Here is a 264154-nt window from a genome sequence, read left to right on the forward strand (position 1 = left end):
CCTTGTTTGATTTTGAGTTCTTCCTCTGCATAAAGCTGTTGTAGGCTGTCACCTGAAGTTTGTCTTCTGCCTGTCTGGATTGGGCTCGTGGCACTCAATTGCCCTCTGCCCAAATGCCCAACTCACGTAGTTACAGCCTTATATTTTGGGAACATTTAAGGTACACCATAGCAGACTGCTTCACTTGCCACCCACTTGTAGCTGCTTTCTTTTAAAACACAGCTGGAGGGGGGAGGTACTCAGCTAATTACACAGTTAATGTTCAGCTGAGAGACCCAAGTCCACCTGCTTCTGTATTGGTGGTCTCAGCTGGAGCTCCCACCCCCGTCCAGGTGACTCCTGTTTACTGGCTTTATCATCAGTCTCACATTCAGCTGGTCATCAGGAGGTCAGAGCATCCTTTCTGGAGATGGGTGACGGCAGTTTAGAAACCCTTGTGATGAGGAAGGATCTCCTCCTCCTCCTCCTCCTGCCTGAGGCCCACGCAGTTCACTGAACAGGGTAGGTGTATGTCTGCGTGCTCTGGGTGCTCAAGCCGGAAGGGGCTGAAGCCTCTGTGGTGATTCTGGGGGTTGACAAGGATGTTGCAACTGCACCACTGGATGTGGGAGCCCTTGAGGGCTGCGCCATGGTTGTAGGAAGAGCTGGCACAGGAGGAGCAGCAGCCAGTTGCATGGTGCCTCAGCTCTGCACTTGCTTGCTATGGCATGAATGACTTTCACAGTCACCGTCACAGCTCCTTGTTTCTAGCCAGTACTGTGTCTGACCTTACTCTGATCTCCGTCTGATGAACGGTGACAATCTGCTTCTAAATATTACCCTGTTCCCTCTAATTTGTTTTCTTTTCCATCATGCTTTGCTGTGTTTCCGCCTAATTCCACACTTTTGCTCCTTAGCTTGCCTAATAAACTGACATGGTCGGCTTGGCCAAATCCATTAGTTCAGCTTTCTGTGTTGCTGTACGACCGCTTCTGGAAGCTGTGTGCCTCCACTTTAAAGGTATCTATCCTGCGTCGTCCCTTTGAGGTGTCACCGTGCGTCAGCCTTTGCTGAGTCGGTGCATCAATTCAATCGTTTCAGTGTTGGTGGTTGCAGGACGAGTCTCCGCAGCTTTATGGGGTGGGTGCTGGCCCCCGGGCCTGCTAGCCCCTCTCCTCACGGGCCTGCGGATGCTGTGACTCCCACCGCGGGCTGCCTTTCATTTCCACAGCAGAAATATGTGATAAATGGCTATATGGACAGGCCCAGCCCTAGCAGGGAAATCATGTACGTCCCTGCCCGGCTTGGCTGCGGGGGAGCAGGGCCCCTGTGCCCACCGTGCTTCCAGAACCTTCCCTGAGCAGGCTGGGTGATGCAGGGGGGAGCAATGGCCGTGAGGGATGAGGTGCCAGTGAGGCCTGGCCCTCAGCGCTGGGCTCCAGGATGGTCACGGTGGAGGCCTGGGCCAAGTGGATCGTTTCCATACCCGTTACCGCCGCTGACTGTCGGCACATGGGAAGCAGATGGCAGGGACTGCCCGGGCTCAACATCGTCAGCGGCTCTGAGTGTGCTGAGGTGCTGCACAGTTCATTAGTTTGAAATGGGGAGATGAGGTTGAAATAATTGGCACATCTGTTGTGGGTTGTGCTTTTCTCCAGCTTCGATCCCCGCCATCGGCAGAGGCTGAGCCGAGCGGGGCTGGGAGCAGTGGATCTGATCCAGGGCAAATTCTTAGGGCACTTGGAGTCAGGGCCTGGCCAATATCGCTCAATCGCTATTAAATGGACCCAAATTCAGTAGTGATGTATGAATATCATTAGGAAGTACATCAGTACGGAGTCCTGGAGATAACGCCGAGGCCTGATGTGGAGGTGAAAGTGCTGGGTGCCGGTTGCTCCCCTGGCAGCTGGCACGGGCAGGGGGCTGCGGGGGCCCTGGGGATCACGGTGAGCTGAAGGAGCCAGCGATCTTCAGTGGAACACAAACACACCTTTAGAAAAGTGATTTTTTTAAAAAAAATTTTTCTTCCTCCCCTCTGCTCACCTGTTGCCCTCTGGGTTTTAATCAAAGAACTACTTCGTTTCTTTTCCTTGAAACTGGTGTTCTTGGAGCTTTTAACTTCGGCGTTTTTACCTTTGTTTTCCCTTTTATCTTTGTGCTTTTTCCTCCCTTATTGTCCTGATGGAGGGGAGCACTGAACTCTCTCACCTCCCCTCTGCTGATCCTGGGGTTGTTTTTTGTATTATTAAGAAGTTGGATCGTTGAACTCTGTGGTTCTCCTTGATGTTGTCAGTTTTGGGGAGGGCTGCTTTGCAGGGAGGCTTTGTCTGAAGAACTGGGAGCTCCCAACTCCCCGGCCGGGGAATCTGGTAGTTCAGCTCATCCTGCACCCGTGTCTCCGCTGGCTGCGCCGTGTTCCCCCTCCTCGGTAGCACGCTGTGTGCCCAGGTACCTCATGCTGCGTGTGGCTGCGGAGCAGGGCTGGAAGCCAGCCCCGACTTCGCACTACTTGATGCTGTTACCTGCAGCTTTTTGGTATGTGAGTGAATCTGCCAGCGTCTGCCGCTGTCCAAAGTTGTTGTGGCTGTTCTGATTTCTGCAGCAAACACGGGCCTCGGTATGGGTACCTTTGTATTATCTGTGGTTACAAAATTACTGTAAAAATCTTTCAATAGCAAAGGCAGCAATTAAAACAATGGCATCAAGTGCTGCATTTTAATAGCTTATATTTTTTTAGGAATAGCTGCTTTCTCTGCACTTGTGGCCATGATTATTTGCAGCACACTGCCATCCCTCCAGCAGCTTCCTTGTGTCCTGTCTTGCCAGCTTGCTGTCAGAAACAAGCCTTGTGCCCATCCCTCTGCCTTGCTCACCTGCAGCCTCGTGCCAGCCTGTTCTCCCAGCACATGTGCCAGTTTGCTGCCAGGAACAAGCTGCAGGTGAGCTGGCCAGGCCAGGAGACTCCACAGGTACTCTCCTGTGAGCTCAGCTCACGGGCGTCGGCTTTATCTTCTCTTTGTATTGGTGTTTCTGTCTTGGATCTGGTGGGACTGAGATGGCCCTTTGTATGGACTGGGATCGTTAACTGTGCAGTGCTCTGGACACTATCTCCCAGCTGTGCTGCCAGGCAAGGACTCGACTCCTCCCTATCCCTGACAAAAAGAAAGTGTGTGCCTACCCATTGACAGGCACTGGTCCCAGCAGCTTAGCCTGATGCTCCATCATGCTTTGCTGTTGTGCTAGTCACTTACTGATTTAACTATTGTGCAATACGAGATAGCTTTGTGCACAGTGGTAAACTTGTCCCGGCTCTGTTCAGGGCCAAGCTGCAGCAGCTCCAGGTACCAGGCTGTTCCTCCCAAAGATGCTGCAGTGTGCTTCTTGCTGCCCACTTGAGCAAGAACAGACTGCTCCAAGCACAAGCTGAGCTCTTGCTTTTCTTGGGTAATGACTCTGTTATATAGCTGTCGCCTCCTTTTGGGGATGCTGACTGGCATGACTGCTAATGCGCCTCTGCCTGCAAGTGCACACAGATTCTGTAGCAAGCACTCGAGTGTGTTCAGTGATTAGAAGCCTGTCCAAAAAAATGTGACTGCTGTCACCACCTGTCTTTGTGTCTGTGTCGAGCAGTTCTGCAGCTCAATTACTGGTTTTGTTACCTGTGTCTGCTTCCAAACTTGTTTTTGTGTGTGGGAGATACTTACTCCCTTTTTCTTTTGGTGCGTAGTTTCGGGAGGAGGAATGAAAGCACTATTCTGAGTCAGATGACTTAGCAGCAGAGGCTTCCAGCAGCAGCAGACCATGGGTGTGCAGAGATGTAGGATACCCCAGCATTAGCCAGGTAGATGAACACAGCCGAGACACTTAGCCATGATTTGCTGTGGCTTTGGCTAGAGCTCTGTTCTGCAGCCATCTTTTCTCCCTGAGGTGACTATAGTAATCTAGAAGTTAAGGTATTATCTACAGGTGCTGTCATGCTAAGAGGCTGCTTTTGCTGATACCCTTTCCTGCCAGCAGGCTGTTCAGATCTGTCTGGGTGACACTAAGAGCTGCCTGTAAGGAGATGATTCTAGCAAGAAAAGACGTGGTCCCCAGGTCTAGGCTACATGGTGTGTTCTAGATAGTGCTGGTCAAATGCCCGAGGAGCTGCTTAACCATTTCTGGTGGCAGCAAGGTTGGGAACCTGAGCTCCCAGCTCCTCTTCTTGGCTCTGGGAGGGAGTCTGGTTTCTGCTCTGTGGCACAGGTTTGTTGACCTTTCATTGCAAGGTACAAAGTACACTGGAGGCCAAACCAGTGTGCAAAGGAGCCGGCTCATTCCTGCCTCTGCTGTGCTACCTCGTGAAGCACGGCACTGGGGAAACGGGACTGCTGCTGGCAGGGGTGAGCGCTGGTTGTGCACGCCTGGCACTGAGATGGGTGTACCTGGACAGCAGTGGCACACTTTAGTCTTTGGATACCACCGTCATTGGCCGCTGCAGCTCGCTCCATGCATACTCCCTGCTTATGTTGTCTTGAAAGTGACAGTACGTGCTGGCGTGCGAGAGGCAAGGGGATGGCATCAGCTATTTCATTGCTTCAGGGTTCTCCAGGGGAAAAAAGCATCCTGAGGCTAACGTGTGTATGAGACGCTGCGAATTCGAACTGTTTGCAAAGAGGAAATGAGCTTGTTCAGAGCCTCAGACAGTTTCTGGCTTTCATGTTATTGGGGGGGGCGTGTGTGTGTTGATCCCACTCACAGAAACACGCAGTGTTAGGTTTGCCCAGCTCTAAGCAGAGGAGAGAGATGTTTACTGTTCACTCATCTGATCTAGCTGTATCTCCATCTTCAGCCCACTGCTGAGATTTCTTTGTGTCATAAGTATCTCTCCCATCGGGAGCCTCATTTTTCTGTCGGTCCTTGCTGGAGCAGTGACGTTAATTCTGTGCCACAGGCACGTGGAGTAGTTGTCCTCCCCTCTGCCCACCGGTTGCACTCCCAAGAATGCAGATGCTGCACAGGAGCTATCAGAGCCTCTTGGCCCCATAAATCCTGTGCTGGTGTTTGCCCAGCACCGTTACATTTCAAGGAATTTAATTAACTTTATTTATTGCCATCTATTTTTTCTCCGTAACAAATCTGTCCAATCTTGTGTCTGCTCTTGAATTATAAGGGAGAAGGAACTGTGATCAGCTTTGACAAAATTCTTTGATGAACATGCTATCATTTGGTTATCTACAATGTCAGCTATGTGCCATCTCTCTTAATAGAGAATTGCTTTTATTTTCAAGAATGAGCTTGTTGAACACTCAGCCCTGAATTAAGGTGTTTTGTTCAGGCTTTGGAAGCCTGTAAGGGGAAATGCTGGAAAGCAGGTTTGCTGTGAGTGCCAGAGCAGTATTCCCTCCCACAGCTCCAGAACGTGGGAGGCTTCCAACCCAGCACTTGTCTTCGTATCGTCCTCCTCGCTCTGCTGGGGCCCTGCAGCTTCCCAGGACCAGGAAATGTACTGTCTGTTAGATGCTGTCAACCGCTGTATTTAAGTCAGACTATCATTTCCCTTGTTCACAAAAATGTGAAAATTGGCATCAGCGTGCGGTGTTAAGGGGGGCACTATGGAGCACTGCCACTCTGCTTAAAAACAGCTTGTCCGTCCCGTCAGCAGCCTGCCTGCTCTTGGTTCAGCAGCTCGTGATGGAGACAGTCGTGTTCTTCACTGCCAGAGCTGTGCACTCTTCGGGGGACATGGTTAATCCCTGGATCATAGGAGGTTACAACAAAATGACCCTGCTCTTAGTCCAAATAAGTAACACTGACTGCAACCGAGACCTTACGAAATAACCTCTAGAGCTGGTTCCTGCTCTACACTGAGCTTCTGACTAACATCTGGGAGGGGGGACAAGCTTGAGGTTTTTATTTTAACAACAGAGGGCTATGAATAGCTGTACTGTAAGGAAAAAAAACCTCCTGTGGGAAATTTCTGGTTTATGATGACATTGTTTGTTTTTTTCAACCAAAGACCCACAAGTCTAAGCACTAATAATCTGTTTTTCAGCATCTCTAAGACAAAATCTTAGCAAATGGAGCCAAAAGTGTGTTTTGACTCAATATTCACATGGGAAGCTGAAATCTGGGTGGGTTTTGTTAGTGATTGGCATTTTGTTAGATAGTCTAAACTCCCTTTTTTTTCCTGAAGACATTTCGTTTAACCTCCTAACAGGTACCCTCTGAGAGCTGGAGGCAAGGGCTGCAGGCCACATGCAGCAGTGCTTGTGTGGACAGGGTGCCCTGGGCAGCAGAGGCTGGCAGGGGGCCTGGGCTGTCCGCAGGCGGCGGCTGTAGACCAGGCTGTCTGTCTTGCCGGCTGTTAGAGGATGGTTTCCCTGTGCGCCTGTGCGCTGGGATGCTGCTCCCCAGGCCATGTGGTTTGTGTAGGCAGTGCTGCTCCAGGACTTGCCCCACAGCTCCTGGAGGACCTGGCTGGCCATGGAGGGGACACAGTTTCAGAGGGTCATGTTTTAGCAACTCTTGTGCAGTGTAGAAGGCAGCAGACAACACATCTCTGCCTTGGTGAGGGTTATGAAGCTTTCTCTGTGGAGAGAGCAATTATTGCTGTGCCTGGAACGGGACCGATCCAGTTCCTTTGTGTGCTGCAGAGGTCCTGAGTAGATGAGAGATGGCATTTGGGCTCCTAAATACTGCTGAAAGCTCAGAAGTTAGGTGTCTACATCTGCCCAGCTAAGCTCAACTGCCCTCTGGTTGTTCCCCCATAAGGTGAAATTGATAAAAGTATTTATTTTTGTCTGACTGCATCAATGCTGCCTGTGAGCATTCTCCTACTTGCTTGGTTTGTTCAGGCAGGATGAGGTCCCAAGCCTCCTGCTAACCCTGCCCGAACTGCATACAGCCAAGCTCGTGCTGTTCTCAGATTATTTCTGCCTTCTTTACCTTCACTTCACCTTAAGCACACCAAGAAAAAAAAAAAAAAAAAAAATCAGCACTACCCAGATAAATCCATCTGGTCTCTGTCTCAGCCTCATTTAACCTCCCGTTGAAGAGACTGTATCACATGGTATTCAGCTGAAACCCATTACCTTGCATGCCCAAGCATATCATATTGAATTACCTTCACCCATAGGCCCAGAATGTTTGCTAATAGCTAATGGCATTTTTTAAGTTTGAGGTGATTTATTTGAACGTGCTTCTATTTGGTAGTGCAGCAGGGGTCGTGCGTCGGTGTCTCAAGCAGAGCCCAGTGAGGGAATGCCGACGGGCTCTGCGGGAGGGTCAGAGAAGCTGAAGGCAGGCTGGCTTCGCACCTCCCATGCAAGGGAGTATCGAGTGCTGACTTTTCCCAGTATTCCCATTGCTCACCACTGGCCCAGACAAAGCAAGCATTAGTAACTGGGAGTGGGTGCTTCTGGCCAGGCATAGCGGAGATCTGGGAGGACACAGCGCTCTGTGCACCCATCAGCCTGTTGTCACCATCCTCTGGGTGCCGGGGAGTGCGTGGTATGCCCATGTGCTTGGAAATTTCCTGGGAAAGAAGCAATGCGCCAGACTGCCCCCGCACACTGTTCCCTGCCCTCTGCCTTAACTGGCTCTGTGGGAGATAATTATTTTTTGCAGTTCTGATGGCAGAAGCAAGTTAACTTGTGTCATTGCTGATTTTTGACAATTTACTGCAGGTGTAGGGTAGAACTGGTATGAAATTGCTGTAAAGGGCAGAATGAAAAGCCTATAATGGTGATGTGGTGCAATTTTCACTCTTCTTCCTCTGCCTCATCAGTGGAAGTATAAAAGCCCTTTTGCAGGTCAGGGTCAGCTGTGCTAACAAGCCGGCAGCCAGCCCTGGATGTAATCAGAGTCCGGGGTGTGAGCAGCTGTGCTGGGGACACCAGCCACAAGGATCTGAACTACCGAGAAGCTATGACAGCAGTTCAGGAACGGTAGCTCAGGCTTTTGATAACTGGATGGTTTCTTTCATGCTGCAGAAGCCCCTTCCAGCGTGACACCCAGCCAGGTGAGTGCACTCGGGCTGCTGCAGGCCAGCGTGCAAATAGCCCAAGGACAAAGCACAGGGCCAGGTGCTGCCGGCGGAATGGGGGCTGTGGCTCTGTAAACCTCCAGGCTGACTTCATATCAGCTCAGAGAGGTTTCTGTTAAAAATCAATCCATCAGCCCCTCGCTGAACTGTTTGATCCTTGTGAGGCTGGCCTGGTAGTGGCTAAGCTGCCAGCAGCACTGTGTATGTGTGCAAATACGCTGCCCGTCACTCGCTGTGCAGCGGGATGAGGAATGGTCATCTTTGTGCCCCTCCAGCTCCCTGAGGCCAAGAGCAGTATGGCAGGGGATGCGCTGCAGGTGGGTGCTGTCTGCCTGCCCGCGGAGCTGACGGCTCCTAGGGACCCCAGTGGAGAGTGGGAATGCGAGTTACGGGCACAAACCCAGCTCCCTGACTTGTAGTTTGCAGAGTCTTGAACCTCATGTTTGTCTTCTCGTTAGCCCAGGTCCCCCCAGCACAGCGCTCTCCTTGCTTGGGGGTGAGGGAGGTCCATGGCTTCCAGGAGGAAAAATAGTGAGTGTAATAAATCAAAGTCAATCAGCTTGGGACCTCTGTTATTCAGGTTTTATTCCTTGAAGATGTGGCACAAAAATCAAATGGTCGAGGTTATTCAGTTATCACACGTACCACCAGTGGGGAAATCTGATAATGTAAAGGGCCTGCATCAGTATTATTTGTGTGAAGAGGAGCTGTGCCGCTGTCAGGTGGGAAGCGGCAGAAATCCTATAGGTGTTCAAGTCCTTCTCTCTCTTCTCCTCACCTCCTTTTTTAATAACTGAATAGCCTAATCTGATGTCTAAGATCAATAATAGCGCAGGGCACATAATGACAAACTGGAAAATGTTTTTGCCTGGGTGAAGGGAGTGCATTGCGAAACAGCCTGTGAGCAGCTTTCACCCTGGTACAGCCAGGCAGAGGTGGCACGGTAAGTGAAGCAGCGTGCAGCTGGCTCCTGCTGCACACACCTTCCTCCCCCAGTGCTGTTTATCTGCTCTTTCTCTGTTAACATTCTTAGCTGGTATTTCAGGGTAGTGTCTGGGAGCTGGCTGCGTGCTTCAGCAGCCTGCGTGCTCCTCCCGTGCTGCAGAGCTGGGGTGCTGCCCTCCGTGCGAGGTGCAGGCAGGAGGAGCTGGCCTGGAGCCTGCAGCCTTCGCCTCCCAGCCCTGAGGCAGGGTTGTTCACGTTGAAGACACGTGTTGTCCCTTCCAGCGCTCAGGGTGCTCTGACCCCTTGACATGCAAGGAGAGGTGAACCGGGCTGTGAGAGCTCTGCAGGGTCGAGGTGGACCTGGGGAAGGAAGCGCTGCCTGCGCGCGGGGGCTTTGCTGCTGGCCGTCTGTTCAGGTTGTGTGTTCTGAAGTGTAGCCCCGACTTCCAGCACAGGGGTGGTCCCTGCGGCCAGCATGGCTCTTAGGCGCTCAGTGCTGGTTATCTGCATGTTATAGTGTGGGGTGGAGCCTCTCTGTGTGTCATCCATGCTGGGGGCAACGTTCATTAATATTTGTTGTCTTCGACTGCTCAGCACGCCATGCCATGCAGCACGTGTGCATGGTGCGGCTGCAGCGGCTGCACCTTTGGGCTGACGGTAGCTGCTCCCTGGCACTTGTGTTGGCACATCTGCCAGCGGCTGAGAAGTGGGCTCCTTGGGTGGAGATTTCAGCAGTGGCAGCAAAGGCAGAGGGGGCGCGCGCTTGAAGTAGCTGCAGGAAGCTGGCAGCACCAAACATGGACTCTGCAATATTTATCTGCCCAGTGCCAGGCTGCGGCCTGCCGGCGTAGGGGAGAGGAGGAGGATTAGGGAATGTTATGCATAACATTTCACACTTCTTTGCAAAGTAACATTAATTACACCTACTACAAACTAATCTGCTGTCTGTTCTGTGCCCTGTCCCCTCCCTTCCCCAGGTACCCAAAGGGCCAAGGAAGTCACTACAAGCATCCCTTGCCCCAGCAGCTGAGCGCAGCCACCTCTGAAAGGAGGAGAGCACCTGCTCCGCAGCAGGCAGCCGCACTGGGGGAGTCCTGCTTGGCATGTCTGGGTTGAGCTGATCACGTACACTGAACCAAAGGAGAGAGATGCCCCATGCAGAAACCTTGTGCGAGTCCTCAGGCTGTGCAGGTGAGGCTGGAAGGTTAAAAGCAAGGCGAGTTTGTTGCTGGGAAGGACTGTAGCCTGTGTCCCCTGAGCGCTGCAATTGGCCACCCCGGGGGGGCTGGTTGTGTTCCTCCCTGGCAGGTCCGTGTCTGCGCGGTGCTGGGCTAGTGCTTGCTGCAGTGGGCTCAGGTCAGAGCATCTGACCATCTCCATCCCGGCTTAGGCTGCAGGCCAGCAGTACTGGTCCTTTCTGTGGGATGTGGAAGAGTGTGGGCAGTCGATAGACGTGGATAAAATAAAGTTGTGAACAGCAGCAGGAGCTGAAATAGCAACATCGATAGCAGTTTCCAGATAATGATCTAATTAGCACAAACAACAAGTTTCCACTAATGACTCTTGTTCTTCCAGCCCCTTCCTTTCTGCTCCCCTGTCATTATTGACTTCTCTGGCAGGGAGCGGCTGTGCTCCCCCTGTCTCTAGGGCCAAGGCTTCAGAGGTTTATTTACTGGCTGGCTTTGAATTACTTCTCCAGAGGATGTTTGCTCTGGAGCTTGGGCTGATGTGCGTGGGATGGCTGTGCGTGGAAGGGGGAGGGAGGAAAATCAGCTGTTTGGCTTTTTTAGCTTGCTAGAGGCCTTGGGAAAGTTGTGCTCCTATTGCATGTCCCCAACTGTAAAAATAAGGATGCTGACGCTCACCCCCTGTGGTGGAGGGTGGGAGCTGACTGCTCATGAAGGGCTTGGAAAGCCGGGAGTGAGAGGTGCTTGACAGGGGCAAAGATTAGAGGTTCCTGTCAGGGAAGCAGAAACACGCCGTTTCAGTCCTTGCCCTCCCTAGCTATAAGCCTCATCTCTGCACCTCCCTGCCTCTCCCCCACTGAAATGGAAAGGTTCTTTGGTGCCATTAAGGGCCCAGCTTGACATGTGTTGACTTAATGCTGTCACTTCCTCCGTCACTGGTGGCCACTGTGCTGGCCACTTTGTCCTCAGTTGCGTGGTGGGCAGGACCCTCGCATCTGCCTGTTTCAAAGGTGCTGGAAGCCTGTGGCTTCCCTGGGTTTGAGGTTCTCCGCAGGTGGTGGCTGAGGGTATCTGTTCCTCATCTGATCTGAACAATGGCTGCTCATTCCCCGGGATGTGTGAGGTGCAGCCGGTCCCGGTCCCTCAGGAGTGCTGGCATCCTGAGAAGTGAGACTGGCGATGAAAAGCTGTGCTACAGTCTCAGGGCAAACACACTGGGTTGGGGATGAAGTGGAAACTCGTTTAGAGCTTGTTGCGGGTGGCTGGCTCTGGAGAAAGGCAGCGCTGGGGTGCTGCATGGCGGGGGCACTCCTGGGAATGCCCACACTCACCCGTGGCTTGCGGCAGCCTGGTGTGTCAGTATTAGCCCAACTTGCTGAAGTTGAAAATGGAATTAGCTTTTTCCATGGCTGTTTGTGTTTCAGTAACTTCTCAGCAGGGGTTCTGAACCTGCGCTGGTGAGATCTGAGATCAAGTTAGGATTTTTTTCTTTTGTCTTAATCCCAGGAACAGGGTGTCCCCCAGGCCCAGCCATCCATTCGCATGCAGGGAGCACCCGTCCCTGTCGCGGTGGTGGCACAACTGGGGCTGGTGAGTGAGCGGGTCTCTGGGGGAAAAAACCCACCACACTCACTCTCTCACACTCTTACAGTCCCACTCCTGAAGTATTTAACTTGTTTCTGTTCTCTGAAGGTCTTTCAAATCAGCTTTAGCCTGGCACCAAGTAACTTTGCAGTGATGCTCTGCTCTGTGTGACATCCCACTCCTACCTGCCCTGCAAATGAGGACTGGAGTCTACTCCGGTCCATAAAATCACCCATCCCAAGTGTTTGATAACCAGGAATCTATCTGTAAGGCTAGCTTAAAAATCATGACACTTAACAGTTATTTTGGATGGTTATTTTTAAGTTTGTCCTCTGCTTGTTAAGGTTTCAGGGTGTCGCTGCCAGACTTTGCCCTGCATCTGGCAAGGGCTGGGACTCCCAGCACAGGGTCAGGAGAGCTGCTGGATTCATCCCTTATTTCATGCACGCATTTTATAGAGTTCTACTCTTTCTTTGGCCAGTGAGTTTTTCCTAGGATGGCCTTGCTCAGGTGCTGCAGTGTTTGCAAAGGCCAGCCAGCCTGCACACTGGTGGGGGGGCTCAGTGTCATGTGTCCAGTTGTGGCATCTCACAGCTGCCAGTTGCTGCTGCGGCAGTCAGCTTCGCAGGGGCGAGGGAGCGGGACCACAGCTGCACCATCTCAGCCTTGTCTGGGCAAAGGCTCTGCTGCTTACTGGGTTGTGATGGAGAAAATGCTGATTGGCACCATGCGCAGCCCACAGTCTAGTGACTCTTACTTACTAAGCTTGAAACAAGCCCTGTAAGGGTGCAGTTACTAGAATGTCATTACTGCTGATGAGTCTTGGGCTAAAAGGGCTCTCCAGATTAAAAAAAAAACCTCAAGCAAACACATCCGTAGTCCCCAGCCTCCCAGCCCCATTTTCCTGTTGTTGTTCTGGCTGCTGCTCTGCAATTCCGAGTCTCACTTCTCCCAGCCTTGCCCTGCTGCGGAGCGGTGCCGCTGCCTGAGCCTGCTGGGAGCGGCTGCAGCCGGGCGCCGGAGCCTCAGATGCTGGAAGCTGTCAAGTGCACAGAGATGTTCTGGGTATTTTCAGCTGAGAGTTTAGCTCTGCTCTGATGAAGCCCTAACAGCCTGCTAAAGAGGTTTTATTCAAATCAAGGTGTTCTTGACCTATCCTTCCTAGCAGCAGCTTCTGATACGCCTTATGTTTCCTGGGCTGGTTCTTTCTGCCTCTCTCAACCTTCAAAATCAACAAGGTTAAACTTGCAGGCACAAGAGCTCCCCAGCCCAGTCTGGTAACACCAAGGAGCAGAGATGGGTGGTGGAGCACGCACGACCTTCCCCAGCAGGCAGTGGGCACAGCACGTGGTGTAGGCAGTGGTGTTGCCACCGTGCCCAGTGGCAGGAGCTGGCCGAGGCTCTGGTGATCTGCAGCCAGGGCCAGTGGTTCAAACCTCCCTCGAAACACGGGTTCGGTGCCCGGGTGTGTCATGAAGAGGGGTCAGGCACTAGCGCTCAGGTAGTGCCTGGAGGATGCTCGGGGCTCTTGCAGCCATGGTGGGAAGCGCAGCAGAACGGCTGCTACCTGGGCCCTGGGGAGCCGCTGGAAGAGCAGCAGCCTGGGGACCTTCACCTTGAGGCAGGGCAGGGTGGGGTGTGAGAGCAGAACGGGCTGTGTTTGTGTTCTTGTAATGGCAGCGCTGCCTTGTGGGGCTCCTGCCCAAAAGGACCGACGCAGGTAAATGCAGGTGGTTGTGTCAGGTGCTTCAGGGTGGCCAGGAAGGGTCTGAGGGGGCAGATTTTAGCCTGGGTGGGTTTTGCCTTCCCTTGGGCAGCTGCCGGCTCCTGGCAGGACAGCAGCAGAGGGTTCTCCTGTCTGGCTTCCTGCTGGAAGCCAGCAGAGCCCAGTGACCAGCCTGGGTCCGGAGCCGCCGCCAAGCTGCTGCCTAAGCATGGGAACAGCCACAGGCGCTCTCCATATCCTGAGTCATTTTGATGCAGCCAGCCTGTCTTCTCCCTCTCCCGGAGGAGCTAATTATGGTGATGTTAATGAGGCGGAGGTGCTGATGCTGCCCAGGGTTTTAATGACTTTCCTCCAAGTTTTCTGCTACTTTTTCTGCAGTCAGAGGGTGGGTCGTTGGGGAGCAGTGGGGCACAGGCAGTGGCACGGCCTGGTGCAGCCCCAGCACTGCCATAGGCGGGTCGGTGTGCCCAGGCCTGCGCTGGAGAAGGCTTTCCGGGGGTGGCAGGAACAGTCTGGTGCCACAATTGCCAGCCTGCCCTCCCTGCCAGCAGTCACCAGGGTGGTGGTTTCCCTGGTGCTGAGCGAGCCCAGCCACAGTCCTCTGCCTGCCCTTGCTCCGGGGCTGCCTCAGTGCATGTGTCCCTGTTCTGCACCTTTGGTGCCAGGCAAAGCCGGGCTCTGTCGCTCGGCACGCTGGCTGGTGTCGGAGATGGAGTAGCTGTGAGCATCTCCTGCTGCCTCCTACAGCGCTGTCTCTGCTGTCACTGCTGCTGCTGCTGCAGATGCCCACATCAGGGATGGGCTCCTGGCCAAGCCTCGGGACCTGTGGGCTCCTGGAGCTGCTTGTCCCCTTAGTGCCCTGCCCCCCGCAGCTGTGCTTGATGGAAGGTGGTGGTCAGCCAGGCCCAGCTGAAATGCGACTGCAAGTAGCGTTTCAGGTGATCTGTCTGGGGAGACAGGTAAGACAAATATTTGTGCGTGCGTGTGGTCAGTGTGTGCCAGGCTGTTCTAAAAACTGGAAATGACTGAGTAGAGGTGCTGGAGCACTTACGTAAAATATCTAAATAAATCTTTAATATTTCTAATTGCAAATGTACATAAATTGCACGGCCACGTCATTTCTTTGAACACCAACAACTTTCTCTGTACATTATTACATAGTTTAAAAGGAGCTGAAGGAGATTCAGCAAACACTTCCACTTTGCTTTTTTGTTTTTAAACATACTTACAAAAAAAAGATTTTTCTTTATAAGAGGATATAAAACATAGCGACTGCTTATCAGGAACAAGTATCAGCCTAAGCAGATATACAGAGAGAGGTATATCTTAAGACACAGTGATGTATGATAAAGGAATATGTGAACATGGAGACTGCACTCTGGGGGACCGGTAGCTGATGCAGAACCACACGGCATTTACAGCAGTGTCACAGCTCAGGTGGTCTGGGAAAGTCAATGCTGAACGTGACACCCTCTTCCAAAAGGTGGTTGTTTCTGAATGTTGTGTGACACCCTCACAATTGGATTTAGTTTGTAAAGCCAATGAGCTGTGTGTTAGCCTGCTGCTGTTGTCCCCCCTCGCCCCCCGCATGTAGTTTTCCCAAGGGAAAAGGAAAAGGCAAGAGTTACCTGCGCGGGGGTGGAGCAGGGCACATGCCACATGTCTAAGCCTTGTGGCTGAGAAGTCCTTGATGAGTCAGGGGCCCACCTGGAGATGGGCAGTGTCCCTTCCCATGGCCAGTTAAGGGATCTCCTGGTGGCCACAGAGCCATACGCTGACCCCAGTACTGGCCAGGCTGGAGGCCTGGATTGCTTTGAATGCAAACCTTGGGGGGAAGGCTGACCCCGACAGCCACTGCGGGTGGGAAGGACGGAGTGCTGCATGGGAGCCCTCCCACCCACCCCAGGGACAGTGTCACAGCTGTTCCCTTCAGACTTTCTGCTCTCCAGGCAAAGGTACGTGCTACGGACGGGGCAGTGACCTTGGTGGAGCTACTGGACGCTGCTGGCCACAGGCGCTGCTGCCAGCAAGGGCTGCTCCCCTGCCCTGGGATCGCTGGGGGAAATGAGCCTCTTGCAGATCACATCTATGAGCCACAGCTTGTGGCTGTCCTGGCTGAATGTGTCAGTGAATTTTCCATCTCCCGTGACCAAAAGTTCTCTCCTTGTTCATCACAGAACAGGCCTCAGTTAAGTTTTCTATTGCATCTGGGTATGGACATTAGTAACAGGGAAAAGCCTATGAGCGCTCTAAACTTTGGAAATGATTGAGTACTTGCCGATTGCTTCCCTAGGAGAGCCCGTGATGCCTCGCTTAGGTCCAAGAAGTCCCTTCACCCTTTAGGAATATTTGTAGTAGCAGAACTTGCGTCCTGCACCCTGCAGCAACTTAAGGGGCTGGCTCCTAGGCCAGAGGATTCAGCGTGTTCTCACAGTGCAATCAGTGCTTTACAACTGCAAAAGCAGAAAACAAAACCAACCAGATTCAAATGACGATGCAGAGTGACGCAGGACTCTTTGGATGGTGGTAGGATTTGCTTAAACTGGTGCAAAAGGGGCTCGTGACTATACTGTAGTATTAGTTGGCATGGGGAAGGACTTAGGTCCCTCTGGTCTTTTGGCACTGAAGCCATAATCCCTGTCCAAAATGATGGTGTTTACAGTTCGCAGAGACCTTGGGATACTATTCAGTCTGTTTCATCCCCCTTTACACAAAGCTTTGCTCATTTTTCAGAAGCATTCACTACAGTTTAACAAAACCCCAAATCAAAACTCTTAAAACAGAATCCTTGAGGTGGGCCAACTCCAAATCTGGATCCCTGGTGTCTCTCCCTTTCCCTTCCCTCAGATCCCCACGGGAGGCAGTTGCAATCATAACCTCTGTCTGGATCCAGATTTGCTAGCTTGAGTCCACCTCTCCAAAACAGCAGTGAGATACAGCCAAATCCTGACCGAATAAGCAGCACCAGAAGTAAGTTACTATATACAACTGTTAGTGAGATAGATACGGTACAGTAAACACTGAAAACATTTACAAAAAAATATTAAGACTTGTATTAAGATAAAAATCTGAGTGTGGGTTTTTGTTTTGTTTTGTTACACTTTGACCAGTTTGCACAAGAACAGCCTCTTACTGTAGAAAGCACAAGAACGAAAAAGAAAATGGAGCTGCTCACAAAACATTACGGATAGTGGTTGCTTTGCTCTGGTGCTGCAAGCACCTCTGGGGATTGCCTCTGGTATTGCTACGCCAGGTACCAGGCCCGAGGCCACATCGGTAACCCGGCCGCGCGGGGCTCGGGCGCGCTCGCACGCTCTTGCTGGCTCCCTCGCGCTCACGCACGCACGCGCACAGGCGTGCACATGCACACACACACACGCACACACACATATACATGTACAGTTCATAAATAACAGAAACACAAACTGAAGCAACAGAACTGAACTGAGCCTGGAGCTTAAAACCTACCCTCGGACCTTCTTAGGGGAGGGTGACGTTTTGGTCCAGTTGTTGACAGTTGCAGGGGAAGGAAACGGGCCAAAAATGGGGCAGGGGGGTGGAGGTGGAATCTGTACTGTAACGAGACTTTGTCCTGATTTGAATTTCTTTTTATACTGGCTCAGGAAACTAAGCAACAACTCCAGAAGGCGTTGGCACTGGAACTTCTGAAGATTTTTTTTTTTTAAATAACTCGCTGTGGAAGGATTTAAGCGTTTCTGCAATTTCAGCAGAACAATGTGTGTTCAGTAATTTGCACGTCTGAGGTTAACCAGGAGTTTCTGACAGATCAGGGTGAGGGGGAGCAGTGCCTTGGCTTGTGGTTGAGAAGATTAAGATATGCTGTGCTTAGCTTCAGTACTAAACAATTGTTTTGTGGGTGTCTCTTTTTTCCCAGCGCTACGGAAGAGCACTGACTGCACCCAGAATTAATCCCGTGTACGAATGGAAACATGCTGCTGGTGGGACGCCTGCCCCCGCGCCCTGCTAGCGTTTCCATTCCTCTGTGTTAAGTCTCTCATGAAAAACTTCCCGTCTCTCGCAACACAAATATTTTGGAACTCAAAAACAATCAGCTCTAGACATACATCTCAGGGCAACAGCGGTTTAAAATAGTCTTTTTGCAGGGTTCTTAGAATGTGTTTGACTCTGAGACAATGGCAGATGTACGTGTACGTACCCAACGCTTCACAGTACCCTGTATATTCCTAACCTGTCTGGGTCTTTCTCCAGTTGTAAACCATGTCAGTTTTGTGAGGTTCTTCAAAGCCATCTGTGCTAGTCTCCAAAATTCAAAAGGTGACTGTACTTGTCATAAATATTTAGTTATTACTTTTCTCTGAGGAGCTCCGCTTGGGGTCTGCTGTGACTGCACCACTCTGCAGGTGTTGGCGGGGTGTGGAGACCTCAGTGCAACACGTTCGCTCCTCCAAGGACCGAGCCGCACCGGGCTTGGCCCAGGGCTTCCAGGGAACAGAAAAACGGTTAGGAAAAAAAGCATCTTTAATTTTGAGAACAATTGCGTGTGGAAGAATGCTGTTAATGAGCTTTATGGCTGTGGGGCAGCATGGCAATGCAGAGCTTACTGGCAGTGTCCTGCTCAGGCAGCCTGGGTAGTGTGAGGCTGGAGACGGTACCTAAGCTGTGCAGAGCTCAGGGAACATCCTAGTCCCTTTGACTGTACATTTACACATGGCAGGAGGAGCTAGGACAGGCGTTGAGCAGTGTATTAAACTTTAGTGGGAGGAATAGGCAGATGTCCTGTACACTGTACACTGTCATCCGTGTCTCAGAGAAATCTCTCTGGCTCTTGGTACGAGTGACCTGCTCTGAGAGTGGGAGTCATGAAGTACTAACTTAAAAAAAAACACAAACCAACAAACACACCGTGGCGGCAGGTCAGTGGCACAATCCCCCGTTAAGGAGGTGACCCCTCCGCTGAGCACAACGTGTCTGAATGTGCCGAATCTGCGTGTTTCAGCAGTTAGGAAAGTCTAATCCTGGCTTATGCCTGCACAGTGCTCCTGACAAGGGGGCTTTCGGTGGTGGCTGCTGTTCTTGTTGGTTACTCCCTTATGACCATGTTTTACATTCTTCAAGCCGGTTAATTTCCATGCAGTGCTCATTCCCAATTTAAAGAGGACAGTATTCCAGAAAATGGGATCTTTTTTTTTCTAATGCATACTGTGAAAGAAAAGAGATACAATTACCGATCTTCATGGTTCTTCAGGGCTTTTTCTTGTTTCTTTGTCTGTTTTTCTCCCCAGAAATAGTAAAAATCTCTGCACAGAGCATTCCATCCCCATAACGAACCCTCTGTCAAGCAAGAAGCTGGCCATTTCACGTAGCCCCTCGCTCCCCCTCTACCACAGCGGGCACCAGGAAATCCAGCCCCTGCACCTCATTCACAGCTCGGGAACCAAGCTCAGGCAACACTGACTTTATTTTGTGGCTGGAAGTGTGTGTGTGTGGGCCAGCGCCCCGGGGTTATTGCTTACAAAGACTCTTCCCCAATACTTGTGAGAGAGCAGAAGCTGTAGAGAGAAATCAAGTTGCCATTCACCAGGTGCCAGCTCCACCCTCCACCTGCGTGCCAGAGCCCTGGGCTTGCTGGGCTCCCCGGGCTGTCCCGGGCCCCGGAGCCCCAGCAGTGCCTGCCGTGCCGTGCCCTCCGCTGCCCTGCCACCGTGGCTCCCCACGCAGCACCCTTCTGGCACAGCACCCTTCTGGCACGGCACCCCTCTGGCTGCCACCACGCACAGTGTGCCCTGACCTTCCAGCTGCACTGCACTCCCTATATGGGCGGAGTTAATTAAACACTAATTAGCTGCGTAAATGCCCTGTGGACAGTCGCCCGCTGTAAAAGTCAGTGGCCTCACAAAAGCCACAGGAGGAAAGACGGCTGGGCTCAGCTCGGGCTTTGCTTTGGGAGAGGGCTGTGCTCCATGGGGAGTCACAGGAGGAGCGGGCCAAGCTCTGCTGCCATCCCTCGTACGGCTACATCCAGCAGCACACTTTAACTGGGCTTACTGGGCCACTGCCTGCTGCAGGCTCTGCCCAGCTCCCTTTATTTCGCTTACTGCAATGACAAGGACATTATTCCTTGCTGGGAGGGGTGAGGCGTATCCTTTGGGCAGTTTAGAAGGAAAAGGTTACTTTTGTTTAAACATTAAACACTGACTTAAATCCAACAGTGACAGCGATTCTCAAATATATGTTATTTCCTTATGCCACTCATCTCACACTCGATCTTTCCGTCCCCTCAATGTGCTGGCATTAGCATCTCCCACAGAGGCTCAGTCCAGCGCGCCGTCCGCAGTAAGGAGCTGGTTTCTCTGGGGGGAGAGAGCAGCCGTTCTTTGAAGCCGCGGCTCACACCTGCTGCTGCACGGTCTCTCTGGCCAGGCCTCCTCTCCTGCGGCAGCACCCTCCACGGGTTAACAATTACTGCTGTTTCTGAATTCTCCATTCTCTGTAATCTGCAATTTAGTTGGGTTTGTGGGGGAGATCCCATTACGTGTCTGCATGCTGTACCTCTCTTTCAGCTGAGTAAGGGCACTCATTAACCGTGCGTTGGCAGCATCCAAGGAAGCAATGCGTTTCTCCTGCGAAACAAACGGGCAGAGGGGGACAGTCAGTGCAAAGGCATGGAGACCTGTCTGCCTGTGATGCCAGGGCTTGTCCTGAGACAGCGACCCAGAGGCCTCCTGGACCAGGACCTTTCTCTCTGGCATGCTTAGGGGTGGGGTTTGTAAGTGCTACACAGCGTTTTTTGAAATCTGCTGCTATTAGCAGGCCACCAGCGTACTTTGCCTGTGCAATGTGAGGAAAATTCATTTTAGCATCCTGAAGAAAATGGAGATAACATAGTTCCTCTAATTAATTCTTCAGTTATACTGAAATTCATTGTACTGTTTGCTCTAACTGCAGCTAGAAAGATGGTAAGATTCCTTTTCTAAACCCATTTCTCCCAAGATAGTTATTCCTGTTAGCATTTAATTGATTTTGTTATTGTAAATTAATAGTTAAATGACATGTGGCCTCCCAAGATGGCTTTGATGGCAACTCTCACTGATTACAGAATCCTAAGGATGGAAGCAAGGGCTTCCATGCTGCAGCCTGATTCTGCCACTCCTGCTCTTTCTGACACTGAACAAGTCATCCTCCTGCCTGCCATGAGCAGAAGGGAACAGAACAAACTCAGAGTGACCCAGCAGCTTGTGTGTAACTTTGAAGGTCCACGTCTGAACACATCCAACACTATTGTACAGTCTGGGATGACAAAAAGAGAACAATGCAGACTGCGCAGGGCTCACGGTAAAAGCCTCACATGTAACGCAGGAGGCAGCAGGAGACAGGGCAGCCCGTTGAGAGCCGCTGGTGGGCTGCGCTCTGCACCCCTGTGCCTGCGAGGCTCTGCCATAGCGCAGAAGGGAACATGATTTACTAGCTTTGAACAAATTACAGAAAAACAGTGATTCTTTTTACAAAGTTACTACCGTCTCATCTCCTTTTTAATTAGCTATACAGTAAATTAGTCATGAGTAGTGACTCACAAGTGATTAATAGGGTTGTTAAGAGCAAGCCTATCACCTAGCCATGACCTGCAGGAAGGCCTAGCTGCTGAGCCAGTCTCCGCCCGGACAAATTAGAAGATTATGGGTCAGATTCTTTTCCAAGCATAGCGTTTTCCACCCATCATCTGATGCTCCTCTGCCATTGCAATCTACAGCAATAACTGAGCTTCCCACTGCTGCAAGCCACAACCTAAAGGCTGAAAAAACACGCTGGCTTTGCTCCGGCCAGGCTGTGTCTTCCTTGTATCCAGGTCCTGCAAGCATGACTGGAACATAAAGCACGAAGCAAAGCTCTGGGGACCTCAGACCGAGCCAATAAGGGTATGATCCTTCCACAAATGTGGGCACGATCCTTCCACAAACTGCCACTCCCCACATCCTCTGCGTCGCCTGCCAAGCTCCAAGGATGGAAACAGCTGTACAAACGCGGCTGCTGTGACAATAAATCACATCCTGCTGAAGACTGACTGGCTCTGTCACTGACTGCAGTTTGGTGCTGACTCACCCACGCGCACATCTCACCACCCTTGAGCTGGCACCGCTGCATGTCAGGGAGGCTGCGTGTTGTAGACTCACCCTGAAAGGGGCTGCAGCCCTTGGTGTCGGGGACTCACCTGTGCATCGATAATCTTCTGCTTGGAATCCACGGCAGCCTGCATTTCTGCATGGTCCTTCTTTAACTCCTCCTCAACTGACATCAGCCTAGGAGCCGAACAGACAAGAAAAAAAATTACGTTTGTTGGGCTCTGCTAAGCCCAGCTATTAGTCTCATATACGTCTAAATCAGCCACCCAGAGTGAATGATACAGATCATGTCCTCGTTTAGTCCTTGACACTAAGGAAGCAAAGGGGTGATGTACAGCTTTGAAGCACATAGGAAGACATGTGAAATACTGGAGAAGTGAGTTTACAGATGGACAGATGGAACTGGCCTCACCTAGCAGCCCCCATCACCCACACCAGCTCACACCATCTCCTCTGAAATTGCAGTGCTGAGGCACACACTGCGGTGCTCCCAGGACCCGCAGCTGTGTATGCCAGCACAAAGGAGACAGCCACTGGCACTACCTCTTATACACAAACCAATAATTTAGAACCAGTCTTTTTTCTGGCTCTTACTCTTCTCTAAAGATCTCCGTAGCAGGCTGTCCCAAAGCTTAAATGATACAGAACAGTGAAGGCTGACCCGTTTATGAGGGCTGACTAAAAAGCACTAAGTTGGCTTGGCGCAGACAAAGCTGAGACTAGCTGCACTGCAACAGTCTGCGTCCCCAACAAATGTAAACACTACATCCCACTGAGCAGGAGAAAGGGATTTATAGCTAGGAGTAATGGGATGGTGAGGAGAGCTTTAGCTAAACATCAGGAAAATAACATTTTGATTGTTCCATCTACTGCTCATCTGAACAGAGGAGCAAGCCTGCCAGATCCTCCAAGAACCGGGGCTGGCTGCCAGCTCTCCCCTCCTGAGGTTTTGCCTTTGTGAATCAGGAAAATGTCAGGATTTTCCTTGTCCCAGGTAACACTGATGGTGGGACCCAAAGAGTCAGGGCTTGAAATCCACCCCAGGGGCTGTAACCCAGAAGGGCAGGAAGTGGATAAATGCTGGAAAATCCACATGGGAAACCTGCCTGCACCTCCAAAGAAACCTGATTCTCCGGAGCAGGGGTCAGCTCTAACGCCAGCCAGGCTGCCTGCCTTCCTGTCATCTCCAGCATTCCCATCTCCTCTGTACCTGCTGATGATGCCCTTCATCTGGATCTCCTTATCCTCCTGCTGTCTCCGGAGCCGCTCCTCGCTCTCCTCCAGCCTGGCCTGGTACTCCAGCATCAACTTCTGCGTTGTCTCCTCCTGGCATTTGAAGCGAGTCTCATACTCCTCCAGCTTCTTGTTGGAGATGCGAAGCTTGTCCTGCAGCACCACTAGGTCCTGCTGGTACTACAGCACGCAAGGACAGACACAGGAGGAGAAAACACATGTGGCATGTTACCTAGTAGGGTTTTGCCCTTGCCAGGGTTTCCCCATAACCTGATTATACCCCTCTCCTTGCACCAGACTAGCTGCAAACCCGTATCAGATAACCCTGCTTGCCGACACCTCCTCTTCAGTCTTCTCCGCACTGCGCTAGGAGCGATGCTGCGTTCCACTGTCGGGCAGGTCACTGGCAGGTTCAGAGAATGGGTTGTTAGCAGAGTCTGGCAATTCACACGGGCAATGCAGGTTAGAGCGAGTGCATGGCAAATGCGCCTGGCATCTTCCTCACACTAAGCGCAGGGCTAAACACAGGCAGGAGAAGCTGCACTGGTGGGATTTTGGGTTTACACGTGAGCTCTTCAGTCTACAACATGGAACATGGGCGCTTTGGGCATGCTGGAAGCCAAGCATGGACTGTCAGTGCTGCCTGCCTCCTGCCAGGCTCTACAGCAGCCACAGATGTCAGGCACTGCCATCCCGCACAAAGTGGTCACCCTCCGTCAAGGCAAGGGCAACCGGCCGGCAGGAGTGGGGGCAGGCAGCACTACCGCCTTTGGGGGCCCAGCAATTTAGACAATGCAATCAGATGTCAAAAAAGGGTTCGGTCTGAGAAGAGCTGCTGTGAAGCCAAGACCCCACAGTTGGTTCATTCAGATCAAGCTAAAAAGCAGCAGTAGCAGCAGCATCACATAAAGCAATTCAAAAATTAAGAGCTTGCTTAAAACTGGGTTCAGCTATTGCAGAAGCACAGCATTCGGTACAACTTGCTTTGCTAAAGGAAAAATCCAGCGTGTACATGTACAAACACCACCACCCCCACCACTACCCTCCCCCGGTCCTTTAATTTCAAAAAAATATCTTTGGAAATAGCCTTTTAAAAGCAATCTCAACTGGAATAACTTCAGAATAATTAACATGCAGCCGATAATTTGACAAGCTGCTTCTAAAGAGTTAGATATGGGAAAAAAGACTCACGTGAGTCATGAAGTCTATTACAAAGCCACGAATGTTATTCATGAACTGACAGAAACATGCTTAACTGCCTTGGCTTGGCTAGCTGCAGATTCCCCTTCAGCCACCGCCACCTGTATACGCACTCGAACGAAGGACCTGGTTGTGTCCAGTGTTGCTCTGAGTCCTGCTGGGCAGCCTGACTGGCAGCTCAGTCTCGGTGAGCAGGGAAGGCAGCCAGGCTGCTGCCTGTGTACCCGTCACCTGGACCCCAGCCCACGTAAATCCACCTTGCTTCCCTAATATCACTCCAACTGACTGCTGACAGCAAAAGTAACTGTTAATTCCCAAGGACTGAAAATTTATGATGCTGATGGTCTTTCCTGAGTTGCCAAAGTATTTGAGCCACGGCTGGCAGACGGGCAGGACCTGCAAAATCCTTCTGCCTGGGCAGGGACAGGCACAACAGATCATGCTGTTTTTCCTTTAGCAAAGCCTTTACTGCGGCACTGAAACGACACAGTTTGCACATGTAACCTGGAGCAATGAGGGAACACAAACGCCCACACAGTTGCACAGGAGCACTGAAGTCAGACAGAAGGCAGCTGCTTGAACAGGAAAGATTAAATACCTACCCTAGCCTTAAAATAGGAGCAGCGTAAGTGAGCTCAAATGATAGCAGGAGAGGCCTCAGAGACCGAAGGAGTCGCTCCTGTCTCTAGAACACTTGTCTCATTCTCGGTTACCATTCACCTCTTACAGGAATGGGGAGAGAGATCATGCTAATGGTGATCTTTAATGTCAGTGACTGATGCGACAGCAAAGTAACGGAAGATGCTGCATGGGCATGAGACAGCAGGCTCCTGGAGGGGGGCTCCCTCTGAGCTTGGGACAGGGACTGCTTTGCTGCTGCCCAGGTTTGTAACCCCACCACGGTCTACCCCGAGCAGGGCCGGTGCTGGCGAGTCCCTCCCCACACAGGACGGGGGGCCTGGCACATCCCGGGAGCAGCGGCCTCGCAGGCTGCCGCAGGAATGGAGCAGCCCTGAGTGCCCACCTGGTAAAAGCTGAGCCCGTTTCACAGGAAAGGGTGCCAGGAAGGGGACTAGTGACAACACTTGGCACGCACCGTGTCCACACCGGCGGGCCATCTGCCTGCCTGCAGGAGCTGGCAGGTGTGAGCTGCAGAAGGCCAGCGCACGTTTCTCAGTGTGGTCCTTCGGCATTTCACCTCACCCCAGTTCCACTGCGAGAGCAGAGCTTGCCGCTGTCTCTCTGCTGCAGACCCCAGTGAGCACCGAACCCTTTCACAAGCCCCAGTGCGTGATGTGCCAGCCTGATGCCGCCTTCTCTTCCATTTGCTGCCTACTGCTGCCTCTGCTTAGGCGGTAGCCAAGATTTCTGTACCTCTGCAAAGCCTGCTAAACGTGTGCACTTTTCTGTGCAAGCTGCTATCTGATCAGTACACGTCTGTGTATTTACAGGAATACCCAAGGAGCTGAAAACTGGTAAGAAATGGGCTGAACGCTCACAAAACTCTGCCACGCTCTTCCTGGGGCAGCCGGGAGCTGTTGCCTTGTACCTCCCAGTCCCTACGATACCTGCCTTTGGCATGTCACTTGAATTTAACAGGTGACAGTCCCACAGTGGTACAGCACAAGCAAGGTGAGAACAGGAAGACTATTGTAACAAAACCAGAAACATGTCTGTGCTGGAAAAACAGAAAGGAGGTTGAGGGAAGCTGATGCCTGCAGTTCTGTGGGACCGGGTGGTAACGTGCGGCTAGTGTGACAGAAGAGAAGCACACTGAGGAAACATCCCAAATGTGCCCATTTGTGTGCAGCGGTCCTGGCAGAGCCAGGCTGCTGAGAAAGCACCTTGCAGCAGCAGTGATCAGCAAAGATGGGATCTTCTCAGCTCATGACTGCTGGATCCTTATTTCTAACCCTCCATCACCCCTGGCCAGGTCTACTCTGTTTCCTCCCTCTTCTCCCGCCCCGGGCTCACCCAGAAAGGAGGATGCCAGCAGCCCCCCCTCTGCTTCGCCAGCAGCACAGACCCTCTCCGGGGGCATGGGCTCAGACTGAGTGTTCTGGAACTGACCTACTGACAGAGCCCCAGGCTGGTCAGGCCCCAATCTGTGTGACAAGCCATAAGCCTGAGCAGTGTCACTACCCCAGCAAAGTCACTCCAGGCCCAGTGCTGTCTCCGAGACCTGAATCTGGACTTAATTTTTAGGTCTGTTTACATCCTTTTAACGTGGAAGCTCCTTCTTGCTACATGTCCCTGCTGTGAGGCACAAGGCTGCCTGTAAATAAGACGAGAGTAAGCTCTCATCTCTTTCACAAGTGTGCTTAATTCACTTTTTAAGCTTTCTTCCCGTGCAGCTGGGGGGAGTAGGAATGGGGGAAGTAACAGGCACTGGCTGGCTTCAGAGTCTGTTGCAGAGCAGCACCAGCACTTGGATTCCTGGCTGCTGTTTTTCTTACTTGCTTTCATCAGAGGGTAATTCCAGTCACTGAGTGTGTGAAAACCTCCCAAACCTTCCCCAGCAGTGCCCTGTGAGGCTGAGCAGCAACCTGATGCCCATCTTTCCTGGGCAGGGATGTGCCACACAGCCCACCTTGTCCCCAGGGGGCTCAGATGAACGACATTCAAGGAAATCCTCTCTCTATTTAGAAACTTGTTTCAATCCAATCAGGTTTTACCTTTTCTGCTTGGCTGAGCTCGTCCTTATTCCTGAGCTTATCCCTGTGCTTGGAATCTGGGTCAATGCTTTCATCTTCTAAAAACTGCATGTTCATATTCAAAAGCCAAGCAGCAGTGCGGTCCAGGGCATTGGGATTCACAGGAGAAGGGGCCTACAATGAAACATACAACCATAACAAAAGAAAAACCTGTAACAGAAATGGTCATGAAGCTGGAGAGAGAGAGAATTTCCTTCCAAGCAAGCCCTCTCCCATGCTGCTCAAACAGCAACAAACAAGTCAGACTACCAGAGCAGTTGGGGATGCAGAACAACTGTTCTGCACCTGCACATTATTTTAGGTCAAACAGCCTCTGAGAGGCCAAATTCTTCCCTGTGCCACCCCCAGAGAAGAGACGTACAATGGGGCACTGCAGCAGGGTCCGGCTGAAAGGAACAGGCCAGTGTCCTGGACAGGTCCTGTCACCTCAGGACACGAGCTGGGAAGGTGCCGAGCTGCAGGCAGGGTGGCTTGACATGGTATATTCCCTTTGCAAGCAGAGATTTCACTCAGCTCTCCAGCCTCTTTTCCTGAGCCGCCTTTCTGCTTGCTGTGGAGCTTTCGTACAGCTAAAATCAGATCTGCAAACTGAAATGCTACCTTCGGACATGCAGATGCCTTCTTGGAAAAGAAAGGTTTCTTCTTGGTTGAGACCAGAGTTATGACGCTAGAGAGGTCTAAATGCTCCACGTCTTAGCAGTTCATGCCCATGTTTGTTCACGTAGCTGTGGGAGCTCGAGGAGCACCGTTCCACGGTCAGTGAGCTAGAGCCACGGCTGCTGCTTTTCAGCCCTAGCCTGGGCAGGGACTGGAAATGGCACTGCCTGAATATTTTCCAACCACATTACAAGGTCAAGGAAGTGAATCTCCAGCTATTTCCCCTCCATCCTGGCTCGTTATAAACGGCAGTAAACAGTTCCCTGGATGAACCCAAGGCTTCTGGATGCCTTGGTCAAGGGAATTCAAGTTAACAAGTCAGAAATGTCAGCCTTTCTCCTTCATTCAAACTCTGGACAGTTGAGGAACCCAGTGATCGGTACGCAGCAAAACGGGAGTTCTGTACTCAGGAGTGGGGACTGGTTTAATCACCTCGCTGGGGTTGGGGGGCTTTCCCATGCCATCTTCCAGTCTGGTCTTCTACTTCCAGAATTTAAGTTTCAGACTTGGCTCACGAACATCACTTGCTATAAATTCTTACCCAGGTTGTGGCTTTCTGCTTTTTCTTGCAACTCCAGCTCGGGCACTGCACCTGTGGTGGCTGCTCCAAAGAGTTCCTTTCAGCGGCATAAAGGCCACTGGTAAAGGATGTCAATGAACAGAGATCAGCCTGCTGTGCACGGGTTCTTCTGCCTCTTCCCTCCTTCTCTGAAGAAGTAAAAAAGGACATCTGACTTGGCCTGGGACAGTTTGAAAGTCAGTTCAGCAGATGAACTTGATGAAGTAGAGCAAGCGCTTCTGGCTGGTAGGAATGAGGTTTGTGGATGTCTACTAGAACTGCTGCCAAATGGGATTTTGTTGTTCTCAAGCAGCATTTTAATACCACCAACTATGAGCAAGCAGTTTCATTATGGTTTAAAGATGCTGTTAATATCCAAATAAAATGCGCAGATTAAGGGTAGGAGAGGCATTCTGAGGACTTCAGGTCCTGAGAGAAACTTTGAGAGCACAACAGGGGTGGGTGGAGGAAATATCTGCACACACAGCTTGGCCAGGGCTTTCCGAAGGTCACCTGGAGTTCACTGTTGTCTTTCTGGAAGAAACTCTGCTACCAAACAGGCTGCTGCTGCTTGCAGAGCTCTGTGCCCTCTGTTCCTAATGAGTATCGATCCACATTATACAAATGCTGCTACATGGCATGCTTGCTAATGTCAGCGCTTAGGAATCAATACCCTGTGCCCAGAACAGCTCCAGATGGGGCTGATAAAACAGCCTTCTACGGGCAGCCCCGACAAAGGCCTCCACAGCTGCCTTGTAAAGGAAAGGCAGTTACACCAACTCTGCTGCTCTTTCAACACGGTACTGCTGAAAAGGTGCCTTAATGCTGTCTCTGAGCTGAGATGCAGCGAGCTCTTGCCAGTTGTCTGCTCTCTCTGGGTTTGCATTACTTTTAGAACTCTTCCTTTAGGGACTGAGAGGCCCTACTGCGTTAATTTTCTATAGGGTTAGTTCTGAAATGTAGGATGAATGAATGAGCACTAGAAAAAAAATTCATCCATGCCAAGAAAACCAGAAGGCCCTGGGTCTGTGACCTACTGCTTTCAATTTTAGCACCACGTAGTGCTAGTGCACAGAACAGTGACATTTATTTCTGTGCAGACCAGCATGGGGTCCGGGACCTGAATCAGCGCAGAGCTCTGCACGGCAGGAGCTTCCCTCGGCGGGGAGCATGCGCCTTCCTTCCCCACCTCCCCAGACGCGCTGACGGGAGGCTCCCACAGAGCAGAGACACAGAAGGTTCCCAGAGCGCTGTGGCTCTGCTGGGACAGGAGCAGCAGCAGCGGAACTCAGTTAGGAGAGAAGACCAGGGCCTGCTCCAAGTCTGGGAGATGGCGCGGGGTTGACTATGGTATGGGATGAGCCTGGGCATGGAGGCAAAGCAGTGACAAGATGGTAGTGCAGGACAGAGGCATGGCTGCCATGGCCCTCGTGTCTCTGCCACCTACCGCCTCGCGGCAGTCACATACCAATGTGCCACGTAACAGAGGGACACGGAGAACAGCCACTGATCTGTGTCCCTGTCCCTGGAGCACCTCCGTCTCAGGCCAAGCTGGGTGCAAGAGCCAAGGCACTGTCCCCACACTCAGTGCCACCATGGTGGGGGCGCTGATGCAGTAACTCAGAGCCACAGTGACATACCCGCGCATTACAGCAATCCCCGCTGGCCCATTTCTTCTCCAAGGCCACAGGCTGACCCTGCCCGGCCCTTCAACACCCGGAGCTCGTACAGCGCCTGAACTCACCTGTTTGTGCATCGTGCGCTGCTTCATCTCGGGGCTGTCGCCCTTGGAGGAGGAGGACTGCTGCCGGAGGCGGGCGCCGCTGCCAGGCCAGTCGGGCGAGGAGGACATCATGCTGCCGCTGGAGGGTCGCTGGTACTGAACCGTGTTCAGCAGGGAGGGTGGCGTCCGGCCGCGGGTGACCGGCGGGGGCGGCGGGGGGCGGCTGGTCTATCCGCCTCTGCGGTCCCGCGCTGTTCTGCCGCGGCATGGTGGGCTGGCCGCCCTTCTCCGTCAGCGAGAGCTGCCGGCGGGCCAGCTCCCCTGTCCGGCGGGTGAAGTCCTCGCTGGCGGCGGGGGGCGGCGAAGCCGTGCTTGTTGGCCGTCAGCTCCTCGCTGTTGCTGTGGGAGCTGAGCGAGCTGTGGCACTCGGAGCCGGAGTCGCCCAGGCCGCGGGGGGAGAGCGGCAGCCCGGCGGCCATCTGGTAGACGGGATTCTGGAAGGAGAGGGGTGCCAGGAGCTGGGGCCGGCCAGGTGCGCTCTCGCCGCTCGGCGTGGTGGGGGTCTGGCCCACCCGGCGCACGGTGGCCATGCCCGTCACGCTGTTCTGCTGAGTCCGTGCGGTCCACACGCCCTGCAACTGCCCAAGGGACGACTGACTGTCATTGAGGGAGTCAGACGTGCCAGACGCGTTGGCCCCACTGTCCAAGAGCCGATTATCCTGCAAGTCCACCATGGACAAACTCTTGCTGCCATTAGACATCTGCACGTCGGGCTCATTGGCCTCTGAGTAACTGGAGCTTCGGGCAGGTGAGGGCTGGGCCCCAGCAGACCTTGTGACAAAAAACAAGTCCTTGTTTTCAGGGGTTGGAGATGGTAACCGTGTGAAATCTATCAGACTGCGGGGAAGTCAGTGCGTAAGGAAGAGGAAAGGAAAACAAAACAAAAAAGAAGAGTTGTGAATGCTGCACCGGAGCAGGAAAACGAAATCACTCAGCAGAAATCAGCATGGCGCAGCGGTGCGGGACGGGGACGGAACCCAGCTCCTGCGGGCGCAACAGCAGGGCTCCCCGGCCAGGCCTGCCCGTGGGGAGGGACGGTGCGAGGGGAGCAGGGCAGGCAGGGGCGCGGGGGAGCCCTGGGCCAGCCCCGCGGCAGCAGGCAGGTGTAGGCAGGTGAGTGAGGGGTGTGCGTGCGCGGGTGGGAGCGCTGCACTGCGCAGCAGGCGTCACAGACCAGCTCTCGGGGGCTCTGCTCCCAGCTGGATCTGTTCGTGTCACCCTTTCTGCTTCCAACTGGCTGCACCCACGCCGCTCTCCGTCCCCTGCTCTGCACCTGGGCAGTAAAGCTCCTGGGGGCACGCTGGCCAATACTGGTACAGCATGGAAGACCACGGGGGCCTGATCCACGCTCGGCCTCCAAGGGTCAGAGTGAGAGCTCTAACAGCAAGGCTAAAGCCCAGCAGCTGAAGGTTATCCACTCAGTCCTCCCGCTGTAACATACATTCATGCAATATTGATTTCTTGGGGACAGGAAGAAAGAGCTTTGCAGTAGCTTAATGTGAATACACTGCTGATCAAAGAAGGTGCATTGTAAGCAAGTATTTGGGTGAAAGCATATTGTCAGAGATCCTCCATAGCATTAGATTTAAATAACTGCACCTCATGCTGGGAAGCATTAGAGACGAAAGCTCTGATTAGAGCAAGTCCAGCACCACTGCTGCCTTTCATTCCTAATTAAACTTAAATATTATCTAGTTCCCACTTGCAAACTATTTTACTACCACAGTCCTTTAATTTGTGTGGGCTCCCTTTAATTTTCCACAAACAGAAGCATTACAGGTCTGCAGCAGAGTCATCTCCCCCATGAATGAAACTCCGTACATAATTAGACCGAAAAGTATGTTAGGTGGCTGTGAATCACTGCTCATCATCAAAAATATCCAGTATTATAAAAACTGGACAGAATAGACTGGAATTCGTTGTTAGGCCTCTACAGCTTGGCAACTGTTAAAGAAATGTCCAGATTTGGAACTCAGTGCATTCAGCACATACCTTATGTCTTACAAGGATGAGTATGGCTGATCCTGTACGTTTTTCATATTCAAGAGACCTAATCAACATAATGGCGATGCCCATCACTTTGAGGTCAGCACAAACAAGCCCTCAGGTCCTCTAAGGATGAACATTTTGCTTCTGCAGCCACATCCCAACAGCTGAGACCAGAACTGCCAGGTTCTGGACTTCCCAGACCACATCCCCAGTTTTGGCTCTCAGGGGACCCAGGATGGAGCCATGTGCCTGCGCCACTGCCCACTGCTTTGTTTAGATTCAGAGGTGAACTACACCCGGTATTAGCTCTGTGATCAGAAAGCCTAGTTGCCGAGTCAGGCAACTCCACACCATGCCCTGTCCTGCCTGTCCCTGCAGATGCCCAGGTTTTGGCAGCAGATGAACATTCAGTATTCCCCTGGTCTGTGGCCAGGCCACCTTTCATGCTCTTACCCAGATAAGTCATTCTCTATCACCATTTTCTGCAGCCCCGCAGAGATGCTGTTGCCAGCATTAGGCGTGGATGCGGTGTGATCGGCTGTGACCGAGACCTGCACGCAGGCTGGGTTACTGAGTGCCGAGTTGACATCCCTCAGGATCCGAGGCAGAGGCCCAAGCTTTGTTGCAGTGCCCTGGGCAGAAAAGAGAGCAGAATTACTACCATCATCCTGTATTTCTTCTAGAGAATGGTGGGCTTTGCCAGTTGCCAGACATCTCTTCAGTGAATCACATTAACAACTTTAATTTTCTCCGTCATTTACCCCCACTGCTGAGGCTATGGGATGTCCCAGAACATGTGGCGTTAGGAACCATTTGTTGCTGTGAGGCAGAGGAAGCAAGCATGATTAACAAAGTTCAGATACAGAAGACAGCTAAAGCCAAGCCTGGTCCAGGTCTCTTGCCAAAAATCCTCTTAATTAAAAAGAGACCTTTTGATTCTGCTGGGACAGACAAAATCCTGGTGTTCAGCAGCTCTGCCTTCTCATCCCACCTGCCCCTCCATCCTCACACCCCAAAAGTAAACAGCAGAGGAGGGGAAGAACTATACTCACCTGCCTTGAGAGGATGTAAAGAACGAGCTACTTCTGCAGCATGTGCAAAGGCTGGGGAAGCGCTAAGTGTTAGTAACATCTGTGCTGTGCACAGACACAGCTAATGGCTCGCTACCTGCCGCCACGGGGAGGTGTGTGGTGTGGTACACATGGCCAGCACTGGCCTGCCCCTGCCCCCCCGGATACCTGCTCCAGCTGAGAGATGACTTCCCAGAGCAGCGAGTGCAAAGTGGACAGTTCCCGGCCCAAGTCAATGTAGCCTTCAAAGCCAGCCGTGTTTGAGATGGTTTCAGGATTGGAAATCTCCAGTAGAAATCTCTGCATGTTAGTCCATTCATGTTCCAGGAACTGATTCATAAAGGACATGTATTCTTCTTTGCTGCCAAACCTATCGAGACAGCAATACAGATTTCAGCTAAATCCTGTAAACAGAGGTGCAGTCAACAGAACGGGTAGGTACGCAGGCAGGTAAGAGTGCCAGAACACTGGCATCTGAACCCTTCAAAGCCTTTGGGATCCCCGGGTTGATAGCAGACACCTGGTACACCTCACTGATCATGGAACCGAAATTAACTCCACTATAATCCAGTTAAGTCCTCGTCAGCATGGGATCTCTGCAGTGGAAATGAAGGTGAAAGCTAGAGAAATTGCCGTTCTTGGTAACGGAGTGTATCTCACTGCTGGGTCAGGGCACAGCCTCCAGAAACAGGACCTGTCACTGGAGATACAGAAATCATAGCACCCAGTACCATGGGCTGACTGAAGCCCAGTGACTGATGGCGGCAGGACTGCTGCGCTCTCCCCGGGCACTGCGGCTAACCCAGCGCCGCCAGCCGCTGCTGCCCCGGCAAAACCGCTGCGGGGGTCACCCTGGGGAGCCGCTCCTGCAGCTGGGCCAGCCTGTTTGACCCCTCGGGCTCCCTGCAGCCTCCTCCTGCCCTCTGAGCGCTCTACCCAGTGTTGCTCCCAGTTAGATATCTTATTTAGAGCACAGCAGGGAGGGCCTCACGGTTCGGCTGTACCAGCGGTGGCTGCAGGGCAGCTCAGCTTGATCGCTTAGGCTTGACCAAGGTCAGTTTAGTTAAAGAGTCTTTCCTGCGAAGCATCGAGAATCTGAAAACCCTTTAGCTAGGGATTGGCCAGGAATATGGAGAATTTCTGTCATCTAGTGTAACACACTTGTATGTCTCCCGTCTGTGTCTGCGTGCATGTACGCACATTCCTGGCGGCGGGCGTGTGTACTAAGCTAGTTTCCAAATCTAAGAAGCTTTAGACAGAAACTGTCCATTCATGTTTCGGAAAGCTCATCATTTTGTTATCAGAGCTCAGGATAAGTAGCTCAGAGCTGCAGCCAGTAGAAAGATTTTCAAAAATCTCTCGCTTTGTTTCCAGCAAACCAACGGGCTTAGTTAGAAATTGATAGTGTCCCCGTTCTCTTTTCATACCTTCCCAGCTCAGACTGCATTTTAATAGCAGGGAAGGTCCCAGAGCTCACAAGAGGGAAAAGACCAGCCCTGGAGCTACGCACCCCATGGCTGCTGTCTGAGTCCTGGTCCTGCTGGCACCCCTGAGGGGGGCAGGCAGTGCGCTGTGCCGGGGTGTCACAGGACAAAGCACCTGGCTGTGCCAGGGTGTCCCTGCTGCCACCCTGCCTGCCTGACCGTGTGGTCAGAACAGCCTGTTTTCCTGCTCATAAAACACGTCCTGTTTTGGAAACTTAAACGACTGCCCTGACCCAAGAGCGAGGGAATGGGTCCCCAAGAGACGCGGGGGAAAAAGCCAACAGGAAACAAACAGCCCCTTTCCATCGAGAAAAGGAGAGGCCAGTGTGGGACTCCTGATGCCGGAGCCATGGCTCTGCCCACGCACCCGCAGCTTCCTTCCCCCTCCCGGCCCTGCTCCCGGCTTACTTGGCAAAGTTGGCGAGGTTCTGGGTGACCTTGGCAATGAGGGTCAAAGTGCGTGCTGTGCGGTCATCCGGGTACTCCTGCAGGAGGCTGAAGAGGGATGGGGACATGATGGCCGGACAGAGGAACCGGAGGAACAGAGAGGCACTGATCAGTCGCTCACTGATGTCTGGGCGGCCTCGGCTGCTGCATTCTTGTCTCCAGGAGGCAAAAACTTCTTTGAGCTCCCTTGGGAAGACACTGAAACAACATGCGGGGGGGGGGGTGGGGGTGGTGGGGGGCAAGTTCAAGGCCAGCGTGTTTACACTGCCACACGGCAGTAACTAAGCATGGTACGCATCAGCTGTGGGCTGCGACACCCAGACCTGGACAGCGGTACAGCCCTCTCACCCTGTGCACCCACAGCAGCACCGCTTTCTACACCTGCCACAGGCTTGTACTTTTTTTTCCTGCAGAAGATCCATTAGGAGACTGAAATGGCACAGGAAAAAGCAAAGCTGCTCCGTGAAGTTGTAAGAGAAGCAGCTTTCATCAGACTGATGATCCGTGTTGTGCTGGGTGCCAACACCCCAGACAACCAGGGGGACAGGGGTACCACACAAATTGTGCAAAGCAGCTCACCACAAGTCAGTCAGCTGCGTCACGGGGCACTTGGGAATGGGGGAAAGCTCAGCCACCAAGGAGAGTGTCTCCTGAAGAAACAGCATCGTGGGACCCCCTGGCAGAAACCCCAGCAGCAGCGGGATCACGGGCACAGCTGGTGCTTGGAGGAAGGGTTGTGCAAAGTGTAATACTCCTGTTCAAGCACCTGGAACAAATCCCACTGTGGCTAGTACAAGCGTGGAGCCCCACTGGAGTTACTCCAGCCCTGTAACTGCACAGCCCTCAGCCTGGCTTTCCTGGATACCAGAATTCCCACGGGTCCAGCAGACGCTCGCTGCAGCAGCCCTTATCACTGGAGAACTTGCTGCCTGTTTCTGCTCCTCCCCAGCTCCCTGCTCCCACCTTATCCTGTTCCCAGCATGTGTTGTTTGTTCAGCTGGATCCTCCCACCCACGGGAGCAGGCTGGCAATGGGTCCCACCACTGGGTCCTCGGTCTCCCTCTCCCCACCCGCTCCGGAGGCTGCCCTGGCCAGCAACCACCCTCTGTTTTAAAACCAGAGCTGTTTACCGACAGAGCTGGATGGTACAAAAGCAGACTGAAGAGAGGTCAGACTCTGTTTCAGGCCATAAATTCCCTTAACAAACTAAAATTCTAAAAATTTCAGAGGACAGTTTCCCAGTTTTGCTGCAGGGACTATCTGGGAGAAGCCAAGCAGCATCAGCTGGCTTCTGGCTACCCCCCCTCTGGGACTGACTGCCCTGCAGGTTAACCTCCCGCAGCCCGTGGGGAAGAGAAAAACCATGGGAGCTGCACGGCCAGAGACACCGTCCACTTTCCAGCAGCAGCAAGAACCAGGTGTGAGGCTCCAAAACGGAGGAGCACCGAGAGCGAAGCAGCCACCCATGGATGCTGTCCCTGCGGCAACACTGTCCAGCTTCTGGGAAAACCCAAGGGCATCCCTCCTGCTGCTAGCCCCCCATCCTCTGCCTCCCAGGGCTACGGAGACTCGCTTTTATCAAGCCCAACTGACTGCTCCTCGCCACAGCTGCAGAGTTCAGGGCCTGTGGAGCTTGTGGTCCGTTAGTGTGGCATGTATCCTGCAGCCAAAGAGCTGTGGCCTCCAGCTCCATGGCCGCTCTGAGCCAGCAGGCAGAGCCCTCACCCTTCACTTCATTAACCTGCCAGCTGCAGACCATGCTGCCCGGCCGCATGCCCCTGCGTACAGAGCCCCAGGTCGCTGTGCTCCAGGTTTTCAGGTTCCTCTCTGACCTTCTGACATGGGCAGTGATGCTCCATGGAAGCGCTTGGCAAATGCTGCCATCACGTCCAGCTTCTGCTCCATGTTGGCTTCATGCTTGCACACACACGAGCTTTTACCCTGTGCTTCACAAATAACATTAGCCAACGCCTATGGTTGGATAAATTTGCCTCTGTCTTTGGCTTGATCCACACAATTGGACAAAGCCCTTTTACTTCATGGTATTTGCCCAGAAACAGGAGAATCCTTTAAGCAATTTAAGGCTTGAATGATCAGGACAGGTTGTACAGTTACTGGAAAGTAAACGCTTGAAAATGTATGCACCGGCTGCATGCAGCCCGCGAGTACTGCTCACTATCACAGGCTGGGAGACCATAAAAGTTTAATTGTGTAACAGCGGATGGAATCCAGTTAGCCAGCTTTATGTGACAAACGGGCCCGTAATTCATTACCCAACTTTCCAGTAACGAGATTCCACATGCTGAAATTCTGCTTACACTGAAACTTTCCAGATGTCCAAATTATGTCATAATTATAACAATTTTCAGTTATTGTAAACCTCTTTCCTCTCTCTGACTCTCTCCAGCAGATGAGCATGCACACTCTGGCACTCTATTTAAAGCAAGATTGTTAGCTGTCAGGGTACCTTGGCCAATCCCGAACACTCATCAGTGCAATTAATCCTCAAGAACCACTGAGCACAAAGGAATCGAGGGGAAACCGCTCAGAGCAGCGGCTCAGCTGCTCCAGCCTTCCTTGGGAAGGCAGGACTGAAGGAACAAACTTCCCGTGCATTCCTGACTTTCCTTAGGTCACTTTTCGAGCCTATTTTTAGACTGACCTTTTAGTGCTGCTTTGGGTATTTTTAGGAAGACATTAATTCAAACAATTATAATCCAGTGATGACTAAAAGCAGGGAATCCCTCCTGGGAGAGCAGGTAAATGCCATTCCTGAGTCAGAGTTATTAATTAGCCCAGGATAAGGTACAGGATACCTGTAAAGAAATCTGCCCTTTGCTTATTTGTGGTAAAGGAAGTCTTGAGTGAGCCTCTTGCTGCTTGCTCTCTCCCTGAGCAGTCAGGAAAAGCAATTCCCTTCCTGGGCTTGCAGGAAGGCACACTCAATATCCTGGGAAATACATATAATGAGTTGCAGACCTCAAAACAACAGCTGGGATAGGAGAGAAAATGAGAAATCCTTATTATCAAAGACTGACTTCCTCCAAGATTATCCTTAGCTGATGTTTTGCAACAAGACTGTTGCTACTAAATATATTAATAAAAACTAACCCCAGATTTTAAAGCAGGGAGACTGCAAATCCAGCAGCGAGACAAAAATGCTCATTCTCTCGTACAATCAGGAGAAGAGTCTCTGGGTAGATTAGCAAGAAGCAGAAAGAAGATATTTTTATTTCTCCAAAAAGAGAGTCACAAGCCCATTCTTTTTCCTCTTTCAGGTCATCTTTGCAGGCAGCATCTGTGACAGTCCCAGGGCCTCCTGGCTCCCAGTCCCAGGGCTGAGCAGCCCCTAATGCCGTGAGCACCGACACGCTTGACAGCCACCTCCACAACATAAGACTGCCTTACTCCATCGATAATTTTGCACATTCGGACCTGTCCCAACTAGCTGCAGGAACCTTTACCCTGAGAACAAACAACTCCAAAATGCCTCAAACTGCATACCAGGCCTTTGGCCAAGGAGGCAACGGGCTCCCCATCTCCGCCTCAGCAAGCACCCCAGGCTGGGGGAGAGCAGGGTTAACCCAGGGGAATGCAGGATGCTGAGCCAAACAGCAAGGCAGGAGTAACAGCAGCATCCTCCCCGGCTCCAGCACTCTTCAACAAGAGAACATCTGCCCAGACAAAAGCTCCCTGTGCCAGTGCAGCTTCCTTGCAGGCAGGAGGAGGGCCACAGAGCCTGCCTGCTGCTGGGAGGGTTCTGAAGCTTCCCCTGCTGCTCAGGGGTGGCAGGCAGAGTCTGTCCTCTGAGCCAGACTGAAGGGTTACAGGGGTAGGAGACCCAGGACACGCATTTCTGACCTTTATTTGACTTTCATGTACAGTTGGCAACAAGTCCCTCTCTGAACCGGTCATACTGGCAGAAGCATTTTGCGTTCTTGGTCTCTGCTCCCCTGTCCCCGTGTCTGTGTGCCAGTGACCCCCCAGCACCCACTGACAACAAGGGTGACGGAGGGTCAGTGAGGCTGCCGCACCCCCAGAGCAGATACTCCAAGCTCTGCCTGAACAGGAGCTGCCGTCTCAGCCCCTGGCCATCATCACCCTTGCTCCTGGGCCACCAAGACTCCCTCATGCACTGCAGGAGGCGGGCAGGGCCCTGCAGCTCTCCCTCCAAAGCCCTCACCAGCTGCCCATCAGCACAGCTAAGGGACGGTAGGGACAGCCTGCAGGACTGCTGCCACCCTCGTCCCCTGCAGCCACGCTGCCCCTGCGCTAGCTGGGGGCATGCGGAGGGGACGCCACTCGCGGGATACCAACCAGTAGGAGTTGATGATTTTGCAGAAGGCCAGCTCGCAGCACATTTTCAGGTTGCTCTGATGTTCAGGAAGGTCCGAAGACGAACACTTACTGGGATCCACCTCACAATTTTCATCTGATTCGTACAGTGCCTTGATAAATTCCCCTGTAAAACAGACAGTTGGTGATGGGGTTTGCTGACCCAAGATACGCAGCCTTCAGGCAGTTCTGTTCGTAACCCCCAGTGCCCGAGCAGTCACCCTGTGCCCCATCACACTGCTGAACAGAAGCTGGGTGCGAGAGCGGCGCCCCAGCCAGCTCACAGGATCTCCGAGTGGACCCAGGAGCAGCCAGCGCTGCCTTGGGAGCTCACAACACAACCCAGCACCCGCTGCAGAAAGGCACCCGCACTCCCAGCGAGCACATTCCACCCCTCTCCCCCAGCTGGCAGCTCTGCCTCTGTGGCCATGGGCTATTGCATCAGAACTCTGTTGCCAAAACACCCGCTTCCTCAGCCTGCCCCGACCCCCCCTTACACCAGTTCCAGAGACGCTCCCTCGGGCTAATCCAGTAGGAAGTATGCTGTAATTATCTGTAGGATGGCCTGCTACTGCAGACTGTGCCCTGGCACTGACAAGCCAGTGTGATTCACAGGAGAAATAGGTAATTAAAGGAAAGAAACAATTTACTTGGTTTATTTTGAGCTGAGCATCACACAAAATTAAATTAAAATATTTCTCTGAGTTTCCCTGCACTCCTGTTTGCTGCCTGGCTGCTCCTCACTCTCGTGCAGATGCACACGGTGGGCCTGCTTCGCTGGCTCCCTGCCCTCATGCCAGCTTCCACCCTGGGGTACCCAGCACGGACCCCTGCCACCCAGCCTGAGGGCGCTTCCCACCGCTTCTGCAGGTCTCCAGCTGGGGATGGCAGCTGCCCATCCCAGTCCGCACCCAGCAGTGGCTGGGGAGCCCGGGCTCGGGGGAAAGGGGGTTAAGAGGCACTGTTTAGCTAGGCACCCGCAGGGCTGGGTGACACTCTGGGAGAAAGGTTTGCTTTGGTCTTCTGCTAATTCCAGCTGGTTTGCACACCTCCTAATTCCTGACCATCTTGGATTTTCCCATCCTCCTGGTTTTTTGCCCACTCTAGCCTGCATTCCTCCCCTATTGCCAAAACAGATTTTAATTACATACTGGAGAGCCTCTCCAATGTATTTTCAGCTCTGCCAGGGAGCTCTGGAGCCTCTCTGCTTGCCTGCAGGTGATGCCTGCTGTTATTATCTGGCCCTATTACTTGCTTATGCTTCATGGTTTAAAGGAAAGCGCTATGCTGTATTGTGTTACCTTGTGACACACAGATGAATCACTTCACCGATAAAAGGTCTACACAGAATCAGTGCCCCGAATAGCGAGCATGAACCGCAGGCTCCTCCTGTACTAGATGGAGCTGGTTTGGCAGCATTTACATTGAGCCCTGAAAGGGGCATATTTCAAAATTCTCTGCCTTCATTAATCTCCTGGCTTTTTAGAAATTTTATGAGGTAATCTACTTACAGACTTGCCTTCAACCAGAAAGCATTACAAGGCAGAAATAAATAATATTCCTTTTCCTATTCTTGTGGGCTATCTGTTGGTCTGACTGAATTTGCTCAATGATCTCTGCTTCCTCAGTGTTGTCATTATTATTACCTTAATAAAGTATTTACGCTTCTTTGCTCCTTGTGAAAATTACACAAATCCCGTAGTAGGAACCCAACATACTGAAAAATTAACACCTCAATAGAAAGTCTGCTCATCCTACTGCTAGGATGTGGATCCAATCTAGCTGCCTTCAGCTGAGGTTCAGACATAAACGCTTCAAAGGCAGCCTCTCCCCGTCCTTGTGCTGTGCTGGCTGCACACAGCAACACAGCAATTCCTTCCTGACCTGCCCAGAAGCAGAAGCTCTAATTATTTTCATTTGCATCAAGAGAAGTATTTTTGGAGCCATAAACATAGCCCGCACTTAAAAAAAAAAACACCAGGAGGGTTCCCAGCATGATCTGGGAGGCAACTCTCATCACTACAACTTGGGAGATTTCATGTGACTTGCTAGCGCTGCGAGGAGCCGGGGGAGCATCTCTGGCAGGGGTGTGCAATCAGGGGAAGGATTCAATCAGCCACCGTGACACCGCCAGTGCCGAGACAGAAGACTTGGTAGGCAGCACAATGCCTTCAAATATCAATTTGTTATCTCCTCTGAAAGCAGATTAAAGTGCTAACTCAGCGGTGACCTTCACCTTGGAGCAGGGAGCTGCCTGCAGCGCCCATGGCTGTGTCCTGGGCATGGGCCCTGCTGCCAGAGAAACCCTCCGGCAGGTCAACGCTGGTGCCTCTGACGGTCATCAGGGCTCAGCTGATGGTCTCCACCATGCAGAGCACCCTGCAGCTTAGAGGAGAACCGTTCTGGGCAAGAATTGCCAACGCTCTGTACGTACCTAAGGCATCTTGCAAGTATTTCTGCCCCACCAGCTTCAGGTACTCTTCGATTGCTTTGGTGGCCAGTGTATTCTCCCTGAAAATGAGATGCTCATTCTCACCACAGCGATCAACTTCAGACATCATCAGGTCAGTCAAGAAATCCTGGAAAGCAAAGCCCATGGTGGGTCACCACGCACTGACAGACGCTTCGTTCAGCAGCGCAGGCAGCCTCCCCTTCTCCAGGGAGGTCTCACCTTCGTAAGACACACGAGGAGCGGAGGTGCTGTGGGTGATCCTGCCTGTGTACACTGCGCTACTACCAGCCCGACCTGCCTCCTGGTTCTCCAACCTCACAGAAACAAGAGGCAAAATACATCTCTGGAGAGTCACAACTTCTGCACCCCAAAAAAAGGCTCATTCCAGACCCGCACGACACGTGTCTCTCCATCAGTGCCAGTTTTTGGCTGGGGCTTGTACCAGCCTCACATTTTATGGGTGAAACATTTTCTTTACTGTTAAATGTGGCTGCATTCAGCATCTAACTGCACCGGTTGCAGAACAGGGGCACAACTAGATGTCACAAGCTGTGCCCCACACTTAATGGCTGAGAATCGAGCCTGTAATATCCATCAAGATGCTCAAATGTCCTATTTCCTCAGTATTCATGGAAATAGAACAGTGCTGCTACAGCACACATTTTTGGGCACATTTTTGGTCTGATGTGCACACAAGCAAATACCACGCAATTTTATAATCTTCCATGCTGCAGAGCAACGGATGGGGTGAGCAGGAGCAGACCGCATGCTGACAGCTGCCCTGTGCATCAGTCGGGGCTACTGAATTGCAAATTCTAAAAGAAAACCAGCACTTCAGGCCAAGCTCCGTGCCTGCTTCTGCAAGAGCGTTAACTGATCTGAGAGGGTCACGTAGCTCCCCGCGCATTCTGCTGAAAATCCACTGCGTGGTGTAATATTCAGTGTGCTGTAGCTAGCGTTAATGCAGGAGAAATATCATGCAGTTTTTAATGCTAATACATATTCAGCTTCTGTTCTCTGCACCGCTAATGGGAAAAGCAGCCCTGGGCCCCTGCCCAGCTGCCCCCTGCGCTGGGTGCTGGAACCGCCGACCTCCCCCTCAGCCCCACTCACCTGGGTGGCAGAGGGGGGCCGCTGGCACCGCGTAAATCACGCCCATTAAACCTCTCACTGGTTTCCCCATGCAGAAGACAGAGGAATGTTGACACACAAATTCGCTTCTGCAACCAAGGGCACCTTTTCTTAAACTGCCTTCCTCTAAAACAAAATAATCTACTCAGTAATAACCTTTCACTAAGAAATTCTCCTTCATTTGTCATGACCGTACCAGATGTAACCCGTTCCCGGCAGGGGCAGCAGGAGCAACCCAGAGCTGCCGTGCAGAGCTCAGCTCCTGTCCTTGCCACCCCCGAGCCAGACGCAGCTCCCAGACCCCCCAGGCACTGTGCCCATCTCCCAGCCCGCTCCAACCCAGGCTCCAGAGCAGGGATGCTCAGCTCCCATTCCCTGCCAGCGGCTGGCCCGGAGACTTGCAAGAGAGGTGCTTAGCTCCATTCCATTTTTCATATGGATGTCTCTGCCTTGAGAATTTAATCAAGGTTCAACAAACAGCTCCATCTGAACCCAACGGACCCAAATCATTTAATCCGCAGGCCCTTCATTACTGTGCTGCCATCCCAGACAAAGGGAAATCCAGGCAGCAGGCAGGTACATCTCCCATCTGAGTAGAGGGAGGAGGGGAGGAAGGCTGACATCTCTGCAGCACCCAATGGCCTGATCCCCCCCCACCTTCCCACAAGACTGTGACTGGGACCAACACACTGTTGTGACCATCCCAGAACATCCTCCAAAAAAGCCAGAGGAAGAGCTCTGGAAAAAAAGAAGTCACTTCCATTATTTCTTTAGCCAGAAGATCCCCTTTCCTCAGATCCTGCTACGTCTGCAACGCTTCGGCAGCTACAGAGGCAAAAATCCCTCCTGGAAGCAAAGCACACGCCTCCCCCCACTATTTTCTCTCATTTTGCTCCTTTTATCAGCCAAGCTGGAATGCAACTTTAAACCCCTGCTCAAATCCCGTTAGCCGCTATCTGGGTAACTCTATCACCTTTATCTTCCTGGGTCTCTCCCGGGGTACGTTTCAATTCCAAGCCACAGCTCAGGCTGACACAAGGTGCTGATTCTTAATTAGCAGCCACTGACCTTGGCTTTGCTTGATTCTCTTTCCTGTCACTTTCCCAACATACTAATTATCTTAGGAACACTGAGTTTTACAGCTTCTCTTAGCCAAGTGTTTGCTTTTCCCCCCTCTCGTCGGCCAAGCACTGGCTGCTGTGGGATGTGGGGCCAAGCTGCGACGCACAAGCCAACTGTGAGCCAGGGCTGCTGAGCAGTGGAAACCCAGGGGCCAAGTTTTAGCCAACAATAATGTGAATTTTGATTATTTTAGCTGCCCTACAGAATTCACTAAAATTTAAAATGAGGCAAAATTCCACTGTGGGACTCAACACAAAGCCATAAAAGATCCCCCTGAAACCTCTGCTCTGGTTGTTATCCCCTACGGAGCACCAGCAGCCTGACAGCTGAGAAAATGACCCCTTGCCTCCCAAGTGGAAAGGAAAGCTGCTGAAATCCCAAAGAGCTCCATTACAGCGCAAGACCCAAAGCTGGGGCGTAACGTGGCAGAATCCGCCCTTGTAACTGGCCAGGGGATACCCAGCAGCATCCCCCAGGCTGGGGCTCCTCGCTGTCCCCAGCTGGTCCCCAGTCTCCCTCGGCTGCAGGAGGCATCTTGCTGGGCTTGCACGTACCAGCCCCAGGATGCGTCAGGGATGAAAATACCCACAGCCAGTGTCCTTGAGCGAGCTGCTCTGCAGAGACCGCTCTCGGCAGCCCAGCGGGGCTCTGCCAGCCGCGGGAAAGGAGCTTCTTCCATGGGTCAGTTCCCATGACATCCTGCGATTTCTGTCCCAGGGCCATCTTACAGATCTTGCCTTCCCTCCACACAAAAAAGCCACATCAGCTCTCAATCACACGTCTGGTATCTCTGCCTTAAGTACGCCAGCAGCCAGCACTCGGAAGACACAAATGGAATGCAAATACTTGTCGAATCCCTCCGGGGGCCTCACTCACCCACATACAAGGCTCTGAATAAAATGCAATAACTAAAGCCAATAATACTCCCTGTTTCTGAGCAGCAGAGATCAGCAGGGGGTTGTTTTCAGTTAAGGCCCCTGGCAATGGAAGAAAATAAGATGCTTTATTTCATTACATTGGAGTCGAAAGGGGACGGAAAAGGTCTACAGTAAAAATTAAGGGCTGTGCCAGCACTCTTCAGGCTTGCTCCCGTGTTTCTTTTAAGGGTATTTGCTTCAGCCTGGACACAGCTGAACCTGTGCAACTCCACAGTCACTGCACATATGCTGATAAAGAAGAGCAACTCATAAATAAATAAAATCGGAGCATGACAGCACAAGGCTGCACTGGTTTCCAGCACTTCTCAAATAAACCAAGCATGAGCCCCCAGCAGCATGTGCTGTTCCGAGGCAGCTCCCCCAGCCCTCTGGAAACACACGCAGCAGCTTTGCTGCCCGAGCAGCAGCCGGGTGCCGGCAGCAGGCAGGCGGGCACAGTCCTCAGCACCACCTCAGGGCTCAAACGCCACCACAAAGGGCTCCCAGCGCTCCAGCCTCCCCTCTGCCTGGAATGCCCACGCTGCGCTGCCGCTCATCCCCCTGCACCCCCAGCCACAGCATCCCCTGGCCGCTGTCCCGGGAGCCGGCAGCTCACCGGCTGTATCACCCCAGCACCCACCCTGCCAGCGCAGGGCAGCCGGCTGCACTGGCCGGAGCCTGGGTTTGCTCCATGTGCCTCGCTCTGTCCCTCAAATGCCTCTGCCCTGATTTCCTTGTAGTGTACCCTAAAACACTTCCATTTCCCCTGGGTCTTCAGATGCTGAGCTTCACATGCTGCTTCCCCTGCCCCACCTGAGTGAATTCATCCTCCTGTCTCAAACCACAACCAAACAGCATCTTCTTGTGGGTGAGGAAATGCCTCCTAAACCCCGTCTCACCCCTCACACGCTGCAGTTCAGGACGTCTGACTAAGTCATTTTGCAGCAGAGCTGCTCCACGCTGCCATGGAGAATCCCCCAAACCTTTTCCTGGGAAAGCTGGAAGAAGAATATGGAAAGAGGGGTGATGCTCTGGAGAGAAGCACGCTGCAGCCCCGTGCCGCTCTGTGTGAGGTCCCCGCAGGTGGCCCTCTGAAGCTGCTGCCCTGTGTCAGCCAGCATCCACATCAGCGCCGGCCCAGGGCCCAGCTGCCCTGGGGGTGGGCTGCATTGGGAAAGGCTCATTGAAAAGTGAAGTCCACCAAGGGGAAAACCAGCGCCTGCTCAAGAAAACTACCCTTCACCGCCCACGTCAATAGGGCCAAGGAAGCGGACTAATTGCCTTGCTCAAACACAAAAAATGGGGAAAAAAAGCTTCCCAGGGGGCAAAGCCAGAGCACAGAAGACAGCTAATTCAGTCACACGTCCGATCAAGAGCTGACAGCCCTGCCTGCCCAGCACCAGCACCCTTCAGCTCCGCACACCCTGCCGGGCTGGGGGCGCCGAGCACCCCGCAGTGCTTGCAAGCCAGTGCTTGCACTTGCCAGTGTCAGGAAAGCCCACCCCGCTCTGGTGAGGGGTCTGTCCACATCAAGTATCCCAGCCCCAAAAGGGCTCAAGGTGCCAGCCCCTGTGCCCTGGGGGTGCCGCGGGCAATGCCTGCCCACTCCAGCTCCTGAGCCCAGGAGGCAGAAAGATGGAGCCAGGCAGGTGCCTGGCATGGCTGCGGTGAGAGCAGGAGTGTGCCCGAAGCAAAGGAAGCCAACAAGCCACACGAGTCTTGCAGGATGCATCCTATCTGCACCCAGGAAGGATTCTGACCCTTGCCATCCTGGGGAGGGTCCCCCAGTCCCAGCCTCTCAGGGATGTGTCCGCAGCCAGAGCACGTGGGGTGTCACAGAGCTGAACAGACCTGCAGCCCCCCACACCCTGCCGTGGGTCACGCACCCCTCTGGGATGCAGCTGGTTGTTCCCAATATCGTAACTGACTGATGGGCAGATTGACTTTGAAATAATAAGGTTCTCCACATCACAAGCTTGATTAATAGGATTGACTTAACCTTAAGAGGATTGAATTGATAAAGGTAATAAGATTACTGCTTATTTCAAAGACTAGCCCAGAGTCCAGCTGGGCTTCTATGCGAGGGTGAAAAACACCAGGGGTTTGTAGGGCTGTAGGTTACAGGTGGACGAGCATCAGGACACGCCTACGTGTCAGTGATGTAGTGGTAGAGAAACGTGGTGCTCAGCGGTGCTGAGCTGTGCAAGGAGAGCGGTGGAGGGGCAGCGACTGGGTCCTGGGCAGATGGTGTGAAACCAAGGACCGCAGCCTCCAGTCCTCAGCTCTTCACCGCCACACAGATCCTCTGAGGATCTGTGCTGGAACTTCTCTGCTGGGAAATCTAGTGATGTTCCCTCCTTTCACTCACCCTGGATGCTTCTGGCATTTTTAAGGAGGTTAAGCAGCAATGTGAGGGTTAACGCACAGGAACCTGCATCCATCACCTTGATCACAGTAGTAAGAAAACCTGAAGGGTTTAACAGTAACACACTGAGCCACCACTACCTCCCGGCGAGGGGCCAGATCCCATACAGGAGGTTTAGAAAGCGCATGACCCCCGACAGCCAGAACACTGATCTCACAGCTGCTACTCACTGGCTTTCTCTGTCCTTTCAACCAACTTGACTGTTGTGTTCAGGGAGAGAGGGAAAAATGGTGGGGGGTACTCATAAAACTGATTAAAAGCCTTATTAGCTCAACTATGGCTGCTATAAAATATGATCAGAGAGATAAACTCTTTGTGGGGGAAATTATATGGCTGCTGCCAGTCTTGTCTACGGCTGAACGTGTGCAGCATCCTTGCCTCCCTGTCCGTGCAGCCTTTCCAGAGCAGGTAAGGGAGCAGCACTCCCCCAGGGGACTGACCAAGCCCTGCTGCCACCAGCCTCCAAGCCCAGCCGTGCCACTCATCGCCCGGTGCCCTCCCGGAGCTGGGCAGCCACTTTCCGGCAGCCCTGCAGGATTATTTGCAGGACCTGCACTGAAACCGGCGCTGCCAGCAGGGTGCTGAGCGAGCACCCTGCACCGCTGAGAAAGGGAACGCGGGCAGCTTCCAGGAGGCTCGCACAGGGGGACAAACATCTGCTCAGCTGAAGCAAATCCTTGCAGCATAAACAAACAAGGACACATGTTTATTCTTCACTCCACTCACAACACGATAAACATTTATTTCAAGTGAGCAGCTGGTTAGTTAGAGCTTCGCCTAACGCTGGGTTTGATCTATCAACCATGTGGACAACAGAGTTTTTCTAATATATTTATGGTCATGAGCTGAGCTCCAAAATCTAGAAGACAGCCCTAAAACAAACCTAAGCATGGGAAATATTTTGGAAGCATCGCAAGTCACAGTTGTTCTCGCTTTGGGAAGGCTGCAGCCTGCCTGTCCGTAACCACATCACACAGGCCACATCAAACCGTGCTAATGGCAGGGCTGAGCACTCCCAGGAACACCAAGCATGGCAACAGAAATACTTCAAATTATGACTTTGTGTCTTTCGTCTGGGGGTTGCAAAACACACAAAACCAGGCATCTCTCCGCACCCTTACAGGTAACATTTTATCAGTGCTCTCACCAGGAAGATGGAAGCGTGTAGCAAGCCAAGGACAGATGCTGAGAGCCGTATCTCCACGCTTAGCGACAGACCTACGTCCCTCTTACAGCACCACGATGCCTCTTCCAGCCCCTACTTGCCATAAAAAGAGACAGGGAACAACCGCATGCAACTGATTTAGTGCTGGATCTTGGTCAGACTTTCCAGTAGGCTGGGGCAGCTTCCTCAGCCAGACCATCTGCACTCTCAATTTTATCAAAATGCTTTCCCCCTCCTCTCCACCTATTTGTCTTGGCAGCCGGTCAGGGGTTTCCAGGTGTGCCCTGGCGCACACCAAACCCTTGCCCAGAGCTGCAGGGGTGAAGCTTTTCCCTTTCCCAAACAGAGATCAAAGGAAGCATGGACTTCTGACTCCAGAGAGGACTCTCTGCTTTCATTCTCCACCTTTTAATCTACTGGGACGCAGCTATGAAGCCCTGGAAGCAGCAGGTATTAGGGGAGAAAATTCAGCTGCAGCCCTTGTGCCCCGCTTCTGCCGGCAGCCCCAGATGCTCTGCCTCGGCGGCACGAGGGACTCGGGCAGTGCCTCTGGGTTTTAGCACCTTCAGATCACGACACCTGGCTGGTGGGGGACAACTCAACATCGGCAAGGAGCAAAGTGGGGCGTCTGTGGGTAAGGATCGCCCCTCTGCCATCGGCAGGGCTGCGCGGGGACGCTGGTGGCCAGAGGCCGGGCTGTGGCTGGCACGTGGCATCATCCGCACAGCTCCTGCACAGCAGCTCCTGCAGCGTGGCTCTGGGTGGACACATGTACCCAATCGGCCATGCCTCATTAAGGGATTACACCATATTTACAGCAAATCGCTACAGGAAAACAGGGCCTGAAACAGTGCAAGAGCAATTAGCTGCTAACGAGTCTTCACAGATAATCTACTGGACACTTGTTTCTCAGTTCAACTGTAATTGCTGCTTTAGCATCAGCTACAGCAGCCAAGATCCACAAAACCCCCTTTATCAGCACAATAAATTAGTGGTTGCCGATTGCCACGTCTGCTCTCATCAGCGCAGGGAGAGCTCTGAAGAGGCCCTTGGAAAGGCTCTTGGCAGGGCACCAGGACGGGAACCCACCTCCAGCCTGGGCAAGCTTCAGGGGGTCACAGGAGGACAGAGGGCTGGAGCAGGGGGCCGCTGCCCTCCTCCCCCCACCGAAGCTGGGACCCTGCCCCGCCGTCACCACCGCAAGCCCCATCCCGTGGCACCCTGGCTGCCCCAGCACCCTGCCCGCTCATGGGGCTCCAGGCCCACCGGGCGCTGCTCTCCTCCTCCCAGGCTCTGAAGCCCCCGCAGACCCTGCCGTGCCCTACCTCGGGCCCTGGGTTTCACCTCTGAACGCGCAGGCGCTCAGTGGGGGCGAGCCTGGGCTGGGGGAACCGCGCGTGCCCCCCACGCAGAGCCAGACAAGCCTGCAGGCACGCGCCTGCCCAGCGTACGCCAGCACGGGCAGGGCAGCCTTACCCACAACGGGACGATGGAACCCAGCGCTTCTCCTGCAGACTGGCTGGGAAGCAAGTCAGAGGCCCTTGTTTCTGTGTTGAAACGCCATGGAGCAGCTCAGGGCCCTGCCGAGGGGCGGGCCAGGCAACACCTGGAGAGGGAGAGCATGCTGCGGCATGGCAAGCGGACTTCTTCACGTGCTTGGACTCATCCTGTCTGGTCCTCCTCCCTGGAACAGGCTGAAAGGAACTGCCCGATGGAGGGCAGGGACCGCAACACCAGCACAGCCCCCCCCTGCAGACCAGGCACCAGCCTGCTGGGCTTCTGTGCCCCCTCGCTGCGTCATGGTGCTGAGCCACAAGGCAGCTTTCCTGAGCAGTGGCAGGGCGCACCCACATCACACAACTAGGTGGGAGGGGGTGTTTTCCTCTCCCACTCATTGGTTTTTTACCTTACTGCTGCTTTTCCCTTTCCTTGCTTGTCCAAGTCCTCTATAAAGGATGCACCACCTGGTTCCCATGCTCCAGTAACTCCTGTTGCTCTGACAGCTCCCTACGCCCTGTGCTAATGCTGATGGCAGATGACAGGCAGGGAGAGCAGAAGCTCCATTTTAGGGGGAAATTCATCAAGTCTGTTTACTGTTTGCCGTGTCCCCTGTGTAGAGCCTGTGGGATCTGAAGCGCTGATGCAGACACATGTCTAGAAACACACTTGCTCTCTTTGGAGCCTCTCCAGCATCAAACAGAAGAAGCAAAGGGCATGAGCAGCGGCAACAGCTCTCAGCCATGCCCACACATGATCTGCGGTGACTGAGACTGGGGTGACACTTGAAGCCTTTTGCACCAGCACCACGTAAGCCACAGACAGGGTCTCTCACAGCAATGTTATTCCAAGAGCCCTAGCACTAGCGCTGCCAGAGCCGCAGCAAAGGACAGCACAGCCCCCAGGGAGAAGCAGCAGGCAGGACTGTGCCCAGAAACCACGCACTGATGGCACCGCAGCCCCGGCACAAGGAGGGAGGAAGGGGACACCTACAATGCCCTCCTTGTGTAACCACAGAGTGTTATTTCACACGCCGTGAATCACAAGCTATTTCTGTCGCCTCTGAGGGCGCTGCAGCCAAGGGGACCTGGGCTGCGGTCCTTGCCCGCACTCCTGGGGTCTGACGCGGCTGCTGGGATCAGGAAGGCTTTAACTGCACTATTTTCTCTGCCTCTGCAATAGCAGCCCCATGGCCTCGCAATCCTCTCAGTGAGCTTTGCCTGCTTTGAACTAGATCAGGAGGCCAAGCCACTTCTCTGTCCAACAGATGGTAACTAAATCTAATCCACGAACCCTGCCATGGTCCCAGGCAGCAGTGGCAGCTGCAGAGGATGCAGAGCCTTGTGACTCCCCCTCAGGTGAGGAGCTCAGATCTCCTCAGCACTGCAAAAGCTTTGGAAATCTTGCTCTTCCCTAGCTCCCCCCCTGCAGAGTTCAGGGAAACGTTAACAGAGGAAAGAGCTGATGTCTGAACTCCTGCAGTCCTGACACGGCACTGCCTGCTGTGATGGTGCTGTGCCACCTGGGGATGAAATGTGCTGAAAGAGCGCAGATTTCAATTAGCTATTAGGAAGAAATTCTGTACTGTAAGGGTGACCAGGCGCTGGCACAGGTGCCCAGAGCAGCTGTGGATGCCCCATCCTTGGCAGTGCTCAAGGCCAGGCTGGACGGGGCTTGGGGCAACCGGGGCTGGTGGAAGGGGTCCCTGCCTAGCTGGAACTAGATCTTTGAGGTCCCTTCCAACCTAACCCATTCCATGAACCTATGATTCCATGCTTGGCAGCTGATGGGTCATGCGACTCCATGCCCCATGCACCTCAGTGCCTGCCTGTGCTCTCCAGTAAGGCTTTCAGTTCTGCTTTGTGAGGACAAATCATAACCAGGAGTAAATCCCACCCTCTGCCGCCTCCTGGCCTGCTTCTTCTCCAGACCTGGCATGGGATTCCCAACCATGAAGGATGTTCAGACAAAGCAGTCCACAAAGACTGAACTCCCACCATGTGCAAGCTGGTTGGCATGAACCCCACAAGTGCCGCCCTGGGAGCACCCCAGGACCCCGGGGCTTCCCATGCTGCTGCCCCCCTCCCCCCCCCCCCCCCTTCCAAAAGCATCAGAACAGACCCTGAAGGCCAAGAGCTGATTCAGGGACATGCACGCCTGCAGGCAGACTTTGCTCTGAAATTCTCCAGAGGCAGGTCACTCCCGTTCAGCACCGCCGTGCCGGGTGCTCAGCGCAGCAGCACGGTGACAGGCAGGGGAACCTGCTGGGATCCTGCAGGAATACCCAGCGCATGCAGGCTGCTTTGCTTAAGCCCGCACTGCTTATATTTCAGCCTTGAAAACTGTCGCCTTGCTTACTTTCACATTTGTGCCTGTTTATAAAGTAAGAGCCTGGCCCCTGAGCCTCCAGAAGGAGAGAAAAAAACCCACCCGGTTAGTATCTTGTGGTCCCACCGACCTCTTCGCTAATTAAGCAATTCACAGCACACATGCTGCCAACTTGTTTGTAATTAAAAGCAAAATTAGAGTGTATTAATGATGGCTAGGCCTGCAGCCCAACTGATGTGGTGATTTCCAAAATCCAGCAGAGGAGTCTGCTCCCGATGGTCTCTGGTGGGACGGTACCGATGGCGAAGGGTCTTACCTTGGCCTTGCCTGTGCTCTGCAGGATGTGCACCAGCGCAGATGCCATCTCCTCTTTGTTCTTCACGCTCAGCGAGGGCTCCAGCACCGAGCACAGCACCATGTAGTTGTTAGTGATGTACTCGGCAAACTCTTTGTACATCTCCATGGGAAGAATGCTCATACTCTGGTAGCGTGACTTGATGCGGATCATGGGCCCCGGGGACTTGCCCTTACCGGGGTTGGGGCTGACCACTGGGTACCATTTCTCTACAAACTGCCGGCCCGTGACAGAGCTGACGGGGATGTTCACCTGTCCAATGAAATTGGTCTTGTCCTTCTTTTTCTTCTTGTCAGTCTCTTTGTATAAGTGCACCGTAATGTTTTTGAGCGATGGGAGGTTATTAAATTCAAAGTGCTCCCCCCAAAAGACATTATCAGTTTTCAATTTACAGGTAGTTCGTGCATAAAGAACGTCATCCAGGCATAATTCACACAAGTATTTTTTCTTAGCTGGCAGGTCCTTGGCTTCAATAATCCATAACTTTAACATATTCTCTACCCTTCTGCTGTTGTCCTGAAAAAAAGATGCAAAGAATAAAGGTCAATAAAAAACTCACAAAGCCAAGCACAACAAAACTGGAGATATGAGTTAATTATTTCAGATGTGCTAAATGAGCAGAGGCTTAATTACATTTTATTTTAAGGAAATACTGGCTCTCAGGAATTTGCATAATAACACTACCTATGCTAATTTTCCAAGTATCACCGTGCTCTCCATGTCTGTTGGTGCCAATTAATATAAGGAACAAGGAAGATAAAACCCCTCCAAATCATAAACGTACCATTTCCCATTTGCTGCCAAGAGGGGCTCAGAAGAAACCAAAGAACCTCACTGATCATTAATGACTTTTGCAAAACAGAAGCTACGTTACAGGCATCTCACAATCCCCTCCTTTTTCAGTACAGCTGCTTTACAGCAGCATTGAAGCACATTGTTTTTACTGTAATAAAGCAACTATAAAGGGTTCTGAACACACACCCAGGGATCACCTCATCCATGGCCGGAATGCAACCACCTCTGGCAGGGAAAGAGGGATTTACAAAACCTCACGGTATTTTAGGGCAGAAGTCCAGAGCACCCAACCAAAACATTGAGAGGAATTACAGGTGACAGAATGAGTCCCACAGGAGAATCATTACAATTCAGAAATAGAAATTTGGCCTGGATATCTTTTAAAACAACAATGGAGGAAAGGATACTGTGGATCTTTTAAGAGCTCCCCAGTGATGCTGACCTCATCCTGGAAGAACATCCAGGGGCATTTGTTGCAGGAGTGACTTGAAAGATAAAGCACTTGCAGCTGAACTGCTGCTAGAGATTCTGCAGTAACCTGGTTTGTTTGGAACCCCGTCACTGAAACAGCAACCACCGTTTATTCTGCTCTGCCTCGGAGTCTGGGCAGGAACATTTCTGCTGCAAGTCCACAATGGGGTACTGTAGGTGCAGGAAGTACACACAGGAACTATACAAGAACACTGAATTCCTGACAGAAATATCAAGTCAGATACTGAGAGTTTATTGTCTACGAGCTCAAACAAAGATGGAAAGTTAGCCATCAGTTAATGGCATGTTTTGAGATGAGGGCACACTTCCAAATAAATTTCCACTGAACACTGTATCTACAACCCACAGAGATGCGCCTGGCCCCAGCTTACATTCCTGGGACGTTCTCCCAGTAAGTCTGACCGTGCAAACCTCGCACAGCTCTTTCGGATCATCACTACCAGGCTGCTGCACTCAGATAGCACTGGAGTCCAGTACTGAACTCCACGTACAAGAACAGGCTGCTAGAGGCAGAAGTCCACCTCTCCCCTCTGCTGCTCCCATTCTGATACTGAAGGAAATCTTTTACGCTGACATTTGGCACGCGCTGGGGACAATGAATCCCAGCATAGAGGGCTCCTTCAGCAGCCCACCAGGCCTGGCCCGAACTCGTATACACAGTTATGTGGCTCTGACGCCAAGAATGAATTCACAGGATACCATCATTTGTGTCTTCTCTGATCAGCAGAAAAAGACTTGTTGATTGAGCTCATCAGTTGCAAAATCCTGCAGCTGATTAGTCCTGATCAATCTTTGTTACTAACTCCAGTGCAGAGAGGGAGAAGCAGCTGCAGATTTTATTTTAGGATGTACTTAGCCTTACGCTGGCCATAAAACTGCATACTGGGTGTCCCTGTGTTCTAGTGAGGAGAAGGATTTGTCTCTGTAGATCCCAGAGGGGGGGCTCTGCCACCTCAACTGACCGGAGACGCAAAAGCGATGTTCTACGCTATGTTCCACGCTTGCCTCGAAAGAACTGGCTGCAATGGGCATCTGAGTTTCTCCATCACCAAAGCTGACGCTGCAAGTACTACCAGTTGGAAAGGGTGATGTGTGAACTCTTTAGACTTGTAACTTTGCTGGCGGCTACCTGACATCTGTCCCAGAGCTTTTGGGAGGTGGCAAGTCCTACCTAAGTGGCAAGTATCATCAGCAGCAGAGCAAGGCTGAAGACTCTTCAGGTCTGATCAATTCTTAGCAACAGCTGAAGCAGCATGTGCTGACAAAAGAGGGGAAGAAATAATTGGCACTTGCCTGTAAATATAATTGCGGAAGAAAGCAATATGGAAAAAGGCTGACCCACAGTTACACTTACTCACTAAAATGACAATACGTCCCCTGCTGCTACTATGCACTGGGCTATAAAATGTAATAACGAGGAACTGAACTATAACAGAGGCAATTCCTCAAAGCCACTACCTTATTTGGGTGCACGGCACGCCGCAGGTTTTCCATCCATTTATCTCGCTCTGCTGCAGAACGACACGAGAAGCACTTACTTCCTGATGAAGTCGTCACCTACAGGGAAAGGAACAGGATTATGTCTTGACCAGCACAGTGCAGATTGTGATTTGGGGGGAAGAGGGGGAGTTAGGAAAGATGCTAGTGGATTTTTATTTTATTTTTAAGTAAACAGCTTTACCCAAGCATGAAGCAACAGCCCCTAAGGCTAGCAGAAAAACAGGACAACTCTGTATGTCACAGAAATAATCATGGAAGCAAATTCCAATTACTTCTCCTCTTCCACACCAGAAAACACCAGATAATGGCCCCCATGCCATGTGACACTTTAAACCACCAAGTTCCACAACTGAGAGAGTGCAAATCCTTAGATGAACTGAAGATAAATTGCAGCCACTTGGCACTCCTCCAGATTCAGCCCAAAGCCTGCGATAGCGACAACCCATTCCTTGTTTTCAGCCGAACACCAGGCCTGGAAAGGCTGCGTTCCCACCTTCCGGCTTTGTGTTCTGTTGGTTCTGAAGATGATGCTTGAAGAACATGGGGACAGGTACAGACCCCCGCCCCCAGCTCCCAGCAGCAGCACGAGCAGTAGCTCACAACGCAGCCAGAGGCACCCCCACGCTCACCGCACCTAGTGCCCCGCTGAGGAGAACCATGCCGGGGCTCCCGGCCTGGAGGCGGCCACTGAGGTGCTGCTGAGCCCTCCTCCCCTCTCACACTTCCAGGATTGCTCCAAGGGACCTTCCTGCACCATCTATGTCACCTCCTCTAGCCACTGGGATTTCACAGCCGGGTTTTGAACAAGCATGCTCGCAGCAATGACATTTCCAGTGGCGCAAATGCCCCTTGTTCCTTTATCACATCCCTGCTGCCCCATGGAATCTCAGCCCTGTGGGGAGCCCACCGAGGCAAGCCCTGCCCAGCAGCCCCAGGCTGGAGGCACCATGCACGCCTTGCCACCCCACTGCACCACGCATGCCTTGCCACCAGCTCCTGAGTCATGGTCTAAAAGGCCAACAGCTCTCTGCACCTTCTCACATGCAGGTGTTCCTCACGCCGCTGTCTCCCCCAGGGCTCCTGGCAAGCTGACAGCCCATGACTGTGGCACCAGAACGCTGCCCTGCCCGTGGAGCCCTCCACAGCTGCTCTGCCCTCCTTTGCATTTGCTGCTGTTGGTAATATTTGTTATGTACGTCTCTGCTTGAAGGCCAAATGAACCTGGCTAGAACTTTAAATAACTCCCCTCTGAGCCAGTCTCAAGCTGCAGAATTATTTCCGAGTACTTTATCATCGCACAGTGTATGTGTTTACACACTACACACTGGGTTATCTGCTTCTGGGAGACACAATCTCCTTTAATTTCATGTATCTCCCAGAAGCCTAACCTGTTTTTACAGCAGAGCTGGCACTTGCCAAGATTTGTCATTAGCTAACTTCAATGATGAGCTGAGCACATACCTCCCTTTGAACACAGACTTCCAGCCAGGACAAAATGAGAAGAGGCCTAACCTGTCTTTACAGAGCGAATGCAAGAAGTCTTCCACCCCTTGGCGTTGCAGAAGCTGTCTCCTTCAGCCAGACACTCTTCCCTGTCCTTACATGCTTTTATCCTCTGTCCTGTAAAACCATATATCCTTCTGAGCACAAGTTATCTTCTGTTTCCAAGAAAAGAACACTCCATATTAGCAGGCACACAAATATGATCCTTTCACACTTCAGTGTATTTCCAGCTTCTTCAAAGCTTCTCATTACAAATCTGGCCTGCTTCATCTCCTGCTTGCTGCTGCTGCAGAGGCTGATGTGAGCCACCGCTTCTGAACCTTCCCCAACGGCCGCCTGCTGACACAAGAGGTGTACCACTCGCAGGGCTCCGTCCACAGCACTCAGCCATATGCCCTGCCCTGCCCTGCCAGAGGGTTTGGCAGTTTTGCATCTTGATCCTTTTCTCAGTCAGAGCTCCTGCAACGGCATTCAAGCCGAGCACAGCCACGCACCTGACCGCTAACAACACCTGAAGAGAAGCCACGCATGGCTACATTACTGCTGACATGGTGCTGTACCATCTTAACAGTGAATTACAAACACAAAGATCCCAGAAGTACCTCTTAGCTGCAGTTTTTAAGAACAGAACTTCCAGTGAAGTAACACAGAAGATGCACAGCACATGAGCATCGCTCCAGACAGCTCCCTGGTTGCTCGATCGATGTGAATTTCTAAGGCTTCAAAACTGCTCTTCAGACAAGAACCTAACAATCCAGAGCCCAAGCCTTGTCTTATTTGGCTCATCTAATTCAGCTCCGAAAGATTCAAAATCAACCATGTTCAAGTCCAAAACATCAAAGTCCTGTCGCTCCTGGTACAGTTCCGCTGCCCTGCAGGTGTCACAGCTGGGTTTCTTCACCCCACAGCTGGAAAAACCCTCCCACTGACATTCTGACTAAGGTCAACAAAATTCAGTCCCCACCAAATGTTGAGAAATCAGTTAATATAGGTGGAATAGGTCAAACACATCTTTCAGTAACTATACCATGAGTCCATCGCCTCCAAGTCCATTTCTCACCTAGCTTTTTGTTTAGCTCTTTTGTTCCGATGGCAGTTTGGCGTTCAAATGTATTCGAAACCAAATTTGGTAGGAAACTCGGAAGCTCTCCCATAAAAGAGAATTATGACAACTTTGATTGCTGTTTAAAGATGCTCTCTTAAAGGCAAGTTCTCCTTGGTGACGCACATGGATCCCACAGCTACCTAGAGGGTTTGTATTCAAATAAATAAGCATGCAATTTAGCTGTCCTTCTATTGAATCTGTTAATTAAATGTCAGGTTTTTACCAGCTATCTGTTAGGTTGACTATCTAATATATTTTCTTGCCACAATTCAGTCAACATACTATCATTGAGTTATCATGGTAAAATTTATGATTCAATTCCAAAACAATTACTGATTAACTAATCACTCAAAACCTAAAAACTGTCACACTTAAGTGAGAGAAGGGGGAAAGCCTCGTGATATGATCTGATGGGAGTTGGAGGTTGCACCTACCATGTGTGACCAAAAAAGTAATTTTCCCCAGATCTGCAGTAACATCCCAGCTTTGAGCTCTGTCCTAAACATCATATGGCATTAATGATCTTCATGAGATATTAATTATCTTTATAAAGAGAGTATTCTGGTCTCATCAAGATTTTGGATATGCTAGAATACTACTAATGTGCAGAGTAAACTCAATTAATAAAACTCATTAATTTCTAAAATGTTACTTATTCATATTCATTACCCACAGCCCTTGGATGGGTGATCTCTAAAGCCAGATAAAATCTTGTCATTTTAGGAATGTCTTAGGTACAGCACGGGTTCCTCAAGGTGCACATGAAGGAATCCCTCTGGAGCAACAACAGGAGACGGTAACTGAGTTACTGAGGCTGTTTCACTCAGAGTGTTCCCAAGATTTTTAGGAGGGAGGGTGATGCTCGAGCGGGTCCGTACAGCTCGAGCGCAGGAGGGCACGCGGGGCAGGCCTGCACACACGGGGCTGCGCAGGGCCAGGCGAGGAACAGCGAGCACTTGCACAGCTGGACTAAATTTAGTGGAGTTAAATTTAGCTCCACTACATTCTCCCTCACTCAGGCAAGGCCAGGATGAGGCAACACTGTTCCAGTTGTACTGGAGCAACTACAGCTTTTCTTTCTCCCGCTCCGCATCCCCCAGCTACGTCCCACAACAGCCGGGACACGAGCTGTGCCGCAGGATGAGACTTTGGTCCGCCAAGGCAGTGACACAGCCCTGCGGCCCCAGCTCCCCAGCCCGGCCCAAGCCACCAGGAGCCCATAAATAGCAGAGCCAGGAATAGGCTCTGGGAGCCAGGACTCCGAGTCTCCTTCACTGGACTTGGATGCCCGCTGTATATTTAGCACACGCAGAGCACGCAGCAGCACTAGATGATTATGCTGACTGGGAAGTCTTATAAGGAGAAAGAAGATGATGTTGAGTAACTTTTTTAAAAAAAATCAATGAAGAAAACAAGTAAACACCCACTGCCAAGTACTTGGCAAGTCAGAAAAATGCAAGTTTCATAGAACTAAATGAGCAGAAAAAGCAAAACGCAGCATCTGAAGAAGCGCTGCATTAGCACTGGCTCGCCCTGCCCCGGCAGAGCCCCGCTGACGGAGCAGAGCAGAGCGCTGGGCTTCAGCACGTCTCAATGCAGGGCGGTCGGGCTACAGCAGAGCCACGCTTGCACTGCACCTTCGCACAGCCAGCTGCCTCCAAAGGAGCCACTTGGTTTTTTTCCACTGCAGATGGCTTTGGCACCTCTCGCTTTTGTCTCCGTTCGGGTGCGCTGCCAATTCCCTCTCTGAACCTGCCCTCTTCAGTGCAACCCCATCCACAGCCACGGCACATCTCGCCACCTCGCTCCCCGAGCCATGCGGCTGCTGCTGCAGCTCGGCGGACATGTGGCACGCCATGCCTCGTGCAAGCGAGACAGGCACCAGCCAGCGGGTGATGGCTGCAGCTGCCCAGGCACTGCCCACCGCCCCACCACCCACCACAGGGAGGTGGGTCAGAGCAGCGTGAGGCTGGCATTGCCCAGCTGCAGCAACCCTTCGCTTCTCAACGGGAGGCAGCGATGTGGCTGCTCCTGACAGAGCCCCCTGGACAGACCCACAGGAGCCTCGAAGTGCACAGACAAGGCACCATCACCGCCAGGCAGCACCTTCCCAGTCTGCTGTGCAGGACCCCCCCTCACCGCCGTGACTCTGGCAGGCCCTTGGCACCTGACATTTCTTGGTCCCGGCTCCTTCTGCAGGACATCAGCTGAGCTTCTCCCCTTCAGTGTTCCCAGACGCAAGCAGCGTGACACCTCCTGGCCATCAAGCTCCAGTTTTCCCTCCAACCTCCTGCAGACTTCAAGCAGAGCTTTCCCAGTGCCAGATCACAGAAACCACCACCAGTTTTACGGCTCTTTGCTGGGTTTGCACTAAAGGGCGGCAGCAGGCTTTGCCGAGGCTCACCTGTACCTCCAGCCAAAGCAGCGCTGAGGGACCCAGGATCAGAGGCCATAGACAGGACCCTCAGGACACAACGACAACCCAAGGCAACACTCAAGCACTGAGGAGGAGAAGATGCTTGTGTGGTTCTGCCGCTCAGCTTTCCCTACTGCCTGACGTGGAGAAGCATGTGATGAAGATGTCTGTGCCAGCGCAGGTGGGGGTCTGGGGGGCCCGCAGCAGCCACCCAGCCCAGCCCAGCCCATGCTGCTCCCCTGCCCGGGAGTGAAGCACAGCCCAGGCTCATCCCTCCGGCCCTGTGCTGCCCAATGCAACGCTAATCCTTTGCTTCCGATCAGTTGTACCGAGATGCACGGTGGATTGTGGCCGCTGCCTGCTACCCACCAGGGATCCTGGGAGATCTGCAAACTCATTTCAGTGCTGACCTCACTCGGAATTTGAAAGCAGCTCTCTGGAGACGCAAGACCAAAGCATTAACACAATATGCCATTTAGCTCTCACCTCAGTCCTTCCCGCTGGAGCTTGCTGATGAGTAACCATCAGTTACAAATCAATGTCCCTTTTGTTTTCTGGCATTCTGCCTTTCCTCTGCAGGATTTGCAGAACAGCAATTAACATGTTCTTTTTTTCTGTATGACTCTTCTTTATCCAACTCACTTAAAAAGAAAATTTTCTTCCTCCTTACAAGTGCATGACTTGTGTAATTTCCCTCTCAGTCAACTTTCTACAAGTACTGTTCACATCCCTTCCCTCTGCTCTTGTGCACTGAGCAGAATTGGTAAACAAGTCTTATATTATGGATGTCACATCTATTTTCCATCTAGCTTCATTTTATCTTTCTTGAGTGGAATGTAATAGAGGCCATATAATTTACAAAACTGTTCTCCTCCTGACCTGCCGCACTTGCTCAATTCTACAGAGAATGAACAGCACTGGAAAATTTATATCTCAGCCCACTTCAGAGTTTATGTTTGGAGCTATTTTTTGTAAGACCGTTTTTGTGTTACTTGCTTGTATTTTAAGAAATGGATCTTTTAACTGATTTCTTTCAAAGTGTGCTGATTTCAGTAAAGAAAAAAAATCTTCACCTCTCCAGCCTGACTCCTCTTGGACGCTGACAAAGCCATTTTCACCTGGTGCTGCCCATCCAAGGAAAGCCTGCAGTCCCACAATGCCCTACAGTACAATCCAAGCATGGGTATACCATTTACCTGCTCTTCTACGCCCAAGTACAAACAGGTTACCCTCTCTTCACAGAAACACAAGTATCGACCACACTGCTACTGTAAGAACACCGCTTCCCAGTTCTATATCCAGCCACTGCCATAAGCAGTAATACTTTGCCATCCATGTCGCAGGACAAATGATTCCCAAGACACGCTACATCGAATTATCTGACTACAGACTGGTTTGTATGTGTCCTACTACCTCCCGCTAGTACAGACCTAACCACACGCCATAACAGGTGTTAAAAAAACCCTGAAATAACTCACAGATTTTTTTATTTACCCAAACAAGCGAAGCTTCAGTTTCCTAGACAAAGTCCTCAGCGCTCCCACTGACCACAGGAGGCTAATGTCTTTGTGAGCAATGAGTAGGGATTAGCACTTTCTAGTATCTGGATGAACACAAACTACAAACCTACGCTCTGCTAACACACAGCCTTAAGTAGTTCAGCACCTGCGCCAGCAGTGAGCTCTGCTGCGACAACAGTTAGCAGGCAAAGAGCTCATTGCTCCGATTTTGTGGATATGATCCTCCTTGGAAAGATGGGAATAATTTTCTGCCTGTAAAATGGTCTCTGCGTAGCAATTCAGAGCAGAAACACTTTGTAACAGCAAGAGCCCACGAGAGAAGCCCACACCTGGTTCCCCACTCAGCCCCATCACGTGGCAGCAGCGGCCCCGGGGAGGGACGGAGGGGCTCCTTACCTCAAAGCAATAGTCTTGTCCCAGGATGCTGCTGTGGACGGGCTTGATGACCACTTCTTCCTCCATACTGAGATCCAGAGCTTCAACAGCACTACTGGGACTGAGCAAAGACTCGTGGGAGCGTGATTCTTTCAGCCTCGGCATTAGATGGGATCTAGAGGAAAAATATAGCAGTTATCAGTGGATGCTTTTCTGCGCAGATAAATTATTTAGTCCACCTGTTAGCAACAACTGCAGAATAGTCCTGGGTATTTTTTTGCCACGAGATAACCAAGGGCTCAGAATAGCAGGGACTGCTACATTGTCCCATTTATAATTTGGTGAGCAGGTTCTGTTACAGGCTGTATCTTCAGTAATAAATGTTTTTTCTACGTGATTAGCAGTTTGTAGGCTGTGGGTCCCTGCACAGCTGGGTGTGTCTGCAAACGGCCACGATACCTGCTGCCAGAGAGCTTCCAGCTGTGCTGCACCAGGAGGGGATCAGGGAGGCCGGCTGGCCCCAGCACGAACCTCATTAGTGCTCATTAGTACAGCACCCGGTGCTGAGCTCTGTAGGTGCTTAGCACCAATGGCAGCAGAGGACTGGGTTTGCATGCACACAGGAGATCCCAGCAGCATCCTACTTCATCTCACGCTGTTTTGCAGCACCCTCTCCTACCGACCCAGTCCCTGCTGAAGGATGTTACCTGCAAATGGGGAGGAATTAACGGCAGATCCTTCTAAAACCCCAGACCTGTGCTCGCTCACTGTGTACAGAGTGTTCCTGGGGAGCAGCTGGCACCACCAGGGCAGAACACATCCCTCCGCCCTCCTCTCCCCACCAAACTGCACACATCTGTACCACGGACGCAGCCAGAGTCTGGATCCTCTGTAACCAACAACCCCGGGGCTCGTGTGCTCTCTCCAATTGTTACACACGTCCCCAGGATGGGGACAGTGTGGAAAATAAGGCCATGATAGCCCTATCGATTGATCTAAATGCTCCGGAGTCCCACTGGCAGCATTTAGCAGCAGGGAGCCCACAGACAGCAAGCAGCACACCATTTTTGAGACAGCTGATACAATCAATGGTGCTGTAACTCTTAAAGCAAAACCAGAGAGCTCAAGGGGGGGAAAAAAAAAAAAAAAAAAAAAAAAAAAGAGAAACCTAGCTAGCTACTCCCAGGGAAAACACAGCAAAACCATGAAGTGGCCAGGGAAAAAAATACCTTGAGAGCAAAGGGAGCAGCTGCCTTCTCTATAGCCTGCACCATGTAAAATGTTCCAGCTCACAAAAGCTCTGATCCCGGTAACTCTTGACCTTTAAAACCTCTGGCAAGCGCTTTAGGGTCTTCAAAAAGACCACATGTCCCTCTCTCTACAAAGAATACAACGCCTTCTCCAAAGGCATGGGAAGACAGAAATAAGGGGAGTTTGAGATATTCTCATCGTGGTCTTTTATAAGCGAAACAATGACCCCAGTATACTCTCAGATTGCTGCTTCTGCCATGTGTTGAGTTTTGTCATTCTCTACAACAAAACTGACCAAAACACAAGAGAAACTGCAGTAGTGCGTGCAGAATTCATAGCTCCCAGTGAATCACACACCAAGCCGCAGCCAGAAACCAGCCAAAGGAGATTCTAAGACAGCTGCAGCAGATAGACAGGTGCTTCCCCAGGTCTGCCATTAAGATTCCTGCCATGGATGAACCCCCAGGTGACAACAGACCAGCCCGCAGCTGGGTTCTCCAGCTGAGCATGCTAAATGGACTGCTCTGAAAGCTGCAGGCCACCCCTCCTGCCCGCAGCACCGCAGGGTAACCAGCCTGGGGACAGACTGCCCAGGGGGTTGGTGGCAGCGGTCCCCAGGCACCCCTGCACCTACTGAGGCTGGCAGCCAGGACCAGCCGTGGCAGCACCTGTGCAGGGGTCTGCAGAAAACCAGGCTGTGACACCACAGTCCTTTCTCAGGGGACAACCACCAGCCCCCAGATGTTAAAAGCCCTGGGTGAGGACAGCCCTGTGCCGGATCAGAAGCGGTGGCTTTGAAGCAAAAGGCTCTCCATCCCATTAGCGATTCTCTAAAACTGCCCACTCACCCCATATCTCTTATGGTGAATAAATTGATCTTTAGGAACTGAGCAGAGTCATTTCCCAGTACTTTGTGGCAATTTTACACTATTTTCACAGAAAAGGGTCCATACCCTTTTGCTCTGAATGATACTGTAAATTAACTGTAATACAGGCAGACAGATCAAGTTCCCTTTGGATGCTGAGTGCAGAACTAATATCCAGCAGCTCAAGACCTGACAACACAGCCTGCTCACCGAGCCCCAGTAAGTCCAGAATCAAGGCATTTATGGTAGATCTTATTTCCATATTTTACAGATGAAAATAGAAAAGGTAAGTAACCAAGCTGAGACTCACACTCTCGTGTGGACAAATACAAATATTGATGATCTGAACCCCTAGCTCAGGAACTACATGCTGTAATGCACACATGTGCATCACCGAGCTGGACTGCACCATGCTGGCCTAAGAATTTTTGTTAAAATTAAAACAAGTCTATTTTTCATTTAAAATTACTGCAGCTGCAAGGCCACGGGTGGGAGTACAGATGTGCAATACTAAGAATTACCAAGGGGGAGTTTCTCAGGACATATTATGTTCTCACCAGATTCAGCAAATGCTTATTTATATCCCTCCATACTCTGCCGTATGCCTCTGGGAATCCTAAAATTAACGGGACTTTTCTTAGGGAGGAGGCTATTTGTCAGGTTTGTCAGGTTCTTGCTGCGGCAGGACCTGCTCCCACGATGCTTTTTACTCCTGAACGGCCGCTCGGATCCAACCCAGGTCAGTAACAGCAATATTTTTCACCAGCTGCTGCACCGTACAGAGGGAGCGCTGCCTGTCTCCAACCAGCCCTAAAAGGCCCAGCATCTGTCTGTGTATCAATAGCTAAGTGCGGAGATGTCATTAATTAGAGACTCTCGTTTGGAATCTCACCAGAAGGGATGAGAGATCTGTCTGCCGGAGGAGCCCCGGCAGAGCAGGATGAGCACCATGCAGAGCCTACTCCTAGGGCAACTGGCCCCATCCTCTGCCCAGCACCCCCGAACTGGCCCTGACGGCACTGAACCCGCGGCAGTCTGGCACGGCCCAGGGGCGCTGCAGAGCCCCAGAGGCAAGGAAGGGCTATACACAACCAGTCTTCGAAGGGCACATGGCCCTTGCGTTGTAACAGCCTGTTCCAGAGCAGAGATCATTTCTCATGTCCTCTGGTAAGTAACGTGACATTTGCAGCAGGAGCCTACTTACTGGAAGATGTTTGCAAGTCCCTGTCACAGCACCCACCGAATTCCCTTTGCATTAACAGTAAGAAAATGGTCCTTCCAAGGCCATAAGCTGCTTCCCTGGCTCACAGGGTGAGGGTGCTCTGCTTACTGGAAAGGCTGATCAGCGTTCCCGGTTTGGGCAGGGAGAACACAAGCGCCCCACCTGCATGTCACAGCGAAGCCCTCGGTGCCAGAGCATCTCCATCTGCACTGCCATATGGACAGGGAGGGCTTCGTCCAAAGACAATTTACTGGGTGAAGCCTGGCAAGTGCTAAAAAAACCCCCAACAAATCCACTTGCTGATAAAGAAGTGCAGAAATATTAAGATGGCTGGACCCAGCCTGCAATGCGGCATCGGGCACTGGTGCGGCTGTGCTGACGTGTGCCCCAGCTGCTGGGGGGCTCGTCTGGGTTCCTTCCAGCTCTGCCTGAGGTTCACCATCCGCAGCCAGGGTCTCTTCCCAGGGAGGCAGGCATGTTTCCACCAGGAGACAACCTGATGTCCCCAAAACAGTGTAACAAAGACGGATACTCTGCAGCTCTGCCTGCTTGCACCCAGCGTGGGCAGAGCGCAGCATCTGTGGCAAGAGAGACACCAGAGTCCTTGTAAACTATTGCTCTTCCTCAGCCATCCAACATCCTAACAGGCAAAGTCACCTGGAACATCGTTTGCTTACTGTGTACATACACTTCCAAGATGACAGGTACTTTGTTCAAATTCATCCCTCCACCATCGCTTTTCAAAATGCTGCCTGTGGGGCCATCCAACCTCTTGCTGTAATAACTCGCTGTGTATTCCAGGTCCCATCCCAGCTTACATAAGCTGATCAAATTCAGTTCCTACACCTTTGTCTTAGTATGATGGGAACGGCCAGCTGCCCAGAGACATCTCACAGCAGGAAACCCTCTTTCCAAACAGCACATTCAGTTCTTTTTGCCATGGGCCTTATTTTAATCCCTTTCTACTTGCCTGAAGTTCAGCTGAAATGAAGGGGGGGGGTTGGTGGGAATCTCATAAAAGACCACATTAGTTCTAAAGAGAAATAACATTACTGCTACTGGCACTGACCTGGAGAGTCCTACAGAGAGACAGGCAGTCTCTGGTTATTAAAGGAAGAGGTTTACTGCCCAAGAGCAACAAGAGAGGACTGTTGTTCTAAATAATGAAAGTCATAAAACATTACCATGCGAAGGGATGCAATCCCCCCCTGCCTGCTTCCTCCACAGCCAGCCAGAATTAGGGATGCCGGGTACTACCAGCCTGTGACAGCACACCTCATCTAACCAGCACCTTGTGGACTGCAGCAAAGACTTTGTGGACACAGAGGAACAAGCGTGGGTAGCAATCCACTCTGTCCTCACCAAACTTCAGGGCTGGATGCTGAGCAATGCAGGCAGCAACCGTACCATGCATGCAGCAGCTCCACAGAATGACCGGAGGGACTGCCTGGGAGTCCAGGCTCGATGTTCTTTCAGGAACAAAGATACTCTGCCGAGGCTACAACGAGGGAAAAAATGTAGGGCCTGTCTACACAGAATTATTCTGGAATAGGTCTTGTGTGTTTAAACTCGCACGCTTTTATTCCAGAATTGCTTTTTTGTGAAGACAAGCCCTCAAAGGGGCAACCCCGTCGTTTCTCATTTCAGAACCTCACCTGTCTGAAACCACCCAGCTGCTGCTGCTTCTGTGGTTCTATGCTAAAAGTTTTCCTGATGTTTCTGAGAGACAGAAACAAACAGGGAACCTGGCTGGGTAGCTGCAGAGCGATGGAGCAGATGCAAAATGCAACACTGGGGAAACAATTAACAATGGGGAAAAAATTAAAGAGCCTTTCTTAAATCTCCTACTGTTCTACTCTGAAGGCACAAGCAGACTGGGGAATGTTGAAAGAAGTCCAGGCACTAAGCCGAAGCTGTCCCATTAATACCAGCTGCTGAGTCAGCCTTTGCAACGAACGCCTCCCCACTGTCAGAGGGATCTGATCTCCTAAATTACAGGTTTGACTCTGCGACAAGGCTCCTGGTCAGGAAACATTCCCTGCATACAGCTTTTCAAGGGTTGACAGTTCTTTTCTCTGACCAGCTGGGAAAAGGGTCTTTAGGGCAATCCCTACCCTCTCAGCAGCACATGTCCGCTGCAGGGGGTCCTGCACGCACAAACACAGCGGAACAGACCGTGAGATCTACATGCAGCATAGACAGAATTTAAATCTGTCTCCAGCCTGGGGATTAGGTTTTGTTATGACTGAGAACAAAGTGGACAACTCCACCAAATTGATTTGCAACATCAGATGGGAGAAGGATTTTAGCAGTCACAGATGGGAGTAAATCACACGCCATCCTCTGCCAGCTTCACCAGGGGCCGGGCAGCTCTGCTGCGCACAGCCAGTCCCACCGGAGGCTCGGAGCCGCGCTGCTGCTGGTTACAAACTGGGACTGCGCTCCCTGCAGGGCCCAAACTGGTGCGATGGCTGCATTTCTTCCCGCAGTAGATGCAAACCAGGCTCTCCTATGCAGCAGCTCTCCCTCAAGCCCTCTCCTTGCTCATCAGCAGTGCCTGCCTGGCCCCCCTGCCTGCTGCTGACTTCCCGCTAACCTCCTGACCACCGCTGGGAGTTCTCATCCATTCCTCCCCAATGCCTCATCCTGCTTCAACTTAACAAATAAATAAGAAAGCGATGTTATGGGAATAACCAAGAACAACAGCACAAAGGAACTTGCATGCTTCCAGAAAACGACAGAATGTTTTTCTTCCCGTAGGACAGGACACATGGGTGAGGTCTCAGCCTGCAGCATATCCTTCTCCCGTGTTCTGCTAGCCTGAACTTTCTCCTGCCGTTTTCCGAACACCAGCCCCGGCAATGCTGGTGGGCAGAAGTGGAGGTGGATGCTCTTTGGGCAACAGGGCGCTGGGAAACACCAGCTAGCGCACTCACGCCGCCTCATGTTACCCTCACTAATGCAACACCTTTGCTGAGCAACACAAAGGACATATAATTAAATTTATTAATGTCCGCCCTTGTTTTTAGACTGTTCTCAGTTTTAACTGGCAGCAGAATTAATTACATTCAAAAGGACTCTGTCAGCTCATAGCAGATTCCAAACGTTGTTTTTGCCAGAGCAAACCTGAAGGATGGTTTTAACCCGTGACATGCACCTGAGCGCAGGTATTTGTTTAACAACGCGCCACTGCAAAGTTTGTCAGTGACAACCTGAAAGTCCAGAACAGTACAACCAGCAAGGACGCCGACTGCATCTGTAATGCGCAGGATGGGAGAAACTGCAAAAGCAAGCAACATGCATCAAGAGCAAGAAGCAAAAGATGATCAGAAATGTACTTGAGTCTCAATAACCAAAGATACTGTTAAGAAGCAAAGGGACTTCTCCCTCTTTCCCAGCAGCAATACAGCACCACCATCTTGCTTTTAACAGAAATCAACGCTTACATAAAAAAAAAAATTATCTTTTGGTATCACAATGGCCTAAACAAGCATAAACCGTGCCTCATCTGCGGGCACCTGATGCTCATGGCAACCGCACATCCACCGCTCCAACCTGGTGCCCAAACCGCTGCGCAGCCCTGAGGACCAGCCCTTCCCACAGCACCAGCCTCCAGAGCCGGCAGGGACCACTGAACCCCCAAAACCAGCCGGGGAACCTCCAAGGAGGCAGGGGCAAAGCCAGGAGGTACGGCTGCTGGGAGCACTGCCCCAGAGACGCCCAGACGCCACCACCCCAGGCAGGGACTGCGGGTCACGGGGCGCTCCCAGATCTGAGACCAACAAGTTTCCATGGTAGGAAAAGGCTGCGGATAAAGGTTTTCATTTTTATCACTGAAATGTTGCTTAACCTAAGTCTGGAGGCACAATCTGGACAAGACGGGCAATGCCAGGCGAGATCTCTCCTCCTGGATTAACCACAAGGGAACCGAAGCCGCCAGCCCCATCTCCGGAGCCCGGCCAGGGCGGCTGCCTCAGGCAGCTACGGTTTTTTTTAGAAATAATGATTTATGAACGATTATTTAATAAATAATGATGAAAACAAATTCCTAACGCACAGAATCACGGACGGAGCGCTCCTAAAAGCAGCCGTGGCCGGGGGCAAGCGGCGGGCTGGGCTCACCCCGCGGCCGCCAGCAGCCGCAGCGGCTCCGCTCCCGGCCCCGCTCCGCTCCCGGCCCCGCTCCGCTCCCGGCCCCGCTGCGGGGCTGCCCCGGCCCGCCGCCCGCCGCCGCTGTGACAACCAGCCCCGCCCGAGGCAGGGCCGCTTCCCCGCCGGGCAACGTGCGGGTCCGGCCCCGGATGGCGCCCGCAGCCCCCGCCGAGCTCCGGGGCCCCGAGTTTGCTCTGGACGCGCAGGAACCACGGCCGTGCCCGGGGCTAGGCGGCGGAGAGCGCCGGCCCCCGCACGCGTGTACACGGGCACCCGGGCACGCAGGGAGGCATGTACACGGGCACGCACGTACCCGGGCACCCAAACACGCACGTACCCAGGCAGACACTCACCCGCAGGGCCCGGCTCCCGCCGCGCCGCCGCCGCGCCGCCCCGCTCCGGCTCGGCCATGCCGCGCTGCCGCCGCCCGCGGGCGGGACCCCCCAGCGCCACCGCCCCCAGCCCCAACGCCCCGGGCCGGCCCCGCCGCCGCCCCGCCCCCCTCGGGCCGCCGCGCCGCGGCCGGGGCCGCCGGATTGGCTGCGCTGTAGCTGGGCAGAGCGCCCCGGGCCGCCGCCCCCGCCCGCCGCCCCGCAGCAGCCGCACGCAGCCGGGGCTCGGCTCGGGGCGGGGACGGTTCTGCCCTGCGCGCCGCCGGGACCCGCCTCGCCCCCGCGGCCGACCTGCCGCTGCCCCTGCGGCCGAGCCCGCCCGCCCGTTCGCCGCTTTCATTTTGCTGTGATAAAACCCGGGGGAAGAAAACCCCGTTCTGCAGGAGCCTTTATTTTGGCGAGCCCCGCACTAGGGCACCGCGCCCCCCGCCGGGGCTGGCGGAACCGGCGAGGGCAGGAGGCAAGGCGGTACCGCCGGCGGGCCGCCCGCTCGGCACGTCTCCCGCCCTGCTCCGGCGAGCCGAGCCACTGACCTCCGCCACCGCGCGGGCCGCCGCGGGGGGCAGCGCCGGCAGCAGCAGCCGGCGTGAGCCATGGTGCGCAGCCCGGCTCCGCACGGCGCTCCCGCAGCCCGGCTCCGCACCGCGCTCCCGCAGCCCGGCTCCGCACGGCGCTCCCGCAGCCCGGCTCCGCACGGCGCTCCCGCAGCCCGGCTCCGCACGGCGCTCCCGCAGCCCGGCTCCGCACGGCGCTCCCGCAGCCCGGCTCCGCACGGCGCTCCCGCAGCCCGGCTCCGCACCGCGCACCGCAGCCCGGCTCCGCACCGCGCTCCCGCAGCCCGGCTCCGCACCGCGCTCCCGCAGCCCGGCTCCGCACCGCGCACCGCAGCCCAGCGGCGCAGGCAGCCGACGGGGCTCGGGCGGACGCCGCGCTCCGGGCCCGGCCACCCGCACTCCCGGCGCGGCCCGGGGCGCTGCAGGCTCCGCCGGAGCCGGGCAGCGGGGGCGGCGGGGAAGGGCCCGCAGCACGGTCCAGCCGCCCTGCCGGCACCGTCCTCACCCAGCCCCGCCAGGCCGCGGCTGTCACCCTGGCGTGTTCAAATGCCTCCATTACTCGTCAGAAACCCAGCAGGGCTGGCCAGTAAATGACAAACCACGCACGGCACCGTCCCCTGCCTGTTACTGACGGCTGCTGCCTTCCCACTTCCCAAGGGCCACCGTCCGTGTCCGCACCAAAGCACATCTCCGGTCCTGCAGGGCTGCTCAGGATCGGCGGAGAAAGCAGGCACGGGAGGGGAAAACGGGAAGGCAGCAAATATCCCTGACTGGAAAGGGTACTGGGGGCTTCCCCGCGCCAGAAGGGAAGGAAGCTGGGCTCAGAGCGGGACACTGCCCGAGGCAGGAGTCTCGCCTCCTCCAGAGACCTGCAAACCAGGTTCCCAGCTGAACCGTCCCTTCAGCCAGCACCACCGTGCGCAGTGCTGAGACGAGTCAAAATTCTTAAGTTCTCTGCCCAGTTTGACACTAACTCCTGCACATCCCACTTCTGTGCCTCCTCAGCCAGAGAGGTGGGCATGATCCTCTCTCACCTCCAAAGGATGCAGAAAATGTGAAAGACTGGCAGCATTATGGCTGGGTGCAAATAACAAGGAGCACTGTGTGTCACCATGGAGTCCTTTTTGTCCTTCCAGGGTAAACTGGTCCCCACCGCACCCTGGGGACAACAGCATCAGCTCACCAGCCACGCTGGCAGCAGGACACCCCAGTCTCCACATTTCCCACCTCACCTCCTTAGCGGAGCACATGCAGACCCTTTCCCCTTGCAGTCTGCAAGCAGGGCTCTGGGTTTAGCACGTTTTGCCTCATTTTTGCCTCCCCCTGTTTCCCCCGCCAGCGGTTTGAAGTTTTCTCACCCTTTGCTGGCAGATGCCATGCAGAGAGACAAGCTTGCTGTCCTTGATCTGCTTTTCAGGGCTTCTATAAAGTAGGGCACCAGCACCAACCCAGCATCAGGTTTTTGATACATTGCTGGAGTAGCCAAAAATAATAACAGGCAGCTTCAGTCAATCTTTTCGTTCTCAAATCTGCAGCAGCAGCACAGGGGTCCTTTGTGCGGCAGAGCAAAAATATGGTGCACGCCAGACTGAAATCCTGGTCAGCAATCCACGGCCACTGCTGCCCGAGAGCTGGGCCCACCAGCAGCTCCCAAGCAGCACACCCGGGTCCTCGACGGGGAACCCTGGCCTTGCAGGGTCCCCTTTCCCACAGCCATCAGTGCTTTGCTCTCTGTATTTCCTTTAGCACCTTATCTCCCTTGCTGCGGTGCAATGCTAAGGTCAAGTTATAGTTTTACCAGCCCTTTTATCTTTCTGGCAAGACAGGAAAATGCAGAACTTGAACTTTGGAACAAGCCCTCACACTCGCAGTGGGTGGAGAGCGGAGCAGACTGAAGGCAGCAGTAGAGGAGAGAATCCACGTTCTCTCTGCAGCCCAGCGCTGGAATATTTTCTGTTGCACGTTCAGACACATTATTAGGACAATCTGGAAGGAAGTACGGAACCCAACAAGCATGTGCTTTTGGCCTGCGCTCCAGCAGGAAGCCAGATACGCTGGAGCTCTGGCAGCTCCAGCTGACGTAAGGACCCAGCACAGCTCCACTGCGGCTACCAGGCGACAAGGAAGAAGACCAGTAACACCCAGCAAAAGAGCTCTCTTTGCTGGGAACTGCCCAGCTGAATTTTCCCTGTCCCAGACCTGAAATTCCAGACGGTCGGTCTGTGCAGGACTGGCACGCAAGCCAGGCATCAGGAGATGAAGTAACATATGAACCTGGAGCCCCAGGTGCTCTGTGGTACCATCCTGCTGCACATTCATTCTGCACGCTATGGCCTCCACAAACGACAAATGTGCTTCCTGAGGGTCTCATGCTGCCATGCCCCTGCCCCGGTGGGCTGCCCTGGCGATCATGCTGGACTCGGGGTGGTGTCTAAAACACGCAGACTTCTTGGGGCTGCAGGTCTGTAATGCAGAGGTCACTCACTCCCTCGCCCTCCCCACAGCCTCCTGGCTGAATACCCCTGTGTGCTCAGGAGGTGCAGAAGCTACTGCAGACCAGGGCCTGGGGGGCTGCTCCTTCCCCCTCCCCAGGGAGGTCCGGGCAGTGAAGAAACCACACTCTGTGACTCTGTTTAAATACTGCTGCAGTGAGCATTACTACCACCAAAAAGAAGCCTGTACATCAGCCTCAGCTCATTTTATTCCAAGCCAGGGTTTATCCCAGCTTCCTCAAAGCAAGCTTGCACCTCACTCCTCATCTGCACAAGGTGGTGTTTCCCTGAAGACTCTTGTTCTCCCCGCAGGCGGATCTGTTCGGAGGGTGATACGCAGGTGTACAACATGGTTAGAGCTATTACTGTCATTGCCAACGCCGGCATCCTCCCCGGGGCACGGTATGTGACCCTACCCCTTCTTCACATCTGCACCTCCTCTTAGGGCACCCAGCACCCACCCCCCCGCTGACTGCTTAAGAAATGGCACTTGCGAAAGGAGAGCCACCGCGCTTCATCAGAGGTCAGGTCGAACGGTACCTTCAGTGGGTTATTAGAGTAAGTTTTCCATTCACAGTTAGGCTCAGTGATTATTATTTGTGTTATTTGTAGTCCTCTCTTCCTGGGTCACTGTCTCTCCTTTGGCCCCAGCCAGGCCAGGCTTACTCTGCTTCCTCGGCGGGACAGGGAGGATGGTCAGACACGGCTTCGCCTCCAGCCCTCTGGGCAGTGACTTTCCAAACTCCTGCTGCGTTTGCCTTTCCGAGCTGGTACGCCCAGGTATCTCTCACTCTGTATTGACTGTGAAGCCAGCACCTTATGACCACACTATCACTGGGAAAAAGGTAATTCCCTGATAATCTTGAAGAGTTAGCAGTGGAAGGGACTGCGATTATCCAGGTTTATTCCAAATTTACAGTTAAAATCAAATACCTGTTGACGTTGTAAAACCCACTTATTTTAGAAAGTTCAAACAACCCCGTATTTCAGCGTAATTAACATTAAAAGACCTGTAATTGCACAACTGGCTGGCTGTTACCGGGTTGCTGCTTGAGCACTGGGGTGGGCATGGTCACTGTTGTGGGGCTCTTTGGAAAAAATTCTTCAGTGCATGTACCACAACCTATGGCACCGTCAAACAACGTACAGATTTCACCGCAGACACCCTTAACTTGACTGTCAGAACCCCCAGTGTTCCTTCCTCAGACTGCATATTCACACAGCAGCCTCTGAGCGCTCGAGAACTACGGAACTCAACAGCCTGTAACCTTGGCTGTGTTTATTTTGTCCTTCAGTCCCATTTCAGCCAAAAGGTAATCTGAAGCTGAAGGGCACAAAATTTACCCAGGTCTTGTGGACTACAGGAACAATGGCCAGATTAAATGAAAAGATTATTTAAAGAGTGCTTCACCCACTTCATTAAAACGTGCCCAACGTTCACAAAAGCTGAGCTGCAGCAATGTAGCAGAATTGACATCTAGCACTTCTGAAAAATCAGGCACCGTATCAAATAGTATTTACACTGAAAGAATATTTAACCTCTGACTAATGCTGCCTTTTACGCCATATTTCATAGTGGCTAGACAGTGGATCTGGACCAGCCAATTTCTCTTTCTGCCTGTAATTAGCTTCACTTTTCTGCTCTTCTGAACAAGCCTTAGACTTTCCTCTAGGAATGTAATCCCAATCAACAGGAATCCTGTTTTTACTGAGATGCCACTCATCTTTTCTGGAGGTTTTATTCAAAATGTAACACTGTTATTAGCAGCAGATTTTTATAAACCTTTTTGTGAGGTCCCATTCCTGCAAACATTCAATATCATTTTGTGCTATTAGTCTCGCTTCAGAGACACTACTTAACATTCAACAACAATTGGAGCCAAGAAGCATTTGCAGGAGTCAAGTTTTGAATTTCAAATCTAAACTACACAGGGTTACTGATGGCGTATGACTTTGAGCCTGACAAACACAAATACATGTTTTAGCACCTAAACTACTTTTTTTTTTCATTTGTCCTTCTGTCTAATAGTATTGGCATATATAAGAGCTTCAGTTTAATAGGTAATAGCTGACTTCAGAGACTGAATAATATTCTTAAACAAAATGATGTTCTTAAAAAATATCCAATCAATGAAGTTTATAATCAGAATAAAGTTAGGAAAATGTTATTTTGCTGCTGCTGAACTCTTCCTTAACAAAAAAGAAGAAGAAGAAGAAGAAGAAGAAGAAGAAGAAGAAGAAGAAGAAGAAGAAGAAGAAGAAGAAGAAGAAGAAGAAGAAGAAGAAGAAGAAGAAGAAGAAGAAGAGAAGCTCAAAGCATTTTAAAGTTTGTACTGATTGTGTGTATTTTATCCAGCGATGGCACCAGGATATAAAGCTAATTTCTTCCAATTGCTATCTGCCTTCTAGCCAGATAGATTTTAGTGTCTTTTAGGGATATAAAGTACATCCTTCTCATGGGAACCTTCTTTTCAGATGGAATGAGAGATTCACACTGATGAAGTTGGTGATTTTTCCATGGCTTTCAGAGCTGTAACTGTAGGCAACCCATCCCTGGGAGCACACACACCAGCCCTTGCTCTCCTCTGCCTCTGGCATGTTACAGGAGACGGAAGCCCTTGGAAGACAGAGTATTTTTGCACTCTTGTACGCAGCATCTGAGCGTATGCTGGCAAGGGAGAGGGAAATCAGAAAGCACTAAGGAATGCTGAAGGCAGACCCATGCCTGGGGGGTGCACACTGCCAGCCCATTAGTGCTGTCCCTGGGCTTGTCTTGCAGGCACAGATGCTGGAGGTACCTTACAAGCCCCCCTCTCCTGACAGCCTGGGGCTTTCCCTTCTGGGGTGCTCTCCACAGGCAGCTACCAACAGAAATCAGTAATACTGACACAGGAACCACAGCACCTCCACAAACAGCCTCATCCATACTAAAAGCATGCCCAAATCCCCAAGTAGTAAGACATGTCTGTCTGCAGAATCCGTGCAGCCATGCCTGACAGAATGGGACCTCAGGAAAAGCCATCGGCACTGGAAAGCTCGCAAATACTGACTGCAGTCCCCCATAGAATAGAATCACAGGATCATAGAATCATTTAGGTTGGAAAAGACCTCTAAGATCATCAAGCTCAGCCGTCAACCCCACACTGCCAAGCCCACCGCCCTAAGCGCCGCATCTGCACGTTTTTTAAACACCTCCAGGGCTGGTGACTCCACCACCTCCCTGGGCAGCCTGTTCCAGTGCTTGACAGCTCTTTCAGTGAAGAAATTGTTCCTAATATCCAACCTAAACCTCCCCTGGCACAACTTGAGGCCGTTTCCTCTTGTCCTGTCGCTTGTTACTTGGGAGCAGAGACCGACCCCCCTCGCCTGCAGGCCCTCTCAGGCAGCTGGAGGGAGCGAGAAGGTCCCCCCTGAGCCTCCTGGTCTCCAGGCTGAACCCCCAGTGCCCTCAGCCACTCCCCATCAGATTTGTTCTCCAGCCCCTTCCCCAGCTCTGTTGCCCCTCTCTGGACACGCTCCAGCACCTCCATGTCTGTCTTGTAGTGGGGGGCCCAAAACTGGACAGGTAGGAAAAGCAAAGATATTTCTAAAGATCACCTCACTGGTTTTCACTGGTCTGTCCATCTCTCCTTTCTGACTCACGCTGACAGCCCATTTCCAGGAATGACCTGTTTCTCCCCGAGCCGCATGCAGTGCAGCTCTGCACTGAGCCCGGGTCAGCCCCAGTGACCCTGCTGGGACCCCCGACCCTCTCTCACCAGGCTGGCTCTACCATTCCAGCCTCCCTGACCAGGAATTCAACTGCACTACTGGGGTGCACCACATCCGTACTCCAGCTCTTTTTCTAAAGTGCAGGTATCATTACTGCATACTCCATGCAATGCCAGGGGGCAGCTACTTCCACAGCTGATGTAAAAATTGTTATTAATACTTACAAACTGTGAAAAACTCTTAAAAAGTCCAAATCCTGGCACTGCCCTAAATTAAATTACAGCCACAGCCTGCTAGGGGTACGTGGATAAGCACGGAGCCAAGCTTGCATGCAGTCCTTATCCACAACCCACACCTGCTGCTCCCTTCTGAACGTTCAACTAATGAACACAGCGTACAGCCCAGAGGATTTAAGATATGGAAAAGGTCAGAGTGAAGACTCAGGAGTGAAGAACAGATTGAAGGGGGTTCATAAATGACAGCCCCATTTTAAACCTAAAATTAATTTTTTCAATAAATTAGGGCAAGTGAGCTTTCCTCCAACTCAGACAATGCAGCTCTCCCTGGATAGAGACTGGTGGTGGGAGGAGAGGGCACGTGCACTCAGGAATCAATGCTAATACCCTAAGAAATTAATCTCTGAAAATTACTTCAATGGAATATAAATGATTTCATATAAATCTCTGAATAGCAAGAGCTGATAAAATCTCACAGTGATACCAAGAGTAAGTACAGACTGGAAAAAAAAAAGCTTCTGTCTTTTTTACACAGGGTTGGTGTGGTCACTGCCTTTTTGTGCCTCGGTTTCCCAGCTGTGGGCACAGGCTGTTGCATTGGTACATCTGTGAAAGCTGCTGAGAGCTAGTTACGGTTACACAGGGCTGAGGATAGGATGTGGCTTCCCGAAGATGAAAACACAGGCTATTCTACTTTAAATAAGCATCACAGTTTGTGATTTCAAAATGTAGTCAGGATAGCACTCTCCAGGGAAGGGAGGGACAGGCTCTTATCAAAGCCAGGGGCAGTGTATTGTGCTCTGAACCCGTTCATGAATGCCAATGTGTTTGTACAGGGTGTTCCTTTTGGTACCTGCAGGACAAAGCTGGCCATGGTGGCAACAAAGCTTTGCAAATCTACATCAGACCTCAAAAGTACAAAGCCTCTCACCCTGGCTGAATAATGTATTAATTAAAAGAAGACAACAAGTAGCACTTCAGCTTTGCTGCTGACCATTCACTCAGGGAGCCGCGGACCTACAGCCCCCCCTTCGCTCTGCCTGAGCCGTGCCAGTGGGTGCCCCCCATGGCAACATGCCAGGAGATCCTGGGGAGGGGGACAGGGCAGGCTGCCAGCCTGGGGGACACGGGGCTGGAGCTGGGGCTGTAAGTGCAGTACAGTCCCAGGCTGCGTTCCGTGACACACTGGCTCCAACTGACCCGCCAGCCTAGAGAGCAACCAGGGCTGCAAGGACCTCACACCCACCGGCCCTGCCAGGGGTGAAAGCTCAACTCCTCTAAATTTGGCCTCAGACCCATTTAGAGTTGTCTGTGATAGCGGAAGATAACAACCCCCTAATGCTGTTACCAACATACGAGCTTCAAACAGAGGTCAACCGGTATTTGTTTTCCTAACAATTGATTACTCATTTCTCTCAGAGAGATGAAATCAGACCCAGTAAATCATTCTGACCAGGAACACTTTATACCATCTTCTGGACAGGACACAGAGATTCCTGAACAAGCTCTGTGAGCTGCCTGGTCTGGTGCACGAGTATCTCCATCCTCACCTTCGACACAAGGGAACCGGAGGGGAACTTGACCAAAACCTTCCTGTTGCAGGAAGGGAATGAAGGCAGGAACAGGGGCAGGGCTGAGCCCTGATGCAGAAACACTTTCCTTTTGTAACCAAGTTATTTTTAATCAATCTAGTTAGAGAGATGCAAAGCACTGACACAGATGCACTGGAACTGGTTTGATCCTTGCCTAAACGGGATTAACTTGCCTCAGTTTTTAGCCAAATTAAACCCCAGCTCATCTTCATTGCAAAAATGTCTGTATTTTACACTGATAGTTGTGTTGTGCAGAATTTTTATAGAGAGAGAATCTGGAAGGGTTTTCCTTTGCAGTAGGTCTTTGGGGTAACCACACAGCTCCCCACAACCTGGCTTGGCCTCATTTACCTCCTCTGAGGTAGAAGCGTGCCTCTCTCATCTGCAATTTTACTTGCTTCTTAAAGTGTAAACCTACATTGTAGGCCATTAGCCTGTACCGATCACAAGATGAGTTAACACTATTTAGACACACTACACCAAGAGCCTGAGTTGATGTAAATAGATTACAGTTGCATGGACACATATTTTTCTGCAGATCAAGCCTGGGTTCCGCTCCTAACACACGGTCCTGACTCTTGCCTTTTCCACTCACTGTCACTGGCTTTGCTTTGTGGTTCCCCAACTCTGAAGGGTCAAATCTGCATAGCAGAAAACAAAAATTCTTATTTCACTTTCTTCTGAGAAAATTCAAAACGTTTGGATCTGGAAAGGCAGGATTCAGATTTACCTTGTCATTTAATATCTCAAAAACTGATTTCCAAAAATATTTTTTCTTTCTCTGCTGGAATACAAAACTGTCCCTCACGAGGGAAGAGCAGCACCCCCCTCTGTCCCGCTGCCCATCCTCTGAACTCCCACTATCCCAGTGCCACTAAACCACTTTTTCTTATCCTGACAGATGCTAAGCTTAGGTCAAATCCCTGGGAATACAGTGTATGTTCTCATTAACAAAATTGCAATCTGCCCCTGAGCTGATGAGGCTGCCCTGGATTTACACCATCACAGCTAAAACTGGACTCTGTTTTGGAGGGGCACATGGCTGATGGCTGGCAAAGGGTACTGTGCCTTCTCTGATGGGAAATAAGATGAGGCAAAGCAAAGGGGCAGAGTATGACGGGCACAGGGTCCCCACCCCAGCCAGGGTGACATCTCTGGCATGCTGGGGAAGTTTAACCAGCTCAGGGTGGCGACGGTGCTGGACTCCCATCAGCTGGCTGTTAGTGGAGTGATTTACTCTAGTAACACAAGCTGTAAATCGGTAAATCAGAACCTGCTCCACCTGGGGAGACAGCTGACAGATTTGTAGGTTTAACTGACTATAAAGATCAGCCTACATCACTGAACACGGCCGTGCTGGCCCGGGAGCTGAGCTGCTCATGGCAGAGGCTGCCACCAAAGCTGCAGCATCGGCCCCAGCATGGAGCGGCCGGCAGCTCCCCTCGCCTGGCACTGACCATGCCCCACCGTCAGACACAGCACCCACCCAATAGATCCCAGAAAGCTTCTCCAAAGCTGACAATAAGGACTGAACGGTGCTAGGGCAGGGTTAAGCCAGAGCAGCCCAAAGGCTGAACTCTGGGGTCCAGCTCTGCAAATTCCTTCCCAACACCCACTGCCTTCACTCTGCCCTGTTCCCAGGTCTCTGCCACCTCCTGCCCTCATTCCCCACACCTCCCCTCCTGCCCAAGACTCGGTCAGATGGAAGCACAGGTAGAGGGCTTAAAAGAAAAGCTGCTAGAAACCCAGCACTGCTCACAAGAAGGTGGGACCTGGAGCATCCCCAGCGTGGGGAAGGGCAGAGGCAGGCAGGCTCCCACCGGGTACTGGAGCCTGTCCTTAGCTCCCAGATGCCGCAGCCAGCACCAGAGCAAGGGAGCCATGGAGAACAGCGGGTGGTGCGCCCGGGTGGGCACCGAGCGGGCAGTGCCTGGGCACCCCCCAGGCCAGCACCAGCGGGCAAGCGTGACTCACCTCCCTCCAGCGGCAGGAGCCAGCTGGCTGGCTGTGCTGCCTCTGCTCCCTGCCAGCCTCGCCAGCCAGAGGCTGGATGTCTTTATATGCCATTTCAGTGGATCAAAACTGAAAGCAGCAAGTTAGTTCCCAAACGAGCAACAGCCCTGTAAACACCGTGAAGCAAAGTCCAGCCCAGCCCAACCAGACCCAACCGCTTTCCACTCGCCATCACGAACAGGAGCTGCAAGGCACTGCAGATACCAGTCCTGCACAAGCGGCATTAAAACCTAAAATGGCTTCATAAAACAACTGCAGCTGTTTAAAAAGTACTGGCTGTGTGGCCCTAGACTGCCCCGTTTCTCCTTTGCAGGGCAGGACTGAGCTGTAGCCACCTCCAACAGCCCTGTCACAGGGCTGGCGGCACCACAGGATTCATCCAGGGGGCACGCAGGCACAGCCAAATGCTGGTGATTCAGCTGAAGCTCCCAAACCAGTTCAGGTGAAACAGGAGCTCTTTTCAGCCAGAGCTATGCCACCTGCCCACCCAGGAGCTCAGTCACTGCCCCCCAGGTGGGCACCCCCTCCCCAGGCTGCTGGCCAGGGTGGCAGGGGCCACATGGGGCTGCAAGGGGGAACGGCCTTGGGGGCCCTCCTACAGCATCACTTCTCCAGTGCTCCCCAAACGCAGCAGCTGGTCATCTCAGTCCAGTGCTCCCCAAACGCAGCAGCTGGGCATCTCAGTCCATACTGGCTCCAAACTGTGAAGCAAAAAACTCCATTTCCCATGACCAGCCCCCTCCCGAGTATTACTGCTCACTGCCTGGCTTGTATTTGTGGCTCCCTGACTTCATCTTCCAGACCAGTTCAATTGCTGCCAGCCTCTGAAACCCAGACACACACACACAGACAGACACACACAGACACACACACACACACAGACAGACACACACAGACAGACAGACACACACACACAGAGACACACACACACACACACAGACATACACCGACACTCACACACTGGCTCTCTCGCTCGCTGGAGGGGATCACGTGGAGCGTGATTCACTCCAGGCCCTGGCTGGAAGGCTGTGCGCATGCCTGCAGTGCCAGGGCTGTCTTTCCATTAGGAAATCATCAGCTTGTCAACAGGAATTACACAAACGGACCCTGGCTGTTGATGAGTAACTGAGCACATTCTGTGACTAAGTCACTCCATAACCTCCAGTCATACCTCATTTACAGATGCACGGACAACAATTCACATTGCTGCGCTCATTCGGCATCAAGGGGGTGGGACAGGGCCAGTACTGATACAACACAGACTTCTGAGAAATCAAAACAATTGCCAAGTGAGAAAAATGTTCCACGACTTCACTTCTTCTTTGGACACTTGAGAAAAGCACAACTGATGAGGATGTGGTTGGCTGATTACGGGGGGCAATGCAAAGGGAGCACAAGGCAATCTTCCCCTGGCGCAGAGGGAAGGGTTGAATGCTCTGCGCTCTCCAACCCACACGCTTCTGCAAAACCAGCTGCACCTGCAGCTGTGTGCAGCATCTAGACAACTTCGGAAAAGCTGCCAAGCACCTTCTCTCTGAGGTGCCCCAAACGCACACATCCGTGTTTACAAATGATGGGATAACTGACACTTTTTGTTTAAGGTTTGTTGGAATTTTTTTTGTTTGGTTTTGGTTTTTTATAAAAAGATTATTGTTGGTGGAAAGTGTTACCCCAGTCCCTGGGCAATAGATGGTTTCAGGCTGGGCTGGCAGCAGCAGCACATGCTTCCCACGGGGGTTCGCTGGCAGCAGGCTTCAGTCCTGCTCAGACAGGTTCACTTCCGCAAGACAGAGCCGAGGCCTGACCCGGCGCTTGTGTCTGCCCACCCCAACCTGGCTGATCCCAAGGGATGCCGCTGCCAGGGCAAACACCGATTTTTGGGTCCCACAGCAGAGGGTTACATTCAAGCCCTCCCAGGTGAAGAAGGATGCAGCCTTTTGAGCTGGCAGTCCCTTGGACAAAGCACATTTTCCCAAGCAGATACGCTCCTGCCGATGTTGAATTAATGACAGTCTTTAGCAAAGCTGCTTGGAAAGATGAATCATCTCACTCCCCTTCTGTTTTTATTTTAATAACAACCAATGTAATTGTCTTGAAAAAAGGAAAACAGAACTGGAAGGAAGCTTGGGGACGAAACCCAAATGCTTGCTCCAATGGCTGCCCGTGACATAATGTCAGACAGTGCCTAACCCCGAGCGCCTGCCTGCTCAGACAGAGAGCTCCAAGGATGCAGCAAAGGGCACCTAAGTCTGAATGCTGTTGTTTGGAAGAAGGCAAAAAACCCCACCTGCATTAGGCTGATGTGCAGTTACTGAGTACGGTCTTGGTCTACCTTTGACACATGGCTTCTCTTATATTATCCCTTATACACTTTATTACTGCATATGCTTTAAGAAACAAAAAAGCTTTTAAATGCCTTTGCCTGTAGACATGTGAAAGCAACTTCTTCATAAATCCAATGAGATCCCAAGTGGAGCCAGAAAGCCACTTGAGTTGTGCACCATAAAGACTTCCATGATGTAAATTAGTAAGTCCCTCTGAGGGTTGGGAAGTGTGCCACGTGCAGCATTTCTGAGTCCGTAACTCTTTTATCTAAGTTGTTTTTTCCCTTTATCCTTGTCTTACTCCATGACAGTTTTGAGATCTTTGGCATCGTAACTGCAGCCTGGCTTGTCAAGCTAAACCAGCAGAGACTTCATGTGTACGTGAGAAATGAGAGTAGGGACAAAAATAGTTATTAACTGTGCTTTTAGAATACTAAACAAGCAAAATGGCTGCGTTCCAGTAAAGGAACCATTTCTGATCCACATCTGTTTAACACTGTCCAGTGTGGCTGGCTGCAGTAGAGTTACTCCTCAGGGCTGGATGGAAGGGCTTTTCTCCTCCGCAGAAGTTCTCATACCCCAACAATGCTGTATTTGGGCCATGACCACAACAGCAGGTAGCATGGGGCAACAGGAGCCAACGTTAAATAGGAAAAGTTGGCGCTGAGGACTGTCCCCTGTCCGCGCCCCAGCAAGGGGAGGTGGCTGGACCAGTGCCACGCTGCTCCTGGAGCACATCAGTGGGTTCAGCTCCTGCTGAAAGCACTCCAGGCGCCGAGACTGCTCCCTGGTGCAGACTCAAGCACAGTTAAGTGGGGACAGCTGGGAGAGTTGCCTTCCAAGCACATGCCTAATCCACCCCGAGACACTGATGTGGACCCTCTCAGTGACCTCCGCCTTCCAAGCACAAGTGGGAGCAACATCCATCCCTTGGCATCCCCGTGCGGAGACTCTCATGCTTCCAAACACTGATGCTGCCTTGCTCTAAATCAGATCCAGACAAACTGTTTCTTGGAGACCATCGCAGCTTGCTGTGAACACTGAAACAAGTTTGGAAACACTGGGAACACTGGACTCCATTAAAAAGAGGCGATCCATGCCAAGGCTGGGAAAACAAGAATGTGACCTAGCGGGACCGTCTTGGCTTGCAAATGGCTCATGGACAAAGCTTGCTCTTTCTCCCTCGCTTTTCACTATTGCCAAGCACTGCCTCGTTCCCTTTACTCTGGCAAGTGTCTTAGGTAAAATGTACAAGAATTTATCCCCATGCCAGTGAATTTTCGAGGAGAAAATGGAAAACGGTGCTGGAAGACAGGCCAAAGTTCAGCAAGGCACCCAAGCAAAACCCTGCACACACGCACAGCAGAGGATGGACCAAACCAGCACCAAACTGCTACTGGGCAGCAGAACACCTGGGCCCAGTGCTGCAGGATGCTGTAATACTTGTGCCACACTTTGAAGAAATTTTAATTATAAATAGGAATAATAGGCATGGCCCAGATACTCACCCACTGCACAGTATTTTCTTCACACTTTGAAATAAACCTACTAAAACCAGAGATGTTCAACGACCATTGTAAGAACACTGAAAACTCCAGCTAATTTGGCAATTACTACAAAATACTTTCAGGCAGTTTTTAAAGGCATTAGTAAGATAAAATGAAGAAAATAAATACTGCTTTTAAAAGGTATGTTAAACATTCACCTTATCATCCAGTCACTTTATTTTAATGAGGTTTGTTTTACTTCTGGTATTTGCTTTGTCACACAGTGTAAGTCTCTGAGTATTTCTGTGTAAGATAAATGGTTTTGCTTGAGCAGGTGGGGGTGAGGGGGCTGCAGGGGGACACTGGTGGACACCAGCCAGGGGCACACTGGTAAATGCAGTTGCCACTTACGCCCTGTATCACTGTGGGCAAGCAAAGCCTCTGCTTTCATCACACAAAGGCTCTGAGTGCTGTAGATCAGACACGTTAGAGAGAGCCACATGCCGATCCCACAAGTAGGAACACAGCTACAAGATTTTTATTTATAGTGATATTAAATATGCAACAATCATTCCCCAATATCACTGTAATAAACATCACTGCTCCATCTGATGTGAAATCAGCAAGCATGCTTCTCACATTCACAGAGAGAGACAAAATGCTAAATTATTTATGCTTTGAATATGAACAAATATAGAGAAATACGTTAATTCGGTACAATGCGTCAGAGCAAATTCAGGGCAGATTATTGTACATCCTTCAATCAAAACATACTCTCTCATTACTCTAAACAATTGTTTCTCCTCCAAAAAGTGGGTTAAAGAATTCTAATTAAGGGATCAGCAGAATCATTTCTGACAAGTTTTTTTAGATCTGACTACACATGTAAAACCTCCACCCCTCTAAATCCTTGAGTGTTTATTGGGATACAGCACCAGTGCTGCGCAGAGCACACCAACCGCAGCAATCAAATTAGGAAAGTAGTGGTTGAATGACTTTCCAGGACATGAGCAGATTCAATTGGTTGGTAAGAGCAAAAATATTCCCAACTATGTTCTACAAAACTCCTTCTAAAAACAATTCTATCGTGGTCACCAAATACCAAAGCAGCAGAGGAAAAGAAGAAATTGAGCCATTCTGGCTCATATTTGCACTTCTCCTTATCACCAGTCGTACCGTAACAGACTTTTCAAAGCCAGTGGCTGTCCATCTCAGCAGAGTGCTCTGTACTACTGCCATGGGCATCGCCCTACACGTGTCAGTCACAAGTCACCGAGCTGTCACACAGCCATAAAACACCGTGTCCGCACCACACCTGTCTCCTGTGCACAGGCACGAGCTGCGGGACAGGAAGAGGCTGTTGGCGCAGGCAGTGTCACCACGCTGTCAGGGGAGGACCGGCATTTCCGAGCACTGTCACTCAGCCGGTGACCCGGGCGGTGGTACACAAGGGGAGCACCGGCCCTGGCTTCTGGCACAGGTCTCCAGCCCCAGGGGGTTTCGGCGGTGCCAGGGAGCCCTGCCAGCGCAGGGTGCCACGCTCTCCCACCAGACATTCCTGTTTCGAACCACACTGCCTCCTGGTCTAAGCACACCATTGCAAGGACAACCAAAAATTTTAAATCCAGCATTTCCATTGTACCTGCACAGGTTTCTTTATGCTTTATTCAACACTTCCCTGCCCATATAGAAGGTGGTAAATACCAGAATGTTAATGAACTTGTATTACAAGAATTATAGCTATTAACCAAGGAGGGATGTGAAGTTGCAGGGCTGTTGTGCAAGCCTGCACACTGGAGAGCCACGGAACCAGCCACGGTCTCATCCTCACTCCCAGCCCCTGCTGTCCAAAGCAGAGGAAAAGTTCACTGAACTTGGGGTCCTGTACGGCAGTGCTGTGCCTCAGCCCTGCCACTGAAGGATTTAAAACATCCCAGAAAGCTCAGCCATTAAATGAATGAATGAAAGATACCCCAGAGCTCCACAGGAACCTTCCTCATTTCCATATAAATACAGAATCACTATTACACCTTCCACACTGCCCCCAGACCTGGGCCAGCATTAGCCAAGTGTTTGCCATGCTCCGCTGCCATTTCAGGCTTGGCAGGAACGAAAATCCACAGGGAAAGAGGTGCAATTGCAAGAGGTATGACAAGAATTCAGGGACAGGAATGCCTTCAGAGACTGATTTTTCAGCAGCCAGATCAAGCCTTCTACTATCCATGTGTGTGTGCATGTGATAGGGAAGGGGATGAGAGGAGAAAGAAGGGATGAGAGCTGTCCTTCAATTTCTCAACAGTTTCTTAACTTAAATCCTTCATTCTGAGCATAAGCATTAAATCAGGCTCAAGGAAGGAAAAACTTAATTAATCAGAGGTAACTAAGTTCAAAGTGCGCCTGGGGTCAGTTTTATTACTGTCCTTCACTTTGAGGTACAGGGTTTATGGATAATCCCTGTCTGCTGCAGAATGACAACTATGTGGTGCCCAGTATTTTCCGGCAGTAACTAAATCTGGAGGTCTCCTTTCTTTGCACTCATCTTTTTAAAGCTTAATATTGTCACTGAAATATAACTGAGGGTCATATATAGCACAAGGGTTTAAAAAACCATGCACAGACCGGTGAGCCCAGGTACAAGCTCCACGCCGTACCCCGCAGACTCCTCTAACTAAGGCTTTTGCACGTGTGGTTTATGCCGATCCAGTGAAATGCAGAATCACTGGTGATAAGCAAGGGCTGCACGGTACCCCACTGACGCGACATGCCAAGGAAGCCCACTGTCATCCGCTTATTGAAGATCTCCACATCCATAAATCTACTGTTCAATCCAGGGAACCGAATCACTGTAACAAAAGCTTTATTATCTATGCGGGCAGAATCACTCAAAAATTTAACCAATACCAACAGCCATCAATTATCTGATTAAATACCAGCAATAATACCATTGAAAGCAGAAACAGGTTTTTGCAGACTACCTGGCTTGGCAGACACACCCTGCAAAGCTGACCAGATGCTCTGCACCAGCCTGCAGACCCCCACACTCCGATACCTTCCACCTGAGCTGACAGTGATACTGAGCACCAGGCACTTCTCTGCCACACAGACGAAGCAGCCACAGCTTCTGAGTTTGGAGAGAGATGCACAGGGGCTTTCTGTGCCTAGCAGCATGTTCCCTGCTCAAGGATGGACTCGGGGAAGGAGGACTCTCCCACCACACACACCACAGAGGAACTTGCTTCTGCTCCACAAACCCAGGTGCCACACTGGTGTTTGCCCTTGTTCCCAGCCAGCCACCAGTGGGACAGGGTAGTTACTTCTTCAGCCCTGGAGGTGTTTGGCTATGGATCACCCACGCAGATTTGCAGGGTGCTTTGACTGGGCTGAATGCTGGGGGCAGCTGCCAAGCTGGGACAGTGCCCACCTCTGCCCCATGGGGTTGACCTGAGTCTCAATTCAGAGGGGGTGGAGGGATATGCCACCTCCCGGGCCATATTCGGCTTGATGCTGGAGCACTGTGACACCCAGCTTGTTCAGTCTACCAGAAAAAGACTAAGGGCCATGAGGACTACACGTACTTCAGAGTAAGTACATGAGAAAGAGAAGAGCTATTGAAGCACAGGGCAGCACTGGTGAGACAAGTGGATAAAAACTGGCTGTGAATAGATCCAGACTTGAAAATCAGAAGAGGGCTTTTAGCCACGAGAGAAGTGAAATTTGACATTAGCCTTCCAGAAGGAGGGAGAGTGGGGGAGAAAACCTCAGTGATGTTAAGACAGAGAAGATACGTTTATGAACAATGTTCTAAAACATGGTCGTCAGTAACAGAACGGGTCTGGATCTGCCGAATGAAGAAGTCCCTTCTGGTCATATGCAAAATGGCCCGGCTGGTCTAATGATTTCCTAGGAGAAGTCTCCTTGGCATGCACAGAGATGTATAGACAGTTCTTGGATACCCTTCCTGAAGGCCTGGTGAAGAAGGACAAGTTGAGACAGAGGCATCCCACAAAATCGCTGCTCCCAGCTGTTGCAGCAGCCCTTGCATGAGGCGTCCAAATTAGCGCGCTCTGGGAGGCTGCAGCCATGTAGCCGGAGGCTCGATCCGCTCCCACCAGTCCCACAGAGTTGGAGAGGAGCATCGATACTGGACAGAAAGAGCCCCACTCCCGGCAGCCCCACAGCTGTCCGCTGACCCCGCTCAGCACCCAACGGCACAGTGCAGGACGGCGGCATGGCAGGAGCCGGCTGGTCCCCGGCTGGGAACAGGCAAGTGCCGGGGGCTCCCCACAGCACCCTGCACTGGGACCCCTGCCACAGCCCCGCCAGCAGCATCCTTCCGGGAAACATTTGTTGGACCTGGGACGGTGAGTTCTACCCCATGCCTAAATAGTAAAGCCAGCATTTAGTTCCTTCATCTCCACACAAAGTATCTCATTTCAATTTAATTTCACAGTTGTAATGGATTTTTCAAAAATATTCAAGAACATATTTACTTTCCAACATCTTATTTCCTTTCACATTTGAAAAAACTTTCTATCTAATCCCCCAAGTCATCCTACAGTCTGAATAATTTCAGGTTTTTAATCAATAGCTGTCAGACTTGTCAAATTACTTTAGGGACCACAAAGCAATTTTTAAACATTCATAAACCCTCGTAGAACAGTTAAGTGCACTGAATTTTAAAAGAAAGAGGAACTGAATAACACTGATCAAATAGGATTATATTCTGGCAAATTATAAATTAGTTTTTTATGAATCATCTCACAGCTACTTACCTAGTGTCAGGCTTCCACTGCTGTAGGAAGAAGTGACTGTTCACCTCCAGAGAAATAAGCCTTTTCTCTTTTGCTCCTGAGCCCCCTAAGCAGGAGCAGGGTGTAACACTTTTTTTTTAAAAAAAAAAAAATCCTTTTTAAAAGCAACGTTATCTAGCTAGCTACCTCAGGGTTCTCTCCATCATCCTGCTGCCTATGGCCAAGCTGCTGCTCCAAAGCTGTACAAATGCATCTTGACTCCTGGCATCATTCCCAACCCCGTCTTTGCTTCCCAGTGTGCTTCTGGCATGTGAATCTGTCTGACACATCAGTCTAGAAATGAGGGTCGCCAAAAGTTCTCAATTCATTGGACATCTGTACCCAAACCACAGCTTGAACCCTTTATGGGGATGATTTTCCACGTTGCACTAAGTCAAACTATTAGATGAATGTGGGAGCCTGTGCTGCTGGTGCCTGTTCTGTGCTTGTTCTAGGAATAAAAAGAAATCGAGAACATCTGAAGTCAAACGTGTTTATCCAGAAATGACTTTATACACAGCAGTCCCACTTCATCATCACAGTGTCTTTCTTCAATTTGAGGGATGTGGCCTGCTCGAGGGGGAGGGGGTTAAAGGGAGCTTCATAGCTACACCAGGAATGTTGGAAGTCTTCCAGGAAAAAGTACAGCTCAGATCAAAGACGGGCTGAAGGATGATCAGAAGAAAGGAACTGGCCACATGCAGACTAACCAGTCTGAACCCTCTGCCCTCTTCCTTCCCGCTGAACTTACTCTTCCACTGTCTCAGCACCACCCTCAGCATACCTGTGCTTCTCCTGTTCCCCTGTGAGGTTGCCTCCCCCTGCGGCAGCCCCCTCCCGCACTGTTAGCAGAGCTGGGTGGGCACCAGCACGGAGCCTCAGGGGCCATGATGCCACACTGCAGAAGGAGCTGAACCCTGTCTGTGGCACTGGATGCACCATGACACTGGAGAAATCCCTGTTCCTTGGCTATCGAAGGCAGGACGGGGCAGGACAGTGTGTTTTCCCAAGGAAGAGCAGCTGACAGGAGGAATTACTGCTCAGGTAGGGGCACAGGAGCCAGGCAGGGCTGGCAAAGCTATGCGAGGCGCATCCTGCCTCTGCCCGGCAGGGTGCTGGGCGATGCAGGAGTGCTGGGGACACACACTGCTGCAGCTTCACATCCAGTACAGACACAGCCATGAGCCAGGGCACAGGCCTCCAAAGTCCTTCTTTGGAATGATATATCTTATCCTCTGCCTTGTTTAGTACTGTTTGTCTCCATGCCCTTTGCCGGAGCTGCGGCACGCACAGATTTGCGCATGCAGTCAGCACGGTCAGTTCTGCAAGTTACCCTGCCTACCCTGCAGACCGCTACTGAGTGAGGTATTAAATACATTCCCTGGCTATCTGCGGCTGCTGCAGACGTCCTTTGCCCGCGATGTGCAATTTTATCTGTAAAGCCTCTAAATACCAAACGACGACTAATTTTAACCTTTACACTGGTTTCTGGTTTCCCAAAGGACTCTGGCTGTTGCCATCTTAATCAGCGCAGCACTGACAGCCAGAGGAGAGCCCCACCTTACACAGTCCTGTGGCTGTGTGCTGACAACCCACAGCTGCTGTACGCTTGCCCAGGCTCAAATGCCCCTGAGCAGGATATCCAGCAAATGGATTTTGATATCCAGCTGACCTAGTTTTGACAATGGTTCGATGTCTAAACCATCACTCTGGAAGCTGAACCTGTCCCGGCTTTGGGAAGCCTTGTTCCTAGAGCCCAGGTGGCCAACATCTGCCCCAAGTGCTGCCTCAGCCTTCAGCTGGGGTCTGGAAGTAATTAACACAAAGAGCTCAGAGCAGGAGATGGGAAAGCAGAGTGTATGAACTGCTAGCTAGTCCAATTCACAAGGAAATGTGGGATTGTCCGATGAATTCACAGAGTTGCTTTTTTTGAAGAAAAAATAGAAGATGCAAAGATCTTTCTCAGTGAGAAGATTTCAGCAAGTTTAAATGTTTTTAAGGCTTACTTTCTTTTTCTTAGTGAGGTACTTAGTAGTTTTTTCCAGCTAGACATCACAGACATCAAAAGTCTATTATTCTCATTCTGCTTTCACCATATTTAGCTTATTGTTGTTTGCCCAGTGAACTAGAAAACCAAACATACTTACGGACACTGTGCTAACATACAGAAGCAATTATACGTATTGTACATTCTAGGCCAGAACAATATAGTCTCAAGCTCTAAATAAACAGTCAAGGACATAACAGGGCACTGAGCAGATCAGTTCAGCAAAAATGATGGAGATAACTCTTCCTTTCAACTTGAATAATTAACCCCCTGAATTACACTTGATAAGGATTCAAACATTTCATTACTTTGCATTAGTAATAATAATAAAATCAGAGTGGTTTTTGTCATGAGATACCCTGCCCAGGGATTTGTTAAAGAACATTTAATTACAGGGCTATTTCATTAAATGTAAAAATTAAACTAAAGACAAGAGGCTGTGATTGTAGAAAAAAAAAGAAATAGTGAAAAAGAGGCACTTACAGGCCAGCAAAGGAGGTAAATACCCTCAAAGAAGCACTGAAGAGCAACTTCTCCTCATATTCAGAGGACAAAACCCGACTGGGACGCCAGCGGCATGGTGCCAGCAGACGTGGCGCAGGCAGCACTGCCGCACCAGCCCGGGACCTGCGTGGGCTGGGAAGGGCTGGCCAGCACCCTGGGCACCCGCGGGCCATCGTGGCCACAGCCCCTGCTCTCCCAGCTCACCCTTGGCACGGCCATCCCAAGGCCACGCTGGTGCCCACGAGCTGTGCTGTGCCATGCCGTGCTGTGCTGTGCCGTGCCATGCCGTTCCAGCAGTCAGGAGCTCAGCCCTCTCCGCCCTGCAGCTACAACCAACGTGACGTTTAAAAGCTCAGACTTCAAGGGGCTGGGGGTATCTCAGGAAAGCTGGGCGCAGCTCAGTGGGTCTGAATAAACCAGTGTACTTGAAATGAGCAAAAGTTCCTCATCGTTTTGCGTTTTTCTTTCACCTTTCACCTCTGGAGAGTTTCTCACACCAACAGCTGTCTTTTAGGTATGGATCTGCTCAGCGCGTAGCAGCGACGGGCTGGGACTGCTGTGCATGCTTGGCTGTAATTCAAATAACTAATTAATAAATAACATTAGTTACCACGGGGGCACTGCTAATACAAAAACTACTCAACTTAAAAATCATGAGACAGAGCAGCCTGGGTTCAGGCAGCTGCCGGCATCAGGTTGTGCTTTTCCTCCAGTAAGAGACGCATGGACTGGTCGTGCTGACAAAACCAGAGAGAAGCTGACTGAACAAAACACTATCAAGCAGGCAAGGGGGAAAAAGCTCATCAAATGGAGCTGAAACAACTACTTTGAACATGAATTTTATGTTGTCTATAGCGTCCTCGCTCAGCTGGGTGCATCTCCTTCCCTAGCAGGATAAGCCAGGGGCAGCTGGGGCAGGAGCACCCCAGGACCCGGGGGTCCCAGCTCCCCCCAGTCTGCCTGCCAGCACACTGCCCGCAGGCACAGGAAGGGTTGGGAGAGAGTTCAACTGTTTGTTTTTCTGTATTCGTAGAAGCATTTCAGAAACTCCATCCGTGCCTGAGGGAGCTGTTTCATGGTCTGAACGGACTGGGAGCAGGGAATAACTCAGGAATCAGCCAGGGTGGTTCCGCTCCCACACGCAGAGGAGAGGGAGCAGATCAGATCCTACCTCACTTCAGTCCCAAGGTGGGTGGAAAAGAAAAAATATCAAACCAAAAAGTTTAGATCTGTATGGATGCATTGGGTTTCTCCTAACCCAGGCTGTACCTTTTCTTTCCAGAACGTCTCCCTCACACCTGCCAATGCATTTTTTTTTCCTGTTTAAAATAGTTGGTGCCGCTTCCAATTGTGTTTGCATTACTTCCAAAAGTGATAGTTTGTCTAATATGAAAAATAAAATCCATTCCGAATGAATGTTAACATTAATAATGGCCCCAAAATCATTTACTGTCACACTGGCATAGTGTTATTGCTAAATATACCCAACAGCCATTTAATCTCTACCTGCCAGCTCAAGCTGCCTCTCGGAGCCCAGCTGTGGGACTGGGACTAAATGGACTCCCCACCCAGCTGGGCTTCTGCGAACACTGGTGTTAATGGACAGAAACACCCTCTGCTTTCAAATCTGTAAGTGCTTTTCACAGCTGAGTAACTCCAGTCACCATCAGCCAGGCTTACAGCTGTATCAGTAAATAAGACAGAAAAAACAGCCGTTTGCCTCCTAAAAGTTATCTGCTTGTCATCATCTTTAAAAGGATGCTCTGAATAGAGATCAACACATAAAGAGCACGAATACATAAAAATTGAGACACACTTTTTTAAACTCTGCTGAAATGCTCAATGCTGCAGGAAGCTTTCTAGGCAGAAAAGTGGAGAAAATGCCATATAAAGTGTAAAAATATGTGGACAGTCCTGCTGCAGAGCATGTTCTGGCACAGCACTTCCCAGAAACGTGAACATGGGGACGGGTCTTGGACTTCAAAGACCACACAAGTTATCCTGTATTGCAGTTCATTCCTCTCATTAAAATAATAAATCTGGTTCAGGAATACAGTTCCATATAAATACCACGAGATGTGGCCTTAATACACTCAGCTTTATAATTAACACCGACTTTAGTGTCTATGAAGGCTAAGAGGTCTCTGGGGCTCTTGATAAGGGACTAAGTCTATTTAAGGCCCAGATTTATGGTGTATTACAGCTGTGTATCTAGCAGGGTCTCAGGGCTCCAGCAGTTTGGTTGGAAAGTGTGTGAAGGGATCCCGTCAGAGGGCAGAGGGCACGCACGATGCTCGTGTGATCGGTGAGGCTGCCAGGGCAGGGCAGAGACCGCAGCATCATTTCCACCCAGCTACTGACTAAGCAGGAGGAAGAAGCAGAGATGGAAAATACCCTGAGGTTATAAGATGGTATTTAAAAAAAGAAGTTCCATTGAGAAACTACTGCTGGGATTTGATCTGCTGCCATTCCCATTGGCATTGCTGGGAAATCTCTTTATAAATAAAATATATTTTAAAGTAAAATGTCTTGCTTCTAGGTTTTCTGGTGCAACCTAGTGAAGAACACTGCATAGTATCTTTGTATAAAATAAAGCTCGATTATCTAATAGGCCTTGGATCTGTGTTGCACTCATAGCAACAGACACTGGTGCCCCAAGCAACAGGATCTGCACAAATATGTGAAATGAACAAAGCCACAGAGACCCACCGCCTCAAACTCAACCGCCACAGCCATCCCGTCACTCAGCTTTCGCCATCTGTGAAACAAGAGTAGAGTCTATAGCTGCCACCTTGAAGAGCTGTTAGGAGGACTTACACGAGAATAATTAGAAAATATTATATATGCGTTAGATGTTACTTTTCCAAGAGCATTTTCCTGTAAGCTGCTGGGAGGCCTGACTCACTTCAGGGCCTTTGGCAGGATGCTTCACTGTCCTTTTGTTTACGTTTCTAGCCCAGTATCCCACAACAAGCTTCTCATCTATCCCACGCGGTGCCCTGCCTCCAGCAGCAGCTAACAGCTAATGTTTCAAAGGCAGGCAATCTTGTTAACAGAGGGAAAATATAGTTCCTGACCCTTGAAGGCAGGCAGGCAGAGCCCTGAAACTTTTGATTTATTCTTCCTGCTGATGTTGGTTGCTTAGCTACAAATATTCTCAATGCTCATAAAAGGCTCTCCCTTACTCCTCCTTACTGCTATGTTTTAAGTCCAGCCACAGTTTATTTTTCTTGAAACCTAGGTGATGAAATTTCATGTTGATGTTACATCTAAGACGTAGAATGCCCCGCTCCCTCTCCAGCACTTGGTTAATTGCCATTAGCATTAACAGGAGCAGAGGGGGCTCCATTCCATGCAGAGGAGTCACCCTTCCAACACCGAAGATGGGCAACAGCGCCCAGCTATGAGGTAAGAGCACTCATAAAAAAGACAGCAGAAAGGAAAAAATAAAGAAGAACCAAGCCTGATGAACCAAACTGAACCTGGAGCTAAACCAGCCCTGCTGGCAGCTTGTTCCATGGACCCATCGGTGCCTCAAAGTCGGACGGGTGTGTGATGCAGTGCTCAGCACCTACTGACAGGTGATGCGCGTAGCCGGAGGGTGAGGGTAGAATGGGCCGGCTGGGATCAGCTGGTGCAAGTCTGCCAGGCCAAGGGCAAACACCAAACACATGACAGTGTCCCCTACAGATCTCCCTCTCCCCAGCCTCTCTGCATGTGTCGCATGTGGCTGCAGCCTTACAGCTCTGCCGCTCCCTCCTCTGCAGGGTTTCTTGTGGGGTTGCTGTCATGGGTAAGCGTCCGTTAAACCTGAACTCCGGCCACCCTCTCCATCTCCCACCCCTGCACTGCATTTATGCAAGGGACAGGAAGAGGCCACCAACAGGTGACATGAGTCAATAGGAAAGAATGGTCTGGTCTCAGTCAGGGATAAATAGAATTACTGCAAAAACAATAACCTCGCAGAGCTACCTGTAGGAAAACAAAGCAGGCGGGTCTGGGTAGAACACTGGGACAATCGCTAGCACCAGCTGTGGGACAGGGCAGGCAACAGTATTCAGAGGTGGGTTTTTTCCTGTCTGCTAAATTAAGAGAACAATGAGCAAAACCTCTTTGGTAGGAACGGGAAGCAGCTTCACAGGAACATGCAGCCCCAGCGCCCTGCCGTGCTCAGGAGCAGTGTGACGGGGCTGGGGGGCTGCAGGCAGGAATGGCGGGCTCTCCCATGCCACAAGTCAATCACAGAAAACACACATCCCCTGCTCCGGCTTCTCCACATTGACTGGGAAGATGTATGCTGCTGTGGGTTCACATTTGAAAAATGCTTCGAGATCCCTCACTAAACGCTTCTAACAGAGATGTCAGAATTATATCAAGTGTTAATAAAGTTGTTATGCTTCTGCTACATAATGACTCTGTATTTTAGAAGTCATGCATATACATACAGCTGCCTTTGTGTACAGACAAATGAACACAATTTCCTACAGAAGGCCAGGGAATGCTATCTGGAGCTCAGGGAAGAGAATGTCAGCTGACTCAGAAACACCACCAGTTTTTATCGGCCACGTGCAGGAGCCAAGACCCATTCTCAGCTTTGCTGTGGCTCAGCCCCTTTAAAGCACCTGGGAGTGCTTTAAAACCATTGCTGAGACATGCTGTGGCTGCTGTATAAACGTGGAAAGGAAGAAACAGAGCTTGAGGCAAAGTCCTTTTGATCCCCACGAGGCTCTGGCTGAAGCCCAAAGAGAAGCTCCTCTGCAGTTTGTTCTTTAAGCCTCCAGCAGACCAGCAGTACCCAGCTCCTCCCAGCCTAAACTGGAAGGCAGACCACTGTCATCCCAAACTTGCTGGATAGGAAGGCATGGGCAAGTGCAGGGAACTGTCAGTGCTGTCACATTCTGATGACTGAAAGCTGGAGCAACTTGAACCGTAAAAAGCAGCTTTTGGGCTAACAGTGCTTCATGTCTGGTGAGCAGGTAACAGAGACAGAAGGGCTGGGTGTCAAGGGTCTCCTTATCAAACTCGCTTTTTAACTAACAACCTTGCAGCGATGCCAAGAGAGAACCAGAAAGCTCCCAGTCAGCACTGCACCGCAATCAGTGATTAATTTGTTGCACAATGCTTTGCTTGCTGTACATGACAGAGCTCATAAATTCTCATTTTTATTGATGTAGTCCTGGCCAAGGGGGCATGCTGGAAAAGGCTGGCTTGTGCCACAGGTGGCCTGGGCAACTACCTGGGATGGTCAGGGATGCACAAGCAGCCTGAACCATTGACGCCATCTGACTGGAGATAACTCCAATTTGCCAAGGACACAGGCTCAGTATCCAACTACGTCCACGCGCACCGAGGCACAGCATGCGTACGGACTCACAGACAGACAGAGGTGTCCGTGTTCCCTCGGCGCAGCAGTTCTCTCCCAGCAGCTGACTGCAAGCTGCGGCACTGCAAAAGGGCTGCCAGGGCATTAGTGGGAGCACTCTTCATTCAGCCTTGTCACCTCACTCCTGAAAGAAACTAGAATTTCAGCAACAACACCCTCAGGACCTCTGCACCGCCAAGTCTGGGGCACTCTACATAAAGAAACAGGGACCCTTGTTAGTACAGTTAAATACCTGCTCTGTACTTTGGCTGGGAGAGCCCTGGTCCCACGCAGGAGGCATCTCTGACGGCTCTCTTGGCATGGTCTGTGCCACTGAACGCCCTCAGTGCTACTCATGCCCAGGACCACAAGCCCCACCAAGGACCACAGGCTCATCAGGCACTGACTACCCTCCTCACCATTTTATATGTTCTCTTCAGATCACTTTTCCCTAGATGCTGAGCACCTTTCCCAGACCCCAGGGAGAGATTTTGCTAAACTGGACAGCTGCCCATTCTCTGAGTTGCAGGGAGGGAAAGAGTGATCTAAGAGCAAATGGCGCTAACAAGGGGACTGGAAGGTGTGAAATGCACTGTTGGGACAATAAGCATTGGGAAATGTCCTACACTGTGATGGTCAATCCTGCAGGACAGTGATCGTCCCCTGTACTTGACCCTGGTGAGGCCACACCTCGAACACTGTCCAGTTTTGGCCCCCTCACTACAAGACAGACATGGAGGTGCTGGAGCGTGTCCAGAGATGGGCAACAGAGCTGGGGAAGGGGCTGGAGAACAAATCTGATGGGGAGTGGCTGAGGGCACTGGGGGTTCAGCCTGGAGACCAGGAGGCTCAGGGGGGACCTTCTTGCTCCCTCCAGCTGCCTGAGAGGGGCTGCAGGCGAGGGGGATCGGTCTCTGCTCCCAAGTAACAAGCGACAGGACAAGAGGAAACGGCCTCAAGTTGTGCCAGGGGAGGTTTAGGTTGGATATTAGGAACAATTTCTTCACTGAAAGAGCTGTCAAGCACTGGAACAGGCTGCCCAGGGAGGTGGTGGAGTCACCAGCCCTGGAGGTATTTAAAAAACGTGCAGATGTGGCGCTTAGGGACGTGGTTTAGCGGTGGGCTTGGCAGTGCAGGGTTGACGGTTGGACTCAAATGATCTTAAAGGTCCTTTCCAACCTAAATGGTCCCGTGGTTTTATTCCATGAGTGTCTGTGCTGGAGCCTTCTGCTCTCTCCTGTGGGACAGCACCAGCACGCACACCATGTTGTGCAACCCTTTCGAGAATGTTCCTGTCCAGTACATCAGTCAATCACCTTTCAGGATATGACAAACTGCTTAAGGGCTTTGTTAAAGCCTTTTAATCATTTTATCAGTCTAATTCTTGTTTTTATTGTCTTTGCTGAAAATCTACTGGCTGCAGCCCAGTCTGCATCCTGCTCTTTACTGGGAAATGGAGCGTGTGGGACTCTCCCATCACAGCAGGGCAGGGGCTGCCACCTCTCACTGCAACAGTCACAGAAAAACACAAAGCATCTCCAGTGCCACCAGCAAGGTCCTACCCAGCCTGCTGACACCCACTGCCCCACTCACAGAACAGCCCCCAGCGGGGGCCTGTTACCCCTTCCCATTGATGGCTGCTGGTACTACCGCAGCAGAAGGGAGAATATGAGGAAAAAGAAATAGCGTCTGTTTAAAGAAAACCAGAAAATTCTTACATGGTGAAGTGGTGGAAGAAGGAACCAGTGCTGGGGGAAGGAAGACCCTCTTGGAACAAATGGATAAGCCTGTATATGCGAACATAGTCACTGACTGGAGTAACTGGCAGCTTAGGCCCAGCATTTAACACAACTCTAGCAGGCATCAGTGTTCAACAAGTCATAAAAACTGGGTCTTGAGCACCTAAAATTGGGACTGAACAAATCAGTGCCTTTATGTTTTGCTATCCCAGGTGATACAACTCCAAATTCTTTGAAAAGCTCTTCTCAACGCAAATGACAATTCTATCTTCTATTATTAAATCTGTCATCAAATTGCCAGTCTCTGAAACGGTGAAAGCCAAAGAGAAGCAAAAAGGGAGGTGTTTCTGTACAATACCCAGTGGAGCTGAGGGAGCTTTTTAAATAAGAAAAGGTGTTATTCCTGTCACCTTCAGCAGAAGGAAACTTAGAATTACTGAGTGGTTTCTCATCCCACTCGCTATCTTCCCAGCTTCCCAAATATGCACCCTAGGGCCACTAAAGACTGGCAAGTTGCTGTGATAAACCACCAGCCAGGCACAGGGCTGCAGCTCAGACTGGGAACGAATGGAGCACCATGCAATGGGGTTCACTGGGGAAAACAGTGGCGTCTCCTATTGAACTGAGGCTCCCCTCTGTCTACAGCGCTGCTTTTCCACCCACTCTGTTCACATCTCCTTCTTCTAATATTGTCACTAACGAGGCCACAGGAGGCGGCTTTGCCTCACAAGAGTCTCTTACTTTTACAAACCCCATGGCAGCCCTCTTCTCCAGGGCACTGCAGTCATGCCCACGGACACCTCCCACTAATTGCTGTGTAGTGGGAAGAAGGATGGTGCCAGGAACCCAGGCACCACGTTGCAGAGTCACGCAGCGCAAACATGCTGCAAGGCCATGTGTTCTGCCAGCTGGGAGTCTCCAAAGATCATCCAGACCCAACCCTGCTTCATCTGTGCTGCTTAAAGGAAAATGATCAAAATGATGCTTAGGAATCTAAAGGAAGCAAGAAGTCACATCAGTTTACCTCTGAACATTAACATGATTATTAATTACCAATTGCTACATCAAGCTATGATTTAATGAAAACAAATATAGACGCAGCCTTGACCTTTTCTCCATTACTGCACACTGCTTTCCTTACGCCCTTCCTACACACCATGATCCCTGACACTGCCTGGGGCAGGTGCTCTGTGCCACTGCTGGGGCACCTCATCGGCTGTCTCCAGCTCACAAGTATGAATGAGGCTCGTCTTAATACAAGAATTCATGGCTTTCATTATATTCAGGTGTTCCTAGTTGTACATATCATTATAAATATGCTTCGTTTTCAAACTGTGATTATTATTTGCTGCATTTATTGAATGGTGAATGTCTAAGGGATTCTGCCGCTGTTTAAGACACTGCAAGCAATACCGGTCACCCTCCTGCTTCTGGGGAAAAGAGACGGGAGGGAGGAAGTGTGTCTGAAGCCTAACAAGGACGCAAGAGTTTGCCAGACTTTAATTTGAAATACTTTCTTTCTTTTCAACAATATCCTTTTCCGCTGGGCTCTGAAAAGAGCAGAGCTGGACAATTGTACGGGAAGCTGGGAGAGACTAACAATAGAGGAGGAGTGGAGAGGGGAGTGAAACCAGCCTATCTCCTTTTACTCAAAATGAAACGTGAAAAGAAACAAATTGCATAAAGGATGACTAACATGACTAACAAAGACAGCTTTAAAAATCGTTTCAGGGTTAGTCTTTTCAGGTTCACAGCAGGGACATCAAGAAAGGACATTCAGTTTCCTACATTACATAAGTTTTAGTACATCTCCCTTTAAAGTTAGCTCTGCTGTACTCTTACCACGTACACAGCCGCCTACACACACCCGGGACCGCTTGCAAACACACCCTACCCCAGCCCGTGGCCAATTCTTTTTTTTACAATCATACAGATCTTTTACAATTGCTTTGAAAAATCTATTAATTCTGTATGTAGCGCCGTGGCCACTCCACACACACCGCTGCCCGAGGATGCAAGGGAGTTGCCTGCCCATACACCATGCTCCCAAATTACCAGATTCCTTTTGCAAAGAGTATCAGGGCCCAGAGTAACCACCTTTCAAGCAAACCCTTTTACCATTTGATTCCCGCATCTGCCTTTCTCTCCCCACGAACGTCTAGAAAAAGCACTGAATGCTCCTTTTCTTGGTGGATGATTGAATACAGAGGTTGGCAAGAGGCGCAGCTGCCTCGACCCCCACAGGCTGATTTCACAGGAAACAGCACAAACATCTGCACCATTGAACCGACTGACAGACCTCGGGAGATCTCTGTTCAGAGCAATCCAGCATTTGAAAATCCAACACATTGCAAGATGCTGCAGCCCCAGCAGTCCCTACCAGCTGAAACAACGCGCTGGAAAGTCTCTTTTCTCCGTATCTGCTCCCTGGCCCTTTTTACAATGCAGTATATGAAATCAAAAGATTTTAAACGTCCAGGTTTTCAAACCTGGATCATCCACGTCCAGAGCAAGCTCACAAAGGTGCAGGAAACACGTTGGCATTGCAGCTCCATTGTAATTTGGCAAATCCTAGCGAAGCACTGAGAAGAAAGGTAAGTGGAAAACTACCAGGCACTTACCCAAGCCTCCACGGGACAGAAAAATAAGATCAGGATAGAAAAACAATTTTGAGGTCCCCAGGAAAGTCAGCTCCTCCGAGGGCAGTGCGAGCCCATCTCCTGCGCTGCCCTCCCTTGGCCGGCTGGTCGCCTCTGCTTGGCTTGGGTGATGGAGCTGGCGCTTACACTGCTCGCAGGCTCCCGGACCGCCAGACTTCCTCCGCAGCTGATAGTGGGGTTATTAAAGTAAACCGACTATTGCCCTTTGTGAAGGGAGGTGGGGGGCAGGGAAGCTCAGCCCCTTCCCTTCCTTTGTAATTCAAACCCTTCCTGGAGGCTCGCTGCTGTGGAGGAGAGGCATCTGCTCCCAGCCCCTTCCCTGCTGCCTGGGAGCTCACACAGGTGCTGGCTGCCATCCAGCTACAGAAACTGCACTGCACTCCAAGTTTACATGACAAAGCAGCTCGTTCCTAATTAAACTTCATCTAGCATTTTTCTTTCTCATCCATAATTAGCGCACTACAGCAAACATACAGGTAAGAAGCGAGTTGCCCATACACACAGGCTCCTCTCTCTGCGCCGCCGATTAATTTTAAGATTTCTACTTCATTTATTCAGTAACAGGCTCCCATTGCTTCCAGAACGTCACGGATTCACCATCCCTATCGGGGACACTGAGCCAGCTGACAATGCCGAAGACTGGACACTGCTGGGCAAATGCTGGTCCCACTAGAGGAGTGCATGTTCCCAAACCCTCCCCGGGACACGCGGCTCTTGAAGCCCGTCACGGCAATGTCAGCAGGCGTTCATAGGCAGCTGCATCAGGACCGGGCAGCTCTGATCTTTATTGCTTCCTGAAAGCAGTTAATTTTTAAAGCTGAAACTACAAATGCTGTCAGTTTAGCTTGCAGCCTCCTTCTATTGGTATTTACAATTCACATTTTAAATTGTAGAAAAACGTCCGGGTGTACAGGAATATGTCCACAATCCAGGCGTATAGGAATTAATATACATTCTCCTCAAATCCTCTTGAAACCCAAACTTTCATTATTAGCCCTACCCAATGTGATAATAAACTCTAGCCCCTGACAGCCACATATGTATCTCATCTCCACTGTATTTCAATATTACAATACTCCACCAGTGACCTAGTAAGCAGCCTCAGTCCAACAGATTTTATTTCACCCTGTCAATGAGAAAATTCTGGCACGTTACAGAAATAAAAGAAAAAAAAACCCACCCTGAATAATTTGTTCCAAGTTCCCACAACTCTCTGTGCCTTCCCCCTTTCCCAAAACACATCCTCCTTGAGGCAGTGGTTTTTGCTCATCTTTGACAGCAAATGTTTAGATTTGCTGCTCTGGTGATGACCACAAACAGTGAGGATGGTCAGAATATCTATTTCAGCTGTTTGTACCATTCCCTGAGTTAATGTGAAAGGGAACAGAACACATCTGCCAGGAACCAGGGCTCACTGTGCTTCAGGAAAGCACTGAGCAAGGGACCTGCTACTTTTTCTGGGCGTGTTTGTATCGAGAGAAGTAAACAGAAGTGCGAACTGCATGGATGTTTTCTATTACATCTCTGTTCGGTGTCCCAACCTTATGCTAACAGCTTGCCTGCGACTTGTGAATAATCATAACATGTATTTCACTATCACTCCAATGCAAACAAGCATCTTTCTAATCTCCCAAGAGCAATTTGCACAGCTGGCTCTCAGGATGCGCAGGGATGCACTCCTTTCAGTCTGGATCACTTTTCACCTGAACTCGGTTGTTCTTGCACCAGAAATCATGCTACCCAAAACTGAGGGATAAGAATGAAACAGTTTTTGCAGTACCCATGATGAAGCATGTGTTTGGTGTCTGCAGGCCAAATCCCACTTTCACTGAAGTCCAGTAGCTATGTTCTTACTGATTCAGTAAGAGCAGGGTTCGAGTATGAAGCAGCCCTCGCAGGCTCACTGCAAGCCTCCCATTCCCTGGGATCCCTTCCTTGCTCACACCAATTCTGGTTTGGCTGTGCTATCAAACCATCAGACAGGCACGTCAGTACTCAACTTATGGCCTTAGGGTACTACTAGTAGGTAAATATTAAATGACACAATTAAAACATGGACAATCTAAGATAAGGCTGGTAAAAAAGAACAGCTAAGCAAGCAAACAAAAGCCCACCCAAATATGTGTGTCTGTATTGTTATAAGACACAAGGAGATTGCTTTTCTTTTATATTAACACTGTTTCGAACTAATTCCACTCATTTATTCTCTATATACATGGGGATATTAAAATAAGAACTGACCCAGCACCAAATATTCCCTATTTTAGGAATTATTCCCAGCTGCCAGTAACACAGAAGGTCCATGAGAGCCTGGGAGAATGTATCCATATGCACGCTTATCTCTTCATTTCAGACCATTCATCATTCCTTGCCTGGAAGCAACAGTTAATTTACAATAACTCAATGTCAAGATGGCAGTTTAAAAACCTCTTGAGGATTGCCCTAGGAGAAGATTTTGTCCCAGCTCTCTGTAGCCACTGTAGATTCAGCTGAGCCTCTTTTGAAGTCACTTAGCTTCAGAGCATGATAGAAATAAAGAAAGAGAGAAGACCTGCTAGGCTATAGCACATCCAAAACCAAGGAAGGATCATCTCTCCATCACGTTCTTTTGGGATTTCAGTAGTCACAGAAATCAGAGACGAAGGAAGAAGAACCTGCATGCAATGCAGATTATTTGCTACGGTTTATTGTTTTGTCCAGACACAGACTGAAGCAACGATGACTCTTGCATGGCATGGGAAACACTTCCAGCTTAGAGTGGAGGAGAAGGCACCCCTGGGCTAACATCAACAGGCTGGACCTTTCTGAAAAGGCCATGTCACAACCAGACCTGCCCCCAGACCTTCCAAAGAGCAATCCAGATAAAATCCACAGGAAGGTCCCTCTGAGCAGAGCTCGCTATGGACTGAGTCTCAATATCCCGTTCTCCCCTTATCTCTCTCTTGTATTTGTTTGGACTCAGCTTTACCTTTTCATTTGAAGGACTTTGCTTACCACATTTTACTAGCATTGATGGCCCTTGCCTTTTATCAAGGACAATCTGCATCTAATATTTTGGAAAGCAATTATTTAAAAGTCTTCAGGTAGTGCCGCATACAATGGATGACATGCCATCTATGTAAATTGGAAGGTGTCTAAAGAGGGTGTTTACAAGCAGAACACTGCCTGCTCGAAGTCTGCCTCGGCTGCAGATAACAAGGCTGAGACAATGACAGATTTCCTTCCCCTCGCAGCCAAGAGCAGTTCCCTCTGATTGGCTTCACCGTGTTTATCCAGGATGCTGGTAGAGAGCAGGCACCAAATATGCAATTAATTGGCAGTTTGCAAGAGCATATTGCCTAAAGATAAACAGAGTGGGTGATCGTGTCGTATGTAAAATGGCTGAGTGCTGCAGTTGTAGTGTTGACCCAGTTTAAAAACAAAAAAAAAAGTGGTTTTTTTTGTTCTCTTGGAAAATAATTGTATTCAAAAGAATACTTTTTTGCAACCTCCCTCTGGCCTTTGAATATTTTGTGCACGTAAGCCATTCCACGTTCTTCCTTAATCTGGAAGTACTTAGTAAATTAAGAATTTGCTGAAAACTTTTACTGCTGACATCAGTGGAGCATTTCACCAATTTCACTGTGCAGGAGCAGACAAGTACATTGCGACACGGTGTTAGTGGCCTTTCCTCTTCACAGCGGGTGTTTTGCAAGCCAGAAGAGACAAGACCACTGGACATGAGTCTAACTGGCCATCAGGTGACATGAAAAGGAACAAAACTCGCCAGGACAGACACAGGCGAGTGAAGGAGATCAGGTCTAGAAGACCCAGAGAGGAGAAATGGTTATCCAGGGACAACTTGGAGCAGGGGCAGGGGAATGACCAAAGCCTGGGAAATGGAGAGTGCTGTCAGCGGAAGGGACAGGCCACAGTCTCTAAATATAGGCACTGTCAGACAAAAAGGCCCAAAGATGACATAAAACCCAGAGTCAGGTAAGGAAATAAAGGAAATTATAAGGGAGAAGATTGAATGCTACCTAGGAGCTCAGGATACACACTGTGGAAAATTTGTTGAGGCTGGAAAGGGCAGGGGAAAGGCAGCTTGGATGTGATGCTAGACAAGTTGGGTGGCTTGAGAGGCTTCAGAAGGGGTACCTATGACATGATCAGAGCAGCAGCACAAACTTGTGGATCAAATGCAAGACACAAATGCTAAACAGAAAAGGTCTCTCTTTTAGGAGAGAGCATACATTAGAAGACGAGTCCCTGCTGCAGACTTTCAGACTCAGTGTTCTGCAGGGCAAGAGAAGCCCACGCAGCTACCACGCAGAGCAGTCACAGGCAATGAAGATCAATGACCTCACAGGACAAAGGGTACACGTCTCTCTCCTTTTTTTACATTTAGTGCTATAAAACTGAAGACTCAAGCATGTGACAAACCTCTTGCTTCATTTTACTGAGACCACGCTGACATTACCAGCACTGTTCAGACTGAGCAAGAAAACAAGTCATGACCTGGCAACTTTTTTGCAAGGGACAATGCACAGAGATTGTATCTGGCCTGACCAACGTGACGATTTCAAAAATGCCTTTACAGGAATTACTGATCCCATGGAGAGATTTTTACGGCATGCTTTGACTTGCTGTTTTGCTTGATACTTTCACTTTGCCCTCAGCCTAGGCTGTGAACTGAGAGCAAACAGCTTCATGTGCACTTCGCACTCCACAAACTATGTTCTTCCTTCTAAGGTGATTCCAGACGAATTCTTCATGCAGGGCTCAGTCCAACTTCCCTCTGAATTCTCCTGAAGGCCAGGCCTTCACCATGTGCCATGGAGCTCAGTGTTCCAGAAGCATGGCAAAAATCCAGCAGCGTTTAAAAAGATCTTTTCCTTTTAGATCAAAGTTTCTGGGTTTGGGTATCTAAAATTAGCTAGCAGAATAAGTGACATTTTATTCAGAGATGCAGAACATCCACTGATTTTAATGGATTCAGCATTCCAGAAAAGTAGGCCATTATTTATGTACCTACATAAGCATTTGCAAGCCTAACTTGAAGGAGCCAAGTTTGTAAACGATGACCTTATGTTTCAAAAATCATGAGACAACTCTGCACGCATCAGTCTGTTATTCCCTTTATTTCTGTCAGCAAGTCCCATTTGAGAGGCAGATTTAAGCTGTAAAATGTGCCTTTAAAGTTTCTCGCAATAAGGTCTCCTCTATTTAGCAGAACACTTAGGCACAGGCTTAATGCCTTCCCGAAGAGAAGCACTTCAGCGAATCAAGGCTAATGGCTTGCTCGTACCCCTTCGCTTGTGACGGGGAATGAAACCATGCCCGCCCCCCCCCCCCCCCCGAAAATTCCTGCTCCTGATGGGAATGGCTCAGCAGCCTTGAAGACTTTTTCTGCCTCATCACTTTACCCTAGGAACATACTTTAACATCGTACAGAACCGTACAGGGTTCTCCGCAGCACAGCAAGCCAGACGACATGGGAAAACTGCCTCCCGTCCTGCAGCCCGTGGGGGGCAGCCCCCCGGGGTGGAGGTGGAGGCAGGGAAGGGAGGGCAGCCAGGAGCAGCGAGGCACTGAGCCAGAGGTGTCCTGGTGAGGGCAGCTGTCAAGCGACGAGGCAGGATCCTCTTGCTAATGCACACCAGAGGAACTCCTCAACCTGCTATTTATCTTGCAACTTATCTATTTTAATCTCGTGCAACTGAATGACTATCAACGGACTGCCATTTGGCTGCTTAAGGAAATAGCTGTATAATTTAGCTCTGATTGTTTAAAGCACTTGGCAGGAAACAATAGATAAAAACTGACAGGACTTTCACAGTTAACAATACAAACTAATGAAGTGAAATACTGCTCAGAAAAATATTGTGATGGGTATCCACAGATTCAAATGAAGGAAAAGAAGCGGCGGGGTAGATTCTGCACTGCAGTCCCTCAGTCTTGACTTTTCTTCAAAGTCATCAGGTCTTCCTTCTCTCTCTGCTCTTCTGGCACACTGGTTTGGTTACACAGCACCGTATGCAAGTTTGTAAAATCACACTAGTTTAAGAAGTTCCCAGAGAGGAACCACAAATGAGCTTAGCTCAGATCTCCCACACTTTCACATTCCCTCAGCTCTTACCAGCACCAGTTCCCCTGTGGAGTGACACAGACCACTGAGGGGAAGCAATGGGGGAAACCCTGAGCTCGGACAAATGCACCAGCAGCACCGAGCCTCCAGCGTGAGCATTTGCATGCAGGTGTGTCACAGCGACGTGCCACACAAACCCGGCATGAAGCCAGCAGAGGCGTGGGGGACTCTGACTGTCCAGCTCACTCCTAAAGGCAATTGCTGGATATTGAACTTTTGTAGAAAGAGTTACTGCCGCTGCAGCCGGCTACAGGCACTTTTTATTTTCCTTTATCTTACAAACTGCAGCTCAGAGTCTGAATTATTCAAAGCAGACTCCACTGACAGCTTCTGGAAGCAGAGGGGCATACAGACACACAGATGGTGGCTGTAGTGTTTTCCCCTGCGCAGGGCGTATCCCAATTCCCAAGTGTGTTTAACTGGACAATTAGTGCAATTTGTTAAGCGGGCAGAAGGCAGTGAGGTGGAGCGCACCGTGCTGTGCACACAGAGGGTGTTGGTACAGAGCTCCACTCATCTTTGTGTTGTCAGAACAGAGGATGCTGCAGACAGGCAGCAGCCAGCCAGCCCTGGCCAGTACAGTTTACATGATATACTGGTTTGATTATCTGTGGTCTCACCCACTGGCTCAGTTAAAATGACATTGGCGGCCCCGAAGAAACTAATGATCAAAAGCACTACTGGGGAGGATTTCCCTGTTGTGTATCTTAGTAGGCATGGTATGATTGTCTGGGTGTGCTGCAAGAAGGTTCTGTGCACAGAAGCAGGATCAATAACTTGCTGATATATACAGCTGACTGCGATACAGTCCTTGGTAATCCCTAACAGACAGCAATATTCCTGGCTGTCTGGCCACCCTCCATGCTATCAGCCTCCTTTCTGCCTTGACCACAACGAGGAGAGATGTAAGGGTGCAGCTTTCCCCAAAAAATCATGTGCAAACAGAGCATCTGGACTTTGAGGGAAGTCAAACACTATTAAACACTAATTAAACACTAATTCTGTTTCCATGGTGAAGGACTGCAAAGTTTCACTTACCCTAGGAAGAATGGGAAGTTTTCATTTTCTGGCCCCAGGTAAAAGTGTAAGGAAAATTACATCTGGTTGGGATTGGAGATAATTTACTTGTAGAAAACCAAAAAAAAAAAAAAAAAAAAAAAAAAGTAGGCAAGAAAGTGGTGCAGATATAGCAGAGTACTGCTTGAGTAAACCCCGTGTAATGCACCCTGGCCAAATTTTGTTATTACCTGTCCAACTTTTTCATGTAACTCAATAAAGAACACCCTGACCTACGGTGGGGAATGCGCTCCAGCAGCTCTGAGGAAAGAAACAGGCAAATCCCTTGAAAGGCATGAGAATGAGAATTGTGCCTGTGCGGAGAGCTAGCATAAGCCCCGTGCAGGGCTCAAAGCCCACTTAAACCCACTGCTGACTCCTTCATCCCATCCCCTACTCCCACCGGGCAGACTCACCAGATCTGTGACTACACACGAGCCCTCTGCACTGGAGGGAATTTATCTGCTCTAAAAAACCTAGAGAGGGAACATTTTTAAAAGCATCTGTATCTGCTCCTAGCAGTCCTTTCCAGCATCAAGGCACTGCATTCCTCAATACGGCAAGCTGAAGCTGTTCAAGTGAATGTGAGACTCCATGCCAGACTCCGTATTTCTAATGGGAGCTGACACTGCCAGCACTGAAAATCAGATGGGATGAAGTCCTCAGACAAGGAGACTAATTAAAAAACATAACTGGCACTGGCAAATAGCTTAAAAGATTTTAAAACCCAAAACCTAAACCCATCCTCATCCAAAAAATAGAACACACAAAAAAAATATTTATTTCTATACGAGTCAGTTAATTTAAAAAGAAGGAAATACCCTAAAGCTCACATGGATCTTTCACATGCATCCGCATACCTGAAAGTCAAGGCACTATTTTCAAATTCTACTTGAAAATTTGAAGTTTACAGATGTTTCTGAAGTCATTAAACTAGAACTTCACAGGAAAAGGCAAATGGAGGCAAGTGGATCGGATCAAACACCATTTTCTAAATGGTAACAGGCAAGAGCCCTGCTGCCTGGAGCACTGGCAGCCATGGGAAGGATACCATGAACTCCTTCTTTGAAGCAGCTGCCCCTCTCCCCTGCCCAGGCTGCTGCACCCCAGGCACAACAGGCTCCGGAGCTGTGTCCTCACTCCCTAGCTCCAGCCTCCAAAGAAGTGTCTCACCTCTGCCGCAGGGGCAGGTGCGGCTGGCGGCTGCACAGCCTGGCCCCACAGGAGGACCCCAATACTTCAGCACTGGCTGCTTTGTATGAATGTTCGCACCAGGGGACGTCACCAGTATTGTCTTTCAGTGTATCGTTCTATCCGGGTTAAATATAACTTATGTAACATTCACAGAAGAAAACTATTCTTTATGTGAGAAAATGCATCGCAGCCTTTTAGTTTGACACTTGTTACCATACCACTGCAAAGACGAAAGAGACAATAATAATAGTAACCAAAAGTTTAAAAATATCTCTATGCATATTTCACTATGCCATAGAGATTAGGATGCTTACCTCTAAGACTGGGTGAAAAAAGGTCCTAAAACCCTGGGTTTGCTACTTTAATTGATAATATAGGAGGCTTTTTCTGTCTATACCTATCCAATGAACTCATTTAAAGACATTTTCCAACTTTTTCCTTACACAAAAAGGGGAAAAATAGAAGGAAGGAGAGAAATAGAACCATGGCTTTTGACTAGTGAAAACTCAAAGCATGTCAAAGCTACAAAATACAATTTTATGAAGATGAGGGATGTTGGTAGCATTGACGTGAATCAGGGTATGTTCTGGAAAGCTGAGGAGCTGCTACAGCAGGTACATCACACACAGCCTCTCCAGCCCACCTCCTACCTGCCTGTATGAACTCCAGCATCCACATGCAATCCCTTCCAGTCTCAGCCGGCGCTGCCCCGTCACCCGTTCAGAGCACTGGCACACTGCGGCTGTGCGAGCGATACTGTCCTGTTGCTCCAGCCAAGACTAATATTGCAGGAGAGCAAGTCTCTGAAACAAAGTGTTTGAAGACTGCAAACAACCTGGATGTTCAGTCTGGCACATCACAGCTTGTGGCAGTCCACAAAGACCTCCATGTCTATTGTGACTATGATTAATCTCTCGGATACATCCCCAAAAGCAAAGTTTCAAAGGCCCCTGGCTGCATTCAAGCCATGACAGTCCTCCTGGGTCACTGGGGTATTAATGCTTCAAACCTGACACTCCTGAAGTCAATGACAAAGCTGCCATTGACTTGAAGGGTAGAGGAACAGACTGCGAGAGGCACGGACGTAGCTTCAGTTTTCTGGCTGAATTGCGCTGTCAGCTGCTTTGCTGTCATGAAGGGGGACCGTCCATCACCCTGGGAATACCACAGGCTGTTTACTGGGAAGGAGCTCAGCAGCTGGGAGGGATCAGGGGCACTTGAGTTTCTACACTGATGCGCAGAAGCAGTAGTAACAGGCTGTGAGTGGGTACAAAAGGAAGGTGTCAGTAGATGTCTGCTCTGAGCAGACCTGTGCTGCCTTTTGTGTCAGCCCATCGCCTTCACCAGTCTGCTAAACACTCAGGATGCACAAAGAGAGGGTTGAGAGCAGCCCTGTGGCATGAAGGTGACTGCAATGAGGCGAAGGCACTTTGCCATGTCAGGCAGTGGAGTCAGACTCTGTGGTGGATGCTAGAGAGTGGCTGGTAAGAGTTAAGCTGGAGGCCCCAGCTAGGAGGACAGGCAGCCACAGTCAGTGTTAACCTTCTCTCAGCGTTGCAGGCTAAGAGGAAGGCCAAGGGATGTATGAGACCAAGCTCTACTGTCATCTCCACAGGGAGATCAGAAATGCCTGCTTTTTTGTTGTTGTTGTTCCTAATTTAATCCCTGTCAAGTCGCCTTCTTTTCTCTTTTTTTTCTTTAAAGTTCATAAAAAAATATTCCCGTATGACAAGGAAGACCAAAACTACACAGAGTTAACGCCAGAGCCTGTCCAATGAATGTATTATCTTCCCAGTAACTTAGTATAAGCGCAGTTTTACTGCAGTCATTGTAACAGTATCTGTCACTACTGTGTCCTCTGGATGTCATTAATAAATAATAAATGAAACCACTCAGAAAGAGGCAGAAAAAACATATCTGGGATTTTCTGGAGCACACTGAGAGGCCAGTAGCAGTGACAGGCATGAAAGGGAAAGTCTAATGGGACGAGCTCTGGGGAACACCAGCTTTGCAGTGTCACGGAGACAGGTGGAAAACCAGACGAACACGCCAGCACAGGCAAGGTCTGCTGGCTCCCCCCGGGTGGGCAAAACAGGCAGCAAAGCACGGGCAGTGGCACCGGGCACCCCGACAGAATGGAAATAAAAGCGCTGCATTCCAACGACAGCACCAACATTTGCCAGAGGAGGCCAATATATTTTTGCTGTCAGCTCTTGGGAGGTTTCTTTTAACACGGTTTAATTGGGTTTTAGCACTGGTGAAAGCCCCGGAGAGAGATAACTTGTGCTTAGTCACAGAAGAGTTATGAGCACTGACAATGGTAACGTCGCTCTTCGCAGTCACACAAACCGATTCCCTCCTCCCCCGCTGCAGCCTGGCCAGATCCAGCAGTCAGTCCCCCCTTTGCTTTTTCTCTTTTGTTAGCACACAGTGTCGCCCACCCCCAAAGCTCCACTTCTCTCACACTGTTAATAACGGGTGAGACGGGCGGGTGGTGGCACCAGCCGGCAGCACGGAAAAGCTGTTGGTCCTGAAGGAACTGCCTGGAGCTGCCCGTCCTCCTTCCTCCCTCACGGGCATTCGCCACCTGGCCTGACCAGGCAAGTCTCATTCTCTCCCCTCCACATCTCTAAGGGCCACGGCATGTCCTGTAGCTCTCCACCACGCTAATTCAAACCAACTTGCCATAAGTGTGGGGCTCGGAGGGCAGGTTTTGCCCACCACCCTACCTGCACTGCTCTTGAGTCAGCTTATGCCACCCTGAGCTATAGGGAAGCCCTGCATCCCTGGTAACTTCGCCAACATCTTAAGGTGTAAAAAAATAACAGGCACTCAGGCGTTTTGCTCCTAATCCCTGCTCTTTCTCAGCTGCTTTATACTCACCCTGACTCTCAATCAGGAAGAAGGAAAGAATGAAAATAAACCATGATAAACTATTCTCAAAACAGACGCGTTAATATTAACTAGTAAACAAAAAAAATCCAGCCCCAAAATACAGGCAAGTCAAACACACCCTGTTGATTGGAGAAAAATGATTCATCATCCTTTACCAAGTCAGTACTTTTCCCTTGTGTGCCAAGCCAGCTGGAGCACAGTGAGGGAAAGTGAATTGCTCGTCCTTTCCTGAACGCTTCTAAAACTATGGAAGATCCAAACCCATCATCCCAAACATGGCTTCAGCCATTTCTCCGCCTCTGCCACCCTGCCTCTCTCACAGAACCTCAGTCTGTCAGAGCTTGCTGTGCCCATTGTCCGTCTTCTAGAAAGTGTTAGCCTTGAGAAATGTGCAGCCCCACATGCAGCAACAAAAGGGTTATTTTTGTCCCCACACATATATTGTCAATGAATTTCTGTAGTTTACTGTAGCCTGAGATGGGATTTCAAAGTGTGTCAGATCTTTCCAAGATCCTGTTCCTGTTCCCGCTCCCCACCCTTTGCTCTTCAGAGTGATCCTTTTGGGGAGGCTGAAACTTAAATCTATTTCCTTGCCAAAGAGTTTTCCTTTTCACCACCTACACTTCCACTTGTGCTCCTGCGCGGCCCCTGGAGCGCACTGCTGCTGGCGCTCATTCCTGCTGAGCAAAAGTACCTTGTTTGGTTGGGACTGAGAGCAGAAGAAATCTGCTTCACATCAGGTTTTTTTCTGAGTTTGGTTTGCGGGAAGGGTATTACTTCTTAGAGGATGAGTCTGTTTATTGGCTGGGGATATTTCTAGTGCATTTATTTTTTGTTGTCATGAATTTGGATTAGAGGCATCTCCTTCCTCTTGACAGTTGCTGGCAGCATGCTGTAAAAATATGATTAATTAAAGTGTGACTATGAATCCACTCAGAGGCTTAGACTTTTCCTGCTATAACAATAAATAGAGAAAGGGCCATTTAACAAAGTTCAGACCTTGAAGCAGATTTCAAAGTACACTGCAGTTTAGCTCAGCATGACTAGCAGGTTCAACCTTCAACATTAAAAAGCTATGAGCCCTTGGAGAGAAGAGACTTCTGCTTCTGGTCCAATCCCAAATATAGAAATAAATAAATAAGAGATAAATAAGCAAACCATGCTCAAAAAGGACTTCAGCAGCACCGCAGAAAGACACTGGTCACCTGAGGGGCTCCTTCTTACCTACGTGACATTTTTACCTTTGTAGACAGTTCAACCACTGAATACATGCAGCCCTGTTGCACTGAGATTTAGATTAAAACAACATATTCTGGCTCTTGCTTTGCGAGAAGCCACTGGAAATCCTGGAAGACCTTCAAAAATGAGCAGTATAGTACTTGAAAAAGAGACACAACTTTACTAAATTGAGAAATTTGAATTTCCTAACATGGACTTAAAAGGTACTACTGAATCTTTAATGACTGCAATATAGAGATGGCTCAATCTGAGAAGGGCTGAAGGTCTCCTTTTGAAGAAGTCGAACTTAAAAAAAAAATAAATAAATGTCTGCTACATTCCAAGGTCACAAAGGGTTTCATGAAACTCTGTATCCCTCCCGACTCTGACTTCCTCAATGATAGTCACTTGTTAATCCAGAGCACCTACTTGAAACTGAACATAATTAGCTGGGGAAAGGGAAAACATGCCAGACTAAAAAAGTACCTCTATAACAAAAGGTTGCAAGGAGCAATGCGCTGCAGATACAGATGGAAAATGGGCTATTTATTTATTTCAAGAGCACAGAATTCTTATTCATTAAATGTTACTTTTAAGCTTGACATTTTTTAAAGCTGTTTGGTATTCTACAGCCTTCTGACTGACGGATAGCTTGGAGGAAAGGATCAAGAATGGGAAGCACAGGCTTTGTTATGTAGCGGTATCTGTGGTGTCAGTTACTAGCCCACTTTTCCAGGCTGGTTCTCATACTATTTATTTCCCATGTCCAGTATAATCTTCAGTCCCTGCAGTCAGTTCCTCTCTCTGCACCACATTTCGGATCACCACCGAGGTACTCCACTAGCGAACAATTTTCTCTGGAGAGCCTTAATGAATAGAGTAAACCTCTAGAATGTTGAATATCGTAGGAAGCAACCCGCTAGACGAAATGCCCCATTTTAACATGTTCAGGCCATGACGAGTCCCTGGCATGCACAATGCTCACAGGTTTTAAAAATAGCAACTGAGTTGTATGACAGAGCCCAGTGCTGGTGGCAAAGCTGCTGCCCCAGCCCTAGAGGCCGGCAACCCACCGCGATGCACACACACTGCCTCAACCTGTGTTCTTGTTGAGCCAACAAGCAAATGTAGTATGAAAGAAATAGCCATTTGCTTCTTAAAAAAAAATAAAACAAAACAGTAATTCTCTTGTTGTTAGGCAAGAACACAGGCTATAGTAAAGCACCCAGACAGCTAAACTGTTAAGGAAGGCCACATTTAGATGATGCAAGACTAGGAATGTAAATGTAAAATTAAACATTTTTAGTTTGGGTGAGGGTAACAAAAAATATAAACTTTGAGAAGGCAGTAATTATTAGGAATTATAAATCTGCTTCTGATTTATGTGATTTCTATTGACGTTTTCTTTCTAATTCAGTTTTTATTAATTTTATTGCATGCAGATGAAATCTAGATAAGAGCATTGTGATGTGCTGAAGGCTTAATCCAACAGAGCCCCCCTAATATGCAATTTAAGGATCTCAGGTTCATTAATAATCCTAGGAGCATCTTGTTTAATCTAGTTTATTTGCATGGGACTGAGTACATCTGAGCGAGATCAGGCGCGGCAGACATTGCTTCCCTTTAGATACCCTCTGGTGTGTCTGCTGGGCACCCCGTGGGGGTGGAACTCCTTTCAAATGCGTTCTCCATCCTCTGTCCATTGACTGGGCAGAGGAAGACTGGGCAATCCTAGAAAGGTCTGTTTGCCAGAGATTCCAGCATGATTTGTCCTCTCTGCAGGCATTTTTATAAGAAAATAAAATTAATACCCAAACACTAGCCTTCTCATGAATCCATCGATTCACCTACTGGCAGTTTCAATAATAAATTAGGTCAATATGAATTACTGTGTGTGCAAACAGATATCAAATCACAATATGCTATGATCAGATGGGTTTTTCCTAGAAAAACAGTATTTATCCATATTTAGTAGAGAAGGTGCATCTGCTCATCCAGAACCCAAAAGAGGTAAGTCTCCCAACAAGGCTTGGACACTGTAACTGTTTCATGGACTAAATCCTGAAAAGAATAAAGAATTGTTTTTACTCTGGAAAACAAATAATTTAGGGTTCTGTTCCACCCCAGTTCTGTTCTCTATCCAACTGCTTCCTCCTCAATAGATCCAACTGTAAGAAAGCCTAAAACTTCCACAAACTTTGTAGCTTTCAATGTATAGGCATGAGTCGTTATTTTGTGGCCATGACCCACCTTTCATTTTGTCCATGAAAGACAACATCTGAGGCTTATACAAGAAAACCCGAAGGAAAAACCGAAGACCACCACACCTAGGAACATTTGCTAGAAAACGAAACACTGCACCCAAGCTAGGACGTTCCAACAATATGCACCAATACACCCTCCCGCTCTTCCCCCCAGACCTCCCTTTCCCCATAAATCTCCCTGTTTTCAGCCCCTGAATAGGATCCTCAGGTGCTAATGGAAAGCAGAAGAGACCTGTTGGGTGGTTGACTCCTCCAGCACATCCTCCAGGACCGTGTCAGTAACTGGAGAGCTTTCACTACTTCTTCAGGCAGCCCGCTCCAGAATGACATGTTGGCATATGCAGGTAATTTCCTGATGCCTGGATGCCTGCATCTGCCCACCTCGTCCCATGTTTATCTGTCAATTATCCACCCTAAATTCTTTCACCTCCCCACTGTTGACACCCTTTAAATACATGGTTATGAAATTCATCCTCTGTTGTCTCTCAACTGACCTAGGTAACAGAACTGGCTGTGCTCCACGCTCCGTTCAGCTTCTCAAGAACTTATTCAGACAGGGATGTCTCCCAAACTCAGTGTGATCCTGTTGAGGGGCTATGTTTGGATCACACATCAGGGCCTCGTCAGACGCCAGCATAATGAGCATGCATCACGGTTCTATTCTACTTTGCTGCCTTCGATATAGCTTGTTAACCATTCCCAAAAATGAGTATATTTTAATTACTGTTTTCTGAGAATTGGGATTATTTTCCTTCTAAATGTTTTCGTCTGATTATCTCCAGGATGAAATTCATTTGGTTAATTACCATCCTTTTAATTTGTTTAAGACTACGTCTCTGCTTCCTGTGCTGTAACACCTCCCTTCTAGCTCTGCCTGCATTTATTCAGTGTCTGACAGACTCCCATTTCGGGGAACAAACAGAAGATTTCCATAAAAACACACACCGAATAGAGCCTCGCAGGCAAAGCCTGCGATCTCACCTAAAATCCAACATAAGAGAGAAACATCATTCAAATGTACGCATTTATTGCTGATGTTTAGTAGCAAAAGTCCCGATCCTGTGCGCATTTGGGTTTCAGCTGCGCAGCCCCCCAGGCTGTTGCGTGGCAGCACCGGAGGGTGGCAAGCCCCCAGCCATGGGCAGGGATGGGGGGGCTTTCCTGACATCCACAGACTCGCCAGGACTCACAGCTTGTGCCTGAATATTCAAAACCCTCCCTGGCAGTGAGACAGGGTTCACTGCAGAACCAGTCCCCAGTGCCACCACACCTGAGAGGCACGCACAGGATTCACACGAGGCTGCCCCAACGGGAACCTCCGCTGGTCTGGTCTCCCATGCTCTCGCCCTCCCCTCTCTGGGCATCCAACACCATTGGGGCCTCCCACGCTCTTGCCCCCCACCCTTCTGAGCCACCCCTCGCCCTCCCACCCCCTGAGCCTCCCATATCCCCTCAGCCTCCAATTCCACTTCCAACCTCTACACGTAGTCCAAGCTATCCTCCTGTCAGACACAATCTTTTATAACATCTCATTCATTTGCCAAAACCCAGCAGTTTTGTACCTAATGCCTGGCTTATTCTATCATCATCTTATTACTACCCCAAAACAGAGGTAGGCGAATTCCAATTTCATTATCAAGATTTCAGTTCCAGTCAATGACGCACATACTGGAAGAAGCCCAACGTAATTTTATTAGTTTTCTAAACTCTCCTAATAAAAAAAATATCTTCCATGGATAATGCAAATGAGACCAATGGAGGCACTATGAGAAATTTCAAATGTTCTTAAGCCAATGGAAAAGCCTCACCAAAAGGAAAGGTCACACCATCTAATTAAATTACATACATACACTTGAACTGCAGTAACACCAGAGAGCACCCAATAATTGGGTGAAAAACAGAGAGCTGTACACGTTTACTGCTACATGTGTAACAGGGACTGTCCTACCTGTGGGTGGACACGTACCTTGCTCTCACTGTTACCTTAGCCAGGACAATTCCCGTTTTAGTTTACAGGAAATTTGTACAGCGGCTCAGGACGCTCTCCCAGGGCTGCCCCTCGAGCCCGTACCTGTTCCCCAGCGCAGCCCCTGCGGCACCCCAGCCTCAGCTGCACCCACATTTCTTTTCTGTGCCAACATATTTCTGTCTTATTCAGAAAGCTGTTTGTCCCTTAATAGGACACATTTTCCAACTAGCTTTGTTGTTCTGCAGATTACGGGCTATAAAGAATTAATGGCTGAATATAAATCAATTTAGTTCACTGAGAGAGTATGTGTTTTATGTAGTAGAGGTTTTCAAAGAAAAGTAATTAGTTGATTTGGCATTTTAATCTTCAGAAAAATAAAGAAGCTATTTTTCTGCTAAGAGGATGTGTTTGAACACATAAACATATGCCGTATTTTCTGAAACTATATTAAGAAATATCATGTATTGGCTAGATGTGGCATAGCTGATACTTATTTCTATTGTCTTAAGACGATTATTTGTGGTAAATATTTCACCACAGAGGCTGCGTTTTACTTTCCAAAGCGCCTGACTCCAGGCTTTAGGAAAACCAGTCAGGTGCATTTCTCTCCCGGGCAGGGTGTTTCACTGCTGTAGGAGATGACACAAAGGAGATCAAGGTCACCCGTTCAGACCTGACCTCGGCTGCAAGCAGGGTGGCGGGTGCATCCAGCAGCTGCTGCACAGCCTGAGGGAACCCAGGTGTAGGGTCTGGGGTCTGCTTTTAGCTATGGGGTGCTCACCCACAGCAGCGCCGCGGCCATCTCGGCTCAGCAGCAGGGCTGAGGGCTGCGGGTGAGGCTGGGCACCAGGGGTGCACCCTGGCAGCACCCCTGGCCAGCCGCCTCCACGGCTGAACGAGGGACTGGCCATCTAACCACGTTCATACAGCAGCCCGTATGGACCAGGGAAACAAAAATATTTCTCTGCTGTCTGTGGCTGAGGAACAGACACTGTCGTTATACACTCGAGAGCCTGAACGAGCTCAGACAGACCATGCGGGATGATTCAGAGTGACTGACCCACCTCCTGGGGACTACTGCGTAAGATGCCACTGCTTTGCATTTGTTTTCCTCCCTAGCTGCAGCGTGAATATCTGAAGCTGAAAGGCTGTTTTGTGCTTTGTGAGAAAGTCTGTCCCATTGGTGAGTCTCATTTGCCCTCTCTATGTCCATGTCATGCAAAAAAAAGAAATTCCACCTTACTCTATTTGTTGAATTTCACACATTAACACCCTGGGTGTGTTTAGCACAGGCAAACCAAAGCTAGCTTGCAACACACTTGAGTTTGCTTTCCTACTGCTCCCTACTAACGACTCATTAAACAGCAGCACAGCAATTAGAAAATCGATATTCCATTCAGACACGAATGTTTCGTCTAAAGCATTACTTAAGGAACGTCTCTTGCAGCCTCATCTTTGCTTGGACAAAGGATAAGTCAGAGAGGACGCTCTGCCGTTAGGTTATCTGATTGATTTAAGATGATTTCTCTTAAGGCCCACACGGTATTTGCAGAATGTTTCAGGCTGGGTATAGCCAGTGAGGATATGACATTCTACTAATAAGCACCTCTGTGCCAGGGAGTGTGCATATAAATACAGTTGCAGAGAAATGCAAGCTTGCTTTATTGTTTAATATCATACCACCCACCTGAATAAAACAGAGTCTGACACATGTCATAAGGAATTACTCTAAGAATGCAAGGCCCTTAGGCATTGAAGCCCCATTTGTATTCCAGTTGTATTAACGAAAAATAAAATAAATAAGTAACAATCACGTCTTCTTTGCTATGAAAGGATTTTCCAGCCATTCAAGCACTTACTACATTGCTGTTACAAGCTCCCTTACTGGAAGTGCAAGGGCAGCAAAGGCAAAGAAAAGCAGAGACAAAGCAAACAGCAGAAATCACAATGGAGAAATTATTCTGATTTGCTGCATTTGAGTTTGTGCTGGAAGACTACAGCACTCGCCCAGTGCAGCCTCGCACGCTCCCGCCCCAGTCCCCGGTCGGAGGCAGTGCAGCAGCCACGCCGTCTTCCCCGAATTCTATAATTAGTATCAGTGATTATTCAAGCAGGATTCAAAACACTGCCCATCTGCAGAGTCCGGAGTGGGCGCAGTCTGGTTTATTTTCATGTTATTTAAAATAAGAGCTGTAATTGCCAATTGTTGTGGAAAACCACTCCCATGAATGCAGACAAGCAAGGATGGTAAAAGACTGTGGACTCAGGGAAAGTCACCACCTTTCAGAATCGTTAAGAGTGGCAACAGCAAAAAATCCCTAAGCTCAGGGGAAAACCAGCCACGTTCCTTCCCACCTTCTCCAGAAAACTGAAAATCAGATGTATGTGTTACTAAATTAAGTAGCAGGAATTCCTTTCGCAGGGAATGCTAGCGATGAAAGCTGTACAACGCAGAGTTCCCTAATCCATCCTACAGACTAATTCCCCGGTTTGTTTGCAAGCGTATGTACGTGTTGTGTAAGCCATAATTATGCAATCTCACAATTTACCATTGAGCAGATTCTCAGCTTGCTAGAGCTCAGCAACAGACAGCAGCTTATGACCACAACAAAAAGGCTAGATTTCTCTGCAAACTTATTGACATGGAATAATGTGACCTCTGGTACCACGGAAAAAGGCAGGGCAAAGAGGTCCAGGAAAAGGGGCTACCACCGACAACAATTCCTCGCAATGTACTTGGTTCTCTTTTTAGTTAATGTAAAATAAAGCTGACCATGGGAGGGACATGCAGAACCTTTAAAACAGGTCTGTAACAAGGTCACTATGAATTGGATGCCACGACACAGAAAAATTGGAGCTCTGTGACCTCAGAAGCAGCACAACAAGCAGAGCTAGATGCTTGACTGAGGTAAAACATTTTCCAGTGTACTTCTTCATACAAATGCTAGATAAAATCATTGGACAAAACAGCCCACCCTGCATAATCTTAACAAACTGCTGAATTTTACTTTGGGTTTTGGTTTGGTTTTTTTGCCAGGTGATTAGCCACTCAAAAATTCTGCAACAAAAAAATTTGAAGAATTCTAAGTAGAATTTTCAGGTGAGACAAAATGAGCATAATTTTTAACGCTTACAAATAGTTGTAAACAATGGTCAGATTACAGGAATAGCTGCAATGCTAATTCCCAATATTTATTGAAGTTTGAGTTTACTAATCACTGTTTCAAAGAGTTGGCCTGCCCTGATCTCCACAGAGGTATACAATGGGTTTTGAAGATCTATTTATGTTTAACTAGATTATAAGGAAGAACACAGCTGGGAGGAGTCAATTTCTCCAATATATTGTACTGCCACCAAACTGTTATTCTTTATGTACAAAATACCAATAGCACAAATCATATTTAATCCTGCATTCTTTATGCACTGACATTTATAGAAAGAAAGAAAGAAAAAAAAAAAAAAGAGGAAGCATCCAGAAAAACTACTCGGAGCTGAATAATGCTTTTTCAGCTTATTGGTGACAAAGGTCTGTGGTTTTAATGCATCACGTAGGAGAAAATAAAAATGCCAGAGATACAGGTGATACAGCACTCATTCTGTTCTGAAAATACTGACATGTCACTCTAGCCCATAACTTACTGCAGTCAGGAGAAAGAATGCCACATGCTGATTTGGAACAAAGTAGGATAATGGGCTGGGTGAAATCAGGGACTGTGGAATTATCTTAAATGTTGAAGGGAATCCGATACTTCTAAAACCTTCAGGCTTATGATTAGGTTGGTGGAATTATTTAGGTGAAGTCCTGTTTTACATTTTAATTTCAAATACATTTAAAAAAAAATCTAAACTTGAGTTTCAGAACACCAAGGCCAGGACAGTTAGCCCAGGAAATTATTGATGAATCTTCATACCATGGGTATTGGTGTAGGACTAAAGCAATTAGGAGTTACCATTTGATTGCCTGAAACCAGCCTGGTGACCCAAGTCCGGTTCTCAGCAGCAGGTGTCTAATCCCCAAAGAGCCACCAACCCAAGGCAGAGCAGTTCTTAGCCTCCCTGGGGCACGCGTAGACTGAAGGAGCAGTGGGGGACAAAGCAGCCTGAGTGCCGTTTGCAGAGGTCTCTGTGGCAGGGGTTCAAGGCATGTTGTCGGGGAGGCGTAGGAAAAGCTGCCATCACCACATATGCTATACCTGTTGTGAGGGTAGAGAGAGGAGATCCCCAAGCTGTCAGTCAGAGCTAAATTCATACAGAGGATTTTTCTTCATTTCTAAAAGTTGTTATTGGAAAATGTCACTATTCATTGCCAAGAGTTCCCGTGATGCAGTAACTCTCATTACACCTAAGCCCTCTCAGCACAAAATAGCCACACACTGATAACCTGAATATATTTGCTGCAGCTGCTGTTCCATAGACTGCACTCTTGTACAGTCAGGTTATTTTACATGCTTATTAGCCCCATTATTTTATAACTCATTCCTCTGTGTAATGCTGACTCTAGATCACTTCATTTTAACAAAAGGATACGTTCCTCTGAGACAGAAAGGGAACGTGGAGTAAAGGCAGCAGGTTGTGTTGTACCTGGGCTGAGGAAGCGCCTGGTGGCACAGGAGCCCTGGAGTCTCTGTTCCCATGGGAGCCCTGGAGCCTCTGTGCTTGCTGCTGCTGCTCTTCCTGCTCTGGAGGGTCCCCTCAGAGAGCTCTGCCCTTTGTGGGTGCTCCCAGGGGAGCAGAGGTAAGAACAAAGTGGGAGGGAGACAGCCTGCACCCTCGTGGGCGCTGACCAGAGCACTGTGCCCAGCGCATCGCCCGCCTGCTGGAGATGTGGGGTTTGCTTGGGCCATGCCAGTCAGCATGTCTGGAACGCCAGAGCCATGGCACCCTCCACAGACTCACAGCCACGGCACTAAGGTCCCTGACGCTCTCGCTTTCAGCCATCTGCACCATTGACACTAACGGCCTGACCCCCCTGGAGAGAGAAAAGGTGCCAGCACTTCAAGTCTTTGTGCTGCGGCACCGGTTGCTTGCACCAGGCGTCCTATCACTGCGCGTTCAGTACCGCTACCTGCTGAATAGTCTTCCAGCAGCTGGCCAGCCCCTGTTTTCCCCCCTCCTCCTCCTCCTCCAGCCTGGAATTTCTCTTAAGGCCTCAAAAGTGCAGGATCTGGATTCCACCAAACCAACATCTCCATGCCTCTCATGTTTCAGTCTTTCTCAGCTGCAGTTCCCAGCTCCCCTAAGACACCTGTCTTACAGATGCACAGAACATATAAGCCAGTGCTTTCAAGAAAAGCAGGTGTAGAAAAGGCATTTCTTCCAGCGGCGTACTAATGTACCTGTGCAACGCATTCATTAAGGAAAGCCTCAAGAAGTGAAATAAACCATGGACAGTCTAAGAGGAGTCTCTTTAGCTGGAAAAGCCACGAGGAGACGACATGACAAATGTCCCCTTAGCAAACAAATTATCAGGAAATAATGCACGATAAAATAAGAAATAAACCGTCTGTTTCTATTTACTGTCTCTTACTAAAATGGCCAAGGAACAGATAATAAAGATGAAAGATAACTAAAAATAGCTTAAAAAACGTCAGTGATATAAATTATGTATTATACATCACACTGTGTCTGTGGAACTCATTGATACAAGATGTAACTGAGAACAAAAACTTCATATGACTAAACAGGACTGTTATTTTTTTAAGGCAATGAAACTTTTTATAACATTCAGAAGAGATAACCAAGCTCCCCAGTCAGGGAATAAGCCAACCGCAAGCAGGCACCAGGCACTGGGCTCCTTAGGCCATCACTCTGACGTGCTCTTGTCATTCTGTTTTCTCACTCCCCTGCTATCAAAACGTTTGCTCTAACTGAGGGGTACGTGGAGCTCTGCCTCTTGTGTGAGAGGCTGGAACTAAGGCTAATGAAGTGAGTGACAGCCTCAACAGAAGTGACTTTATCTAAGGAGGACAAGATACCCCGCCTTGGTTTATAAAAAGAGAGAGCTTTAGATATAAAGGCATCAAGTAAGAAAACTTCTTTCAAGTGCATGTCAGAACAGGTATAAGAGGGCCACGATAATGAAAAAAAAGACAAATAATTCTTTGCTTTTTTCTTGCAGGTTTCACTCAAGGACCTGGAATTGCTTTTTGAATGCATATCACGGAAGCTGCCAACAGTCTTGGGAAGCAGCAGCGTTACACAAAGATCATAAGCCACATTTAAGAGATGCGAGTTAAAAAGAAAAAATGCAATGCAGAAGTCAGATGATGATTTTTCCTAAGTTACATGTATTGTTAGAACATGTTAAAACAGAATCAAAATTATTACCCATCTGTAGGGCACAAATGTCTGTGTAAATGAAGCAAGGAGTAACCAGTTAAAGGGAGAAGGACTGAGGAGATTAATAGTAGCTAGATTTACTTCCCTAGATGGCTCATAGAGCTTACAATAGAATAGGGATGCAAGAAAGCAATTAAAGAACTAACTTAAATAAATCTCTGAGCTGAAGGTTTGCCAGCATATACCTCTGGATTCTTCTGCAGTGCAACTGGGCCCCTTCCTCTAGGGACTTTCTAACAACCTTGCAGACATCAGGATAATTATTGCAAAGTGTGACCCAGACTGCGGTTACTGGTATAATCAAGAAAATCCCTTGAGGTTTCAACGTTAGACAATCTCACCAGTGAAGCAAACTTCCAACTGTTGGCTACCATTTTTGTAATGACTAAACTGAAAATTACATTCTCTGTGACTGGGCGATGCACCAGTGGGTTGAGGTTTAACTGTCTGCTGCAGGACTGCTTACCCGCCAGGCTTCGGTATCCGTTATGGATCTGCCACAACGGTAATCCCCAGGGAAGACTCCTGGCAAGGAGCACACTCAGGGTGTTAGAAAGGGGAGAAGATAGGTAATGGACAGAGAGAGAGACAACATCTAAGTGCTCATATCATAAGGGTAGGATATGGTTGGTGAAGTGCTCCTGCTTTGGCAGACTGGGCACTGCGGTTCCCTTGCAACATTTTCTAAGCAAAACTTATTCCCCTAACGTTTCAACTCCTCAGGTTGACTGAGTGTTTCATCTCTTTGGGAAGGTTAAAGACTTAAGTGGATTTGCTAGTTTCTGGTGCACTGGGAACTTCCACTGCTGGGATAGAAGTCCTTGCTTGGTTCTAGCATGCAATCTTCAATTTAAGCAAACAGGGAGTAAGGAAAGAAATTAAATACTAATTGCAATCCAAATTGCTCCATCTTCTATCCACCCCCTGCCAACCCTTCTCCCTGCTCCCTAATCCATAAGGTCTGAGTGATGATCAGTGAATAATTAATTCTGGGTGAGCTGGAGAGGTTTCATGCAGAGAGCCTCTGCAGCTGCAATATCCAGTTCAGGGAACGCATGGCCAGCATTTGGTGTTCCCCATTGGAACCCAGCACCCACCAAAGCACTCCCACGCATGCAACCTGGTGTCCCTCCACTAATTACACTTTGTTGGTCAAACCCTTGATGCTCACCGGCACAGATGCACAAACAACACATACTTCCACGTTACTTAGAGCGTTAGTAAAAGGTATAGTGAAAATGCCACAATATAGGGTAATCAGGAAAAATGCCATGTCAGTGATTAAAACTATTAACCTGTAGCATTAAAGCTACAGCTAAAACATTTCTGCATCTATCAAAAAAATGCTGCAATGTGTTCTTTAAACCATGCAAACCTGATCTTCTGAAAGCACAGAAGTTAAAATAAAAGAGAGATCGTAAATAGCCTTGGTCTCCTCCACTGATCCAGAATGTGAACGTGTAGGAGGAGTGATACACTGCAAATGTCTCTTCCCTTTACAATAATCCTAAACTGACCCTCTTGATCCAAATACCACCAAATTCAAGCATCCGGCAACTTGAATTCAAATTATCTTCTTACTGTTTTTTAGCAAATGCCAGGACTAAAATTGTTCATATGTCACAAGGTAGCAAAAAATGTCTCCAATGCATCTCCATTTCACCCTGCGCTGGTTGCAGAATTGGTCTTTCTGTGCCTGGAGGGAAATCCAGCCCGCAGCGCGATGGCTGATCAGGTAGCGCAGTACGGGAGGCATGTCACCCCACGTCAGGGAAGTGTCACATCCCAGCTCAAGAGCCTGCCCTGCAGCCTGGAGTCACATTCCAACAGGACAAGGCTCGGCCATTGTTAGTGCCCAGGAGGATTATGCCCAGGCAAAGGATAAACAACAGATTCCAAGCTGAACTAATAGCAGCCCTCAGCTTTTAATTTCAATTCTCAGAAGCAATGCATTTTTTTAAAAAATGTTGTTCTCACACACACACAAAAATAATATAAAAATCCTTCTCTCTTTCTCTCTCTGCATATATACATATCATTTAAAGTGTTACTATATAGCTACACACACATCCATAATAGAACAAATCTCCACACACAGCAAGGACAGCAAAATATTAATTATTCAAGGTACATACAACAGAGTTATGTAAATCATTTGGTAACTACCGTAGGACTGCTTTGCAGAGGGACTCCTATGGGGAAGAAGCACTGAATGGTTCAAGCAGGGGATGTGTGCAATCTCTCATGTACCAGCAACAGAGCATGGGGGCTATTGTACAGGGCCAACATAATCCCAGAGACATTTGTAAATGTGAGTAAAGGGGACAGTCTGTTGTAATACCTATGGCTTTATAATTACTAATACATTTACATCGTTTTGTCAATGAATGTCACCCTCCTGCACACTATCAATCACGTACAATGCATGCCACATCCCTTTCTCATATAATTACTTATGTAACACACATGGATTAAACCTAAATTCTTATTTCTGGCCTTAATTCAAATCAGTTAAGTATTTTTAAACAAATTATATTTTAATTCCAGCTAAAAATACACTGGTTTAATTCAATTAAAATCAGCTCTTGCTTCTTTTCATCGCACCTGACCTGAATTTTGCTGAGGAGAATCTGAGACATTCTGTAGTTGCACTGAAAATTTAAATTATAAACATTGCCAACCAGATAAACAAGATCATAGTATCAGTATCATAAGAAGATATCCATATGCGAACAATCTACTCTAAATCTCCCTAATAATCACTTAGGAAGAAACTCCATATAATAAGGTATTATTAAAGAGTATGGTAAGGAGGAAGGACAGAGGAGCATATATTCCCTCAGTCTGTTTTTTTCTTCCCTCCCAGCTGATGGATCAACTTGACATAGTTATTTTATATTCACAAGTCTTGAACATCATTATATCCAGTGCTCTGTACAACTGACTGCCAGCAATGAGCTCAGTGCACACGCTGCCTCCAGCTACAATCAACGGATTTCTGCGCACGACCACTGCAATAGGAAAGTGGATAACAAGATATACACGTCAAACGTTGGCATCTTCCAGCTCTCCAAACAAAGGCTTGAAAACCTTGCCCACCTCAGTTGTTACACATTCACTTACAACTCTTTGTCCCTCACGCAGATTTTTCAATCAAGGTTTTGCAGAGTTTCAATAAAGAACAGAGCAAAACTTGGTTTTCAACGTTTCCTTTTTTCCAGGAGAGAAAGACACTTATTGGTAACACTAATTGCCAGCAGGAATGACAGAGTAGAGGACAGAACAATTTGATCCATCATGCAAGGTACCTCTCCTATGAGATGGGAAATTCCATTCTGAAAGATGGGAAACTGAGGCAGATGCCAGGTGGGTATCCCTCCCCCATGCCTACACAGTACTAGGGCAGAAACTGAGAGTGCAGTTTGACATCATACCTCATTAAACACAACTGCACGCTGCCAATGAAGGGAAAAGTCCTTTTTCTGCCATCTTCCCATCGCTCTGCAGTTACATGAGTTGGTTCGGTGCCCTAACCAAACAGAAGGACACCCCCCTAAATAATATTTTTCCATTTAGTCAGCTTGCTGACCTTCCTAAGATGGTGTGATGACTGGATCTGCTGCAAGGGGAGCACATGGCCAGGAGGCAGAGGGCGGGGGAAAGCAAGACTGTTCCTCTGAGCTGAAAAGTAATATTTTCATCATGAGCAGTTTTCATTGTGTGCCAGAATGTTTAAGCCTGGGCTAGAAGTATCTTAGTTTTTATTGTAAACAAATAATAATTAAAAAAGCAAACAGAAGAGCGTAGAACTAACAGAAAACATCTTCTCGTACAAAAGCTGTAGTGATGTCATTTTCTTTCTCTTTTTTTTTTTTTTTTGAGTTTATTGACATGAAGAGTAATGCTAATGTAATTGCACTCAAATTCATGCACATGAAAATCTCACCAGGGCAAAGTCAGAATAAATGGTCTGTTTGGAAACTAAATGTTAATGCAATGGAGTAGCAGTATCTGTCTTCAATCTGAAGAATATCCAAACACCATCAGCCACAATGCAACTTAACTGTCCCCCTCGCTCAAGAGTCTTTGCTTAAAGGGTACAGAACAGAACCCTCTGCTTGTAACCCTGAGGTGTATACTGACGCACCACAACATCACGTCTGCCAGGCAATAGCCAAACGAGTCAATAATATGTATTCAGACTGTGAGAACAGTAAAATGAAAGCAAGCATCCTCCTATCCATTAATCAACCTGATCTTCCGCTGCAGGAACAATGCCTTCCGATTGTCGGCATTTACCAAACATTCTTCAAATGCTAACCATCTGCAGCTGTAATACAATGCTTTGATTACAAACGTCAAAAAGATAGAGCATAAAATTAACTTCTCCTTATTTAGTAGGTTTAGAGAAATGTGGCTTCACGCTACACTAATTCAGTGCCCTCAGTATGAAAACTCCCCATTATGATGTCTCGTCAAATTAGAGCCAACGATAGAACGATGTCATCTCTATCCTCACACAACACTATATTTTGTAATTAAGCAGGACAGTGAAACAATGGCCTTGCTTATAGAGAAAAGGTCAGGAATGCAAAACATATTTTTGCAAGCTAATTGTAAGATGCATGAAGCCAATTATACTAGTAGCGCTGCATATGCCTAAGCAGGAAGGATTTTATAATTTTGCTACGACTCCAAGTTGAGCCAGAGCACAAGCTGTACCCCGTGGGGCACTGTGCTGTTTGTTTGGGCTGTTAGGAACCCAGGAAGCAGAGAAACGTGAAGGCGGCTATTAAAATAATTCTAGTCTCTTAGCCCTTCCCTTGACATTTTACTATGGCTTGAAAAATTTTTAGGCATTAATATAGTCTTTTATGGAACGATATCAGACACAACCTCCCTGTTCAATTTGGAAGTTAGTTTGAATATGTAGGATAAGGGGAAACATTTATGTGTTTCTTTGAGAATGTCAAATACGTTTACCTCAGGTAGCCTCAGATACAAATCATAGATCCACATGCATATGCAAAAGCCAATTTAACAGGAGGAATAGTTGAGACCTTGCTGTTGCCTTGGGAGAAGCTGAAAGCCACCACATTGTTTTCGGTCCATCTCTGCTCCTCTTGGGCTTATTAAATGGATTTAGCCACAAGGAGCAGCATACTTCACTGAACGGGGCTTTATAACAAATATTTCTGTGCTCACGGACTGGTGCAATTGATCTGCAACCTTCCAGATTTACCTGTTCTACCTCCCTGAATCACTAAAATGCAGTGCAAGAACACTGACCACGGAAGGGCTTGAGCTTTGCCAAGCCTCCGCCGTCACTGCCGGGGCTACCGTGCTCAGGAGGACTGAAACCACCAATTCCACACCTCGTTTTAAACACACTCACAGTCTAACTGCCCCATCACCAGCCACAAACTGCAGCACCAGACTGACTCTAAAGGGGAATAAACGCCACTCTTCACACAATGGAAACCCGAACCACCTGTGTAAGGGAACTGTACATTACGTTTACAAATCGGAATATTAGCCTTTCTTCCATAGAAAGGATTATTTTGTTTGTTTCAATGCCTCCCCCAAAAACCCTCCAAAATCCCTTCTTTCCATTAAAAGCATTATTCTTTTAAAAATATCCGAATCCCAGTTTCTAAACTTCCTAATACCAAGAGAAGATGAGGAATGTGACAGTTTCTGGGGAGAACTGGCAATTTCCTCCTGCATCTCCCTTTCAAAGCAGTTATCTCTGATTTTGCTCTAGCCTCCTAACACAGCCATTAATTAGAGATCAGTAATTAACTTTCTGGTTCAAGAAATATTTTGCAAAGGAACCCCATTAAAAGGTTGATTTGCATATTCCAGGACAAAGTAGCCTTGATATAAATGCAGGTACTATAAAAGGCCAGTCTTGATCCTGAGACTGTCCTTTAACCTTTAAGCTACCTGTGACTGCCCCCGGACCCGGGAGGGGGGCAGTGGGAACAGACGTTCCCCACTACACAAGAAAGCAGACATTGTTACCTGCTGGATGCTCCCGGTCCTGACTTGGCAAGATGTTTTATTTTGCATTTCAGCTATTGTTGACAGTGCCAAATGGTTTCCCCATACAAACTCAGCAGTGTTTCCTCAAAATATTGTCATTATCATGAAAACCAGAGGCCCCTGCACTGTACTTAACATGCTGTTAGTGTCACCCTTTGCTCTGCACCTACTATTATGAGTCTTCCTACTTAGAGGGCTTCACTGGCTAGTGCCATTTCAGTAAGGAGCCAGAAGAGAAAGCAAGCTCTCCAGCACTTGTTCACACAGATTTGAAAGCCCTTCATGCGTCCTGGGGTCTGCCAGTGTCCTAATTCTGCAGGATGAGTCATTAATCTTTCCAAAGGTAACAGTGACTTCTTCATCCTTTGTAATGCAGCACTCACCATATTCTCATCAAACTTAACCGATTCCATCATGCCTAAAAATATTTGGCATATCAAGTTTGTTTGGAATAAACAAATGATAATTAGATCTAAAAAGAATTCACAAACTAGGCTTACTGTAAGAGTACAGACATTTGTAAGTTATTGATGCTCTCCTATTGCACCAAAATAAGCTTTGTGAATATTTGAAAACCCATACAGTAGACTGCACCAGGAATTCAATGCACTGCAGTATATGATTTGTATACTTCCTCTCCCCTCCGTGGGTTATAAGCAACATTTTTTGATGGGATAAAATAAAAAAAAAAGGAGATTAAAGAGGAAGTAGCAGTAGTGCAAGTTGTTGCTGTTATTAATGCACGGCTGTACCCCTTCCAAGGCTGAGGCTCATTTAACAATCAACCATATGCTCAGACTTTTGTAGTGCCAAGAAAAAAGCTTAAATAGAATGTTATCTTCTGGAATTATGAAAAAAACCCTTGCAAAATAATCACAAGTGCTAGTAATTGAGAGTCCCTTAGCATTAAATAAATTCTAGATGCATTGAGAAAAAAAAAGCCCCTAGGAATGGTCAACTCAGGGATTAGATACAGGTACAGCGTTACACAGAGTACCCATTTTCCACCAAATCAAGACAGTTGGAAGGTATTTGTCCCACAAAGTGATAGCGTGTCTCAGTGCTAGTGTAAAATCATGGCAGCCTTTGCCAGTTTCAGAGGAGATGAGACCAATTTCATGTATTTAGATCTTTTTAAAAAACAACTAATGCTCATATAAGCCTACTTTCTAAATTCCTGACAAACTCTCAGATTTTATTTTTAAAAGATTACTGTAACAAAGCAACAGCAGTGACTGAAAAGGTCACTACAACAAGAAAACAATCAGAAATGCACTGACAACAGCAATTAACAACTGCAGCAGAACAACCTTCTCTCAGTTCTCTGGCTCTACTCCCTGTACCCAAAGCCCAACTCAGAAACTTTCTCCATCATCAATTTTGCAGGAGAAATGTGGGTCCAATTAAGAAAAGTCCATCTGCCAAATGCTTGATTTGTGGCTGATTTCAGGGAGACCGCTACAAAGACAAACATTCAGTACTCTGTGATAAAAAACTTTGTTAGCTGCGGTAATAAATCAGGATGCAGGAGACATTGTTAGCAAAAAGCCACTTTAACGGAAACCCTGTTTAGCTCTAACAAGCAATGTGACCAGCCAACAAATTGAAAGGAGCACTCGTTCCACAATCCTCCATTAAACCTCACATTTATATAAACTGATTGTTCCAGATTAATGCACCTCCTATACAGAATACTAGTTACACTTGGTTTGATTTTGCTTCTCTTACTCACAATCAATAATTGTATTACTGTTACTAACAGGACTCCTAGAAAAAAATCTGTGAGCAAAAGACTGGCAAAATGTGGACAACTACATCAATGTGAACCCCACAGTAATGCACTGAAGTTAGTGCAAACCCCTTCTCCCACCTTTTTTCAAACAAAAGGTCTCTCCTCAGTCACCGTAAAATCCAATACCATGAGAAACAACCATGTTTTTCCTACAAACATAAGCTCTGCTTGACTATAATCAGTGTATTTTTCTAACACACCACCTTGAGCAATTCCTCAGATGTTCTCTATAGAGAAAAAATGGTTGCCCAAGGTTTTGCTAAACCAGAATTCTCCAAGTTTTCATAGCTGCTCCGAACACAGATGCACAGGCCATGGCAGTGCTGCAAACAGCTGCCTGGCAATGGACGTGGGACCTCGGTGGATGGCACGTCAACACGACAAAGAACCCCCCCATGTTTCAGGGCTGTCAGCTCCTCCCCAGGACGCAATAACCACGCTTTATAAGAGCAGCTCTGCAAGACTCCACTGGCAACCTGGCTGTTCTCTTTGTGCCAGTGCAAGGTATGGAAACCAGGCTCCACCGACAGAAAATTAACAGGGCGATTCTGAACTGATGCCACTGAGACGTTCTGTGACTTTTCCAGTGTTTAATATTATTTCATTGTTTTCCTTTGCTATAAAACTCACACTGTACAAATGTCTCGCTATTGTAGGAGGTCAAAATTTTCCATTTTAAAGGTACATGATAAATTTAAATGCATGCATTAATCAAACACAGGATAAAATGCATAGATATATTTGTTTATATCCTCTTCTCTGCTCTACACACACACCACATCCACCTAGTTAGCTGTCTGTACATGTATGTGCACATTTCATAGATTCTTACACATCTGCCGTACACAGCAGGATAAATGCTAGCAAGAAAAGGAAAAATAAAGAAAATAAGAGGCATGACACACTACCAATTTAGATACACGGAAGCCAAGTAACAGAGTCATTTCTGATCTACTATAGCTCAATATTTCAACCTAAAGTGCTTTGACTGCATTTATTCCACTATTCATTTTTACTACGGCATCTCCCACAGAAATTCTACAAAGCTCCAGAACAGAACGCTGTTATAATGGTTACTTCAATGAGCAAAGGAGCGGTTCGCGAACAATCAGCTTGGATACAAGATGGAGTCAAGAATCAAATATTTAAAAGGCAAATATTCCAATACCAGATGCTTCTTTGAAACAATCCTTGGATTTCAGGAAAGGCAAGGAAGCACACCAGAAAATGCACAAGAGTGAGCTAAAAGACTCAAGTCCTTTCGTGCACAGAAGTGAGTGCATTGTGCATTCTAGAAGACGTGGATGGGCATGTTCAGGAAGCTAAAATTCTCTTCCGTAACCAAAACCTTGATGCATGACTGAGAAGCCAGCTGCTGCTTTTCTTTCACCTCTCTGAGAGCAACAGTACCTAGGGCCAAGATCTTCTGCAGAAGGACACTTGCTTACATCGTAGATCTGACACTACTATGAAAGCTAGGGGACTAAAAGCTTGCTGTCAAAAGCTACCTAGAGCCACACAGTTTCCTCCAGACCAGGGCACGTCTATGTATCATATATGAACTGTATTTACACCTGCCTAATGGAAGCCTTTTGTTTTCAGTTTCTAGTCATATATATAAGCAAATCCTTGGGTTTTATTCAAGGCTGTCGATTGCGACTTCCCCTTTAAGCTCTACACTGAAAATGCACTACACCCATTCACTGAATCTCTTTAAAGAAAAGTTGCAGTAAATCTGGCTGTATCTGAAAGGACACTGCCCAGCAAGCTTCATAGCTCTTGTGCTGGGAGGGCAGGGAAATTACAAGGCTTAATTTAGGAAAATGACTTTGGCTGTAGGGCTGGCTGAAACAGTTAATTCCCACATCCTGTACTGCCAATTCACAGAAAGAATCAAAACTCATCTAGGTAGAAAGAAAACATTGTCTAATTTGCCTGTTCTTTGAGTGAAACAGCAGCAGTGTAGGCAGATTCCCGGCTGCCGGCTACACTCACTTGTCTTCCATATGGAATACAGTGCCCTACTTCGAGCATTTGTGAAAACTGCAGCACAGGAATCAAATCAACTCTGTCTTTCCAGATAGTAACCCCTGAAATATTACTCTGCACTGACCAGCACAATCCTTTCACTTGCAGAATCCAGAAGGTAAAAGCTTAGGAGGCTGTAATAGGTCAGGTAAGGAACAATCCAGATTGACAATTGTCATTTGCACGTTTCAAAAATTCACGGCTGCTCCAACGAGTAAGTATAGCTAAAACAAAGTAAAAGTTGTCATTGCTTTTAAAAGTGAAGCATTTACTCAATGGATTCTAAAGTACCATCCTGATTTTTTAAAATGCCGCTGCTACAAAATGGTTACATCAGTGTACGTCCAATTTGGCATAATCTTCAGACACACTTTTCTTGGCACTTCACCACTTCTATGTCATTCCCCAAAATGATTCACATAAGGCTGAAAGATCTGCTTTTTGGAAGCAACCCACTAGTTTGTTTCTGGGGTTGGTAATGGAGTCCGTCTTACCCAACCATGACCTTGATATGCATGTGAATTTACACATAAATTTACCTAGAATGTGTGCCTGTCTCATGCACGCACTGACTTAAACCTACATATGCATAAATTCATACAAATTCACTAAAGAGCTACTATACTTTCTAACTGAGCTGAAGAATAAAACCAAGGCTTCATTTCTCCTTATTTTGCTTGCAATTTGCTCCAGTACCGGCCATCCCATGCCAAATGCTCCACCTGATCCATCTGCACATTCCCTGCACCGCATCCCTCTTGGACTGAAAGATCTTGTCATGGCTCAGACAGAAAAAGCAGCTTCGGCCACATGCCGAGAATCCATCTCAGTATAATGACGGCAGCCAAAGGCTATGCTGAAGATGTATGTGTGTGGAAGGGGGAGAGAGGGATTTGGGGAGATTATGCTTGTTATTGTTCCATGTTATTGTTCATACAGTATGTAACCCAGTAATGTTCAATGTAGTCCAGTGCATGAGCATCCCTTCCCTCCCTCCCTCACCTGCATCAGTCGGCTTCGGCTGCTGCATCTCTGTGCTATTTATATGCTGGTGCATCAACTTCGGATTTTTGGGGGAAAAGAAAGCAGAGCAGTCTGGCTTCTCTGTACACGTTATTTACCCTAAAAAGGGAGGGCTTGCACTGTACGCTTGCCAACAAATCAAAATTACCCCTCTCGCAATTAAGCAAGTCTACTTCTATCACAGATGTGGCCCTTGCTTTGAATAAGATAAGCTTAAGATACTAGCTAGACCCGGAAAAACCGATCTCCTCCTTCTCTCTCACACAGCCTCCTACCCACCCTCCGAGAAATGTCCCCTTACCTTTCATTGTCCACACTCCTGAAGCCAGGTAAAATGTGGCGGAAGCTGCTGTTCCTGTCGAGCTTGGGTTGGCTCTTTGTCCTTTTGATGGAGCCTTTAAGCCGGCGGCTGAGGAACCCCTGTGGGGTGAGACAAGAATACTAAATTACAAGGAAAAAGGGAGGAAGAGAGCGAGCCCTGAGCCTACTCTATGGCACCGGGTGCAGCCGGGCGGATTGTTCTCCCGGCTGCCCTGGTGCTCCTCGCGCCAGCCCCGCTCCCAGCCCGCAGCCAACATCTGCTCCCAGCGCTCGCCGAGGCCGGGGCGCTGCGTCGGCGCGAGACTCCCCGAAGCCTCCGTTACCCTGGAAACCATCAGCTCACATAAAAATACTGTCTGAAAGACAAGACTAGCACATCGCAACTCCTGACGGGAGGAGAGGCTGCGATGCGGGGCTCTGGCTGGCCGGACTGGCAGCCCCCTCTCGCAGGCGGGGGCACAGGATGCCCCCCACCACAGCGACCAGCCGACAGGCGAGAACTCAATTACCTGATCGAACCCCCCCCAATTTCCAGCCATGGCTGGCAGGACTGGACTCAGGTGGTTTAGCTACATGCAAAAATACCCTATGAAGCACGCACACAGGCAGCATATGGACTCGGCAGTATATGCACTACCTTTACAGAAGAAAGAGACCCTCGCGCAGAACATACAGCGCCTTCTCCCTGTGCCTCCTCCCTCATGGAACATAAGTCATGGCTCCTGTAGTGCTCCACAGCAAAGCCAGCACTAAACGTTTTAATAGCAAAGCTTCTAATGTGTTATTTGCTTATTGTTAGGAGTTAATGTTCTACATAATCTGAACATTACATTTAATCTCTTCGCTAAATAAGGCAATAAAAGTATAATACTACCGTGGTGTCCAGCATTTGCAGCGTATGAGAATAGTCTTAGTGGGTCAAGCCCGTTAGCCGGAGAAAGCGGGGTAGCGTCTTAAAAAGAAACCCAGATTTTGGGGTGAAGCCTAAAGAAGTGTACCTTTTATGCACCGTCATACCAAAGAAATAGATTAGCTAGATATAAACAAGTTGGCAAATCCCTGCACAAACTGACGTTCTGCACATGCTGCTTCCCTTGCCCATTCCCAGGAAAGGGAGTAAGGCATCCACTGGATCAAGCACACATTTTGACACACGTAAGGAAAGCAATGTGAGAAGAGTGGGTGCCTTTACACTGGTTACCGTGCCAGCAACCCAGACATCGCACAGCGCACTCCTCCACTCCAGGCAGGAGGCTCAGCAGTGTCTCCAGTCAACCTTAAGGAATGGATATAGGTCACGTAGCCTTTAGCAGGTGCCTTTTATAAATTAATACCCTTTTTATATCTTGCAGGAAGATAATCACAGTCTAACTTGTATCTAGCCTGTCATTTGTTCATGCTATTTAAACACTCCTTCCCCACCTAGGATATTCATGGGTCACCTTATGTCTTTCTCAGGTTGCAAAATTTCCTCAGGCGGTCTGTGCGGCTCTTGTTATGGAAGTGAGTTTCCTGTTTATAAGTGCATCAAGAATTCAAAACATCTAGATAACCAAAGGTGTTTCACATTTATTAAGTGCCACTATGTACAAACGAGGTATGTAATATGCATTCGTGTGAATTGAGTATTTCTCCAGGAGCTATTAGCATGACTGAAATAGCATGATGTATATAACACAAGCCCATCACGTTATACACTTTTCCATCTTGCACAAAGCCAACGCATAAGATAACAAAGGCCTTTTCAAAAGCATTTTGTCTGTGAGAAATACCTTCAGAGAATTTTTATAGTATGGAGAAACATGACTGTGAAACAGCAGATTTGAGGATTTGCATTGACTAGAACATTGCCAAGGTATTTCCCTTGGTACTCAGACCTTAGTCAGCCTCATACTCATGATACCAACATAGTATCAGCCTCATAGTTGTGATATCAACATGACATCAGCCTCATACTTGTGATATCAACACGCTATCAGCCTCACACTCACGATATCAACTTCATGCTCTAGCTCTTCTGGCTAGATCAGGCTCCTGGTTGCCCGCTATGCAGACTAGCCAATATTTGCTGAGAAGGAAAAGATCAAAAATATGCAACTGGCCAGTCATGCAATATTTCCCTAAATGCCACTGGTGAGCAGGTTTTGCCCAGAAGCATGAAACTGGACTTCCTTCATCACTGCCAGCCTAGCCACAAGTATGTCATCATATTATCAAGCCACTTCTTTAAATCCAGTAATAGCTTTGAACTCCAGACAGGGAACTGATAAGGAAAAAACCCAAATACTTTCTGTGGCAAACAACCACAGCTTGCTTTCACTACTTTCCATTTCACACGTCAACAACGGTTAGATGATTCGTGCGGAATTTGGAAATCAGAATTTAGGGTTGCAGTAAGACATTACTTCCCTTCTGCTTCCCATTGTTTTTACATTCATTGCGACCAGAAGGAGATCACACTGTGCCATTTTCAGTTTTCATTGCTAGCTTCCTTGGGAGAGTGATATGTCAGAGATTTTAATGCTGATAAATTATGCTGCTATAGCAATACTTCGCACCTCCATGGTGCATGCCAGAGATCAGAAAGTCTAATGTGTGAATTACTACTACCTTCTGTAATTTTTAGATGGGGTAAGAAATAAAGAGAGAGGACTTGGTCTCCACAAATACAAGAGAGAGAGAATCCGACCTGGGGTGTGACCGCCATGCTTTCCTGGTGAGATCATAAGAACATCACCTATTTCTTCTTCATTTATGACTTTAAACAACACTGATTCTGATCTCCAGACAAATGAGGTTAATCCTACCCTATGAACATTGCCTACTCCTCTAGCCTAGCTGCATTCTTGTGAGTTCCACTAATTAAAGCATTGCACTTTATACTACATGTTCTTTATATGCTTTTAAGTTTATATTGAGAGCTGTCTAGGGCAGAATTGTGTCTTCCTATGTGTGGGCAGCATTTACCACCAGTAAAAATATCTTAGAAAAGATTAAACTACTAACTTAGGAAGGTTTCATTCAGAAGAAGTTAATAGACTGTACAAAACAACAATAAATAGAAATCTGCAGAGCCCAAGAATCCCTTCAGAATTTGCCACAGCAGAAAACCATGAGATGCCACAACCTGCGGCGCTGAGGGTCCTTGCTTGAGCCTGAACTCAGTACAGCACAGAGCAGCCAGTCCGCACAGGGCAGGGGTGCTCCTGGTGCGGTTAGCCGGGATGGAGCATGGCTGCATTCCGTGCACAACATAATGTTCTTTTACTGTGCCGCATTGCGAGGTGTAGACATGTGAGCTCCTTCAGAACGAGTGCAAAATTTGCACAAAAGAGAATAACACTTCTGTTTCATTTAGTACAGAACTTTTCAAGTTCTCCTGGAATACAATGAAGCAAAACTTAGGCTAATATTAACTTCCTTTTAGGCAGCAGACAAACCAAATCATAAAATACCCTTTAAAATATAAGCAGAGGTACTAACTATGTAAGTTAATCCCTTGCACAGCCTAACTTCTGAGCAAGAGGAGATATTTTAGGGTCTTTAGAGTAGAGACAACCATTCTGACAAAGAATACAGTACCACGCAAACCTGCACAGCTGTATGGAAATCTGCCATCCATCAAAGCCCACAGAGGAGTGCTGCACAGAACTCAACTAGCCTAGCAAGAGAAAGACATACAGAGCTCACACTGTGCAGTGATTTAGCTTTTTTAAGTGCAAAGGCCTCGCTTCCCTTGTTTTGTTTCTGCAGTTTTGACTCTGACATCCTCAAGTCTGGAATACAATTGCTCTAATCGGAAGAGCTGACTGAAGTTATAATAAGACACAAAGAACGACGACAGAAAAAAACAAAACAAATCCTTTTGAGAAATGGCTTAATCACAACCACCTCTACTTAAGCTAAAACAGGACAGGCACAATTCAAAACAGGACAATTAAGTCTGCTGTGGTTTGGACTCTGTCCTCTTACATATTTGGACAAACCCAAAATCTGATGCCATCATCTTGCTGCAGATGGAGGATGGTGGGACTCTCATCTTAATTTCTCCTGCTTATCAACGTTGATATTTCAAATTACTCTAGAACCTGGGAATAATCTCATATTAAATTGTAATATTGGAATATTTTAAATTTTATTACTTGTAAAGTAATGTGCAAACGCATCCAAACCATATATGCCTTTGAGATGCAGGAACTGCGTACTTCCACACACCCTGGGCCAACAATAAGAAAACTGGAAAGAAGAGAGAAAAAGGGAGGGGTGCAAAACTAAGTAGAGTGTTAAAGACAGCAAAATCTTGAGCTCGTGCTTTATTAACCATAAAGTAATGATGCACGTCTCATATCTGGAACTGACTCCCACACCATTAATGTTCATTCGCAGTGAAACCACATGATAAAGTTTTAAAGGTAAAAAGTCAGCACCATGGAAACACAATATATGTAAAATTTAAAAATCATATATCAATAAATCAGGCTGGATACATCACGAGCAGCTTTCTTTGAAAGACTCCTGGCAGCTCTCCGTATTTTCTAAGCACAATGAGCAAGGAAAACAGGGAGAAGGCTGGCCAAACACACGTGGGGCAAAGTGTGAGGGGCTGAACCACGGCCCTGGGATGGGGCTGGTCTCACGGGAACGCTGAGAAAGCAGACAGAAGCCCTGGTTTATGCTCTTATCCAAAGACCACACAGAATAAATGCTATAAAGGCATATCACAGGAACTTGTGAACAGATTGGGGTTATTTTTATAGTTCTTCCATGTCTTTTTGTTTCAGTTCAAGCAAATCTCAATGACAACGAGGACTTGAAAGGACATCAGAAATTTTTTCACTATTCATGATGAAACTGCCATAAATATTTGCCACGAACACAAAGGCATAATGCTGTATTTCATACTGGGTGTCCATTTTTTCTAGTGTATCAGGGATAAGCTTATAGGTATAAAACTGGGAGTAAACCCTTTCTGCCAGATCTGTCCTTATTCTGGGCTTTAGAATCTTCATTTATTTTTTTATATTAAACTTCTTTAATTCTGGAATCAGTGTTCTTTTTTGCTTTTGCACAGCATCTATGGTGCTCTTCCACAGCACATGGAAATACCCTTTCACTGAGGCTCCACTGAATAGCTAATTAATATTTGTATTTGTGAACCCAGTAGAGCCTTGCTAATGCTAAGCACCTTATTATAGCCGTAAATGTATGAGTTTACCCAGTTCTACAATTACCGATGTTAGCCTTAGCTTTCAAGTAAAATACAAACCTTTTTTGGACAGCATTTGATACTGTTTGTTACAGGTAAAGACACCTGAGTGTGCATCGCTAATATTCTCTCCATAGAACATGACTGTATTAAGCTACAATAAGAAGTACACAGACAAAAAAAACCACTGAGGGTGAGTTTAGGCATCAGATGTGTCTCTTGGGAGCCAAAGAACAGAAGTAATCCACCGAGTGGTCTCCTGGCATCGATACAAGATAGAAAGGGAATTTCACACATAGCACTGACCTTTATGGATCAAATATTTTTTATTTGTTCAGTGTATAGAGGCATGGGCCTGTAAGTATATGTATCCTTTCAAACACTTCATATATAATTTATTACTGTCAGCTCTTTTGATTTGAACTTGCCTGTTGTAAGTTGTTTTCCTATCATCCTGGTCTCCTCCTGTCAGATGTGATAAAGGGCTCTGTTCACGAGGTGACCGAAGAGACAGCCCCTGTGGAGTGCCCTTCCCAAACAGTGTGTTTCTAGCACACGCAGTGCTTCCATAGGATCAAGTTTTGAACTTGGGCATATGATAGGCAAGAGAATGGCAGCCAGAGCATCATTTGAAGTTGAAGACATGCCCAAATTTATGAGAATCCTTGCCGAGTTAACCTTAGGAAATTACATTCTTGCAAGTTTATCAACCAACAAACAAAAATTCTGTACACGTGACAAAAACTAGCTTACTCCAGTTGGTAAGACTTGCCTAATATGCAAGCTCAGGGAAAGGGCAAAGGAGAGCAATAGCCTACACAATTCCACAGAGCCCAAGAGATGTGAACTTACAAGGAAAATCAAACCAGTTTATCTCTGGACCTAGAAATGCACACACAGACTAAGATAGTATTACTCCTCCTGTTTAGAGGAGGCTGAACACGTGACTTTTTTCAAGTGGGTGAAAAGTCCCTCGGTTTCTCAATTTTATTTCATCAATCTCAGGACCCTTCCCAGTCATCCTGTGAGCACCTAAAGAAACATACAGATGAGATGAAGTAAGAAACTCTTATTACATCTTGGAATAAGAGCAAGTAACATACATCCATGAACCACCAACTTGATCTGAATGATGTTGCCTTAAAACATTATTCTATACGGGTAAGGAAAGCCCCTCTGCAACACAAGTATCTTGGAATTCAGATAAACCCCAAAATAATGAAAATATATCTGCAGAAACATTGTGTGTCCAGTGATAGATGGCAATAAAAGCTCAAATCCTACCGCTCCACACACTGTGGTCTGACTTTTGCTCCAGCATCCAGAGTCGGAGAATAAACACAGTGATACAGTGCTTAAGTGTACGAGAGGGTACGTCTGTGAGCCAGGCCATAAAGCAGTCCCGGAATGTGAGAAACAGCTCATGTTGGTAAGTGCTGCTTAGCAACACTGCCCTTCTATGGCAAAAGATTAATCAAATTTGCAGTGTCATTGGAAACACTCAGTTCAGTCCATTTGAAAAATCAGATGAAGACGCACTGAAGTCCCACTGGTCACTAAAGGGACAGTGGAGGTCTGTCTAGGTCATGAAAACTGGAATTATGTCAAATGAGAGGCACTGAGGGTTAATTACGAATATGGCAAATCTAATACATGTACGTATCAGCAAATCACAGATAGAAGCAGCAATAGCTTCAGCACATAACAGCTCATCCTTTTTCCACTTCTGGCCAATAAAGGATTGCTGCTTACGCTCTATTTTTATAAAGATTTCACCTATCTTGTTGAAAATGTCTTGGTCACAGGGTCTTCTCCCGCTGTCCTGGAGAAAGAACTGCATAGACTGGCAGCTCTCAGTGCCGTGTAGCTCTCGAGACATTTCTCCTGATACTCCGCTAAATGTTTCTTTGCAAAATTTCACTCTGTTCCTTTTCTGCCCTTTTCTACCAGGGAAAGACTCCTCTCCCAGCCTCTGAAATACTCACCCACAGCCAGCATACACCCTTAATCCCTGACCAAGACAACATTCAAAAACTTCAGGCAAGCCAAGTCTAATGGCAAGGTAGCAGGAAACTCGGGAAGTCTCGGTCTGCCCTCTCCAATTAGCACTGACAACTTGTAACATGCACATAGAACAGGTGGGATGTTAATAAACTCCAAATGAAGGAATGCAACTGTCAGGAAGAACCTAGAAAACAACTGCAATTCAACAGGCATTGTCATTCAGGGATCACCCGATTCTTCAATTTGGATTCTTTTATTCTCCTGTTAAAACAAAACCACACTACTCTGGATTATTTGTTCACAGTTCTGTAATTATCATACTGTCAACATTTCATACCTGAATAAGACAGATAAATATTCCTTAGGAAGGTAGGAGAAGGGTAATTGAGCAATCAAGGATGAATGATGCAGAAACAGAGATACAGGTAGAATGCAAGTAACCTTGAAGAACAAAGACAGTTACCAACCCAAAGAGAGCAGTGACTAGCAAAAATCTGTCTAGGTGAAGCCAAGCAAGGATGCCACCCGGGAAAGAATTTCAGTGGGGTGAAACAGTTTGCTTATTTAGCTGGCACAATGGAGTCAGCCATCCCAGGGGATAAACTGTTCATATACAAAACTTTGTCTTTAGTGAGAACAATCCTGAGAGAAGCAGAGCTCCTCCCCGGCAGTGCTGGGCGGTGCCAGCTTCACAAAGGTGAACAGAAGTTAGACCAGGTAACATCTTGCAGGAGCTGTTCTTCAGCTCCTGGAACCAAGTTTTCCATGGCCATCCCAGGACCCTGCTTCTCCTTGAAATGCAGGAAAAGAGACTCTCAGCTTTGCTTTCCTTTGCTCTCCCTCTCTCCTTAGAGAACTGTGCTCAAATTAGGTTCTTGAGCATCTTTAGTCCCCTAGAACAAAGCTGTCACTGCTGAACAGAAGTCAAAACCAAGTGCTGGCAACTGCCATGGCAGGTTGTAATTGCAGCAGAGGAAAAACTATGTCCTGACCTCAGGACTAAGCAAAGTGCCTTCTGATAGCCCCTGAAGGTCCCAGCAGTGTCTAAATGAAAAAAAGGATTCACCCTGTACATGAAGCCTGCTTTCTAATGCAATTATGGCAGTCATTTGGAAAGCAAACACAATGCATCACATTATTCATATTCTGGGACTTGTTATTACAAAGAGTAAAATCGAGTAACGTAAAAAGACAGAAAGCCAAGTAAGGTTTTAAGAAGCAAACTAATCCAGCCAAAGTAAGGCTCATTAAGGAAGGTTTGAGGGAACATCCCAATATCTATGACTTCTAGGAGAGAGTCATTCTTACTACTGTTTACGAAAAGAGAAAAGGCAGTTAACCCTAATGGTTTGGGTTTGGGAGCTTTGGAGATTGAGTTTCATACAGCCAGGAAGGAGAGGGGAATACCAAAACCATTTAACAATATGCCAGGGGTTGTTCAGACTCCTAATATGGGGAAGCCCAGGATCCTTTTGGTGGAGATGAACTGTCCCTCCCCAAAGTATCACTATCAGCGCATGCTAACTTCCCCAGTTTAGGCATAAAGAGTGATTATTTTTTTTCCCCTAAAACCTCAAAAGGTTGGATGATTATTATGATTTGTTTTACTGCAGGTAATTGCCTGCATATTAAACCAACTGAATCTTGACTCTGGAAAGCCAGTCAGGATGGCTGTCACATATATAACACACTCTATTCAAGTAATTTCCAAGACAGTATTTCAATGGCTTCTTTCTAATGTACACTCTTGTTCATGCAGTTCAGATCACGGACCTCTGAAAGCAAGCCTGCAGGCAGCATGCATCTGTAAAACCTTACATGTGAGCCTACATGTGCTGTGCTAATACCTTGTTTGCATTTAAAAAATGCCCATTCTTACTTGTGGAATGACAGGTATGCCTGCAATTATTCCAGGGACAGCTTCTCACAAAGCACAGCTACTACAGACCTGGCATGCATCGTGTTGCTAGGGAAAACACCCAGGTTTTCAGCAAACACCCAAGGCAAGATAGAAGGCCATAGGTAGAAAAGCAACACCTAGACTCCTAAGAAATCCCACAATAATTTTCAATGCATTTTTTAAAAAAACTATCCACAATGGATTAGGCTCATGAGAGTTTAAGTGACTTCAAACAAAAACTCCAAATCCAGGAGATACACAGCTAAACCATTATCCAACACTTTGAAAACATATCCTATGAGTTCAGAGGCTTCAATTGTTTATGATACAGTTTTAAGTATTTCACTTTCAATAAATGTTAGAAGTTTCACATTTACAGTCTCCCACGCACTGTACACACAGGAGATTTATTTTACAATGGAGAGCAACAGATTCCAATCAGGCAAATATTTTTGAAACCTCAGATATGGAGAGAATGAGTGCCTTTTAGATTAAAAGGGATAATCCCCAGATGACAGAAAATTATTCACACTCCTATAAATTTAAACTTTCATAATACTTTTTTAGCATAATAATGACTTAAACACTCAATATCAGCTGTGAATCATTACATTCATCCTGCTTTTAAAATGTAGTTGTGATTTAACTGAAGATAAAACAAAGAATTTATAGGACATGGTAGCAATGTGTATTTGGATGCTTGGCGATCCCATTTAGGCATGAAAAACAACCGAACTCTGCAAAGATTGATGGTTTCTATCACTCAGAGTTTTTGTAGAAGGATCCAAGGGAAAACACCTGCAGGTTCTTAAGACTTCAAGCTGGCGCACAAAGTAACGCCATGTAACCATGTCAAGGATCCTGCTTGCTGGGGTAAGTAACTTAGTGCAAGGCACGTGGCCATAGACATCCTTGTCCTTTGGTGCTTTTGCCATGGTCTAAGAAGCCCAGGAGCTTTCAAGAGCTGCACTTTGGAACTGTTATTGTGGGGTGGATCTTCAGTCCAGTGGGTGAATGACCATTGGGCTCAGTACATTTATACCAGCTACATAACCTGTGTATGAATAGCCCGGATAAACCAATCTGCCCTTTCATTTCAGGAAAAAAAAAAGCATCTTTTCATACAAAGCAGGTTAACTTAATTCTTTTGCAATATCAGAAATGAGAATATGACTTTTAAAAGACAGTCCACAGGAAGATCCATGCTTCATCAAGCGTGCTGTCTGAGGAGGGGAGAAACGAGGGAGTGCAGGTAGGGGTGGGATACTAGGTAGGAAATACTGTCAAAATAGATTCTTTTGGCAGGTCACAGAGGAAACGAGTTTGAAGGTAGAGATGTCTAAGTGATTTGCTACACTGACTACACAGCAGACAAGCCGCAAAGCCAGGATTACCTCTGAAGAATGCTTCATTCCAATGCCAGCACTCTAGCCATTCAAATACATCGCCTCCTGTTAAAACAGGTATCAAAGCTCACCAGGATGAGCAATAAACACAGAGGGGAGATGCGAAAACCATCTCCATAAATCTGTTTACATTAATGTTCTCTTTTAAAGTCCGCGTTTGCTATACGATACAGAGTAAACTGTTTCATGAGTGTGTTTTATATGTGCTTTCCCTACTTTGATTTATGGCCTTGGAGCAGCGTGCGGATGTCACATTGTACCTAGTCATCAGGCATCTTCCTACTCACTTCCATCTGAAATCTTCAGAGCAGAGCAAATACTGGAAGAGATAACCCCATTTTCCACAATATTGATGACCATCTCTTAAGTCTACAGAAAGGTATCAACATCAAGTTGCTGCATTTTCATTGACAAATCTCATGCACTTTTAGTAACACATTTTCTACAAAACCAGCTGCTAGGCCAATAAATTTAAAAAGCAGTTGGTAGATGATATGTTTAGAATAAAAAATTATTATTATCCTTTGAATATAGGGATTCATTGCATAATTTTGCAGTAAAAGTTACTCATTCAAATATGAAACTCATGTTTCAGGCAGATGCTCTTGTCTCCAAAGACTTCCACCACATTTCTGAAGCTTAAATTGGAACATCTGTATTCAGCAATAATTACAGCTGCAATCAAACAAAAATGTTAACTTTTGTAAAGGTACGGTGAATACCTACTATAATTCAGATAATACATCAGTCTTTCATTTTTCCCTATCTACCTTTCTAGACAACTTAATTTCCAGACATTGTGAAAATACTTAAGATGAAGCTCATTTGTCCTAACCTCAAAATTTATGAAAATGAGTATTTCAGATTCACCTTCTGCTTACAGCTTTGAAAAAAAGGGAGAAAAATTACAATGAAGTGATAAATATAACACACATATGATGCTTACAGGAGTATACCAGCCTTGCTTTCAGGGAGTTTTTCTGTCCTTCATGACACACACATCAGGGCATTTTTTGATTAAGAAAGCTTAGTAACAGGCTGTAACAGGCAATAATCCTTCAGTTGAGGTAGAAAGAATCTTTCTACTTGAAATTGTGCCACACAAAAATCAAGAATTTTAGGTGGTTTTATAAATCTGTGAAATAGCTTTCAAACTCTCAAAGTCCCCTCCTAATTAAATAGAAACTGGAGGCTAGAAATACGCACACTTCCATCCAGATACTGGAAGTGAGGTCTCTACCTGCCCCCTGATGCAAAATAAAAATGAAAAGCACCCAACAGTTTTTTCTTCTCAGATGAAATCACAAATATTCAATCATCGATTTAAACTGCAATGAAAACCAATGCAAGACTACTCCCCGCTATTTCCCCCAACCTTTACTCCTTTCCTTTTCCCCCTAAGCTTGTACCTTGTGTCTGATCTTTGGGTTAAGGTGGCAAAGAATGTAATGTGAAGTGGCAATAAACTACACAGCTGATAGTTATGTTTCCTAGGACACTGAAACTGAACCTTTGCCAAAGATAAAAACCAAAAAGAATATCTTTCAAGAACTGAAGGCAAAAATTAAGTTCATTGCTGTTTTATCCCTCAAAATAATAAGACAGACATTGCAAGTGGCAGATCCTATTTTTGGGTCTTAGCAGTGATTATTTCTTGCCTAATTATTAGCAGTGGATTTACTATCTTTAAAGCAGAATTTTGTCACCCAGCAGGAAATTTCAATTCTATCAGGCAGATTTAAGTCTCATTCATTTATTCCTTAACTGTTTTTGACTCACTTGCTAATTGCCAAGGAAGGCTTCATTCAAAGTAGGTCTGAAGCCAGGAGGCAGGCACGGCCTGGTTGCTGCCCCTCGGTTACAGTTGGCTGCCACATCAGTGGTGCCACTTCCCGAGCGCCTTGTTTCCAGTGAAGGCACCTTCCTCTACCTCCCAATATTAGCAAAACCGAATTACTACTTTTAAATCTTAAAAATATCTAGATTTGTCAGGGAGGTAAAAAACACCAAACAAGGTACATGGATGCCCTTTTGACCCTGTTCTTCTGAAAAGTGATCACACTGCTCAGAAGCTAAGGGGTGTAGGGATATGGGGGAGCGTTACTTGGACATGATGAGTTCCCATCTTGTTCCATACCACATCCCTATTTCCCAAGTATTTCTAAAGACATGGTCATCTCTACTGTCGGTATTAAAGTAGATCATCAACTGCTACGAAAACTAATCCTAGATTCCACTCACTCCTGCAACATCTGCATAAAACAGATGAGCACAGATGTGGGTTCCACCTTTCCTTACACTAGCTGCACACCTTGGAGCAGCGGGCTGCAGAGGTCACACTGGCTGTGGCAAGGAGGCAGCTATGGTGCAGCCCCTCAGGACTGCCAGCTGCTCTCCGAACATGACATGAGTCAACACAGCTCTGCACGTCATAGCCTAGAACGCGCTCAGGCAAATCTCCCCCCAGTTGCAAAGAAGGCATGGGAACTTGATCATTTACTATAATCAGGCCAGACTGTCGCACCATGGGAAATATGTGGATATGATCTTGCAAGTGGCAGGAACGAAGGGAAGAGACAAGGGCAGGCAGAGGCAGGTTGTACTGATCACTGCGAATCCTGTTCTGCAGAACAGCATACATAACTACATGGAAAGGTTTAGGAAATAAAGACATGATTAGTTCTGGAGCTAATTTCCTTGGTGCTTTGAAGAATGTTGCAGGTGAGATATGATCCACTGTAATTATGGAGGAAGATAAAGACAGGAAAGTTGCTGGCAGAGTGCCAGGCCCACGAATAGCTGAATACTTCAGGAAAGGCATTATAGCTTGTAGCACCTCTCTCTCAAATTACCCTTCATGTCTGAGCTGTGACTATCGCTGTTCACTAGGGGGGGAAAAAAAAAAAAAAAAAAAAAGGGAGTGTGGGGAGGGCAAATACAGTCTATTGCTTATCAGAGTGCAGTGCTGAAGTGACAGTATGGAGGAGAAAGTTAACCTTGCTTCCATGGTAACTGAAGTTTGAAAAAAGTCTATAGAAATCAATGCCATCTTAACATGTACATTAACATACAGACCCACAGTAATAAAAAAGTTATTCAACTGCAAGTATCATGAGACCCTGTAATCATCATGAGACCATCCTAATCAGACCTGCTGTTTCAAGGAGCTGCACTTGGTTTGGAACAACAGTGTCACCACCTGGAGAAACGCTCTCACATTAGGCAGCACTGGTTTGGGATTTGGAAGGCAAGAAGAAACCTCCAAAACAACTTCCAAATGATCTAACTTAGCATCCCCATTCAACAGAAAGTGCCATAAGCTCTTCAGTGCCTGATACAGCTCAGTCAGATGCTTCCACAGGGGTGAACACCACAGACAAGATCACTTCCAACAGGGATGGAGCATCTGTTACATGATTTCCTGCCACAGCACCCTAAGTTCTTACCAGATTGTACAGGTGACAGGTGAACCACCTATCACAATGAAAGTCCAAGAAATTACAGCTCAAAATACGGAAAGTTATGGCTATTAAAGAGAAGTGTTTAAGTGAGAAAAAAGTCTGACCCAGAAACTAAGTGAAAACTGGGAATAAATTTATTGATAACAATTCAGTGTTAACTGTGGCAATGACACACATTTTTATTAATTCCACTGCAATCAATTTAAAATCTAAGTTAATACCGAATATCTGAGCTAAAGCAATACAAATTCCCAAATGGAAGAAGTTCAGAGATGAAGGTCTGATTAAATGGACACTCATGTTCTACTGGAGCTCTCTCAGAGATTCAAATAATACCTTACACTATTTGTTTTCTGAAAGCACAACATCAGTGCTATTGAACGTGGGAGAATGGAATGTGTTTATTATCCTGCCCTTTATATCTGCAGTACAATTCTTTATCTATGACCCAGAAACAAATCAAGGGGACACCGTCAAGTTGTGTATTTTAAAGGTCATCTTTTCTCTCTGCTATCAACATTCTGAGATTTTTTCAGTGCACAGAGGTTTAAACAAATTAAAGCTTTTGTTTGTTTACTTTCTGCCTTTCATTCATTTCACAGAAATGAAACTAGTCAGATTCATTTGTCTCCCTACAGCCCATTAATTAGTACAGGGTGTTTGCATTTGGACTTCTTGGGAAGAGTTTGAAATACTACCAAATTTTTTCTTGTAGTAGTTTTGAAATGAGCAAGAAGTAGCCATTTCTGTTCAAGTCATCCTTTGGAAATGCAAGACTAAAGAAATTATATGAATCCAGGCATTTGCTGAAAAATCCAGCAAGACTTTGAGATTGTCTGCCGGGGGGCGGGGGGGGGGGGGGGGGGAGGGAGGGGATTCAAACAATTGCAACAGATAAAAATACAACAGGGCACCTCTGCCTATAGTAAATTGTGAAATTGCCACAAAAAATGCCAAACAAACATGTTTTAGAGATTAAAAGCCAGTCATATGGACAGTTTTAATGATTTTCACCATTTTAAATGATGCCTTGAGTTTATTTTGTTCCTTATAAGATGACCAGCAGCACTGCTATGCAGTCCCAACACTTTTACACATATTATGAAAGATGGGGAAAGTCATATAATCTTTCCACGCCTTAGTTTCCCCATTTATTTTAAGGCATTATGATAAATTGCAAGCCCACAGTGACTTCAAGCTTGAGCTCTTTCAGATTGGCAGAACAGTTTAACAGCCTCAGATGAAAGGTGCTACAGAAGTGCCAAGTACTATCACTATAATTATCATTCAATATACACTGATCAAAAGAATGAAATGTGAATTAGCATTTCCTATTAGCCCTACTTACAGCCTAAATACTAAATATTTCTCCCATGGGCTCTCTCCATGAAAACATATAGGAACTGTTGGTATTTCTCATATGGTGACAACACTGCTTCTACAGGAGTGGAGGAATGAAGTGATCTAAAGAGAAGAATCAGAAAATCATGAGAACAAGACAGGTTTCTCCCACAAAAGCTTGCTCAGGCTTTCCAGGAAAGGGAGCTTGGAGCTGCTTTCTCACTCTTACTCCTTCTGTCTCCAGTCTCTTCCCTGGCACGAGGATGTGATCTTCTGTCACAAGTTTTGCTGCTGCTGGCCTCATTTGGACCCTGAACAGCTCTTCTCTGAAAGCCACAGAGTTTCACATACCACAGAGGAGTGGGTCCAGGTGTCCTCAAAGAATGAGAAACTGCAAACATTTGGCACAGCTAAATAAAACCAATGGAATTGTGCTAGTTTACACCCAGTGCTGGGCCAGACAACCTGCTGAAATGTTTTGTTTTCCCCTTTCTCACCTGGGAACTACACCGTATTTGACCTTATTTTCCCTAGCTCCCCTGTTAATCCACTGCCCAGGTCTAACATAGGAAGCAAAAATGTGAGTTTCTTCCCTGGTGCTGAATATGTTTCAGTGGTGGTTGGGGCACAGCAATTTAGTGATGCATGGTCATTTCCCTCTTGGTGGAAGCTGCCATCACTGCAGATTAAATAAGAGGGTCTGACTGTGGGTTGCGTGGATCCTCACCCTTTAGGAGCTGACCAAGCTCTATTAATTCAAATAGCCTCTAACTGATGCTAATGACACCAGGTCATCTTCCATCCCCTCCTGACTGCCACATAGCAGAGCCAGCCTTGCTGCTGTCTGCACAGACCCTGCGGAACAGAGCTTTGCTGTCCAACCATGACAGTTTGATAGCAAGCAAAAGCACTTCAAAACCACGCTCCACCCCACAAAAATAGGATTAATAATATTTTTAAAGAAAAGTGGCCTCTGTGTGTGAATTACGCTGTTGATGAGCCCTTATGCCTCTTCCTTTCTGTGAAACTATCCTTTAGACTGCTGAAGGCTCTGAAAAAAAGAGACCTCCCTGAAACATACTCAGTTCAAAACCGAAAAAAAAATCCATACCCTGCCTTGCTGAGTCCTTTTCAGTGAAGCAGGTCATAGCACCATGTCTTTTATCCTGTCACTCCTGTCTCCCGCTTGATGCACATAATAAATCCACAGTGGTTTGAACTGCAGCTCTGTGCTCAAATCTGACAATCCCACGTATCTTTAACCACGCTGTCTTCCAGTACTCCCCTAACTGGAAACTCTAAGTTTACTTAGAAGATTTTCAAGACTTTATTTAGTCTTTTTTTAAGACTTTTTAAAGGTCAGACTCAAATAGTTAAACATATTATATTTACAATCAGTTTCTTTTTCCAACTCCTGTTCTAGGCAGCACTGAGTCTGTGTAAAGATTCCCTTTTTTTAAAAAAAAAAATATCTGTGTTTCATGCCTTAACTAGAATTTATCCCATGTCTCATAAAGTACCTCCAAAAATCAAAGAGCAAAAATACCCAGAGAGTTATGTTAACAAGATTACTTGGAAAAATAAGACAGAGAGCTCTAATTTTAATAACAAGCGATTGGAAATTTGAAAACTTTCTCTGGCAAAGAAAGCAAGAAAGCCAGGCATGCCTGACCCAGGAACAATGACTTGGGAGTCCAGAAAATCACTCACTCATCTTTACATGACAGCATGAAGTTTGAGAAGAATACATAACTCTCTTGAAACTGAAGGAGGATTTCAGAGAAGTAATTAGGAGTAGCTTAGCTCGTGGTTAACACTAGGACTGGGAATTAAAAATTAAGAATTTCAGCTCAGGACATATTTCCTGGCTTTGCTGCATGATCAAATTTAAGTTAGTTAACTTTTCCCTGTCTCAGTTTTCCCAGTTATGAAACGAGGGTGTTGATACTAGCCACCTTTGTGGAAAGTCTGGAAATCTATCAACAAAAGATGCTCTAAGAGTACAGAGTCTGCATGCCGTTGTTGTACCTGACAAAAAAGAATCTGACATTCAGGTTAGCAGTCCTAATTTTTGCAAAACAGTACCAGCGAGACTAGAAATAACTGCAAATGCTCAAAACAACCTCATTTTTCTTCCAATCCCTAAAATGCTCCGAAACGGCAAAGCTTCCCAGCATGTCCTGTTCCAAAAACAGTGACTGAATTGACAGATACGTTCTCAAAGTAATTTACATATTTCTTGCTGCCACTAGCACTGGTTATCCAAATTCAGTTGCAGTTGACAGTTTAATGATAATAGCTTTATGTTTATATATCATCTGTGATAATGTTCCTATTCTCCTTAAATTCAGTCCCCATAAAAGGGGTACTTTAATGTATGCAGCCACAGACCAAAATGATAGTAATTTTCTCTTCTAGTTGGAATGGTTTAGTAAACAATTACATTTCAATTAAAGACGGGGTGATCATGCCGAGGGAAGCACCATTCAGCTCTTCACATAATATAGGAAGATAAACTCAAATAAAGTCAAACTATTTAAAATATAATTTACATGACTGCTTTTGAAAACAAAAATAAAATTTAGGAGGGAAAATGGACAATAGTGCATATTATGCACACGCAAAAAATTGGGGGGAAATCCTTCAATATCTTGTCCACAGCAGCTTGAACCAGGATCCCATTATTTAGGATTATGTTCAGTGAAGAGGAATGGTAGAAGAGTTACTCACTTTCATCTCTCTAGGAGTTTCCATTTACTGATATGCCATTTGTTTTTAATAATTCATTTATCATGGATTAAAAATAGGATAGATGGAGGAATGCCATAGGAGTAGCTTATAAGGCATCACTGTAAATTCAGCTGGGTCCAACACAAACAGGCAGAAAAACTGCTAGAAAACAAGTTAACATTACGAGCAGAAGAACAACTAAAACCTAAAAAGATTTTGTATTTCTTTGTGACTATAAATTCTTCATTATTAAAGGGCCTGAAAGGCAGAGCAATGACAAACGAACCACAAAGGACAGCTCCTCCTCCCAGACATCACACTCGAATACAAAACAATAGACAACAAGCAGACTATAAAGGAACATGAGAAAACGAGATGATACTCATCTTCATGACTGACAAGGAGCTGGTGAAGAGTGTGTTTATACCACTGGATTTCGACTTAGAAGCTTCTCTGAGAATTGTTTCTCTTCCAATACAATTTACACAATTCCACAGATGGACAGCTGGATCACGTAACTTATAGCTGCAATGTGTTTTGGTTTTGGTTTGTTGGGGGTTTTTTGTGGCCAATACGGCTTCAACTAGAAGCAGCACAGAAGCATTTTCTGAGATCCTAGAAAGCAAATGATTGCTACTAGAATTGAGGATCAATAGTCTGGAGAAGAAAATACTAAACTGTATCTAGCATTTGAGGATAAGAGAGCATACAGAGGCTTCCTCAGACACAACTCAGTAAGGAAGGCAGAGAGACATTTTCAAACCATTTAGAAATATTCGGACTACACATGTCTCATTAATTCACTCTGTTTGGAAGGAAGCTCCTTGAACCGTCAGAGAGGTAGACTAACAGCAAGAAATCATTCTGCTTTCTTGATCCAATCATTTAGTCCAACTCTTTTGCACAAGTTCCTTGGCAATTTGGACTTCTGCTTGGCCTGGGAGATTTGCAGAGAGAAATCAATCAACCGGGCTCTAATAAAAGCAGTCGATAGATGGCAGTACTCTAATGGGCTGGGAGAGAAGGCATCACACAGCAGCCCCAGCCATCCCACCCTTGCTCATGACACCTGCAAGGTGGGCATTGCAAGAGGATTTCTCTAGTACCCAGCAGCGTTTCTCATCTTCTGGTCCCTGTGTTTGATAAAACACAGGACAAATTTCAAGGTTAACCCATCTCACACCTTCAGCTATTTGGATTCAATGCAGAGAGGCTAAATGCTTCTCTGTATTCTCCTAAAAGGTAAATGTCAATCAACAGCAAGGCTTTACTCATCTCCCCTTGAGCACGGAGGAGAGTCCAGCATTTGCCCTTGGTTACCTTCATGTCTACAGCCGGAGCGTTATCAGCTGCTGCCAATTCCCCATCCTCAGTGGAGACAGCACTGGGTCACTGCCTAAGAAGGCAACATTTTAACTGACGTCTCATGCCAAGTCAAGCCTTCTTTCTGTCTTTTTCCATCCTTAGACATTGACATTCCTTGAAGCACTTGTTAATTAGGTCTCTTAATTCAAGGCGCAGAATCCTGACAAATAGGAATCCTTCCAACAAGGCCATTTAACTCTAAAGATGTCTCCTGCAAACATGTATGAGAGGACATTCGATCTTTTCCATGACTGTTATCAGATATAATAAATTCATTAGGAGCAGAATTTTCCTGCTGTAAACCTTTTATATTATCCTGTATAAAACATGCACCAAACCTACTGTTTCTGGGCACCGATGCAGCAGCCAGAAAGGTTTCTTCTAGCCCACAGAAAGCACTACAGCTGGTGATGTGAAATACATTCCTAGTTTTCCAATCAGACTCAGACTAAAAACTGAATACTGAACTTGGTGCTTAGAGCAGGTTCAGAATCAGGGACCTCAGATGAGCAGTTACTTGGATTAGAGACTTGAATTAATTAGACAGCATCAGATCATACAAAGCTCTGATAGCACAGAAGTTAACTGAGTTTACATGGAAAATAATCATTTTACAACATGAGGTAACTAGGACTAGGGAAGATTTTTTTCATGTTTAAGAAGCTCTATTAAAAATTTCTTTTTGTGGCAGGAGTAAGAACAGTCAGTTTGCATATTAAGATGTATAAATCTTAAGACCTGATTTCCAAGGTTATATTTTATAACTCAAAAACTAGCATAAGATACTGTTTTCTGAAGCTACTACGTAATACCCAATTAACTGCAACTTGCCTGGCAAATTTCTGTATAGGAAAGGAGCACTTCCACCCTAGTTCGCTTTGGTTTTCAAATGAAAGAAAGAAACTGGGAGCACAACACTGTCAAAAGAGCTGAATTCAATGGCTCCTGAGCTTACTAGTCCCTTGGAGACTCAACAGCAGAAGGATGGAGATGTCAGGGAAGAACAATCAGCTGTAAAGTATGAAAAGCTTACAACATCAAAACCTACAGCAGCAGGCTCAAAAGTAATAATCCCATTACCACTAAACTAAAGCACTAATTACTATTCCCAGTGGCTGGAGTGGACTGACTGCTAATGTTCATCTGGTTAATGAAGGAAGGTGAGGGAGAATATATTTCTTAAGTCAGACATCTGCTGAAATCTGGGCAGCCATAGAAACTGTATGTAATGAAGCCATTCATATTAATGGCAATAACATTCGGCAGGCTGAGCAGGAACAGAAGTGAGATGATAGTGGATTGTAACTCAGAGAAGACAAATCCTGTGTATTACCCATGTGATGACCACCCTTATTTAATCCATACCGAATAACAGAGCCAAACAAAGCAAGCAACCACATCATGTGTAGGCTTTTTCACTACCAAGAGCTAACCTGCTTAAAGACAGGAATAACTTCTCTAAAAACACAAAGCAAGAGATAGGCCACTGGAAAAGGAATAAACAGCATTTTATTTTCACTGACTACAAGTGCACTAAGAAAAACACTCCCAAATCCTCTGTCTTGCAAAGAATCCAGATTTTCCCATCATTCTTTGCCTTTTTTCATCAAGTAGTACATTAAAGTTCAAAGATACTCATTTACTGAGATCGATCGATAGATTCTGATAAATGAAATGCACAAAGCAAAAGCATGCCTATTCAGTTACCTTTACTATGTTTCTGTCTGCCGTGCTCAGAGTTTTAAAGCATTTGTAACTGATAATCAATTCAGATAGAGGGTATATGGCTTGTGGAACAAGGGAGTTAAATAAAATTAGTTTCCCTCTTGGCATTGAAACAAGACGCACCTTGCTTAGCAAAAAGGTGACACCACAAGAAGAATCAGACCAAAAGACAATAATCCCTCTGTGTTTTGACATGGAGCTCTTAGGAGAGTAACTTTCATCATCTCCAGAAAAAGAAATCCAAACATGCCCTCACAGCAAATGCTTAAAGACATCTCATACTCTACCATTTTTCTGTTTCATTGTCTTCAGTATTTGCCACATGCTGTACACATTCCTTCAAACCAGAACTAATCTCCTGCCATCCACTCACTCTTTTCATCACTTCTTCCCATCTAGCAAACAAGACGGTACCAAAAAACATGCTCTCATATATTCAGCATGTGTTTGTGTATAATGGCTACAGAACATAGCCCCACAGAGAATGTTATGCATTCACAAACTTAGAATTTATAGAACTAAACTACTTGGACAAACTGCTATTAATGACTCATTCGTCAGGGCAAATGTTCTCAGGTGAACTGGGTGTGCTCAGATGTTTTTTAGATTGCACCATTGTCTTTCCTTTGAAATTCTGGTTCTGCCTACTTAGGTTTGTTATGAAGCCGCTGAGCCTGTAAAGTAGGTGTGGCCTGCTGAGAAAACCTGTACTGAGCAAAGCAGCTCAAAGACCTTTTGCTTCTTCTCTGAATAATGTGAATATCTGAGAGATACCTGTGTGCAAACCTATTATCCACATATAGCAGACATCATCTTGAAAATACAACCTTCTGATTGCCTTGGCTATCACTCATACTGGATATATATATCTCCAGCTGTGTATACTTCATGCTTGTACTTATTTTTTTAAATCTCTAACTAGATTTCTCTCTATTACTGGAGGTTACCTTAAATGTCACTTGAAAGATCTTGGTAACTTCAGCTGATTACAAAGTCCCAGCCTCCCAAGACTCTCTTGCATTAACCATAGACATGTCCAGGCCGATGATACATTAGGGAAAAAAAACCCCAACCAACCAGCTACTCTCAGCTGCATGTTTATTGCCCACTTTCAAAAAAATATTTATTTTGATCCCACCATTGTGCTTCTATGTGTCAGCTGAGTGTACTCCTAAATTAAATAATTACTTGGATTTGATATTGTTGTTAGATAAAACAGTCCTTCTGATTGAAACTACTGTGACCCACTGTAGAAGTCTAACTAATATCTGCAGGATGTTATAGAAGTGACTTTATCAGTGGGAAGACAGTGGTAAATACCACTGTGCACATTGTAACTCAAGACACTTAACTCACTCTAGAACTGACCTCCCAGGCATGGCAGGGACTATCTTCTAAAGCTATGAGCCAGCCCAAACACCTGATCTTGTAGGAATGCAGAGAGGGTAGGGAGAGGGGAGTCCTGTGGTTGGGCTCATTATGCTTCCTCATGCTGCAGTGAAACTGTTGGCAGCTCCTCCATCATCTGCAGCATCACAGAGCTAGGGCTCAGCATGGACAGATCCCACTGGCTCTGACTTCTTTGGGTCTTTGGCTCCCTTCTGTAAAATGGACACAGTGGTGCCCTTCCGCATGCAGCAAGACCCCCTTTGTCCTGTTTCGTTTTGGTATCACTGTTATTCATGTTAGTGGTGCTGCTCTGTTCCACTCCCAAATGACTTCCTATTCTTTATGTACTGTGATCACAACAAAATAGTGATACTAGCAGAGCGTCTCAAAGCAAAAGGATCGAAGAAATGGAAAACAGTGTGTGGCTCGCTCTAGGCTCCTGCTGGCAGAGGATACCAGGCTCTGGGGAATCACCAGCTTGGCAGGTTACCTGTTAGTTAATGACAGGTTCTTCTACAGGTTTTCTTTCTGTAGGAGGATGAGGAGGTACTGTACAATTGCAGACTAGTAAATACATCTATGAATATACTGCGCTGCCCTAGGATTCACAAAGGAAACATCACCAGGAAAGTCTCCCAAGTGAAAGAACTTATGCAAACCCACTCCAGATTCATACTCAACTCTTCTTGCTTCATCAAGAAATATTTTAGAATTGCTTGTTGCTAACAGTATCTAGCAACACTACATCTACTTAAAAATAAGTAATCAACTAGTTTCACCTAGGCCAGCTCTCCTCTCAGGATGAGAAAGTTCTATTTCCATCTGGCAACCCCCTACAACAATCACTCAGATGGGGAGAGACACTTACCGTGACCCGGAAAGGCGTTGTGGCAGCAGGCTCCATGGTGGGGTTCTTCTCAGTGACCCCGCTGGGCATGCTGCGCCTCTGCCCACACCTCTCCGGGGGGGACTCTGTGGATGGTACAGAAAATAAAGGACAGTTACAAACAGAGAAGCACAGGAACAGTCCAGGAACATCAGCAGACCATGCAAAATATGGCTTCTTCCTTTGAGATGCCCTTATAAATGAGCCAAAACAACAACCCCACTGTATCTGCTCGCATTTCCCACAGCCGCCTAGAACAACGTTCAATCAGCAAGACTTTCACCTTCAACAATTAGCATTTTTTATACAACTGTAAGCTTCAGATAATGCCTGACAGGTTGGCATTATCGTTATTTCCAGTCTGCAGATAAGTAAACAGAAAATGTATCGAGCTGAGTGAGAATTATATGCAAAGTGCAGAAGCGTGCACTTGTGTACTTGATATTCCTAAGGGAAACTGCTAATAGGGTTACAGGCATTCGACGCTTAAGTTACCTCTCTAATTCCTCTAGCAACTTGCTTTGAAACTAGGAAAAAATTATTAAATGCTGCATTTGCTGAAGTCTAAAATGTGGATAGGAATACTTACCACCTTCCCTGCTGGTGAGGAAGGGAGGGGGCTGAAAAGGCTAAATTAACAAATACGCCTAACACTGAGAAGATTTAGAAAGATATTTGGTAAAGTCAGCAACAGCATTATGAGGTGGTGTTTCCTCGGTTCACAAACCCTCTTTCAAAGCATCATGAAACTCATAAAAATAGACCTATTTCCAAGCTGCTGTTCAATGACGCTCAGACCTTGCAAGAAGCTTCCCTTCTCAAACCATTCGAGAGTCTATGCTAGCCAAGCATGTCCATCACCCAAAAGGCGGAGCTGCATCATCTCCATTCTTTTGATCAGGGAGTCTTGAAACTGGGCAGGGCTTGTAGTCATGATCAAGTAGGCATTTGGTGATAACTTCAAGAAAAAAAAAATCACGTGTCTGGACTACACCGCTCTCAGGAGTGGGCATATGACCCGAGGGCTGAAGAATGCTCCTCCTGGAGCAGTGGTGTGGCCCTGCAGGAGGCAAGGAGGCTGCCTGCCTGAGGGGGACTGCACAACCTTCTGTATGAACCTACATGGGTCAGAGATCTGCGCGTAGCTTTGCAAGTTGAGAAAATACCTGTATATAGATCTCTTTATACAGACGCATGTTTATGAGCAGAGTTTAAGCCCATATAAAGTATGAGGAATGCAAAACAAAGGCCTGAGCAAACCTCTGAGTAATGCAGCTTCATTTTCAAACACCGGTTCCTTCGAAACTAAGCACACGGGATTCTTTTGAGCCAAGTGCTTCTTTTCAGCTTGTCCCTGCCCTGCAGGAGCACTGACCACATCCAGCACTGGAAACCTACAATTTTCATTCACAGACAGAAGATTTTTGAGGACTGAAGGATCTTTACATTCAAAATGAGCACAAAACTGTTCAAAAATTCTAAAAATGGGTACAAAAATCAAACAAAAATCAGGTGGTATATAAATAACTTTCTAAGGTACAAGCCAGGGAAAGGCTTTTGCCATTTTATTTTGGTTTGGTTTTGGTTTTTTGCCACACACTAATACATATCAAAATACTGTCTGCTGCCATCAAATCACGGACTCCTGAACACAGAACTGTGCAAGGTCTGGAGAAGATGAATGAAGCTCATACTTATTCTCCCACGCACCAGAATCTTCTCTACCTTTTTATTTATCAACATCCATTGGGTTGGAGTATTGTTTACTGCATTTCTCCCTTTCTGTAGGCTTCTTTTCCACAAATAGTTTCTGTCCTCCATGTGACCTTATCAACAAACCCTTCTGATCTACAGAAAACCCTATAACTTTTGAAAGACAGCGTTTGGATATGTAACACTGAGTTATTTACTAAACAATATGGAATCCAAGCAAAGAAAAAGCGAATGAACAACAACTTCAAAGCGACACTGAAAAGCAGATTTTTCCACACAATTTTCTCCTTTCAAATGTTATGAGCATAAAGATAAATGAAGAAGCAGAAGCTGAAACAGACATTGGAGGAACTCCTACTACATGATTCCATAGGCAACAGGCATGCCAACAAGTGTTACATCATTGCTAGGATCCTTGGTTGGGAAAGAGAGGTATTCTGAAGAATACCTGCCACAAAAGGAAATTCAATGGTAGACTCTGCTAGAGGGAGGCTTCAACAAATTACTATGCAAATAAATCTAAAGATGGAACAACCTATACTTCAGAATGCCTCAGACAATGATGTTTTCATAACCAGTGAAACTTAGACATGGCTTGTTTGCCAGTTCCCGGCCTCTGCAATCTGCCATTTGCTGCCATCAAGCCTTGGCAAGGAGGGTTGTCCCCTTAGCAAGGTTCTCCCCTTGCCAAAGACTGCCATCACCCGGGATCTGTAAGAAACAACTAATACCTGCAATTCCACTCAACATTTCCTGAGATGTTTCTTAAACTACTCCAAAAGGAGAGGTTGTGAGATTCCACCCATGGACTGGGTGAAGTGCCCGTTCAGCAACATCTTCCTTGCAGATCCCGCTCATAATTCCTCACCAGCGGGCACGTAACCTGTATGAAAGCCAGACAGCCAAAATAAGCCAGTCCATTGCTTTCACAACTTCCAGCCAAGCCTTCTAGTGTCTTGGGCACTTTCTCCACAGAATGCTGCACTTTGAATCCCAAAGAGGCAATCAAGCCCTTTGCTGTTAACTCCTTCCACACTAAGACTCCCACCCCATTCCTTTGAACAGTGGCCTTTTTTTTTTTTTGGACTGTCGTAAACAAACTACTTGATTACAGCATTTTGAAAGTGAGTTCAAGATGACAAGACAGCTGAAGAAGCTGCTTTGCATTTTCTTAATGACCAGAAAAATAAACATTGTTTAAAGCACTTCTCATATATATGTCTGGAAATCAGGAACTATGGGATTATGTGAAAGGCAGCTGCAAGAAATTACTTTCCCCAGAGGCCCTCAGCACAGACACAGAGCTGTGCTCCCCAGCCCAACGCACCTCTTGCCTTCAGTACTTGCTGTTCCATAGAGGTATTACTGCACTTTTCATTTGCACCACAGTGGTCTGTCAGACCAAAGGGCACAATTGTCTCACTTTCAGTAATCTGTCGATCTGCTTCCTCCTTCAGCCACATGGGTCAGACCTCTCCAGAGAAAGGGAGAGTGTGTTATGACCCGGGGCTGATTAGTATCTGGGACTGGTTGCACTGAAGTCACAAACTTCACTCTTAAATTCTTACTTCATTATTAAAACATATCCAAAGCACAGCCTCAAACACACCAGTTTGACCCAGACCAAAATACCAAGATGGGGCAGGACCTAAAGCCTCCTATTATTCTTAAGCTTATGGTTCATAAAGTGTTTGGAGTCATATCTCCATTTGAACTTAAGCACGGTGGGTTTCACTGCAGAGGGGAGGCTTTGCAGGTGAGACATATTACAAAAGTCTTTATAAGAAACCAGAAATAACTAGGAGGGGGGTTGGGTGTGGGGGAAGCTGTTTGTTTTAAAGGAAAGTGAAAATAGCTTACAGGTAAATTAGTAACTCCTAACTAGCAGAAATGTACGGCAGAACAGTTTCACACAGTGAACAGTACAAACACATAAAGGTTTGACCTGCCCTTTTTGCTTCTTCAGGGTCAGAGGAAAATTCTTAGCCCAGGTTACCCTGCCTCGAGACTGGCATTAGCGATGTCTGCTGCAGCAAGCCCACAGCAACACCACAGCAGCCAGCCACCATATCAAAGGTTGCTGAAGGCAATAAAAACTCTCTGTAGCCACTAGAGGCTGGAAAAGAAATGTCTTAATTTACAGCAGAAGATATTTACGTTAGCCAGTGGAAAAAGTCTTCTCTTGACACGAACAGTTACACATCGGAATTGATCATCTGAAGAGATAAATGTACATTCAAGCCCATCTTAAACCTTTCTACAGCAGAGCTCTCCCTGTTCAGGCAAGGTTCAGGTATGACGAGCTTCCTTCTCTCCCCTCTCCTGGGGCAGATGGCTACCAGATGATGTCCTGAAATCCCTTCCAGCTCTATTTTCTGTGATTTCTGACAAATTTGGCCATTTGTGCATAAGACAAGCAAGCTACAAGAGATCAGATTCAGTATGTGAATTCAGCCCTTTCCACTCCATTTCTGGCTGGATAGACTCCATGGCAGTTCTGTTACAGCTCTCAAGAGTCCGCGGTCCTAGGCTGACCTCTGTTAAGACTCACAGTGTGACCCTTGGATGTTTTAATGCTTTTCATCAGATTCAGAATTGATAAAAACCTTGAAAATCCCATGGGAACACTGCAGAGTTTCATTAATGAATGTCTGCCATCCAGTTTGTATCCCAAGATAAAGGATTCCAGAATGAGAAACAGTATTACTGCAGGCAGCTAACCACGGAATGACATTTCCAGAAACACTTAGTATTATCAGATAACATCCTCACTAGACAGTGAATTTCTCTGTTAGCTTAACACTATACCCCAGCTCATAGAAATTCCAGGATTATAACTTCATTTGTCCATTTATTTGCTCACATCAGATTTGATATGAGGACTTAGACACACAGCATCTCAGGACGCTATTTGCTCTCCCAAAGTCCTCAACCTGTTATGAACTTAAAACCTCCAAATCTTTCTTTTATGACACAGAAGCCTGAAAATCACTTAAGTAACAGTCTATTAAATGAGGATTATAGTGCAGGCATACTGGATCTGAGAACAGATTCCTTGGGTGTAGTGAGGAAAGCCACATTACCCAGTAGCAGAGATGCCAGAGATGCACAGGTGCCCACAGAAAGAGATGGCTTTCTGATTCTCTGCCATTTCCACCAGCCCACAACGCAATACCCACATAAAGATGGGATATATACAGATGAGCAATAAGAAGTTGTCTGATTACTGTTGGACAGTTGAATCAGGCAGGGCCACCTAATTACATTACTGGTCTTTTAGAAGCTCTAAAAAAATCTCAAAATTGGACTGGAAAAGGTTTATAAATCACTCTAAGGAGGACTGCGGCCATTCTGACAAACTCCTCATCTAGTTTTCTCCTCATTTATGGCATTTTTCCTGTAGTTTTCTAAGTTTGCCAAAGGATAACCAGGCATTTCTACTCTTGCTCTTTTCCTTTCCCCCTGCATGCTGTAGAACCGTGCTCCTGTGGGCCCTCCCAACCTTTTTTCATGAACACGCACTAAATCTCCCCTGAAACAGCACTGTTCAGTGTCTGCCACAGACCAGCACTGTGCTGGGGCTCGTCCATGTTATACAATCACAGAAGCAAGAAGAAACAAACAAAAGTGCTTCCTGCTTTTCCAAATATTTACAGAAGGTTGTAACGTTTTGGGTTTTCCCCAGCACAGGATAAGATCTTCAAAGAGAAATCTCCTTGAAATTATCAACCCCCTGAAACCTCTCCCAGGTTATGACACATAGCTGGGTCCAAAATGCTGCTTGCTGTGTGTTGCACCAGGATGTTTTTTTAAGCTGCCAGGGTTGAAAGCATCCCGCTGAGTTCACTGCCAACAGGACACACAGCACTGTAAACATTGCACATTAATTTAGGACCTAGAGCTTATGAATATTTCTGAAACTGTTTCTGTACACTAATAAACACATCTGAATTGTTTAACTAATTCAAGGCTCCTGAGTTGACAGAATAATAAATCCTTACTACACTCTTCCATGCCTGTTCTTCATGCTGCGGAACAGCTACAGAGCAGCGTAGCAAACCCCACCAGGGCTTCCAGGACATCAGCAGCAGAACAGACTGCGAGGAGCTCCTGGCACCCGAGCTCTTGTTTAACCCACTCAACAACACTGCTTTCTTTGCTGCAACTTCTCAGACACTGCTACAGAGTAGGTCATCGTGTGTGACAAACACACAAACAAATATTAATACTGTTTACTTTTCACTTAGCAAGTGACATGTTTTTACATTTGAATTACCTGCTCTTGTGAATCACAGCTAGTCCAAGAGAACATCAGGATTATGCTCTCACTAGTGGGAACGAAATACATTAACTCCTTCTGTTTGTTCATCTCACTTCACGCCTTCCCCCTCTCCTGCTCTCCTCTCACACACAATTCCAGGGATCAGCTAGTGGAAGAGACAGTATGAACAAAAGCAACAAGAACCAGCTGGAAGGAAGAACTAACAAGGAGGCACTTCCCAGCAAGTTGATTTTCTGATATGAAACTGTTCCAACTCCAAACAAGAAAGGGAGGTACAAATCTGAATGACGGTCAGAGAAGGTAGCAATGAGAAAAGGTCTCCCTCAACTCACCAAAAGGAAGCCGTGCTTGTCAGCAACACACATGCCATGGCACTCCGAACAAGCCAGGAATAAGAGAAGTAGAGATGATGACTTCATCAGAGGCAGCAAGAAAGAGAAGTATGACTGGAATGCCAGACAAGCCAGCAGCTCTGGGGAGACGCGACAGGAGGTCAGGTCCCTGCACCGTACCGCAGTGACGTGCTTTAAGGAAAGGAGACTTTAGAGGACAATAAACTTCACCAGATCATCTGGATGTCATGCAGAAACCCAAGAATTCATCAGAACCAAAAGCTGGTGGAAAAGATCCTGCCGGCAGCCCTCAGAGAGGTCAGGCTGGCTGCCGACCTTGGGCACTGATCCGCCAGCGAAGGTGTGCTCCTCCCGGTCCTGCCCCTTGGCTTCAGAACTTGACAGCGCCAGAGTGCCCCAGAGAGCTTACCGGGTGGAGTTTCTGTGAAACCAGAGGGAACAGGAATTACCGGTCTCTGGCTCGTACAATTACACTCTCTGAATTAATTTTATTGCTTAATGAATTTAGGTGTTATTCCTCTAATTTCTGCATTATCTAATAACTCCTTACTACAAACCCAACAGAGCAGAGAAGGAGACACATAGTGACAGAAGTGATTTAACATAGCTAACTAGCATTTATGAATGAAAAACAGTCCTTGGAGAGTAGATACTTGTCGTGTCGCTGTGATTCCCAATACTCAAGAGAGGCTGCAGAAAAATCTACATTTCAGACAGCTTTAGGTGGCCACATGAGTCCGGAAGGAAAGATGGATCTTGAATCTGAATCCAAAGGGGTATTTAGAAACTGCTGTTAGAATAGTGGCACACTTAAAAAGTGGAATATTACCCTGGGAATAAACAATGACAGAAAATAATAAACACTAATTTGTGCCAACTTTTCTCTTCACGAGGCATGAATAACTCCGAATGGGAAGCAGAGACACAAAAATGTCTGATTTCCAGTGGACAAAGGTCAGTTAAGCAGCACTGGCAGGTTATGAATGCCCTTGCCAACACTCTCCTCCTGCTCTCGTCAGCTGAACAAGAAATACAGCTGCAAGGCCAGTTTTGTTGTTCAATTACCTGGAGAACTATTTATTGGAACATATCACCCTATGCCCTGCTGATCCCTCAGTGAATTCCAGTTGATCCCTTACAGCAATATTAAAACCATTATGCCACACAAAATTAATTAAAAGTCAAACCTTTATTAGGCAATAAAATTGACTTTTAAATAAAAATGGTCATGAAGCAAAAGTTTAGGGCAGGTAATGCTGCCCTCTGAAAAATCAGACTCATCTAAAAGCAAAGCTAATGAACACTCAGAGCGGGTATTCTCTAGACTAATGAAACCTTGCATCACCGCTATGTTTTAGGTTAGAATAAAATAATTTCTTTTTGCATCGTAGAATCTCTAACTTAAATATACTTACATAGAGCATAGCAATCCCGCTGGCTGTACCCACAACTCTTCTACAGCAGAATCGGTGATCACCCCCCACTCATCTAATGATATGAGCAAAAATAGTTTCACATTTTCTCATGCTCTCACTACCTTTTCAGACCACTAAGGACACTGTTTACAGAACTACAGCTTGTAAAAAAATCTCACTTAAGTAATCATTTACATACAAAACAAAAAAATAAACTGGGATCCTTACTTGCCTTTTGTGCTACACTCTGGCACAAAACATTAGAATTAAACAATTAAGAGGCTGGTTGTATGCCTATAGTGAATGGTATCCACGGTGACTACAGCAAACAGATCCAGCTTCTTACCATCACCTTTGTTTCTCTCACAGATGACAAAAACACTATATTCATTTTACCAGGGGGAATGCTCCCTCTGACTCAAGTGTGTCGTGCCTGAAAGCACAAAAAGGCACCTGAAGCACCACTCAGAGCCATACAGTCCTCAGCAGCTACAAGAATGGTGGCCGGGACAGTTGTGTGGACTGAAGAGCCTTATTAGAAATGACTCAAACAGAAAACAATTCAACTCACAGAAAACATCAGACCTCTCATTTTCCCATCAGCTAAAAATTATGAGCATCTTCTTTCAGACTGGGACTAAGATCTTCTGGAAGAAGAGCTTTTCCTTTGTTAAATAATGATTTGAAGTGACACTGACCTTTGCCACAGCATGCCGTGCACTTTAATGGATCTCATATCATCTCTGTGTCAGGTTCCCAGATATCCTGTACTGTGCAGTATTTAATATTCCTCATACTGCTCCTGAGCAAGTACTATTAATGGCTCTTGCATCTAGTACTGAAAAAAGCCGTGCTATTTTTCTGTGTACTGGGGGTGTATCTTTTCCTATAGTTTCTCTAATATTAATGAATAAGAGAATTCTTTCCCCAGCAGCACGCCGAGGCGCTTTTTGATGCATGCAAGCAGGAAAGGGACTTGCTGCCATTTCCTCTTGTCTTGCCGTGGGCTTTGGCTGCCCAGCGTTGCAGCTTCTTCCCTCCCGGAAAGCTCTGTTAGGCCTTCCAACCTTCAAAGCTGGAAGAAGCCGTGTTTCTACTCCCCCCCAGCCGTGGGGTAAGGGCAGCGCTGCTCTGTGCCGCGGAGATGCGGCTGCGGGATGCACTAGAGGGCGCTGCAGCCCCTCGCTGCCCAGCCCAGCCCAGCCCGGGCTGCCTGCCAGAGACCTGCTCCTGCCACAGGCGGGGGGTTCTCTCCGGTGGGGTTTATCTGCTGGTTTACTTCTGTTCAGTATCGCTGAGAGTCAAGAGGCCTTCCCCTGATCTTCTGAACGTTCCTTCGCACCTTTCAGCGCTGCAGAGGGCCAGTCCTGCCCAGCCGGCCAGCTGACTGCTTCGGGCACCACAGGTGCTGGCCCTGGCCATGTACCCTGTACCCTTCGGTCCCACAGCTTGGCCGTAGACACCTCGGGCAAATTCTGCCTGCAGCAGAACGGATGGAGAATGTATTCTTTACCTGAGGAAGCTGATGAGGCATATTTGTCAAGAAAAAAACCCAACCTCTCGGAGGGCAAAAAGGAAAAGAGAGAAGAAAATAGCACAAATGGGAAAAGAAAGCTTAAATAATTCTCAACATGAAAAGTCTGAAAATACACACACTAACTTCCCTGTACTACAAAACCAAAGAAACAGATCAAATCCACAAACGAAAGATATAGCCACAGGTCCCCAGACCTGGTGACAAGAGAATATAAAGCATCCAGAAAATTACTGCCCCCCCACCCCCCTTCTAAAAATAAATAGCAAATTATGCTGATTGAGCAGCCTGTATTACAAACTCCATTTTACTGCCTGGCATTTTTAAATTAGATATGTATTTATATATTTGGTATTTTTATTCTTTATTTATCAGTCTCTGAAATAAAATATGTATGATACTTATCTTTCTTTGGTATGATGTCTAGAGAACAAATTCATCTTTTGCTAACGGCGTATCATTAGGAGCTTTTTCTCCAGCGTAAAATTGAAATCAAGCACAGACTTAAAAAATACATCAGAAAAATCTGAAATTCTAGACTGGTTGGGGACTAGATCATGGAGACTACTAATACCCTGGCTAAACTGGCAAGGATGATAAAGTGAAGTGGAACATCAGCTTCCTCCTATGTGATGATAAAGACAAGCAACATGGAGTCTGGAGAACAAGAAGTCAGCTCTGGGGAGATTTAAATTAGGTTCATCCATCATGCTTAACATTTCTGCAAAGATTCAACGCTGTTCCCGTGCTGCTTTGTTGCAGCACTTTATCAGCATGGCTGCCGACTCACAGTGGCAATCCAAGGAGAAGAGAAACTTCTATATTCTCTGTAGCCTCTGTCACTATGGATGTAAACTATGCCACCTATATACACCAGCCGAGATAGAGCATGGAGCATATAACCTTCTTCCACTTGAGACTGCCGTGAGCCCCGGTGGGCTGAGGCACAGTCAGTGGCCAGCTGCCTCTGCGGACTGCTGGCCCAGCACAAGGCGGCCATCAGCACGTGGTGGTGGAGCACCACAGACACCTGCCAGATGGTCTCACATGGCCTTTGGCTAACGTCACAGGGTCCCAGCAGCACGGCGGCTGGAGAATGGACTGTCCCTTGTGCAGCTAAGCCTCTCTTCGTGATTTCAGTACAGCTGACACAGGTCCTGCCAGGCCTCCCATTTCATTAAAACTCCTGGGATTGCAAGAGGGAGCTGCAAACCTCACAAGAACAGATTGCATCGCAGCACGTTGGCCCTCTTTGCTTCCAATTTCAGAGAGAACTAAAAAATATAGAGGCACATAGTGCCACAGTGGCAACTCCACTGGGATGGGAGCTACACATCCAGACCGCAGCCACATTTTTGTCTCCTTTTGGTGAAGTTTGTTTCATTGCTAAGGTGTTCTTAGGTTTGGTTGGGGGCTTTCTTTATAGCTTGGACAGGTGAACTACAAACCGGTTCAGAACAGTTTACTATATGTGTGAAGCAGCAGCACGGTATAAATTAAAACTTTGTGCAGTTTAATTGCTAGGCCATTTTTTCAGTTGTGCGTTGTGGCTGTTGTAACAGGTCTGTACTGGCAAAATGCAAATTAAATAAATAAATACTTATTTTACAAGCATGATTCATCAGAGGTTTCATCTTCTACAGCAACGAAACAGATGTTCTATTGATGGCACTTCATTAGAGAGATAAATGGGGTCACATACATATCTCTATTCACATCCATCTGCATAATAGACCAAACATTAAGATTTGAAATTCACATAGTACATGCAGCTCTTATATCAGCCTGAAAAAGTCTTAATGCCCAGAGCCAATTAATCCAAGTTAGATTGCCTTAACATTGAAGGAACATTAATATTGTTCAAGAAAGCAGAAGGTTGGGATTTAACACTGGCTATTTAGGATAGTTTCATTGGAAACACTTCAAGAATAATACTGGATTTTAACTAACAGGCTAGCAGTAATTTTTGGTAGCTACTGGACAAAATACAGTATCCCTCCTGATAAAGCAACTCAAAATACAGCATTAAAAAGCAGCAGTGACAGAAAGGTCTGAAAACACTGCATGCACTAGATGGAAGATAATGCTTATAAAAAGTGTCACTTTCTCTGCTAACCTAATTATTTTTTAAAGGTGCTTACACAAATGTTCCGCATTTGCTTGTGTGTGGATGTGGGAGTGTGTGCACACGCATGTATGTCGGGATACAGTGCGCCTGCAACACACTGGCAACCAACCTATGTGCCTACAAAGCCAGAATATTGCTGAAGAGGCATCCTGTCCTTACCACTGTTGCTCACACATCTTTCTTCTAGCTGTTCAGACTCTCTTAGCAACTGCTTTACATTCCACAATTAGAAATTGTAAATCCTAATTTATTGTGACTGATACTTTTTTTCCCCTTTCAGGGTGGGTGGGTATTCCTGCTTCTCTTACACATACATGCTCTGAAAACACACTTGCAGGTGTCAGCCTTGCAGGCTTACTTTTTAGTTTTCAAGCAAACATTGCCAGTGCCAATGAAAGAGACAGGAAAGAAAACATTCAAGAGCAGTCATGTTTTCTCCTTTCATATAAAAAATAGTGTGCCACAGATGGACATACAGAAACCACCATTCAAACTATTACATTCCTTTATGCAAATAACCTATAGCAATTGTACTAGCTTTGTGATTGTGTTGCCATGCTTTTTAAACTATCCAATGTTTACCTACAAACAAAAACGTAGATGACAAAAAGGGAATCTATCAGGGCAATATTCACTGGTACATTTCCCATACTATTTTTTAAGCAGGAGGGAGTAGAAGGATGTCCTTACCTACACTAACACCGACACTTGCATTTTCTGTCCTAAAAAATATGCAGGGTGTATGTAGGGATTCCTTCCTCTGCTACTGAATGGCAGTCGCTCTGAGGAGCAATTCAGTAGCTGTACAGCAACACACTGCAACACTGCAGAACAATTTAGCACACGTGAACAACATTCATTCTTCCTGGGGAGATTAATGCACTCCACTCTCAGAAATTTTATTTTGGTATTCACCTAAAGTTCCACTGGTCATAGAAGTAAAGTTATGTAAATGAAGACCAAGTGTTCTCACTTTAAATATGCCAGCCAGATCAAAATCTGTTCCCATCTAAGGGTATAAAGGTAATAACTGTTAACCTTTGACTGCTAAAAATGTAAAGGGAAAATTTCACTTATAACTTGCTCGTTTGGTTACCATGGACACTGCTTAATCATGAAGGATGACTATTACTTGTTACTATAGGAACCAAGAAGCTTAAGAAGCATCCTGTAATTTAACTCCAGATGCCAAATTTTACAACAGTCCACCTATTACTACATTTGGATACTTCAGAACAAGCCCAGGCTTGATCTCTGACTCTACAAGAAATTCACTGATGCAGAGGCAATGTAAGAAATAAAAAATGTGAGCACATAATGTACAAAAGAAACTTGCACTTCAAATAAATGGGTTTCTTCAAAAAGAAACATTAAGTGCTCAGCATCTGAGGATTCTTCTTTCAGTGTAAATGTTAATGAAGCAAAACTTTGGCTGTCTTTATTCTTGTCAGTGTTTCTCTATGCAGTTGTAGAGCATGTTTTTCCCAAAAATGAATGCTCCAATGCTCAACTTAAAATAAATTTCTGAAGCAATGCTGAGTAGCCAGTATTCATAAATGAACCTCCAAGAGCAGATCAGGACTCCCAAGCTGGCTTGCAAGAACAAACCTGCAATAAAAGCATGTGTCCCTCATGTAAGCAAGAAGCAACGGACAGGACAAACCTTCCAAATTCAGGCAACTGATGTGTTGCTCTAGACAGCCTTTTAGAATATTTCTGTCACAGCACTCTCCAAACTATCAAGCTACAACAAGGTCTTTTACCATCTCATACCAGCATGCTCTTCATACCAGTCCCTCTGCTGCTTTCTCCTCATCTTGCCTCACCCCAGGCTCTCTTCTCTCTGCTTCTTCCTCTCTCACCTTCTCTTCCTCAGCTGCTCTCTCTTCATTGGCTCCCAACCACTTAACTTAACCATCCACACCTGCACCTTATCTACATCGGCCAACCCACCGCCCCTGAAGCCAGCCCACAGCTGTATATTACCAATGCTAATTAACCAGCTTCATTCCTCTACATATTTCCACTTTCTTAAAAAAAAAAAAAAAACCAACAAAAAAAACCCCAAAAAACTTGCCTAGTGTTACTCATCACCATAAAGCTTTACCTTCAGCACCAACAAATACATTTTGGTCAGAAGCTTTGTCTCCTGTAGGCCTAGGGAGATGAGGGTTCCAGAAGTTACCTATGGCTGACACTGTTTCTTGACCATCACCAGCTGTATATTGGGTATGAATTCACAGTTTTCAAAAAGCCATCCATTTTTAAATTGGCTGATTTCCAAAGCAGCCTGAGGAAACTTAGTTTAAAAGCCTGACCCCAAGGCTGTATAAAACAGCGAAATGAGTAAGGAAGCTCTGCGTTTTATGTACCTTTTTTAATATGCGTATACACAAACACACAAGCAATTAATATCTAAATTTAAAATACTCTCTGGAGTGTTTGAAAGGAAAGAAAACAACCCTCAGCTAGTGTCTGAGTCAAAAAAAGCAAAACTGATAATGCCCATGTACGGAAAGTGACCCAGCTCATTCCCCGTCTCTGTTGAGAGCAGAGTAAATTAAAGGATTATAGAGTGCCTTCAGTGCAATAACTTAAGGGATTAGTGGCACACTAGAAGACCTTCAAGGGAAATATAGGTTTAAAAGCTTTAAAAGGCAGCTCTGTGTCTAAATTGTTTGGACTGCCACAGCTGTAAGGAGACAAACTTACTCTAATACATAAGTGGTCATGAAAAGTCTGCTGAAACCCCTCTAAGCATGCTTTTGGAAGAGATTCTCTTTTGGGCTCAGACCAGGGGTTTCAACCCCTTTCTCATTTGTTACCTATGGCTTTTAGATAAAACCTCACTCTGCATTACTTGGGAGCAACTCTGCTACTTATTTCCTTTCAGAGTAATCAGCCCCTCTTGGCAACACTGTTAGGGGAAAGTAAGGTTACTATCAGAAGGAAAGGACTTAAAACAGAGATAAAGCAAAAGATGAGCAAAGAGAGACAATAGTCACTCTTCAAATTGCCTGAAAGTTGTTGGTACAGTTTCCAAATTTCTGTCACAGCATTAAATGAGCTGTTCCTTGGATAGTAATTTCCTGAGTTACTCTTAAGCAGTATTGACAATTCTCACAATTGTATCATGACGGCTGCTATATTTAGTTACCTCTTAAAGATGCATCTGCTGGAACCATGGGACGTTCAGGCATGGGACGGTGGTCATGATTTTAGAGAAAGAACATGAGAGTCAAAACTCCTGAGTTCTCTCCTTACCTTGGGGCAAATAAAAAAAATACAGAGCTACTGGAGTTTGTACCATGACTTTGTCACTGACCATCCATAGGATTTCCTGTAAGTTATCCTTGGACACCTCACTGGTTAAACAAGAATGCATCTACCTGAGACTTCTTTCAAGTCCACCAAGTATTTGCAGTTCTTAGAAACACACTAAAGAAAAGCAAACAACTATTATAAGGCAGTGTTGTGTTTATACATGAAGACACTCAGAAGATATTTACTGTTTTAGGTAGTGCCATAAAACACCATAATGGACATACAGCCCACCCTAATGGTATCAGCAGACATACACACCTTTCCACTTGCCCAATTTCATCAAGATTCTGGGTTCTTTAGTCAAATCTTCTTTCCAATCTGCTTATTTGACTTGCAAAACCCACTGTCCCTGCCTCAGCCCACATACACAGCTACAGCTGCTGACACTGAATCAAGGTGGCTGTATTGTCCTGCGTGAGCCTTCCCCTATGTTCCAAGTTACTCCCTACAGTTCTCCTGTCTTTCTTTTCCTTCTCTTCCTTCCCCTACCCCTTTTGTGTCTATCAAAACTCCATATCCAGCAAGCCTTAAATCACCTCCTGCAACGGTCCTCTTAAAATCTGACAGAAGTTACAACACATGAAAATCAAACAAGGAGTGAAATACAAAGCTCTCAAACCCGCAGGATATTGTCATTGGAAGGACAGGTGAAAAGTAAATAAACAGTAAGGTGTTACCTCAGCTTGTCACAAGCAAATGAAATGACTGGTTCCCCAAATCCTAAACATACTGTAGAAGCCACCCCATAGTTCATTAACATCACTTGTTGGGCACAATATTATGGTTTAACTGCACTGTAGCTCTGGATGCTAAATGGCAACAACGATCAGTGGTTACACACAGCGTGGCCGCTCAGTAAGACTGTGTCTTTGGAAATAGAGGCTGTTCCTTCCACTAGTGATGGCAGCAAGATGGGGTGGGATATTTGTAAGTCTTGCTTGCTGCATGTGGGTTTCTAGCTTACTAGCAAACACCAGAAGGGCCAGTGCTCCTTGGACATTCACTCTGGTGTTCCCCATGGCTCCTAATAGGAAGTTTTAAAACTTGATTCATTTTTAATCTAGTAGGAATTGACACATTTGTCACAGAAAATACTAAGTTTTGATGTTTCTGCATTTATGACACACTTCTAAAGGAGGTGGTGTAGGTCAGTGTGGTATCACCAGCACTGTAAGAGCAAATGAAGGAGCTCAAGGCACTAATGCCACCATGCTCTTACTGAAGAGTAAATCTAACCTTTGCCCCCATAGACAATAAATTCACTCCAAATTTTTGTCTGTTAAAGGGATGCTTAGATTTCTCCATCCATTGTTTTAATACCAAAACAGTAATTCCTCCATCATGCACTACTTCCCAAGTTATTAAGTTTAGTATAGATTTTTATTAGACAATTAAGCATTGAATACGGCAAAGTCTCAGCTGGAGCACTACTGCTAAAAATAGCACAGCTGCCAGTGAATATTTCCTACAAACAGTACAGCTTAAACAATTTTGCAGATCTTTTCTATGGGCATCTGTCAGCCATGCTGTTAAAATTCCAATGAAAAACTGCAAGAGTTCTGCGGCAAAGTAGAAAATACCACAAAAGAGGCTTGAAAAACAAAGCAATCGTCATTAAAAGCTGCAAAGCAGGAAGGCCTCCTTTTCCTGACATTTAAAAGACACCACCCTTGGAAAAAAAACCCCTATCGCTAATGTTTATTACTGGACTCTTCACTTGTCTGCTTTCAGCCCTTAAATGAAAAAAATTATTTATGCAATATTTTTAAAGAAAAATTACAGGTATTCCAAGGCAAGTTATTTGGGTTCTTCCACAAATCTTACATACAGGAGACAGGTGAAGTGTACACATGCACCCCTTTGGCTATCCAGAATATAAGGCAAAATATAATATAATATAATATAATATAATATAATATATAATAGTACTATTGATTGGCTACTAAAGTGAATCACTTTAAACTTACAACTTAAAATCAAGTAAATTATAAATGAAGAACGGGAAGAGTGATTCCCAGTTTGAATTGCCCCTAGTGCTGCCCGCTGATGCTTGTGACTAGGAGGTGGCCAGGCAGGGCAGCCCGCAGGGACTCCCCAGGTACAGGGGCTGGGACTGGCCTCAGAGCCAGGCAGGTTGGCCAGTCATATGTGATTATCTTTCTTCCCAGACTTGACTTCCTACTGACCACACCATCATCAACCCCTGGTACAGGAAGATGTGCTGAAAAGGCAAAATCACTCATCAAATTTTGTAGGATATGAGTCAGAGAACAACAGTAAAACTGGAACCTTTTACTCAGACTTCTGCCTGCCAATATAAATACATGCAACACATAGGCATACTTGTATTTGCAAGGGTAACACTGTATTTCTGACTTCTACGCACTGCTGTAAAATCAGTTTCTTTTAATAAAAAAACATATTCTTTTTTCATACACACCACTAAAAGCTGCTGGATGTTTGCCAGATAGAAATGGTCTCTCTCAACAGATTTATTACATAGCCATCTAGATGCAATCCAAAAGATCAGAACAGCAATCCAGTAACAGAAGTGAGAGTGAAAGAGCTGGTTTTGGTAACGCGTGCCCTTTATAGGCAGGTGCACAAATGGTTCTGCTGGTGGTGTTGTATTCATAATGACTATTCAATTTGTTAAAAACAGAGACCACAGAAAGAAAAATCCAGGCTCAGGGGCACATACTGGTCTGGCATGTCAGGAAAAATCCCAGAAGGCATCATTAAATGTAGGGAGTTCTGTATGGACAGCACACGACAGATTACTTCTTTGCTTATTTATTCATTAATTGATTATGGCACTGTAATTCTGAGATAGATGAGTCTGGTCAATACTGATCTATCAGGAAAGGTTGGTTCTGCTATGATGCAGGTATTCCAGTACCCAGGCCTTTACCATAGCTAGAACTTTCTAAGCTAAACTTCCTTTACAGTAAGTGCAGTCAAGAGACACATCGAAACACATGTGCTTTCAACAATCTGAAAGGCATGCAGCTAAGTGTAATTCAAAGAAAAGTTAATTGTGGGTCATAAAAAGAACAAAGTATTGTTTAAATATTTAATGTGAATTATTTACTTACAGAACCCTGAATCTTACTTAACAATAGAGTGGGAATTTTCAGTAAGAGCAAAATTTCTAATCAGAATGAGAGAGAGGTGCCTTCTTCCCACAACATCTGATACAGCTGTGTCCAGAGCACTGTCCCATGCTACAGGACAAAGTCCAGCAGAGGTGGAAAGGAAGATGTTCCACATGGCATTGCTTGTCTAACATCACTTTTTGTTAACATGCTGCACAATAGATTTTCAGCTAGGAAAGATTAGAGAGAAGTGTGTGAGAAATTTCTGTTAGCTTTAAATATAATAAAACCTCCTTTTTTGTTATGTCATTCTGTTACATGCTGGGACAATTTTCAAGTCTCTGCTTCCCTTCTCCCAAGTGAATGCCTTAACCTCTAAGGTATTGGCTATTTGGGTATAAGTTGATCTCTCTTTTATCACTTAAAAGCTTTTGATTCCATCAAACACAGAGAGAAAGACGACATTCCAGTCGTTTTCAAGAGATGTGTATCTGAATAGCCTGCTCTATTTCTGACCTTAGCCTCCAAGCTCTCAGTGTTTGGTGTACTAAAATACTGGGCTTTGCTGAAGATCAGTCAGTTTTCTGTTCACAGCAGCCATCAAAGGAAAAGAAGAAGAAAGCTCGTTTAATAAAAATCCTTTTTGTAGAACACCTTGAAAAGCATTTGTGATAAACAGAACTTAGAGCAAGACATTTATGTCCAAGGAGCTGACAGAGGCAGAAGTATCAGGAACACTAAGCCTTCAAGATCAGGAACTCAAAATGTTCTCAAACTTAGAGCTTTGATAACAATCGATTGCCTATGGAGTTTTAGAGAAGAAAGACCTGAAGCCAAAGCCACATTTGGCTCAGATATGAAACTGTGAATGGAGCACCTGTGAATAGTTTCTGTGAGCAAACTGAACACCTGCCACTGACCCCTGTTCCTTCATTATACCCATAATTAAGTAGAAGCAGAGATACCATGAAGAAAGGCACAGACCAAAGTACTGCAGGCAGAAGCAGGTGTTGCTTTTACTAAGAATTTTCCTTCTACCCTCTCCGCCTCCCAAGCACCTTCCACTACATTAGATGGATCACCTGGTAGTAATTGTAATTACTGCCATGATTCCTCGTACAGTCACACACATCTCTGAGCTGAACAGATGGTCCAAAGAAGAGATGGGCTTTCTGCAGTTAGTTTTTTTAACTAACGTATACCTGCAGCATGTCCCAAATCTCTGTGGAAAGCTGAGCCAGGAGACTTCAGACATTATCATCATTCTAACAAAGATTAACAGCTGGGTGAAACCACTATCAAATAGCAATAATTTAAACACACTGGAGGCATGAGCACGTGAACCTCCTGACATCATGCCTTCCTCTTCCGGTCTGCTTTGCCCTCCCCATCAGCCCCATCAGTTTCACTGTTCTTCAGCTATTCCAGCCCTGGACCTCTCAGAGGGACAGACAGGCAAACATACTGAAACACGTGATGACTGTGTCAAAAGCACCAGGGTGAACAGAGAACTCTAGAACAGAGGATACCATCACATGAACCATCAAATAAGCTGGCTGTCATTGCAAACAGCTGAAAGTCCTATACATTTTTCTGCATGCTACAGCAGATTGTCTCCATCTGGAGTCCCAATAGAAAGCAGTCCCCTACTTTCCTTAGAGACTTGCATAGAAAATGCAAATTGCGTTCACTTTGTATCGAAAATGCACCACAGCAGAGCTTTCCTGAGGGAGTGGCTATCTCTTTCTTTGTACCTCAGGAAGCAAAACCAATTTTCCAAACTAGGTCTCAGCTGCAACAGCCCCTGCCTGTGACTGCGATGCAGCTGTGCAAACTGTAACCCCAGCCCGACTTGCACTGCAGGGCCGCGGGCGGCTGCGCTGCGCACTTACAGAAGGCCGGCAGGCAGCGTTCCTGCAGCAATGCTCATCAGAGGGGTGTGCATGGGTAGGTGGCATTGCCCCCTCACGGGGGTGAGAGTGGGAAGTGGCAGTATATAAATATATGCTTTTAAACACAACCTCTTCTTTATTCAAAGAGATTGACTGTTATAAACTGGAGTGGGCTGAAGGAGGTTCTTTGACTCACAGAAAACGCTGACAGCTTTTGGCAGGGGAAGCATACTGGCAGCAGATGGCAGCACCTGCAGCTCACGGGTGCTCCGGCATCAGCTCCACATCAGGGATTTATCGTCCAGGACTGATGCAGTACCAACAGTGAATGATTCCAGATGGGGAGAGGGGGTTGCGTGCCAGCAGAGATCTCCTCCTCCCTGGTAAGTGTCTAACAACTGCCTGATCCTCAGCAAGTTCCCAGTCCAAAAGCATGCTGATAATCTGCTGAAGAGACACACCTTGGAAAAGCTCAGCTTCCAGGTATCACTGCTCCTCCAGCTAGGGCCACAGGCTCTGTGAGGATCTTGGCAAAGGGTCTGGAGGCTGTAGAGAGCAAGAAGTTGCCAAGAGGATGTCCGGGAAACACACATGTATCAAAAGAAACCATTGCCAGTTCCTGTGAAATAACTCCAATACTCATGAATTTATGGTAACCTCCAGCTAAGGATATCTGATCTATTAGTATCTTAGCTAGAGAGAGCACAAAGCACTGCAGATGAGTATTTGAGAACCCTCAGCTCTTTCCTTCATGCAGACTTGCAGATTTTGGAACCTAACACTACATCAAATGTAAAAAAATCTAGAACTTTATCCTGATTTCTGCATTCCTCAAAGTTCCCTCACCCCTACAGTCTCCTGTTCCTTAATCTTCCAGTGGGATCAAAACTGTCAAGGAAAATATTTCTTTTGCTGTGTTCTAGCACTTCCTTCGCTCTGTCCAGACTGGCAGCCAGGGCGCTGGAGCAGCAGGCAGCAGCTCCAGACTCTGGACCAAGCCTTACCACCAACCTACTGCATGACCGGCTGCACAACTGGCTTTCTGCATCTCTTACAAAAACATGTTGAAAAGAAAAGAGAAAATTCTGATCCAGATTTAGAAATCCTTTTAAGATCTACCGATAAGAAGAGCTCAACTAGGGCTTAGTATTATGATCCTCCTAGCAGGCAGAGCTCCTAGAGACAAAATGTGACAAACACAAAATACTCAGGGAGAGATCAACAGCAAGAAGATTTCAGTTGTTTCAAATCCAATTTCTTACAAACATGACAGCTGATTTCCATTTTCATCAAATCTGCCTGTATATTCCTTGTGTTCATGACAAATTATGCCATTAAGTTCATACTGGGTTACCTAAATGAATCTAACACACTTCTTTTGTCACAGTAACTAAAATGACAGTAAAATATTTCTGTTTTGAACAGTACACAAATAAAGGGGGAAAGGGAAGTGTTACACTCTTGTGAGTTTACAAACACTCCTCCCTGACAGGCAAAACAAAAAAAAATATCATGGAAACAAAACCACTGTCTGCTTAAGGAACTGATTTAACTTCCCATTGTTTTCTCAGTGATGATTCAAAATCCTTTAAAAAATACTGAATACCACGAAAAGAAGAAAGAGGACATTGCACTAAGCTAAATCTTGTAGTGTGAGTCTAAAATCTGCTTTGTAAATCAGAATTAACTCCATTCTCACTGGATACAAGCCTGGATTTGCACAAACACCTGATGCAGTGTTGCAGTTGTGCATTTTATTATGGCTTTTTATTCACAAAATAACAACAAAAAAAATCTTTTCAGTTAATGGCTTTGATTAAGCTCAAGACATTATAAATATGACTGGTTTGTCACACTAGAGGTCAAACAAAACCCTCTTCCTTCCTTTCTGAAAAGACGTTCAACAGCAAAATGACTCAAAGACTCTCGCTTCTTTGACTGCTTTAAAGATAGGCATAAGCATCAATAAACATTTATTTCACACTAGAAGAGAAAGCCAGAATAGCTTACTTTAAAAATGCAACTGGGTCAGTAGCTGCCTCAAGTAGAATAAATGGGCTGCATGAGTGAGTATGCCCTAAAGAAGCATTACTCTGTGGACCTAACTCCTGCTGATGAGGACAAATAGGCCCTTTTAGAGCAAGATTTTTAGAAGTGCAAAGTGATTTGGGAATACAACTCCCATAGGTTTATGCAGTGCCTTGGGAGCGCAATCTTTAGCCTCTTTTGAAAATCCTACCCCTAAACTGTACTCAGCTTTGTAATTTCAAAACCTCTGGTGATACTTGGCTCGTGAAGAACAAGAAGTTCTAGCAATACATCTTTGCATATAGATATCATCCCTTAATCAAGCATTTTCAAACTGCTACAATCACCAATTAGCCCTCCAAACATCTCAAAAAAGTAGTTACCTTAATTATACAAATTGAAAAAAACTGAACCATGGATAACTGAAAAAACTGGGTTAGTTACAGTTACACAAGGTGTTAAAGCCACTGTAAGGAAAGCCCCCAAGCCTGACTCCCCCAGCCAAGCTCTTAGAATTAACCAGCTCTCCCTCCCCATGCATGACTGCAGCACTACACAAGCAACTGACCTTCTGCAAAGCTCCATACATGCTTCACAGGGAGCAGGTACACTTACAAATATTCAACTGGTCATTCTTATCCGCCATAACGAAGCTACCTGTAAGCAACAGCACCTGTCTTTGCACTGTCAATTAAAGAGAACTGTTGTTGCAATTACCCCTACTAAGCGGCCTGTTCCGGCTCCGGGATCTGCTTCGCTGTCTCTGAAGTCGTGACCTCCGGAGCAGTCGATAGTAGTAAGACGGTCTCCCAGAACTTTTCCTGCTGTTCATTGACATTTTTGTATCTATTTTACACATACACACATGCAGGCACAGGTTCACTCTCCCCTCTGGCACAGTAGCAGGAGTTCCAGCGTTTAATTAACTGGAGGTTGGTTCTTTGGAGTGGAAAGGGAGAGGGGGGAAGAGGAACTCTTCACTTTATACATTTAAAAAGAAAAACAACAAGAAGAAAACATAAGAAAGAGAGAGAGAGGAAAAAAAAGAACGCAGCACCAGAGTACATCTCAGCTGAGGGAGGACTTGCAGCAAGCAAGATAAACTGTACTAACAATTCCTGCCCCAAAAAAGATAAGCCTGCTGGAGTTGGAATAGGAAGCCAGAGTTGGCCTGGGCTCTTGAAACGTGAAGAATAGGCTGGAAGAAATCCTGGACTGGATCCTCTATGCCAGACAGCAACATCTGATCAAACTGTACTGGAAAAAAATCAACATCTTGCTGCCTGAAAGCGGCTGGGTAGCCTTAGGGTGCCAGCTAGTTTCTACCTGCCCCGGCCATCAGATCATTTCGGAGATGAAGTTTCAGGCGGCTCAGTCTGCAGCAGGAGGTATCCACGAAACACTGGGTTGGGGAAGGGTATAATGATTTCCTGGCCACGGGACACATGTTAATAATCATCATGGAGCAAAAGCCCCGGAAAATAAAGTGAAACTTGAGAGGGGGAAAACTTTAATTAGAAGTTGAATGAACAGAGCCCCAGACTCCCCTGGAGGCCCATTTCCTTTCAACATTCAAACTGAGTTATAGCGCATCCCACAAATTAGAGAAAGAGCCTATTTACCATTTGGGTTCTGATGGCAGTGAAGATTCCGCCTCCGGCTCATATTGCTCAATAAAATTACATTTCAATGGACAGAATTAACACTTTAAGCCACGGAGGAAAAGGAAAAGAAGGGAAAAGAATAAATAGACTAACCAGATGAAAAATTTCACTCCACATTTACGGTTTAAAAAGGTCAGAAGTGAACTGTCCAGAATCTCTCATCTAAGCTCCTTCCCTTCCTGGCACAGAAAATGCTCTGAAGGAAGAGCGATAGACAACATTACAGAAAACCAGAATGGTGGCCAAGAACTTAACGCGCTGCCACTTCTTCTCACAAGCTGGCAGATAGATAACAGAAGAACCTCATCAGAGTGGGATGAACTGCAAAATGCCTTTTGCACAATACTTCTCTGTATTGTGTTCTAGTTTTGTCATTTTTCCCAGACATTTGTGCAAATTTATCTTTGTGGTGCCTAGTGAAGCTGCAGAATTAGGCAGGCTTGGCTGAGGACAAGCTACGTTCCCCAGTTAGGAGGAGCTTCTTCAGAAGTTTGAAGGGTTCCCCAGATTATACTCTTGCACTTTCAGTAACAAGAGGAAGGGGAGTATCAGACTTCAGTACCCTCACCACGACAGAAGTCCCTACCACCAACCATCCACTTTTATTTTAGGATTTTATAAACTCGTGCAGTCAGTGAAAACAGCAGAATTCTACAAAACCTGTATTTTCTTCTTTACATATTGAGCGGTAAACCCGTGATGTTGATCAGCTGAGAAAGGCCCTTCCAGGAGGAAAAAAACAAGTCTCGATCTTCAGGGAAGTCCATGCCTGGTTTTGAGGCCAGACATAAGGAATTCAGCGCCAGCTTTTAGGCAGTGCAGGAATGAGCCAATCAAGGGGGCAACGGCAAGTTCAGGTCAAGGAGGCAGATCCCAGCTGGACAGCAGAGGCTCCTGGCTCTGGGAGGGGGATGCTGCACAGGGACATTCCTCTGCCGCTCCCACTCCAGCCACCAACTCTCACACCGCATCCCGGCAAAAAGCAAAAAGCTTCCGTTACTAAACATCTCCCCTATTCTTGTTATCCAAAATAATTTTTTTTTCATATTTCGGTCAATTATAAAAACAAGCAAAAAAAAAAAAACACCCAAACAAAACAGGAACAACTGTAACCAGTTTCCAGATGCCCACAGACTCAGCCTGTGTGGTTAATTCAAGTCACAAATGTAGCTGAGAACATCTAGAAGACAGTGATGGGCAGGTCTGAAAATACTAAAAGTTAAAAAAGATTTGCTATCAACAAGAAGCCAAATATTCAGGTGGCTCTCTGCAATTTTGTGTCTTCATAACTGAGCTGGTACCTCTGAAGAGAATCTTTTATGATTATGCTTTTATACTAGAAATGTCTTTAAAGCAGCCCATCCAATTTATTTTCCGTTTTGACATTCCCAACAACAAAAAATGGCACTGATGGAAATGAAAGTTTAAACAAAACCATTTTAAAAGCTCACACAAATTCAGACAGTCCAAAAGGGGAAGGTTCACCTGTGTTGGTTTTGCTTAATTGGAGCCAGGTGACTCATCCTCAAACCACCTGGGATGCAGCAAAAGGCAGGCGCTGCTGATCTCCCAAACCTCTTCGAGCAGGTGGAAATGATCAGGAGACACAGGAAGACGGGCCTGCAGTCACCATGCATTCACCTGTGTTTATTTAAGCATCTGTTCCATGTTTAGGGATTTTTATTTTTAATCAAGCTAGTACCTTCAGAAACGTTCATATAGGTGACCATAAAACAGAGGAAGTCAATGAGGGACTATAAACTATCATGACAAGAGAAAGCAGCCGTACTGTAAGAGCATAAATGGCCACGAGTTTGTTCAAGTTTTGCCAGCTTGCCTCCGTCTCTCGCTTCAACGATGTTTTTGAAGGCTTTAAGTTCAGATGCTACATAGCAGCAGGCAACAAAATGAACGACCCATCTGGGAGGGAATGTGACTGGTCTGGACCTCTCCAATTAATCCAGCCCTGCTTCCCACCCCACCCCCATCCCCCCCTTTTTTTTTTCTTTTTCTTTTTTCTTTTTGAAAGCCACATCCTGATACAAACGCTCTTTTGTGTACAGCAGAACCTATCACTTGCAAACGTTAGATATATTAACTGCTCTGGAGGAAAGCTGACAACATTAAAATCTCTATCTCTAAAATTACACATCACAGTCTGGCTGTTCCCTCCAAAAAGCAGAAGGATGAGTTCAGTCATGGGGCTCTGTTGAATCTCTCAGTAAGAGGAGCAAATGGAGCCAAACATAGCAGTGATTTTCGGGGTGTTAACTCCTCCTCCCCAACACTGAACACAAATCTAACCCATTAAATCAAGTATCTACCAAACTGTAACATCTCAGTCAAATATCCAGTTTGATACACTGTAGAGCTTTAGAGGAAAATTAGAGCATCCACCGCTGACCTGGCATCCCCTGTCATCTGCTTCCATTACCTTGCCATTAAACCTTCTTAAAAATGGATTTATTTCACTTCTTTACCAAAACTAACAGCATGTAAATAAATTTTAAATTAGCATTAAAATAAGTTCTGGGATGGAGAGCTACACAAACATTGGCTTGTTTGCTTTGACATCAAAAGGAGTAGGCTGTTGCCTGAGGCTTTGCTCAGCTGTAGCAGGGCTGCTGGGTCTGGGGAGGGACAGAAGCCATGCCTCCCCAATGGCTAACACTTGCCTTTTTTATCATTTGTTTATTGCTTTGTGCTGGGAGAATAATGACTGTACTTCAGAATGCACATTCCCAAGACAGCCCCTACCATTAAACCTCTTGCTTTCCCAAAGGGCTTTAGAGGGAAACAATCATTCCTCTTAACTCCTGATTTTACAGCAAGGAACTTGAATTCCTTATTCTGAAAGTGAAAGTTTCCGTGCTTTATCAGGGGGGCCCAGCCCAGCCCAGCCCCGATTTATACAGGTATGAGGACTGATTTGTCCACACACATAATTAACAGCCTCTGGATTTAGGCTGCCTTTTGGAAGACAGCAGCTTTAGTAATTTCATTTCAGTTTCCCTTTTTTTTTCCCCACAAAGAACTGAATTGAGGCTTTCAAAAGTCAAAACATACAAATAAGAAAAGGTTTTGCCTTGGCCAGTAGAGAGAGGAGTGGTGGGTATCAGCTTAATTTCTAATTTGCATTAGGTCAATGAACTGCAGACAGATCATTGAGAAGTTGAAAAAAATCAGACTGCAACTCAGATTTTACTGTCACATGTGACTACACTACCTCTGAAGAATGATTATATTCCTTTCACAATCTGAGGCAGAAGGAATCAGGGAATAATCTCTACAAAATATTCGTTTTTTAAAACATTAGAGAAATATAACAGCGTTCTTGTCAGTGATCCTAGACACTCTCAAGATGTGCCTGCTTGAATTTGCTTAGAAGTCCATTGTGGTCTTTGGTTCAGCATATTATGAAGCTGGAAGATTTCCAGGCTTATTGCCTCAAGGCTACCAGGGATACCTCAGCTCCTATGCAGAGCCAGAGAGGAAGGTCATTTCCTTTGTGTAAGGATAACTTAACTTTCAATTCAGCTGTACCCATACCAAAATCTCCAGTGACATATTTGTTTGAAGACCTAAAAAGTTTCATGCACACAATTAAAAGTAAACTGCTTCTTTTTAAGAGTTTAATGTAAAACAATCATTATTTCAAGCCTACACATTGGCAAATTAATTTCCTTACCACCTTAGGTGGAATGTAACAGCTTTTTGACAGCCTTGCAACAAAATGGTATGCAGATTCCGGATCAAAATGAGAAATAAACATTCGCATTAAATTAAGCAGAGAATTCATTGCTTTCCATTTATTGAACGGTGTCATGGCTACCAAGACACTATGGAATACTCTTGCTGTCTGTGTGGTGATGAAATCCAAATGTAAATGGAAAGTAGTCATTACACATATTCTAGACATTTAATCATATTAATGAGTAGAAAAAACAGTGCCATGTAAAAAAGGCAAGAGGAAAAATGTGTGTCTGAATAACTTAATATTAAATAAGCATTCAGGAGGTCTTACGGAAGTTAAATCAGTGCATGAATTCTTTTAGCATTAGTGTTCCAAACACACAGGACTATTACTATTGTTTACTGTCATTATGTTTATTATAGATTTACTGTGGTGGTGCCCAGAGATGCAGAAAAGATCAATGTTACATTGTTTTGGGATGTGCATACACCACCAACTAAGAGATGACTCTGTGTCCACAGTACTTATGATCTAACTAAACGCACACAGTATTGTACACATCACAGGCATAATAATCACCATGCCCATTTCATGAATGGAGCAGTAAAGCCCCGAGTGATTTACACAAGGTCACGTGGGAAGGCTGGGGCAGAGCTAGGCATTTACCCCAGATCCCTTAGTCCTTGCCCAAAGAATTAATAGAGCTTCCTTGCTCTCTCAAGACAATCCCCTTGTGATGAATAAGTATTAAGCATAATAGTATCTTTTTCCCGCTACAGTGTCTTTCATCCAACTCAGCACAGATGCCTTTGCAAATACTTGTTCAGCTTTTTAATGTACTTAAAACATACAAACTTCCTCTTTTCACTCGGGTAAAAAAGAAAAATCAAAGGAATGTGTCCAATGTTAAGCAGGAAAGTCAGTTATTTGCTTCTAATAAAATATGTTCTGATTTTAAGAACTAGTCATAACATATTATTAAAAAAGTGAATAAATGAGTGTGTCAACACACACAAAAGTGGAAGCTAGAGAAATAAACATAACGCCTAGGAATTCTACCTCTAATTCCCAACTAGTCCATCAACAAGCTGAGGTTTAGACCACATTTGATTTCTGCATACAGCAGGCAACTTCTTGACAGTGGGAACGCAATACGACATACCAGCTCCAAATCAGTGTGGAACAGGCAAACAGGAGGTTGACAAACATGTTATTCATTGTGCTGGAAGGACGCGTAGTGCTTTGTGAAAAACACACGAAGTGATTCACATAGGAAGGGCTGCTCAGTCCTGGGCAGGTTACAGTAACACCACCGAGAGTCAGCATGTCTGAGAACCCAATTGGAGACGTTTCCTGTGCCACGCAATGAACTCTGTCCTGCAAGGGAACAGGGAAGAAAGACACAGACTGACCTCAAAGTAGAACATGTTTCCTGACTACTTCCCAGTAGAACAATAGAGCTAAGGAACATAAACTTTTTCTAATCAGCTTTCAACTAGCTGGGGGAGACCAAAATAAAATCAGTTAACTTACTCTAAATTTATTGACATGTATTCCTAATGATAAAGAAAACTCAGATAACTTGGTTTATAACCTGGCTGGTAATGACACTAATAAAATTTAGAAAGTCAACATCTACCTTAAGATTTGTGCTATGATTTCCATAGGCCTAATGAAGTAATTAAGCGCATGGAGTCCAACACAGATTGAAGAAGAACCTTTTATCGGAATCAAACATACTGAGCCTCAAAACAGCCTACTGCTTTCAACAACCCAGGAGGAAAAAACCCTGAGAGTAAAGTCTCAATTGTATAGCAAAAATTCCCACACCAAAAAGAATAAATCTTGTACAAAACCCCACATCAAACAAAGCTCCTCATACATAAATGGGAACTGCACAACACTTCCTAGCACCATGCATCTTCCATGAGTAGCTGCTAGAAGGAAATATTTGTTTAAGCCTGATTATTCTTTACAAAAAGCCTTATTGCTGAAATAAAATGTTAACAATGATTCATTGAGTGATTAGCAGAGTAACTTCAGCTCTGGGTTTTCTCCCATTTCCTTCTCCAAGACAAAATTAAAGCAGTTCTCTACTATGACCTCTGTAAGCTGACCCATGGGGCTTTCTGTGAACTCAAAACCAACTTGAATGTATTCATTGAAACCCTTTTACTCGTTGTCTGAGTACAGTTGAGCTAACACTGCTATTTACAAGGGTCACCTCGCCAGCCAGACTAAAACAAACACATTTCCTTTTTGCAGAAGGATCCTGCCATAAAGAATTCCCTCTGACTGACGACACTGCTGCTAGTTCTCACTCGTGTGACAGGAGCTATGCAACAGACACCAAACGGACCCTGTGCACTACTGCTCCAGGCTCAAGAGATTTTTGTCAACAGGAGAATGAAGAAAGTTGTCTGGATTGTGCAGAGATGATTCACTTCAGTCTTGTAATACAACTGTTTGGAATTTTATTTACAGTAATACACAATGGTGGGAATTTTTCCCCAGATTTGTGCTAATACTAACCATAACATTTACCACACACTGGTGCAATTTCTCTCCTTGTGCATTTTTTTATTATAAGTTATTTTTAAAATAGCCTTTTTGTTCAAATGAAATATTCAGAAAAAAACCCTGTTTTTTCAGGTTTTTTATCGTTTCATTAGTTCCTACTACTACTCTTCTCATGTACCAAAAATGGGAAAATTGGCTTATTTACTGTTAAAAAAAATGAACTGAAAGATATTCAAGATCCTGCAAATCTCAAATTGAAAAATTTGAGGAGAAAAAATGAAGCATATTACAGAAACATCACAGCATAGGAAAGCTGTTGATTACTTTATTTAAAAAATAAAATGTCCTTATCTTGGTTTTTTTAACCACCTGTTTACAGCTCATCTGTCTTGCTTTTCAGAAGCATGTTTGCTCTGTGAGCTGCCTTCTCTCAAATTTTTCACTGTTGTGCAGGTGTGTAAGACTTTCTGTGAGTGATGAGGACTCAGTATGTGTTCAATGGGTAAGATTAAAAAGGTGGTTGGAGGATAACTACCCAAAAATTCAATGTTTTCTAGGACAGCTTTGAAGTAAAACTTGTGGAAGACAGCAAGGCTCCCAGACAGTGTAAAGGTACTCCACACTTGCCAGAGATCAAACCAACCACAGCATCCCAGAGTCTGCACCTTCCAGATTTCCACTCTTTCTGAGGACACTTACCCATCCTACCCAGCTGCAGTATCTGTTATTATTTATGGTAAATAGCAGGGACATGCAACTTGTTTGTCACAGGAATCTTAGAACAGAACTGCAAAATAGCTCAGGTGGGAAGGGACCAAAAGATCACCTGGTCCAACCTTCTGTGGGAAAGGGAACCTAGATGATGAATTTTTATGATCAAAGAAGACTTAAACATTGCAATAGGTAATGCAGAAGACAAGCCATCAAAGAGAAGTATTGCCAGACAAGTCTTCCAGAAAGTAGGAGTTACCAGACTACTCTCTGCCATTGAGGAAGAAAGTACTGAAATTCAGAAATAGAGGGAAATCTAACATATAATGAACAGCTTGCACGTCGCACTCTGATATTCAGTTATTATTACTAGTTACCAATATTAATACAAATCACACGTTCACATGCTGCTCCCTACCTATGCAGACATGTATTAGATGCTCATCTTTACTTTCTTATCTGCAAATTTAAATTTAAACCTCATCATCTTTACATCATTAATTTAATTATTAGATGTAATAATATATTATTGCAATAAACTATGTATTCTGCATTAACCTTGATCACATATAACAAAGTAAATTAAATTCTAAAAATATTTTTACTTTGTATTTCAGTAGCAAACTTGCTGTTGTGTTGCTGCAGGGAACAAGTTGATAAAGGTCTGGCACCACGGGCTTCCTATGCCAAATTTATTAGTTACTATTAGAAGTCTCAGCTATTTATTGTGTGTTCTAATATAATGGCTTTCCAATGTGGTGTACTAAAAGGTCAGAAAAAAAGATCAGCCTTTCTAAAAGCTGCTGCAGGGCATCACTATCCTTGCTTGCATGGAAGTCTAGTCTGTTTTAACTCAAGGTGAGGAGAAGAAAAGGGTTTTACAGGCATTAAGAGCAGCCCAGTAACTCACATTGTGCACAAACAACATGTACCTAATCTGAGGAATCCAGTTTGCTCCAAGGGAAACAGACACTTTTATGCTCACCCCCTGATATGCAGCTGGTTCCAAAGTGCAATATAAGGACACATGAGATTTACACAGCAATATGAATCAACACTTGGGGTGTTTAATCTCATGGTAACATTGCATTGAAAACAGCATCTATGTTGACAAATGAAATGAAAGATGAACTTGATTACACATGCTATGTAAAACTTACTTCCTGATTAATTAATAGATTAGACAGTTCCAATTCATGTTTAAATGCCTGATAATGATCTTACACTCATATAACAAATCACTGATTTATATGCACACAATCCAAACTTCATTTTTCATGTGACAGATTATTTTCTTTCTTTCCTTGCCACATAATTTGCAAACTACGCTACAAATATAGTTGCATGTTTTACTTGCTTTTTGGCATCAAATTACTCTTCCAAGGAATATTTTGGCAAGTATGTTCTTCAGCCATCTTCCTTATCAGGCTCACGTGACAGTGCATCACAGAAAATATCACCTATTTTAAAAGAATACTCTGTTAACAAGTTTAAAAATGAAAATGCAGCTATTGTTTTTAAAGACCAGTATACACCAACTGGAAATCCTGCAATCAATTTTTAAATACCATTGTGAGGGTGGTTTATTTTAATTTATGTTCTTCCTTCTGGCACAACACCACAGTACTTGTCTCAGGGAAGTTATTGCCCAAGTTTAGCTCATTGCAAAAAGTGAAGACCCTTCTTAAAGTAACAGAAATATGAAAAAAAAAAATCTAAAAGCAATACTAGGGACAGGATGTTTTTAAGTGTGAGTGAAAACAACTAACATCTCCAGTCCCCAAGCTTGACCAAGTCACAATCTACCCTTGCAAATTATCACACCATAAGGTCTTTACCTCAATGACCTCACAAGCCCAGTGCAGAGAACTGGCTGGTATGATAAATGACACTCCAAATAAATATATTAGAAAACATCTAGCAAGGCACACAGTTATTCCTGCCAAATGATGACATAATACTCTTCTATTGCAGTATCAGTTCAAACAGAATTTTTTCTGCTTATCGTCCTAGTTATTCATACAGATCTTCCACTCTCAAGAGTAACTCTCTAGTCTATATATACCCATTCCACTAAGACACCCATTATATTTTTAGATGGAAAAAGCTACAGCAAAAACTCTTCCTACTGGATTTATATCCTTTATTCTTCTAATATACTCTCTTTTACTGCGTTAACAAGTCTAACCTTTTCCTTCGAGTACCTGCAAAGGGCTATGCAATGACAGCTTGTCTTCATGGTCGTAGTACATCCATGTGGCAGCAGTCTTAGATGATCTGGTTTGCAGGGTTTGTACAATTCATCAGACAAAATAAAAAGGCAGCAAAGCTTTCTGATGCCTGTTTGGTGTTTTATTTAAAATATCTGGGTGGTCTCAAAACAGTCTTCATAGAAGACACAAATAATAGCTCCTAATTGACAGAGCACATGTTTGCTCATGAACGGCAATGCAGGAATCACCATTCCATTTCCTCATTGTCTACCCTAAAGAACAGCTTTGTTCTTGACCTCTGTGCTGAACCTCACAACAGGTACTACTGAAGGAAACATGTAACTCTTTAAAAGCAGAGCTAACACCCAAAACAGAGCAAAAGAGCTGATCAATACTTGCGATTGTTCATTAAAGCACTCCACGTACATTCATTAGTTTTTCACTACAGAGAAGAAAATGCACACCAGCTACAACATTTCAAAACAAATTCTACACAGAATGAGAAGTTCAGTGTGACTTTGATAAGTAACATAGCTGAGTCTGTAATACCTTAACAATGATGGAAAATATATATATATATACACCACAGCTGAAAGAGACCAGTCAGACTGTCCACTGCAACACAGCCTCCCACCTAGCCCCTGCAGGATGCTGCTCCATAGCTGAAACTACACTACGTAGTCAGTCTTTGCTAATCTCAGTCTAACTCAAAACTCTACTTATCTTTTTTCTTTCTAAATCATCGCCAGGACAAGACTAGAATCTCTTTTGAAATGTAAAGGCTCTGTAATAAAATTTAGAAACAACATATGGTACAAATATCAAGCGTGAACATCTCTTCCCATCTTGTACGTTTTAAAGACTGTGCAAACAGCACTTTTCCCTCGTTTTGATCCTGCAGCCAAAATGAGTCATCTGTGAACAATTATGGCTCTGGCAGGGGTCTGACTGTTTGAGAATGAAAGGAAACACTTTATTATTGAAATGAACAGTATGCCAAGCCAAGAGGCGACTGCAGAGAAATGTTAAGAGTCCTTTGTCCTCCTTTAGCCAGCAAAATTGAAAGCAGTGGATGCAGCACTCTCCTCTCAGACTCCTGATAACACCTTATTTCAGTACAGGCAATCTAAAAGCATAAGGAAATGTGAGCTGTGGAGATGAGCAAGTATGTATATGGCAGGAAAGGAAACACAGAGTGCCTTAAAGCAGGAGGCCTGGCTTGAGAAAGTGTTGGTTATTCCTGGCTTAGTTCTCTGAGAGGACTTGTGAACATATTAAAGGAACATAGAATCAGAGGCCACGGAGCTGAAATCTGAAACTATTAAAGGACATTTGTTGGGACCTTGGTACTGGCTGAGTTTAGCGGGCTCTTCTGAGAGGGGATGAAAGGAATTCCCCTTGAGAAAAAAAAAAGCAACATAACAATTTAGTAGAGACACTGATCTTCCAAAGTGCAGCCCATTTTCAGCATTAATACTACTGTATCTGGTTTTGACACCTACTGTCAGGAGGGTATAGATAAGACCTCTCTGAATTTGTAAGGGCAACTTCCATGATGTAGGTGCTCACTAAGAGGTGGACAGGACAGGTAACTGGGTAGGTTATTGGTTTGAGGCACTTGGCAAATGATACAAGCAGGAGATGATTTTAAAATTGGACTACAAACTACATATGAGCAAGTAATTTCCAATGCATTCTTGTCTTTTCTTCCTTGAGCAGCTTGCAGAGGGAGGAGGAACAATATGTTAATCATCACCCAGAGCCTATAGACTATTTAAAGACTGTTAAGGTTGATAGAATGACAAGGGGGAGCAGTGCACATAGAATTGCTAATGGAAGGTGTAGGGCAGGAGATCAGGGAAGAATCTGGGAACCACACATTTTGTATTCTGAAATTCATTTCCATCCCCCAATGAAAGAGCTGTTTGAGGAAGATATTCATATTCTGATAGCAGGACCTCTCAGGTCAGGACACTAGCTGAAAAATACCCCTTACTGTTCCTGAAACTCTGAGCTTTTGAAACCTCTAGAACAGATTATACCACCAATTACCACAGCTCAGGCAGCACTGATCCCCAAAACTAAGTAGTCTGGCAGCGCTGGTGCCTAGGCTAAGATAGCATGCTTTATGCCATGTTGAGAAAGCTGTTGAGCCTTTCTGTAATACTGTAAAACCAGTATTAGGGAATTCTTGCTAACCAAGGCTAAAATACAAAACCCCTATGATCCTAAGCAGAGTAGAGAACATTTACAGGCATTGTATTTGTCTTGACGGTTGAGACAGTAATCAGCCTTAGAAAAGGCCAGATTCTCCTTTCTTCAGGGGGTCTCACATAGATCAGGAGCCCCACACTTACTGTATTAGGCTAAATGCAGCAGGCTCTAAAACTCCTTAAACTCAGGGATTTCGAAGGGTCCTGTTTAGCTCATTATATGCACTTTTGCTCCTAACGGAATCCACTAGGGTCAGATGTACAGATTTCCTCCTGGTCTACATCTAAACAAGACAGTCTGGCAAACACTGACAAATCTGAAGTGGTAAAATACTTAGCAGCAATGCTGAAAACAGACATCAGGAATAGGAATTTCCCAAAATGCTCGTTCTTTGCAATGCCGTGAAGTAGCCTATGGTTACCTTTACACAGTATGTGGTAATACTACACGGAAGGCATCTTGTTACAGTCAGAGTCATCTGGAATCTAATCTTGGCAGCCAGTGGAGTGCTCTTTTGTTCAGGTCATGTCACTCATAAACTTCATACCCTAACACACACAGCTGTGTACAAATCAACATGATTTGCCAACGTTGCCTATGCTTTACTTTGCATACAATAAGGCTACACCTCTTCAATTTGTCTCAAGTTTGCTGAACATTCCTAAGTAACAAATAAGCCCTCAGAGTCCATCAATACTTTGACTATTCCAACAGAAACTAGATAGTTTCACATTAAGTCATGTAAGACAAAAACAACTTCAACGGTCTCAGGCTGTGCTGAGCACACAGGACAAACATTTGTTTGCACACCAAGCACAGAGGAACACGGAAGAAGTGAGGAAGCCTCTTCAGCTGAGAATGCCAGGAACACTGAGTGCCATGTCAGCACTTTTAACTCTAATGGAATACTGTTATGTTCTGAAGACAGACCTGCATTCAAGCACGTCTTAGTGGGAAGTTTTCTCTGTCACATCATGTTCTTTCATAACAAGGTAACATCCCTGAGAAGTGTCTAACGTACAATCTTTAACCTGGTAAAAGCTGCCATTTCAGGTAAATTCCTTCATTACCACCGTGCCTCTATCCCGGCAAATGAACATTCTTATTTTCCTGGAAGAAGCTTTCCGCGGTGTTGCCGCAAATCTGAAGCCCCTGGTGCAGGCAGGGGAAAGCAGCGGCGCGGCTGCCCAAGGGCCGAGGCGGGGCAGAGGCCCGGCAGGGGCAGCGGCCGGGACTGTGGCAGGGGCAGGGGCCGGGGCCGGGGCAATGGCGGGGCAGAGGCCGGGCCGGGGCCGGGGCAATGGCGGGGCCGGGCCGGGGCCGGGGCCGGGGCAATGGCGGGGCAGAGGCCGGGCAGGGGCAGGGCCCAGGGGCCGGGGCCGGGGCCGGGGCGGTGCGCACGGCTCTGCTGCCCCCCGCAGGCCGACCGGGGCCGCTCGGCTGCCCGGGCCGCGCTCTCCGCCGCGGGACACGGGGCTGCACCCGGAAACAAACCGCCCGCGCCGGGGACACAGGTCCCCGCAGCCCACGGTGACCAAACACGCGTGTGGTTACGTTTCCTCCAATGCCTGTTTTCCTTTCAACAAATCCTTTTTGCGCAGCTCAGAGAACTTTTTTCCTTGTTTTTTTCCACCCCGACACTGAAACGCCGTGGCCAGTCCTCTCATACTTGTTATTTTAGCTGAATAAACTTTGCCTTTGGCATTAAAAGTAGACTAGGAAAATAAATACAAGGTCATACTCTGCAATTGCTTTGTACAGTCATTTTCAGGCACAGATACTAAAGGACATTAAAAAAAATTGCATCCATTTTATTTGGTTGGAAACCCCAGTGAAGTACCCGAGTGTGTTAAGTCACCCAAGGTCTCAACACTTCCAACTTAAAAAAAAACCCAAACCAAACAAGAAAAACCTTTGCTGTTTTGGAATAATATTTAAATGAGACATACGCAAGGCAAAGAAATAACTCAGGTGAGACACAGTATAGTTCAGCACTGAAGTCAGTGGCAAAACACCAGATTTAAATACGCGTAGGCCTTACTGTGACTCTTGCTAGTGATAAACCTGAGAGACAGGCAGGTTCATAACTCGTGGTGCTGTATCTGAGGTAAGATTGTCCAGACTTCACATAAAGAAGAAGTAAAACTGGGGTTTTTTTTTGGCTTGCACTGCATTTCCTATCTTGTTCATGAAAACAAGAGTCACTTACATAAGATGCTGAGCAGTCTGAGGTCAAATTAGCAAAACTCTTACGTGCTTAATTTCAATATGATTAAATGAAATTGAAACACTAGTGTTTTCATTAGTACCATCTGTAACAGCATGCAGTCCTAGACACGCTCAAAATCTTTCCCCCAAATCAGCTCCTGGCCATAACAAAGGTTTTACAGCACTGCCTGGTAACTTTCCCAACCTCCTTTTTTCCATGCCATGCTAAAAAGTGTAAGTGGACTTAGTAATTGCTAATCCAGTTAATGTATTACTTCACTGCATACAACTGACTTAAACATGCCAGCAACAATCAATTCCAGAGTCCTAGATAGAGCCCAATGTCTGAAACACCCCTCTGCTTTAGAAATACATTGGATGTAATTAATAACCCAGTATGAAACACCTCCTGTGCCCAGGGCAGGCCTGTGGCAAGGGGCAGCATGTGTGTGACTCTCGGCTGAGAGCAGAGGACCAGAGATCTGAGGTATGGTGCCCCAGCCTTTCCTGAGTCACAGCAGCACCTGGAGCAGACTTCAGGGTATCTCTTTTCCCTACTACAAAGGGACTGGAGAAGTATTCAAGCTCACCAAGTGTTAAGCGGCTTATTGCTGCAGTGTACTCTGAAAGCCCTGGTTTGAACAAGAATCAAGAAGGACTTGCTCAGTGTTTTGCAACCATGAGACGAAGCAGTTTCCATTCTCTAAGCTATCTCCCAAACCCACTCTGACCTTACGCCCATTCCCAGATAATTTTGCCCTTCTTCAGTGGAAGTGCCACTGAAGCTGAATCATACAGAGTGTGGTTTTTTGGCATAGCCTGCCTTATCTCAAGCAATGTTGTCATTCACTCACCCTTGTGAAGTACACTGCCCCACAGGCCCAGCTTTACTCTCTGAATGTGCAAAGCACTTCCAAAATGAGGCAAAGATGACTAAGAAAATCTCACCAAGTTAACAGGAGAAAAGGAGGTGGTGGAAGCTGCTGGCTATCTGCCAAGTTTCTCCACTCCGTTTTTTCATTTTTAGTTTCTGCTCTTTGCTGGAAAGTTTCTACTTATGCTCTGGTTTCCATGGAAACTGCATTTCTTGCCCTTCTTCTCTAGCATTAAATTTTTTATTTGATTTCCCTTCTTCCCAAGACATGACTTTCTTTTCCTTTTGGAAAAAAAAAAAAGAAAGAAAGAAATAATTAAGCGTTGTTTTCTCTTTGGTTGGAGATATTTTTAAAGGTGGTGTGAGAAACTTTCTTCTTAGTCTGATGGAGAATCTGTATATAATAGTGTCAGAGAGGTAATCTTCCAAGTAAGAATATCAGGGGATTCCCTTGCAGAAAACCCATTTACCATAACTATCTTACATGTAACAAGGTTACAGCATGTAAGCATTCCAGATACTGTTGAGCCCAACATTTCTTAAAAATTGGCTGGTTGTTTTTATGAGACCAGACCTGGCCATTTTCTCTAGGACTAAACATTCCATTATTTTAAAAGCATTACTTGTGATTCCTGAGCAGTCTCAGGAGAATACATAATAGTTTAATAATTGTAACTGCACTAGGAATGTGGTCTTCAGTTCCAAATTGTAAATATTTTCACTGACAATCTTCTCATTTGGCTGGGAGTGCTATTAGGGCAGGTGACAAGCTAAGGGACTCTTCCCCTATTAGTGGCTAATCATCTGAAGGCAGTGCCCTGCATATCCTCATGCAAAGTACACAGAGACAAAACCCTCAGAACTCACGGAGCTTAAGCTAATTAATTTGTCTTGCCCTTGCCATGTTGGGACTGAATTATCTGACAACCTGAATTAATGTAAGAAAAAATTCATCAGAACAGCAAATCTGGATTAAATCTAGTCATTTGTTTTTTTCCAAGCTTTAGGTTCATCATAAATAGAAATAGTGTACAAGCTGCAAAGCACTAAAATAATGCAGGTTTTCATCCTATTTCACTATGAAAGATTCTCTCCACATCTAAATTCTCCATCACATTCGGCCATAAACTGACCCTCCTGTACAGTTGTAGATTACAAGGTTTTTAGTCTTATCTCTGCCTGGTGGGATTTCACAGTAAATTCTTTCAGGACTGAATAATTAAAAGAAGCAAAAACATAGCATTTGGCTCACATGGCAACACAAACAAATCTGTCCATGGGTGCTATCTTGTTTGCAGCACATGTGCACAGATTTACATGTAGGATTGAGGCTTAGTGCTCTGTTTGTTTAGATTTTTCATTATTCAGTACCCCAAGCATAAAGTAAATTATATAAAGACAGAAATGGGAACAACTTTAAGAGTGAGCTGACCTTATGATCATCCTAAATCATTTTATTAGCCCCATTTTGCATGTTTTAGATTTTTACTACTCAGAAGAAATAAGGGAAATGGTAAGAAGTGAGGAGTCCAGTCTTCCATGCTTGGTTCATGCTTCCCTCCTCTTCTTGAACTCCCTCCTCCAATGAATATCTAGGTCAGGAATTCACAAGATCTTATAAAAATCTGGCAATGTTCAGTGTGTTTGGCAGCCAAGCTATTTTAATTGTCAGATATTAAATATATCTGCCAAGATCTGTGTTGTAAGATCCCTTACAACATACACTCTGCATAAACTCCCCATTGACTGCCTTAACTGTGGGCCAGATCCCCCAGTTCAAGTAGAAGTCAGGAGAAAAGTTTTACATATCCAAGTATGGCCTCCCCATTTTCTTCCCTTTGAGCTGGCAGAATTAGGGATTCAAAAAACTGCCTTAGGCATAGCCCCCTAAGTTGCAGCCATAACATGTCTTTTATGTGGCTATGGATGGGCTTCATGTCTCCACTGTTTCAATTCCCAGAATAGGGATTGATTTAGACAGACAGCAGCTTACTCAGCTGCTGTGCTGAGGCGAGAACATCCAGGCAGCCCCTTGCTCATCTTCGCTTGATTTAATGATTTGCTGGCCAGACTACAGAGAGCGTCTCAGTAATTCATTCACCAGTGTGGCATGATTTGTTGGTTGCTGTTCCTCATCTGTAATTGCAATGAGAAATGCTCATCAATCATTACAGCTTTCTAATATAATGTTTTGAGATACAGCAATGAAGAGGCTTCAACCTGGCATATCTTTTTGAAAACATTCTAATCTTGCAAATAAAGATCTGAAAGCTATCCAAATGACGAGCCTTAGAAAGGCTGAGAACCATGCACTGCATGCGCTTTCTGACCCTAAGGTGCATAACCACTCCCACAACAAAGAATGAATATTCCTCCACTTAGTGCAGGGGCAATTAGAGGCTACAAGTAAAATTTGCTGATCTTCATTGCTGTAGTCAGTAACACCAAACTCTCAAGTCACGGAATCAAAATATTTTTGTTGATGCTGCTGGTCTGATTAATTGGTTGGCATCACAGGATGCTCCATTCATCCCACTGCACTTCCCCATTAAATACCATCTTTCTCCTTTATTACTTTTCTCCCTATATTAAAATACACATCATATCCAGCAAAGAAGCTTTCTAAGGATGGAAGTGCTAACTTCAGTGGCTCTAATTCCTGTTTTCATCTTACATGATCCAGAACTCTAATTTGACTAGAAAATGTCCTTTCACAATTTCTATATCTGAGCTATTTGATCACCATTATAAATGTTTCCTCACCTCTGTGAAGTGCAACCTGAAAATCATCATCAGTTTAGTCCCCAGTAGGACAACAGAATCCCTGTAGGTAAAAAGCAAGACTGAAAGGGGATTCCTGGGTAGCTGCACTCTGTATCTCTACGATACTTAGCACCCTCATTATTGCCTCAGCCAAATTTTAAAACTTTTTTCTAACTGTACTGTTAGCATCACACCTTCCCAATAATGTCCATATTTGAATTGTTCTCATTAATTTCCTGGAGTCTAATAGAACACAATCTTAACACGATTTATTGAGATGATTAAAATTCAGAAAACAAGCTTCTCCGTGCTCCATAAAGCACAGCAAATTTATTTGCTGCAGTCAGTAAAACTCTGCTGCCTAAAGCTGTGCAGTAACTCAGCAGAGCTTGAGCAGTAACTGCAGGACCCTTAAAGGTGCACATTTCAGATAATCAATTAGAGCTGTGTTTGCACCCTTGGGGGCCAGCTTCAGACACACCGCATGTTAAAGTGGCTTCTACACCTGTAGATGCAGAAAAAAAGATTCAGAAAATAAAAGCTTAGCAGTGGATTGTGAAGTTTATAGTTAGTCTATTGTGTTCAGATGGCAAGACACCACCTAGTTCTACAGAAGACTGGTTACCAGGAAGGGCTTGTTGAAGTCAACATTGTAGCCTTCGATGTTCTTGTAGGGAAATCAAGGAAAACTGTAGCTTCTAAGGTTCACAAAGGAACAACCAACCAACAGGGCGCCAACATATTTAACAAACACAAAATACACAGTAGGGAAGCTTTGAGTTTTCAGATAAGACAATGTGACAAAGGGACAGGAGCACTATTCTACCCCTCCCAGTGGTCTGCGATGCGATGAAAGTGATTAAGGTGTCTCTAAGAGCTCCCGGGAAGCAACACTGGCAAGCTCGGCACAGCTCTTAGATCCACTCTACCTGGACTTCACTGTTCTGGGATTCCAGGATGGAAAATACACAAATGCAGTGCATGTTAACTGTTTCTGCTTGAGCAGTGGGCCAGCAGTGTCTTCTGCTACAATTTCTTGAATGCACCTTCAGGAAGCTACATTAAGGAGTATACAGGTTACACACCTGTCATTTCTACCAATTCTACCAATTATTCTACCAATAATTGTGACCAATTTTAAAGATGTACATTTATATACTCTAGTATCTTAAGTCTCATTAACCAAAACCAAGATAGAACAGATCTTTCATCCACCAAATAATAATTAAAAAAAAACCAAAATGACAAACCAGCTGGAATCACGACAAATCTGTAAAAAGGCTGCAAGCATTTGGATACAGCAGACTCAAGCCCTAATGCATGTATTTATTCAATGAAACCACTTGATTCAAGACAGCTCACAAAAAAAAGCTTGCATTTAGACTGCCTCAAAGACAAGATGTCACACTACAGATTTTTCCAGTTAACTATGAGACAATCAGTTGTTTAAAGTTACCTGTCTTTGAAAGCTAATTATTAAGGAAATTTAGAATACAATTGGCCTGAATAACAATAAACTTGTATTACACATTCAGTAAGCACTACAGGCAGGTGATAAATTGCAAAAAAAAATGCTACATCAGGGTTTAACTTTCTTTGAGTCACCCTTTACTGCCCCAGCATTGTACAAAATAGCCCCTGCTTTCATTACTAATAAAACACAGAATTAATTACTCAAAATAAAAGAGGCCTTGAAAATGTGCCCAGACAGTGCACCATGCTGGCTTTTGGCTTTTTTCACCTATAAGGGAACCTCAAACCCATTTCTAGCTTTTTCCTTAAAGTCAGCTGCACCACATGCAGGTTTCTTCCAGGTCCCGTCTATTCAAAAGTGGGTGTTCATGACCTACAGACCACAGCAAACACTATAGTCATGATACTCCTACCAAAATACTTCAACTTATGGCCAACAGCACTATAGATTTAATTTCCCTGATTGCATTATGATGAAAAATAGAGGGTTTAAAGAGATTCAGTCAACCAATGGAAATACTTTAGAATGGGATCCAAATCTTTCAAATATGTAGTACTGGACTGAAATTCTCTAGGGACTTCTCAGCAGTTCTGCTCCAGCTTGAACAAGAAGAATCCTAGGCTTGTTATTATCAACAGATGGAAATTTTTGTCTCCCTGCTCTACAGTAAGAAGGATTCCGGCTTTTCCCTGAATCGCATCTTCATGGAACATGCAAGTTTTTGTACAGAGGATAGCTGTGCATGTTTTCATCTTGGCAGTTCTCCAGAAATTTGCTTCAAGACATAAAGAAATTGCACCAAATTTCTGGGAAATTTTAGATCATGTCACCCAACAAGCTGAGGCAGGGCTCTGACAGCAGGCTGCCTGCATTCTCGTCCCCTTTCAAAATAACCTTGTCATAAGCAGGACTAGGAACAAACCACAAAACTTCAGAGAAGTACAAACACATCTGACAAGGTTTACACCAATTCATGACCAGAGTAGTTAAAACCTCCTGGGCAAATATCCAGCCCTTTTGGCAGCACTGCATTAATGTGGAAAGAAAATATGGGAGAAAGCGGCAAATGCAACAAGCACAAGAACCATTCAGCAGCCAAACAGCTGCATGTCGAGACCAGGACTTTCTCAGCAGAATTAATTTTCTAACCTGGCCGCTGGCAGCACTAGCACTGCACAGCCCCAGACTTCACGACAGGCCTGAGCACAAGACTGGGAGCCTGGAGACCTGGCCGGTATCTTGACAAATAAGCTGTATGGCCATGGGCAACTCCATTAATCTTGCTGACCTTTAGTTACTGCTTTGTCTGCTAAGGGAATGACTCTTTTTTGCTTTCTAGAGTGCCTTGACGGCTGTTGATGAAAACAACTATGCAAAGAGGAGAGTTTAGATGTTTTTTTTCTAACTGTCAGACAGTCTGAAAGGTGCTTTATCTACCTACCAGTATTTTCCTGCAATACCTCACTACGTAAGAACCCATTGGGTCTGCTGAGCTACTGTAAAGTCAGTTTCCCAGTTCTCTGAGGCAAAGTATGACAGATAATGAAGGTAGGATTTAGTGTGTGGGTTGAACCATTTTGCGAGATTTCAATTGCAGAGGTAAAGTACTGGCTAAATTTTATGATCATGGAGTTAATTTTTTTGCTAAGAAAAGCAAAGCCAAGATGAGGATTGGCTCCAAAGGTTACATGGTGTGTGGTCTTTGCATTCGAAGAGCTCTGCACGGCACTCACTCATGTTACATGCTTTAATAAACTTAAGATTCAGAGTAATATTTATAAAGCTAAGATCTGCAGACTTTTTTGCAATCACCTGGGTACAATCACCTCATTCACAAGAACTAGCTATAAATTATGCTAATCAGTGAAACATTCAGAAGATGAAGAGGGGTTTTTGTGTAATTTTAAATGGACTCCCTATGAAGAAAAAAAAAAGGGGAGATATAAAATTACACAGTTTCAGTGAGCATTTCTTTTAAAATCTGTTGTTGTGTGTCAGTAATGTAAATGTTAAAGCACTGTGATCAGGAAATTTAGAACATGTTTTTATTGTGGGACCCCTTTCATCTCTCCACAATGATTAAATATAATGCTGAAAGGTTTTGCTGTACACAGATATTGTTTTAAGCACCAATCCTGCCACTCAAATGAAGCCTAAATGAAATGTCCATCATCTTGCTCTCCAGGTGACAGCCCTATGTCTGAATCAGTCCTTCTGTCTGATTTAACATTTTACCATTACTCTATCTTAAACATAAACCTTTTTTTGTTTTGTGGGTTTTATGAAATAAAAAGTTAAATAACACAATGAGATATAGGTTTTACGTTATGTTCTTTGGGGGATAATTAAAAAAAATATTTAGCTTTAGCCTACCTCTAATGTGTATTTCAATCAGTGGCAAATTCCTGTGCATTATTCATGAATGACATTCATGCTGAGCATTTGGTACTCCTAGGAAGCAACAGGTAGTAAGTAGAATTATAAAATATCACTATTCATTAAGTTTGTGGTTCTTCCTATAACACCTGGTATGTAAAAGCAGAACATCCGACTAACTCTCATGAATGAAGATCTTGCACATCAGGTATGTTACCCTGGTTTATAGAGAGCCGACAGATGTTTAACTTTAGAAGCTGTATTTCCATCTGTTCAACAACACGGGATCTTCTCTGACCACTGCTTTCACTACCCAGAGGGCGCTCCTAAGTAGCCAAAAAAGGTGAGGAGAGCACAGCACGGCAGGTAGGTGGCTGTGAAGTGATTTCCCGTATTTCAACTTGGGTTCTGTACTAAAGTATAAGCGAAGCAGAAAAAAGGTAATACCCCACATGTTTTTAAACAAGTCACAGGATTGGAAGGTGAAGTGTGACATTTGGCGACTTTTATTTATGGATGGATGAGAAGAAGTAAGGAGGAGTAAACAACTCTAAAGCCACAGAACAAAACACGGTATAGACAGGATTAGGCCGTAGGACACAGGCCACCCTGTTATCTATGTGATTGCTTTTCTCCATCTGTCTATGCACAGTCTTGCCTTTCCTAGAATCAAAGCATAAGTATCACAGGGTTATATGAATATTGGCCAACTGTTTTACAGAGTAGTGCTTCTCTACCTTTTTTGCCCAGGTTTCTCTTTAATCAAGTAAGATTTTTCACCCTCCCCTGAAGTTCAGAGGGTACTCGGCACTTTCATTACTGTTCATAGCACTTCACCAGTGTATACAGCAGGTGTATAATCAAGAACTATTTGTAGGCTCTTCACTTGCCTTCTTTGTTCAGGTGATGTCAAGTTCAGATTCCATGAAATAAAAATCTTCCAAACGGAGGGTATAACACTGTGTCCAGACTTGTATAATGCACACATCTTGCAGCCCTCCTCTGATACCTGTAACACAGGCCTAAGGGCTTTAAATCATTAAGGAATCTATTTGTGTGTCAATTCTTTCTGGTTTCCATGAGATTATTTGCACAGACATTACACAGTGATGATACTTGGGACACAAAACTCCATTAACAGGAGTGATGTGCTGTCTAAAATTAACTATGTATTTTTTTCTCTGCAGTTTCTATAGAACATGAGGAGGGATGCAGATGGTTGACAGCAGTGAGATTATAGTGATAGCTGTAAAATTTGATGACTGTTATCAAAAGCATCGTATGGCTTACGCTAGCAAGGAGCAATTAAAAGAAAAAAAAAAAAGAAAAGAAAAGAAAGAAGATTTCCAAGCTTACCCTGGACAGGACAGCTCGCAGAATAATTTTGTCATCACACTTCATAGATTACTATTAGCAAAAGTAAGTTCCAAGCCAAACCTGATTTTAACATGAAGCACTGATGCCCATTTACCATAAGAAATAAGTACCTTAAAGGAATATATCTTAGGGCAATCCCTGTGCACTAGGGAGTAGTAATAGAAAGGGATTTTAAATCCAGTTTCATAATAAAAGATTTATTAAAATAAGATGCTACTTCAAACCTTAACAGATACTGGTTATCCGAAGCAATTACAGGAATAAATCTGTGAATGAAGTGATAACTGCACTTGAGATAAAGGCTAAGCAGCTTCTTCCAGTATCTCTGGACTGACTTACTCCAGCTAGAGCACTGTTGCTCCATGGCTAGAAAAATATTATACTGCATAGTGTTATATTGAGGGAGATGATTGACAAAGTAAGCTGAATCCACTAACTTCTACCCCTTTCAACCATGAGACTTCGTTTCACCTCTATAGGTGAAACATTAATCCAACCTGTGAGAGAATGATATTCACAACCTTCCCCTATCACAGATGTCACTGTTCAAACTATTCTCTCTCTTCTCTTCTTTTGAGAACTACCTTTGCTATTTACCAAGCTGGCAAAGCTCTCCTATTCTTATTTCCCGTCCTCTCTTCTGAACTGCTATGACTGGAACTCCAGACTTCCCAAACTTAAAATGATTTATTGAAACCAGTTCTATTTAGTAAGAACTCTGACAAGCAGAAGCTATACCAAATGCACCAAGCAATTCACAGAACAAGATAAAATCTCCCAAAATTTTCAAGCAGTTAAAGAAGAGACTAGTGAAGGGTTGGCAGTTTTCCATGCTCCCTGAAACATGGGAAGATCAGAAACAGAAAGATTTGTATCTTTTATTTTAAGATGCACATCTACCCATTCACTAACTGAAAGTTAGGCAGTATTTCATTAGATATCAAGACAGATGAAAGCACTGTTCCTTGCTAGGTCTCCAGATAACATATCCAAAGCATCTGCAGGAGATGGACCCTTAACACTTAAACATTATAGAGTCTTCAAAATATCCATGTTACATCTACTGGGATACAAGATTTTTTACATTAGGAGGAAGTTAATTATAATCCAATGGGGAAAATGTTTCTCTGTTGTTTTTTTGATTCATATTTAATTTCTATCCTACACCAAAATATGTACATATATAATTACTTTAAAATATTTAAGAAGATTTCTTGATGCGGGATCCATTTGCAAGGAACATGATACTGAGCGCCAAGACTGAACTGAAATGTTTTACTGACAAAGCATCAATATTTTCAAAAATATGTACGCTGTAGAGAGTATGGAATTCAATAATTTACAGATTTCTGTAACACTGGTAAGTTTACAACACATAAGGTCTTCACCCTGAAGTATGTCAAGTAAAATCATGTACTGTTCCTCCTCTAACATGACCAGACTCTATATGTAAACTCTTCCCCTTTGAAGACATCAGAGTACATTATTAGCTGAGATAATTTCTTAATCTAGTTAAACAGCACCGTAATGTAAAAAAGACTAGAGAAAATGCAAGCATAAATTGCTGGCTCATCAAGGAACTTAATTTCTATTAATATGTACTTCATAGAGGACAGAACAATTCTGCCTCCTCATCGTGGTTAAGGATAGTAACTTAAAGAGATTCAGTTTCCTTTCTTTTAAGTCAACATTAAATGGTGACAGCTTTCCAGAGAGCTGATGGAACACTGCTTCCCTTCATCAGAGAAAGAATGCTCTAGATTTTAAGAAAATAAAACTTAAGATTTTCTTAAAATTGTAAGAAAATACAAGTACTGCATATAAAAACCCAGGCTAACAATGGATTTCGTAGACGTTGGCATCAGTTTGATCAGTTTGTTTTTTCTAGACAGTGTTGTGTTTAGCAGTTTAATCAGTGTCAAGGGTCAGTCAACACAGCAATTAATTCCCATCAAGATCATGACTCCTGTTATCAGAGGAGGCAAATGAAATGCTTGCAAACCAAGGATTTCAGAACCTGTCATTACAAATGATTCAGTACCTACAATGTACGCACACAAGAAGAGAGAAGGGTTTAGGACCAAGAGGTAAGATTAAAGCCAAATGAAAAACAAAAGTAAATCCATTGAACTTAACTGGCTTATTTCCCAAACATGCAGTATATACGTATCAGAATTCAATCACTTAAATCCTGCAATTTTACAACTGCTTCTAAGCCCGGTCACTTTACAGGGCTCTTCCTGAACAACATACACATAAGTGCCTCTTTAAAGTACTATCCAGGTCAACGGTTTATAGGACAGTTATGCTCAAGACTGAATACTGAATAAAGCTCAGCGCTCCTTTATCCTCCTCCACTCTTTGCCTTTTGTACTTTGAGCACAGGGAGGGAAAAGAATAAGCCCCAAAAATCTAGCATGAAACAGCTGTACAATGGTTCTTCACAGAGGTGTAACTGCTGAGACAGGCATCAGCATTTATACGTATGTGCGAGAACAATTCCCATCTGACTGTTCCTCAGTGGCAGCAAACCTAGCAATAGCAGCGAAGGAGCTGAGGCTGCACACCTTCTATAATGAGCTTTGGGTCACCCTGATGTCCGTGCAATGAGTGGTATTCATAGTGACAGTTTTGACCATTAGTGTTCTATGAGTTTATCCTTTTTGTTATATCAGAGGTTAGTATCTTGGAGCAGTTACCAGGCAGATGGGACTGAAATAATTAAAGAACACTGAGGCCTTGATTCTCCTCCTGCTTGCACTACCACAAATCACTTCTCCTACACTGTACATAAAAGCAGGGTGTGAATGACAGCAAATGCAATGAGAGCTGGACAGAAATCTGATCAGCTGTCCACAAAATGCTGGGAGGGGGGCTTAAAAAAATTCTCCATTTCACTTTTAAATGCACCAAATGCCTGAGATCAAGAAGTCAGGCTGCAATCTCAAAATGCCCATAAGAAACCAAAATAAGCTTATTCACAACTTTAGGACATATTTATATATGGAAAATTTTGAGGCAGCATAAACGAAATCACTGCCTTCTTTATCCATGTCAATTTACCAATAGTTATAAAAAAACTACCACAGCAAAATGATGTCTTCAAAAGGGGATGCCTTGTATTTACAGTTTGTGTCCATACTTCTGCAGGAATGTCTTGCCTTCTTGCTTATCATACCTATTTAGGATGCAAAGCTGCTAAGGCACCTGTTCACAGATATTTTGAAGCCACAGGTGTTTGCCTGTGAAAATCCTGTATATAAACAAGGAATTCGAGACAAATATAAACTTAACATAATGGAATTAAATTTGACTTGAATTAAAAGCTACCATTGAAAGCCAGAACAATAGTGACTAGGACAGTGGCATCAGAACAGCTCTACAGACAGGACTAAATGGGAGGGGGGGGGGGAAGGAAAAAAAAAAAAGGCTCAATAGCTTTCAGTCATTTGTGGTATGGTGGCTAAGGATCAGCAAGTGTTAACAATGACAAAGCAGACCAGGATGAGGTACCAGAAAAGCCTGGAAAGAAGAAGATGGCCAAAAGAAAGGTGGCAGGCACCTAGATATCAAAGCTGCTAGGTCTTGGTGTCTGACAAAAGCATTTTTGACCAAAAAAAGCATCTTGACCAAAACCAATAAAATATGTTACTGGAGAACAGAACTTCCCTCTACTGTCAGCTCTCTTCCCATCCCTAACACACATAAATGGAAACCACAAAATGAGACAATCTGTCCAATTCTTTCTTGGACTGTTATAGTGTTGACAGAACACTGGATGAGGCACAAAATAAATTTAATTTAGACTTGAAATATGAGAGGAGAAGGTCGTTCCTGTTAATTCCTATGTCTTTAAAAACAAGAATGACCTATTTGAACTGGTGACTTCTTGCAAAGTAAGGGAAAACCTATCATCACAAAGCCTGAGACTTTAACAGATTTGTGTTAGGTATTCCCTTAAAGGAACTGCTTCAGTCCTGAACACTGGCAGCTCTTTCAAAGCCAAGTAGTTGGTTAGCTTGGTGCTTGAAAACTTGAAGGGATTTGCTCTTAACACTGCAGGAGATCCTCACCTTTTTAGCATGACAGTGTGACAAACAGGCCAACAAGTTGTTAACCTGTTCTTTCTTCTTGAATCTTTTCCTTCCACCCATTAAAAAGTCTTTTTCACTGCCTTGAAAATCTGGCTCTTGGAACGTTCTCTTATTTTACATTTTGCACATCTACTGTTTATTCAGCACTCTCAGGAGGAAAGTTAGTGTCTTCTTCTGATACCAGCAGTTCTTCTTCTGAGCCAGGGGTGGGGGGCTGGGGGGGGTGGCTTTGCTTTTAGATAAAGCCACGTGGATAAAATTATAAGAAAGCTGAGGAAACCATACATACAAAGATATTTTTTCTGTGATAATTTGTTTTTTAAGAATAGACTTGTTCTCTCTTATTCCCCTCCCGAATTCACCCACACAATCTGTATTAAAAGCACAAGCTTGCTTATATTATCAGTATTCACCATTTCTTTTTAATCCTATTAATAATTATCACCATTTCTCCAATTAATACTATCAGGAAATTCTTCTGTGAAAATCTATAAACTACAGACATACCCAGCAGCCATTTCATATACCGCAGTTTGAAAAACATACTGTGCTAATCTAAACCACATCCTCTTTTTTCAGTGAAAGGTATTATGCACATTTAAAACATTATTCTCTTCAACCACTTCTCTTCTCAAGACACCTATTTTCAAACCTTGACTTTATTCCAGAGATTCAGTTCTTCTGTCCATAAATCATTTAATCTAAGTTCTATTAGACACGTGACTGCAGAATGAACTTAAGTACATGACTCACTTCAACTAACAATATTCTTTGCCTTCAATTCTATGCTACTTAATTAAAAGTTACAATCTCAAAACAAAGGAGATTCTTGTCTTGCCCTGAAGCTGCTGAGGTCAGGATCAGAAGCTAAGGATGTTGGATGGGAGTTCAGGAAGAAAGACTGGAAATACATATATTGGAATATTATGATAGGCTGCCCCTTTTAGATTTTTTTATTATTTGGTATATAGGTATGTATGTCTAATATATTGTATATTATACATATAATATATACAAATATAAATTATTTGAAACATTAAGAAACCTCATCCTTAAACAAGATTTTTAAAATCTAACAGCTTTATATTCTACTGTGCACTTTAGGTTTAACCTATGGCCTTTACTGAGGTACCCACAGCTCTTCCAACTTCACCCTCAGCCTGCTGAAGGCATATGATGCAAAGTTATCACAGCAGTTTGCCAAGTTAACAGTCCCCAGTAACAACAACTCCAGCAAGAAGGGCCCTGAAGCCTAAACAAATCCTCATAAAGGAGGTGTAAATCTTCAGTTCGTGGCTGAGAGGATCACTAATACAGTTTTGTGGTTATTCTTCTATAGTTACTCTTGGCAGAACACCCACACAGGGTTTAGAGTTTAGGTAGCAGCCTTCCACTTCTCACATACCCACCACAGAAACAGCAGCCAGGCAAGTACAGAAGGCCAGCAGGTAGCACAGTATAGGTTTTGGAATTAATTTTCATCCGAGAGTACAATGCAATGTATACTTTTGCAAATTATCAAGAAAAGCATACAAAAACACTCAAGTTTTGACCAAGTTTGATTTAAATGTAGCAGTTACCTATTCTAAAGCATTGACTCTTAAGGGATTAAATGCTAAACTAATGAATTCAAAGAAATACCACCATTGTCTGTTATTCTTTTAGCAGTACAAAACATGTTTTACTTTTTTGTTCCTGGTAGTAGGAATAGCATTGCTTCAGATGCTATAGAAGTCAAAGAGTGAGACATTGTAACTTGGGAAAGAAATACTCTCTAAAAAAGACAAGTTTGGAGCAAAAAAAAACCCAGAAAGATGAAATCAGCTGAATTTTCTTTGGGAAATAACTTATTCTGTAGAAAATCTGATTTTGATCATTCAAAAGCCCTTCATATAATTGCCATACAGCTCTTTCTACTTTTTTTCAAGACTAAATTCCCAAGACTGAAGGGAAGAGAAGCTGTTCATTTTCAGTTCCTGTTCCAGTCACTACATATTCTTCACGGCAGACTTACTGTTCCTGGGTCAGAGGAACTAAAGACAATCCACCCCAGAGCAAGGTCATTAGCACTGTCTCCTGTGAGCAAAGAGCAGATGTGGGCTTAAATACCTTGAGAGAAAGAAGGACTTCCAAAATTTCCATGAGGAAATTCAAAATTAAACCTACTTTTTCTGATTGTCACTTTCACAGCTGCTCTGCAAAATGGTTTCACGTAGCCTGAAACAGAAACCAGGAATTCTCTGGTCTACTGTGCTTGCCACCACTGTCCCAGTTTCTCTGAAGTCCTTCTCTCTCCATTAATGCTTCTCTTTTGTTGAAAACACTGATTTCTATGCTTCATCTGACCTAAATTGAGGCGAGATACCCATTTTTTATCTTGATTTTGTTGTCTTATCTTGATTTTATCTTGATTTTAAAAATTTTAATAGTCTACTGGCAAGCACCAGAATCGATGACATCATAGCAGGAGGCGGCATCTATTCAGAGGAGCTCAGAGCCAGCAAAAATACTCCCCAGAACACAAAAATAGTTCCTATTACATTTTACTCCTTGGCAAAGGAATGCTAGATTACATAAAGGCAATAGAAATAGCTAGCACAGATACATGCAAAGTAGTTTAATGTTAATGGTAATGCCTCATCACTCTGGCTCATGTCTGCAAACTGGAAACCTATATTCTAGGTAGGTCAGGCTTGTCTTAAGTTCACTAAAAATGTACTGATTTAGACTCCAGGCAGCAAGCATGGTAGAGGAAGCCACATTCTTTGTGAATTAAGTGAGAATGAACTGCCAGAGAAGGCCTGGCAACTAAGTCAGGCAAAAGAGTTGTGGTGGAGCAAAAAAGAACTTTATATGGATTCCTGAAATCAAGCTGTAAATGCACAGTAGTAGTGTTGCATTGTCAGAGCTGCCACTTTAGCAAGAAAGTACTCTTTCCTATAGTGAAAATGACAATTCTTCATCTTCAAGGAAACAAATACCCTGGTGCGCTGAAAAAAAAAAGCACTGAAATTTTCCAAATTCATGTAGACATGTCAGGTGGATAATGCTCTCCACAGCAAAATGACAAATGTCCTCCAGCAATACATTTTGGGGGGAGGGGGGCAGGGAAGGAAGAAGAGAAGAGTGAAGAAAAGGAAATTGGCAAGCAGGAAAACCGTGGAGCAAGAAGAATGGCTAAGGAGCTAAGTAGGAACACAGAAGATCCAATGTGATTACAATACAACGATAAAAGCTTGCTGTGCATGACCCTGGGCAAACCACTTTCAGTTCAGATCCCCTTTATAAGATAATAGCAACACATTTAAGTTTTCATGAAGATATCTGGATTACAGAGTGAAAAACATTTAAGCATTGCAGTATTGATGACCATACCACCATATCAGGAACAGGCAGGCAAACCAAAAGTGTTTTGCAGCTACATAGGATCCCATTAAAAGGAAATATTAACCACCACTAAGTTGCGGTGAGCTTTGTTAAGGGATCTAGCAGTAACCCTCTAAAGAAAGGTTGCATGTTAAGTCCCTAAACAATAAAGTCTACCCATGCAAAAACACATATTACAGTTAGACCACTGAACCAAGTAACTATTGTGTTTGATGAAGGGGAAGTATAAAAGCTTGTTCACTCTAAGCAAAAAATAAACACACTTTTACAATCAGCCGGTGTTTGATTTAAGTATGCATATGTACATCCCACTGAATTAAAAAGCTCTGATTCGACTGTCTCATATACTATCAATTATTGCTGATACTCAGCCACTACTGCCAATGGCTAAAACCCCTTCTGCTATGTCTGGAATGGAAGTGATCTTCACCTCTGGAGTTCGAAGGTCAGAATTTTATTCCTCATGCTACTTCATTATAACCATGATGTCTGGCCCAATGACAGATTAAAACGGCATCTGGGAAATCTATAATTGACAACATAATTCCACCAAAAAAGGCCTAAGTGAGCATTTATCATTATTATCAGCAGCAATGAATAAGAAATCATTTTTCTACCCCTAGAAATGTGATGATTACTGGAAAATCTCATTTGTACTGGTATATGCATGACCTTTCAAGATTTTTTGACATACAGAAAATTAGAGACACACACACTTGGCTTGCACCAGGCACAGTGAGACCTTAATCTGTCTATCTTATATTTCAAGCAAGTACAGTGACCACCAGCCAATGGACTGTACTGGTGTTGCACCTCTGTGTGTGATTCAGGCATTCCTTCCTTGGCTTGCAACAATTTTCCCGATACAGGCTTCAGCAAAGTAAGTTATTTTCTCATTATAAGAGTCACTTTTGATGATCTGGCATTTTGCCACAAAAATGACTAAGTGAAAAGATGTCTATAGTTAACCTTTTTTTTTTAGTGAAACTGCAGGCAGCAACCTCTCTTTGCTGTATTACAAGAACATTAGCTCAGAGGGCCTATGTGTAAGAAAGCATACTAGATGTAAGATCTTCTTATTTATTTAAAATTGATTCAATATGAAAAGTTTAGGTTAGATCAAGTGATCAAGTATCAGTTACATAAATCCACTCTTCCCTTATTTACAGGTACTAAACATTTCTCTTAGAATACATATAAGTACATGCAATTTAAATACTTACTATACACTTACAACCAACATACCGACACAAAAGAGAAAGCTAAAAACCAGGTATTTGTCAAAAATAAATCACAGTGACAGTGAAGCCTTCAGCAAACAAAGTCTTAGAAATATGCTTTGCAGATTTTTCCTTGGAACAGCAACAGTAAATTGAATAATCTGACTCACTGGAAGGCTAAGATTTTGTAAAACATCAATATTTCATTCCCTCTCTTAGCTAACTTTGCCTTTGTGTAGATAGAAATGTCTGACTGAAATGTAACCTTCAGGAAAAAAAATTATGTTTTAAAACAGGAACATCAAAAAGTTAAGTATGTGCTAACAGTAATGGGAGAGAGTGGTGGCCATCAATTGTGTTGGTGTCAGGCCTGTTGTTTTGAGGTTAAAGGAATGGCTACAGTTTTTTCTCTAGTGACGGAGTCTACACCAGCAGGTCATTAGTGAGTAGGATTTAATGGGCTCACAAAATATATCTTGTCTTCTTGAAGTGGAATGCACTGTTTGACTGCAAATCCGGACTGCTGAAAAATAGCTGTGTTTCGTCTGAGATAACAGTCTGAAAAAGAGATTCCATAATCAGGAAAACAAGAGTTGAGAGAGTTCTCTTGATAAAGATGCAAACTAAAAAATATGTGCTGTCTTGAATTACCATTACACTTACATTGCAGAAAGTTTATATTAAGACCTATTGTAAAACAATTTCTATACAAAAGAGCAAAAGACAATCATTGTTCCAACTCTGCTCATTTCTTCGGGCTCATTAAAGAAATTCTAAGACAAAACACAGTCTTTGATCTCAGGCATTGCTATAATGCAACTGTACATTTCAAATGAGACATATTTAATTCCTAACAAAACAAAACCTCTGTGCAAGTAAAAAGTCAGTCCCTGAAATTCAGAAGTCTTAAACTGCTTACCTTTTTACGAGCAAGTCAAATTTTTGGAAGCAGTTTCTCAAAGCAACTCAGACATTCCACGTTAACTGTTGTGCTGCAATAAACAGCTGCAAAACTTGCTGATTTATTTCCCCATTTGGTGTGCATGCTGAACCCCAGAAGAAATCCCATGCAGGAAAAAAAAATAAGGAAAAAAAAACCCCAAAACCCACAGGAGAAGCACCTCAGCCCTTGAGCAAAGCACAAAAAAGTTCAACAGGGAAACAGAAAGGAAATCCAGCGACAACTAAAAGTTTGGACAAGAAACAGGAAAAGCAAGCTTGCTCCCCTTGCCTGTAGTCCTGGCTAAAGGTGCCTCTCCAAGCAAAATTCACTGAGACTCCCAGCTCCTCGGAGCAGATGGTATTCACACATTATTCCCGAACAGCAGCATTCCCTAGTCCAATCAGGAGGCAGCACTCAAAAGCCAAGCGCTTCCCAGACTCTGTTACAGTTTTCAATAGCTATAGCACAAGATGAATGACTCAGAAAATGAATAAGCAGGGGAAATAAAACACGCCTCTCTCCTAGTCGGAGGCACAGGCAGTCAGTTCAGCAACCCTGAGTGTACTAAGCATTGGTTTCAAGTTGAATGCACCTGCTTTTTCCCCCCTAAATCCTAAATGCTGATTATATTTTTCATATCTGATTTGTGTTATCAACTTCAACATGAGCTAGAAGTCACAGGAAGAATTAAATCTTTGCTTTTTTTCTTTAGTCTTAAAAACAACAAACATTTGCAAGAGTCAAAAAAAGGACAACCTGTATGTGTGCTCTTCTAGAAAAAAATTTCCAGATAACTCAGTGAAATTCCTCATGCCATCTCCTGCTGAATACATGCATAAATGTTGCTAAGATTTAGGCCTAACTTCACAGATCCTGTTGCAAATTATATGAAAATAAGAAAGGTTAATTTCTAAACTGTCTCTCCTAAACAGATTAATATGTCCTCTTGTTCTGTCTATAAGTTTACCAGGAAACTTTAAATTACAATAAAACAAATATATCTAAGAAGCAAATTAATTAAAAATGACTACCAAGTTTCAGGTGAAGTACAAGCGTTACCCAAAAGCCAAACAGAACCAGTGAACTACTTGCAGCTGCTTTGATTAGCTTATAGACCACTGCAACCATCTCGGAGAGCACTTTTAAATACAACTCCGCAACTCGATGCCGGGCTTTTCCTGACAGCTGCAACTGGGTAGTAAAGGATGATCTGCTAAACAAAGCAAGTTACTCATGGAGACAGAGTTGCACAGCACCAGCAGGTTTGTCCCTGGAATACAGTAGTGCACTTGTGACCTTTCCAAAACATACTGAAATTCTCTTCATTTTTAAAACAGAAAAGACTGCAAAGAGGTAACACCATGTTTAATGTTCCTATACCAGCTCTCACTGCAGCCTACATACGATGTTTTTATTGCTGTCACTCAGAAATTAACTCTGGGTTAGCTGAAAACACACTGCAGTCAGACAAGTGGAATCAGTTAAATCAGTAAAACTATTTGGGGTGAGAAGCATTCTCCCAGATCCCCCCGGACATTTTCAGATCTTTGTCTGTGGCTGTAAATTGATCCTTTGCATTCCTGTCTGACACATGAACTGTGAAAAACTCTTCAGGGATATTCTCTCTGCCATGAGTAATGCTCTAATAGCATTTCTGCAAAACAGAAGAACAGTTGCAGAGACAATAAAATATCGTGAACTCTGGTCTAATTTAATATTGGTTTAAATCTTTTTTTTTTTCTTTATTCTGAAACAAATAAGAGAACTCTATTAGCATCTTGCTTTCCTACTTTCAAAACATGAAGCGTCAGGATTTCTCCTGCTCGGATTAACAGCAGAACCTACATTCGGAGGCATCGATTTGCTACATAAGCCATGCCATGCCCACCCAATGGTTAAGCAAACAAACCCACACATACAGTTACAGGACAAAGAACAATGGCTTGTGTTATTACATCTGCCACAGCTGCCTTCCAACTTCCCAACTACATCTAGAGAAGTATTTAAAGGTGTAAAACAAAGCTAGAAGCATATCTAGACCCAGTAAGAAAACAAACATTTCTTGAAACTTCATTTTGGCAGACATTTTCCGAACACTGCATTAAGCTGTCTAGCAGCCAAAACCATCGACTACTGACTCACTTAGCAAGGCATCTGGTAGGCCTCTGGGCCTGTATCAGCAGCAGCAATGCTTTGCAATTAAGTCTTTTACACATGCTAGTTCCTTGGACATGTTCAGTGGGGAAGCACAGCTAAACGTAAACAACATCACCATAACGCTCTGACATGATAACCACATGCATGCAGTGAGAAACCTCCAAGGCAAACATCCTGATCAGACATAATAAATAATATTACAGAGCAGTGACTAAAGGTAAGCAGCTATTTATTCTTTATATCCCTCGTGTACAATACATTTGTTAGACACAGATGTAAAGTGTCAGTGGTTGTCAATCCTTCTGGTGATGCCCAGAAAAACGAGGCTGCTGTCCAACATCTTAGTAGTTACATACATGTATGTGATCACAATAACCCTTGATTAAAGGTCTCAGAAAAACCCACTTGACTGACTCCTTGCCAAAATGTGGGTCTCAGCTCTCAATAAGGACTGACAATTTCTTCTGTTGCTTCTCCAGTTTCTGTTACCTGCTACCAGCACCTGATGAATTTAAAAGCTTCTGACCTATGAATACCTTGATATATCAGGTATACGCTTATAATACCTCATCATCTCTGCTCCCATGAAATCCCTTGTCCCCTATTTTCCAAATCAGACACATGAACAAAATATCAAAAGTCTCTCATTTTCACTATCCCTGCAACATCATTCTGAGGCATTTTCCTATGTAGCATCCTCACACAGCTGATGTACCTCACTAATATTAACAAATACTTTGTTAATACCTAATCCTGACTAGACAGATTTCAGTAATCACAAAATTTTAACAGAGTACAGTCTTCCATTCCATTTAATTATACTGAATTCACTTCTCCAGTAGTAGGCTCTTGCTGTAGAAAGTTCTGAAAGAGACTTGTAGTGGTGTTGCATTTTAGAGATGGAACTGTGAGGGTTCCCCCAATGCTGTGCTTTGAATTTGCTTTTAGAAACAAAGAAAAAAGGCCTTAAAACATTCTTGACTATGAAAGGACCCTTTTCTTTCTTACAAAAGAATGAAGACACTACTTTGACTGTTTCTAGTACCTCCACGTATGGATGGTTACATTCTATTCATCTTATGTTCCTTCACGATTTCACATAGATGGTTCTCCCTTATTGTGTGCTCATAATCTGGTGGGGTGCTTGTTTACTGGTTGGCTTTACCCTCTTCTACAGATTTTAGTAGGGAGAGAAAGGAAAAGACTGCATGCAATGCTTGTTCATATTCAGTTGTGAACTTGGAAATCATAAAATGCATTCTACAAATCATGATGTAGTAATCTTCTTAATCCTTGGACTCCTATTCCCCTGGAGCTTTTCTGCCTTTTTGATACTGTTGACTGCTTTACTAAAGCTATACTGGATCTTTCTGTTTCGTCACTTAGTGTAATTTATGATGAAGTTACCAGATAGTGCTTGTATCTATTTTAAAACTTTTCTATTTATTGCTGAAATATTTTGGTGACAATAGAGAAACCCACCTACTTTAAACTGTGACATTTGCTCTACTTGCCACGTGGTCACTGACAGCTCAAGCAGATCATTTATGATCCTTTCTGAACAACAATCACTTACACATACTTGGCTTATTTCTTTGAAATAAGTCCAATACTGATCATATAACTTATAGGAACCTCAGAAAATTATGTGGAACAGTGACCTAATGTTACTTGTGGGGTGAACCTGTTGCTGTTTCAGATGTTCACCCATAAATAATGCCCTCAGGTAGGATATCTTATTTGATTTTGTCACTAGTATTTCTTATAGGCAGATATTCTACGTTGGTTTTGCCCACCAAAATTTAGAACCTTTTTTCCAGAAAGATGTGTTAGCTGCTTCAGACTTACTTTTCGGTACAACACATCTTTCTTATGAATTATAGTTAGTACCTGAATATAGTGTAGGTAAAATGAAGAAAACTACTGTACAATATAAAGAAAAGGGTTGCCACCCAATTATGCCTACCACTTTGACACACAATTCATCAGGAATTCAGTCTGCATTTATCTTCTCTTGGTATTACACTGCCATTTGTCTTTTTCTTTTTGATTTTTCCTACCATTAAGCACATGTTTCTCTACCTCTCTTTTGTCAGAAGCCATAAGATAGACATGGTGTAAGAACTGTAACGAAAAAAAGAATGAAGCATAACTGTCTCAACAGTCTATAGCCCTCTGCTAGTTCAGCCTTGAAAACTGAAATTCACTAAGAAAAAGCATGATTTTTAAAAACTGCTCAAAAGAGAGATCTCGCTATTCTCATGGAATATTATGAAATAACACACTTTGATAAATAATCTGGTTTCTCATATATGTCTTGGATAAATATTTCTAGTAATAATATACACTTTGTTTCTCTAATGTATTTAACTCAAGGAGTTTTCTGCAAACCACACAAATGTTGCCTGAGGTAAGCAGACAAAGAACAAATAATATTTTAAGGATCTACACCACAGGCCACAGTACAGCACTATTTAATCACCTAATGATAATTTAATATGTTTAATTACCAACCTACTCATTACCATTTTTCTTCAGTCCTGTAGACAATAACGGGTAATTAACTTTTAAAACTACTACCACCAAAACTCATTACTTTCCAATATTCACTCAATACTGAAACCAAATTTCAGGCTTAATAGGGCAGGACAGCACCATGGATAAGAAAAGCCAAAGTTCACCTATGTTTTTGTATAGTTTTTGCAAAACAGCTGCTCCCAGACAAAACTCCTTTTCTCTCACATAAGGAAAAGGATCAGTGCTCTGCCTTTCAAAGATCTGAGCAACCTGTTTGCAACTTGTGCAAGCAAAAAACCCCCAAAACCACTACACAGTGACCCATGCCATTAGAAAAACAAACCCAAACTGTTTAATGTTTTAACGTTGCAGAAAAATGTACATTGTGCCATATTAATATTGTATTATAATTATTTTCTACTGGTTTTATATCATGCCAGCTCTTCTTCAGAAAGCCTATGTTTATGACTGACAACTGATCAACCTCCTCCGATTATTTAAAAGATAGTAAAACCTAAAAAAAATATTATGAATTTATTCTGTATAAATTTCAAGCAAGCTAGTCTTTTTTTTATACCCTCTTCCTCTTTCCATGTCACATATACTTCTTCAGTACAACGTATCTAAATCAAACCTTGCTTACCAGTCTAATCACAAAGCATCTTTATTTTCTCTCTTTATTTTCTCAGATGCAAATGTTCACTAATATTACTGAACAATTTGCTTCTTCAGATAGCATGTCAGAATGGCAACACCTATAAGAAATACTTAACATTTAATTTCCAAGCAATGTACAATATTAAACCACAAAACATACCTCTATTAAAATAGATTCCTGACCAAATTTCCACACATTTGGGGAATTCAGATCAGGGGAGATTTGTTCCAGAACAAGTTAACTTAATTACAATGGTAAAATGTAAATAACTTACTCTTATAAATACTCAGTTGTTAGCAGATGAGAGGGAGTTTACTTTTCAGAACCTAGCTGCACGGCATCTTCAGCACTGCTTCTATTTAGAAGGCAGGTGCTTCAGAGTACTGCACTGAAAATTAGTGTTGTCACCCTATCTTCCTTCTTTTTCTCCTTACTAGATGCCTAAAATGCAGTTCTGAAGAAGAAATGCCAAATCAACTCCCCTATTATCTGTCTCTGCCTCACTGTTCAGCAACAGAATTTCCCCTTGCATGGGGAATTCCTGGTTCACAGCCTTTTCTGTGGAACTTTCAGAAAGATACTTCAAAAGATTTTGCTGTTTTTCATCTTATTTTAAGTCTAACTAATCTTTGTTGTCTCTGAGATCATCATATTATATTTAAAAGAAGGTAATACAAGGTTAAGAACACATACATACTATCCACAGAGTGGAAGTAAATGCCAAGTCCAGGAAACTAAAGAGCCTAGAGTGCTGACGAACCTTTGGCTTGCTGGCTGAGATAGTGGGTGAGGTGCCCCAAACTACATCATCTGCCAAATCCAGCTCAGTAACGAAGTTTACAGCCTTTTCCTGTTCTAAAGCAGATCTACCCTATCTCTCTTAATTAACACCTCAGTCTTCACCTACAGCTGCCATAATTTGTTGGATCTTGGGTTCCTGCGTAACTCTGCTAACAAACAATATCTCATCTATAAAAAATTCTGTTTTCCTAGTCCTTACTTCTGTTTTCCTCTCTACCAAGTGCAATTTTTAATACACATCAAGGTGTCACTGAGGCTAGGATTTCATTACTGCCCTAGAACACTGCTTGAAGAATCTAAACTACCAACAGCAAGAAAAGTTCAAGACTGGCTGTCATCCATGTAATTCACCTGGTTGAACATGTGTGTCAGAAACTGAAAAAAATATGCTACAATTATTGTATTATTAAAGCACAATGGTTTCATTTCATGTCTTTGTGGTACAAAATCTGCATCTGTGATTCACACTTACTGTACGGAGAACATGATTCCTCTAAAACCGGTAGTTGGGAGTTGGTCTACAATGTTGTTCAAGAGGTGCTTGAATACTGTGCCCTTAAAAGAGTAACAACTAATTCACAAAGCAATATTGTCAGGACACACAAAACAATCAACTCAGAGGTGGTACTAGTGTTCACTATAGCTTTGTAAACTGTGATCTAAGCAATTAGAAGACACAATGAATGCACAACTCATAGATATTTTGTACTCAAGAGTTTGTACAAAAATACAACATCTTATAAATCTTCACTGGCTTGCAAAAAGCTGCTGAGTTGTCTTTTATTCTTGTAGCTGCAAGTGGCTATAGTACAAAAGAGAAATCTGTAGCTCTGATGTGTCATCCCTCTGAAATGGGTAATTTAGGGTTATGGTTTCAGAATCAGCGCATTCTTCAGCACTTTTCCTCCAAGAAATATTTTTTTCTGAAAAGAATCGAGTAAAACCATGCCAGTACATTAAAAAGAACACATCAAAAAGTCAGAACTGTGAGCTGTCATAAAATGACAATAATCTTTCTTTACATTCCTGCATTTCAGAGAATGTAAAGAAAATATCAGGGGGAGGGGGAGGAGAAGGGAAGTGTTTTAATGATCCTTACAAGAACCTGTAGCTTTATGTGAGCCTGTATCATAGGTACACATGGAGAAAAGTTACAGAACTTCTGTCTCTGTTCACAATGTCAAAATGGATAGCAACCTAGCAAGCTTGTGTTGAAAGCAGTGCAAGCACTACAGCTCAAGAAGAATCACAAAGAAAAATCCAATAACCATTTCACCCACAGGTTATGATTTTAGTCCAGGGTCTACTACATCAAGGCAATTAGAACAGCTTAAATCTCATTTCAGGCCCCCAAATAAATGAGTGGTCCTTTTCTGTTCCAGTTACAAGCAATAATAAATCTATGAGGTATCTCCATGAAAAGTTGGCAACCTGATTTCATTAGGAAAAATATCTGTGCTGAGAAGTGAGACACAGCTTCTCAGTCTTAAATATTCCACTAATGTCCTTCTAGCTGATTTCATACACCTCTGTAAGCAAATGAACAGGCTGCAGGAGGCAAAAAGAGTAAAGTATATTATTGCCACATATTCTTCCAAACAGATTTTACTGTCATTAAAGATCTATTGATTGGGCTGGCAACAAGCAACTAAGAATGAACGGCCACTGAATTTTAAGGTACGTGGTTAACCAATATGGACTCTCAGGTAGATCAAAAATTCAATAGCGGTTTCCATTCTAGCAGAAAAAGGAATTTGATTTGACATTCTTGAAGATAAAAAGGCACTTCTACAGTAAGCACAGAAGTTTCAAGTTATGGTCACTTCCCAAGGCATTAATATTTGTCACAGGAGACATACAGTAAGATAAACACAGTAGTTATCAGTGTGTTCACAACAGTTCACTAGCTGTTTGATAATAAAAGGGGCAAAGGGGCTGCTTCAAGAATGACAGCTACAAGAAAACATTCTCAAAGGGGAAAATCTTTCTTAAGAGCACTCTGATGGCATATTCTTGAGACCTTTCTATTTACTGAATTCATGCAAAATAATGCATAGTAGTATCACAATAATAGGTTAATCCCCGAGTCCTGCATTTTGCTCCAGCAAGGCAGTGTAACACTTAAGCAATTGACTTTCTGATCAAGATATGGTTCAACCTATTTGTTTTACAATGGGATAGTTTAAATCAAAGTAATTAAACTCTAAAAGGAAGATGGGGATTTACATAGTTGGGAAGGGGAACCAGTGAAGTTTCTTCTAGGATACTTGGTACCATAAGCGCTTATTTATCTCTCATTTCACAGTTTATGAACATTTCCAGTGTCTGCCTACTTTATCAAGTATTTTGCAGGAAAACAAGGTTCTACACAATGTGACAGAATATAGTTTACATGTCTGTAAGGAGAAGAATAAGAAACCTGTGTATCTGAAAATATGCATTCTAAATTTAGTGAGCCACTTTAACACATTTGAGAAACCAAGTTAAACTTTGATTTCCCACAGAAGCAAGAGATTCTCTTTGTGACTCCTGAAGTCCAGATTCTAATGTTAGGATAGGCAAGAACACTTGCTTATATATTTGTTAACATCAGCTCAAACTATGCATGCACTTCTCTGATAATCCTAAAACTTCCTGCTGTAAAGAAGAAAAAACTTAATTCTGTGTTCTAGTGGTCTAAGAGGAGGTACAAGACATGAGAGGCAGATACTGTTCTTCCAGAGAGAAATTAATGTAACTACATATGAAATAGAATAGAAAAATGAAGTAAAAAGTGTGATCCTCCCCTCTTAATCTTTTAATATAAATACTATCATTTGAAACAACATCAAAATCTGTCCTTGATTATTTTATACAATTCAACTTCAGCATGGCACAGAGCCCAAGGTAAAGCAGTGCTGCCCACTTATATCTGCCCAGTCAACTGTTCACATAGTTTAAATGTTACTTCATTCCCTTAACCACATTCCTTCCATACAGTTTTAGGTCTACCGTGATATTAACACTGCAGTTATGTCGTACTTGAAGCTCTAGGTTATCAGCAGAGAATATGCTGTGGGAAATACATAATTAGTTCTTGAACAATGTATGTGCAGGACGTGGAATACTTTGCTGATTTCAAACTGTATCCATAATAGTACCAAATACATATTAAAGAGCTGAGAATCAATTTATTCTAAAAATCACCATTTTAGATTGTTTTCATAAATGTAAACAATTTCTTGTCCTCAGTATAGCCAATTCACTCTACTAACAGAGAAATAAGACTTGCAATTGTAAACAACTTTTTACCTGAATTTATGCTTTTTTATATGCCTTCCAATAGACTAGATACCAGAACATCAGCATGTGGAATGCTATAAATCCAGGGAATAGCTGCAGTTTTAACCATGGACTTTAATTCCAGGGTGAATTTATGTGGTCCCTAGCTAAATATATCCTTCTAAGTAAATTACTCATGCAACTGCCTGTAGGAAAGCTTTCTGCAGATAAAGAAACTGTTTCCAAATGCTTCGTTTGACAGCACATACAGCATAAAGTTACATTCTTTTCTCACCAGCAAAAAAGACCCCCAAACTGAATAATGTAGAATGCATAGGTTCCTCTTCTCTCTGTAAAGATTGTCCAGAAGATAGGTTAATTCTGCCCAATTATAGCTCCTTGCACTACACTCTATGCATCAGTTTACTACATGTTTGTATCTCCAAACCCTGTAAACAGAGTGATTTCTAAGATAATGTGAAGCACATTACCACATTCATTTCTACTTATCCATGCAAAGACAGTAAAAACACATGCCTAACCCTGCACCTTTAGTAGGATGTTTAACTCAGACACTCTTTCACTATCCTTTTTTCCCTCTCTTTTCTATGTTTTCTACTTCTTACCATTGGAGTTCTCCTGGTCCAAAGGATTATCTGGTTCCATTACTTCAAATAAAAGCATCCAACATGCAGTTCTCCATGCAGCAGAGGCATAAAAACACAGCAGTTGCCTAAGCTGATTCACCTGATTTATGAATTAGTGCTGCATCCATAAGAGGCTGTGTTTCTTCTTTTGTATTACATCTGGCTCCTTTTCCAACTAGATGGCTGGGTATTACAGCATGCAGGCCTTTTTCCAGCATCCTCTTAATGCATTATATTTAAAGTAGCAGCAACCTTTTTCTCCCATCCCCCAGACTAAGTTACAGCAGTAACTAGGCTGAGCTGGCAGAGAGCGGAGCTCATTCAGAACAGGACCTGCAAGCGTTCTCCGATTCGTGTTGCTGCATAAAGAGAATGATTGATACAATAAAAAGTAAGTGGGGTTTGACACAGTATGGTATGCACTGCAGAAAATCGCACCAAAACCAGCAAAGGTCCTGAAGGCTTGGGGAATGCCTTGTTGAAGCCACCAGTACGCACCCCCTCACACACAAACGTAAATTATGTCCTGTTCCCTCCTCCTTCTCCCCCCCTGCTACAATCTTTTATAACCCTGGATCTCCTCCAGCAATAGTCTATTCCTTTACTCAGTTTATAATAAACTCTGCCATTCCCTTGTGTCCCTAGGGCTGTCTTGGAAAAGAAAGAGGCTGTTTGCAGAATGAATAGACCAGCCAGCGCCTAACAGGGAGGCAACTCAATGACTCCTCACTGGGCAGTTGTAACTTGCTGCAGCAACAGCCTTCTGCTGGAGACCTTGTCCTACATTTACCTCCTTCACAAGCCAGGAGCTGCTGCTAAGCTGGCATTTTAAAAAGCCTTCTGCAAATGAGCTGGAGAGGCAAGCACCAGCTTTGCTAGACTCATATGGTAAATTACACCAGTCTGCAACTGCAGACTCTCTCAACAGAGACAACATAGCTGACAGAGCATAGTATTAGAAGTCAGGTCCCCTTCATTCTGCTACTGGGTCTACCACTAACTCCCTGAGACGTCACACAATACATAACTCTTCTTTCTGCTTCAATTTTCTATGATTTTGACATTTAAATATGTCCTATTTCACAGGAACTTCCCAACCTTACATGGTTTGAATTTCTTAGATAGATGATACGGTACAAGGCCTGGGGAAGAAGACCATATCACCTAGCTGATGCATAAAAATTTTATTTTCTCTGAAGACATGTCCACAAAATAACAGCAAAAGATATCAATGTGCAACTATAAAGCAAGATGTGTCTCTGAAAGGTAAATTCATATTGCTGTTATAATAATCCTGAAACAATTCTCCAAATCCAGACTTTCAGGATCAATTTTACTTCGAACCTATGGTTCAAACTCTTTCTTTAATACTCCATCTAAGGCATTAAAACATATCTTGTTTAAAAAGAATGCTTTTGTCTAGATCTGAGGCAAGGATACTCTAAACATCCACAACAGATTTAGCACATTTCGGGTTTGTCATGGCTGATGACACAGGATTCTGAGGCAGGCAGGAGTTTCTATTTTGGTGCTCCCGGGTAATGCTTCTGCCTAGCTCACTCTTTACAGAGTCATGTAACTAGTGCTTTAGAGCTGACTATTCACGCCTGGTGCTACAAGCTGTAGGCGGACAAATGAATGGCTGGCTGAAGGGAGAAAAACATGCAGTTCTGTGTGGAGAAATTAACCTAGCAGGTTGATATGACTCTGCTGTAATTGTACTTTGCAAAAACACTTTAGCACTGTTCCTGGGGATTATGCCATATTAATAGAAGAAAAACTCATTTCCATCTATTTGTTTTAAGTGTTTCACAGTATATAGCCTCTATTAATGTTCTGAGATCTCTGTCTCAGTCTAAATTACAGTGCTGCAAACCCTATATTCTTTCCCCTCGCACCCTACGCTCCCTATGTTCTTTACAACTTCACTACTTCTCCCACTCACTGACAAAACAAAAAACCTCCCTCTTTCCACCTTCCCCACAAAACCACCTACTCTGTGACTACAGGAACATGGCACTCTGCCTGTTAACAGTCCCCCACCTGTTTTGGGTCATGTATACAGTCTAGGAGTTAGTATATGACAGAAAAAAGTGTGTTAACTCTTGACTGACACATATTACATCCCTCCAGTCTGAATTAACAAAAGCTGACAATAATTGGTATAGAAGGGATTTAGAGAATTTTTGGAGGTGAGGAGTCCTGACAGATATCATCTGTCTACTCTGTACCCCAGGATGTGGAGATACACAAACATACACAAACATACACATACATACACACACAGAGTGAGTCATTAACACAGAGGACTAGAAATGCCTGGAGAATCATGACTGTCAATGTAGATGAATACATAGTTCTGTAATGAACATCTGAATCGAGACAAATTATATAAAGAGAAACAATTTGTATTCTTCCATGAAACAGATGCTACATATACATAATATACTTTCCACAGACAATTTAGTGCCAGAAAAAAATAAACACCTGTGAAAACCTTCCTTGTGGAGAGTCAGAAATAATTCAGGAATGTTACAGAACAGCTAAGATCAAGAAATCAAGATAGGAAAGTGAAAAATCATAGTTATTTAGACCTCAGTGACTTTATATGACAACTTATTTGATTTAAATGTCATCCAAATTATTTGCTCATCTGTAGTTACAGCCCTAGTAAAAACTAATCCTTAATGTGCAAGTCAGAATGATGTCAATATTTTGGCGAAGACAGTATTCACAATTTCTAACAATTGAGCAATTGTCGTATGTTCTTTGTTTGAGCACAGCTCATGCAGTTAGGCAAAGTACCTCATGCAATGATTTTGAAAAGAAAGGGACAGTTGGAAGACCAGGGCTTTGATCACTAGGGATTTTAATTACTCAGGCACTGAATGGAAAATTGCAGAAGTGAAGAGGGAAATGATTTTCAGACAAACGGCCTGAATGGTCAGAGGCTATGCTAGACCAAATCCTAGGAAATGAGCCAAGCACACTGAACTAATGAGTGTGGAAACAGAAGTCTAGCTAGCATATTCTCTGGAATACCTATGAGGTTAAGTAGAACACAAAATTTAGAGTTTTGGAAAGCTGACTCTTCAAGGAAGAAATTTTGAAATAGTTGGAAGGAAGTGGAAATTAAACGTACTGTTTCTGCCTAATCAGAGTATCTCCACATTCTCCTAGATGGCTAGTTTTGAGACAGAAAAGGAAATTTTATCTAATTGCCTAATGTCTGCATGATGTTCATTTCCACATCTTCTGTTTACCAGACTCTAGTTGTGCTCAATAGCTAAGACTTTACTTTGGCAGAATTGGTAGCTACTACTTCTAATCTCTTACTTCATTTCATAGCTGATGGGAATCAGAGCTCACACTGGCCTTTCATGAAATTGTAAACAAGAAAGATTGCAAATGCTTTTAGTTTGCTGTAAAACTTTGGGCAAATCTCCCCATCTCTCTTTTATCAGCTACACGGATCTGCATTGAACGTGTTTGTTATTCTTCATCATAAAGTAATTTAGTACTTCCAGATTAAGCAATATAGTCTTAAGTCTGAAGTGGTATAAATGTGGTGATATAAGTGGTCTTGGATTTATTGCCAGGGAAAGGATTCGCTTCCTAGATCTGTTTAGACCAGGTTTTGCTACTTTATGTATAGTGGCAATGGATGATGGCCAATGGAGACTATGAAAAGTCTACTTTTCACTAAAACACACTAGCAGGTGTGTTAAAGATCAATAGGAAACAGTAAGTAGAAATACTTCTATGTATAAATAAGCACAGTCAACAGGCATTTTGAAAACAATATTCCATTCTTCAAAATAATATTCCATTCATCCATAACAAAGTGTTGGTATAATTTTTATGTTGTTCCTGGTAATGCATCATTTTACTATCACAAGGCCTATCTCTAACAGCCTAAGAATGACACCAAAGTACATCACAGCACTAATTAGGCCTTGCTCACACCAAGTAAACATTACCCTTTCCATATTGTAACACAAGTCACCGAAGCATAAAGCTGCAGGACACCTTCTTTGCAATCATGAATGTCATTTAGTTTGAAAGTTATAAAAACTGGCTGAGCTTTAACTATTTAAAGTTCTAATAGCCCTAAAATGAGTCTTTTCCAGTATAAGCAGGTAAAAACATTAACAATTACATTTGAATTGCTAAAATCTTTGCAAAAATGATTCCTGGGGATTCATTCTCAGCATGCCATCTCAGTAGCATCACCCTATGTGAGAAGACCAAGTTGGAGACAGAAAGATCTCCATTATTTAAAATAAGGAGAAAACATTTCAGGCTGCATATCTACAGAAATGAGTGAGAAGAGGTTCCGTTGCTTTTCCCCTAGAGAAACGGAAGAGTGGTACATTATTTTGCCTGCTGTTTGATGCAGTCGTTGTTAGCCAGTGTAAAAGATCAGCATGATGCCACAGCTGCCCGCCACCACACAGTCCTTCTTTGAAACATAAATTCATATGTAGGAGGGAGCAATGAATGCCTGCAAGTTGAAAAGCCAGTGAAGCACAGACCTGCTTAACAAAAACAGTTTGCCAAGGTTACTGGGGGTGTTGTCAAAGCCTCCTCTTTTGTGAGGGCTGAATAACAATTCATACCAAGTAACCAGCTTCACAGTTTCTTTGGCTTTACCTGGCAAGTTTTCAAAGTCACTGCTCATGGCTGGGTCCGTTCCCATTGAGATGCAGCTTATCTTGCCCTGGACAGCAAGCACAGGGATCATCCTACTCCAAAAGTTCATGCCAAAGCTCTATTGTGCTGTTTTTCTGCTTGAATTGAACTACGTCTATCATAAATGTGCTTGAATATGACACAAGCACAAATTGAAAAATGACCCATCCTTGGTTACTTCATATTGGTAGGAAGAATCCCCCTGCCTTGGCAGTAACTGATAGCAATTTAACCATTTAATATAATAAATTCAAAAATAACTGGGATCTTTAGGAAGTAAAGCAGAGCAGCCCCAGTTACAAAGATTCTATCTGTGCAAATGCTCCTGCTAGCAAGCCTACTTAAGAGAAGACTATAGCCTATTTTAAATTTATTACTAAAGAACCTTCAAAAGGGTGATCTGTTCGCTGAGTTGTCCAGTGCCATATGGAAGCCTCTATTCTCAGCTGCGTCCCCTTTCGGAATATGTATCATATAACCTGCAACAATAGGACAGACATCCTCTAAGGATTCTTTATCTCGGGAGGTGGAAATTTATACTATTAAATCAGCAGATTTTTATCTTACTTTTCTGAAGAAGATGATGGTCTAATCATACATGTGAGGTGGCAGCTTTTCATCCAGAACTCAGCAAAGCTCCACCATAGAGAAAAAAGCATATGCAAAAAAAAAAAAAAAAAAGATATGTAACAATCAAACGGAGCATGAAAAGCTGGAAGACCTATGTTGGATAAAGAGTCTATGTGAAAGACACTCTCCAGGATATCAGTGCAAGAATTGGCATCTGCCACATCTTCCCCTTCAGTGCTCTCTAGTTTTGAGAACCATTAGGAGTCTGGGTTTATAAGAATGTTCTCTGGTGTAAAAGCAGTTCAATATCTGATATATGCCCAAAGCATGTAACTTACTGAACAATCTTTGACTTCAGAAAATTTAAAATGGACCAGTTCCTCAGTTTCTGAAAAGCCCAAGCCTTAGATCTCTATTCAAATCTCTGCCACAAACTACTAAATCTTGCAGTCATTAACAAACACAACTCTAAAGAGGAAACCAAACAAAATGCTTCAGTTAGAGGTTCTATAGTAATCGTGATTAGAAAATACAACTATGACTATGAAAGTAGTACGCTTTAAGTATTCTACCATGAAAAATGCCAACCATCGATATTGTAAAGACCCAGAAAATGAATAATACTATCAGGACATTCTCTCAGGGTAACTAGAATATAACATTACCTCTTGCTATTGTACACTTCAAACTGAGGAAACTGTCTTTGAACTTCTTTAGTAAAATCCTACGGGCAGTTTAACAGAGGAAAATAGAACTAAACTGACTCCTGGACAAAAATAACAAAAAGGTCTGCAACACACAGAGTTCTGTGCACAGTTTACTGAGCTGTCTGATGAGATTCCACCCTAGCTGACTTTACAGATTCCTAGCTATGTTTCTGCAGTTGTCTCCTAGAAACAGGAACAAGAAGCATTTGCTGTTTTCTCAGCTCTTTTGAAAAACTGTGCAACAGCTTTCCTCATATTCAAGATCAGTACAAGTAATTGATGTATATTTCCTTAATCAATAGGCAACCTTAAAGAATGGGTTGTTCTTTGATACCATGTTATGTAAATGTAAAACAACAGCAACTGGTGTAATGTTCTATCATTAATAAAAACTTGGACAAAAAGTACTAATGGAAAGTACAATCCAGAGAAATATACAAACATTTGGATACTTAACCAGAGTCCTGAGGGTAGCAACAGTAGACTAGATGTTGAAAAGTTACACTTCCTTCCTGCATCAAGCTGAATTCATAATGAATATAGCTTCTGAAGGATGTCTTACTGAACAGCAAAATGGGGAAAATTAAGTGCAATTTCTTGAAACATGGACAGAAGTTTCACCTGATGTTCTGTGAAGGTTCAGGATAAAGTAATATACTATCCAAATAAACTAATATATCCTTAACATCTGCTGGGAAAATAGCCCTGGTAGAGCATTTATAAATCTCCTTCTGTATATTGAAACTCATCTTTTCTTCCCTCTTCCAGATATGGGCTATTCTGCTACTATTTCTGCACATGGCTGACTGGACATGATGGGACCAATACTAACTGTTACTTGTTTCTCCGGCCTGGATCAAGGCACCTAGGGCTTCTAGTAAATTCTTCTAGACATATAACATTCTACAAAAATAAGAAAGGTTACAAAAAACAAATACAAGGTTCAGATGTATCAGGGATTATTTAATTTATGATTCCAAAACAGGTAGAAGCAAGGTATGTGACATAAGGTCTTGCGTTTTGTATGGAAATGGACCCATCCAGTTTAAAGCTAGTGCCATACTTGGTATCAGTGGGAGAGAAACCTGACATCCAGATCTCTTCCTCTGAAATCTTGGCTTCCACAAATCAGTAGATTATTCCCATACATTCATAGGTACAGCATAGAAATACTGTATCGAAATACGTATTTCTTTCCATTTGCAAGTTCTCTACAGAAATACATGCAACTTAGAAGAAAAAAATTCCAGACAATATTTAGGCACATGAACAAAACTATTGTATTGAGAAAGAGACATAGTCTGAATCCTCAAAGGCTGTCAGTCTGCTTGCTCTGAGCCTCCTCGTTCTTTTCTTTCCCTCATTTATTGTTTCCTGTCTTTTCCTCCCTCTCTCCTTTTTTGTTTAGAGATTCAGCAATTGTTGTCCTTCCAGATCAAGCAGTCTCTTCATTTTAATAGCTTTTTTAGGCTAAATTACTCCATATGGTCTCTTGCTTTATGTGAAAGTCACACAGCAAAATGCAAAGATTTTGAACTAACTTTTGTTTGTTTCTGTCACTCGAAAACTGAAACACAAGATAAATGATGTCTTATTCTTTCCTCATGGTCCTACTCTGTTTCCGATAAAAAAGGCTTATAATGTCTCTTTTTGGAATGTTACTGTCATTCTTCCTTTTTGTTGCCCAGTAACTTCTGATTTCACATTCACTTTTTCAAAACTCTGTCTTGCTCTAGGCAGAATAAAAGTATGAGAATACAGTCTCTGTTCTTACTCAATTAGTTTTGCCTGAGCTAAGACTTCAGGAAAGAGATCTAACTGACACAGATAAACCACTTTTTAACACAAGGTTTCCATAGAATTGTTGAGATATTGGTGTGGTATGAAGTACATACAGCAAATCCAATTTGAGACTTGGCTAGAAAATGAGAAACTGCACTGAAATCAACAGGACAAGGAAGGGTAAGGTGAAAAGACAGAAAATAAATACTCATCTTGGCATGTGACAAGAGACTGCAAGGTTCAAACCTGCTATTCATTACCCTGATGAATAGAAAATCCTGAATAATCAATAATCCAGCACGTACATCCTTTCCTGACCCCTATGATATATCTCCAGTTAGTCCATGCTGCTACTGTGAGGACTATCCTTTGGTTTTTCTACAGAATATGTTGAGAATCTAGAACAGTTATTTAGGAATCACACCATCTTGGCTTATAGATAAACCACAGATTTGTCCTCAGGTTAGGGATGCTTCTTCCATTTACCCTGAAATATTTCTTAACTCAGCACCAATCAAGGTAAAATAGAATTAACATTTACTTACAACATTTTAGGCAACACAGCTTCAAAGACAAAAAATGAAAGAAAAACATTTTAATCTACTTAAACCAAAATTAAATATAAAAGTACTCTCTGTGTATGTAGATGATTGATATAGTTGTTTTTCTCACATACAGGCATTCTTTCCACATACCTTACAAGTTCCACTCATTATAGACACCTTTCCTGGTGGACTACGCTGGGCTTTATAACTAATCTTCCTTTATAGCTTAACTCCTCTAGAAGGTCCAGTAAGGTCTACTTCTACTACTGCTTCTTCATTTTTTCACAGACTTATTAATTTTCTTTTTCCTTTTTCCCTAATCTTTTTCCCTTTCCTCCCTCTTGACAATATATTTGTGTGTGGGTTATTTAAAGCATAATCTTGATTCTCCTCTAAGTAAGCTAAGTATTATCTCTTTTTTTTTTTTTTTTTTTTGAGATGTAATTACCATTTTGCTAGACCAAGTGTCACTGCCTATGCTCAACTGGCAAATTAATAACTCTATGCCTAAGCCAGGAATAAAGCTTCCATCTCCTCTTTAGGGAATCAGTGCATAATTTTCATTGTGAAACTTTTATTTTAGATTTGCCCAACAATTAATACATACACTCGATACAAATATTGAAATGGAATAAATACATTCAGTTCTTCACTAGCTCTTGACAACTCAGACATGAAGCTCTTCTGGAGTAACACTTTATCATCTAATATAGGGACACCATGAAATGAAGTTCCCCTAATAACCAAACCTAACCAAAAAAAAGCACACTGAATGGTTAATAATGAATAGTGCTTCTGCCATTCATCATCCAGGTACTGTGAAGCACCTAGAAGTTAGCTGTGCATTATGCTCTTTCATTTTTCCTTTTTCCAAGGTTTCCTAAACCTGTCCACAGCCAAATCAAATCAGCCAGTCTCCCCTCTGCACTTCAGTGTTTATCCCTCCATTTATCTTTCCACTGTCATTTCCCATGAGCTGAACAACTGCCACTTCCCAAAACTTAAACTCTCTTCTCCCTAAATTTGTTCTTGAAAAGAACAAAGAACTGTTCTTTGTTCTTGTAACCACTCTTCCTGGATGCTCTGGTTTTGTTCACTTCCAATGCATCTAAATTTCTAGTATTCTCTTCCGTATTAGACCACATCCCTTTATATTTCAAGGATTTCGCTCTTAATCAAGTCTAATTCCTCATCTAACTCTCTTCCCCACTCCCCAGCAGCCTCAATTTTAAAAAAAACCTCACACCATGGGCAGGTGCACAGGGTATGCAGGAGCTACCAATGCTCATCTAGAGAGTTGAGACCTGCCACTTCCTTCAATGGCATAAAAAAAGAGTAATGAGAAAGAACATCTCCTTTTGCATTGTTCTACAAATTTCCTGCCCCAATTCCTCATTTTTAACTTTCTCTTACCTTGGGATGTTTTCCTCTGCAAAGATAAACAGTTTGTTTTGCTCAAGATTATCAGGTCTCTGCATCTAAAGATTCTTTCTTGCAAGCCATAATCTTTTCCAGCCGTTTATATTCTTTCTGTCTCTCTCTGCTACCTCCTGTCCCCCAAACTTCTAGCTATTTTGCTCTGTAAAACTGCTAACACATCACTGAAAAGGAGTGCCTTTAAACTGATCATTTAAATTGATTATAATACAATGTAGTAAAATCGGAATTTTCTTAATAAAGCTGTGTGGATTTTCACCCTTCCAACCTAACTTACAGAGATGCAATATTCCTGCAATTCTTGAAGAATGGGAACAAACCTTTCAAATGTAACACTCGTCTGGTAACTCTTGCTTTGCTTGTTGCTCACTTCAAATTTATTTTTTCTCATTAGCTTTAAGTTGTATTCACCTTTATTTAACAATTTGCTTATCTGTGGTTTCCCTTTGTTTTTTTCCCATATGGTTCCCGGTGAAATGCAGAAGCTTCTCTTGTTGTTTTGACAATTTAATTTCGTTTCAGTGATAACAGAGTGTATCGTCCCCATCTGGGTGTTTATTTTCAAAACTGCCTCATTTTGTTGTTTTTTTTAAATAATCTTTTCATTCAATTGATTCCAGTTATCTATTTCCATTCATTTATGTCAAATCTCCCTCTATAAAGGACCTCCTGTGAACAAACATGTCAACAGGTAACTTAGACCTATGCAAAGGCCATTGCACAGGTTATAAGGCCACACACAGCTATAAAGCAGATGGGGAGGCGAGCCCTACACAACTCTGCAACTGGCACATCCTCTTAGCACCCAGCGTGCCCAAGATGCATGGGGTGGAGCTGAAATAGAGCTACAGTTTTTCTACTCTGCACCCTAGTATATCTGTGCCTGCATTTCTGCTCTGCCAGAAGAAAGTTTAACCTACCCAACAGGGAGAGCTGGCCACATATAATGGCCATATACATACATATATTTACACACACATACATACCTATCTTATAAGTCACCAGAGAAATTGAAAACACAGATTGCTAACATTTCAGCCAAAAGAATAACTTCAATGTTTAGTTACACAAGCAATCCCCAGGTCACAGTTTCAGAATCTGTTTGAAAGTTAAGGAACACATACCCTTTTTCAAAAAAACTATGGACTATATGATGTAGTCTAACCAACATGGTTTTCATTTACAAACAAAAAAGACTTTATCTAAACTTTCAATGTTTATTTATTGCTTGATTTTCCCTCACATTTGTTAGTTTTCAAACTTCCATGCAGGAGAAGATGCAAGTCATTTTCTCTGTAACTTTGGCTGTTGTCCACACCATCTTCTGCTAGTTTACAGACCATGAACAGACCACAGACCACACAGGTTAGGAAACATTGCTCCAGGTGGCTCAGCTTTAAGAAAATACCTATTATATCTGTGCACGTTTACAAGCATATTCAAAAATAAACTCCTTCCAGTCAGCTTTTGTTTTACTCCCATGAACACATGGCCCCATGAATACTGCATGTGCCGTAACTGGGAGAGCATCTAACTGGAATTATCACTGCAGTATATAACTGCATTAAGATTCAGTTGCTGATCCTATTGACTGTTCAGCATCACCTGCAGACATATGGGTACTTCTCTCCCTACGCAATACTATCATCTTCAAACTCTCTAGTCTTATCTTCTAGCTTTGTTAGAGCAACTGAAATTATTAGAATGGTTGGAAGAATATTTAAAGTACATTTTTTTCTCCTTTCTGGCAACCTACTTTTATCTGATTTAGCAGTGTCCTGGTTTGCCTTTTTATTCTGACTAGGAGATATAACAAATTTCTATTATCAGTTCCCATCACTTGATAGAATAATTTTAGCATCAGATAAAACCAGCTTTGCATGATTTCTAGGAAATGCCCTTTAGTCTGCACAGGCCATGCTATCTTATATCAGGCTTCTCTTCTGCTGCAGGTCTCTACCATCATCAAACAAAATCCTCCCCACATGTGATTCTTCAGCCGCAATGGGCACGTCAGTAAAACAAGTCTGTCACAGGATTATATAAAGTGCACCTTAGATACTGGAGCCAGGGGTTCAAAGCTCTTTGAGCTCCCATATGAAGCAACAATTTAATTTCCCTTTCTTCATCAATTCTTCATTCTCTCGTGATATCTTGGCAACATTCTGTTCCTGTCCAACATTCATCATTAGCTTCTTTTTTTTCCCCTCTCACTTCCTTTTATATTTCTTTCCCTCCCCATCTGCTAATTTAAAAGGAAATTGCATGGTATTCAGCATTATCATCCAATCTGTTTACTCTGCTCATGTTCAAATGAAGTCCATTTCTCACACACTGAGCTGCTCTGTTTCACCCCCATACACAGTATTACTATCCTCAAAGCCTGCATTTTATTCCATATGGCACCTAGAGAGCTAACAACCATTCCAGAGGTATAGATCTTCCAAAAATTTTGTCTCTCTTTTTAGAATTAAGATGTGGAAATAGAGATCCACAGGAAAGAAGAGAGATGTCCAGATTTAGGCCTTCCCTCACTCCCAAGCCATCATGTAACAGTAGGTACATTGCCACACATGAGAAAGAAAGAGGAGGTCCTGACACCATTCTGGCTATCAGAGGAGCAGCACTCATAACCACAGACTCCACATCCAGCCAGGGGAGACCACATATGTGTGAAACAAGCTTGCTCTTAAGCAACAGCTTCTCGGTGATCCAGAATCCTTCACTTCCACCAGATCAGTCCAGCCATTTTTAGTAGTAATTCCTTGAAGCACCCTACATAATTACTGTTCCACATTGCTGTTTTTGCCGATACAGAGTTGCTCAATATTATACAGTTTGTGGTTTCATTACTGCCAGTAACACTGATTTTGACCTCATGCTCCAACTCTTTAAGACACAAGATTAATACCAAGTCTCCTTTGATCCCTATCAGTCACTAATGCTAACAGTAAAATGCTAGAATAGTTCTTGATAGCAACAATGTGAAAGTTTTGCATACTCGGGCACAGTGAGTGTAACTGGTATTAATGGCTTTTAAAAGCCAGTGAGAAACAACTAATAGGAAAGGCTTTATTAAACCTGCAAGTGCCAGAATTCTCCTCTCATGATCTACTGAAATATTTTAGGTAGACATTATCCTTTACAAAGGGAGCTAACATTTTGAGTGATGATCCTATTGAATTATTTCAAATAAATACATAAACAAAAATGGAACTGAAATATGTGTATGATTCTGTAGAGATGAGATCAGCAGGCAAAAGTGATCTCTAGTATGAAATGTCATATGTGAATTTACAAATCGGATTGCAGATCAGATTTTTTCCAATTCATAATTAACTAGTCTCTAAATAGAGAAGTTTGGAATAAATAAGATAGCTGAGATTTCACCTCATCAAATACTATAGTTTTTATTTCAAGCAGTTTTCATGAAAATATACAGCTTGCTTCTGAGCATAGATTCGACATCCTGTCTGCTCTCAGGCTGACCTGTGTTTAGCAAGCTATTCAAGCGCATGTGATTTTAAGCAGGTAAGAAAACAAACTTGCTTCAAAGTTGAAGCATTTTACTTAACCAATGCTTTGATAAAAGCGAGTGTTGTCAAAATCAGGGAAAGCTACACAACTGGTAAAATGGCAAAGAGCACCTCCTCTGGAGTTAATTGGGGGGGTGGGGGTGGGGGGGTGAAATTAACATATATGTACTTAGCCCTTGGGAATTTAAAAAAAATGAAATGTCCAACTTCTGTATGAGTTTGTTACTATTAATACAAATATTTATGTCCTGAAACAAGTGGATTCTTGTGTGACAGAAAAGTAGATCAGAATAATTTTACTGAATATTGGAGCTTGACTTCTTACCAACTGCAGGAGGATATCATGCTGTTATATTGTATGTTGCTTAGCAATGTAATGTGAGAAGCAGCACCACAGTCCTTGACAGCACCATTGTCCATTGAAATGCTTGTGAAATATTACCTGGGTTATATAAAGATAGCATACAGTTATAGAAAAATAGCATAAAGTTTCAAAACAGGACAAAGAGAAAGAAGGCTGTAAAGAAAAGGCATTGCTATTCCAATGGTAAAAACGTCTCCCTGGATGATCTTTCACTATCTGAATACACACAGCATAAATTAGATATGCAGAAATCATATCTGTAAAATCTCAGTAGAGCTATGCTTACAAATGATACACAGTATTGTAGAGTAACTACTCTCCAACAGTTGAATAGCTCTGAGTCCATAGATGTGCCAACACCTCTACATTACTACCATATAAAGAAGACCTATTGCTTATTGTTTCAAAGTTTTGCTTTGGAGGACAAGTTTTGTGCTCTGATGGACTGGTTACTCAGGCTGAGCAGAATGCAGACAAAAGGAGGAGCACTAAGCAAGGACGGATTTGTTCTACAAACAGATTACATGATAGGGTTTCCTACCAGTTAGACAAATATGAACATTCACTTTTTGTGCCTTCACAGTATACCAGAGGTTACAGGTGCACCCTCCTGTATTCACTGCACTTGCTTTGGTGCCTTTCACACAGAGAAATGTCAACCTGCTCTTGCATGACTGGTTTTCACAGCCTCAGTGTAACAGCCTCTGCCAAGATTTACCTTCATGCATGCCCTGTAATGTTTCTCTGGTCCATCTTCCAGCCATTCACCATATTTTAACTAGCTAGAGAAAACACCTTAGGTAATCTGTTTTCTGACCTTTGTGGCAGATGCCAAGACCTGTGTATTGAAGCATACAAGAGTGCTGCTTCATTGCCTAGTGTTTTAACACTCTCAAACTTCAGCATTTCCAGTTATACTCTCTTTTCTCCTGCCTAGTTTCTTATACGTCCACCTTTCCCTGGTAAGGGCACTGCATAATTTTGAAATGAGCTAGTGTGATAGTGACATTAATAACTCAAATGGTAATAAATTTATGCAATAGGATGTTTCTCCCAAAGATGTCAGCCCATGTTATGCTACTCTTGCCAGAGACTACTGCTGAAGGAGGGTAAGCATTTTCATGTAGCATGCCTATAAAGAAATGCGCACACTTGTATTGCAGGTCATCCACCAGTACCATTCAATAGAAGTTTCCTTCATCATCATCACCATTCCCTTTTTTGCAAAGTAGCTGCTACCAGGGACCTGAAGGAGAAGCTAGCAACACAAAGAGAAAATAAACAAAATTAAATCTATACACAGGAAATATATCTCCATGAGATTGAATCTAAACTCCAGTACTTTGCAGTTCAGAAGCACTACCATTGGATTCATTGCACTTTAACCAAGTTTTGTAATTTGAGGAAGCATCAGGATCATCTTCCTTCTCTGTCATATGGAACAAACCTCAGATTATGATGGTTCATGAAGACACAGGAGCATATATGTGTCTCAGTAAAAAAATATTGAATAGACATGATAGATCCTAGGGGCATTTCCAAGAAATAATTCAATATTCCCTTTTATAGTATTTTGCAGGAAAACACCACAGAGTTTATTCAGCTTGAATTAACTAATGGATCTGAGCATTCTCTTTAACAAAGAGAAAAGATGTTGAGTTACACTGACTGCAGGGTTACAGAATGTTTTGGATGAATCTCATAAACTGATTGACCACAGAATCTGTACTGGCTTTTCTCTAAACTCACAGGCAGTGATGCCTTGTATTTTGAAATAAGAATTCTTAAAATTTGTTAAGAACATTTACTTTTGTTGATATATTTGTCACCAATAATCATGGGAAGTTATTTGCCTTTATTAAAAAGTGAAGATGGACAAATAAAAGATACTATGCTGTTGAAAGGAACCATATAACAGAAGCAAAAGTTTCAGGCAGGCCATGCCCTTCCAACATGCCAACAAATCCTACTGCATAAACACATGGAATACATATTTCTTTAGAGGAGGACCCAATTCCTTCCCACAGTGCAGAATCTCATAAGTATAGGAGTACCAATGGTGAGATTTACCCTGTAGGAAACCCCACCCATCTTCAGCCAAGAGGAATATAGTTTTGATGTCAAGAAGCACGCATTTGATATATAATAATCATTCTCCTAAATCAAAATTGATTTGTTTAAGCAGGAAGGGCACTTAGCTGGAAGTAATTGCATTTGCCTCCATATGAAAGGGAAAGTGTTTGTTGTGGAGACCTGGCTACTAGTTGTATCAAACTGTGCAGACTATACACAGTGTTAAGGACATAAATCTCCCTTCATGATGCAGGAGTTCCAGAGAGACTGCACTAGAGAAAGGCCCATAGAAAAAGCTGTTCCCCATGTCTTAATGTATCCAAAGAGCAGTATTTTCTCTATGGAAAAGAAAGCAGGAAAGTTTACGCAGGTCAAACCCAGTCATTGGGTTCTGTTGCCAAAATCATACTTGCCACCTGAAAAGGATGTATTTGATAACTTAAAATAGTGAATGCAGAACAGTGTATAGGTCATCTTTCCTCACTGCTATCAGAAATATAATGTTTTCATGACAGCCCTCCTTTGGCCTTTGAATTATTTCATATTTCTTTGAATTCCTTAATTTGATTCCCTTAACTTAGTTTTTTAAGCTTCTGCCACATATTCTTAGTGTTTCAGCCTTGGCTTCCTTTTATCCGATCTGAAATTAAGATCTATTCTGTGGCCTCTGTGCTTCTAATGGATTTTCTGGTTAAACATAAGTGAATGTATAATTCAGCCAGAAGGTTTTTCGTAACAATGCAGTCCTACAATAGATTAAAAGCAGTTAGCTTTTACTAATACAAGCGCCTTTTTGGATCTAGTGCTTCAGAGAATTTCAGTAGACAGACTTCTTCCTTTATTCCTTACTTTCATCCCAAGGAGAGGTTTTTCAAATTCACTACAATTCAAAGCTCTTTAATTTTTTTATTTTATTTTTAACAATTTGCAGCTCAGAACCAGAGAAGCTGGCTGGCATGATACAACTGCACTCTGTCTTGTTCTCTGTAAAAATAATTTTAGCAAGGACTATTTTCATAGTCAATTACTCAGAATAACTTTCAAAGTCTGCCCTTACATTTTTCACTTTCCCAAGCACGTTGAGTTCTGGCAGCACCCAGAAGTGGGGAACAGTTGCAGTTAAAGGGTGAAGAGCAAGACCATTCCTGGCTTCCTCACAGCTGAGTCTTTCAGTATCAATCATCATCATTTACTCGGCTTGTCAGCTCAAGGCCACAAACCCATCTGATATTCATCCTTGTATTTCCCTCTGACTAAACTAAGCCTTTGGACTAATTCCCTCTAGTCAGAGGATGAAAAACACACCTGAACAACAGATGGTGTACGCATCTGCCTCCAATGTAAAAGTTCAGAAGTGACCAATGTTAGGTGAGGCTTCTCTGCTCTTGCAGACCAACACTGTCACCAAAAGACCCTTCCTCTCGTACTGCATGTTGTAAGAGAATGACTACAGAGCTACACACAGTGAGATGCATCAAAACTGATTTAGCTGATAGCATTTTGCATTTTGTAACAAAAAATGTAAAAATGCAGGAAAAGGCCGGGAGTCTATGGAATGGCTGCAGACACTTTAACTCTTCCTTTCTATTTAAAACGTCAGGTAAAAAAGATTTCATCATGTCAGTCAGAAGAAACAGCTTTTCAGAGCTCTTCAGTGTAAGCAAGTTCAGTTTCACACTGTAGTCTGAAGCTAATACATAAATTCCAGACTCCACTTGGGCTGGGGCCTCTCTGATGAATTTGATGAGACATGTTAGTGCTTATCATGATGATGTAGCTTGTGAAATGGTTACCTCTTTTGAAAGACTGGCATAAAGTTTATATTTATTCCAGGATTTTCTGAAGAGGTACCTTATGAAAAAATTTCTGTCACTACTAATTTGGATTGAATCCTTACAAATAAAAAAGACTTCTATCCAACTGCTTTTCTGCGGAGACACACAACTCCACAAAGGAACCACTTCAGGTAACTGATGGTGGCATTAATTTGCATCTTTTTGTGAAAGAAAGCAGAACTAAGATGGCCTCAGTGGAACAGAGGAGCAGCTGCAGTGGTAGATCAGCAGTTAAGGAGTTAATATGGTTTCTCTTCAGGGAAGAGGATGAGGGTATGGACACTCCTTTCACCAGAGGTAAGACAAAGTAAGTGCAGAGCTGAAATGCAGCAGATGCCTGGCATGCAGTCACTTGTCTGCCACACAAACCAAAGGTTAAAGCAAATGTGGAGCTAGGGGATGAAAGAATGGCACCCACTCATGTTCCAAAGACTCTTGCCTGCACAGCAGGAAGACTCTTCATCTTTAACATACAGCCTACCAACAACAATTAAGTGACAACAAAGCACATAAATATATGCCATGGAGACACAACAAAGAAAACAGCTTTTCCTAAAAGACCCCTCGGTTAAAGTGCAGCAATGATGTGAATACCTATGACTCCCTCAGCCCAGAATTTGGGGTAACGGATATTGATGCATTAAGCCCTTTTAACTGGGATTATCTGAAGAAACCAGTTTCTGGCGCCAATGCTAGATGGTGCATTTTCATACGCCTTTTGTTCCCCTATAGAAAAGGCTTAAACTCCCTCTTGTGGGTAATTTGAGAAAATCCGTTTTGTAACACAAAGACCACACCAGAGTTTGCAAGAAATCTTTTAAATCTTCAATTTTTCCCATAACTATGTCCCCTGACCATTCCAAAACAGGTTGTGCAGTCTTCATCCTTGGAGGTTTGCAATATCAGGCAAGATAGAGCCCTGAGCAACCTGATTAGACCTTACTGCTGATCCTGTTTGAATAGGAGGTTGGTTATGACCTGTATTACATCCTATATTCTCTAAGATCCTATACACACAAAAAGGAGAAAGCATACTCAAAAGAGAACCCAAAAATCGGTACAGAAGAAGAAAAAGAAGTATGAAAGCATATCAGGAACTTCATACTACTCTTTATTTCATTAGTTCTAAATGCAGTTGACATCATCATCAGTTGTTGAAGATTTTAGGCAAATTACTATAGGAAACATGAAATATACTTCACTGTCCTAATTCCCAAGACAGATGAAGAGAGGCTAAGAATTAAACACAAGGACAAACAAATATACAGGGTAGGGTTGAAACGCACTGACAGCAGCATCTGAAGTATTATCTCAAGAGCCTCTTCTTGTATATGTACCTCAAAGTAACCAGAAACTAGAAACTCAGGCATATATACTTCTAAATTACAATTTTGATTCACCACAGCCTAACTCTTACAATACCAGTGTATTTCCGAGCATCAATATTTACTTTCTAAAAATAAATAAAACAATACATCTACATAAAGTTTTACATCCACAAGTCTCAAAGCACTTTAGAAAGTCAGAGGAGCACTACAGATCCACAGAGGTTAGAAGTGTTTGCTTAAAGTTACGAGATCAGGCAAGTGCACTGCATCTTGTGCTTTGCTGTTGAGCTCAAATCATCTAAGGGAAGTTCAGCCCAGCTGCTTTGGGTGCAAAATAATGAACATTTTATGACATTGCTGAGATGGATACAGAAGATACAAAGGCAAAACAGAATTTACCACTCAGGAAATGTTCATGTTCAAAGCCTATATACAAGAATAAACTCAAGAAATAAAAAGAGAATTTCAGTCATTTCTTACAATGCAACTTTACAGCACCATAAACAAGGTATCAAGGCCACGGTAGTCAAAATGCTATCCCAGTACAGCTGTAGTCCTTTGCTGCATACATTTTTAACTGGAGTCAACTGCTTGTCCTTGAATTTATCTTTTTAACAACACAGCAGTCATTTCAACTGTGGGGAAAGGTCACTATAAGCACACACTGACAAATTCTGCAATGTGAACCAATACAAGAGGACATCCAAATCTTTCTAGATTGTATCCCATTCATAAATTAAATGTAGATCTCATCCTCTAAAGTTACTTAACGTGGAATGGTAATTACGTTGAGTGTTTCCTCTTGGCAGATCTAGATTTTGCAGATTCCTCACCTTGCTGTACTCTCTAGAGTTTCTAGACTATGCCCTGACCTTCTGTTCAACCACATTCACATTGTCAAACCTTGTATGGCAATATAGTCACCTAATCCAGATCCAGTGCAAGTAATGTGTATCTTTTGGCACTTACATTCTTTCTTATAGGAAAGGACCTTATATCCTACTTCTAATATCATCTGTTTATCCTTTCAACCATGTAAGATGTTCTATTATGGTTGTTTTGGATTTTCTTTGTTGATAAATTTTCTCACTCCCTAAACCAGGGGTCCTCAAACTACAGCCTGTGGGCTGGATACGGCCCCCCAGGGTCCTCAATCCGGCCCCCTGGTATTTACAGAACCCACACCCACACCTCCGAGGGTTGCAGGGGGGAAACCAAGCAGCCGCAGATGACTTCCTGCCACTTAATCAGCGCACCGGCCCCCTGTTTAAAAAGTTTGAGGACACCTGCCCTAAACAAACAGTGTATTTGTCCTACTGTCTAGGGTTTTCTCCCTTCTATTTCCAACATCTATGAAAGGTGAGTCAATTGGACAGGAACAACCAAGTCTGGTTTAGTTGAATCTTATATGGAAAAAAGCAGTTACATGAAAGCAGCACCCGTTTTCTGGAATGTTCAGTCACACAGAAGGGAACAAATTTATTTTAAAAATATTATTTGCTTTCCTCCATCAGAGACACTAGGTATTAAGAAAAAGTTCCAGACTTGCATCATAAGACATTAGGGCAAGGCAATGTTAAAGCTTATTCCTGCTTCAGAACTGCTCAGACAACACAATGCGAAATACTGGCTTCTAACATCTCCCTATCCCTGTTCAGTCTGCACCACAGCAGTCACTCTTTACCACAAATGTTAGAAATACACTAAGTACAGCAGCCTGTTCACATGAGAGTAAGATTTTTTTCCTGAGAAAATAAATGGGTGACCTCCCGGGACATGCAATACACTTGAGCATACACCGCTTTGATTGATACACAGCATTAAGGCCACTTTTGACAACTAATACTGCTCCCAAATACACTGTCAGGCACAAGACAGACAGCTGAGGAGTTCTGAATATAGAAACAGGCCATACAGCCACCTCTGTTTCACCATTCCTGGACCCCAAGACACAGTTAAAAGAGGTTAAATTCAACAGAAGATCACTAGCTTTTCTTGGTTTGTACAATAACTAGAATACTGATTTTCACATAGGTCTTTGAATTCATTCTTCACTGCAATTTCTCTCCATGCATTCCATAATACAGAGAATGGGCGGTTTTCCCCTACAGAGTTCTAATAAGCTAAAACAGGTATAGCTATTTACAGTAGCTGGAGACATCCCCACTCCTTACAACTCAAATTCTTATAAGCACATACTTAAATTACAGTAGAACTCTAACACAGGTTGAAACTACCTACTGACATAGATCTTATTTCTAATTTTTTTTTTAATTGCAAGCATGAAAATAATTTATTATTTCCAAAAAGTTATAATGGCACCCAATTGCAACAGAAACTGGAAGAAATCTCCGTAACGACAAATTATATGTAAAATCAACAATGAAATACAGACGTTGGGGGTTATGCATAGGGCAAATTCCCTGCTCAGAAGAACCAAAATCTTTTTTACTGAAGAGGTTGTTATAGTATCATAGAGAACATTTGGGTTGAAACTGACTGAAAAGCTGGGTTTACAGTTTGGTGTTAAAGGACAATCAGTGACTGGAGGATATAATGACCAGACAGATCCTGACATGAAATGCTGCTTGTCAGACTTGACATTTTATATCTATATTTATATCAATCTCAAGGAGATCAAGTTTGCTCACAGTAAATCCTAGCCATTAAAGCAGGATAGAACCTGCTGGAAAAGTTCATCAGACTCAGTTTAATTGGGCTATATTTATCATTAGCATTATAGTCTTTAACATCTAACCTACTCAAATTATTTTTCTCCTTCAAGTATTTCTAACTTCTCTAGTGTCATAAAGTCTTGCAAGGTGTTTTTCTTGCTCTTGTTTTTCAGAGTTAATTACTTTTGGCTAGGTCCAGTGGTGCTCCAAGTTCATGACAAAACCAGAGACTGAACAAACTCACTAGTGTGTCAGCACAAGGGATCCCACACTGCACTGTACCCAGAAACACAAAGCTATTTCGTATCATGCAAGGTGGATGTGTGCCAGCACTTAGGTAGCACCTGCTTACAGTATGTAGTGGCATAAAGAAATGCTGCTTTTTTGGCCATAGAAAATATACAGATACTCATAGTAACAGACCAGATTTGTACAGTAGGTAGCAGGCATCCTGTCTGTACAGCAAACACCCTTTAAGCTAAGTGTCAGAAGCTGCCTACTGACATCTACCTAGAAGGACAGAAGCCCGACCGGGTGAAGAGTTTGTCTTCTGGCTTCTATTTGTGAGGAGAAAATCAGTTAATGCATCATTTGCACTTAAGCTAAGGAACAGTTTGAGACATTTTGGCTACACATAGATGCAGAGGTAATAAAAGGATGAAAAATCTGCAGTAAATGGGCTGAGAATAGTGCGTCTCTCCATCCATGCCTACATCCTGGTGTGTCAGAAGGAGCCTGGAGACAGGATAATGAAAGGAATCCTTGCTTAAAACTTTGTGCAATAATTGTTCTGAGCACTGCGTGTGACCCTCTGAATTTTCAGCACAACACTAAAGCAACTGGCAGAGTAGTGCTGGCACAGAGGCAGCTGTTAGGGCAAGAAGAAATGAAACTGCAAAGACTTAAGTTCCATATAAACAGCAGCTGAGGTGAAAAACTGTGGTCCTCTTTCCTTATCAACAGATCTTTTCACTGGTAATTAAAGCCCCAGAGAAGTACATCCCTTAAGAGCAGAAGATGGACCTGTTCAGATTTTGGACTTTGCCGACCCTGAAAAAATTGACTGGAGTACAGGGGAGGAAAGCAGCAAATGCTAGGATGCACTGCCTCATTAGACATTTCCAGCTATGAGAGAAGAACTGACATTAGGCTTATTGCCAAGCTTTGCCACATTAGATGGAGAAAGCAAAAGGACACAGAATAAAACTGGGAGGAGGAAGTAATAAAATAATTTATACTAAAGGGCAAGACTCCTCCTCATCCCTGCACTCTACCCCCTTATTCTCCCAGAGTGAATTACATGACATAGAATAGTATGTTCTCCAGTAAACTACAGAATGTCTTTCCCTTTTTTTTTAATTTTAAGTTTTAATAAAATGATTTTATCAGTGACAACCAGAGAAACATGACTCACATAATTGGTGAAAGGGACAAATTTTTTCTGACAAATAGGTTTTTATCATGGCAGCATATATTAGGAAGACCAAACTGGCTGCAGAATGGGAACATGGAGGAAAATAATTTAATTTCCAGATGGAACATTTTGGTGTTTCTCCATACTAATTAATGTTTTTAGATTAAATTTAAGTACACTTTAAAATATTTTGGAAGAAAATTAAGAAAACAAAAGAAACATCAATTTGGTGTCAGACAACAGAAACAAGCAGTATGTGTTGCTTTCAATCCACCTTTTTGTTTCTCAGCAAAAAACAGAAGCTGGCTTTTTTGGAATATTTTTTAGCCTGAATGCATATTTAATTATTTGTATAGTTCTACTTTGAAGCACCTGTATTAGACTTTCTCCTTCTATTATGAAGTTGGTATTTACCCTTAAGAAAAGAAAAACTGAATAACTGTAAAATAGAGATGGTAGCTCATGTTTCTTCCTGGTAGTATTGGCAATAGCCCAATAGAAAGAACACATCAAGAGAGAATTAATATAGTGTGCTCTAGAGGAGATAAAGGAAATAATTCCTATATATCAGAATAAGTTATATATTTTCCTCTACAGTAATACTGAGACTTTCAGAAGTACTTACTGCAGGCCTCTGCCAGTTTTCAAAACACAGACAATGCATAACATACCAATTCTGTAAGGTGCCATCTACTCCACAGTTCTTCATTCCTGGGCCTTTTTTTCCCACTCCATGTTACAGGTCACTATCTCCTCAACTGTGCCAGTACACTCAGTTCATGTTTTGCTAGGGTCTGGAACATCAAAATGACACAGCTGAAAACAGCTATTGTTTTTTAACAGCTATTTTCAACAGCATCCTTTCAGTGATCTGGTTTATGCAAACAGTTACTTTTCCATTTTGACATGCTCTAATCGACAGGCATTCCTGATTTTCTTCTTTTTAAATCACTGGGTACAGCAAAAATAGCAAAAGTACAAAAAAGAGATTACAAACCTTCAAATTAGCCAACTATAGCATATCACACCAAAGCTATGTATGTGTGTATACAGTACACTGAAATATCTTCTCCCTCTTTTCTACCTTCCACTGGAAGTTTAGGCTAGAGCTCTCCTCCGTGCTTTGATTCCTTCTCCTGTTAATATTCTACACTTGCCTTTTACCTTGATTTCCTTCTTAATCTACAGATGACTTAACATTCATCAGAGGAGGAATCCACTTACTGTCACTACAGCCAAACTGAACGTCAGTTTCCGAGGAGCTAGGGTTGTTGAATAGAATGCGGGAAATTCATGTGAAAGTGTGTCATACAGCCCTGGAGAACAGCACATTACCAGTGCTATAGGTGAAAACCTGGTGTTATAACACGTGAGTAATGAAGACCTGAAAATTGGAACTGCTGAATGGCAGATGCAAACACAGAGCTTACATTTTATGCTTTGTGTAAACGACTACTGAAAAGCTGAAATCTCTATCTGCAAATGGCATATGGACATGATTGAAAATGTTACCGTATTTATCTAACTTCTGATCAGCTGCTCTCATGCCCCATGGCTAACTAAGCCTAGATATAATTTTTAACCGATGTGTAACAGTAAAAGTTGAGTATATGAATTTGCACATGCAGGAATCAAACTGTTGGGAGACTCTTAAGCAAAGAAGGAATAAGCACACAGTAATTTCTTGTCAAAGGCAAAAATACTTGAAAAACCGATACAGGGAGACTACCAGTAAAATTTTGAGCACAGATGTGTATAGCTAATCTTAAACAGGAACTGCTCTCAGCCCTGGCCAAAGAGAACTGGGCAAAATACCTCACTGCAGAAGTGCCCAGAGCCAAGAGGACTTCTCATAGCAGTATGAACATGTTGCTTATAAGCACTTTACTGACTCAGAATTTGGCAGATTTAATCCTGGATGAGGATTGTTAGACCTTCTGCAGATTGCTCAAAGGAAATAGCTGAAAAGTTGATTGCACATATGTGATACACCATCAGCAAAACAAAAAAGATCAGATGCAAAATCTGAACTCGAAAAAGTGTATCAACTACCAATTTTGAGCATGTTAGGGGGAAAGAAACTCTTAAGATACTTTAAAGTACAACCTAATATGCATACTGCTTCGAGAGGCACAATGGCTGAAGGCCCATGTAAAATGTTTCTCATTTTTATGTTCCCCTGCAATCACTGTAGAAACAAATTATTAAGCCTAACAACTCTACTAGCAGTGAGGCTCATTAGGTACAAGTTGCACCATTTCACTAAGGAAAAATAATACATTTCTCTGTGATTTATGAAAGCCAAAAGGCAGCCGACTGCTCAGGTCTTTCCCCAGATGTGTTACAGCTCAAAAATTTGCAAATGGACATTTAAAACATGTTTCAAAACAATTTGTATCTGAGTGTACATCTTGTTTACAAGAACAAACTACTGAAGCTGAGTAATAAAACTTGGAGAAATAGTTTTATAGTGGAAACACTGGCACAACTTTAATTACTTCAGTGTAACCAGCATCTCTGTGGACAGACTGTTCAGTCACTTCCAGGGTATTTTAAACCTACATGAAAAAGTCAAAGAAGAAATCCATACAGCAAGAAATAGAAACATAAATCCCTTCCAAATGCAAGATGACTTCAGCTGAGAAAGCTTGCAACCCATTAAGACACAGTCTTTTAGATGAAAGGAGAGGCAAGCAGTGGTATTTCACCCATTGTCCATGTTGATTCCATTCTAACCGAAGTCAGAGGGAGCTTTACTAACAACTTAATAAGGAGCAAGACCTCAAGTCTTTTACAAATTGAACAAAAATAACCATTCAGGAAATAGATTGCAGGCTTAGAAAGAAATGCATCTTCAGCTGCAGTATAAGAAGAGACATTCATACCAACGTCCACTCCCTAGATACAAGGCATCAAACCAGAACAAAAATAGGTGGACTCTCAGTAAGGGCCAGACAATTAGCAACTTACTGGACTTTTGCTAGGAGTATGCAGTTTTCTGTGTACAGCACAGATCCAGTCTGGGAGAGAAGCGGTGAGCTGGTCAACCACCATACTGCTAATTACATCACCATTCCAGTAGGTAAATGCATATCAAAGTAAAAATAGAACGTGATGCAGTAACACATGGTCATCCAGAGAAATCAATCATATTATGCAGATTTAATGCAACATATGAGCTATACTAGAATAATTTCACCCACTACTGGGGCGCATTGCAGCAACTGCTTAGCAAGTACTAACAATGCATGTAGTAAAATCACTATATCCAAGGGACATGAGGCACAGAGAAACCAGAACAGATTACCAGGGCTCTTCTGCCCCTATTAGCCATATTCATTTAACATATCTCACTATTAACTCAAGGTCCTGTGATATGGTCACAGGCATGTGACTGACAGTTTTACTCCTACGAAGAGCACAGCCAGATCAATCCTTTGACACAAGATAATTTAGTGAGGCACAGTGAAACTATTCATGACTAGAATTCTGACAAGACAAAGGCCGATGGTTTAGAAGGAGATGTCACAGGATCTTGAACGGAGCATGTCAGGGATTGCTTTATGCTTCCACTGATTTTTTTAAACTGCAGCTCTATACTGATTACTAGTAAACACTTGCAGTTAACTGAAATCATAGCACCATTCCCTCCTGGTCTGTGGTGTTCCTTACAGATTTCTTCCTAAACCCAGGCCCTGTCCAGTATATGGAAAATGATGCAAGTTAAATGCAAGGAACGGGACCATACACAGAAAAACAGCCACTTTTTGGGAACATCCATGCTGCATATTATACACAAAATAATTGCTTCTAATTCATCTAGTTCAACTGAAAAATAAAAATAAATGAGATAACCAAAATAGCACTGAAGTCAAGTTATTGTATGTTATGTATATGCCAAAATTCTCTCATGTTGTAAATCAAAAAAAGCATCTTGTTACTTTAAGTAAAATAATTAACAGTAATAATCCTAAAAAGGGCTTTCTGCTAAACAAGTTTCAAGATATGGCAAAAATCAGGCCAGTGAGGAGTCATAAAGCAATATATCTGTCACAAAACTTCAAAACAAAATCTATACAGCTTCTTGAAGCTCCCTCATGTTACTTCAGCTATGACTAATAAGAACAGATGTACTTGATATGAAATGGTCCTCCCGAAGCAGTAGAAATACAAGTAAAATATTTATTTCACACAGCATACCAGAAACTGTTCTATTATCAGATAATCAGCTGCTCAACAAACATTGCACAGAGGCAAGCAATAAAAGTCATTGACTAAAAAGCTGTCTTGACAGCTCTAAAGAAAGCTTGAGTAAAAGCTTCCAGAAGCAGTGCTTTATTAGAGAGATTTACTAAATATATCAATATCCTCTTAAAAAGTTTATCATCCTATCTAGTAATTTACACATAGTCATCAAATTTATCCAACCACCTAACCAACTAGACCTTTTTAACCAAGGTCAGAAGCTGTAATGGTTTAATAATTTCTATTTGCTTTCTAAATAACATTATTGCTGGCCCTATGGGATGAACAGCTGATGTAACTCTCCTGTTCTACTATATAACACTACACACAATATATTTCGAATTACTGTCGCAATTTCAGCTCAGTCAGGACTTGTAGTTAGCCATATTGATAGTGTGTATACAATTCCTAAAATATATGGAGGTAAACACAGAAGATTTAGATGCTAAGGAACTACACCCTCCATCACAAGGCAGAGAGTCTGAGCTACAAGATGTAAAGCATCGCTGATCATTAAAATTGTTGGCCCTATGCTTAATACAGTCTTGTTAGTAATCGGTAGTATGTGTCTGAAATCAATGTAAATTCCTCCTTTAACCACCTGTAAAACGGGCATAATAAAGCAAATATATAAATAAAAATAGATTTCACTCAGCAGCAGAAATCCCAGAACGTGTTGCACAATGACCACCACCAAAAGCACTACTCCCTGACTGAAAGGGACTTTGTCCCATACTGCCCTGTCCATGTCTTGCTGGCTTAGCCTGGGTGGGAGGAAATTGCTGCCACCTTGACAGACAAGCACGTTTTCCTCCTTTCGCAGTATCAGACTAAGCTGTGAAATGAATGGGTACATATGAAACAGGTGGTATCTTCAGCCATCTTTGCACCGTCTCCCTTTCTACTGCCTGAATAAGTGGATAATCTCACCAGCAGTGATTGAACGGTGGTTTCAGATAACTCTGGCTTTAACTCAGAATTTGCAAAAGTCCCCAGCTCTGCAGTAGTTTGAGGGAGGCTTTTCATTTTGTATCTTGTATTTTGCCTAGAAGCATCCACTCCCTGTTCTATCCCACCAAGTTATGAGGTCAAATTTTCCAGAGAAGAATTTCCTCTTGCTTAAAATCATTTATATTTTTCTGCAATGACTAAATGCTGGAATAAGGCAAAGCATTTTAACGACTTTTAGGAATCCCCTTTTTTTTATCATGCCAAGAAATGCCAAACCAGGCTCCTCTTTCACAGCAGGGCAAAAAGGCGCACAGAACCACAAGAAAGAAAAACCCCTTATTGACTAGTTCCAAAATTCTTATTAAAACAAGGGTCTATTTCCTACAAATGCCAGGTGTCCTGCTCATCTTCTATCAACAGATTTGCATCCTGTGATACAGGATGTATCTTCATGTAGTCTAGACAAAGCTGGATTAAGGTTTGTTTCCCTACACATCAATGAAGCATCTCACTACACCTCAACCAGCCCTTCTACTGTTTGCTACTCCTTTACGTTTGCCTTCATGCTTCCTCCAGTTCCCATGAAATAACTCATGACCCCCTGTTTTGGTCTATTTAATTTTTTAACTCATTTGGCAGAAGTAATTCAGCAAATTACTTTTGAAAAGCAACTGTCTAACGTAATAGATTTCTCCCTCTGTCTTAACATGTCAAGAACCCTAATTGCAGAGAAAGATTTACCAGACAAACTCTGGGAAGATGAGTGTTTATGAGCTTGTACAGTTCCTTATAAGGTACAGGACACAGGAGGAAAAGGAGGGTGGAAGTATACAAAAATCTTTGGGACTGTCAGAGGTCTAACTAGGTCAGATGTCAACGTACATATATACTTTCTAGTTTAACTCTTCGCTTTCTTCTTTCCCAAGAATTACTTGGGGTCCTCGGTATCTTCACAAATGTATAGGATGCTGTACTGACTAAGCTCTCTGTCTCTGCAATCAGATTATAAATCAGGGAAGGAAAAAAAAAATCTCTTCTAACTAGGCATGGTGATAATTAATCCTTTTCAAGTCCTCTGCCATCAATTTAGCATTCTAGAATCCAGCACTGGTATCCAAAATTCTGTGGAGAATGCATACAGAATTGAAATGAGTGTGGAATTATGAAGGTCAGAAATGTGTGATACTTGTGGGTTCATTTTTTTCTTTTGAATTGTGAATATGTCATTGGGATAATTTCAGTCAGTGAGCTAAAACAGCCTCATAGAGCTAAAGCGATGTCATTATTTTACATTGTTTAACTGCTGGCACCAGCCTATTTCTGTTTGACTTTGTACAATGGAGACAGCAATTTCTTCCCCCATTAAACCACTGTCACTATCTTTAAAATTATCTAAACTCATATTAATTATTCTTCTTACTTTGTGCTAGAGCTACACACACCTGGAGTACTCTACTCAATCCGTTTAAAGTAAAAAATTAGACTAGTCAAAGCAGAAATATTTAATTTCCAATACCACGAAGCTGTGTCAGAATGAAAAATCCTGAACTTTAGGGTTGCTTGGTAGCTGCTGTTGGAAACAGTGCTCTCTGCATTATTTTCCACATTATACTTGCGAAACAGTATTTCATGCATCCCCCAAAGGAAAGCAGGAGCAAACATGTGAAATAGTTCAATAAAAGATGAAGAGCCAAAGCAAGAGGAAAGGTATGGCAGGTACCTCTGAGTTTTTTGAGGAGGTGGGAAGAAAGAGAATTCCTTAAATTGGAAACAAATTTCTACTGTTTTCTGTATTACTCTTAGATTTAAAGTACCAATTCAAAAGATAATCTATACTTAATGTAAATCAGTCTGAAGTAGCTCCTGAAATGGAGTGTGGGTACAACAGTGGCTTTAATTACCTTAGTAAAAAAGACAGATCTCAGGCACACAGGCTTTTAAAGTGCCTTCCAAAACTATCCATACCATTCTGCATTTTTAACAATGGTCTTCAAATCCCAAGAAGAGTTTTTCTAAAATTCCAAGTATTCCATTTGCTTATAGACAAACATTTTTTTGTAATATGTTCTTATTTCATCTTTTAATTTGAGACTGAAAAAAAAGTATAAGTTAATTTATGCTTTTTTAAAACAGGTTTCTCTTACATTTTGGATTGGGTTGTTTAGTAATTTACTCACATCTATACAGGAGAAATACAGTAAACCAGGCTATTTTCTGCATACCTACACTGTCCAAAAGTATTTATTCCACAACCATAATTTCTACAAACACCTTAGCTGTACTGAGACTTTACAATCCATATAGAAGGTGCAACCCATATAAAGGTGAGAGTCAAGTCCCAAGGCTTTTGTTCTTGCCTGCTAGGGCCATCTTTTGCTTTGTAAGAAACCATCACCATGCAGAAGGAGATGATTCCTTTTATGTGAGAGAAGAGACACAGCATTTATTACTCTTCAGATAGCCTTAATTCAGTACTTTTCCTGATTAGAGTGAAAGTAAAAATATATATCTTACTTCATTTCCTCTGACAGTCAGTATTAGAAGACAGTCTAAGACAAAAATGTCTCAGCCGCAACCAATTCTAAACATGACCATATGCTATTTTCATAATGAAGCTATTTGTATGGCCCATGGAATTGTGAAGGAATTAATCACAGCTAGCACAAGGTGCCACACTGACTTCTGCACAAAAACTTGATTAAGTGAGGATCAGTCTCTGCCATGAACTACTGAAAGATCTGGTAGAAAGTGAGGATGAATAGATTGTACATAATGAATTCTAAGGCTGTGAACTATCTATGTTGATTAAGAAAGTGAAATCAAGAAAAAGCATGGACAGAAATAGCACAATGCTTAGTGAATCATAACTTTCATCTCTGACCAGCATGTTTCACTTATGATGAATAAATTGTACAGTCTCGTTGCATTACAGTCCTTATCACAGTATTTGTACAAAAGACCATGCAGCACCAGAGGCCAGCTTTGCAGACAGGCAAGAGGCCACTGGCAGGGCTGTGAGGGAATCTGCGACTGGGGTAATGTGGCTCTGGAGGTCAAGGCAGTCATTTACCAGCAGAGGTGATTGGGCAGAATGAGCAAAGTAGCAACATGATGAGACAGGACTGGAAATAGCCAGATGTGCACAGGGGATTTCCACAACCTATGACCAATTCTAAGCAAGTTGTTAATCCTCTGATACTCAGCCTAAGTACAAGTAATTAAATATTTCAACAACAACAGCGGCTGAATGGAAACATATACCAATATGTTGAGCTGCAGCTTCTTACCAGCAATCTGTCCTAAAAAAAATCTCATCATTAAAGGCAATGATTAAGAGAGAAATGTCACCTTACATTTTTACAGCAGTTTTTATCCTGGAGCACTTCATTAACTATCTTTCCAAAGATCACTTTGCAATACTGATTCTGCTGTATTTATCCTCTGTCTACCCAAATGAGAAAAAAAAAGAGGCAGATTGTGCTCTTTTTAGAATCTCATCAGATAGAACCTTAAACTGTAGTTTCCATAGAAACACATCATGGGTCTCTCAGTTTCTCTATCAAACCTGTTCATAAACTTTCAGCTCTACTTACTGCTAGGTTTTCAAAAATACCAATTAGCTCTTTCATTATTTAGGGCTCTTCCAGTCTTTTGTGCTTACATTAAATAAAGGAAGTACAGCTAGACACCTTTGAACCATGCCACCATTACATGGACTGTTTTGCTTCCAACTTTTCCTTACGGTGTATTTCTGAAGTGGAGAAGTAGTAAAGAGGAGGAGTAAGGGGCAGTAACTTCATTCACCCACACATAGCCTGTCACAACAGGGAAAATTGTATTTTTTAGTAATCTAGTAAAATCTCTGAATGTCAGCTAGGTCCCATTTGCACTTAAAATCTCCTGTCACAGGTTGTTGTAGGTATTTGTGTCTCATACAAACCCTAATTATGGAAAAAACAGGGCCAGCAAATGATAAAGACAGGTCTGAGACATTTCATGAACATTCTGACACAAACATATTCTGTATAAACTACATTTATAATATATATATAAACAAAGAATGATGCTGTGTTTACAAAAGGTAAAAAAACAATCTGTACTTTAAACCTTTACCTATAAATAAAGCATTACCTAACCTTTCAAAAACACCATTTTGCATACTGTTGCCACAGGTGTTTTCTTCTACAAGAGCACACATATTATGAAATCCTTCATTTGGCTCACATTTCTCCTATTTTGCATATCCATACAGGCAACTGGCTTAGGAATAGCAGTGTCCACGACAATGTTTAAGTTCACTGCAACTGACCTGCTGCTTTCCCATGTGTAAGTTGTGAGGCTTGTGTGGGTATGGAAAATAAATACCGCTATGTGCACTGTTTTGCAGCCTATTAACGTGACTAATGCTACTCGCCAGAGACTATTGCCACTGACCCCTGGCTCAGAGTCAATTTTGTTGTGAATAACAAGTGAAGTAATATAAAAGTTTGTCTTTATTTTCTTAAAGTTTCCTTTAGTTCTTTTATGAGTCCAGTATAGCTAAAACACTGCTGCCAGGAATGTATTTGCAATACTCTGAGGAAAACCTCCTCAGAGGCTTTGTTACATTTATCATCAGATTTAGATTATACTGTTTGTCCTAAAATGCTTTCAGAATAACTTACACAGTTATTCTATTTTAAAAATAGAACAATTAAATACACAGAGTGAAATGTGCAGCACTGTAATATCTGGTTTTTTTCAGTAATATCATCTCTTACTCTACAGTGAACACTTTCAAGCACACCAGTGTCCTGGAATGCAGTTCTGCTCCTAAATTCTAGGGATGTAGTAGTTACAAGTGCTAAAACCTCCAGGCTATCTAAGCGTGAGACAAAGTTGTAATTTCAGTGACATACTACAGGAGGATTTCTTCTGAGACTGGATTTCTCAAATAGTAAAGTGACATTCCATTGCTGCTTTAAGGCACCTTGATGACTTTGACTTGTTCTAGTAGGTTTGCTTTTTTTTTTTTTTTAATTACCTAAAGCTTTTTCTGTTTTGTTAAACACAAATTTTCTCTTTTGCCAAACCTACAGAAGCAAAGAAATCATTATATTGAAAAATCAAAAAAGAGCACTGGCTGGCTGGCTGAATTCTGGGTAAGACTAGAAATGACAAGTAAAACCTTCATGCACATGACTAGCATATGAAATGGCAAAGGGAATAGAAAAACAGTTTCACAAGAAACTTGTCTGAGAGCACTGGGAAATTTGCAACTATTACATCCCTTCCCCCCCCCCCCCCTTTTTTTTTTTTCTTCCCCCCTTTTTTCTGACATTTCCTTCTGAAGGGAAAGTTCAACACTGCCAACAAAGCTGATTCCTACATCCCTCTCCCCACAGCAGACAGCCAAATGATGAGAGGATTGTGGTGTGAGAAGCAACAGAATGCCCTAACCAGAGCTGACAGATCTGAGACTGCTAACAAGTCACAAAAACTCGGTCCTTTACCTCTCTGAATGATAAGAAATACTTCAGAAAAAAATTATTATTTCCAGTATATTTTCTGTAAGCAAATATCATCAGCAAAGACAGTTCAATCTGACTTTGATTTGTATTTGTGGGCACAAATATCCCCTAACAGGATGTATGGGAGAATTTAAAGGAGTTAGCTTTTTAGAATTTGCCAGATTTCTAAAATGCATATAACGCTCACAGATAGTTTGACAGTAAGATAATGGGCTGAAAATTTGACCTTATATTTTTAATAATGAAGCATGCTAGGTCAGAAAAAAAAAATATGCAAATTATTTTACATACTAATTTGATTCAAAGCTTAAATGACCCCAGCAGCAGCAACCGACTGGAGAGAGACTGCTCTAGATGCCTGTTCTTTCCTGTTAAAATACACGTACACCAGTCACAAGGACTCAGGCTTCCCCCAGGACAAGCTTTACTCTGAATGGTCTTTTACATGCATTCTGTAACTGTAAAAAACATAATAATGAACCTCCCAGACTTAAAGATATTTTAAACAATGTATTTTTTAATGTGGGAGAAATTATTCTGTTTAAAGAAACTCAATTTTAAAACATTCCTATTTTGGGATTATTGATTCCAACAAACACGTATTCTATTTCCACTGAAAACAAATAATTCCATGATATAAAAATAGGCAACTAAATGAAATGCAGGCTTTTATAACATGGGAAATGTTTGTTGAATTAGCATTCTGGTTTTGATTACTTTTAGATGTTTTAGGAGAAACTGATTCAAAGCAGTGTTCTTCAGAAAACAAAATACATGTAGACAGACCTACTGCAAATGTATAAAGTTAACAGTTCTCCAGAGACCCAACACCAATTTAAAATTCAACAAAATATTTACATATATATAGCAAGAATATAGTAGATGTCCTAACATACTTAGTTAAGTTCACCCTTAAAAACTCTGAATGGTAAACAATAATAGAAAACAGTATTTGTGACAGTCCCTTAAAATTCATTGTAAACTGGGAAAAGCACTATAAACCAAAGCACAGTAACACACCTCATTACCAAATTGTCATATATAATCCCTGTGGAAGCTGACAACACATAACACTTTATAAGATTAGAAGAGCACGTGTATAACTGAAGTTTTAGTATAGTATGAGCAGCTCCAAACAGGATTCAGAAGCTGAATGTTCAACATCCGGCAACTTTTTAAGGTGAGAATCAAAGTCAGTTTCAGGAATAGCCTTGATATTGTTCCATAGTCATTATGGACTACAACTTACTTGACTATAAGAAAGGGTTTTAAAACAAAGACTGAGGTGACAAAAATCAATATACTTCATATATACATCAAACAAGAATTAATAGCATCACTGGTAGTAGTTGTGGTTAATATCATGCTGACATCTAATGGTAGCTTCCTATACTGCGGCCAGTTTTTTCTACTTGAGGAAAAAAATCACATATTGATACACAACATACAGTAAATAAATATACTGATTGTAGACTATTTCCCTTTTGAAAGATAACAGAAAGCTGAAGCTACTTCCCACAGAAGAAATAGAACGGATGCTGATACACCTCACACAAATGCTCTTTTTTAATTAACTGCCTACCTGACACATTAGAATTCAAGGAAAGATTAAATATACACAGACTTTACTAAAGAGCAATACTGAGGATTTATTGTTGACAGGAACTTCCATATTTGAACTCAAACTGACTTATGTAAATGATGAAAGCAAAATCCAATTCTATTTTTTCTTCGTAAGACCTAGAGATTAATAAATCAATTTTCAAGTCCACTGTTGTCTTCTAGCCAGACAAAAATAAAATTCTTTAATTCCTTTATTTATGGAACCAAAAATTAGAATGAGAAGACATTCAGATATTGTTATTTAGTAAAGGTTACATTTTTCATTTTTTTTCTTTTCATACTTAATAGTATTTCACAAGCCCTCAGTCTGCAGAATGCATCTGATACAACTCTTCAACTCAATGAGGCATCTCACTGGTGTGTGGTAAAGGACTTGTGAGTTACTACGGCTCCTTGTTATTAATCCCGATGCTTTTCTTAACTTCAGTATTTAAGGAAAAATTAAAACTGTATTAAGCAACATGATAACATCACTTTTGAAAGCAAAGCAACGGAGATTTCCCATGCTAGTTAACTTTCCAGACAACCTGTGCAAAGTGCACAGCAGAGAACAGGAAATGGCAGCAATAACCTATGGGAGGGAAGTATTACTGCCCACCGCTGCCCTGGGTTTTTTCAAACTTCACTGGCAAACACCCAAAGACAGGAAAATAAATGGAATGAAGGCCCATCTAAAATTATCTAGAAGGCTTTCTCTTCCTTGAGCAAAACATCAACGTAAATTTGTACATAAGTACATAATGTGTTGCTGAGATATCACAGCTTTAGATGAAGTAAGGTTACCAGCTTCCTGAAGGATACAGGTCTTAATTGCTTATTTTTTACTTTAATGACAGGGCAAATGAATAGGTGCTTCCTCTTCTTTGTTGAAATTAGGTAAACTGATGTGGTACAGTTTTCAATGCTCAATTCATATTAATTTTAAAGCACTTATTATTAGCACCAGCTTACATTTTTCTAGTGCCAAATTCACTGTGGGTGACGGGGGTTCATCATAGCTTATCTACTGTTTCCACAGAACCTGCTCCTCCCATTTCAAGTACATCCTTCCTTCCTTCCTTATCAATGCTGAGACACCGTAAGCCGTCTATTTGCCAGAAGACCCTAAGGTCATCAAAAAAGAAAGATAAAACTGCAGACTCTCAACTTCCTTATAATACCATGCTTCAATACCATGTATTCTACTGTGACATGTCCCATTCTACTGTAAATGTGTTCTGATCAAAATTGTGCAATGTGTGCTCTGACCTGTCACCTCTCTGGCAGAAAAGGACCTGGGGACAGCCAGCTGAACGTGAGCCAGCAGTGTGCCCAAGTGGCCAAGAAGGCCAATAGCATCATGGCTTGTATCTGAAACAGTATGGCCAGCACGACAAAGGAAGTGATTGTCCCCCTGAACTCGGCACTGGTGAAGCCGCACCTCAAATACTGTGTTCAGTTTTGGGTCCCCAACTTCAAGAGGGACATCGAGGTCCTGGAGTGTGTCAAGAGATGAGCAATGAAGCTGGGGAAGAGTCTAGACAACAAATCTTAGAAGGAGAGGCTGAGGGAACTGGGGTTGTTTAGTCTGGAGGAGATTCAGGGGGATCTTACTGCTCTCTACAACTACCTGAAAGTAGGTTGTAGGCAGGTGGGGTCAGTCTCTTCTCCCAGATAACTAGCGTCAGGACAATAGGAAACAGCCTCACATTGCACCAGGGGAAGTTTAGGTTGGATGTTAGGAAAAACTTCTTCACTGAAAGGGTGGCCAACCATTAGAACAGGCTGTCCAGGGAGGTAGTGGAATCACCATCCCTGGAGGTGTTTAAAAAACACATAAATGTGGTGCTTAGGGACATGGTTTAGTGATGGACTTGGCAGTCCTAGGTTAACGGTTGGACTCCATGATCTCAAAGATGATCTCTTTTCCAATCTAAATGATTCTATGATTCTTCCTCATGGCACCCCCTGCTTGAACAAGATTATGCATCCAATTAGTTCATATGTTGTTGTCCCTACAAGATCCTCTCATGGACAGTTTGATTTAATGCTGCTTTCATATATAATCATCTCTGTCCTTTGACCTCTTCCACTGAAAGATGGGAATACATACATACCTCTGTTATGTTTATGGTAACTAGGTGATGGACTCTTTTCCTCCTACTTCTCAGATGCTTACTCAAAATGCATTGCTTTTGTTTTAAAAAGAAGAACAAAATGTGTCTCAGCTCTGCTGTTAATGTACATGCCATGCCATCTTGCATACTATTTTATGAGATTTTTTTAATTACAGACTTCAAGCACATTTTTACATGACACCTCTACAGTATGAGGAACAGGATCCAAAAACTCCAGACTGATAGTCACCAGAACTTTTGAGTTGATGACTTTTCAATTGTTTATATAAAAGAAATACTGTGAATGTTTCCTTAGATACTAACAATGAAAAGACCATATCCCACAAGGCACTTAGTAATTAATATTCTAAGTTAGAAGGCAAAGACGAGGGTGATATTGCTGTCCTTGGATTTGGTCTCTTTGGATGAGGACTGAACTGTTTTCACATGAGACACCAGCTTATGGAATCCCATTAATTCTAATTTAATTATAACATCATGATATTCACTACTCACGGTCAAATATCATATCACATTGCAAGCTGCTTCATGGTATCTGAGAGCTGTATGGAGATGACAAATTGAGCCTACATAAGAACAATTCCTAATTAGTTCTCATTTGGGCAGCTCAAAGGTTCTCTCTTCTTTTCCAATATTTCAAAAAGCCCTACATGTTAAACATACAGAGCAATTCTGAACATTTTAGCATTTTTTTCCACCTTTCTTATGGATGGTTGTGAACCACTTTCACCCTTAAGTGTTTTATCCACTGTACCTACTCAATGGATAAAGAAAGACATAGCGTACAAAGTTGTTTAGATTAATTTTGCAGGAGTATAAGTAAACTCCCACAAAATTGTAGACAAGAGAACAAAGCAAAAATATTAAGGAATTGCTAATACCAGAACAGCAGGTGTTAGCACTCATAAATGCATTAATAGCAACTGTCCACAAGCATGTAAGTAAACATAAAGGACAGAAGGGAACTTTAAAAGGTCATAAGCACTCAGGGATCTTGAGACAGATTTACTCTGTAGTCTCACATACAGCTAATCAGGATCAGTCTGGAATCAACTAGCAAAAGTGTGGTAGTAGTAGTTCATGCCAGCAACACAAAGACTATTCATTACTCTCACTGGAAGAAAGTGTTGGTCTCTCACTGATGCTGTTCATATCACCTGAAGACTTCAAGCAACAGGACTACATTTCAGCATTCAGAGCACCACTCATGCGTACGTTCTTCTCAATTAACCATGATGCCTAACCAAAAACTTTTGCTCCTCTGGTACATAATGGAAAGCAAAATCCAGGCTGCCTCCAAGGAGGAACCTAACCACAGAGTAATATCAACACTTAAAATAAATCTCTGTGTATTCTAGCAGTCTAATACCATTTTTTGTTTGTAGGTTGCAATGCCTTTTACAAAGAAGCTAGCAATTACTATCCATACAGCAATGCAATATAAATATGAATTTGCACATGCCCCCCCCCTCATTAATTACCAACATCCCATACATGAATAAAGTTTAATCACTTACAGTCCTCCTAATTCAGCCTAATATAGAACTCGACCTTGGAACTTTTTTTCAAATGCGACAATCTTTACGACACCTAGTATGCAATGTCTGTATGTGCAATGATGTGTTGCCACACACACCTTGTTTCTGTTGGATGAACCCTGCAGAAAAGCAGCAGCAATCACAACTTTGGCATCTTCAAAAAGGGGTGAAAGCTCCAAACTCTCCACTGGTGTCCTGCAATAGGTCAGGAAGAAACGCAGTAAGACTTGAAACTTGAGGTAAATTTTTCAAAAGCAGTTTTTTTCCTCAGGATTGTTTTAATTCCCGTTTTTGACACATACTTCAGCATGATCACGGAACGAAAGATGCCATGCGTTAGGGTATTACTCCCCAAATGGAGGGGTTGAAAGTTATAGCTTAAGAGTCTGAACGCTGCTCCTTATTCATTCTTTCATGTGAGACCATACCTCAACCCATGAAAAACCACCAACTTGTATCTGTACATTAAACTCTGCATGAGG

General features: G+C 44.7%; 1 protein-coding gene across 1 annotated transcript; it reads right to left on the reverse strand.

Moving 5' to 3' along the window:
- Positions 1-14499: 14499 nt before the first annotated feature.
- On the reverse strand, positions 14500-182048 carry DAB2IP (DAB2 interacting protein). Its single transcript, XM_056350811.1, is given in 18 exon segments — positions 14500-20049; positions 21636-21723; positions 22757-22959; positions 26655-26807; positions 29654-29852; positions 29854-30008; positions 30010-30529; positions 32135-32313; positions 32920-33121; positions 34644-34880; positions 39000-39144; positions 41452-41596; positions 52371-52925; positions 55155-55253; positions 62137-62290; positions 135761-135879; positions 159176-159279; positions 181675-182048. Coding segments are annotated over 18 exon segments (3567 nt in total). The 5' UTR covers positions 181817-182048; the 3' UTR covers positions 14500-19881.
- Between the last annotated feature and the right edge of the window lie 82106 nt (positions 182049-264154).

Source organism: Falco biarmicus, chromosome 9 (assembly GCF_023638135.1).
Source record: "Falco biarmicus isolate bFalBia1 chromosome 9, bFalBia1.pri, whole genome shotgun sequence".
Taxonomy (NCBI): domain Eukaryota; kingdom Metazoa; phylum Chordata; class Aves; order Falconiformes; family Falconidae; genus Falco; species Falco biarmicus.